This window comes from Rhopalosiphum maidis, chromosome 1 (genome assembly GCF_003676215.2).
Source record: "Rhopalosiphum maidis isolate BTI-1 chromosome 1, ASM367621v3, whole genome shotgun sequence".
NCBI lineage: Eukaryota > Metazoa > Arthropoda > Insecta > Hemiptera > Aphididae > Rhopalosiphum > Rhopalosiphum maidis.
In genome coordinates, this window is record NC_040877.1 from 28,749,975 (window position 1) to 29,038,332 (window position 288,358).

Here is a 288,358-nt window from a genome sequence, read left to right on the forward strand (position 1 = left end):
CATATCAATGCAATTATGAATCAAGAAATAATTACGTTTTTTGTTGTGTTATTTATATAAATTGATCTATATATTCCATGTGACTTAATACTTATATTCTAGTATAGGTATATCTACTATCATATATCAGTCAACAATGTATAATAATTTATATTAATTTAATCGGTTATAAAAATTCTAAACTTAATACTAATTACTGAAGTATTTTTATTATACGTATTTATTTCAGCCAGTAAATTATAATGGAAATATTTTATTTATTGAATTACCATTGTAGAGAAAAATATAAACTGTATATCTGTAAGCTGTAACGCCATAGACAAGCTAGTTTCATAAAATTTTAGGGTTATATCTATAGAAATTGAATGGTAAAAATAAAATCATACTACAGTGGTTTTTTAAACCACAGTGCTTAATTTTAAGAAATATATATCTATATATTACTATTTACTGTACCTATAAATTTCACATCCTTGTATTAAAAATATGTGAATTTAAAGATGGTTTCAATAATTTGGTAACTAAACAAGTTAGGTACCCTTTTTATAAAATTTAGTGCTTTTGAAATATCATTTATATCGTCGCTTAAACAAATATATAATTTTTTTAATATTAGGCAATATTTCTAATATTAGGTTAGTTGTAAATCAATGATTTTATGTACAATTCTGGTAAATTGAAGTGTTAACTTTTTATACATATTTTTTTCAAAAAAATGGTTTGTTTGAAATTAGATAGATACTTATAACTTAAAATTTAAATAAACAATGTAGAATGTCGTAGTTACTATATATATATCAGTGTGTTACATAACACGACAACACAAATGCAAATATAGTTTTTTTCGTGTATCAAACCTCCAATGTAGTCACGTAATTAAAGAATTCAATGTTCATCGAGTTACGGTTGAATGTCAATATATAAGTTTTTGTAATCAACTGATCACAAAAGATATATTTATAGAAGTTATCGTTGGGTTCAAAATTAGTAACTATGCAGAAAATGTACAAAAAGACCTGTTTAAATATACATATATAATCTTTTATATGTAGATTTAGTCTTTTTAACTCGGTCAAATGCGCCCCTTAGTCCATTTATAGGAAGTCATCAATATGACAATATGCAATAGCAATATACACATTTATAGTAAAGTGGCTCAAGCCAAAAATTATGTAATGAACAAGAAATATATTAAAAAAGAGATAAGTATTTTAAATCTGAACACGACAAAAAGAAACCATGTATAATTCAGTAGAATCAATAAAGAGTAAAAGTTGAGTGTGTACCTACGAGTATAATACTAAAAACTTTTTACTTTAAAAGTAAAACTTTAATTTGCAATTTAGCAGACCGGGAAATACAAATATACAATAATTATACCTATATTATGTACTGCAAAGTTATCATTTTATATAATTGGTAATAGTAATTATATGTGGAAACTGAAGATAATTAAAGTAAATTTGATTGCAGTTGGTTTTTCAGTCATTTTATATTTAGAAACTGATTGAGGCAATCTCAAACAATTTTAAAATGTTGTCTATAAGTTTAAATTTTGTATTTAAATTAAATTTTTTTCAGGCATTTCGATACAAAATACCATAATGTGAATTTACTCCATTCCACTTACCTAAATTACTGTAACTATTTAGGTAATTGATTCAATATTATCAAGTATGTTATTATGGGCCGGCGGTAATACTATATTATAGAACTACTATTAGTAATAATTAATAGCTGTATATAAAGTACCAAAATAAAATGATAAGCCAGATACTCGTATATTTTTTTTAATTCATTAGACAATATATTAACAATTTGTATAATTATTCAACTGATGAAAATAAACATGACGTGTTATATATTATATAATTAAACGTATTAGAGTACTTGCTTACTTATTTAAATAGTGTTCGTTTGAGAAGTTATAACTATATTATGTTTGATTGTTTGATTAGGTATATACTAGGTGCCATTGCAGCTGTTTGCTAAATAAACAATTATATTTCATGATAATAAGTAAGCATTACTAATTATAAATTAGTACATAGATTATAGGCCTAAGTTTAACACTTACGTGATTTAATATAATAGTAGATACAACTTTAAAAGACCGACTTGGCCATTAATATTGAAATCGATGCTCACTGACCGACTACCCCTTATGTAATTATAATCAATTTAAATCTGTAATAAAAAAGTAAACACTTTTAACTGTGCACATATTATATATATATTTTACTAGTCGTTACTTGTTAATGTATTATAATATTGTATTGATTAAATCAAAAAACAATTTCCAAGAAACAGCTAGTGGCGTCGTACATATTGCACTATCATTTGCTACACCGCTACAGCATCGACGAGTGCCGACGCCACCAACTGATATTAAATTTAATATACAAAATCAATGACTGTCATTAAATGACGTTAACATATATTGCACATATATTTATAAAATTGTATGTGTTTTATTTTATTTTCGTCTGCACATTGCACTTAGTATAAAATTAAAATAAAAGCTCTCTGTGTACAGGCCACGCAATTACCACTGTAAAGGTTTTTAACTTATTATCTAAACAAAATGTATTATCGTTATTATATAAATATTTTATATGTCATATTAAACTTATACACTATACGCTATACCTGTTGCATATACTATTAAAATTATTACGTGATCATATAATTATAATTTCAATCAAATACGTATAGATAACTAAACATATTCACGCATTGATATAAATTGATTTTAAAAATATGATAAATGAGAAGTCGTTAACATAATTACAAAAATTGTAAATTAGCTAAAAACGTAGTAACCATTACTTCGAAATTTGAAATTACATAGTTCAAACTTGTAAAGTTATTTGCATTACATATAAAGTTGTGTATATATAAATATTAAATATTATATATAATATATCTATGTATTTTATAATTGTAGGCCCTAGCTGTGTCGATCGATCGCAAACAGTGCTCTGTGCAATGTCCTTTCCTCTTCTCTATCAATGGATATACGTCATCACACTATAGAAAAATATTATATTAACTGCTTTTATATTATACCGTTTAAAATAGCAATAAATAGTTTGGCGCACTACAATCAAAGTAATAATTAGTATAATATAATATTATGAGTACCATACTATATAGGTATAATATTATTAACATAATTATTATCAACATTGTCAAGGTAAATAGTGTTTACTCGAGAATTGGCAGCCTGGTCACAGCGAGAGAACTGCTGGGCGGTGGTGGCGAGTTCACCACTAGGGAGTGTGCGTGAAACGTTATATAGGGGTGAGTCAAATAGTGTTGCGGTGATATAGCGACCTTGACCGAGTGTTATGGTGTATGTGTGTGTGTGAAACAAAGACGGTTGCAAACTTTATGACGGAATAGACAAAAACTCTACAAAAAGGTTGGCGAGGGGCTCTACCCAGCGTGGGTGACGAAGTACATGGTAGGTTGTATATATATCTATAGTATACTGGTGTACGGTTGTTCAGTGGCAAAGTCGATATTCTTACCCTAACAATAATATTATTATTATTACCGTAATGCGTACACCATAATATAATATACAGAAATACAGGGTGTAATAGAAATAACTGACATAAAAGGTAACTTTAACCTACTATGTAAAACTTTTATTCTTACAAATTAAAAAAAATCAATCTAGATATTAGGTGTGTGATAATATTTAGTTATATATTAAAATAAAAAATAATAATAATACTGATTAGAATAAAAATTATTACATGGCTACTTAATTATACATATGTCAATTATATTTCTGTTATACATCCACATACACGGTGATTCAAAAATCCTATCCAAGACTAATGGCACAATCAATAAAAATATTTATATCTCCGTATATACAATATACTGTAAGTAATGGTTTTTATTTATTTATTATGTGAATACACCGAACTCATCTTGGTGTAGCCTAGTGTAAGTGTAATAGGTGTTTAGGTATCTAAAAAATATTATTATTAATATTTGGTATATACGCTTTTGAAACGAAATTGGAAATACTTATTAAGACTCCTCGGTATATCAACGATTCAAGAACAAAAATGCTATGTTACTACAGATTCACCGTTATAACATTCAAATCATGTAATCTTATATAAAGCGACAACTATATAATATTATATGCGTTATATATTATACCTATATCGCGTTGCATTACTCGATCAGTTAATCGTAAACATGATGACATATAGCTGCATAGTATTATGGATTGTAACACTGTTATGATAAACTATTTATTTAGGTATACAAAAATATTGCTTTTTCTGGCCCGTTTACGAGCTGATATTAAAACTAATCAATACGAAAAGGTGTACCTACACATATAATACACACAGCGGTGACCCAGTAAAAACGAGCCGCTGATGCAGCAGCAGCAGCAGCCGCCGCCACGATTTCTTTGTTGTTCAGTTCGCGGGCTTGGGTGTGGGGTGAGTTACGTGCGCAGGCCAACCGAACAGTGACGGTCGTATATATGTTATGTATATGTACATTTTGTACATAGACGAGGATGGTGTAGAGGGTAAATCCTGCTCGACGAAGGCGGTATATAATGTATATCGGTGTATATGTATATAATATGGTATATACATATATACACGGTTCCGAGCAAAATGTGTGTTCGTCGCCGAAGCACGAAAATAAATTTAAATAAAAGGTTTTCGCATTTCGGCGAATGTATAATAATATATTATTTATATTATTCGCGAGTGCCTGTGCAGGAGGACAGACGGTGTTAGGAGGGTGGTATGAGGCCGTCGTTAGCTCACTACTAGTCCTATATCTGTAGCGGCATCGGAAGCCAGAAAACGCCACGGTTTGTTATGGTTATAATATAATATACAACAACTGTTGTTGTCGATCGACGATCGTGTAGGTTTTTCTTATACTATAATCAAAAGTGTCCAATATAGTATGATAATAAATGTTAATCATCACCATAACGATTTAAGTACCGTAAAATATAACGTGTACGTATACACTCACGGCGGATAGCAGGAAGTGCAGTAAAACCGTTTTAAATAAAAAATTTCCAATGAAAATATTATAATAATATTATACAGCATGTATAACGGTATACGTAGTGCTAATGTTACATGTAAATATAGTTTACTGTCTAAATAAGGGGGTGATAAAAAGGAACCAGTTACTCTACTTGACAAATTTTTGGGGGACACGAATATTTTTAACGTATATTTTTTAAGTTATCTCCATTCTCCATACCTTATAAGATTATTATAAAACATAAATTACTTAAACAAAACAAAAACATTTTCATTTAGTTAAACATAGTGAATATTATATATTATTAAGTTATTAATACAATGACTATATAAATAATTAAATTCTTAGTTAAATTATACTATTAATAATAAATAAGTATACATAATTTTACAATTTTTCATTATTTACATTTTTTTTTCTAGTAAAAAAAAGAAAGTTGAGAATTTTATATTAATGTTAATTGTCAAGTATTCAAGCATCGTTTATTCGTACATACATTATACGTGTAATATTATTCGCAGTATTATTATATCAATAAAACATTAAAACGATTACTAGACCATAATTCATATTATATGTTTATTTAAAATATTATGTATTTTACTTACGACTGTATAAAAATATGTTACTATTGGATGAAAAAATAATTTGATCAAGGTGACAATTATGTAAATCTATCTCAGCGCGGAACTCAATATTATAATAACACGACTTAGTGTATAATACCTGTATATTACATTAATATTATTTATTCTGAGATTGGACTCGGAGTGTATATTTTATAACCAATCGATGTGTTGACGTATAAACACTATTATGTATTGCCAAATGGTTCGAGCATTTGTAGTGCATCGTAAAATCATGTATTCAATAATTTTGAATAATGCATTTGAACACTTTACTGTAATAATTACAGTGAATTGAGTAAAATATGTAAATGTATATTGTATAGGCAGATTGAATAGGTAAAAAATGTCGGATATTTTCCGATAACGAGGCGAGAAAAACATGACAGATAATGAGTAGAAAGCGGAAATTCAATTTAATATCATTGAAGCTTCGTGCATTGTATTCAAAAAACGGTTAACTCGTAGAAATTGACGATCGATATTCTAAATAGAATTATTCAAAGTCAAACCATGGTATTTATTATATACATATATATACTAGAATATTGCATTTATATATCACCAATCCTTATCATAATATAAAATATTTAAAGATACGATGTTAAAAAGGTAGGCAAATGAGTACCGCTCTGCTGTACATAAGAACATTATTATGGATGTGTTATAAATTTATTAATTCATTGATATTCATTTTACCTATATCATTAAATACGAAAAACAATTCTGAACGGAGACGGTCTGTCAAAACTATATTTCATGATAATATGTTATATATATTTTACCTTTAATATACAACTATTAAAGTCCTTTATTTTACTTTTAATACTACGGTAAGTAGATTAATTTTTCCGAAAATATTTCATTTATTATACTATTAGTATTAATATAATTAATATACATTTTAATCATGTTATATCAACTTGTATAACTTAAAATATAATACCAATAATACCATGTTTCTATTATCATTGTAAAACCGTAAAAATAGATTCATAATATAAATATAAGATACAATAAATATATGATATTTTATAACAAATAAAATATGTCATTACGTATATAGATGGTAAAATTTATGTAAGTACATAAAAGTTTTAAGTTCTCATAAATAATATTTTTAAATTATAGCATAATAATTAACATCGTTATTTATTATTTAAATAAGTAATTTCGTCCAAATTTGGACTTAAAATTCCTATAGAAAAATAAATTTTTTTAAATATTTCTAAATTTATTAGATTGTAGGGTTTCAATATCAACTACTTATGAGGAATCTTATACTACATTTTCAAAACTTAGGTATGAAAAGAAAACTTTTAATGAACTTCTAAGTTCTAACTACTAAATAATTTGTTCATTTTTAAGACTGACGAATTTTATAAAAAAATTTAAATTTTAAACGACTAAAAAAAACATTGTAACTATAGATTTTTGATATTTTTCAATTGAGACATTAACGACTATAATGAAAAGTTTTAAAATAAATTTTCAATTTATAAATTGAAAATATTTCAAATTTAGGTTAGTAGATGAGTAGTAGACCAACATTTTTTAGGGTATCCTCGTTCTCACCTCGTATCACCACTCCTCTCACCAACGCATTAAATACTTAAACTCATAAACTATTCATCCGAATTTCAATTTTGATGTATCAAAATATCTACTTCAAAAAATATGTAATAACAATGTGTGTTGTAAATCAAAAAGTAAAAATTATATTATTTGTTTTTTTAAATGTTGTTTTATATCGACTGGAAATTATGTAAAAATATTGTTTAAAAATATTAATATAATTCGAAATAATGAGTATTGTTTGACAAAAGAATCTCTTAGTATATTATAGATAATCGTAATTTGTTATTTATATTTACAATTTTCAAACATATTCCTAATTTCAGTCAGTCAAACCGACACAAACTAACGCAGCATTTTGGTTTTACAAATTTACAATTACATTGCTATTTCCGCTATTAATTATTAATAGTAAAACCATTTTAAGTATTATAGGTGCTTATAGTTCTTATATAATATATTTACCTAGGTAATGATTTAAAAACATTAAAATACTGGCACAATTTTTTTTATATAACCGTTTAAAATTCAAATTTTCATAAAATTGGAAATTCAAACATAAAATGACAATTTTATTATGATGTAATTATGAAAAAATTAACCATAGGAACTTTACACAATATTTAAACTAATTTTTAGCTATTTATATACCATAAACCAATTCACACCGACACCATTATTCTATACATAGTACGTCGACTTGTAAATAATTAAATTATAAGAATAATATATTATATGATTTAATATTAACATAAGTACTAACATTTAAAAAAAAAAATAAAAATGTAAGACATGGGTCCACGATGTTTTTGGAAAAATTATTTCAATCTACCGACTATTATCATTACCTATATAAATATTAAATTTAATTACTTATAATACCTAATTATATAAAATATAAATATTTTATAAATTATAATGTCCTTAAAAAATAGAGGTTAATATCATCTCCACATGGAGTCATTTTTCGTGAAAAATGATATATCATTGAATTCAAATTTAATACTTTCATTATAGAGACCTACACAATTACAAAGTGTACTCAAATCATAAAGCAGAGCTAGTTAACCAATATTTTTGTAATTTAACATTAATAAATAATTTATAAAAATTCGTATTTCTATATATACTTACTTTCATGTTTGATATATATTTCACGAGGATATTAAACAAAAAATATGTTTTTAATGATACTTCAAAATATCAGTTGTGTAACTATAATAAATTACTTATTATACTAACAATTAAAGCGAATAGTAATTATATTATTATTCATAAAATCATAACCATTGCTCTACGTATTTTCAACTGTTTAAGTACATTTTCCTTTACACCTATGAGTATAATTATATATTTCCACCAAATTGCATATTGATTATTGACCGAATCCAAGTTTCAACAAAACAATTTATATACTATTAAAAGCTATTTAATCTGTAGGTACAGATAGTTAATTTAAAAAGCATTAGTATACATTATAATAAAATAATAGGTATTATAAAAATAATAAAAATTGAATTTAAAAATCCGGGAAAGTCTATTTACTACATAACGAGTAATGGTTGGCTAAATTAGAATTCTATGATAATAAATAAATAATTTAAAAATTAAAATTAATTGAATACAAAAAAAGATTTCGAATAAAGGACATAGTTATTTTGCCTATATTTTATTACATTACTATTTTACTTGCTGTTTGCTATTTTCAATATTGCAGTAGGTTAAATTAATTGTTGTTGAAAACGAATCGCATAAATTATAGTGATTACTAATATTATTTTAATATTAGTAACTGTTAATTGTTACCTATTAATCTATAAGTCAATACTCACTACTAACTAACCGTTGAACAGTTTGAATAAATTCGTCGTAAACTCGTAAAAATACATTATAAAATGTATCTAAATATTTTATAAATGCCATTGTATACAGTATTTAGTATATACAATAATTATAATAATATTCGTAATCCATACGAATATTATTATTTGTTGATTTAGAAGAAATGGTTTAAATATCAAATTTTGTTGAAATTTTAACTTTAAAATTTCAACAAGTATAGAAAAATATAAGTGAATATTATAGGTATATAATATAAAATTAAGCTTACATTTTTATAATATATTGTACCATAAATTGAACTATCTTCTGACAAGAACAAATCGTATCTATTATATATCCAATTTCCCAATAATTATTATAGTATTATTTCATATTTTCATGTACAGTGAAACTTCCATAAAACATATAATAAAGTCGAATAAGCAATATCTTATACTTATTATAAACTTATAAGTCATAAGTCAATACCTGCGTACTTTAGACTTTGTAAATAGGTAAAGGCGTACCTATAGGTTCATGATAGAAATACATTAAAATTTAAAATTAATCAAAACTAATTTAAATCGAAGCGTTTTCTCTTCTATAAAAAGTATATATAAAAAATAAAATCACGTTATAAAACCATTATATTCAACGACCCGCTTAGAATCTAAAATGTGTACTCATTAAGTATACTATTTTTAAATATACAGTATTTTAAATTAATTTACTGTACAAAAGCTGTAAATATTATATTATCGAAATTCTTTGATGAAAACGGATATAATACAAACATCATTTATTGATTCATTTATTCGCTATTTTTTTTTAAATAAAATACAATTATTTGTTAATTACAGATGAAATTGGGTCGTGTGTAGCTACTACTACATAGGTATATTATGTAATTGTATACATTAATACAACATATATTATATACGTATTTAATATCTGCAGAAGAATTATTGACTATTGACTATCAACCTTTGTATTACTAATCAGCAATAAAGGTAATTCCAGGTAGAGTTTAAATTTCCCGCATACACTTCCAGATGTGACTCTTTTGGTCTGAAAAAAGGCTGACTAGTATATCTGCGATAGGCTGTAACATCATGAATGTAGATGAATTTACCCATAAACAATGTACATAACAGTTATATAAAAATAACTTAACAATTTAGTACTTAGACAACGGTACAATTGGCAATAAACTAGGAAAGTAGGAAATATAAAAAAATTAGAAACGATTAAAATATTTTTTTTTGATAAATGTAGGTTACTCTAACCTTGGTCCTCAAAAATTTGTATGGACCTTGGAAACCAAGACAATTAAAAAATTAAGGATAGGTAAATTATAAATAGAATAGCTTCTAATAAATACAGGGGGCGCCCTGTCACTAGTACTTTTAAATCTTGTTCAGGAGAAGATAGTAAGGATACTACAGAGTACAGGGCAATGAAGATGATTTATTAATTAATCAAAAGAAGATATAGCTCCTCAATCATCGCTGATGATTTAGACATAATTGGCGAATCGCTTTCAAACACAACTAACGCGTGTCTAGTGTCAGAAGAAGCAACGAAGAAAATAGGTCAATACTGATATACTTATATTATGAAATTAGGATTAGGTAGGTTTATTAAAATAGTCAAGAGATTGGTAATTTTATATGATATTTATTAAATAAACTAAGAAATTAAATTTATATTTTAAAACTAAATTACATTTATTTAATTGTGTGAAGATAAAATGTCCATAAGTTCCCAACAGCCAACAATAGATATTGTTATGAATAATATGTATAAATGTATAACAAATAATAACCCCTCAAAAGATATTATAACATATAAATTATATTAATTATAACCAGAAGTATAGATGATGAAATAGATATCTATAGTAGACTACAGGCTACAATGTCACAACTCACAAACTTACAAAAGCAATTGTTTAGAAACTCAATATTTTTTTAAACTCATGTATAAAAACAGTGCATGAAATAATTATTAAATTAAGTAATAGCCATATAGCCTCTAGGATGTAAAGTGAAATTTCAAGATTTGTTTGTTAACTATAATCATACAAAAAAGTTCAACGCTAGTAGAGTATTTGATACAGTAACCAATCCCTATTTCCGCAGGAATTAGGCATTGTTAATATTTTGTTTTATGTAGTTGTACCTATCTATAATTATATAATTGCCAATCATATATTAAATAAAATTAAAAAAAAATATTGCTAAGAAAAAAATCTAGAAGTTGACTTAACGTAGTGTTGTAATGCATGGCAACATTCTGTTTCAAGTTTTATTAAAAATTTTAATTCAAGTTGTAGGAGTTTTGAATTAACTTTTATGTTTGGATAAAAAGTATTTATATGTAAATAGGATTATTTAAATAACATGATGTAAAACTTAATTTTGCCTTATTACCAAACATACACACAGGGTAGTACCAAATAATAAATACTATACCTAAATTATTACTTAATACCCATAATGATGCAAGATTAATACTTATTAATTTTTAATCAACAATAATAAAAATCTTTTTTAAAAGAATGGTTAAATATTTTATTTTTTTGAGCTATGAATATAAACAATTATTATTCTTTTTAGTATTTAATGCAATAATTGTTGATCTTGAATTAAGATTTTTAATGCGATTATAAACAGAACATACAGTTGATAATTAATAAGTATCAAATTAGTAGGTATCCATTAATCTAATGTATTCAACAAGATTATATTTATGATAACTATCACAATCTATAAATAAGTAAATGGTAATGTATTTCGATAATTCTATGAATAAATTATTACAATTTTATGAAATTCATGTCCTAAACTTTTAATAACAAAAGTTAGTCTAATAAAAGATAAAAATAAAAACAATGAATTCAATTTAACTTTAATTTATAGTGTAACAGAAAGATTAAACAAATAAAAATGAAAAATGTATATAAGTTAGATGTATGAAAATTATATAGATTATACGGAATATGGATAATTAATAATATAAGATACTCGTCTGAAATTCTTAAAAAAAAAAAGTACTATGAAAAAATGTATAACAGTTCTAATTAATTTACTCCAAAAAAATATTTATATTTTTAAAAAATTGTAAGAAATAAACTACTTGACTTAAGTAAACGTTTTTACAATTTAACTTTTTAATAATTAAATAACAAATTGGTTACTTTGAATTTTTCCCCAAAAAAATGTGGTCAAATTTTAATTTTTTATTATATTTATATTAAAAATTGAAAATTACTAATTAGAACAAGAGATATTTCATTAGTAGGGGTCTTCCTGTATTTTAAGCTAAATAAAAACAATGTTCAGTTAATATAGTTTTACTTTTAATTATCATTAAAGGACACTAACAACCCCCCTCCAATACATTGTTTGTATTTTAAAAAGAGCACACATTTCTACACATTTCAATTATTCATTTAGTAGGACTAATAGTGCTTAGTTATAATATTAGAATGAATTGACCTACTATATTAGTTAAAAGATAGAACATTATCTTAGTTTTCAAAATGTTTACATTTTTAATTAATATTTAGAATACCCATATTTTGGTGTTAAACCTATAAAAGAAAATCATTTTTTAATGACAAATTATATATTAATTCCTTCTACACATTGAACAAAATATATTAATAATTTAATTGCTTTTATTACTCTAGTCATTACAATTCTTTTAATAAAAATAACTTTACTCTGCTTAGATAGATAACGCACTGCAGACCAACCAAAATCAGTTTTCTGCTCATTCCCAAGTGACACTCTGCCATAGGCAAACCGGTTTTTATAGCAGGGTGACGTGGGGGGTTGTGCAGAATTAGCAGATTCTCTCATTGGACAGAGTATAGATAATTAAAGTCTGTTATTGTTTTTCTTTTCAAAGGTAATGGTTTAAAAATCTATGATAATGTACTTATGAATATAACAATATATTAGGATAAATACTTAATTAAGATAACAATAGTAGTTATACTTATTTAACACTCTTTATATGGTTTTTAAATAGTAGTTAATTGTTTTTTTACTAGAACTAGAATAATTTTACCAGGCAGTAGAAAAAAAAACAAATAAGTTCACAATAATAATCAGTTCCCAGCTCCAGCAATCACAGAGCACCTTGCTAGAAGGCATATAGGTTTGAATTTTTAGGTGAATATAATTAGCGCTCTTAATCTAAAGAGTATAGTAATTACTTATTAAAAAAGTGACAGATATTGAAAAAATAATATTTTCATAATAGATGTAACGTAAATATACAATTACTATTAAATATTACTAAGGTTAATGACCAGAAAAAAAATGGAAAAATAAAAACAAATTTATAAATTTTATACTTTTTTTTATTTTGTAATTTTTTATTTTTAAGTAATATAATTAATTACATTTATTGAGGTGGAGCTCTACCACGGCCAAATCCACCAAATGCACCAGGTCCTCTCTGAATTTATACAAAAAAAAAAACATATGATTAAAATTATTGTTAAATTGTATATATATATAAAAAAAAAATTAATATATTATGAAAAAAAATTATACTTACAAAGTCCAATTCAGCAGTACCAGCACCCACTTCAGCTTTCTTGTCAGTTCCAGGTGCACCTGGAGCTCGTCTATAAGTTGCTCTGTCTTCACCAGATCTGCCGCCTTCAGGCCTTCCTCCTGGTGTTGTTCTGGGTCCTCTTGCGTCTTGTCTAGCTTGTCTCTTCAATGTAGCTGGAACAATCTAAAGACAAGTATTAATTAATATGTATTTTACATCACAAAAAAAAATATCAACCATGCCAATTCATAAATACTTATACCATGTCTCAAAAGAGAATGATTAGTCGGCCAATCAATTGTAGTCCATTGTATTTCCATACATTTCCTACAGTTCTACCAAAAACCCGTACTATTAGGCAGTCCCCAAATTAAGTATAATAATATTAAAAATTAGGAATATTGGTTTTAAATGATTGTACATTGTCTTTGGGAAACATCGGCTAACAAGGTGAAGGAAACTTAGCAATGCCACTGCCGGTATGAATGAATAATGATTATTCTTTTTTGAGACAGAGTAAGTAACATAAAAAATTGCTTCAAAGCAAAAGGATTATATTAATAAACATATGTTTTTTTATGATTGCATATTTCAGCACATTATGAATTTCATTGTATACATTCTAGAGAGCATACAAATTTTAATTATATCATTGTAATAACTTTGATTCAATTAGGTGCCAAACTGTTTATTAAAACTCAAAAAAAAAAATTGTTAAGTTTAAAAAATACCTACTTTTTAAAATATAATCAATATATAAATATAAATGGTTAAATTATTGATATAGACAATTATAAACAAGTCATGAACAAAAAAGTTTCTATTCATAAAAGTCTGTAGTAAAAAATATTAAATGTGAATAAGATTTACTTATACATAATTTATGAGCTTTTATTTTAAAGATTTTAAAAAGCATAGTTGCATACATATTATAGCATTATTAAGTGCATGAATAAATTATGAGCTCCAATCATAATTAATATTTGATATAAGTTAGTTTATAAATAAATATTAAATACCTATAAAAATATTATAGATTGTAAATAAATGTTAAATTGCCTGTTTTTTAATAAACATCTAAATATAAATTTATAAAATCAAGTATTTACCTCAGTTGGTAAATGAAGATAATCCCTAAGGTATTGAATTCCCTCGTTTGTCAAGTACCAATAATAGTGACGCCATGCAAATTGTTCTTTAACATAATCTCTAGATTTGAGACTCTAAATAAATTTCAAAACGACATTAATACACATCGAGTAAACACAGGATAAATGGCTAAATACCTGCATAGCTTTGATAACTTGCAAATTTGGAATGCCTTCAATATCGGGATGTACAGGTTTATGGAAATCTTTTTCAGCAACCATTACACCTTCTTTGAAGAGGTATTCATAGATAGCTCTACGATTCTTTTTTGGCATCAACATTCTGTTAAAATATTATTATTTACTAACTTGTGTATAGATGTATAATACGGCAACTCAATAAGTACACATTAAAATAAATATAACTTTTGAGTTTACGTCAAAAATCAAATTTATCAAACAGGAAACGTTTTATGGAAAGTATGACACAATTGAATAATAAGCAAATTAATTAATTAAATAAATACTTACTTGGATGTTTGTGGATGAAAATTCTAAAATACAAACGGGTGAACTAGGTAGTAAGTACCACAATTATTTAGAAAGAAAAGACTATGTTATCAATTAACCAACCTCAAAATATTTTTTGTCAACAGACAACAATTTTTTTGTAATAGTTAACATGGTATACGCTCTGGTTATGATAACGGTTACCATAATCCAGTTGGTCCATAGACATTAAATATTTATTATCTATGGTTACTGCGTCAACCTTATCACGATCTCTTGTTATTATTATCAAAAATATATATGATTGTGAATAAGTTAACAAGTTGTTATAGTTCAAATTAACAGATAATAGATATATTTATATTTTAGTATTTAATATTGAATACAGAAATAGGTTTTTCCTGATGGCTTATATTAATTAGAAATTAGAATCGAAATCGATGTTCATTACTTTTTTTTAAATTTAATTTTATATTTAAATTTAAATAATGTGTGAGATTACTTGTGAGAATTTTTATTCCAAATTACCGGTCATCGAAAACGCAATCAAAGAATCTGCTTTTGTTAGCTTAGATATGGAATTTTCCAAATTGTATGACAATGTATCAAAACCGTTTAGGTAAGTTATTATCTAAATAAATTATTACGTTATTAATTTAAAATAAAAACAAGAACTATTAAGTATAACATGGTAAAATAACGCCTTGGTAATATATTTTATTATTTTATAGTGAGATATTTAGATTATACTTGTTTATAAAGTAAATGAAAAATATATTTTTTTTTATTTATGCTCAATAGAAAGTGAAAAAGAATAAATTCATAGGCTATATATTAGGTAGTGTAAACTTACTTCAATACAAGATAAGTATTGGTGTTAAATGTTAATATTAACTTTGAAACTTAAAACAAATCATCTTAGTTATAAACTTATAACAGACATTTCTGAAAGTTTTTTTAAAAATAAAATTCTATATTAAAAAATAAAGATTGATATATATTTATAATCTTAATAGGTAAATAAAACAATTTGTTTTCATATTTTTCATTTACCCTATCACCAAGCTTGTAAATTATTCAGTGTGCTGTTTGATTTATATATATTTATATTATTACAACAATGGTTATTAAAAATTATACTGATTGTAAGTATATTAGTAAAATATTGTTATATTTAATATTCTCACTAGTTACTTATATCTATGTTTTAATTATCTTTAAATAATTTCATCTACTTTATACTAATATCATAAATGCATTTACAGTCTATTTGATACAACTGAAGAACGGTATAAAAAATTGCGCCAACAAGTATCTGATATAACCTGTATACAGTTAGGTATAGCCATTTATGTTTATGATGCTGATCACAGAACATTTAATATGAGTGCTTACTCATTTTATACCTACCCTCAGACATTTTATAAGTCTGATAGTGTGGTAAATTTTCAAACATCATGTGTTGAATTTTTATGTAAACATAATTTCGATTTTAATAAGGTAAATTTTATTTTAAATTTATTAAATTAATATTTTGCATTAATTATTTATTCACATTTTTGCTTAAGTTATTTCATAGCAGAGTACCATATTTAACTAACGAACAAGAATTAAAAATAAAGTCAGAAATGTCGGATGAATTATTTTTTGATAAATATTTTGAAACTAATTTAAAATTTCGTTCTATTGAAAAAGAATTAATGAAAATTTTAAAAATTGTTTCTGAATGGTATGATACAGCCAACTACGGAGAGCAGACATTTTTAGAAATAAATGGATGCAGTGAACCTGCATATATTATCCTAATGCAATATTATCTTCTGAAAAAGTTAAAATATATACTTATAGATGAAGTACTTATAATAAAAGAACTTATAATAAAATAATATTTATAATTATATATTTTTTTAAGAGTCATTTAGGATTAAATATTACAAAAATAAAAGATAATACAAACTCGGAAATATTAAACAGTACAATTTACGAAAATTTAAAACTAAGTTTATTAAATAAAATGATGGGTATTAAGTATTTAATAACTCTAATATCGAAGTTGAAAAAACCATTAATTGGGCATAACTGTGCTTTGGATATTTTAATTTTATCCAACCAATTTTTTACACCCTTACCTGGTTAGTATAATCGTATGTATCAGTATTATTAATTTTTATCATGCTAAATAAATTTAAAATCTGAAGTAGTTATGTTTTCATAATATAAAATTGTTAATCGCACCATTACAAGTTTTCCATCTATAATAAATTAAATCTTATTGCAACAATATATTGTAAATAATAAAATGTATATACAATACATACCTAAATTCATATTTCAGAAAACTTCAAAGATTTCCAAAATTTTGTATCAAACAATTTTGGTCCAATTTATGATACTAAATTATTATGTAAAGAAGTGAAACGTATAGTATCTAAAAATGGTTTGTAAAATTTATTAAATTATTAAATTTAGATTTTCTTGTCATTTTTATAAACTAATAAGAATTATTTTTTCATTAGATAAGTGGATGGGAAGTTCTCTCTCAGAAATATATTCATATTTAAAAGATGGAGAGGGTAAAAGATATTCAGATACTATGCATATTCAACTGACTGGTATTGAAGAACGTAAGAATATAACAAATTTTAAAATGCTCAATATTTATATTATATCTTTACTAGCAATAATTGTTTTTTTTTTACAAAGAACCTATAGTATTCAAATTAAAATGTTATGTTTTGTCTTGTTCTTGGTATAAACCTATTAATTTAAGATAACCATTAATAATCATTTCATGAAGAAATAAAAATAATAATTTTTATATTAAAATAGAATATGTAATATAATTTTTAATGAATATTTTTTTCTAAATCTTAATATTTAAATACTAAACTATTATTTATGTTTAATTAATGTTTATAACACATTATTTTATTGCATTTTAATGATAAATGTTTTTTTTTTTATACATTTTAGCTCAAGACATGAAATTACACCATGCTGGGTGGGATGCCTATTATACTGGTTATTGTTTTATTAAAATGATTCACATTATTAAAAGCTTTTCTTGTAAAACGTAAGTAGTTGATTTATTATATGAAAATAAATTATATATTATATTATATTTAAAATGATAAGTTAAATTAATTTATAATGATAATTGTTGTATTTACTAAGTGTTCAGCCATATTACCATACATATATTATACATTGACTTATTTTTTTCTATTGTAAGTCAGCAATTAATTATAAGAAATTAGTTTAAATTTATGGTATTAAATTATAAAAATTTTATCTTAGCTTTCTTTGATAAATAATTCTAAAATAGTAAAATAGCATAAAAAATCAATATGACTAATCATATTTTCTGTGAATAATTATTATTCAATAATATTTGTTTTATTACATAATATAATAATAATATCATTATTAATATAATAAATTTTTAATGAATATTTAAAGTGAAGAAACAAATCTAAGATATACTTTAACAGAACTTTTGAAATCAATAGAATTTTCTAAAAACAAATTATTCACCAGTCGATCAATATCAAATATTTTGGTAAGTATTTGTTTATCATAAAATATATATATATGTTACATTTAAAATTATATATTTTGTTCAAACCCTTTATCTGTTATAATAAAGGATTTGGAAGCTGATAACCACCATAATCAGACAAATTATTTAATTATTCAGAATAAAGGAACTTTTTATAAAGCTTTGGATTTAAAAAAAGTAATTAATATAATAATGATATTATATTGTTATATGTTATGTAATTTCATTGTTATTATTATTTTTTTTTTAATGTTTCAGCTTAAACATGATCTCAAACAAATTTGTAATTTTGATTTAAAATTACTTTCAAACTATACTGCATTGGTTGCCTTCCCTTTCATGTAAGTTTTCATAAACTTTAAATTTTTAATGTGTAGATTTGGTTCTATCCTAGTATATTAACCTTTTCCAGCCCAGTGGGTCCATTTGGACATACTAGTACCTCCAGCACTGATCTGAAATTAATATTCTGTGATTTGTTAGGTTTGAATTAAATGTTTTTAGAATTTTATGCAAACAAAAACCAAGAACCATTAACAATTTTGTTAAATTAATGGTTTAAAATACTGGTTTTCTAAGTATGATGTTATGCATGATATATTGTTATTGTTTTTTAAAAAAAAATTACTATATTAATCCAATTAGTTATAATTTCTCTTATAAAAAAAAAATTAATTTAAATTTGAATAAAGATTATTCATTAAACGTATATTTTGTTTTAAATTTTAATTAGTATTATCAAGTTGTCAAATTATATGTATTAATTATAATTACATATTTAATATTACTTTTGACTTTTTATAATAGGCATAGTCGTATCATTTATAAACTAAAAACAAACTACAGTGTCCAAAATTATTCAAAATACCAAAAGAAAAAAAGAAACAAACAAATTATTGGCTTCAGTTTAGCTATGTTAGTATTTCTTTTAAAAACTGTAAAATAATAATCAAACATTAATAAGGAAAAATTATTTTCAGAATAACTACTTGTGTAACAATTATGAAATATTTAAGGAAATAATAAAGGTGTAAGTATGAATTCTTAATGTCTTAATATACTTGATATTATAAAACTATGATATACATAGTGTTTTAAATGATTTTAATAATGTTAATAATTCTTAACAAATTTTATGTAATTCTATTGAATGGCTAATGAATAATAAAAATGCAAATTATTAAAATTAGTATTTACAATGTGTTTTTTAACAAATAAAAATATATACATCTTCATATTTATCTCATCTACTTGGGTTTAAAAAATATGAAATTGAAAAACAAACTATTTTGGTATTATATAAGCTATAGTTTTTATTCATATTTATTTAATTAGTTAAGGTTTGTCTCACTTAATTTAACTAACTTAAATAATGGATATACAAAATAATTAATGAAATATACTTTATTAGGTTACTTATAGTTGTCAACCCATGATTAAGACCTACAGTTCCACTTAGACTGAATAATTTGATGCTACATTTTTCTTGACATTTATTCAAATATTTTAGATTTTAAGTGATAAATCTATTATTGATTTTGCAATGATATCCGTTTTAATCTTTTATCCAGAGACGTATTTACGATTTTATTAACTTAAGTATAAAAATATATTAGCTCCATTTTTTCCTACTAAAAAATGCACAGGCATCACTTTGAAAGACTTACTATTTGGCACACGGGGCGATTGCTTCCCTTTCCCCCCTAATATGCTTCTCCTTTTATCATCCCTTTTTCAGGCTGTAAAAGAACAATATTTTTATTCTCATTCAAAAGTACAAAATACATATAATCAATAAAAGGAACATTAAGATCCGCACACACTGCAACGTTGTCGTAAATATGTAACCAGACACAATTTACCACTATGGTGTAAGATAATAGAATTTACCACCAATGCTGCATTATGTAGCTTCAGAATTCAATTCAAATTTTATAAAAAAAACCTGGCCCTACTTATAGTTAATGCCCAGCTAAAGTTTATCAGTCATTGTATCAATACTCGTAATACTAAAATTAATTTCTATTTATAATAAGTAAGGTAAACAATGCGCTGAATTATATGTAAAATTTTTGTCGACATATTTCATAATTGTTTCAATGTAGTCCTTTAGTCCTTTTATGGACCACAATCTCTAGTGTTTTGTCAAAACATTATTACTAGTATGTTATTTGTGGGTTCATACTCAAAATGATAACTTCCAGCTAATACATATAATATTAAAAATGTTTTTTAATCCCTTTATTGTTATTTAATTTTCATATCTTATTTTAAAATCAATAGTAAAATATAAAATCTAAGTTTTTACTAAATATGTTAACATTTTTAGTGACATAAATAATATTACATTTTCAGAGTATTAGTATAATAACTATGAATTATGAAATTTCCCAATATATACTCTAGTGCAGATTCAATTTACTCATCAGCGTAACTAGGAGGAGGCTTAGCCACCCTGTATTTGTATTTAGCTCCCCTATAAGGTTTTACTTTTTAGCCTCAATTAGCCTTCAAATTATTTTTAACTTTGGTGTTCTAAGACTAATCCCTGTAACTATAAATCCTAGTTACGCCCATGAATTTACTGCGTTTTTTTATAGTAAGTATAATATGTGCTGAGGGATAAACTTTAATATATAACTATATATAATATTATAAAATATCAATGTTACATAGATATTAATTCTTTGAGTATCATATTTATTTTTCAATATTTCCATTTTTATCCACACCCTCCTCCAGAACATGCACTTCTCCTTGGAGGTCTATAATTTGAACCACTGCCAGATCCCATTAAAGGATTGTAATCTAAACAAAACAAAATGTTTATTAATTTATTTGAAAAAATTTAAGCACATTAACCTATTTAGATTTATATTTATATCAACTTTATACAGTTGATAAATTTGTTTTTGTATACCTATATTTCATTATTATGAAAATGAAATAATATTTATTTTTTTAGTGAGTCATGGATTCATGGTAGTTTGCTTACAAGTAATTAAGTAATTTATTTATACAAAATATATACCTAAAGATAAAATGTTTATATTTTTAATATCAATTAAAAAAGTAGAATTATGAAATTAATCGTATTAAATATGACTGTTTATTCAATGATAGAAATGTGATAAAATTGTCATCATTTTATCATTAACAATGGGTATTCGTTAATATAAAACAATTCAATTTAAAAATAAATATTACCTGGTTTTGATTTTTTTGGTTTTTCAGAACTATTAATTGACTGTCCTCCTGTTCCATTATTTAATAATGCTCGTTTTTCTTCTAATATTTTCTTTTCTTTCTAACATACAAATTACATTTTAATTTAAAACTGAACTAAAATTTTTAATACCTATTAATTAATTAATTTTACTTCTTTTTGTTTTTCAAGTGCTATTTTAGCCTTTTTCTCATATTCTTCTTGGAATTTTGCTCGAGCTTTTTGTAATTCTTCTTGTTTTTGTTTAAATAAATCTGGATCTATATATGTATTATTTATGGTTAGTGTAATTTTATTAATTTCAAACAAATTTATTCATACTTTTTTTAATGTCCGCATCATATGCAGCTACTGCTCTTTGTTCTAACCATTTTAAATAATGAGGCCATAATTTTGGGACTAAATATGCCAATAATATTATAAAAGCCAGGAAGTACCATCCATTATTTTGAACAAATCCTAAAATATTCCATATGTAATCTATGTGAGAAAACAAAATTTTAAGTATGTAGATGTATAGTAATGAATGATTACTCATAATTTATTTCAACAACCTTGACATTTTATTTTAAAAAATCTCACCTGTAATAGATTGAAAATACGTAACTTCTTCTTCATCGGCATAAATTATTTCCTCCTCCATATTATCCATTTTTACGTATTTCCTATTAAATATTTCAACTAAAATTGAATTCAAATTTTCAAATGTTAACTCACTAGCTTATTTACAATTAAATTTGACGTCTATCAACTCTAGCGAGACCATACACAGATGTCTGATTATATAATCATTAATCAAGACTTGTCACCCACGGTTTAAGATAATTATTATCGTGTTATTATTTGATATGTTGATGTTGATAATTAAATATTGATAAACATTTACCATTATCATCAGTAACAGTGTAACCAAGTAAGCTATAAAGCACAGAATTGTATTATTAATAAACCGAATAAAATGTACATTAGAGAAATAAAAAAGAACATATTATTTTATATTACGATCATGGTAAAGAATGTAGTTCCATAGATTTTAAATATAGTTTTTACTATTACGTACTTAATAGTTAATGTGCAATGGTGCAGTGGTGAATTCAAGGGCCTCCCTTAAAAGTTATATTTGTAAGGCCTAACATAAAATGCTTACAAATTATTTAAATGTATGATACAAAATAATATTAAAAATTTTAGAAACCAAAAACAAAAAATTCTGTATCAGCCATTGGGATGTTGATAAAACCTAGATTAATATTAAATATTAATTGAATCATACAATTTAAAACACTGTTTTTATCATTATTAATACAAATTATGTATGTATAAGGATCGGTTTTTCAATTGACTTTAACCAACAGTTTATAGGACTTAACTGTCTGTTAATACTATGTCTCAGTTAAACTGTTTTTTGAAATCCAGTTAACCCTAAACTAACCATTAGAATTTAGGTTTAACCGATAGTTAAATTAGCCACTACTATTTCTTCAGAGTTCAGATTAATTTTTTAGCTGTAGGTTAATTTAATAATTATTTTTGATTCATGGGTGTATTACATGTATATTCATTTAAAGTAACAATTTTATCATGAGTCAAAAAAAAAAAAATACCAATCGATTTTTTGCATTCTATTTTTATGGGAAGAAGGAACCAATATTTTGTTTAGTTTACAACTTATTAAGTTATTTTTTAATGTTTTTCTTGAACATTCATCACTTTCTTCTCATTTAAAACTTATTGATTGATGCCGGATCATAAACCGCCGGTGCAAGCAGTGCATTGTACCGGGGTTCTGACTTTTTGAAATATTAGGGGGGCCCATGGTCCCGATATTATGTATATTTATCATCAAAATATCATAAAATAAAATAGATATTTGGTGAAATTTGTTTTATTTTTTTAAAATGGTGTATTGGATTTTGGTTTGAAACTATTTTTAATTTATTTTTATCGGTAGTCGATTATGTGAACCTTACCCAAGGGCCAACTAGGCCAAGACGTTTTAATGAAACATGGTTTAAAAATTTAGAATGTTTAGAATTTAGATATTAAAAATTGTCGAGACCCAGGATATGACGGAGCTTTTGTGATGAGTGGAACACATTCAAGAGTGCAAACAAGGATAAAACTTATTTGCTATCAGCCAAGTATGTGAGTATGTCCATTGCTGACTGCTGTAGCAATAATTTAATTCTAGTTATTTTGGATGCAACAGTGTCACAGTAAAATAAAAAAAAAATTTTTGTAACTGTTTAAACTTTGTTCATTTTTTTAACAGTAGTGACTCAATATGGACTTTATTAGCTTTAAGTTAAGATTTTGATTTTGAAGATAAAGTAAAAAAAACGAAACTCATTTCGACAAAAACGTTTATATAGTAGGTACCTATTAGCTATTATAGTAATTTTAAATATAGAAAAAGAACGAACCAAAACTCTAAATATTGAGAAGATAATTGACAATTTTGCCAACACAAAATCAAGAAAAAAAATTTTTTAAATAAAATAATTAAAAATAATTTACTTACTTTATTTAATAAATTTGAAAATATATTCAGTATCAGTATACATGTGTTATATTCATTATATTATATACTATGTACGCTATTTACTTTGCACAACATTCCCATAGATATTTTTGTAATAAATTTGAATTATGTGAAATAAATAATTTATTAAATATTATTTTACACTATTACCCACATATGTTAAAATAAAATATAGTTATAAATTAATAATACAATTTGATTTGTAATAAAAATGTAATGGTAAAATACTATATTGTACATTTTTTTATGGGGGCCCCTACATTATTTTCCACCAGGGCCCTCGGAATTCGAGATCCGGCATGTCTCTGGTTGCACGGATGGTCTGGCAAATAGCAATAAATAATTCTACATTATATTATATAGCTCAGTGTCTAGTGTCTTTTGTCTAATATTTATTCATTAAATTGAATATTTCCCATACATTCCCAACCATTATTAATGTAGATACAGAAAATTTAGACCATAAATTATAATAAATGAATGATAATTGTTAACAACAGCCCATCATAAAGCTACACGTACCTATCCATGGTGAGTGGCTCGATTTGGGAATCGCCGCATGTTTAAAATAATAGGCTTGGCTTGGCACAATAAAAATCAATTGATAATTATGTAATAACGTAATAATATGTTAAATAATTAAACATTTATATGGCGTGTCGTCGGTTATTGAGTATTACTGGCCATCTGTAGTACAATAGATATTAGATACATTATAATAATACAATTATAGCCTTGTATATGACACATTCATACAAGCCACAGTGTCACACATATGTTTTACAGTCGAGTTTCGAGTGTTTATATTTTATTTGAAAAGTCAATATTAATTATATATATACTCATATATGAATATGATATAAATATGTAGGTTATAAGTACTTATATTTATATAAGTAATGATGTATTAAAGTGAACATAGCTTTTTAATTTTCATGATTTAATGATATTATTGTGAGCATAATTTTTTTGAACAGTTAAGTGTTAGTACGCGGTGGTTGTTTCTGGACACCAACAACACTAACATCTGCTGTGATAATGAAGACTTGAAGGTTGGAACAAGTTCAAGCATCGACAGCAATCTATAAACTATAATATTATATTATTATATTTATGTACTCTGTGGCCTTAGATATACCAACTGTGTATATAGCCTGTAAAATAAAGTAGTTTCAACTTTTATTACTCTAAGCAGTAAGCTGCAAATTGCAATGCAACCAACAATAAAAATAATACACATATTTTATAATATTCTACATCTACGATTTCAAACGAGTTTTAAAATGGGTACTATTCATAGTTAGTTTTAACTTAATATAACTATTGTGCCATCGCTTATAAATATTGTAATGTAATTTAAATAATTTAATTATGATTACAATATTATAACATACCTAATCAAAGATACAGAAAGGTTGCATGTACCTATACTCTATAGATATTTTTATTATATATTAGTATATAAGATATATAACTATTACTTTCGAGGGCATTTTAATCTCTAAATAGTCTAAATTCTAACGTAGTATTGTCTTATGATTAGGGTCTAGGGATTACTGGCTTAGGGGCAACGTAACCTTGAATGAACGATGATTATATTTAATGGCGTGGTTATTTTAGCTAATGTTCAATTAACTAATTAACAAACTAACTACGGAAATTGTTTATAAAAAGTGGGCAAGTGTGTACCACAGCTGTACAACGTATAAACAATATACAGTAGATGTCTATAGTAGTTCCCGGCAATGAATGTGTTCAATTTGAATTCAATGATTTATTGCTTTATCATTATATACAAAAAACAATTCTGATTTCTGAACGGAAACAGTCTTTCAACCTATGGTACATCTCTATAACTTTATAATTATAAGAATAAAGTATATTTTGTTATATATATTAATATATTGATAATTGATATTGATATATAGTAATTTATTTTATTATTATAGTATTATAATACAATAGGTAGATTTAACTTTTTCCGAAAACACTGCCCTGATTATATTATTACCTACTATTTAATTATCATAACAATTTATATTTATACCATAATATTAGGTATATAATTGTTATTAACTTTTGAGTAAATCGTAAATGTCATCATATCATAAACCAGTGAAATTGATTTATTGGTTTATGGTATAAATAAATACCATTTTAAAATAAATCTGCATATTTTGAAAATATTGGCAATTTTAAACTACGCTCGAGTTTATATCAAGTGTAAAAATGTGTGATATGTAAACTGAGCCCAGGTAAAATTTTAAAAATTAATAGCTATATTTTTACAAAATCAAACAAAATTATTAATCTAAAATTACAATCTCTAATTTATACTTAATTCGTTACAGCCATATAAATTAAACAAATAATAAAATAAAATAGAACCTAACAGTCCTAACATTTATTTTTTTTGTTTTAAAATGTTGATATTGAAGGGTTCATATATACCTATATATTACTTAATTTAAAATGTATTTCTATTCGATTCTTTTTTAACTTTTACTTTTTTATAAACATAAAAATCTTTGTTTGAGTTTTATAAAAGTTAAAATTAAAATGAGAATGAAATGACTCATGTATTAGTGATTACATTTGGTTCTGCTGATGATTGAGTCTTTATATTTCAGATGTACATTGTGTTTTTTCACTTATATATACATGTACCTACGTTCTACCACTCCTACCTACTGAATAATCACTGTTTTATCGTTAGGATTTGATTTCATTATATCATATACTGATATTACTAAATACTCTAATATTCAGATATTAAATTTTCTCGGCTTAAAAAGTTAAAAATGATATAATGTTATAATTAAAGGGCCCAGATAGGAATAACAATTTGGTCGCAGTTTACGTACCTATGCCTGAAAATATCATTTCAAATAGTAATATTCATTTTACTTAATTACTTGCAGAAGTTTTTAAATCTCCTCGTATAATATTTTTGAATTATCATCGTTATTTATCGTTTAAGTATGAAAGTTTGTTAAAATTTGAAATTTAAATGTCTATAATAAATAAATATATCTTGTAATAATTTAAAGTATCTATATGTATATTATATTTCTATGTTATTGTGATGGTTATTAGTTATTACCTACTTAATTTTTTTCTGGTTATTTTTGGTTACTTAAGACCCAATACTATTAATCCCTTCAAACTACTAACTAGATCCAAATTGCTATCAAAACCACCCTTAAAATTAAAAATCCAGTATTTTTACTTCTTCAAAAGGTGACGACAGACACAACAAAATCAACACACTCGTCGCTCCGTTCAGAATCTAATATATCAATACAGATATTAGATACTCGTAAAATAAAAATACCTATTATTTACTTTTATAAAATCAAAAATTATGTTTCCGTAAAAACTAATAAGTCGTGCGCGCGATAAATTTGAAATCTGTAGCCACGCCACGGACATTAGCGGCCGGTCATCGGGACACACTGACGTGCTCATTCACTTTTCACACAAGCATCGTGGCCTCGTACGAAGTGAGGAACAGACCGACCTTACTACCCTAGTATGGCACGGACGTCGTGGTTCAAGATCTAGTCTCTTTATAGATCTTGGTCGCGGTTCTCGCCCCACGTTATCAGTCAGTGTCCGTACCGTTCTAATTGAAACAAATCATCTGTCAATCCTTCCCGTCCGCAGTTTTTACAACTCGCAGTATTGCCAGCACAACAACAATAACAACAACAACAACAACAACGACGACGACGACGACGACTACTACTACTACTACTGGCGACACCTTGCGATCGAAAACTGCGAACAACGACAGATGCGACCTGACTGTGGTCGCACGCACTCGCCAACACGCGACATCCACGAGCACGCACGCATTGGTTACGTCGGTCGTCGAGCGGCGGACGACGTGATATCGCCAAGTGTTATGGTTGGGGGAGAGGGAGAGAGGCGGCCACAGTGACTGCAGCGAGACGTGAGTGATACTCGCGAGTCGCGAGTCGCGGGCATCGGCTGGAGCGCACCACCGGAGCTCTCGATCGGTGGCGGTGCAAGTGTGCAACGGCCCGACGGAGATTTTTGTCGTTCCGCATTCGCATACGACTACGAACGGCTGTCCACCCCTCTCCACTACCCGACCACCGACATTACGACGTTTTGCGGGCGCGCGCGCGCGCGTTGGTGTGAATAGCTGTGTGTGTCGGTGTGTGAGTAGTCTTGCGTGTGTGTGTGTTGGTGCGCTTTTGTGTGGTCGGCCTGTCGTACGACAATAATTATATCGCGACGATAATAATAATGTGATGTTCGCGCGGGCGACCTAGTTTCGCGTTACGTACACTTACGTGCCGCCGTCGGTTAAACGACCGTTGTCGTCGCCCAGGTGACTGATACCCGTCCGACACCATAACATAAAATAAAACGATAATGATAAATAATTATTGAAATAATATACAAATAATATTTTTCACGGACCGCGACCACTGGCCGGTTAGTAGGTAGGTAGTTATAAACTACCACCACACACACACACACATACACTCGCCCGCATTCGTCGGTGGGTGTTTTTTTTTTTTTATTTATTTATTTTATTTTTTGATCTGACGGAAACCCAAACGGGGTGACACTACATCACGACGTCGCCGGATCGTCGTTGTCCAATTCACAGTGGTCGTGATGTCCGACGAACGCCGCGGCCGCTGCCGTGGCTGCGATGACGACGGCCACCACAGTGACCGCGGTCTTTCCGTGTCTTACGGGTTCGCGGCTGTCGCGATTGCTGAAAACGCGACTGCCATGAAAACTGTCAAGTGATAATGGTTTTCCACCGAGTCTAGGCTGCTGACCGTCGTGGCCTAGGTTGTTGGTGTGGTGTTGGTCGTTAATTCAGTCGTAATTGTTGTTGCTGCTGTCGTCGCTGCCACCGCTGGTCGTGGTGGTTGTCCGACACGTCGTTCGGTACTTACCACGATATCGAATTATTGCGATTTTTTTCCATCAAATCCCAAGTCAAGTCCGTTCGCCCGAACGCTAGTTTTGTTAGTGTCCGAATCGCGTGTTAACTACCCGCCGCGCACTATGGCCGACTTGGAAGCCGTGCTGGCCGACGTCAGCTATCTGATGGCCATGGAGAAGAGCAAGTGCACGCCGGCAGCAAGAGCCAGCAAGAAAATCGTCTTGCCGGATCCTAGGTAATATGCTCTACTTAAGCGTCTACTGTTGTTGAATGTTTATTGCTAGCCTGTTGTATGCGTTCGTCTGGGTATTACTTCATTTCACTGTTAAGTGCAACTGATGGACCTAGAATTTCTAGACCAAGGTCGTACCAAGTAAAATACCTACTAACGTTTGCAAATAACTTCTGAAAATATTGACAAGTCTTTTTATCAATATACATATGTTATATTTATCTTTTGAATAGAATTGCTTTCAATAAATTCAAAACGTATGACAATATAATAACAGTAGTTAGATATCTAAAACTTTGATTATTGTAGTATTCTTTGGTATGTGAATTTTAAAAAGACTATTGTTTGGGTAGACTGAAAAAATTGCCTGTGTTATTTGTTATTTTACAATGTAAATCTGAGTTCAAACAGTTTCATAAGAAGAAACTCAATCTAATGTCAGTGATATTATCCGACAAATTTGCCCAATGACAATATAAGTGCTATGTTTGGACTTGTCTTAATGGTTAAATAAAGCTTTATGGTTAAGTTAATTTATAATTTTTTGACAAGAAATTAACATCTGGTTTTAATTTCCAGGCTATTGAGAAACTATACTTAACTTTAATGCACTTTCACTGCTCTAAAAATTGAAGAAAAATATGTGTTTTAACCCTATTTAATAAACATCTTTAGGTACATTTGTAGTAACAACTATAAGAATATAGTGAAAAGAACTAAACAAACTGTATTTAATGTATTTATAATTTATTACGACAAATGAATTGTAATTTTTATATTTTTAATGAATAATTGTTTTGTAGGTCAAAGAGCAAAATGTATGTAAATACTATTTTGAATAATATATGTTGGCAATACCTTGTATTATATATTAGGTGCTAAATTTGTAAAATAGGTAATGATAGTAAAAAACTTATTAAAAAATTGTTTTTATTAATTTAAATAACCTTATATTTTTATTTTTAAGAAGTTGTAATTAAAATTTCACATAGAAAATATTATTGTGCCAAGTAGAATGTTTATTACAATTTCTTTACCTAAAATATAATTCCTATTTGAAGTTTTCTCTAACAGTTTTTCCTGTTTATGTCATCTTAAATAAAAGTTACTACCATTAAGATGTTATCTAGAGTGGACATAATTTATTTATTGTTGTACATTTGTTTTTATAGAGTTTGTACAAATGTTGAAATTGTGTCCTAAAGTATTTTAGAGCTTAGCCGATTTCATTTCAATAGTAAAGTTATGAAATGCAATTGTCTCTTACATATAAAATCATTTCAAACCTCATTAAAGTTAATTTTCTTTATTTAATTTATGGATGTTTAATTTTCTGTTCATGTTATATCATATTTCCTCAACATTTTTGTTTTTGTTATTGAACATATATATCATTAATTTACCAAATATGTTTTTCTTCTTCAACGCAAAAGTTGATGATAAATGAATCTTTAATCATTTATAAATATTTATTATTAGTAAAAAAAAGAAAATTGTGTTTTGGGAATACCAAGAATTGTTGTTCGATTTAAATTAAAAATAATAATAATTTAAATTTTATATAATTATGATTTATTTAAATAGAATCTCAACTTATGGCAAAATACATTCATTAATTTTATATTTAAATTATGGTAGGTAGTAGGTACTAGTCTAGTCTATGCCTACCAAGTATTCTCCCACCGTTTGGGTTTAATCGATCCTGCTACATATCTTTCATATTTTTGGTGTGCTAATAATCTGTTATAAAATGTTTATACTACTACTAAAAAAAGTACAAAACTTATGTAGATACATTAGATATACTCGTAAAATTTACTTTTTGGATATTTTAAGAATATTTGGTAAAATCCATATAGTAAATTTATTTATATAAGATAGATATAACAGTGAATACCATATAAAATATTATGGAGACCTACCTCAGTTATTCAGTTATTGTCATCACTGAAATATATAATGTATATATACTAAGAATACTGTAGTATTTAAATAAAAAATATGAATTTCTGATAAATTTGTAGTAACATTGTATTCACCATATCAATAGTCATCATTTTTTTGCAAAACACAAATATTATTTATACAACTCGGATTTGTATTTATTATTTTATTATTATTATCTTTATTTTAAATGTATGATCTATAAATATAGTTTGATAAGTGTAGTATATCAATTTTATAACAAATTATTAGAACGCCAAAAATACAAGATAAATTAAAATTTATACTAAACTAAACCTGAGTGGCGGCAGAATACCTTCTTGGTGAGCGTCAACTAAACCAATACCTAAATTATTTATCTTTCTGAATAGCCATTAGAGATTATATAGAATGAATATTATTTTTTATATTTTATTACACTGCTAACATGCAGTAAATATAAAATATTAAATAGGTTGTTATTTTTAAAAATAATATGTATTTTTTAGTTTACCATTCACCTATGTTAAACAATTTTTGAGGCTTTTGAAATAATGATATTATTATGATATCTTAGTTTTAGAAAAAAACTAATAAAATGTCAATATTTTAAAATGTATACATCAAAGAATAATCTTTTTCCTGTTTTTGGACCAACTTAATAGTTTTATTACTGTAATTTTAAATAAATAATCAATCTGACAGTCATATATTAGAATCTACATTCTAAATTTAAAATATTTATTTTTGAAGGGTAATCTAAGTAATTAAGCAACATTTTATAATAAAATAACAAATTAAATGCTTTGCATTTATGGTTTTTATTTTTGAAGTATAAATTTATAAATGGACAATAATCATTAACATAATTATGTTGCACAAAGCATAGTATATTTGTGTAATACTTAAAATTTGTCCTATAGAATTTTAGAACATAGCCGATTTCGTTTCAATAGTAAAGTTATGAAATGCAATTGATTCTTACACTTTTTAGTTTTTATTAAAATTAAGTATAGGTAATATATCAAATAATTTTGTAACTATATATATTTTGATGACTTAATAATAAAATTCATTACATTTTCTTCCAGGGACGTCATTTGGGGGGATTCTTGCATTCCTTATTTTTAAAATAATTTCAATTGGCCTGCACCCTGACAAAATAATGCAAGATTATTATTTATCATTTTAAATTACATTGGTTGTAAACTAATATTGTGCTATATATTTTTATTGTATTTTAGTTTTTAAAAATAATTTTTTCTATTTATGTTAATGCTTGATTCTGTTCCATGACATATGGAAATAATTGGAAGCAGAATAAAGTACATATATGTAGTATATCTATTTTTATGTGGCCTATTCAAATTTTAAAATGGCTTGCTTGATACCTTGTACACCCCCAAAAAAAACCTGAAATCACGCTCCTGTTTTCTTCATTAAAATGTAAATTGTTTTTTATTTACTTGATTTGCTCATAACTCTAAAGTTATGGTATATGTTGTCTCTGTTCAACAAACATACAATATAATACATTTGCATTTAGCAGAACTAATTTTGTGTAATTAGCTTGAATCTAACAATGAATAAACTTATTATCAAACTTATGGTTATGATGTTCTATTTATGTTTTTTTACAATATTTCAATTTAGATGAGTTGAGTATATAAAGTATTACAATTTAAAAATTGAAATTATATACATGGGTTATATTCTCACCTTTAAGTTTAATAATTAGTCAACTCACTATCATGTCAAGCTAATTACACAAAATTGGTTGAAAAAAAATTTACTATTTTACACATAGTCAAGGGTGGATACAAGGGGGAGAAATTGCTCCTCTCTTGATCACAAGAAAAGTATCATATATTCCAACAAAGTTTTTTTTTTAAATAGATGATGACCTTTTTTTAGTTAATAACTAACAAATTGCCCCCCCATCTATAACCTCTGTATCTGCCTTTGTATTTTTTACCATACCATTTCTATATCTTTATAACAATTATTAATGATTTCTATTAAATATACAAACAATTTTAAATGAGTAACTAGGTATAACATTTTAGTTAACCATTATTGTTGTTTAATTTTAAATTTGAATTAGTGTGTCTTTGTTTAATAAGTATTCTTTTTTTTTTTAGTGTTCGAAGTGTAATGCATAAGTATCTTGAAAAAAAAGAAGAAGTTAATTTTGATAAAATCTTCAATCAAGTTTTAGGTAATTTAGAAAAACAACTTGTCTCACAGTCTTTGTCCTACATACCAACTCGCATACTATACATATAGTATATCTATTATTCTGTTATGCTCAAAGTTTATATTTAGTAATAAATATTTATTAAAAATATTGAAAAAAAGTTAATTGCAAAGACAAACACAGTGAACATCTCTATTCATATTATTATACATTACATTTATGTATAATTTGTATCTTTAATTTATAAACTTATTAATTATAATATTATTTTTAATATTTTAGGTTACTTGTTATTCAAAGATTTCTGTGAACATCTTCCTGAAGATGAGCAAATACCTGAAATTAACTTTTATGATGAGGTAAGATTTATAATTCCTATAAATATATAACAATTTATAGTTCAGATTTTAAAACAACTTTCTTCTTCTAAAAAAAAATATAATTAAGTACAAGAAAATAAATAGTTAATAATATTATTAATAGTATTATCAGTCTACATTTTCCTAGATGTAGTTAGTACTAATATACATATTGAAAATATTTTCAACTCATCAAAGTAATTGGTGAAAATTATTGTTTTTAATAATTTTTTTTAAAAAAGAAACGTACAACCTGTACCTAGTGGCACAATAAGTAAATTTTCTGTAGGAATACATATATTAAATTAATTAATAAAAAAATAAACAGTTTACAATTACTAATAATATATAAAATATTTTAAGATACCTTAACTTTATTATTTTTTATTTTATAAGATTTTATATCGTAATTATATTGAAACTTATTAATTATTTTTAAATAAACTAAATTATCATTATTATAAATTGGATAAAAATTATAGTTAAGCGTGATGTATGTATGTTAATCATGTATGAATAATTATTGAGCTAAATTAACAAAAAATATTATAAATAACTAATCTAAAACCTAGATATTTATGCCAGAGTTAAATTATTTTTAATCTCAACATACTTTCATTTGTTGGATACAAAACTTGCCACTATTAAAAGCAACCATTATTTGAGATGACATATGACATCATAAAGCAAAATGAAAGAAGGCCTGGGGACTGAAGTTTTTTCATCATAAAAATAGGGTGAGCTTTATGGTCAAGTGGAACTGTTACAAAACAGCCCCTGTCATCATCTTTCCTTGTAACTTTAATAAGTGACCTCTATATACTGTAAACATGCCTATCCATATAAATTCTCAACAGCTTGAATCTTGGATCTCTATTGAGATTTTTTTATACATATACATTGTTCGTGTATCTGTGGTCTAACTAAACACTAATTTTAAATGCATAAAAATTATACATGTTTTGATAATAAGTAATTTTTTGGAATAATTAATAAAGAAATGGAGTTATAAATAAATACATCTTGTTATTATTTAAATACTATATTCTTATATACTAATACAGTACTATTCGCTAATAAAAAATGTTGTTTCATTTGTTAAAGGGAGGCATGTTTAAATTTTTTTATTTTTGAGGATACGTAAACCAAAAAAGTTTGGGAACCTCTGTATTTTATTTCAATTATCTAGGTATATGGGTACATATTTTTATATATTTTAAAAAATAAAATTATAATTTTATCAATTAATCAATACCACATAAAATATTATTGATAGTAAACTATATTATTTATTAAGAATAGGTGGCCTTGTAAATCTTTATATATATATTACTTAATATATTTTTTTTTCATGCAGATAGTATATATTTGTTTTTCTTAATAAAAATAAAGAGAAAGATTGCTTTTTTATAATTATAAAAATCATTGTATTAAATAGATCATGGGAATATCTTGTTTGGTAGTAATTATTTTGTAGTTTATTATCAAAAAGCCTGCTGGTATTTTAATTTTAAATTAATTAATTGGTTTTTAACAAATTAAAAATTAAATAATTTGCTTTTCTATAAGTTATTGTTTTTTTTTATAATGTATAATATAAATTAATATATACTTGATATTCCAAGTGTTAAAAGTTGTATAATTTAATTTTTTTTTTTTTAGATCAAAAGGTATGAAAAATTAGAATCAGTCGACGAGAGAAGAAAATTAGCTAGAGACATTTATGATAATTATATTATGAAAGAACTTTTGTCACATACTCATGTAAGTGAAAATGATTTCATTTCAAATATTATAGTCAATTTTCAGATATAATTTAAACTCTTAACAATTTATAACTATACTAATATAATCTTTATTTTTGCATTTCAATTTCAACCCTTCTTAATTCTTTCCAATACTCTTAATCAAACAGCTTATTATTTGTTGTCAATTACTTTTTTCTCCTCAATTCTAAATAAATAAATAAATTCTAATATAATTTCACTTCTTTTAATTGAAATCTTGTATTGTATCTCATATTCATCACATAAATATTATATAAATTATTAACTAATATGCTTATAACTTAAAGTTATTTCTCTGTTTAAATATAATAGTAAATAATTATAATTTTATTTATCTCTTTTGCATTGATTTAAATTATATTTTTTAGAATTACCCCAAAGATGCAGTCGCTCATGTTCAAAAATATTTGATGAAAAATGAAGTGCCTGTTAACTTATTTGAAGTAAATAAACTATCCTTATAAAAAAATGTTTCTATGTAATCATATGTTTTTAATTTTTAGCCTTATATTAAAGTTATATTCAATCATCTTCGGGAAGAACCTTTTAAAAAATTTTTAGAAAGGTATGAAAACTATTTTATAACATGGTTACACCTGTATTATTCATATTAATTGTTTGGTTTTTTTTTTTTTTATTTTATTAGTGATAAATATACTAGATTTTGTCAATGGAAAAATTTAGAACTTAATATTTCGGTAAGTAATTTAATAAAGTATATAATATGTATCATTTACATATTTAAAGTACTAAATGATAGTATATTTTTTATTTTAGTTGACCATGAACGATTTTAGTGTTCACCGTATAATTGGTAGAGGTGGTTTTGGTGAAGTTTATGGTTGTCGAAAAGCTGATACTGGAAAGATGTATGCAATGAAATGTCTTGATAAGAAACGAATAAAAATGAAACAAGGGGAAACACTTGCTTTAAACGAGCGTATTATGTTGTCTTTAGTCAGTACAGGGGTAACTATATATCATTCTAATAAAAAAATATATATTTAGACATGCAAATAAATAACTCAATTGGTTTATGATTTGTTATTTAATTGGTTTATAGGTGGACTGTCCTTTTATTGTTTGTATGACATATGCATTTCATACACCCGATAAACTTTGTTTCATATTAGACCTAATGCATGGTGGTGATTTACATTATCATTTAGCACAGCATGGTGTATTTAATGAACTTGATATGAAGTTCTATGCTGCTGAAGTAATTTTAGGTAAATATAACAAATATTTTTAATATTTATCATATAAAACACTCATTTTCTCAGTCAGGTTTTGTGGTTATTTTTCTATTAATTATTTATAAATACTTAAAATTGTTTTTTTTTAAATATTGATTTAGTAAAGTAGTATTTTATATTTAAAAATTATCCTATACATATGTGTAACTCTATTTTTTTATATTAGGCTTGGAGCATATGCACCGAAGATTTATTGTCTACAGGGACTTAAAACCAGCCAACATTCTTTTAGATGAGTATGGACATGTACGAATATCAGATTTAGGTTTAGCTTGTGATTTTTCTAAAAAGAAGCCACATGCTAGCGTGTAAGTAAAAAAACATTGAATGTGTTAAATATGTACATTTTAAAATATATTTTATAAATAGGGGAACACATGGTTACATGGCACCAGAAGTGTTATCAAAGGGAACAGCTTATGATTCAAGTGCAGATTGGTTTTCTTTTGGTTGTATGTTATACAAACTACTTAAAGGTCACAGTCCATTCAGACAACATAAAACCAAGGACAAACACGAGATTGATCGAATGACCCTAACAATGGTATAATTTTCAATTCTTAAACTTTTTAATTTTTATAAAATTAGAGTAATTTAATTTTTACCTATAGTTTTTATTAGTAAGACCTTAAGTAAATGATTTTACATTCATTTATTATTTTTTAATTTAATTAATTTCAAGCATGAATTTAATTTATTTAATATTTATTAATACATTAAAATAATTATGCTATGAACTATTATTTATAATATAATAAAATATGTATTTGTTAATTTTGTTAATTCAAATTAACAAAAACAGTTTATGTTGCAGAATGTAGAACTTCCAGATTCTTTTTCAAAAAGTTTAAAAGATCTTTTAGAAGGACTTTTACAACGTGATATAAATGAAAGAATTGGGTGTCGAGGAAGGGGGTAAAATAATTGTTAACATTTATAACTGTTGTGTATGGTTTTTTTTTATTAATTTAATTTTTCTTCATTATTTAGATCTGATGAATTGAAAGAACATCCATTTTTTGCCGGACTTGATTGGCAACAAGTATACATGCAAAAATATACACCACCTCTTATACCCCCGAGAGGAGAAGTTAATGCTGCCGATGCATTTGATATTGGTTCGTTTGATGAAGAAGACACTAAAGGCATCAAAGTAAATTTAAAAAAATTTTCATTCTCATAACTGAAGAGTTTTATGGATAATAATTGTTTTTGGATATTTAAATATTAGTTAACTGATGCTGATCAAGAACTATATAAGAACTTTTCTATAACTATATCTGAAAGATGGCAAAATGAAGTTGCTGAAACAGTATTTGAAACAGTAAACTCTGAAGCCGATAAAGCTGATCAAAAAAGAAAGTCTAGGCAAAAAAAATTCAATGAACACAATGAAGAAGGTATATTTATTATAAAAAAAACATTTATAATTAATTAGATTAATGCAGTCTTATTTATTTTTCTTAGAATCCGATTGTATTCTTCATGGATATATTAAAAAATTAGGAGGACCATTTGCGTCTGCATGGCAAACAAGGTATGCTAAACTATACCCTAACCGGTTGGAGTTACATTCAGATTCAGGTTCAGTAAAAACTGAAGTTATTACATTAGACCAAGTATTAGAAGTCAGTCCTGAGTTAGTAATTGTTAAAAATGAGCAATGTATTGTATTACGTATGAAAGATGGCAAAGATGGCAAACTAGTTCTCACCAATAGCGTAAGTTTTAGTTAATTTTATAAAGAATTACTACAATATTTTATATTAATTTTGTAACATTTATAACTTGAATTCATTCTGACTTCATAATTTGTATTTATATTGTTAATTTATTATAAATTAAAATTATAGGATGAAATTGGTTTAAAAGAATGGGCATTGTCATTACGATCTACACATAAATCTACACATGATCTGTTAAAAAAATTGAAGAAACCAGGGAAAATGTTCATACAAGAAGAAGCTGATCCACTAACGTCTACTACAAACACCAACGGAAATTAGTAACATAATAAGGTATTAGGTTAAACAAATCTCTTTGATGAATCTCAATGCTTCTCTTTAAATTAAATTAAACGTTCTGCTTTATCCCTTTCCTCAATTCCCAGTTTTTCTCGACTTTATTTATCCAGATTTTATTTGTTAAGGTTAGTTTAACGCTACTATAAAAGACTGTGGTGTTTCATTATTTCTTATTATTGTATTGACAATGGATAGTATAGATCAATGTGATAAAATACTATTTTTTATACATTTTATAATTTTTTAGTACAATTTTTTCTAATACATACATTTTTGTGCATTATAAAGACCACATTTAAAAAAGAAGTTCATGACATATGAAAGTATTTCTGATATTTGGTGCCATAAAAATCTATAATCTCAATCTACAATCATGTATTGTATTTTCTATTGTACATACATATTTTTTATTTTATTTATGCCAGTAAATCTTTTTAGTCAAGTATTGTGAATTTGTAACAGGTTGTTAATGATTTTATATTTCCATGTATCAAATTAAAAAAAATTACGTTTTCTAAGTTTAAAACTGTAACAAAACAAAAATTATTTGCATGTCATTCATATCTTAAGTATATGTAAGATAATATTATATTTTGCTGTTTAAATTTTTTATTTAAATAGTCGTTAATGCAATAAATCATTATTCATGTTACTTCTTCAAAAATACTCTAAAAATTCTAAAATGTTTTAAAATTTAGTTTTTTTTTTAGAAAAAACAGATGCTAAGGTAATTAATTTATTATAATATATAGATTCCATTATTTTGAATTAGTTAACGAAAAACCATTAAAAAATATAGATAATTCTTTAATATTGAGGAAGAGGGGGAAGTTTTGTGTTAAATATGATAGCCAAACATTGGTGTATTTTATAGTTTGAATTGAATGGAAATCTTATTATTGTTGTAAATGACAACCTTGCAGAACTCTTCAGTTGTAAATATTTTCAGCTTAGTTTTAACTACACTTAACCTATTCAAGCTAAATTTCTAAAGTAGATAAAATGGTAGGCGATTTTTTATGAATAACATTCTTATTTCAATTTGCAGTTAAATAAGTAAAATTCTGTTAGCTACGTAATTCGATTTGTTTATCAGTATATTTAAAAGCATTTTGACTGAATTAACATCATGTCTAGTCGGTAAATAATGTATATTAATCCAATTGTGGTTTATTTATTAACATGTACCATTTCAAATTGGAACACATCATAGTGATTTTGCTATTAAGTTTCCGCTTTTTGGCTCTCTATTGAAGTCATCCAATTATATTTATAACAAGACTGATAATTTCGATGTGTTAAAACAAAAGAGTAATTCATATAATTTTCATCGATATTTTATATCACTATCAACTCTTAGAGGACATAATTTTTCACTTTATTTGCACCTCATTAATGATTTAATATAATATGAATAGAATGAAACATTTTACTTCAAACTAAGCCTTATCAATGTTAAAATTATGACTTAAATTTACAAATTTCTTATGCCAACTTACTTATAATTTTTTTTTAATGTCGACAATCAAAAAATATAATATATTACAATATTGTGGCCAACAAAATTTGTAAATACATTTTAATTTTAAAATTCCTGCATCATATGTTATAAACACTGTAAATATTATATTATAATATATGCTAGTCTAGAAGAGTAGGTAATTAGTAATTACCAATTTAAAATATCAAATAAATACAATATTATTTAGGCCTAATTAGGTTTAATGTGAAATAATAAACTGCTTTTAAATTACTATTTTGTCCACTATATTTTATATTATTACTATTGTTTTTGTTTTGTTTGTTTTTTATTATTATTCACATCTAGACAGTGTACACCGTTTGTCATCACCTCAAATTAAATCAATAATAATCTCAATATAATATTTAAATTTTAATGACCATTAGAGAGAAAGGTATATAATATATTTAAATATAATATACAGTATAATTTGTTAATATTTAAATCTTCTACCATCTTATTGTTCTTTTTATTGTTATTTGGTTTAAATAAATAAATAAAAAGTATTATTTTTATTGTTAATTCATTTAAATTTTTTATATTTTTTGTTACTTTATTTATTTATTTTATTGTATTATTATTTATATTTATTTATTATTATTTTGTTATGATGTATATTATTTATTAATTTAACCTAGTCTTTAAAACTGTGAAAATTACAACTTTTATTGTTTTAATTAGCATTGCAATCCCATTGTAATAAATTATACAATGAACATCGTGTATACACACATTTCGACTTAATGAGTATTGTAATATATTAGATACGATGTTTATCTAATATAATGTTACATATGATTTAATTAGGCGTGGTTGCTTTTTTATCAAGTTATTAAGATTGTATGAAAATATAGATTAGAATTTAAAAGAAAAAAACTTAATATAACTTGATTATCCAGTTATGTATAATTATTGTTTAGAGTTAAAATAAAATTTAAAAAAAAAATGTATCAAAGTGTAATGCAATAAATCCCATTAAATGTACACACATAAAATGTATTTCAGGGAATTTTTATCAACGTAAACCTTTGATCCTCTGCTATGTTCATCTATTGTTCATTTTAACCAAGTGATATTTTATTTGATTGCCACTTGGAATTGTTCCAAATATTTGCGCGTTTTTGGAAATGTTCTAAACTTTCTCAGGTATTTCCAAAATCTTAATGTCTTTGGAACTATTCCAATAGCTAACATATTTATAGATGTATTGTATGAGACCAAGTAAAAATGCCACAACACCACTATCAACATAAATTGAACATTGCTAGCGGGTTTTGGAATTCTTTTGCCAATATATTTCAATACACAGCTTTGTAACAAATAGAAATAAAAATACCTTATCTGTAAGTTTCTTTTTTTAAAGAAATGGAAAATAATTCCTATTTTGTAAATTATTCTAACTTGGTAATTTTATTTGTAAAAATACATGATCTCACAAGTAAAATATAACGAAACAATCATCCTCAAATTATTGAAAGAGAGCTGAATTATATTTGAATTTATTATTTTTTTAACTAAGTAAAGTCAATAAATATAATTGTAAATAATTTACTTTTAATTAAAATTTAAAAAAAAATGTACCATGGATTAGGTTTAAATAAAATAAAATACACCAACCTAGTTTTAATGCTTTCAAACACATTATTTTTTACTTAGATCTTTAGTTTTGTTAATATATCAGCTATAAGTGTTTATAAAAATTTGCTTTTACTTTTTTAAGATAACAAGTTTAAGTAGAAATTAATTTTAGTTCCAGCTATGTAAGATTTCTTTATTTTGTGTAACATTTATTTTCTTCTTTCACCAAAATACACTCTTATTATATTTATTTATTGTTCTATTAACTATAGAAATAGTAAAATGAAGATTTAAGATTAAAAAAAAAAAATAATAGAAATGACGATGAAAACTATTCTTGTTCTTATGTAAGATTATTACTAATGATTTTGAAGTTGATACAATGATACCATAGTTCATGAAGTACCTCATTAGTTCATTAGTAGTGATACAATATTCAATTTTATATGAATTTGTTTACATCAATAAAACTCAAGAGATAAACCACAAGCTGAGATTAGTATTTTTTTAATTTCATTCTAATAAAATTTGTGTTTCTACACATATTATATTATAACTTGAAAAATAAACAGTTATATATAACATTAATAATGTGGACATGACCATAAATTGTCATCATTTTGAATAGTTAAGAAGAAGACAAATGAGTTCTGTTATGCTGTACTACCTACTGACAAGAACAATTTTTGAGTTGATCGTTTTAAGCATAAATTATACTTAAATAAAGGGATGTAAATTTGAATATTTAATATAAAATACAAGAACTGTATAGTAGCATACACTAAAAATATATGCAATTTAATAATATATTAATCAATACTTTTACAAATCAAAAACATTATGAAATGTACATATTAGGATATCTATTTAATTTAATAAGGCTGAGTACAATTAAACAGATAAAATGTACAACAAATGCTTTTTTTATCCAAATTTTCCTTATAGTAAGATAAAATTTTTATACTAAAACAAAATTCCTATTATAAAAAGTAAATAAATATAAAACAATAGTATATTATTAAATGAAAAATTAAAATTATGCTTTTGACAAAAAAAAAGTATATTTGTGGAAAAAATTCATTACTTTTCCTCGCACCATTCATTCTCTTTACGTACTTGATCCTCCTCTGCTGCTGTGAAATCATTTTTTATGTTGAAAGTTTTTCTTATTTCCTCTGGTGTTTTACCCTTGATCATATTGGCGACTGTCTTGCAAGTGACATCTAACAAACCTTTGATATCCAAATAGTTGGCGGCCAATATTAGTTCAAATAGTGTACCCTGATCCACCTTCAAGAAATCAGCATCCCAACTGGATATATCATCCGTGCGCTTTTCACGTCCTTCATCGTCTTCGGACGGTGGTGGGTCGTCCTTGTGGTATGTTGCCCACTGGATGACTTTCTTCAATATACCAGCATTCACGTTTGGCAACGGAACGATCTCCTCATCTTCCTCTTCCAATCCCAAGTCTTCAACCATAGTTTTGATAGTCACCGAAGCTTTAGCGATCTCGAAGTCAACTTGAAACACTTCTCCATCTGAACTTTGTAACTTTATCATAGGCATCTTGTAGTGATGTGATGCAAAAAAACGATTAAAATAATTATCTAAAGACAATTGACAAATTAAATACTAATATTTGATAAAGTACAAGCGAAAATAATGTATATTTATTAAATATTAATATATTTTGTGCGTCACTCGGATTAGTGGAAGGTGAGATGTAACGTATAGACTGATTTTACTGTACTAGGAAAGTAGGAAGCATTTGAGTTCGATTTTGACGCTTGATGGCTTGACGCTTGTGTAATGGTCAAACTACAATAGTACAATACAAACGCTCAAACGTTACATTAACATTTACATATGGGAAATTGGGAAATGTGTATCGGAAGGAATTGAGAATGGAGATATAAAAATACAGTGTGTCCAACGTTAGAAGTGCTGATAGTCAATAATTGATATACCTTACAATCTGTGCTTAAAATTACAAATATTGGATTACAATAAAATCTACCACGAATTACTTTAGATTTTCAAAGAATACATTTTAAAAATATCGATATAACCAGTGTTAGATACTAAAAAAAAAGTCATGATACATAATACGCGCATTTAGTGTATCTAGATACAAGATAGTGTATCTTTATGCTTTGATACATGATACTTTTATATTTCCAATTGAATTTTATTAACTATTTAACGTAAAAGGTCTATATACAAACATACAGTATACATAATACACTATACAGTCCATACGCTATACTCTATAATAGTTTAGTATTATAGCCTATCTCATATAGGTACAATAAAATCATAAATGTTAAATAATACAATAAATCAATACGCATTAAAAAATTATTACTAATAAATCACTATATGTATTATGTATATAAATACACCAAAATTAATAAATTACATAAAAATTACAACTGAAATTTTACTTATATGTATATAATTATACATGTGTTTAATTGATTATGAACTTAACGTTAACAATGAATATATACATTTTATTGGTTAGTTAATTAAATGTTATTTTTACAAATAAAATCTTGATTTCCTTTAAGAAAAATTAATAAATAAAAAAATTATCATTATTGTTTCATTTATCCAAGTTTTGAAGGTTCTGCAAATCGAATTCAAATTTCTTGGTACTATTCAGTAGACATATTAACAATAATAGTATCTTGTATCTTTTGACAAAAAAAAGATACAAGATACCTCTAAAAAATGTATCATGATACATGATACTTGATACTTTAAAATTATGTATCACGATACAAGATACAAAATACAATTGTGTCAGTACTATGGCACGAGGTTGATTACTAATGCTGTATATCGTAGGTATATTAGATAAGTAGTAATGTCAATTGTTAGTTTTATATGGAAATAGTAAATACCCCTAGGCCCTAATTGAGATATCATTGTGTATAATTTGTCTCAATAGTAAGTACATTTGACTATTTTAGTAGGTATACAGTGAAAAAAATAACTAAGCTCAATAAAACATTTTTGCTTAATCCATTTTTTAAGAACTAATTTTATTTTAATTTAATAATTAATTTATATTTAAATAATTTTTTCTCGGACTTTTTCCTAATATCACCTTACACTAAGAAGTATGAGGTTTTTGCTTAGATAATAGATATACAGTACACTCATCAATCTGTAGTCTGCAGACATAAACAGATAGATATTATCTATATCTATGTCAATCTGTAATAATCACTGAGATAGATAACAACTTAGTTGTTACCTTGAATATAGATATCCCTTATCATTTTTTACTCGAATTCATCATGGTTTAGTAGCACGGGTAGTGTATTCTTTAGTATTGTTCTGTGGTAATGGTAATTGGTAAAATGGTATTTATTATTTAACTTATATTTAATTATTCTATTAGTTTATATTAAGTCTATGTTTATATCTATATTGTACATTTGTACACAAAATTATGTTTATATTAAGTAATAAATAATAATTTTAAAGTTTAAATTCCTAAATTAACTTAATGAATATTTGTTTAAAAATTATATCATTTTTTACTACAAAATAGTACCTAATCAATTAATGTAGGTATTTAGAGTAAAGTATACCCGCTTAATTTTTATTTATTCACTGTGAATTGGAAATGTCTTCTTCAGATATTGGTAAATATATTATCTATTTTTTAAACATAAAGTCAATTGTTATTATTGTTCTACAACTACTCCATATTTTAAACTATAAAGTATATTTGATTAATTCTTATATGTTCTAATGTTTAAGTATCTTTAGATGACAACAGTATAGTGATAAATGATTTACCGAATGATACAGAAGCAGCTATAAGGTATATTAAGACATTATTACCAGCAAATCTAAAAGATACATTTAAATATCCACCAATTGTATTTATTCATCAACTTTATGATATAGTACACAATAAAACATTGATTAATAAAGAGCTGGTTAGTAAATATATTTTGTATTCTTTGTTCATTATAGAAATGTATTATTTCAATGTTATCCCTAGGATATATTAAAAAAACAGTGCAAAATACAATTACTCACAATTGGAACGTCTGATTCTTCTTCAGCCTTAATATTATATGAAGATTATGTAAAATATACTATAAAAATTTATCCAGATAATTGTTGTGTCAAAAAATTTTTAAATATTATTTTACCTTCAATAAAATCATTTTTAGTGGAAAAATCAACTTTGCAACAAAAATTTAAATTACAGCAATATGAATTGACGTAATAAAATAAAATAAATTTCAGTTTTGTTATCTTATTAATATACCACTATATCTATTTTCAGAGAATTGATCAATTGTGGACTTTTATTGATTAGAAATCAAGAAAGTTATTGGGTATCTTTTCCATCATCAGGAAATTTTATAAAGCGTTTCATTGAAGGTCGAAAATATATTATTCAAATAATTAAACGGAGAAAATTTCAAGAAATATTAGAAAATGTAAGTTGTCTTACATTGTAACTTGTAAGTATTAAATTAATTGCCTACCATTATGTTAGTCTTTAAGACTAATAAACTTCTATACACCATATCCTTCTTCCTATAAGTATATTTAGTTTTTTTACATAACATATGAATTAACTTCTTAAATTTTATCAAGCATTTCTGAACATTTCATTCTACCTGATTATCAATTTGGAATCTGCTCTGTCTATTATACAATACAACAAGTGTACAGAGTAATATAGACGCCTCTGCTATTCATTTATAAAAAAATTATATTGTTTATGTACTTTCTAAATGTTTTTCAAGTATTTATAAGGATTGCACAATGACTTACTATGTAAATTAAAAAAAATCTTGGATCCTGTATATTTTTTAATCATAACATTTTATTTTTAAAATTAGATATGATGACTTAAATTCTCGTTTTTGCTGATGTCCGCCAAAATAGGATACTCTTCCCAGGTCATTATAATAAACATGTCACTGAACAGCCTACCACTCTTAACAGTGTTGTTGCTAATTATGCACTATAATTTCCATGAATTTGGATCCGGTTGAATTTTCACAAATAACATATATGGATAATTAGACTCATTAAATGATGTTTCAAAATAAGTCAGTATAAATCCATTTTCACAATATTTACTCTCAGACTTTCTCCTTTGCAGACAGATTTATATATATATTGGTGCTTTGAGGGATCAAGAGTATAATTTCCTAGTACTTTCTTTATTATTGGAAAAATTAATAAAAACCAGTGGGAAAATAGAAATATTTATAAAATACTCGTTTAAGACTAAATCAATTTTATTTTTTTGTTGTTCATGTATATTAATAAAAGATAAAGTTTGTATGTGTGTATGTGATTTACAGTCAAGGCTATTGTACTTATGGTTCTGAAATTTTACATGTATGTATCCTTATCCTTTAGATGTGCATCTCAAAGCCAAATTTAATAATATAACAGATTGTCCTTAGAAATAGATATTGATTCACTGATCTGCTTCACTCAAAATTGTTTATTTTTAATGAATTGTAATATAATTCTAGTTATTGATCTGTATTGATTTATAAATCAGAAGCTAATAAAAAAATAATTGGTCTTACTGACCAGAAAGTAATAGAACAAATTGTGCTATATATATAATAGTATTATTATAAACCTAGTTTTAAAAATGTAAATTAATTTGGATGTAAATCAACATAAATGTTTAGATAATAATGCAATAAAATATTTTAAAATATTAAATTAATTTCAATAATTATTAGTAAATACAAATAATTTTGTTTATCTTACAACTAAGGTCAAGCAAATAAATTGTTAATTATTTTAAATTCACTGATAATGAACTATGCCACTAGGACTGTGGGAAACGAATGTTACACATAAAACAAAATATAATGTTTCTGCACATTAATTCTGTGATCTATAATAATAATTAAATCGAAAACACATTTTACACCTAATAAAAAGAGAACATTTATTTACAATTATAGATAAATTAAATAAATCTTATTTGTATAAATAATTGACCCAAAAAAGTATTTTTAAATCATTATATTTTCCAAAGCTATGTCTAAAAGATTATTGCAGCAATATTTTTCAACCTAAAACCTCATTTCAGGATCAGTCATAAAAATAAGTAATGTCTTATTAAATGTAAAGCATATGGAATCTATTAAAGTAAATTCTATGTTTAGTTTAGAAAATTGTTTTTAAAATACCTTAAATTAATGTTTTTAAAGTTTTTATTTTAATTCTTTAAATAGCTAATAATTTAGCTTATTTTTTTATATTTCCATATTTATCATTTTAGGACTTAGAAGTTCGATGTGCTAAAGTATCAAAGATAAAAGAACTTGGTTTCAAATACTTTTTACACGAAATTAAAGGATCAGAAGATATAATTACGTAATATAATAAAAAAACATAAGATGAATATTAAATATTTTATTAATGGACATTATATTTAATATTTAGAATGAATACAACATCAGGATGTCTTTTGAGAATAAGCTAAACAACAATTGTACTTGTGTATTGAAGGGAATTATTTCACATTATATTATAAGGTATGTATATTTAAAAAAATGCTTAAAATAATACAAACAGATATTTTAAAATTTAATATTAGATTACATATTAATATTTGTTAAAACCAACTCTATCTCTTGGTATAAGTCTTAGGTCTGTTCCATGTTTTAGAAAAACAACACCTGCAGTTTGTTGAGGGTTTATACCAATCCCATCATCTGTGATAATAGCTGATGTTTCGGCTGATACTTTGAACTCTTCAGCTGCAAATTTTAAAACTGCAGTGAATGGAGCGGCTTCTGGTACTTTAAGTATTTTAAATGGTAGTTTTGGATCTGACGTTAATGTTATTTTGAATCCTACTGTTTGAATAGACTTTTCCATTTTTTTTAAATTTCTAATAACACTGTTTAGCAATTACTTATACACGAATTAAAAAACTTAACAACTAATAAGATTTGATTATTTTGATTAACATTACACATTTGCAGTCTAATAAGTTGATATTATATATGCTTTCACTAATTTCACGTTTCACTATTTATTTTTTTTTAATATTATTAAATTAACATCTTATCAGCGCTGATGTGGTGTTCAGGGTTTCTCAAAATGTATTATCATTATGATAATATACATCATTACGTGTTTGTTTCTGAGTTCATACGTATTGTTCATGTTAACTTAACACTTGGCAGTTTTTTAAATTCTATTCAACAATATTATATTCTAGGCAATAGGTTTATGCGACTAATGAATACACAATTATATAAATTTCACATTCTGTTAAAATTTATTTTTTTATAAAATAGTATGGAAAAACATTCAATATTACAATTTTAACATTAAAATGAAATAGTTTAGAATATAAAATTAAATATCAATATTTTTCAGTTTAAAAATTTTGCAAATTTTTGTATTGGGTACTATGATCAACCTATATAAAACAAACGAATGAGAAATAAATTTTGAAAATGAGAGCTCACGTAATGACGTTGGCCAACAGCATTATTGGTGTTAGCATACTAGCTATGCCATTTTGTTACAAAGAGGTAAACATGATATTATTGATATTGTATTAAATATCTAACTTATATACCTCAATTTTTTCATATATCTAGTGCGGAATAATACTTTCAACATTATTATTGGTGTTAAGCAATTTAATGTCAAGAGCTTCTTGTCATTTTCTATTAAAGTCTGCTATTAAATCAAGGACACGAGATTTTGAATTCCTAGGTAAGCAACACTATCTTTTATTTTTACAAAATTTGATATTTATACTTTGTTAATATTATTTATTTCAGCATTCCATTTGTTTGGAAAATTAGGAAAAATCACTGTTGAGTTAAGCATAATAATGTTTCTTATGGGAACTTGTATTGCTTTCTTTGTTGTTATGGGTGATTTAGGACCACAGATTATTGGTGATATGTTTAATATAAAAAATACTACAGCTCTTCGTCCAAGTATTATGATTGGTAAGTAATTTTAAGGTATTAAAAATTGTTTTGTTTTTAGTTAATCAACACTTAAAAAAACAAATTATATGTTTATATTATTATTTTAAGATTATTCTATTGGTCTTTAGCTTCAATAATAGTATGCAATTTCTTTTTTTTGTCGTATAATATATTAATACAAATTGTTTATAGGTTTAGCTGCATTTGTAGTGTTGCCGCTAGGGTTATTACGTGATGTTAATAGTTTAAATACAATTTGTACAGCAGCAATAATATTCTATGCTTGTTTAGTATTTAAGGTATGTTTTTTAGATTAAATAATATTTTTAATTTTGTGTTATTAATTTAATAGTTGATAATATGTTGTGCATTTTCAGATTTTCATTGAAGCTTTTGACAAACTTTTCTCTTCGGTTTGGATTTCAGAAATATATTTTTGGAAACCAGTTGGTCTTTTCCAATGTTTACCAATATTTTCAATGTCTCTATTTTGTCAAACGTAAGAATTACATAACGTTTTTAGTTACAATAGACTATAACAGTTAATATGATTTTTACTGAATAAAAATGATTTTATCAAAATTTCTATACTACAAACCCATGATTTAAGAATATTTTAATTTTATAATATTCATTCATAGAAATATTTATTTATTAACCACAATTAAAGTAGCTGACTTGATTATTATATTTGCTGACAAATCAAATACAACTAAAAATTATATTAATATTTATCAATAATTAATACATAATATACTAATATACATTTTATTTAAAATTTAACATTTTAAGAATTAAATTAATCTTTAAAATACATTGTCTAATAATTTGTAATAAATTCTCTCTTATTAAAAAAATTGCTCTATATTTTATTTATTCTTTAAATTTGAGCATTTAATAAAACATTTTAATATTGTATCTTATCTAAAATTACCGATTATTTAAAATATTTTCATTGAGTATTTGTTATTTTATAATAAAACATTTTATTATTGTTGATAAGGTTTTAAAATAAATAAATTATTAATCTAATTATTAACTTGTATTATTAATAGACAGTTGTTCGATATATTTGAGACAATCACTAATGAATCATTGGATAAGTTAAATGCAATAATACGCTCGTCAATGAATATGTGCACTAGTGTTTACATTAGTGTAGGAATTTTAGGATATATTGCATATTATGACTCAGCATTAACAGGTAAAACATTATTTTATTTTATTAATCATAAATAATAGTTTGTAACAAAAAATCAGGATTTTCCGACCATATGCAATTATTGTTATTTTTTCTAAACGTCTTTGACTTTCCACAAAAATTACATGACCATTTAATTGTACCTTTGGTTTTTTTTATTGTACGACATGTTACAGTTTTTCCAGGTATAAGCATAGTATCACAACCCTTACAGATATTTCTTTTCATTTCTGGATCAACTCTTAGTAAACTTTTTTGTGATAAACCTTTCAGTATAGAGTTATATGTTGATGATAAGCCAGGACATTGCCCAGCTAGAGCTGTACTTAATTGATACAAGTAATTAATACGATTTTGGTTTATTTCCACATTGAATTCTTGTTTTTTCTTCTCAATTTTTGTCATATTTTATAATTCTTGATAACCTAAAATGTTTAATTATTATGAATTAGTTACAAGATATCCAACTATATAAATTATTAATTAAAAATAAATAAATAAATATTAACAATTGTACTTACTTAAATGATTTATTAAGAAAACTTAAATTTGCGTTTAAAAAATTATTATTTAATGATATGTATTAAATTATTTAAATTGTTGATCGTAAAATAATATTTTATTGTATTTTATTGGACAGTAGTCATATTTCGTCGACAATATTGTGTTTTGTTTACATCAACTAAGTAAATAGTAATTGTTACACATTATCAAATATTATGAATTATTATCACAATTTATCTATATTATACACAGATATATTTATTATATGGTATATAATATGTGTTGGCAATACAACATTTTAAAACATTTTTACCGATTGCCAGTGTAGCCAACATAATATATTGTACAATTTTAAAATGTTTAACATTGTATTGTACGTAGGTAAAAGTACAATTAAAAAAATTAAATATCTAATGCTTTCATACAATTATTTAAAAAATAGTATGATTATTACAAATTAGCATGTTTGTTGTAGGTGCTGTTTAATTTGAGTAAATATTTATTTAAAATGGTATATTATTTTCAGGGAACATTCTTACTAGTTTTTCACAATGTCTGTCCAGTGATATAATTAAAATTGGTTTTGTTATGTCTATTGCTGTTAGTTTTCCTCTGGTCATATTTCCATGTCGTTCATCAATATACTCTCTACTTGCTACAAAAGTAAAATTTAAACTCATATAGCAATGATATTTACAATTAATAATTGGTTAACTATAATTTTAAATTTGTTTTCTTAAGGACTATGTACTTGTATCTGGAGGAAGACAACATATTGCAGAAACCCCTTTCAAATGCATCACATTTTTTATTGTATTATTTTCCTTAGTCACTGGTCTTTTAATGCCTAATATAGAAGTTGTATTAGGACTGATTGGATCCACTATAGGAGTTATGATAAATGTTATGTTTCCTTCCATGTTTTTAGTACGTGTGGCCAATAAAAGTCCTAAAGAAAGGTTTTGGGCTAGAGTAAGTATATGCTAACTTTTATAGTAAATGATAAATAGTTATGTGTCAAAAGTAAAATTAATTTGACATTAAATATTTTTTTTTTTCAGTTTATATTTTTTGTAGGTATTTTTATTATGGTAATGGGAACTTCAGCTAATCTCTACGCCATACATCAAACATTTTCAAATGTGAAAACAGTACATAGAGGTAGTATAGAAGTGAAAACATGATTTTTACTTTTTTGATAGATATTAAATAATATAAAAATAAAAATGAAACTATTTATTTATGATAACAGAATTTATACATATTTAATTTATCATTAGCATATTAATTTCTTGCTACTCATATTTAAATTTAAAATGTTTTACAACTTCTTTATTGATTGCATAAATGCACAATAAAATCTTAAAATAAATTTAAACTAATAAGAGTTTAATTATCAATTCGATATTCTATGACTATTATAATCATGATCATTTAAGAAAACCAGCATTAAAGAGTTCAGTAAGAGCATTTCTTCAAAAATCTTCTAAGTTTAGTTATTATTTTTATTTGTATCACCATCAATCATTGTGTTTTCATATTTTTTAAATTGTATTCCAGCGGCTGAGGTATCTTATTCTATCTTATTATATTAATGCTCCTAATATGTTAGGTATATTATTCATAATTCTAAAATATATATTTGATTTAAATTACATTTATGATGATGTATACAATATCATAAATCTTTAATAATATTGAATATTTAAAAAAAATATGTTAATAACTATTATGAAAATTTCATTCTATAAAAATAAAATAATTTTTATTATTACTTAAAAAATTTGTGTTGTAGATGTTGAAACATTGGATTTTAAACCTATGGCTACACAACAAGACAATATAAATCCAAAATTGAAAACATCTGAAGAGATAAGAGTTGAACCTCCTATTCCTATGGAGCCTATTATAAAATCAAATGCTGAAGTAAAACAAGAAAAAATAGTAAAAGTAGATAATGGAAATACTATTAGTAAGGATGCAATTAATAAAGAGGATGAAGAATTGGAAAAAAGGCCTGAAATAGAATTACTTGAAAAGTTAAAAAATCATGAAAATGAAGAGAAAAAAATATTGGCTGAATCCAAACAAATTTTAGAAGAATTAAAAGGTGCTCGTCAAATACAGTTTGAAAAAAATAAAAAAAAACCTATTAACAATGTTATAGAATCGAAATTAAATAATAAAGAAAAAGATAAAAAAATTGATACATCTTTGGATGAAAAAAAAAATCATTTAGTTAAGGATAAGTTGCCTTTACCCTTAGTATTGAAAGAAGCAAAGAAACCTAATAAAACAAAATTAGAAATAAATAGAGATAAACGAGATTTGACACCAACAGTAAATAGTAATAATGACGAAAAAGAAGAAAATTGTAATAAAAATGAAAAGGCTGAGAATAAAGACTCCATGAGAGATAAAAACATTGATAACATAGATACTATTGAAAATACCAGTATAACAATTTGAATACTAAACATTGTAAACATACCTACTTTTTCTTCCCACCATTCCCACTACCGTGGTTGATCTCTATACTTTGCAATATTTTTTATATATACCTAATTATAATATAATTGTAATATGTACTTAGCACAATTAATAAAGCTGCAATATTTTTTTAACCTTTTTGTGGACAAATTTGTATTATTTTTAATATTTACTATTAAGTTTTTAAACATTTGTATGTGTATTAAATTTAAAGTTCCTACATGGTTAACAGTAATTAAAATTTGTATTTATTATTGTCATGTTATTGAAGTGATTATATTCACAAGCTATTTTCAAAGAAATGGAAAATTAAATATTTGTTCAGTTATTCAAATTTGATTACCATTCAATATTTGCTTCTACATTAAATATTAATGTATTAACTGTAATATTAAAAACTCCATGAAAAAACCTGTAAAATTAAATTATAATTTAATTTCTCATATTAATGTAATATATGTATGTGGGTGCCTTATAAGTTCACGAATATAATATATTTTATTTATTATTTTTTTTTGTTTTAATGCCTTAAATGTATTGATATTTTTAAATAATAAATATATATTATAATAATTATTAATTATGTAATATATGCATTTATATTTGGAAGCACTTAGCCACTTAGGTCTTAGCTATTGCTTGTATTTTCAATTATTTTTCATCATTTTAATTAAAATAGTTTAAAAAAAAAAGTGTTTACTATGAATATTTAACTGCAGCTTTTAGTGAGATTCTGTGTCATCTTTATTTTTTAAATCTTAAATGTTTTTAGTTTTTAGTTTTTTTGAATTGAGATATATTCTTACCTATTAAAAGTATACAGCAGAATGGCTTACCAGGTTTTTTTAAATATTTTATATATATAGGTATTACATTTTATAATATGTAATTACATAAGTATCCTTTAATGGCAAATTGAAATTGTTGCTGATTTAAAAGTAGTGATGCCATGGCTTTTTGATTTATTTATTTTTTTTGTGTCATTAATTCTAAACTAAGCGAGATGACTGATGATAAGGGCTGAAAACCGCTCAGGGTCAGCTCAAGGTATAGGCGAGCTAGGCACATGCCTAGAGCGGCACTTAGCTGGGGTGGCATTTTCAAAATTAACTCATACATTTTTTTATTTCCATTGGTATTATAGAAAAATGTTTTAAAAAATTCATCCGTGAAAACCAACTTGCCTTTAAAATAAAATAATATTTTTTAAAGTTATTACCTTACGCGTTATGCTGTATCTAATGTAAATCCGAATTGCAGTCAATGTGAACTATTTAATAACGCGTTCCGAAATTCGTAAGTATGTCCATTTTAATTACGTCCTATGCTTACGATAAACTATAGACTTGCTACAAATATTTTCATTGCTCAATAAATGAAAAAAATTAATTCACTTATTACCCATTTTAGTTTGCTTAGCTACTGCATTCTATTATTTATCCTTTCTTTATATTTAAGGTGCCATTTATTCCATAAAAATAAAACTCTTCGTATTTCGACCTCTAATATCAACAACTCCATGATAATATAGGTAATAAAATAAAATATAATACTTAAACAATTATTATATCGGTACCTAATAATTATAATTAAATAATAGTTATAAATATATATAATATATTTATAACGTCATGTCAATGTTCGTACGGCGTACAAATAGCAGTAATAGCACTCTTTAAGTGATGGATTAAGTTTGAATATAATTGTTGTAGATATGTCAAAAAAAATTGGGAGGAGTGGAAGGGCTAAGTTAAAATGAGAACACAATTTTTTGTTTTTAGAGGCGGCAAAATTTGATTTTGCCTAGGGCACTATTTTTGTTTGAGCCGGTCCTGCAGTCCCGCTTATGGGTTAACTTCCTTATTTAATACATATTACATGGGTAGTAGGCACCTATATATTTATTGTGCTGTGCTTGATCTGTATTCGGTATAGATTGTTTTATACTTATATATTATTAAAAATTATCTTAACCTTATATCCGTACTCCGAGTGACAGAATGACTTATCAAATGGCGAATTTAAATCGATACAACGTTTACACTATAATCTAATCTGGGTAGTGGCTAGTGGGTATCTGCCCAATTGTTACTCCACAGAATAAATGCCGTGGTTACTCTGAATCCACGTTTTTCAAACTTTGCGTCACCGGTTGCGAATGTTGCGACTCACTGGTGGGTAGTGAGAATTTATTTTAACTTAATAGATTCTTAGACATTTATGATATTTTATACTGTGTATAAACATAAACTAGGTATATAAATTATAACGTACTGTTATCAACCACAACAGGAAACTAACTTTGAATTCGCCTTCTTATTAAAAAAATAAAAATACATTTGTAAAATTAAACTAATTATAAATCTATAGATTACTTAGTAGTACAAAGTAATGAACAAACTTTGAATTTTTAGAACTACCTATTCATCCTATATAAGTGCAAATATTTAATACACAAAGCCTATTAAGATTTATGGACCACAACTAAAAAAATCTAATATACTAACAAATTCCAACTTCCAAGTGTTCCAAAATGAATGGCGGAATTTCCCCCCCTCCCCGGCTAATTTCGGTATAGTAGGACATTCCCACCCACTAGTAACATTTTCCCCCCATATTAAAAAACTATAAAGTTTTAATAAAATGATTCATATCTATGTCGCAATTTCTAATTATTTTTTTTTATTTTGATTTGTATTATTATTACTACTATACTATTATTATATATTTCAAATTAATTAATAACGTAAAAATGTATTAAATTACAATTTAATTATAATTAAATTTACTACACATTAAGAAAAATTAAAATAATAATTGCATTTATTTTATTATATTAATATATTAATATAATAATTAGTAATTAGTAATTATATAGGTGTATTGAAATAAAAATATGGGGGGGATGTCCTATTGTGCCGAAAATAGCCGGGGGAGGGGGGGGGAAATGTCCACTTACCTTCCAAAATATAGCATTTTTACGTATCTGGTCTCTCCGATGCCCCACTATATATATATCTCCAACCCAACTACCCAACACTATATTTAACGATTTTAATATGAAAACTATCGATGAGGAAAGGAAGCATATCTCTGCGTGACTGCTTCTTAATCAACCCCCACCCTTGGCATATAGGCTTATTGTGCATATTATGGTTCTTATGTAAACAGATTGTTTATTTCAAATAAAAATATAAAATAATGTATTATTATTTAAACAAAACAAATTTTATTCAATTATCTTGAACAAAGCGTCGCAAAGGCTGTGGAATTCAGTTTGTCATTACACATTTGTTAAGCATAGTTGTTTATTAAATTTTAACTGTTATTCTTATTACTTACCAAAATTGTCTATAATAAATCATCATTTTTTAATATTTTAAAGTAATTTATTTTATAACTGTCCTTACTGCTACCATGCAACTCTGCAAGTATTCAGAGTAAATATGTAAGTTCAAAAGTAGGTTAGGTAATATAATAAGAAAACAGATAACTAGATAAGTATATATTATTTAGATAATTGATATTGAAACATTGTACCATTTGTACCTAAGTGTACATATTACATTTCACTCTATTCAAACTGTTTACATTATTCGTAAATATTTTGTTACAATTGTTATTTACTGAGTTTTGATATTTTTAACAGATATATAATTTTATATTTTTTGATCAATATTCAAAATATTTAGTTTTTCTAACATATAAAAATATTATACATATTTTCATAGGTACTTATCAATTTTCACTTATCGAATCATTCGTGTCGTTTTTTGTCTATTTTTATATTTGTTTTACATCCGATATGGTTTTATTATGTTTCACAATCAACTACCTAATATTTTAAAATATATATCTTATTTTTATTGTTTTGTTTCCTCAATATTTACATTATACCACAATTATTTTCAATTCACAAAATTATCTATTTTCAATATTTTTATACCTTCAGAGTTGAGAGTTCACTGAGATCAGACTTAATTCATCAGTTGAACGCATATTATGTTATTATATCTACAAATTATAGCATACTTACCCATGTTTATATTTTATCGTAGGTACATTTCAGTATTTTAAAAATCTTTAGGTACCTATGTATAAATAGTGATTATATACAGTTATATCCAGTGGCGTAAATTGGGCTAAATTGTTAGGGTTGCAATCAGTTTTTAGGTTGGGCAGGCTTCAAATCAGCTGCCATTTATATTTTTTGTATAACACAATACCTAATACAATATAATATATATATATATATTATAAGTATAGATTTAAAATATTAAACTACTTAACTATTAACTTACTAAATTTATTTTTTAGTTAACGAATTTATCTTTCATTTTAAGAAATAAGTTAATTTATTTTTTTTTACATTCACTATTTCAGTCGTTTTTTTGTCAAAAAATATTTTCATTTTGAATTTATATAATGATATAAACAACTGAACTGTTTTTAATATGTATATTAAATACCTTGTTATCAATTTAATAAAATATTTTGTGGTTCTTTATTAAAAAATACACTAATACTCTATTACAAACACACAAATAATATCTGTATGAAAGACTTTATTTAATAATGTAAATTAATTATTTTCAGCTTTTAGGCACCTTAACTATTATTTAGATGACTATTGTTAGATAAAACACAATTAAACACTATTAATTAAAACACATACTATATAGAAATACTGTATGTTGTTTGAAATATAAACATTATAGTCTATAATTTAGTTGTGTGTTGATAAGAAATAAAGTACGGTAACGAATAAAAAAAAATATTTAACTGAGTTAAACAAAAATTGTATTAAACTTTTAACTTTTACTTTTTCTTATTGACGTATATCAACTTAACTGAGTTAAAAAAAATCATTAACTTGCCGAGCCTTGGTTTTTTACTGAAGGAATAATATCATTTACTGCAGTAGTAATCGGCGGCCTTTGTAATTATTATCAGCTACCATTGAGACTCGAGTCGGCCGATCACAATAAATATACATATTGGTATAATAATAAAAAATGATTAATAACAAAACTATAAATAATTGTGGAAAGGATATAAATATAATAATAATTCCAGTGCTTCAAAACAAAGTTAAACATTGGTTCTCAAAATATAAATTAGTTAATTTATTATTATATTGATATTTCAATTTTTTGAAAACTGAAATCGTGATTTTTTGGAGTCGCAAAAAGATACACTTGCGACCCTTTGATATTTTCAGGGGTTGCAAGTGCGACCCCCAGTTTACGCCACTGGTTATATCTAAATAATATAATGTGTTTCCAAAAAACTCACTAGAAAATACTTTCACTCTATCATACCCAAGTCGCCATACAAAATAAACTGGGAATAACTTAATTGGAAAACTTAAGAAATAAACTTGAATTAAAATACCTATAGGCCAAGCACGTGTTATGTTATGTTTGTAATTACGAAGCTTTTAAGTTTTTAGTGCTTTTTTACTAGGTGTCTATTCAAAAATATTTTATAATATTTTAAACATTTTTAGACTTGTAGGTAGGTGTACATATAGCAGATATTATTCACTATCATTAGGCACCTACCCTTCATATCCTCATCGGTTAGACATATTAATATCTTATAATTTATAAGTTATAGTTTATAACTTTGTTTATTATTAAGAGTATTGTGTTACCTAGTCTGGTTTCTTATAGTTGCAGTCTTGCGGATAATATTTAAACAACTTCAGATATTTTTATTATATTTTATTTTATTAGGCTTGACACGGTATCATTAGAAAGTACAATACCACATTGGTCATAAATTATCAATTTTTGAAAAAAAAAACAAAAAATAAATTACAATTTACAAGATATAGTAGTGACATAATATATTAAATATTAAATTTTTCATTTTTAAAATTGTTTCATCTTTATCAGATTGGTGTTAGAGATTCAGTTCTGTTTTGTTTTTAAAACTGGAGAAGGGGAAATAATTGTTCTTAAAATAGAGTCTGACATAAATATACTGCATTGTCGAACGTATTATAAAAACTAAAAAGTGTTGAATCATTTCTGTTTAACAAATATTAATTATACTTGACGTTCGTATTATTATATATTTAAATTTTGTATTAATTTTAGTCCGATAAAAAGTTTAATATGTGAAATTATATGAATCATGTCACAAAGTCAATTTAAATTTGAACGTAAATCGGGCGGTGTATCAAGAAAATTAAAACATGCAGGAAATGTGTCTAAAATTCGAGAATTTGAATTGGAAAAGGTAAATATGTTTTTATATATTAAATAACAATAGGTATACATATGAACTATAGTCTATAGTAAATGATTCTTACTTATTTATATTTGTCAATTATTTGAATGTTTAATTATTTTAAAATCGTGGTTCCTTAGTATTTTTATGTCAAACTTGATCCTAAAATTTAATTTACCTACTTGTTAATTTAATAATAAAATATTATGTAATCTTAAATTTTAATATATTTTCATGAAAGGTAACATAATTTTTTTATTAATCTAATCGGATACTTACGCAGTAAACTCAATATTAATATTTATATTATAATTCGTGGTATAATTTCTACATTCTACTGTCGCACCAGCCAAACAATGTAGGTACATATAGGTTAACATAGTGTAATATATATCTTATATTAAACATTTGCAGATATGGGTGATATGTTTATAACAAATAATGAATTGCGTGTGATTTTATTGTGTGCTTAGATTTATAGTATACATTCAAACACAATAGACCAATCAAAATTTGAAACCTATACATAATATAATATAAATATATAAATATTAAAGTAATAATGACAATGTTATCACTATTATCTCTTTATCATACAAATGAGGTAAAAACCTTAGAAAAAACAATTTAGGTAACCCGTAGTACCCATGAGTGAGTATAATAATAATTAAAGCATCAAGGCGTGGTATGCATAATATTATTAATATTTATACTATTGGTACTCAATTATTCATAATAATTTTAACATTTCGATTAGTTCGACTGTTCGAGCAAAATATACAGTTTACTTAATTTGTATATTATTGTATTTAATCTGTAACTTAGATACAATTAAACTAGAATAACAAAAAGAAACGAAAAGTTCATATAATTTATATTTTTAAGTTAAATGACGAGGATGAAATGCAGAATTATTATTATTATAATATTGCTTTATAATAATTTCTAATATTTTTTCGGTGGTTTCTATGGATAATTTTTTCGCGATTTTGCTAATTTTTATATCTAGTACCCACTTACAATATAAATTAGTATAGAGCTTTAAAAGTCAATAAATATTAAATAAGGTTTAAACCAATCAAACATAACATGTACACTAGTACAGTATACATGGTTATTAGGTAATTACTAATTACCTATTTCTTCTAGTGCATAAAATATTATACATACATATTGGTTTGAAAAAATATATATTTAATTTAATTTTTAATTTTTAATCTTTAGTTTTTAATAATTTTTTCGAAAGTTTATTATATTCCTTCATAAAGGATCCTGTTTTTATTTAGGTTATTTTATACGCCATTGTTACTCTCATTTTTACTATTTTTACTGTAGTACTATATATATATATATATCAATTGAAAAAGTCATAATATACTCATTTCATATTTGTAGTATATATTATATATTGTACAATAGATGAAAGGACACATAGCAATTGAAATTGACCTAATGATACCTATTTTTATTTTTTTTTAGATAGACTTAGTCGAAACTTTTGATATTGTGCAAATTGTCGGCGAAGGATGGTTTGGAAAAATATTGTTAGTCGAACACCGGGGCACGGATAACGAGATGGTACTCAAATCACTGCCCAAAAATTACACGGCCGTTAAGGATTTCTATCGAGAATTCCATTTCAGTTATCATTTAAGCGCACATCGTAACATTGTGTCCACGTTCGACGTGGCTTTCCAGACAGCCAGTTTTTACGTGTTTGCTCAAGAGTATGCGCCGTTGGGCGACCTCACATCCAACATATCCGACACCGGAATCGGAGAGTTGTACAGTAAAAGCGTCGCGAAACAGGTAGTTATTAGCTATTGGATCACGAAACATGTTATAAATCGTACTTAAAACTCAAATAGGTACATAACGAGACAACGAGTTATTCATATCTCTTATATTTATAATGTATAAATATTAATGTAATATATATATATATATGTCCAGTTGGTTTCAGCGATACAGTATATACACAGTTATGACCTAGTCCACAGAGACATCAAACTAGACAATATTTTAGTTTTTAAGAGCGATTTCTCGAGGATAAAACTATGTGACTTTGGCGAGACGAGAAAAAATGGCAATTGGGTAACCCGTCGAAACGAATGGATCCCTTACATGCCTCCTGAAATCTTAGCCATAGACACCGAACACAAATACAAGTATGACATTATACAAATTTTGAAATTTAAAACACTACAGATTATCATTTTATTCGTGTACTAAGCTTTTATAAAATACGATTTTAATAAACATTTACGTACATTTATTTAATATTACATATATTTTATTTGATGTAGGCGCATATTACAACTTTTTGTTGTTTTTTTTTTTGTATATATGTTTATAGAGTAGAAACTTCACACGATGTTTGGCAGTTTGCAGTAGTGTTGTTCGTGTGTTTGACCGGGTGCTTGCCGTGGCAGAAAGCCAGTTCCGAAGACCCGAGGTTCGTCAGTTATGTTTATTGGGTGTCCAGCAATGGCATAATGAGTCCATTTAGGAGGCCTAAGCTGTTCAAGATGTTAACGTCTAATGCGCAAAGAATGTTTCGAAAGTTCCTACAACCCAATGTACAGTCCAGACCTAGTGTCTTGGACGAAGTGCAAAATTTTATTGACGAACGGTGGCTATCCAAATACATGTTGGACAAAAGTAAAGGTAATATTAAATTGTTTCGTATTATGGTGTACACTTTATTTGGATAGATAGGGATAGATAGTATTGTTATTTATAAATGTTTATGTAGATACTAGATATAGCCATATAGGTATTAAATTACACTATATACAAGCAGTGTAACATAAACATACTACAGTGTAATTTTATATTACTAAAATAATTGTAGAGGTATTGTTGCTGACTAAAAGCTAATAATATATATATATAAATATACATGTATCTTAAATAATATTTTTTTTTTCGGGATATTTTTTATACTTATTATTACTTTTAATTTCAAAACCGATTACTTATATGCTTATCTATTTATTTTTGTTATGTAACAAATAACAATATAATAAGATAAATTGATAGTAATCATTTTTTTTTCTATAAAAATGTCAGATTTTTCCAAGTAATTCTCCTTTTAACTAATTTATGTATCATCGCCGGCTCTGGGCATAATATACGTATTATACTACCATCATGACTCACGAGTCCCGAAATCTTTTTCTATCCGTAGTTCAGAGATCTTGACATTTTTAAAAATTTATCTTTACTTTCATCAGTCTTTGAATTTCTTATAGTTTACTTCTCCATCGTCATTCCTTTCATAGGTTATTAAACTTACTACCTTTATGAACTATGTACCGTAAATGTAGATGAGTCAGTCTGTGACACTTTAATCATATTATTTTATTCTTTCTAGTAGGTAGGTAGTAAACAGGGGGTTTTCACTTGGAACTAGGTATCTCTTTTTTGATTCAAATCATCTTCTCAATTGCAGTAAGATTATTTAAATTTATGTTTAAATTACTTTTTTGTAATGTTAAAAGTAATATAAACTATTTTAATCTAGCAGTTTTAAGTCAGCATTAATAAAACAGCATTGACCAAACGTGAAGGATAAACTTTCATTAAAAAAAAAAAATCATAAACTTATTACTTATTTATTATTTTATTAATATATTATATTTCTAATATTTTTATAAGATGTAGTTGATAAATAATCACATTTAAATCATTTAAATTAAACAAAAACTATTACCTATAAAATTCAAAATATTATCATCGGTAAATAAATTAATGAAAAATATTCTCATACTTATACAATTTCGTCGATATAACTCATCATATTTATAATCTGTGTTTTATTTAATTCAAAAAAATTAAATTTGAATATTTGAAATGTAATTAGATGATTTAAATTTAAATTTGTGAAATTTACGATCGAAATATTTTTTCATAATTTCTTATCATATTTTGCTTTAAATAGTTTCAGACGATATAGATGAGCTGAGTCCATCTTTATACAGTTATCAAACAGACCAGGAAGAAAATAAGAAATTCCTGTTAGCCTTTTCCAACTGTGGAATCGAAACTGTTGTTGTTGACAGAGCTGCGAAGAAGGAACGTATTAAACAATGGATCCAATCTAGTGTTATCGAAGAAGAGGACGAAGAAGATTCTAGCGAAGGGACCAGCAAATTGAGTTTATCCCGTAAAGATAGTAATGTTAGCGAAGAAAATGAATTATACGCATTGACCAAACGTGAAGGATAGACTTTTATTGCAAGGTTTCTTACAAAGGTTAAAATATATATGAGACTGTATCAAAATATAAAATGTTTGTATAAAAAAATACCTATATATTTATATGTGGATCACACTTTTATCATTAATATAATTACATTTTTAATAATAGTGTACCTATAATTATATTTATTGTAATTTTTTTTAATTATACCATTGCTATACAGTACATACTATACTATATGTCTATATAATATGTACATACTATACTATATGTCTATAAAATATGTACATATTGTAGCCTGTATGTCCATTATATACATTAGGGTATAAGGGGCCGATAGTCATCTATATTTTTTTCATATTAATGGCAACTGCAGGTAAGATAAACAGTTAATTAACACTTTTTTTACGAGCCTGAAAAATATATTCTATTAACAAAAAAAATTTAATTATCATATTTTCAAATGTGTATTTAAAATTATTATTTTTTATAATTGTATGTTTAGGTATATGAAACGTATATTATTATTCAGTCTACGCAATACTGCAGTTTATAAATAAACAAACGTTTTTTCAAATCTACCACAATAATTATTTATATACTATAATAACAATTTTTTTTAAACCTGTCATATATAATATAATAATATATAAGTGTTAGCTATAATTAGTAATTATTATTTTCAAATTATAATATTTCTACAGATAGTAGATATTTAGTCATCTAGGGAATATTATTATATTGTAATGTTGTATATAATTATAATTTACATAAATTACTATTTACTATACACCACTTGACCACTTATAACAGACATTTCTATCAATTATTTCTTAATGGAGTAATGTAGTTGAAAACACAGATAGGTGCTACTATAGGTAACTCATAATTATTTACAAACAAAATTAAAACATTTAATATATAAAGTAAATTAAAAACTATAAATTTATTAAGATTTTAAAAAGAAATCTCAGTGTATTTGTAGAAATAAAACTATAAACGACGTTTTTTTAACTATTTAATGGGTACTTATATATTTAATTTATTAATTTATTGTAGCATACATTGTATATTAAAATAAATCTGAATATAATTAGATATGTAATATATAAACATTTATTATCTATTTTTAAACAGGTTACTAATCAATAAGAACTAAAAAGGTATCTGTTTGGACATCGCTCTTTTTCGCCAAAAATTCGGTTCCCTGATTTACGTATAGCTCTTTTCTGCAAAAAACAAATGGGTACGATTCCCATTTCCGCTAAAATGTATTTTTGTGAAAAGATGTTTCTGCCAATTATTATTTGGGAACCATATAAAAATTTGATGAAATCACATATCAATTATTTTTAAGTAAAATTTATTTCAAAATGTCTTGAAAATATAAATTATCATACAATTAGTTAATAATAACACGTTAGTAGTTAAATAATATATGTACAATTAAATTAGAGTTTTTAAAAAATCGCATAATTAAAAGAAACAGATTTTATAAAAGTGTACCTACTAATTTAATTTGGACTTTTTTTTTTATAAAAATATCCAATGGACTTATAGCACTGTGAATATCTGTAGCTATAAATGTTAGATTTATTAGTAAAATTTGACATCGAGTACGGTATGTACATTTACGTACTGAAGAGGCCAGAGACATATAATTTGTTGTAATTTTTGAGAAAAATCCGAAAGCATTAATTTCTCCTGAAAATCAGTTGATTTTCAATGATTTGAACTAATATTATAAAAGTTTAATAGTTTAATCTCACCCAGTATTATTTTTCTAGGTCTTGAAAAATATGAAATATTAACTGTTTGACGAAATAACACGTACTGTATTAAAATATAACAATTTAACTTTTATCAGATAAATATTGTGCTTATATTTCTATTATCGACGATTATTGCTATTATTCTAAATTATTTACGAACTTCATAGCTATTATATGTTATTACATTATTATGCGTTGTATGTATATCAACGACTAGATATATTGCTTAAAAATTAAAACCATTTGTTTCCTTATTTTTTTGGGCGGAAATGGGAATCGTACCTTTTTAATTTTTGGCAGAAACGAGCTTTAACGGATACGGCCAATATTATTTTGGCAGAAATAAATAACAAGTACCCATCTGCTAATAATATTAATAAGAACATTTACTAGTTAACCTTTAGTACCTTTTGGCTTTTTTATACCGATTCTTCCTCTTTCAAAAGACTACCTTCAGCAATAATATGTACCAGTACTCACAGCCAAATGTGTATAGTCGTTAGTTGTAAACACTCTTTGCTGCAAATATTTAAGATATTTGAATTCTGTTTTTTAGATGTTTAACAAACTTTCTTATACACTTATTAAGTTAATTAAACTATTTTTATCCTATTTAATTTTGCACATGCGCATAATACATTTTTTTTTAAATGGCAACTCCACCCTTTTTGGGATAATTATTTTTTAATAAATTTTATTGATTAAACCAACTATTCATATATTAAAAAAATAATTAATTTATGGATATTTAAATGTCTGATATTATTTTTTTGACATTTTTGAATTATGTATACACAAATTTCATTTGATTCGCAAATAATTTTCAAACATATATCAATTGTATTTCTATTATTGAATATTTTAAATTAATCAATAAATTATATTATCATGTTTTCTGGCTCCATGAAGTTTGTCGCCCAAAATGAAAATTTTGTCTCCAACTTTTGTCAATAATTTTTAAGTTATTTTTAAGTTCATTTAAAGAAATTTGTAAGTTTAGCCGTTTTCGATTATCCACAAAAGCTTAAATCACGGATAGCTTTCGCGGAACTTAGGCATTTCATCATTTCAAAGTTTTTTTACCTTGCCAAATTGTCCTGCACAATTTGTAAGTATATGTAAGCACGAATTTAAAATTTGTAAGTCGTCCTCTCCCCAAATTATCCCTAAAAAGAAGTTGGTCATGCTTTGTCGAGCTTTTTGAACATTGACCGTGCCAAATTGCCCTGCTCAATTTTTAAGTACATGTAAGCACGAATTTAAAACTTTATACCTGTCGAGTTGACATTTGATGACATTTCATATAAATACTTACCAATTTTCATGTGTTTTTTTTTTTTGACGTTGACATCAGAACAACGGTACATTTTAAGTTAAATTTATTATGTTTTATTTATTATTACTTATTAGGCCTGTTAACTTGGTATTCCAAAAGTTAAAATTTGTAATTTTTTTGTTTTAAAAATTAGTAAATTATTTGGAAATTTATGAACTAAAAACAAAACAAATTTCCAGTCTTTAATCTGTAGTAGTATCATCTTAGAATTTTTAGATATATTTAGCAATGCATTAGAATATTAATTTTGAAAAAAATTTATTAGAGACTGATGATATGCCGATATGGTTAATAATTTTGATTCACGGAGTTCATTAAAGACTAGACAAAGTCTATTTTAACCAAATCTGAGACTCAAATTATTAGTGTAGGAAGAGAATTTGACAGTTCACAGTATATTTCTGAAATAGTCTCTGTAGTGATAAACTCTATGAAACTTTTCCTTTGTTGGTTTAGAATTAAGGTCGGAATATTTGATTATGGTGATAAAACCACATCTAGTAGTAGAATTAAAAGTTTTTAAATAATGATTGTTTTGATAATTTTGTTGAAAAATTAATTAATTTATATAAAAGTGATCATATTATTTTACAGTCAATAAGATATGTCTCGAAAATAATTTATGAAGTAACTTCGACGATGCAATTCAAAGTAATGTAATTTGATGTGTTAACATAAACACATAATAGTATAAGACACACATATAATTAAGACGAATGTGGACAGACTCAAAAAAGTTGTCTATATAATAATAGAATTACATGAAGTAGAAACTGTAAATGAAAATTGAAAAATCAAGGATTGAAACTTTTTGCAAAAACATCTAAGACTTGAAAATATATATACATAAATTTATAGGTTAAGACTATTAGGTTACAAATTCTTATTTTGCTGTTACACATTATTACAAATTGATTAGTTATAGCATTATAAATAAAATAAAAAATACAAAATTTCACTTTTGGGATTTCAGGTTGACGAACCTACTGAAGACAATTGGTCAACACGAATACACGATAACACTCATCATTAATAGTGAGTTAAATAATATAAATTAATATTTGCAATTCGCAATCCGATAAAAATATATTAGTTATAATTTTTAACTTACTAAGATACCTAAATTAATAAATAATTTAAGTATTGTATATTATTGGCAATTTTCAATAATATTTCTACTTCTAATTGTAATAGTTATTTTGTCAATACATTACGATTAAAATAGTAGATAAAAATATCGCTATTAATTTAAATACTTAAATGATATGTACTCATTGTATAGAATTAAGTTTATTAAAATTTAAAGGAAAAATTATAAACACAAGACAACTCTTTTTTCAAAATGTTATTATATGTTTTATTTATTGAATATTAAGCGTGGGCATTATAATAGCTGTTTTAAACTTTTAACCCTTTCACTACAACTGACTTCTGAGGGTCACATCACACGATTGCGTAATAATTATATGTAGTAGAAAAAAAATCGTTAAAAATTGGTTTCATGGTGTGTGTGTGTGTATATATATATATATGTATGTATATGATTTACCTACTTATAATATACCTATAGTATAGTGAATTCAATTTGGCGTTCCATTCGCTGTATGCAATTAAAAGCTATTACCATAACATATGCACAAGAATCAAGAGTATACCAATTAAAATGAAATAAACTTATAAAGTTATAACTTGACAATAACTTTTACTACATTTATTGATATTTAAATTGTTAAAAAAACGTTATAGGTATAAATACTTGTAGAAATATTGTACTTGTAATAAGTATATGTATAAGCATAATCATAATTTTTTTATTTTTCAACAAAATAGTATGAATAGTGCCTATTTAATTTTTATACTGTTCTAAATAATTATTTTTTGTTAAACAAACAACTTTTACTATGTTAATTTTTACTGTGGTAAAATGTTATTATTTTGTATTTATTAAATTGTTCATAATATTTTTATTATTAATCACTTTTTAATTAGAAATCACTATAGTTATTCTAAAAGGTTCTTAAAAAATGGAAATTAATTTCTTCCTTTTTGGGGAGGGGAGGGAGTTGATTGAAATTACATTGCCCTTCATTTATTTATTCATACATGCATCAATTCATTTAATATTTAATTAATATATAGATATCTTATTTTTTATTTATCTAAAGTTATAACCCTTGTGGTCTTAATGCCTTATTATCATTAATAAAAGTCAATGTCTGCATATGAGTTGCTGCTTTTAGTTAAATAGGTATATCATATATACTTGTATATATACATATAAAAAGAACCTATCTGATTCGAAAACGATATTTTTTTGATAAAAAATCGCTAAGTACATCATAACAAGGGACGAGATTTTGAGCAAAACGTGTATAATGAAAACGAGAATAATTTAAAAAAAAATGTATGTTTTACCTACTATATTAAATATTAAATAACGTTTATTAGTTTAAATTACGTTTAAAAACAAAAAATGTTCAGTTATTTTGACCTTTGCCAGGATCAAAATTATAGCCGCTCGTATTTTAACAGTAAGTTGTATAGTAAAAGTACTGCAACGGGCTATTGACGGAGGTACGCGCCGCCACCACCACCGCAGCCTGCAAGTTTATGCGTAGGCACTCGGGGATCTAGTTGGACGTATTATAATATTATACCGTTGTGTGCAAAAACGCTGTCCGGTTGGCACGACTGGTGGCGCTTCAGCAGGAACACCCAACCGCCGCACCAACTCCGCGGGCGTCGGCGTCGTCGTCGTCGGCTGTGGCGTTCGGGGTCGTGCGGCGCCCGTCAAACGCGCAGCAAACTTTATATTGTACGCTATCACCGTCGCGGCGCCGTCGTCGAACATTACATTAATAATATAATATTATTATTCGTCCGCCGGTACACCCTGTTCCGTAGTATACGCGCGCGCGTTTATAAATATACACACTCACACACACGACCGCGTGGAAGTTTGTAAACACGATATTATTATTATTATAATATTATATATAATATCATATTTAAAGTGTACTGCAATTATAGTCGCGCGCATATTCATACACCACACACTCACGGATATTCTTATATATATATATATATATATATACTTATACAGTATACACACACGCACACATCACACCACGAGCAAGTGCATTGCATTATATCCGGTATTGTTCCGCCGGAAGTATGAATGGCGCTAAATGCGCCGCGTGCCTAGCCGCCGTTCTGTTCGTACTTTTCGCGTTCGTCGTCAAAGGTATTTGTCACATAATAATATAAATCGAATTTAGTTAATTGATACGTACACTATATTAATATTATATTATAGGTTACCTACATTACACAATCCACAATAATCAAAGTCCATTAAAATATATGTATTATTATTGCTTATTAGAATGCTGCACACGATCGTTTAGGTGTATACATTATACAATACACATCTAAAATGTGCACGTAGTATAAATAAATAATATAATAGCACTATTAGTATATTATGCACAATGCAAAGGTCAGGTATACATTAACGTATGGGATCTTAACAAATATTATTTACAGCGAATATGTATAAATAAGATTCTAGTTTGGGTAGGGTATTTGTTAAAGGTTAAACACAAGCCCACGAGAGTTTCTCACTCCTTCCATCAGTCACATCAATTACTTATAATTTCCATTTACTCATATTTTTCCAAAAGTAAAAATGTTTTTAATTATATATAAAAATGTATAACATTTTATGTATATTTTTATTTATTAAACCGTTATTTACAAAAATAATTAATATGAAAAAAAGGGTCTGATCAAAATTTGGTTGATAAAAATTTATTATTTTTAATAGAACAACGAAAAATCGTCATATTTTAAACTATATATTCAAAACAAAAACTTTAGAAAAAATGAACTTTCATATTTAAAAATAATATATTGTACTCTCCCTTCTAATCTGCATCTGCGTACAACGCTACAATATGTATATATATATTATATTAAAGAATATATACGCATATAGTTATGTATAAAATCGTGTAATATTGATGTATCTATTTTATATTAGAAATAGGAAAAATAATATGATTTTAGAACAAGACTTAGGTACTTATAATATTGTACAGCCTCCTAATCTAAAAGATCTAATAAAAGGTTGGATATGTTATTGGTGATGTATATTAAAAAGATCGGAAATAAGCTGTGCGTGTAGGTCATAATGTCGTTTGTAGTATATAGAGTATAGTACTCGATCGTTTAGGACATAGGTTATATCTAAGTATTTTTGGAAACTTTGACATGGATTTATATTATATAAATGTAAATATTTATAGTATGTAAAGTTTATGTTCTAAAGACTCATTTTTTGTAAACAAAACGGGCATATTATGTATTATTTATATAGGTTACTGGTTGTCATTACGACGTTTTTCTCGGTAGCGACAAATCGATTTTAACATGTTACCAAAATATTATTACCATGACGATTTGGTGCCACACTTTGAAATAAACAAGACGTAACGTCACAGTGTACATGTGTTGATGTGTATAACCATATTAAGCGGTTGGTAAAAATACAATACTATAATGTATATTACATAATATATATTGAATATAAATTCTATGTGTATATTTGTTATTTAAGGGACCGTGGGTTATGATGATGTCATGTATATATGGGCTTATTTTTCTGTTATTATATTACGTGGGCTCGTGGGCATGCAATCGGCATCATATGGGAGTCCGGAGTACCTATATAGTTAATCATTACTCATTAGACGCATGCACTTATATGTACTTACTTCATTAGGTATTCGCTGTGCATCAACAGTCGGTAATTACAAATTAAATTATAATTTCCCAGGTGGCAGTTAAAAAATAAAACAAGTGATTTATATTATTATATTATTAATTTATTATGCATTAATGATAATTAACTATTTAACTGGCAAGTCACAGAATTATATTTGTATAATATTTATTAAGAATTACAAAATCTATAAAAAAAATGTAACAGATTTATGGGTAGGCCAAACGGCAATATTATAAATTATTCATATAAATAACATAATATCGACAAACTGTTAACCATTTAAATTTAAATTTGGAGTTTTTTGTTAGTGGCGGAGTAAATGTGCTTACATAAATTGCACTATGTAGAAGTAAATCTTTGTAGTTATATAATAAGGGGGTAAGTTCAAACGTAAATTAGTTCTAAATATGTAGGTTTCTACATATATTTAATACTTTTGTTAGTGCTATGCCGGTATGGCGTTATTACATAACACTATGTGTAATTTATACAGTAAAAACTAATGTATTATTATTTATTATAAACGGAGGTCAGTGTATGATTTTTTTTTCATTAACGTAAAATTCCCATAATTTCAAAAAACAAACAGTTTTGACAACATTTATTTTAAATAATTTGAATTCATTACAAAATATTATTTTTTTACTATTCAATACATATTATTATCAAAATAATCTTTTATATGCATAAATATAATTTTTTGGATAAAAATAACCTTTTTTTTACAAAATGTTAAAATTAAACTCTGATATGGTAGTATATTCCTAAAACATATTATTTTGCACAAAATATTCTTTAACCTTGTAATATACTTTTTTATGCACTAAAAATTGTTGTATTTCAGTTCATAAAAAAATGAATCATCGAGAAAGCTTATCCAACTTTTGAAACTACATATTCCTAGTAAAAATATGTTAAAACATAAAAATCCGTTTTCTAGTTTTAAGTATTTAAAATTTAGATGAGTGGAGTGTATTTAGCAGAGTTCCTTTGTAACATTTTTTCGTTCCCTCTACTTACATAAATTTTAAATATTTATAACTAGTTATAACTATTAAGCTACTTGTCCGAAATTCTATTTTGATAGATCGAAATACTTTGAATAATATTGATTATTGGGAAGAAAATCATTAGATTTGCAATTAAAAGTAAAATATAATATAATATTTAATTTAATATTCATATCAGCTTGAAAGTTATGTCTTGTTTCAAGCGATGTAACAGAAAAGTGAATTTAGTCTTAAACTTTTAACAGAACAGCTTTTGCCTAGATTTTACGGCGCCAAACATTATTGATCCAGTATATTTGTGAGTAGTATTAGATTAATATGACCAAAAACTTAGCTAGTTTGATGTTTGATCGAGTATCATTTTTTAGTGTGTTTACTCTAGAAACTGGTTTATACTTTTATTAACGTTCACCGTAAAGCCGTACAAATGTATTTTATATATTACACCTATACGAGGATCGGAATTCAATATAATAGGGAGCACTCTGACCATACTATATAAGGTCTCTTATAAGCTTCAAATGACCTTAATTCTCGATTACCAGAAATATTAACCTAATATCATTATTATTATTTTTTAATGGATCGATTTAGTTTATTTTATAGTTTATAGCAATAGTCGGTTATTGTCAATTTTTACACTGTTCTTAGATACTCGGATATTAAAAATCATTATTATTAAGTTTGAAATAATTTTATGACGTTAATAGTATTTAAAATTGTAAAATTTACAATAATATTAATAATTCAATATAAATTAGTAATTAAAAAAAAAAGAATTATTCACCATGTATAAGTACGCTTTATATCATGGTAAATATGATAATATTGTCTAACTGTATAAGGTATAGCCGGTATAGGTATACCGTATACAAAACCATTTTCTTGTTAATATTAATTATATTGGATTGCATAACAATCATTTAACATTTAATGAATTAAACGTGAGCTAATGGTCCCTTAAACGTTAAACTTGATTTAGTGATCCGATCTGACCCTTAAACTAATCAGTTTTTTATGCAACTCAGCAATAGCATATTATAAAGATAATGGTTTTATACAAATTTAAAAATTGAATTTGTATATCTTATAATGGATGATCAGGATATTGAAAATAATTAACTTAATGTAGATATTAAGTAAATTGTTCATATTTTGATGAGTAATGATTATAATTTATAAATTAAAATATTATGTGTATTCGCTTTCTATTTTAAAATTATATACATAATTACAACTTTTAATCAATTGAGATGGAATTAATTTTGAACTACAAAAAGTAAATGATGCATAAACTAAAATATAATTATGTATTAGTTAAAATGTTATATCTTTGTTCTAATTAGAACAAATAAAAACTTTAAGTAGGTATCGATATCATATTATAATATTCCCTAATGTATTATGGGTTTACACGAGATACAATAATTTTCAATAATTTTACCTATAAAAAAGTTCATAAGTAAATCGAACCATATTAGTTATTACTTAGTATTAAGGTTATAAATATTAAGCATTTGTCTTTTCATTCTGTAAAAACATAACACCAAAATTACCTACATATTTAAATAATTTATTAAAATATATTCATCCAATTTTTATTTTGAATTTAACAAACTGATCAATGAAGTGATTAAGGGTTAGCTATACTTACCTGCATTCTATAATAGCTCGAAATAAATAACATATCTATCATTCCCTCATTGTTAAATCATTTTATATTAAATAAAGTATACAATATACATTTATTTTAAAGAAAAATTAATGTGTATTTAGATTTTACATTTAACCAACATGTATTATTTATAATTACACCACAGGATACCTAACATTAAGTACATGATGCAAAAAAATGCATAATTATTCTTATCAGTTTTGAATGTGATACTATAGACATTATTAACGTAAATGATGATATAATTATACATTTACACGTTCGCTAGTCACCGGGCTTTGATCAATATAGTATGGCTAAAGATTTCATATATTCTGTAGTACGACTGTATGAGATTTTGAAATCATTGTTAACATTCAATAACACAAATATATTTATATATTAAAGACTAAAGTATTTATTATTTTAAAAAAATAATTTATTCTTTGTGTAATAGGTTATGAATGCAATAGCTATAACAAATTAATAAAAATGTTGTAGAAACTTTACTTTTGTAAAAAAGTATTATGCTAACTCGAAAATAGTTTATAAGCATATTATAATTATAATAACATTTAATGTATTAGTTTTAGGTATTATAAACAAACTTTAAAATATCATTAATGTAATTAAATTTTAATATATTTTAGTATTATACATTTATTTATACCTATATATTATATATTTATCCTTTATAATACAACACATACGACACAAAAAAGGATTTTTTCTTATTCTAAGTTTTTTTGTAACGATCTGAGAAATATCGTTAATAAAAACTATTAATGAAACTAGTGAGCTGATTTAAAACTTGCATGTTACAAAGAAAAAGTTAGATAACCTATTTAGTTACTATAAAATGTACAAAAAAAATTTGTATCTTCATAAGACACCCTTTTAGTAGTATAAAAATCTCGACAATTTTAAAACATGGTATTTAAGTAAGTTATAAATTTTAAAAATTAGATTTTGAATAACTGCTTTGTTGAAGAAAAAAATGATGAGTAAATACTTGATGAACCAAAATAGTTTAATAATATTAGCACTTAGTAATTATATAAAATAAACAATTTTGTTGATTATATTTATTCAATTAAAAATAATTTAAAGGCGATAAATAACATTATAATTATATTCAGTATTGGATGTAGGGTTTTTTTTTAGAAGGGGCTAAAATTATTTATATTATTATATATCATATTATATTATTTTGTAAACATAATATTTAGGATTTAATGTTAGGCCTTACAAATATAATATAACTGTCAAAGGGGGGCGAGCCCCTAAGGCCCTTTGTGAATCCACCACTGAATATATTTTATATAATTAAACATTAAAAATATCATTCAGTTCGACTTAATGCTTAATAGTATACAAAAATTATAGCGTCTATACTCTATTGTTTTTATTGGGTTGCTAACTAATATATTATAAATCATAATAGGACGAAATTACATGCATTTTTAACTATAACTTTAAATGATGTCTTAACTCATTTAATAGAAGTAGAGTTTTGGGTATATTTTTTTCAAAATCAAATTTATCGTGAAATAAGTATATAAATAAATAATTTGTTTGCAGTTGTAATAACATATTATAATAAAATAATTATACTACAATTCTCTATTTATTCGAAAAATAAGAAATTTATATACACAAATATTTTAACATCACATTAATTAAAACGTTTTATATATTAGGTATGAACTAAATGAAATTAATTGGAAAGTTTCCTGAAAATATTTTTGTATTATATCCAACAAACTAGTATTTCAAATAATTAACTATCTATATATTATGTTAATTATAAATTAAATAATATGTTATTGAATATTTATATGGTTTACTGAAATTTTAATTACCTGAAAAATTCAATTATTAATAAAAGCATCAATTTATATAACTACAAAATAAATAATTAATATTTTACATGGTTTTATAAAAAATCCCAAAAGATAGCTGTTATCTATAGCACTTTTATGACATTTAATAGGTTTATAAAAACAGAGACGATTTATCAATAATAATTAATAATTATAAAGATAGCCGAATTACACTTATTAACTATAAGATGGTTGTATACATAAATAAATGTATACGAATTATTTGTTGATTATAACAGCTGAGCAAGTTATTAAAAAAACTTTTAGATATTTCTTTTAAAAATGTATTTACTTGAATTATTTTTGTTACAAAATAAAACGTTAAAATTAAATAAGCCCAAAAAATAAAATTAGAAATTATGATAAAATATTAAATTAATACATAAATCAAGAATTGTTCTTTAACAACTGACCACGAAAACTGTATTAGCTATATGCATACAGAATGCGTTATCACATGTTTCCCCAAAAGTATAACATAGGAAAAAGATTCACAGTAACCCGTCCGACCTCTTGCATACTGTGCATAGACAAAATAGAAAGTAGACATTTTTTAATGACCGTAAACTTCATATTAATTTTTTATATAATTATATAAATAGTAAATATAATATGTATTTGTTTATTTTAAAATTTTGAACAATACAACTATACAAACGAATACTATTTCATTTATTATATGAATACCAAACATAATATATTACATAATTGTTATAATAATATGCCTATATAATTTATTATAACTAATAATACTATCTATAAATTACAATTTATTCAAATCTACAACAATAATGATTGATCAATTTTAAGTAGGTTTAAAGTATTTATTATTTGAAAATAATGTTACATTACTATTTCTTTTCTATGGAATGTATTCTATATTAAAATAGATATAGGAATAGAGGATTTTGATATTTAAAAAATCCAAAAAAAGTAAAAAGAATTTGTTATAACAAAGTATTACGACTTATTGTAATCGTTTTATCATGCATAAATGTATGAATATATAAATGTATTTATATTTACAGTCACTAACATATAATAATCATTTTCATTGTGTGTATAGGTGCAAAATCTATAATATGTTACAAGTGTAATTCTAAATATGACCCGAGGTGTGGAGATCCATTCAATCCATACACCATCGGCTTAGTTGATTGTAACATAACAGACGTGCCTAGTCATTTGAAGGGAAAAGAACCAGTTATATGTCGGAAGACTGTCCAAAATAGTTAGTATACAATATGCATACATATTAATAGTTATACATAAAACATAAATCATATTATCATAAATAAATTCATTAATAAAACGTTAAAAACTATTCCATTTAAACAATTGTATTATTAACTATATTCTCTTGCAATTTTATTACCCCCCACCTCTACACACCCGTAAACTACTTGATTAGATATAATCGATATTTATCATATTTTTAAACAGTTCACAAGAGTGTTCGAATAGTGCGAGACTGCGGCTACGTGGAGGATCCTGCTCATGATGACCAGGATTGCTATAGTAGACTCGGATCACATGACATTGACGTGACTCATTGCTCCTGTACCACGGATATGTGCAATGGTTCTAGGATGGTCATTTCCAATGGACCGTATTGGTACAGCGTAACCACCGCAGCGTTGGTATCTACTGCTGCAGTCACCATAATGGGTTTCTTCCTTAATATACACCATTTATAGACGACATTTACGAGATCGAACCCGATCGAAATTAAACGAGAGATAAAATTAATAAAAAAAGTCATTTTAAATTACAAACGCTTTATAACATAGCCCAATCCGACTATATATATATATATACATTGAAGACGTCACTCGATGACTGTATAAGGACATAAGTTTACATTTTATTTGTAATAATTTTTATAATTATTGTGCTCAGAGTGCGTTATGAAATCGCCAAAAAACACGGAAACAACGCATATACTTTTATAATACTAGGTATATAACCGTACGCTGATCTAGTCTTATATTTAACCTGTATTGTATTATAATATATTGAAAATACAGTCTACGAGCGATATCTTCATATTTTATTATAATTAAGAAAAAAACAATAAATATATATTTTATTTTATTTCTGTCAAAATGCGTGTTTTTTAATAGCTCAATTAAGTAAAAAGTTTTTTGCACCATAACATGTATAAGAACAATAAATTGTGAATTTATATCAACTCAGAAAACTCTCATAATACTATTTTAATTAGACTTATCTTTGTTTTTAAGATGAATTAAACCGTTTATTAAACTGTTTATTTACGTGTTACACAAAAATATCCGTTATGGTACATAAATTCACTTACTACACGCGAATTATATTTTTATATTACATTATCGTAGTTGTTATGTTAGAAAATCGTTTTGGCTAAACTGTATTTTTAATTAGAGAAAAGCCGAATTGGAAACTTACAATGAACTGTACCTACACGATAACAATCTCAACATGTGCATATGCAAAGCCCGATATTAGATTTTTACATAATGTTACTCGTGTTAAGCATTTTATCTTTGAATAAACTATTAAAATAATATAAAATGTTATGTATTATTTAATAATATTATACTGTTCTTTTTATTTTATGTCTAATTGAATATAAAATATTGTGGATCATTTACTACTAACATAAAGTATATTAAATATAAGAAATTAGATAGTATTGTTATTTTGATGAAATTTGAAATCAATTGTTTTTTGGTGTCTACTTCATAAAACTTATACTATAGAAATAAAAAATACGTGTAATAAAGAATATATACTACTTTATTGATAAAAATTACAATGATAATAGCAGGTATAATAAAAAATTACTGACTATAATATAAATTAGGCATTAGGTACTATATTGTGCTATTATAGCTATAATATTTATAACAGATCAGAGATTTATTGTATATTTTCGATTCTAAACACAAATGTAGACAATAAATTTTATTAGGAGAAAAACTAATACAAAATTTAACTTAAAAACATCGAAGTAAATATTATTTGAATTAAAATTAAGTAAATTAAAAACATTTGTTTTGATTTTTCATTAATATTATGTTATATATGTACTATTGATTTTAAAAACTTTATATTATAATTTATAGTAATCACCAATATCAATTCTTATTTCTAAGTATAAATAATAGTGGCATGATAAATGTCAACTACTGTGTCTAAGCGGGTTATTTAATGAAATATTTAGTAATCCACATTTTTTTATTTTTGTTAAATTAGCGTATGATTATGTTTGTGCATCGCGGCGTAGTGACCTGAATTGTTCGTTTATATTTTTTAACAAGACAAATTGTGCATAACTTTATAGTATAATAATACAATAAATTATTATAATTTGTTTAATAAATGTATAATATATTTATCATCTATACCAAGGGCGGTCAAATGGTCGATGGAGATCAACCGGTCGATCACGAAAAATTTCATAGTCGATTATGTCAGAATTAATTTTTAGGGCCACGCGCACAAAAATGAATCGAGATTGTAGTATAATTATATTATTTTTAGTAAGTAGTAATAAGTTTGTAATACTTGTTGTATGTTTATATACACTTTATGCAAGTATGTTTCTTAATAATTATAGTTATTAAATAATAACAAAATTTTTTATGGAAGTCGATCCTTAAAGGTAAAGTATATTTTTAGTAGATCGTGACTAAAAAAAGTTTGGCCACCCCTAATCTATATCATGAAAATATATTTTATATTTACAACACGTAATATAATTAATTACATGTGATCTGAAAATAAAGATCTGTACAACATTCAAAATTAAAAACATTTAAAGTAATCTGAACGGAGATAATCTATCAACCTACATTACTAAGTATTTACATACATAATTTCATGATGTGTTTTTTATATTGTTATTAAAGTAATTTATTTCACTATTAGGAAGTCTTCACATATAATATTTTTAAATTATAACAAAAGAATGAACATCGTTAAATACGTAATTTTTTTCAAACCTAGCTATTAGCTATAAAATTTAAGATTTTATTAATTAAATTAACCATGAAATAATTATATAAATATATAAATGTTTATGATCTTGACGAATTTTGTAATAATTTGATTCTTAAATTCTTTTATGAAAAAAAAAATGCCTAGCTATGTGTTTTTAATATTTTTATATAGATATAAGAAAAACATATTCATGACATTGTGTTCAATTTTTAAACTTTTTGATCACGTGAAAAACTTTTTATTGAGACATTAAAAAAAAAAAAAAAAAAATTGAAAATTACTATTGCTTATAATTAAAATATAGTTCAAATATTATATAGCATGTATAAAAATAGTAATAAAAACATTTGAAGAATATTTTAAGTTTTTGTCGTTATTTTTTTTTAAATTATAAAAAAAAAAGTAAAAAAATCAGTTTTTAAAACCCAACTTAAGCACAAAGTACTAAATAGGGCTATTTTTTTTACTAGAAACCACACTTAAAGTTGAAAATCGAAGCATTTTTATTACCACAAAAGGTAATGATAGAAATAAAAAAATACATATACACATATCACGATATATCATTCTAATCTTAATATATTCATGGCTCATTCGCTCCGTTCAGAATCTAAAACCACAAGAGAAAATTATATCTATTTTATGGTATACTTAAACAACGCTACAAGGTATAATAAAAATATTATTTACTACAATCGTAACTATATATAACTGTTGTTTATAATACAAAATTAAAACATATTTTAAACCATTTTGTTAGATTTGCATGGACTTGTCAAAAATGTTCCGTAAACCTTGATATTAAAATTTTGAGGTAAATATATATTATGATTTATGAGCTATAAGGTATGTGCTAGGCTTACCGAAGTATCGAACAGTATCGTCAACAATTCAATACCCCATATTTTCGTGACATAATATAACGATAAAGAATTACGATGCATCAACAATCAACTATTTGGGGTTATAACTTATTAATCGATAGTTTCAATTTACAAGTTATTTAAATTTTACATAGATCATTATTATTAAATTATGTGTATGAGACCTGACTTTGAGTATAGCTTATTAATATGATGAATATGTTGAGTTTTTAAATGATTCAGTTTCAGGTTTTAGAATTTTTTGGATAGAGTTCCGAAAGTCAGCAATAGATATTATAAATCCTTTATTATGTCTTATTCTTAACTCATTATGATATTATGTATAAGAAGAAATTTTTTTACATGCTATACAACTTAACAAAACTACAGGTAACTGGTAAATGGTAAATATTACAAGAAAAAAGGTATAGGAATTTTTTCGTATTTTTTATCGCTATAGGAAAAGTATAATGTCTAAATACTTCTCGATCTATTAATATCTAACTGCTAATGATACATACAATATCATGTTTATAATAATAAGCCGTAATAAAATAAAAATTTTATTTTCACTTTGTTGTGTTTATGTGTCACACGAATAAAATTTGCATACGAATTAAAAAATCTAAAACTCGAGAAATCAATATTTTTAATTTATTTTTATACTCAATTTGCCCTCAATTCTCATGATATATTTAATTTTGTACCGCAGTAAACATAGTATATATATTTATGTATAATAAATAATGCATTATATTTAGCCCATCCCCCTTAGAAATTTGCTTAGGAACGTCACTACGTACATATAATTTGTACACGCGCGCGTATAAATGTTTATAATATTTATATATGTATATCGTGTATTACAAACTATATAAACAATATAAACTCTCTTATTTTGATAGTCGTTTAGATAGATATAGGTGTTTCGTCATTATTTATTGCCACTGGATTTTAGAACTTATACTATCGAAAGTCAAAACAACAAAATATATATCTACATGTTTGGATTTTCCTACGTTCAGATTTTTGATTATTCACAATTAATAATTTAGTATTTACCTGTATAATAGTATGGCATAGTTTCGAATGTATTCCTTTCGAAAGCGATTAATTGGAATTGTACAGCGTATATTATAAATATATATTATGTATGTATATTAACTGTATAAAGAACCAATCAATAAAAATGGATACTTGTCTCTATCCTGGTACAGGAATAATTGAAAGCGTTAGAAAGCCATAAGTTGTAATGTAATATTATCATGAATGATGATACCTATGAACTATAATATATACAGTGTATTTAAAACAATATACTATGTACAGTATGAATATTTTAACTGCTAACATTAAATTATTCGATGTATTGACGTAAATAGATCCGTGTAATTATTATTATTGACAAATGAATCATTATAAACTTTTGACTTTTAAATGACAATCTATCTTTCTAATTTTAATATACAAATATTGCCGAATACATAAACTGGAAAAATAGTTTATTATTAATTCTAAGCATTTAAAGTTATTGTATTAAAACACAATTAAAACAATATTTAAGTTATCCAAGAGATTAAAGATAAGTGAAGAGACAAACGCTCCTTCATAGGATTTGTGGTCAACGTGCCTTTAAAAAAAAACTTTTGAGTCAATACTTTTTGTAACAATACGAATGTCAACTGTAGAAATAATCACTCTGCAGTCTGTATATCGGTGTGATACTATCATAAAACAAGTTGAAAATATAAAAGTAGTTCGACGTGTAGTCCCAATACGAACTTGGCTGCGTCCCATCGACACTATATGGTGATAAAATATAAAACAACATAAATGTAGGTATATGCAATACAAACGATGGTCGACAGATCACTTCCCGGCGGCTTTCATAACAAAAACAGATTATCATCGTCTATATGTATATTATGTTATTACACTTATGTGATACGCGTACGTATGTAGGACACGGTCTAGTAATATGTAAACGTGGTTAATTATAATATCATGTGCCTAGCGGTTCCGTAAAGTCACCTCGACAGGTTCGTATATTATATTATTTATATCAAGTATAGTATAAAATATACGTTGGAAAGCCGTCGGCGGCGACGACGTACAACAGGTCAATAAAAAAAAACATAAAATACATTATCAACGTAAAAACGATGCCGAAAATGAACCACAATAATATAATGATATTATAACGAAGCCGCAGCGTTTAATTAGGAGACGGATCCCGAACCGATGACCGGTTTATCCGGCACGGAGAAGAGCGACATCATCTTGATCCATGTGCTTGTGCCCCCCATCCGGTCGCGTGCGACGATCGCCGCAGTGAATGACGCGGCACCGTCCCGAAGACACCCAAATTAGCGTACGCGGCAAAAGACACCGCAAAACAAAAAAACGCAATAATAATAGTAATAAAAATAATATAATATTGTCTCAATAATATAAATAATATATAATATTTACAGACGTTAATGTAGTGACAGTCGGCTACGGTCCACTAGTCATCTAAATATTGTAATATTAAAATATAACTGTCCGCGACCCGTCAATTTACTGTAGCGCCAGACGAGACGTGCGTGTATCGGAGCTGATTGATTCGATATCGACGTACGGCGACGGCGGCGGCGGGACACCACTCGGACTATTACCCATTTAATAATATTGTACACAGTAAGTATTTTATATTTTAATACTATACAATTATCGTGCACGCGACATAATAGACTAATTCCAAGCAACGACTATCGTCCGGTCTGCAGTCCAAGTATATAATATACTACCGTTCATGATATACGTATATATAATATAATATTTTTATAATTGCATCGACCGTCTCGCTATTATGGGTACGTACCGTCTCTACGGTAATATACGTATTACGCGTGCTGCAGCGTACCTATGTAATTTAGCGTATATTAATAATATTGTATATTATACTTTCGCGTCGTAGAGGTTTTACTTCCCCCCCACCACCACCGGCCAGCGGTTCGTGCGGTAGCGAACGCGAATCTGCACCGTCGTCCGTCGTATATTGTACACATCATAGTTGTAGCCGGTCCGCGATGCCGCACGTGTACCGTCCGGAAAGCAGTGAAGACACACAGCCGCAATGACTACGGTACGCGCCGCGGGGAACGCCAACAACGCGCCGACAACTTCGGGCGCCGGGACGACACAGCCGCAGCCTCCGACGCCGACGCCGGTGGCTGCGGCTATCGCCTCCGAGGGGATCGTCGTCGTCCACGAACGGCCGACTACCGCGGCGGTCGACATCGGCGGTGACCGCAGGAGCAGGAGCGGCGGTTCGCGGGACGCCGTGGGACGCGAGAATTGGAGATTGGCGCAGCACGGCGTCAATGGCTCTGCTTCCGACGGTTGTCGAGCCACCGCTGCTGCCGCTAAAGGTGATAGCGATTGGACGAGTGAGTAGTTATAATATGCGCGTACATGAGTTGGCCGCAGAGGCGCGCGTATTCGCAAACAAGTTTTATTTGAACATAGGAGTGTAAATGTGTAGTCATAAATGTTATAAGCCCTCGTAAAACACCAAACAATGAATTAATGATTGTACTTGTTACCACGATTGTAAGTGTACAAATGCAGATCAGTGATCACATAACATCCAAGTGACATCAACGAATAGATTAAAAAATACTATCAAAAATAATAGATTCTAGAACTATTTGATGTAGATCACAGTTTTTAATTTTCTATGATACGCCTACTTAATATGCGGGTGCAGCTAAAATTTAAAACATCGGTATCTTTCAATATTCAGTGTTCCCAATTCATTTGACTTCGAATGATCATCTGCAATACTCTTTGATAGTTTGATACGTTATAGGCGTTATAACTTCCTCACACACAGACCTGTACCTCTTATACTATATTACAAAATTTAAAAATGTTTATACAAGATACAAACACTAATAATCCTATAGGCTATAACTGAAATTTCTTCTATCACTCTCTCTACTGGTTTCATCCCTATTAAAACGCCTTTGTGATCAGTGAGTTCGAAGTTAATTACAAGTACTCTCGTAAGTATTCACGTTGTGTATACCAACCTGTCCAATCTACATCCGTTTTTCCTACTATGAAACGAGCGTTGACGATCGCATTTGTTTCCGACTACAACTTACCTACCGACAATAATATTACTCTGTTTCGTGAACAGTGAGCAGTGAGCACGTTGTAAAACGAATATGAATACCCATTTGTATATCGTTGTACGCACGTCTATCGTAATGTAATCGTACTTTTTTATACATATATAACGCTATTATGTTGTGATAGTTGTACAATATTGTAATATACAAGACATTCCTCCATATTATGCGCTATATGATAAAAATATACGAACATTTAAACTTTTAATTCTTTATCACTAAGAGAATATTATTGTATACTTGTACATTATACAGACTGGACACCTACCTACTCGTTTTCATAACGAATTAACGCTTTTTGACATTTTTTTTTAAACGATAACATAACATAATAATACGCAATTCTTACGTTCTTTTAAATATTAACATGTTAATATGTACAATCTAAAGCAAAACATTTTGATAAAAATGTTGTTGAATATTTAAGTGTTATTTCTAGGGCAGGATAGTATAAGATTTCGAATTTTTTAATGATATACGAATTCTTTAGGTTATTTTAGGGTAATTTTTTTCAGGTTTTTTGTGTTATTAAAAACCTCTGTTTTCCGCCAGTTATAAATCATACAATTTTAAAATTTGAGAACAAATGCGTAAAGATTTAATAATATTATATTTCTTGTAACTATAATGTGATTTCAATTTCAACTAATTAATTTAGATATGATATATTGTTATAATGTTATCAAAACTATCCAAACTTACTATAATATAATAACACTATTCAATAAATAAATAAATACAATAATATGTATCTAGTATCATTGGTTATAAATATTAGTATTTTTTATCAATGCTAATATATTTATTATTATTTTTTTGTATATATATAACTAAATGTTGGTAATTTATTACTTTTAAAATAATTAGATAATTAAGTAATGATTAATCTAATAAAAAAAAAAATAATTTCATAAGAATAAATTTTTTTTTTTTGAAAGACTATTTTGTTGTTATTTATCATTATATGTTTGTCTTGGTCATTTTTTTAATAATTTAAATAATATCTTTATAATATTATTATACTTGTGTAATAACTTGAAAAAAATCGTGCGTAATGATTTAAATAGTTGTAGGTATATTATTATTATTTAACTATATAATATGTACCTATATACACATTATAGAAGTACTTACTAAAAAATAAAATATTATTAAATCTTATTTAAGTAAGGCTTCCCAAATTTTAAAATTCTATAATTTATAACTGGCGAAAAAAGGAATGACATTTTTTTAATTTGGCGGAAACCGGCGACACCTCCCTTGTTATTATACATTTTGTAGGAATAATTACGTGACGTAGGTACCACTCACCGTTTCTTTTATCCAAAAAGTTTACGTTTTTAAAGGTATCTAAAAAATAACTCTTGATTCGGTACTCAATACTAAATGCTTACAAAAAAAATTAGATATATATTTTTTTTTTTATAGATTTTATAAAAATTATGAATACTATATTATACTATTATTTTAACTATTTTACTAATACGAACAATTTTTACTTACTACACACTATTTTTACATCCTAAAAGACAAAAATAATACCACTTAGTATAATTGATTATCAACATCAATCAATTCCGTTGTTGTTCCAATTTTACTAATTAGTAATTTTATATATACTTCGACTAAGTATAATATTTAAATTTACTAAAATACGACATTGCTAATCCACTGACTGCAATTTAATAAGCTTTTAATAAAGTTTCTCTCCCAAATGACAATAATACATTTTATTAATTGTTATTTGTATCCAAAAATACTGATACCATGTATGTCGAAGTTGGCAAATCGATAACTATCTATATACTGCTAAAGAATTTAGATTGTAAATAATAGTTATAACTAAATTTGTTTAATTTTAAAATGTATTCGAATGAATTTTTTAATATTTAAAAATTATTTGCTATTGATAATATTAACATTTTTGTAGTGACTAGATAATCTAGTGTATACCTATTGTTAAAATACAACGGAAAACTATAGAGACCAATAGACCAGCAGCGTAATAAAATTATTTATTTTATTTTGTTGTATAAAAAAATAATAATACAAATTATGTGTAGACTCATACAAATTACTCACCAGACATTATGTTATCAATACAAATTATTATTAACATTAACCGCTATAATAAATAATCACCATAACTATATAATACTTTTCCAAACTTCTATAAACGTAATGCGAGAAAGTAGATATTTAGGAACCGGAACGAGAAGTGAACATATTATAGTCGCTTCAGCATGATGACTATTGTATTTCCTGAAAGAGTGTGTTATTAAAGTGAAGTGTGAAGTATATGTCCAAGTTGATAAATATGATCTAATAAAAATAGAGTATAAGTACATTGATCAAACTTTAACGTTTTTCGTAGTGCATTTTACTAAAAATGTTATAATAAAATTACACTATGTAATATGTATAGACATTTTACCAATTATAAAGACGTTAACGTATGGAATGATGTGTGCTGCAAACACATACCTAGGTACCTAGTTGTATTCCGTTAAAAAAATTTAAACCATTGACCATCAAAATAATTATTTAAGTACCTACTTGTACATTTTATTGACATATATACCATATACGACAAAATATAATATATTTATATACACGTAATAACGTATATACACGACTCTTATAACTATGGTCTAGTTAATGTTTGTAGTGTGGTGTGCCGTATGCAGACAAAGATTATTTCGTTGGTACGACTTACATTTCGTCGCATAGTCTACATATTACAATTATTACATTTACTAACTACGCGGATCGAGGAGCATAACTAGGTGGATTTATATATCTCAGATTAATGTCATCACCTAGTTCATATTATACATATATTATACAAACACATAGGTATATAAACATGCTGCATGGAGTAATACAACATTATAATCTAGTAGGTACCTATTTAGGTATGGCCCGCAACGACCGGAAACACTGCACAGCCGCACAGGGCACACGCATGCATATAATTATGCATGTACGTTGGTTTTGAAAGGGAAAATTCAGCATTGAACTGACACCGTAGTATTTTTATTTCTTTTTACAGTCTTTTATACATCTAATAAGTGACATAAACAATTATTTAGCGTTTAAATTTCGTTACTTTTTAAATACGTACCTATTGTATTGTAGTTAAATCCTCGCGTGATTATATTTAGCTTAAATACAAAAAAAAATATACAAGGTGATTCACCAATCATGTTCACCCCCATTTAATAATAATCCATTTTTTTCAAATTCAGATTTTTGGAATTTTTGGATATACTTAAACTTTAAAGACCATATTCTCAAACTATTGAAAATTTTTGTGTGTTGTGGTGATATAAACTTCTGTTTTTTAAATGAGGATCCGATTTTTTACTGTAAATTATTTAGTAAATATTTTTTTGATGTACCTAATTCAAAATGTATTCATGGATCTATTATCCTTTATACAAAGTAAAATAACTCAAAAACATTGAATTTTAAATTACCTAATAATTTTTGCTCATATTTTAATGATTCTATGTATTCAATCAACCAAATTTATAATATCCTTCATTGAAGTCAGTGCGGAGTAGAAACGTGTGTGCTATGTGCAATAATATTGACCAGTATTCCATTATAATTTATACTTATCATTATGTTAAAATAATGTACTTACCACATGCCTGTATCTCTTAAATACGTTTTACAACATTATCAATTAGGTATAAATTACACATTGAACAAACACGGAATTAATTTTATATTTCTTCATATTTAAAATTTTACAATTCGTACTCAAGATTATAAAAGTCGCTTAAAAAAATTTAAATTACTAGAAAAAATGTGAATTATGAAATTTAAAATTAAATATCCAATAACATTTTAAACAGTATTATATCAACATAGGTACTTGATACGCGATGAAATATTCTTTCATAGTTTCATGGAAGAAGTATAGTTTACAAACTACAATAATAATTTTCAAATCGATTTGAAAATAATAAACATATCGTTTATGTAAATTATATTTTTGCTTGAGTTATTCTTTTCATATATATAATAATTTATTCTAGGTTTTTTATTTAATAGAATACAATTTTTCAACTTCTAAAATGATTTCATTTTTAGTGCATAGTATATGCGAATTAACGGAACAAGATAGTCTTGATGATCATTTTTCACATATAAATCGAAAACTAGTCCAAAGATCTTCCAAAATGGGTCGAACCAATGGACTCAAAAGTGGTCGGACTCTAATGAACCTGTTGACCAGTAGAGGGACGGACATGCTGCAACATACGGAACCTTTGTAAGCACTTGTATGCTATTCAATTAAATTTTTTGTTGACAAATAATATGAACACATGATCATTAATCACATCTGTCGTATATTAGTCTATTACTATATATAGGAATTACATATTATTAATTATTATAATTCTGGTTTTTATTACAGCCACCACTTTTGGGTGACACTCAGCTCTCTTTACGGCATGGTTTTGGTTATCCTCATGTTCGCCATCTGCTTAATAGAAGTAATGGATAATCCTGTTAAGTTATTATCAATACAGGGAATTTACCTTATGTACCTATACTTGGGAAGCATAGCCGTTATTATATGTATTTATGTGTGGGTATTAATCGATTCCTGTGTCAGCTTAACTTCGGACGAAACTGAAATCGTCACGTCCGGATCATCATCACCTGGTGTCTTTACATTGAACCGGTTCAACTCGTTGAAACAATTTAGTTCGTTGAAACGTGCGCATATTTCACGTTCAAAGACTTCAGACACCAGCTTCTATTTGAGAGTAGGAGCTTTAGGTAAGCTTATAATGAGTAGTTACTGACTATACTAATACTATACATATAGGTAAACCAATTTATACTTTTTCATTATTGTGCTATAAAAGTTAAAACCCATTCTTTATATTTTTAGCTCTATTACACTTACACACACATTTTAACAAAACCTATTTCTTTAAATTCTAATTTGTATTTATGTTTAATCAGTGTAAAAATCGTAAACGACATTTATCTACATAATTTAGGTAATTTATCTACTTATAGGTATTTGAGGTCTCAAATATACCTATACTTTTGAAAAGTATTAGTAAATAATTTAAAATTAATATTTAAAATATATAGATATATATTACAGGTATATATAGAAACCTACTACCAAAAATGATTTAAAATACCTACTTACTAATTATTATGTCCAAATAATTTTATTTAATAAAATTTAAAAATGTACTTAAATATTTCACTTAAATACTTTACAAAGCTGATTGATGCTATTTAAAAAAAAAAATAAAATATTTTTGGTATGTACTTCAATATTTTTCTAGAAAGCATTTTGTTCGTGAATTTATCTTAAGTTGCACGTTCCTAAAATATAAAATAATACTTATATAGTGTTGTGTTTTATTTTTGTTATTAATGAATTATAATATCCGATGACTTGTTAATTGTTTCAGTGTTCGGTTTAGGAACGCTCGTATTCAATGGTTTAGAAATGGCCATGTATTCCATGATGGATATTAGCTGTTTAAACGATGTCATATTCGTACATCCAATACTACACGGACTGTTTACATTTTTACAAATGCATTTTCTTTTCATAAATTCTCAGGTAAAATTTTATGATTTACCCAATTAATTAATTTTAATGATTTTTTTAAATAACTTCCCATTGCAGTTATATTCACAATTACGTTACTGTTTAACTATATATGATAATTGTTAATTAATGAACGATGAAGACGCTTGGGCACTATCACAGTCATGTGCAAGTATAGCGAGGTTGGTAAATTAGGCGGTACCTGTTTCCACCAAAAGCGGACCTTTCCCTTTTTCACCAAATGAGATCCTCCTAACTTAACGTTTTTACAAAAACAATCTGTATACTACGCTTATATTAAACAATTTAAAACCTTTAATACAGTACTTAATAAGTTTATTTAACAAAATAATTCTGGATTGAAAAAATGATATATTGTGATATAGATACTTTGATACTTAAGCTATTATGTTTATAGTACTCATATATAAATATATATACCTATATTGTTTATTATTCGTATATTAAACCGTTGTCGTACTTATTACCTTTTATGTTGATAAACCAAGATAATATATAACGATTAACAGGGCAATATTTTATAAACAAGTTAAAAAGTTGCACAGTTTAAATTATGCATTACAACTGTGTGAGTGAAATTAAAATGTGTTATACCTTTTAATATAAGCGTAGTATACAATTTTTTTGGTGAAAACGTGGTCAATATCTTATTTGCTGGAAACGGATATTGGTGGAAAAAGGAAAGATAACTTTTGGTGAAAAGGGAAAAGGTCCACTTTTGGTGGGAACGTGTTACGTCCCATTGGGTCCCAAATGACCTTATCTCGATTAATTATTGGGTCCCGGAAAAAAAGTAGTAAATATAAATATAATACATCAAATTTTATAATTATGGTATAAATATTGTATAAATTGTATAAATTAAAATATATGTGGTATATTGTACCATGTTCTCGGTAAAAACTTAAATAACAAAAATGTAATATCATATTAATAGTTTATTTTGTCATTTGTTCCCTTAAGTGTTGTTCTTTATCCAGCGTAATTTTCTTTTTATGTTTGCTTCGTAATTTTATATGCATCTCTGACTGTAATTCTAATAATTCGTCAACAAAATTAAAAATATTAGACGAGGGCTTTAAAAGTGTCGGTTTAATACAGCATGATATGATTCACAACTATTAATTGTATGCACTGTAGTAGCTATCAATTCAGACCAAATATTTGGGGAAAATGTAGGTATTATATTGGGAGTTCGTAATTTGCACTAAAATAAAGATATGTAATTTGCATCACTGCAGGTAGCCAAAAATAGTGTTTGTAATTTGTAACAAAATGAATAATAATCTATTAGTAATAGGTACTATCGAATAATAATTTTTATAATAATAAGACTTTTTATTTCTAGCATAAAAATACACTGCTAAATTATATTTTTGGCTAAAATAATATAATAATTATAATGTTATATATGTTTGTCGTGTGTTATTATTATTATTATTATATATAAGGTATTGATTTTAAGTCTATACTGACGTAGAACAGTATAAATAACCACTCTGCAGTATCTATAAACAGAATGTCCAATGTATTTAGCTTCTCATACCTCAATATATTATACTCAAATATTGAAGCTTATACGATTATTCTTACGATAGTAGGTACCTATCTTATAAATTTATCGATTTTGATTTTGGTGCAAATCACAAACGCAGTTTAAAAATGTTGGTGCAAATTACACGTGCTGTAAATTTTTAGGGTAAATTATTTTGGTGCAAATTTACTACACCCATATCCCATAATGACATTATATTATTAAACTTGTGTAGCTATTATCCGGCATTATATGCTGCCCCACAATTTTTTCTAGGTGTGATCTATTTGACCGAATTGAAAATACAATTGCAGTATAACAATAGTTTAAAATGTTTAAATAGTATAATATTATAATATCATAATATAGACTAAACCAATCATAAATGGTTGTATGAATGAGATAGTATTCTAAATCAATTTAGATTTTTTATTTATATTAAATTAGTTTTTTCTTATTTACTTTTACTGGTTATACTATATATACTATTATTATTTATACTTAACTTTAAAATTCAAAGGTAAAATATGAATTTTAGTTAATCGAAAACAAAGATAACTTGGTCGTATTATTTTTTCATCTAATAGCTTATTTGTAACTGTTGGGTAAAGTTTACGTTGACGGACCGCGACCGCAAGATATTAAAGCGCTGTTTAAAAATAGATAAAAAATAATAAATAATATTTTTAATTTTATAATTACAAAATATTTAATAGTAAAATAGCATTTTAATCAGTAGTCAGTGGAGCTAAACCTTGGATACTATAATTTTATTTATAATATTGTTTAAAAATATTGACCGGTGATAAAAAACTTTGGAAAATTCTTGTACTTGTTTTAAGTACTGCATTTACCACAATTAGCATCAGTGGCATTCAGCGCACGCCCTATGAACACTAAATACGAATCTTATAAGTTATAGTACAGTGTATGTTGTATAATGCAATATAATAATACATTATTAAATTAATAACGAGAAATTGTATTGAGATGCATTAAGATATAAAATGTATTACATAAGTGAATTATATTTGGCCAATTCAATAATATACAAAAGTTAGGTACCTATAGAATTATGGAGTTTTGTGGATTCCATAATATTTGGATGAATGTATAGAAGCGTGGAGGCCAATGATTAAAGTATAGCTGTATAGGTATGACTTCACTTTTGTTCCACAAATAAATGAAGAGAAAGAAGTAGAAAAAAATCTAATATTATACTATACTTATATACAGTACAACAGTCAACAATAATAGAATAGATTTGAATTGAAATGTTAAATTGTTCTTTAATATATTATTGAAGATTTTAGAACGTGACATTATAATATATTAATTTGGTAAGTAGCAAGTGCGATTTATAAATCCGTTGATGTTCATAATATTTATAATGAAAAAAAATATATTCTAAGCATGGTCCATGACGAAGCCGTGCGTTGTACCAACGTCGTGTACAGGAATCACGCACCACTTGCTAAAAAAATTAAAGAATCATCATACACGGTTTATGAAAAATAAATTGTCTTTAAAATCTAATTTATCGTGAGAGATTTTCTTCAAAATATTCTTATTTATGGCATAAATATTTGAACGTACTAAACTATATTCAACATCGTTGCTATATTAACTGTTTTTCTACATTCCACATAATTTTCATTATGGACTAGGTTATAAATAGTTATATAATAAATAATATGATGAAATTGATTTAATATTTGTGATTATGAAACAAATTTGTAGAAAATCAATAGCACGATAGAAAAAATTGAAATACAAAAAAATACAGAACAATAAAAACATGGACTACGTCTGAAAAGAAATACTTATAAATTCACTTGCGTGCCTTTAGGTGTTGGTCGAAAGGTTTGGTTTGGCTGCCAGATTCGGATTCATGCATTTAGCTGCTACAAACATAGCTTTATGGGTGCGGTTGGTAATCTGGGAAAGTGGCATCGAATGGATTTACTTCATCCATCTAGCACAGACGTCGAACATAGGCATGTCGGCATCAACATATGAATCCAGTATTCCTACACCCTTACAACTGCGCGGATTTCCTAGTTTTATTACCTCGAGACACACGCGAGACCTAAAACCAGGTAGCTATAACCATATACTACAACTACTATACCTTTATAAGAAATATAAAAACAATTATAAATAATAAATATTAACATTGTATGACAATAAATTATAACATTTCTGTAAAAAAATACGAACAAATAAGAGAAATTCAACCTATTAGTTTTTAAATCTAGCTACATACACTTTAATATTTATAGTAGTTATATATTTTAATGTACTGCTATTTTACATTTGTAGAATATAACGGGACGTTCAGAAATTCTATCTATCAACCTGTATCCGAGAACCACGTGACACAAGTAGTAACACTTCACCATTGTTTAAACACTAATTCACTTGGTCAACTTTTAACATCTTCTATGCCATATCTGTATCCGTTCATTGTGCAATTCAGGTAAGTCAAATGTACTAATATATACTTAATAAGTTTTGATGACAATGATAATATGTATAAGATAAATACCATAACATATTATACAAAATATGTCATTATATTCACAAAGTAGTTGTATTTTATCATTTTCATAAATAATTGACAAGTTATTAAGCCTATTAACTCATAAATAGTTATATTATAGCAATTTATACCAGTAAATTAAGAAAGCACGAAATTATAAAAATTAGCTACCTACATCTATAGATAGGTACAGACGGTTAATTCTTGTTCATCTTAAATAATATTATCTTCATAATAAATTCATGTACGTTTAAAAGAACAATTATAGTTTACTAGTATACATTTTTTACAAATAAAAAATTTCTTTAATATATATTATATATGTATACATAACTTAAAAAATCAGTAAAACGTTGGCACGTTTTAATCTAAATTTTGCATAAACAGCATACAATGTTAACATCATTAACTCGTTAATAAGTAGGTACATTTCAATTTTCATTGACTACCTATCTAGTATTTACCAAGCCATCTTAAAATGATGAACTTTACTATTTTAGTGTACGAATTTTTAATACACTGAGCCGAGTTTAAAACTCGAATTACACTCAAACTGTCGTATTACACGTTTCGCATGCCCCCTTTTCCTACTTCTTTTACACTTCACTGAAAGACATTTATCTACCAAATACCAATACACGAAGAAATTCATTTAGTGTAAGACACTCGCATTATAACAGAAAATACTCAAGTTTTTAAAGATATCTTTTTACACAAATTATTTTTACTATTTTATTTATACTTTTTTTACTTTTTTGAATGACAAACATATATTTCTAATTAAATATTTCGATATTTAATATTATTTAGAGTATTTTGATCTATAAAAATATACAGCTTTAAAAATAAGTATATGGGATAAGCAATTAAAAATTCATGTCACTATAAATGTAAACAATTTAAAAAACGATAACGATAAAAATAGAAAAAAAATATTTCCAAAAACATTAAAACATTAATAGATTTTGAAATAGTGAATGTCTTACGTGTTACGTTAAATGGATCACTCAGTAAAGAAAAAAAATGTGTTATATCACAGTTTAATTGCCGCCGGAGTGACATATGTGATGGGCCAGAACGTGGGTACTTGTCAGATGAAACCATTGAGACGTAACATGCAAAAACCACCGCCGTCATCGTCGTTGACGTCGTCATCGGCACCCAAAGACCAGCAAAAAGACTCGGCCACCCAACTGGGACGGTTGTACGTGTCTCAGGGCGTGAGCTTTTCGGGCGCCAACAAGGGCCTGTTCCTCGGTCTACTAACATTGGTCATGGTGATCGTGGTAGTCATCATATTTCTGGTGGTCAAGGACGACGAAGACTTTGCGTCCGACACCCTGTTCTGGATGACGTCCACCACACTGGCCACCATTCTGTCCACTGGTACGCTATTGGGCTGCGTAGGCCTCTATCAGGTCCGAAAGCTGTGCCACAACGGCAACCAGCTGACGGCTTTAGATACGATGCTGGCCACCGTGTCAGGCGCCGGCGTTGTCCTGTACGCGCTGTTCAGCACTATGGTGGGCGCGGTCGGCGTGGCCACGTCACAACCTGGCACCCCGGAACAGAAGGTGGACGCCATGCTGACCGCCGTCAACGTGCTGCAACTGATCCATGTGGCTGTTCAGAGCTCACTGACCGCCGAGGCTTACAGGAGAAGTTCGTGGTCAAGACATCAACTGTTCACCAAACCCGGTCGTCAGGTATACAATAATCCTACACTTTATTATAAAACTTATTAATTAGGTAACTGTCCAATACCAGTGGCATCATTTGTAGTGGCAGCGTGTACAGTGAACTTTGTTGTCACTATTCTGCGTTGTATTATTAACTTGCCCTAAAATGTACATGGCGCCAATGGCCTATGCATAAAAATTAAACAAATTAATTGTAAAAATCATAATATGTGTAGGTAATTCGTATAACACGTATGTGGAGGTAATGTAAATTTAAAATTAATAGTTGTAGGTATATATATATTATTATTATGGATGACAAAAACTATTTCTAACTTCCAACTTTCCAATTTTTTAATTCATTAAAACATTATGTATATTTTAATCTTTTAACTCCATACGGCCAGACATGTATATATTGTGTATAAATACATATAGGTTCATAAAACAAAAGTATTTTAGTATTTATTCGATCTTCGTAAAAGAAAATTTGCAAGGCGTTGAAAAAAAAATTGACCTGTTAAATATTGGTAGCCATATTAAAAAAAAAAAAAAATCAAATTTGCACCACTAAACAATATAATGCTTATTATTATAAACGCATCTAACATAATTAGGCTAATATTCATACTATATAATATATAGTTATTAATTTATGTCTACAAATTATATCTTTCTTAACGTATAGATACACTATGACATAATTTATCATAATTATTTTTTTCAAATTAATTAACAAAAATCAAAGTTAGTTCACAACATAATAAAAATAATGTTATAGATACTTGAAAATATAATGAAAAATCATTAATTTATTCGATTTTTATCAAATTTGTAATCTTTAATTGTTTCATAATGTACACATAGATTGATATAATTAGATAGTTAGAAGCAAACTTTAAAAACAAATGTTTAAAACACAAAGATTATAAAATTTATACGAAGTAAATAACATACTATAATATACTATTTAAATCATTGGTTCCTATTTTTTTTTTTTTTTTAAATCACATATTGGACTGCTACTATTAATATATATTATTATTATGTAATTAGACACTTAGACGATATGGCTACAACAGTACAAGTACAGCCAATTTGTACACATTTGTCTAAAAAACAACTAATAAACGCAAAAATGTACGATAGTAAAATTTAAATATTTTCCGGGTAAACTACAAATCATAATTATAAGTTTAGGTATTACAGTAAAAAAAAAAATAGTAAATAGTAAATATAGTTGACAATACATACCTATCTAGTATCTAATATTAGGGTATACTGTACTTAACCTATGTATTACTTTATTTTTATTATACAATAGCTCAATAATATATAATTATGATAGTCTTAATCAGCTGCTACTTCAATATTGTATTTTGCAATCAACTGTTTAGGTCCCAATATAGTCATAAGAATTTTTATCATAAATATTGATGAAATTAGTTTTTTTTATAGGTATTTCTTGTTAAATGTCAAATTATACACACAAACTTCAGTGAATAATTAACACTTGTTAATCGTCAGTCTTCTTATTGCATATTTTGTACAGTTGTTTCACAACATTTATGCCATTTTATGATAGTATTTTAATTTTAATACATTATAGATTTAATATATTATAATAATTATACTTTTATTTTTTAAGCGCTTTAGATAATTAAAAAAGTCCTATATTAGCTATTTCCCTCAAATAATAAATATTAAACAATATTTAAAATGTTTAAACCATATTATTAGAAGGTCATTGAACATTGGTAGGTAATTTAAAATTTAAATTCTTAATTTTTCGTTGGTAAAATTGTATCCACTGCTGCACAGAGGTGATTGAACATCTTGACGTTCCCTGGCCCCTGCAATTTACGTCTTTCTCATTTATGAGATGTACAACATTGCAGTAAATATTGTAGTATATAACCATCAAGATTATTAATGTAATTTTATTTTATTTTTTTATACACGCAGATAATCACATACTTGCTATGCAGTAATATCGCTTTGTGGATGTTCGACTCATTTATTACGCAGAGTTGGATTAGTCAAGAACGACAATTGCGTTTCATGGGTTTGCTATCCTGGGGACTACTGTCCAGGATATCGCTGCCACTAGTAGTTTTCTACAGGTTCCATTCAGGAGTACTTTTGTTACAAATCTGGCAAAAATCTTATAGATAAACATATGTACCGGATCAAATTTTATACTTGTAATTTTTTTTTTTACGATGTGCAATATTAGATATTATTTTACTATTATTATTTATTTTCGTTGGAAATAAACCAACACAATTTTTATAATTTGTTGAAAACACATGATTTTTTTCCTTTTTTTTTAAAGTAGAATCATATTAATGAATTAATTACAAAACTATTTATAAATAAATAGTCTAATGGTAGGTTCCTACCCACCAGTTACAACAGTAGAACAATAGTCAAATCCTAATCTAAAAATCAATTGTATAATTTTATAACTGTTTTAACTCAGAGAAATGGTTATAAACTCTTTTAGACAGAGATCTAAATAATAATCAAAATAATGCATTAATGCCTATTTAATATTTGATTCAACAACATGTCTAATGTTATTTTTACACAAAATAGTTTTAAACTTTCAAGTTTAAATATCAACATTTATAACACAAACCACAATTACAAAAACAGATTTTTTTCTAAAATCAATTATTATTTTAGTATAATATTATAAAAAATATAAATTAAATAAATATTTTTCTTCAATCTCACTTTTTATTTAAATAAAACAAACTAATTTAATATTGCATTGTATGCGTTAAAAATATGTTTTGAAAACTATTGTATAGATTAGAAAATAGGTACTGCATTAGGTTGAATAATTTAAATATTTTGATACAATTGACATTATCATGTTTCTATTGCATAAGAAAAATAAAATAAAACTTTACTTACAAAATGTCAGTTACATTACATAGGTAATGCTTTAAAAATAAAATTTGTCTTTGATATAACTAAATTATCAATATTTAACAATTATAAATTATCAATACAAATAGACTCAAAAAAGTTCAATATGACATTTAAAAAAGTCTTATAAAACATAAAACATTTTTATCAACAATAATTTATAAACTTAACTCAACTATGAAGATAACAAAGCTACGTTGATTTCTTTTACCATTTTCACTCGATTGAGCATTTTTTCAAGCGAATCTTTATTTAATGCACAAGTTGAATACCACACAGGACTATCGGGTACACATGATCTTTCAGGAGTCAGGTAAAATAAATCATTTCTTGTTTTAACACTTTCTGGGCTATAATAAAAAAAAAAAAATTATATATATATAAATATTAATAAAAATACCCAAATTCAAAATGTTTTTTAAAATAATTACCATTTAGATAAGTAGAATTCATAAAGCTTTACGGGACATCTTAATGGATTTTCTTCATTCTCGTGCTGCTCGTATACCTTTTTCTTTCGTGAATTTGGAGAGTCTATAAAATAATACAAAAAAATATAAAATATTCTAATTTATGCCATTAATATTAAACAATATTTACAGCATACCAATGGATGTTTGTGGAGGATAAAAACGCAATAATACGTTTCTGTAGGTTCCTGGACCTTTAACACCAGATGTTGATGGCTGGTTAGGATTTCTTTTCCAATGCTTCATAATATGCGAAAATGATAGTTGCATATGTTCTTCAACACTCTAAATCAAACATAATGTTTTAATCAACAATGAAAACTGTTTAATACTCACTATACTTACTGTTAAATTAAAATGTTTAGTATTGAAAAAAATCAGTGTACATAGCAATACGTAAGGAGAATGAGCCCCGAGCTGTTTACTTTCCCAAAGATATTCTTCTTCAACACGTGTAACAATATACTCTATAATCAAACATTTATTAGAATACATAAACTATGTTCAATAAAATAATTGTATTACTTGTATCATTATAGAGTTCAGTGAATCTTTTAGCTATTTCATTTAAAGTATCAGTAAATTTTTCAAACGACATATCAGTAAAAATATTATCAATTCGTCCATTTTCAAATAAATATTGTTGAACGCCTAAACACAAATAATAAATTGTGTCTGGTGCATATTCACTTCCATTGGGCTTGCGTACCTCTTTCACAAACAAGCATAGACAATAATTTAGTTCATAAGCTGTTAATTGTAAGAGGTCTAACTTAAATATATTTGTTTTTTTCACGCCACACATGTAACTAGATAATGTTTTTTCGAATTCTATACTTTTGGTACATGCCCACTGTCGCCAGGCATTAACTCCTAATGTATACTTGAGACACATATTTGCATCAGGTTTTACTACAGACATCGGAATGGTATAAAGAGGATTTTGTACTACTTGTTGTATTAATCCTGATTGGACACATTGTGCCTGAGGATATTCATTTTTACGAGAGCGTTTTGAATTTGAGTTACGCTGAGACTGTGAACGAGGAGCACGTTTTCTCGGAGGTCGACATAGCATATCTTGAGGGGAAGATATCATATTTTCTTGAGTTATATCTTTAAAAAATATAAATATTTTACTTTAAAATAATATATTTTAAGTAGTTTTTAGTTTTGAAACTTACTTTCCATTGGATCTGGTGTTTGAGGCATAATTGTAGAAGATACTAAGTTTGCTTCGACATCATCAATAATCTGATTTGTTTGTTCATTTGATGTCATGGTAGATATCTCGTCAGCCCCTTCAAGGCTTTCTGTATCTGCTCCTGCCATATTCAAGGCTATTGCAAGAACATCATCTCCAAAAGAATTGGTATTACGAGCACTCGATGAAACAACTTTAGTGTCATCATTGTATTCTAAATAAATATTATTTACACTAGAAAATAAAATTTCAAAAGAAAAATAATTTTGTTACCATTATTTGATACGTCATTTTCACTATCTGAAGATGAGACATTTTCATGTTTTAAATCGTTAGCTACCATTCCGGCCATTAACAACAGTTCTGCTTCAAATGGATCAGCTGGTGTTTCTTCTCTAATTTTCTTTAAAATAAACATTAAAATTAATTAATTTAAGCCAAAACTTAGATTGGGTTTTGGAAAGAGTATTATAACCAAGTTGTTATACTTTGATTTTTATTTATTAATAAAGTAACAGTGACTGAAATTAAAAAAAAAAAAACAAAAACTTAAAAGTTGATTATAAAAAACTTCAGCACCAATCTTGTATTGTTAGCTTCAATGTTAAAGAAAATTGACTTATAACTTAAAAATTATGAAAATTATTACTAATTTTTAAAGTGTCTTATATATTTTAATTTTTAAGTGAGTTAACAGCTTTTTTTTCTTTTATCTAAATTATTTTAAAAATTATAGAGAAGTATTAGCTTTTTTGCACCAAAATTTCAAACTATATTCTATTTTTGCTACAAACTACCTTTAAAATTTAAACATATTTCTACTGTAAAATTTTTTCACATACAGAAAAAAATGCATTATTGAATTACCAATAAATTCGCTGTAATACTCAAAATCTAAAACCAGGTTTCTATCAGGTCAGTTATAAACCAATTTCCAAAAACAGGTTTTTAGTCTCAATTTGAACAAGATAAATTATTTTAAATTACCTTTATATCCTTCAAAATTGCTTTAGTAGTATTTTTAGTCGTAGGTATAAAGATTGGAATTGGTAAAGGTATTGGAAATGGCACTGGTACTGGATATGGCATTACATACATATGCATAGGCATTGGAATGTAAACTGGCACTGGAACTGGTATTATCACTCCTTTACTACCCGTTTGGTCTAAAAAATATATCATATATATCTATAAATCAACTATTTTATATACATTTCAAAACATTAAATCCTACCTGTTTGTATTTCTTTGTCAACTTTTGATACCTCATTTTTGTAACTTATTTTTCTACTAACTTTATGTTTAACTTTAGAAGTTTTTTGTTGAGAATTTTGTACTCCATCGCTCTAAAATACCACAATATGTGTATATATATTTATTTTTTATAAATAATTACTTAATAAAGAAATATAAATAAACTTAATAATTTGCTTTTACATCAGAAACATTATTATCCTCTTTACGTGCAGATTGCCGAGTAGATATTCGAGAAGCTGAAGATTTTTTTCCTATTAAAAACAATATAATATTAAAAATGAACTAAAAACTTTAATAATTAACTATTTCAATTAGATATATATACAAAATACAACAGAAAAATCTGACAAATTTAAAATACTACTATGTAATAATTTTTGTTCTAATTAATATTACACATTTTTTTAAAAAATAATAAAACCATAATCTAAATTAAAAATAATTTTTTTTTTTTTAATTGTCAGTTATTCTGTTATACCATTTACACTATAATACTAACCATTTTTAGATTTAGATTTAGATTTTTGTTTTTTGCCAGATTGAAATAAATTTAAACAGTTTTGACTGCAGAAGTTGTAGGTGGTTCCAGTATGAATTGTTTTATAACGTGCTTGAGACTGTAAGCCACACTTATCACAAATAATTCTACAAAAAAATTATCACAAAAAGATAAATTAATGATATACTAATAATAGTTAATTCACTTGATAATACTTTTTTGATTTTGATGCTGGTGATTCTTGTTGTTGATGAATACAGTTTAGTGAACATATATATGTTGGACTATTAGAAGAAACATTTTTGGTAGAAATCATATCAATGTTAAACTTTTTGACCTAGAAGAACATATTTATGTAAATGTTTTATTATAAATATATTATGTTAGGTAATTCACCAATCAAGATGGATTCCATTTTTTAAATTTAACTATGAATTTGAATAAATTCTAATTTTTAAAATGTTGATACATTTAGAATTTATTTTCAAATTAAATCCCATTTAAGTAATGTTTTAAGCAACTTTTAAATTTACTTTTGGTCAAATGAGAATTACCCTTTTTTACTGAAAATGATTGTAAAAATATTATTTTTTTTTTTTTTAATATTTATATATATATAAATCAGAATTTAAATGAACAATTTCTGATTTATTAAGCTTTATATACTAAGGATAAAATTCTATGATAAATTCAGTGGCGTAGCGTGGGTTTCAGCTTAGTGTATGCATTGCAATAGTAAGTTAAAAAAATCGTGGGGGCTACCCCCCCACATCCCCCTATACTCTTCTTAAAATTTAACTTGAAACATACAATGACACAATGTGTTACATGTCTGTTAATATATATTACGTAAGTACATAACACAATATTATATTTAATAAACAAATAAGAATAATTCAATAAACGACGGCTGACTATAGTGTATGCAAAACTGATCTTGTATACACAAATGACAAAAACACGACCGTAAGCCATTCTATGTTTTGTTATTAATATTATTGATAAGAAATATAAATAGCTGTCGCTGAATGTCTATATCCGTATGCAATCGCCAACGTGCATACTGCGTACATAGTAAGAATGATAGGTACTAGCCATTAGATATAGCGGTCTATAGCGCGGCTAGGCCGTAGTGTTGTGGATTACTCAATCCTAATGAACTTAGAAGAAAATTCACAAAATATTAAATTATATATCAGTATAAATATGAAGTTTTGTGTTCAACAATTTTAAATAAAAATTATATAATTTGATTTAATGTGTATTTATTGATGGTTCAATTGGGTTTAAATAATATGTTGTATCAAATTATTTATTGATAAAAATGTTGAGTTTCTTGAAAACTAAATCAAAAAATACAAAAATTGATTGAGAAAGTTTAGTAGCCAGTTATTTAAATGGATCATTCAGTAAATATTGATCAAAATATTTATTGTATCGAAGAAAAGTTTAACTTCAGAAAATAGTTTATGCAATTAAAATATACTTACTTTGCACAGTGAACAAGACACAGTTCTTTTTTTTGATACAATGAATTTATTTAAACATTCATTTGAACAAAACTTGAACAAACTATTTGTATTACTTAATATTTGAAACTCATTTGTTTGTGAACAATTTAATTTACAGAAGCACACATTACATTTATCTGTGAAAAAATATTTGTATTAAGTTACGTAAAATATATTAATGTATAAAAATTATAAAAATGAAAATGATATAAAACATAGTATAACAGCTAGATTGCACATGTTGTAATGTGAACTTACCAATGACTTTTGATTTTTCATTTGTGCCATATTCCACAGCAGAACTATCTGATTCAGTATGCTTTCTCCTTGATTCATAATCTTTAGTTTGACAAAATGATGAACAGAAATCCTATAAAATATTAATTAAATATTATAGAATACTATAAAAATAACACATTTATTATTTTATTATATTATTCATTTTAATTATTACTTCAAAATCACAATCAATTAAATCTTTTTGACAAAAACTGCATAAATTTAAACCATTTTCATAACTTCCAGCGCAAGTAGTACCACAAAACTGTAAAATTTTACCAGAAATATATCGACAATATCTTCCTAAATCAACATCTGATGCTATAAATTTTTGACAGTTCATACAATTTGAGTCAAAAACTGTATTTTGATAGTAACCTAAATAATATAACATAATTTATAGTAAAATATTTAACTCCAAATGAACAAATCTCAATAAGGTATAAATAAACATTACTTACCTAAGCAATCTACTGAACAAAAATGTTTAGTTTGCCAATAGTAACTCTTGTCTTCATTTCCTACAATCACTGATTGACAATGTTCGCATTTTTTTTCAAAATTGCACTGACTATTTTTCTTGCGATAATTTTCAACACAATCTTCTTGACACAAATATATAGACTTATGGTCATTGACAGTAAATTTACATAAACGAAACTGTAAATTTAATCATTTTAATCTAATGTGTGATAAAAAATAATTGTAAATAAATATTCAATACCCTATTACATTGACAGCACACTTTTTTTAATGGGGAAGATAACTCTTCAACTGCATCTATAATTTTTTCTTCAATGCTATCAATAGGTTTGATTATTTCCTTAGCTATTTCCTATAATTGAAAGTATTTTTTTTAAATTTTATACTAGCTTTTACATTAATTTAATTTCAGAGGACATCATACCCGCATGTGGTGTCTTCATCTTACGAACATAAAACATAGCAAATTTGTGTTTAACAAAATCTATTTTATGCTGTTAACTTTAATATTAAAGTCAATACATCTATTGTCAAACTTAAAAGTAAAAAATAATATTATCTAGGGTATATCAAAAAGTTTTATTGATATTTTAATTTTAAAGTTTTAATATTTTACATAATTATAACTCACTGAACACAAACTTGTGATGTTTTACATTTATATAACAGAGACAACGCATGAGGGTATGACTCTTAAATCTACATGTATTTACTCTGATTTGATTTTCTGCTTTTTTTGCAGCTTGGCGTTGTGGTCTAGAATTTGTTTTCAAAAGTGTTTCACCTAAGTCATTTTGTGCTTGTTGTTCTTGAGAAATTTCAGTATTTAATACCATATTATTTTGATTTAGACGTTCTTCACTCATTAAATTTTCTTCATTTATAATACTATCTTCTTTGATTTTAATTATTTCTTCACCTTTACTTTTATTTGAATCATTATTTTTAATAGAATTTAAAATATCAACTGGTGAGTCTATAAAAATAATATGATAGTTTAAATTATTTAAATAATTAATTGATAATCATTTATAATTAGTAACTTACCTGAAATATCTTTGTCAACTATTTGATCAGCTTGGACAATATTAATTTCAATTCCACTAATTGATTCCATGATTTTGTTTTCAACGTTAAGGACAGACATAGCAGGCTCATCATTATTCAAGCATTCAGTTACACCTGTATTAATTTGATCAAGTTTGTCTTGATTGTCAATATCCAATAGTTTTTCATTGGCATGTATTTCTTCCACATTTTTTTCTAAATCTTTATTGCTTAAATCATGTTCTGTGTTCGTTATCAAACTGTTAATTTCTTCATTACTACTAATAGGTTCATTGATGTCTTGGTTGATAATTACACAGTTGTCAGAAGTTTCATCCACGTGTTTCTGGTCAGTTTTATCGGTATGAATTAGTTCAAGCGACTCGACAAATGGGATCATTAATTCGTTGTTTTCCGATGTCTTCGCCGATGAAGCGGATTCGGCATTTAATTCATCTGCCATGGCACCTTTACCTACAGCTTTGTACACAGTAACAGATAAATTTATTAGGAAAACTCCATTTATTGATTGTAAGACAATATACTAACGTCTAAATATTATAAAGCGTTTTACGTTATAAACTTAAAATAGAGGATTTTATTAAATGTTAAAAACGCAAATTTCTTATCTTCATGTCTTTTATGAAGATAGCTCCTTCTAAGACCGTGACTCCGTCGTAGTCCCGTAGATAGTATAGATAATGTGTGTATCGTATATTATCTGTGATAGTTGCCTCGTATACCACTGATAAGCAATTGGTTAATACTTAAATTAAGTTGCATTTACTAGAATTGTTAGGGGCATTAGCTAGTTAAAAATGTAAAATACCTATTATACATAAAATATACTAAATAATTAGAGGTAGGATTTTTATATTTATTTCTAGTGTGTGCAGTTATACGGGAATAAGATAAATTTATGATTCGTTAGAGTACACAATTATGAATTACACATACTCATGTTCATTTATTTCCAACACTTTGACATAATCCTTATGTACTGAAATATAAAATGCCTAGTTTTTACTCCTTAGAATGGATTACGCTTCAGCCTCCTTAATCGTAAATTCTGTTATTATATTTACAGTGGAGCGTCAATTATCTCCGCACTACAAAATTGTTGTGTATAAATTTATTTTTAGTTTAATTTAATTTAGTTTTATCATTTGTTATGATCCTTTTATCGTGTATTTATTATAAATTATTTTATTAACTACTATGGCTCACTCCTCACTGCAATTCCAATGTAGATGTATGTATATTATGTTTGTACATAATCTTAAATTTAGTTGGTTCGTAAACGCGATGAGTACACTGTTTGCACGTATAAATTAAAATAGATTCCAAAAGATAATATACATTACATATATTTTTTATGTTATGTATGAATATTATATTTAGTATTATATCTAGTAAATTAGTTTGTAACTTTATTTTAAAATGTCCAATGGTTGTTAGATTATCCGCACAAATCGATTATTATTCACACCCCCTTCGGTCACAATGAATGCGGATAATTGACGCTTTGTTGTAATTAATTTTATTTTTATTCCAAACTGTACCTATATTCGCTTTATATTTTTATTTACCTACACAATTTCCGATTGGTGTTTATACAATAAATAAATATAGGATTCAATGGCTTCATAAAAAAATTTTATTTTACATAAAAATAATATTTTAGTAGTTAGAGAACATTTAATACATTAAACATAATTTGTTAATAAAAAACAATAATTTTATGTTTGTAAATATTACATATAATTTATATATATTAATTAATTGTTATTGTAAACCAAATTAATTAAATAAATTTAAATTGAATAATTTATACATATATATATATTTATTTTTACAGGATATTAAACGAGTATTTTGTATTTTTTAAGACGTAAAACATCATATTATATCTGGTATTATAAAAGAATATCAAGAGAATGATATGTTATATGAGCAATATATTATATTGCCTATTTTAAATGTAATATATTTGAAGGATTTTAAGAGAATATAAATCCGACTTTTAATTAATATAATCATTAAAAATCATGATTTAATGTAATTGGTGTCGTTAAGACTTAAAGGCTTGAGAATGAAGGTTTAAAGCATCAATCAAATTATAATATATTACTTTAATATTTTATTCATTCTATAATTGAAGTGTTATATTATATATTATTATAGTTATTACTTTATTAGTAATAAAATTAAAGAACTAATTAATTATTTTATGAAAATATCAAAAAAACGTTTTATAATTATTCCCAATGGAAAATGTCGAGAGAAATGAGTTCTTCTTGGTATAAATTCACTTTAGTTGCCACGCGTATTTATTTTATTTTGAATCGTATTATGTATTTCAAACGATGTTACCACAATGGAAATAATTTAATTTATTTTGTAATAGTATCTGATACCTACAAAAATAAATACGTGGAAATCATTAGTTTTAAAATTGTAGCCTTATCAAACTGTTTTTATAAATCGTCATTATATAGACATATAAAACAATATGTTTTATACATAGTCTACACAATTTATAACATATTGTTTTATATGTCTGTGGTTATAACTCCTCAATCTGATATACCAAATACCAATATAAATTATATTAAATAAATTAACAAATTATATAACACATCTTAAATATATAACATAAAGCGACAAAGCGTAGTAACTACAAAGTATAAAGTATTGGTTTTTCCTAATTGATGTAATTTTTAATATCTACCTTATACATATTATCTATCGTAACAGAGAAGTGATTATGTGCGGTGAATCATGACAAAATAATTTTATATTTTGTCATGCGATAAAAAACATTTTTTACATAAAAGTTTAAGTGGCGGCGTTATACACGGGGACAAGTTCTCCTCGAAATTGTATTTTGCCTCTCCATTCCCTCTTCCCCTATAATGTAATGTTAAAAATATGTAAGTAAATAAAGAAATTGTAAATCATTATTAATATATAAAATAGTATTAATTAATTTAAAAAGATTTTAACTTAAGTTATATTATTTTAAGTTTGTTATATTTAAATTAAATATGCTTTTTTTGTACAGTTAGAAAAAAAAATACTCATACTCAATAAAGTTAATACTAACTGCACACTTTCTAAAATCTCATACATTAAAAAATAAAAAGTTATATACTGTTATATACAAATAAAAGAAAACGGAAGAACTTTGAAGTTTTACTGTAATACATTTGTGATAATAATAGCATTGATTATAAATACTATAGTAATATTTATAATCAATGATAGTAACTATCTATAACTAATAATGTCTATATTTAAAGCTAAAATGATAAAATCAAGGGCGCCGAGTACATGACACGGCTACCGCGGTAGGTGCTCGGTGAATCCGCGGTGGGCCGATCAGTATAAAAGAACAACACAAATTTCACTTTTTGTACGATGTATTTTTTATTGATGATGAACAACGGTACACAATAGCTAGTTGTCAAATGTCATAATGTCAGGTGTTGACGACATAAAAGAGAATACACAATTATGCTTTACGTGGTCTTACGACTAAGCGACGTCGTTGCCGTGGTCGGTAAAACGGTTCACGCAAGAGAGCGAGACGACCGGCGGCCGGTACTCGTCCGGACCGACTTGTCTTTCCGTCCCACTCAGTGCTTTTGTGGCGTGTGGGGAGAGTCGACTGTGTCGTGTCGTCGTTGCCCGTGGTGGCGGTTTATAAGGCGTAGACCGGTCGCTGCGGTGCCTGTACTTTTTACCGGCAACCGTTGCGTACCGTGTCAGGCTGCAGCCCTTCATAAGCTCAATAAAAGGTGGAGCTAAAATTGAAATTGCTAATACTATTAAAATGTTATAATACACAAAACAACAAATAACTATATTTTAGTAATTGTTTAACCGCCATTAGTAATGTTAATAGTAATTATTTAGGTAAAACTGTACGTGTTTATAAAATAGTGAGCCCCCATGACATTTTCATAACCTGGAGCCTTTGGATCAAATAATATAAATATAATAATAATAATAATAATATACATTATGTGTATCGCATTACTCGTCTTGTCCGGCGCATTGTCCAGACAATTTCACTACATTTATGCGTAGAGCAACACATTAATGATAATAAATAATCATATATTATAATAATGTCTAATCGAAGTGTTTTAACATACTAGGTATATTACTATCTGCAGTTGATTTAACTTGACACTCGGTGTAGTATATCGTTAGTTGAGAACATAATAATATATAACCGAATAGATATTTTTAGTTAAAAGTCTTTTGAAAAATAATGTAAGGACTTATAAGTACTATGTTTTTTATTTGTTAAAAGATTATAATCGTTTAAAAGTTTTATAAGTATTGAAAAAATAATATACATAACTAAAAATTAGATAATGTTAATTGAGCGATAAGTGTATATTGGTACACTTAAAATAATACATCGTTTTGGTGCGTAAAATGAGTAGCCGCCCTAACAATTCACCATTCGTCTTGGTATGTATAATTTGCATTGCCATCACATATGTACCGGTCGTTCGTAAGTAGACCTCGTGTGTTATCGTCGAACAGGACGACTGCGACACACGGAGAAAATGCTGCAATAAGTCAGTGGCGTCATTTCAATTCTTTTCTAATACGTATGGCATATAAAGCAGGTCACTTTAAGTGAAGCTACTATCAATTTTTCAGGCCAATCTAATTATAAAGTGATGGGCCAAATTACTAAAATATTGGACTTTAAATACGCAAATGTATACCCTGCGCGGTTCGAATGACGCCACTGCAATAAGTAAGCTACTTATGTCGGTATAAATCTACTAGGCACTTTATTCGGCCACCTACAGACTTCGGCGGTATGACGGTTAGCTGTAAAAGCGCGGTTAACGGACGCCGCCCGACTGCAGTACCAATTATTACGGTGACAGTGGCACGCTATATGACGGCGGCGGAAATTGTTCACGGGTCAGCGTTGCGGTGGTCAACGACAATCCTAATCAAATTACCGGCCGGTGAGACAAGCGCCAGATTGATATGTATAATATATATACATGCGACATTCCAAACGCATGTCGATGCCGATGCAAATGTTAATGTGCCCTGTTTAGTCCGTGACACGATGTCAGTGATGGAATTATGTCACTACAATATTTTGATATATAATAAATATATATGGCCACCACAGCCACAGTCAGGATATATATAATATGTATAGACAGGGCTGGATTTATAGGAGGAGTGCATGGAGGCCTCGGGGCATCAAAGGAGTAGGGGCCCCTTGACCCCAAATTATTTTCCAAATAAAATGAACAATTTTTTTTCAAAGTAGACTCTTTTTCTTTTATTAGTATTTAACAAACATATATATAATTATAATCGGAAACAAGAAATTAAATTTAAGTGTTAACAAACGAATTTTTTTTCCTAAGTCACCATTGTGGAGGGCCCGGGGCTATCGCCCCGTTTGCCCTTCCCTAAATCCGGCCTTGTATATGGATATCGTTCAGTATCGTCGTGCCACCGCAATTATAAACATCGTCACTGCAGCACTCAAAGACATGCTGACCGTTGGTTGTGAGTTTCCGTAATCCCATATCACACGATATTTGATTTATTTTTTTACTTTTACAATATCTTGGTGAGACGTCTCTGACACCGACGTTGTACGATCGCAAAAGACCATTTGCATTCTTGTATCTTATTGTTTAAAATTTATTACTGCAAAAATAATGAGAATACATTTTAAAATTGTTTAAAAATCAAATTTAAATGAACACCGACTCAGATAATTAAATAATAAAATTGTGTTTTCTATAAATTTGATTTATTTTTAATATGTATTTTTATTTTATTTTTTGGTGACCAATTTTTGTCTTGAATCGTTGACTACCCGCGGAGGAAATATGTTTCATGTATAAGTCTAATGGAAAATTTGTAGACTGTGTTCAACCAAGATATCGTATGCCAGCAAAAAGAAGATCAAGTGAAAATCAACTGTCTTTATGGGAAGACTGGATGATATAAAAATTAGTATAAATTTTAAAAAAATTTATAGCATGACATGAAAAATTTATAGCATGACATGAAAAATTTAAAATAAGTCAATATAATTTATTTTTTTTGTTATAATTTTTTTAAATGTAGTACTGTATATTATATTAAATTGCTTAAATTATAAAAGGTAATCGAAATTTGAACGAAAACTTACGGAGATATTAAATCCGAGACCAAAACCGAAAAATTTAGAAACCGGTATAAAAATTGAAACCGAAACCAAAATGTCCTAATTCCGGTGTTGAAAAATTGAAACCGAAATTCGATTTATATCAGGAAGGTAGCTCATTTTTTTCAATGTATAAAGCATAAATATATATTTATTTTTATTATCCTCTGTTTAACATTCTTATAAAAGAGTGAGGAATTTAAACAGTGGCCACCGAGTAGAAGTTTAAATAGTACGATAATATTACCTCTTGTTTGAAATTTATAACTCAGATTATTAAATAATAAAATTGTTATGTATGTATATGTGATTGTTATTAAAATATTAAATATATACTATTTAATATAGTTTATGAATTATGGTCATACACTTATGCTATATTGTATATAATATACATTATAATTATATAATACGTCCAAATTTGCTAGAATCTAGCTTCTAGTTGGCTTAACCGTAAATGTTGAACTAGAAAAGCAATTAAGTTACTACCTAAGTGTAAAAAAATAAAAAAGTAAAAAAAAAATAAGAATATGAAATTAATGAATAATGATTAAATTTATGTACCTATTTTCTTAAGATTTCTTATCAAAGAATTAATTTTAAAAAGATAACACGAGATAGAATATTCTTTAATCTTCCATGCAATAATTTATTAAGTTTAAGGTTAGAAAATTTTGATAATTTGATTTTGATATTAGTTTTCGATATTTCAGGATTTCAACCCAAGATTCGAATTGGCAATTACATGAGACTGATGAACTTAGAATTGTGAAATATCTTACATACAATTTGAACATATTTAGTATTTACTTAGATATTTTTTACTTTTATAAATATGGAAAAAGAAGGTAGCAAACAAGAAAATAATCCTCGAATACCATCAGCAGTGTTTGTGGTTTGTGAACACTACATTTGCAACTGTTAAATCTAAATATTAACAACATTTTTTTATACAGGACGATGTAGACAAGTTTATGGAAAAATCAGAAAATAGTAGCGTTGAAGATGTACTTAAAAGATTGGACGAGCAACATAGCAAATATAAATTTTTTGAATACAATTTAATCACAAAGAGAAAAAGGTAAAGTACAAAATATATATAAATATATTAATATATATACAGAGTGATTCTTTACGTGTAGTGGTACTAGGTTACCCCCCAAAATGTTTATCCACTACTCCGTTTATCTAAACTTTAAATAAGTATAACTCATAAACCACTCACCCTAAATTCGAATTTTATGTATCAAAATACTCAAAAAATTATTCTACTTTGGAATATGAAATCAAAACACTGTTGTCATTAAAAAAAGTAAAAAACTTAAAAATGTATAAGGATAAAAAATATTTAAAAATATAAATTTTTAATAAAAACGTTTTTTAACAACTTGAAATTATGTAAAAAAATATTTTCAAAAACATTAATACTTTTGAAATAATGAGTGTTGTTTGATAAAAGAATCATCCTTTATATATTTTTAATTTATTTTTGTGATATTATTTCACATTAAAAATAAAATTTAACTACTTGATATTCTGAAAATTGTCAATATTGCCTAAGTATTATTTATTTTTATAAACTAAAATTTATTCCTGGGGTTTCTTCACTACTTTAACATTTATCATCCATCTTAAATATCTGCAGTAGAGACTAACATTAGCAGAGCTGTGCTGTGGGGGAGGGGGGAGCTAGGGGGCGCCAAAAAAATTGAAATACATAATGATAAATAAAATAGGGGGCGAATATTTTTAATTTTGCCCTGGGCGCCAAATCTTAACGGCACGGCTCTGAACATTAGATAGTTAATTGATTTTTGTGAAATAGTAATTTTGATGTACGAGAGTTTTTCTTCAATTTTGAACAGCTATACTATGATATTCAAATAATTCTTGTAATATTTATTTTCAGTGCCATATTAACCATTAGACCCTGTAAATCTATATTTATTTACACTACTTCTATTTGTGTAAGCCATTACAATATTTCATCAATCATGTATTAGATTGTGTGAAACACTAATAATTATATTATTTTATTTTTTATAATATAGGTAGTTAAGTTTTATTTATAATTATAATGTCTACAAATTGTAATTATCTAATAGATTAAATGATCAATTTGTAACTATAGTAAATCTTTAAATTCCTATGGTTAAATTATCATTATGCAAAATCAAAGTTTTAGCATCTAGGCTAATGTTAAAGTTTAACACCTATTATTAAAAAGTGAAAAAGTGGATATTATTTAAATTTTTAAACAATATTTTATGGTTAGTATATGTTATTACTTCGACAATTTTCTGTTCTTTAAATTTAGTAATTGGTGTTCAAACTCTAATATTAACTTAGACGCCACAATTTTTGTTTTGAATAATCATATGGTAAATATGTATATTGTATTCTGGTTGGTTTAATAGTTAACATAAAAACATTGTTATTTATACTAAGAATTATGTTTAATTATCACACCTTTAATGTATGAATACAGGTTGCAATCCCAATTACCAGATTTAGAAAATACTCTCGAGATGATTAAAACAATGAAAGCTCACAAAGGACAACAATTGAAGACAGACTTTTTATTATCTGATGATGTTTATGCTAAAGCTCATATACAAGCAACTGATAATGTGTATCTTTGGCTTGGTGTAATTATGATTTTTTTATGATTTAATTTTTACATTAATCAATAAATTAAATACATTGGTATTTATTACAGGCTAATGTCATGTTGGAGTATAATCTAGATGATGCCACTGAACTTATTTCAAGAAATATACAATTGGCCACTGATAATATGGGACAAGTCGATGATGATCTTGATTTTCTTAGGTATAATTAAATTCAATAATTTAATAAATGATGTTTATTTTTCTTGTATTACTCATTTGTAATTATTTTCAGGGATCAATTCACTACAACTGAAGTTAATATGGCCAGGGTTTACAACTGGGATGTAAAACGACGACAAGCAGCCAAAGCTAAACAATAAACATTTAAATTATTAATATGAAACACTAATATAAATGCTTCTTTTTTATAAAATGACTAAAAAACAAATTACTTTTCAAAATTAATCAGTTTATTAACATCTTTAAAATTATTAGCAAGTTTATTATGTTTATAGTTCTGTCATATTTATATTTAATTATAACTAATAAAATAACATACAAAACAGCTTTATTTTATACCTTCAAAATAATAATAAAGAAAACCTTTAACATGATTAAGTATATACAAAAAAATTGTAATTTATTGAACTGAAATATTATAATTGGACATTAAAAAAAATAATGATAAAAATACTTAAAATAAAATTTAAATATAATCTAATAAGCTAAGAAGTAATTCTTCTGTTGCATAATCTTCTGTTATTTTTAACTTATTCATAGGTAGAACTAAGGGACTAAAAATCTTATAATTTGATGGCTCAACTTTTGATACTAGTTGTCCGATTTTCCGAGCTATACAACTAGATAGTTCAGTTTTTATCATTCTAAAATATACAAATGCAATATTTAATGATAAGTTTTAAGACTGTCAGCTTGATATTATGTTGTTTATAGTTATTTTACCTTTCTTTAACTGTGGTCTCAGGCAAACATGATACCCGATCACATAATATAGCAATGAGTGGTATAGATTTTTCAATAGACATTTTATTTAATGTTTTATTTAAATTTAAATATTCTAAAATAGTTGAACTATCTTGTAAGTTTGTTGGTATTGATCCATCTACTTTTGAACCATCTATTAACCAACTAAGCAAATGTTTTAAGGTTTTTTGTCCATCTTCAAAAAAATAAAGAAAAAATTAAAAATTATAAACATAATATTATTTTTAAAATTATTATACTTTTTTGAAGCAAATAGTTCGCGAATAAGTGATTAGTAAGTATATTGTGAGCTTCTTGCCACTGTTCAGCTTTTAAGTAACAAATAGTAGCTTCCAAATATCTAAAACCAATAAAATAAATGTAAATTACACAAAAACTGAAATCATTATTCAATTTTGACTTAAACTCTTTTACACTGGTCAATAACATACTTTTTTTGTGTCACAGCCAAAATAGCCTTTGCATTATATATTATTACTTCTTTAACATTTAACTTTTCTATTACAAAGGTTTCTTTATCAGACAGAATGATTTCATTGATATTACTAACGGGTAGTTCAACATTTCTTCCAATAACCTCTTCAACTAAACTTTCTCTCCTGGAATAAACACAACATATTATTATTAAATTTATTAAAAATGTAATCATAAAACTAGGAATTATTACAAGTGTTCGTCTTTATATGCATAAGAACAAATACGGCCCATTGCCATTGTCCATGTGATACCAACTGCGAAGCAAAATTTATATGTAATTGATTAGCATATGATTCAGACATTTGTGTATAGCCAAGAGATTGTAATGTGTTGTACAAAAGCCAACAAAAATTATAATCCATTGGATCCCGTGTATGAGTAAATGGATTTATAATTTTGTCCATTTGGTATGCTGAATCGGTGTAAAGTTTCATTAAATGATAACAAATATCATAAGTAGCAAATTTATCATCAATATCAATAATGCCATCATATGTTTTATATGGTTTGAAAGCATAAGAGTCGTCACTTTCAAATGAACTTTGATATGCATCTAGTACATCTCTAATAGTACTAGATGGAGGTTGGATGTACCTACAAATTAATTATATATTGCATTTTAGAATACTTATTCTGAGTTCATAAAAACTACCAATCATACATACCACATGTGTATAGCAAAAGCTCTTATCCAGTTTAAATTTTCACAAACATTAACTATTCCTTGATTGGAATCGAATAAAGGTTGACCTGAAATCATAGTGTACAACTTAAGATGATCAATATCTATGAACAGATCAGCTTTGCTATTGAACCATTGCCAAAGTTGTCGTTGAATGCAACATCTGACAGAATTTTCACTTCCTAATTGTGCTAATAACATTGCTAAATTGAATTCATCTAAAACAAATACAATCATAATGAAATAAACTTAGTATTTAAAATTTAACAATAACAATGCTACATACTATTAGAAATTGCTAAATCACAAGCTTCCATAATTTTATGTACTGAAACTAGATTTAATATTTTTTGAGAGACATTCTCGTCAGCATTATTAGAATCTACTGTTTTTTCTAATACATTTTCTAGCCAATCAGACACTGCCTGACGTCTAGCCATATTGTATACGTGTTCTTGAGGATAGTCTTTAGTATACAGATTTTCTGGATCTCCCCACAATGCTTTAATCAACTCCCATACATGAGAATAGTGTTCTTCTTCAGGTAGTTCAGAGAAGTGAGACAACAAATAACAATGAGAATGTAATGCATCAACTCCAAATGTTGGATAAAAGTATGGAATGTTGTTGTTTTTAGCATCACAGTTACTATTCATCATACAAATTTCTAAATGTTCAGTCAATAATTCCTAAAATATGTTATTTAAATTATCATTTCATATTGTAAATTTATTTAAGTAATGCAAATATATGTTATGACTCAACTTACAATGAATGTCTCAGTTTTAACAGGGGTTATAATTTGTAACTTCTGTAAAATTGTAGAAGAATAATCATTTTTTCCACGTCCAGACAACTCTGTTGATAAATAACCAATATCCAGTCCTTTTGTTGGTAAAAAACTTCCCTTAGATTTGGTATTAAGAGTAATAAATGTTAAATTGCCTGACCAAGGAACTTTCATTGATAAAGTATTTAATAATGACAGTTTACTAGACTCGCATGTATTATTAAACTCTACTTCAAATGGTAGTCGGACATTAGAATCATATATTAAATTAAACCGTTGAGCTTGAAGCTAAAAAAAAATAAATATAATAAATTAAGTACAAGGACACTTAGAAAACTAGTAATTAATTAATTAATCAAGAAACAGAAATTAAATAGTGTAACCCAGAAAACTAAAAATATAATTGTTTGAGTGATTGGATAAATTAAATTAATTTATAAGAGGCTTTGATTAAAAATATAAATTAACAATGGATTAAGATCATTAAAAAGTAATTAATCATATTAAAATAGTATAGGAAGAATAGAAATATATGTACTTACTGGGGCGGTTAAAACTGGTTTTAATGATTCGACAACTTGAACAACTTTATTTTCTACAAATCATCAACATTCAACATAATAGTTAATAAATTTATTTATAAATGTGTGCAATTTATATACATAAAAAATTATTAGATTAAGCTAAATTAATGTTAAAAATATAGTAAATAATAATTTATTTTTATTAATTGGTCAATCAGCTTTAAAAATACAATATAAATTGAATAATAGAATAAGTAGTATAGATGCATACTACTGTTCTAGATCGCAACAACGAGGTAGTCACAGTAAAATGTTCAAGGTACACCAGTAGTCGTCTGCCAGTTTTTGAGACACGGATTATAGTGTAGTGATTAATAATTATATATTTAATACATAATTTTATTTAAATTTTAAGTTATTAATAATATTTTTTTTCGAGAGCAAACAACCAACAATAATGATAGAACATTAAATATTATAAAACCAAAATCAATTATAAGATTAGTTTTAAATTCTTATGCAATTTGAAAATTCTATTACCCTTAGAAATCATATTATATATTATATAATACATGCTTGAATTCCTCGGCACTCACAAAAAGTGTCATGCATACAATAATTAAATATGATAAAAAAATATATATACATGTAATTTGGACTATTTTCAAAACACATCAAAGAAAATATAAACGTCTACTTCAAATTTATAACAAAAGAAATTAAAACTTTAAGTAATTAAAAATTGCACTTTTCAATTATATTATGTCAATAATAGTCAAAAAAGTAATTATTTTAACCGGCACCCGTAGACGGCACTTCATACCGACACCACGGAATTTGACTTAAATTATTTTGTTAATCACTCACAAACTTATGACCAATAAAAATAAAAATATCTAGTGAATCGCCATGTAAAAGATCTTTTGGAATGTTGAATATTAAATTTGAATTATTTCAAATAAGCACTCAACCGAGTAAACAAGCAATAAATTTGGCGTATCAATAATAAAATAGCCTGATATTTGTAGATATGATATCTGTTTGCTATCTGATGATATTACCATGTACTTTGAAGCAATATCAATTTTAGTGAATGTATAGCACGGAGTGCCGTTGTACAGGTGCCTGAGGGTTAATTAAAACCCATATAAATCATTTAAATTAATTACTTTGTTTTGTGATGAGAAACTTTGGAGATACTTGATTATCTACTGGAGTTATTATAGATTTTGACTTGGAAATATTATCTTGAGTTTTAGGGCTAATTAAACATTCAGGAATTGTTTCCAAGATTTTTTCTAACTTGTCTTCAAATTTATCTTTTTGTCCTAAATACATATTTATTAATAAATTGTGTATTTTGTAATTAAATCTAAACAATTTTACCATAAGTGTCATCATCTTGTTCCATCAACTCATTATAAAAAATATCATCAAATGAAGCTTTCATGCATTGTATTTTTGATGCCTGTAAATTCATATGTTGTGATAGCTGAGCAGTTACATTAATGCTATTTTCTTTGTTCATGTCTAGAAAAAATATATATTTGCAATTAAAAATCATCTAAAAATTTAAAAAACAGGTTATTTTAGATTCAATTCATACCATAATAATGCATAATATGTGAATCATTAGTTAATTCACTAACAGTAGAGAGCTGAAAGTTTGGTTTTAATAAATACTGATGTGGTAATTGAGCTCTATCAAGACCAGCAGAAAGATCTAGTAATGGTTTCATAACCTATTTAAACATGTTCAAGTAGTATATAAATAAAAACATCTTAATAAGAAACTTAAAAGATTATTAATACATACATTTTGTTTTGGGCTAATGTTTTCTGTTGATTTTATAGTTTTAGGTTTTTGTAAAATTGGTTTAGGAAGAGTTTTAGAATCAACACTACGATCCAGTACGATATCCTCATCTTCATCATCAGAATCTATAAGAGCATATTTTGAAAAATGTTCAACATTAAACACCCAAGATCCTGTGTCTGAACGATAATCTACAAATTGAGTGCTTAATTTGGCACATGCCCTTTGAAGTTTAACAACAAAATTTGTAGCTGCAATACGATCAGGGTTAGTGATTGGTTGTTTTGTTGTTTTATCATTAGGCCAGACTCTATCTAAAGTAACAGTAGCCTTTCTATTTAATCCCTCTCCTAGAGGGGGTTTAAGTTCATCATCTTGGTAAATTATAATTTCTCTATGTCTTATATGTACTGAAATAATAATACAATTTTATTTAATTTTTTTAAATCAATAATTTTAATAGATAAATTAAAATATTTAATGGAAAAAAACACCACTGTCTTACCTATAGTATCTAAGTCTAGACCTGCAACATTAAGACGATCAGGAAAATATACATTTCCGTAATCATAGCGTCCAATTGTGAAACCATCCACAAAACATGATCCATCATCATCTACTAATTCTGCCAATTCATTCATAGGTGGAATAGTGTAATATCCAACACGTCTTAACTTTATCCCAGTAGGATGATCTTCTGCTTCAGGAGTACTGGAATCAATTGAAGGTTCTTGGTTGTCGATGACAACAGCATCTAAACCAGGTTTTATCACATTAAGTAAAATAATATATGTTAATTTATAAATATTAGTATTAAATAATTTACAATTTATTAATCATTACATTTAGTTGAAGAAAAAAACCCCTAATATTACAAGTTTTTAATTTACACATTTAATTTTTGGCTTATTATAAGGCTTATATTTACTGTAATTTGTATTAACCTATAACAGTTATTAATAAAAAAACACACATATATATAAACACTGTATTTGTTATCAAATCAATCTCATCATTAACTTATGATCTGTTAAGTGTATACAGTATATACAATATATTACAGTATTATTATGAAATATGGTGAGTAGTTATTAGTTTATGGTTATTTAACACGTACAAATTTGTGTTTTTAATTTTTTGAATTAATAAAAGTATTTATTTTATATTGTTCTTTTTATTTTATTTTTTTTTCCAGTTACCATTACATTTATAACAAATAACTAATGTTTATGAATTTTTTTTTACTTATCAATACTGAATTTCACACTAAGGGTTGCTTACTCAAAAATTTGATTATAATGCCAATACCTAGGTCACAACATATGTAATTGGATAAATATTAAATTAAAATATTTTTTTTCTATACTTCACAAATATATTTTTATTGTATTGATTTTACAATGACAAGTGTATTTTTAGTATGTCTATGTGTATATATAACTATAAAATATATGAAAAGTAGTTGATGACATTTTATGATTTTAAACTTTGAGAATGAATTTGAATAGTAAATTTGATCTTATATAACCTTACCTAACCAACTAATAAAATAAATTTGTTTATTAGGAATATTATAGAACATATTATGAAATATACTGTAATATATTATTCTAACATTCTTCAATCAGAATTGTTTTTCTTATACAATGATTTATCATTGAATTAAAATTTAACACACCCATTGAAGTGACCTACTCAATACCTAATATACAGCAGAATGATACTAGCTTGCCTACCTTTTTTTTAAATTTGTATTAATTATATATTAATGAAGTATAAAATTGATAATTTACTTACCAGTAATATTATTTCGAGAAGTTTCATAGACTTCTGTTCCTTTTGAAGTATTCAAATTGATTTGTTTATTGTTTTTTAATTGAGAAATTGTATTGTTTTCTTCAATTAAAGACAAATTAACAGTATTTGAACTATCATCTGGCGAGACTTGTTTATTAGAAAAATATAATTCTAATCTAAAATAAAAATTTATTATTTATAAATGTAATACATTTCTACATCTATTTATATATTACTTAGCAAGTGGTTTTGTATGCATAATCATACTATTTCCATTGTTTAATTTACTACAGTCATTGTAGTCTTTTTTTAAATTTAATTTCTTACAGCCCGATCTTGGAGAAGAAGCATTAAATAGTAGTGAATTGTCCCCTACTTTATCTCTGCATTTCATTGTTGGCGGAGATTCTTCAAGTCCGTCAAATAAGGACTTACGATTAAATTGAGGGAAATTTCTACGAATTTGAGGTATTCTTTTTGGTGTTGGTATCGGAGAAACTTTATAGCTACCAAACTTCTCAAGTGATACACTTTGTGATCGTACAAGAGATGAGTCGTCTACTTTTGATACATCCTAATTAAAACATATTTAATTTTAATAAAAATATACAATGCAAATTTTATATTATTTTAAGCACCTTATAAAATCTTTTGAACAAAGGTGAATCTCCATATGGCATTGCTTTTAATGTATCTAATTGTAATTGCATTTGATTACTTTGTGATACTTGATTGGTAGATAGCTGAACATTATTGGAACTAAATTTAAAATATTATATTTAGTTTCAGGAGCAATAATTTAATTTTTATCAAACTTAATTACTTTCCAAAAAGTCCGATTCCACTAGATTGGTTACTACCAAAAAATGATGTCCCGCCTGAACCAAAATTATTAGAGTTAGATGATCCAAAAAGTCCAGTTCCTTGTGTTCCTTGGCCAAACAGCCCTCCGGGTTTTGCAGCATTATTAAATACACCTATAGTTTAAATAAAATCATGTAATTTCAAAATAAGTTATTACCATAGTTATTATTAAGATAAAAATTATTTTATGAACCTGTTTGTTGATTTGTTGGTTGGTTAAATAATGATGTAGTTGGTGCCTTATTAAAAGCATTAGAGCCAAATAAACCACCAGTAGCTGGTTGAGCTGTTGACGTAGCTCCAAAAGCATTGTTTGTACCAAAAGCTGGAGTAGTCATTTGAAATCCAGTATTAGCAGGTTTACTTCCAAAAAGACCATTTGCACTAGTAGATGTGTTAGTTCCAAAACCAAAACCTGTTGTTGTCTGTGTTGATCCAAGACCAAATGCTGGTTTATTTTGACCAAATAAGTTGTTCTGGAAAAATGTTTAACAATTTTTAAAGAATTTAGAAGAATAAACAAATATTTTATAAAGCAATAATACCTGATTGGGTTGTCCGAAACCAGTTTGGCCAAATCCTGTAGTTTGAGTACCAAAAGTTGAAGGAGCAGTACTTCCAAATATATTTGTCTGAGGAGCAGCAACTTAAATATAAATATACATATATCAAAATGTATTTAAAATACATAAGTATGTTATATAATTTATGCTTCAAAATATTAGCAAATAATCCAGAATTCAATAAAAAAAATACTATATACAATAGAACATTAAATTATCAATATGAATGATAGATCGCTATTCTAATCTAAATTTTCCTAGAAAGAGGATGATTGTTAGCATAATTATTGGTGTACATAGACACAAATAACAAACAAATAGTTAAACAACTAATATACTTAACATTAATTTAGGATAAGAAATGAAAAAAAAAATTTTTGTAAGTGAAAATAGTGATTTTATTATAAATTTAAATTTTTAATATTTTATTGAATATAACTTTATTATCATATAAATAAATAAATAATTCATTAGAGGAACCAAATTAAATATATATATATATATAAATATATTTTTTAAAATTACCTCCAAATGGTTTAGCTGTTTGAGCTGTATTTGATCCAAAAATATTTGGTTGAGCTGTACTCATACCGAACGCTTGAGTAGATGGTTGAGTACCAAATGCTGGTGTTGTTTGTTGAGGTTTTCCAAATAAGCTATTCTGTGCACCAAAAACGTTTGAAGTACCAGTGTTTCCAAATCCTATTTATTTTACACTACTGTTAATTTATGTATTTATATTCAAGTACAATAGAAGTATAAAGACTTTAAATTATGCCTAAATTAAAACTTACAATGCCAGTAAATAATTTTAAATAAATGAAAGTATGCAAATCACAAGTTTTTAGGTACAGATACAATCTAATCTAAAAGTATAATAAACTCTGATACTTAATCAAAGCAAAAAATGCAATAAAATAATTTCTATTTTGTAACAACAAATAATATTATTGTATTCAAAATAAAATTAATAAAAACATTGTGAATGATTTCCCCGATACCAAATCAGAAAAAGCTGAGTTTACATGTGTATGCCTCAATTTGGATGAGTTAATGTTAAAATCATTTTGAAATATTAAAGTATTTCATATTATAAAAAACAACTAATGAAGTTTTTCACTGTTAGGAGTACTTTATTAAGGATTTTTTTAAAAATCAATCAATAATTTTGTACTGATTTTTACATTTTTATTAATTAATTTAATTAATTAATTAATTTAATTACTACACACCAATGTTTTAATTAAGTTAATTAATTATTTACTAAATATTTTCATTTTAAATTTGAAACTTTTAACCACAAATAAAAATATTTAAAAAAAAGTAGACTTACCTCCTAATGTAGGTGTTGTTGAAGTTGCACCAAAAAGTGGTTTATTATCATTTGCTCCAAATAAACCTGTACTTGTAGTTGTTGTAGAACTAAATAAAGTTTTAGGGGATCCAAAAATTCCTCCGCCAACAGCACCCTATGAATAAAATAACAAAAATAAAATTTAGGTTATAATATGTTAACAACTGTAGTTTCAAATATTTGTTATAAATTATAAAACAAATTTAAAAGAATAGAAAAAATAAGCAAAACAAAAAATTTTAGTTTTTAGTTTACTAAATAACTATTACCTGTTGTCCAACTTTGCGGTTTGCAGAATAATCTTCAAATCTTAGTTCCTCAAATATTTTTGTTTCGTATTCTTTCATAACAGTTATTGATTGATGTCTAGTATTAATTGTTTGATTTACACCATTTCTGACCATTGTATCAGTACCAGTCACAGGATTAAATTTTATGGTTGTTCCACCAGCAGATGTTGCTCCAAAACCAGATGTAGCACCAAAAGTACCTATAAAATATTTGTATTAATGGATAATATATTTATTATCATTATTTTTTTAATTTATAATAAATATTATTCATACTCATATAATATTTTGCATTCTTAATTATAGCTACGTTATTGATTTTTTAAAAAGATATGTATTTTTTTACATTGTGGGTCATTTTTATTAAATTTTAGGTTTCTATGAAAATTTTTAAATATATTTTACTTTTCTTATTAGATTTACCACATACACCCGTAGGCAGCAAATACCTATATAAATTATTGTTGGTGTCATAACTCACATAAACATGTAGTTTCAATAAATAATCTATGAAATATTTATAGTAGGTTTTGAATGAATAAAAACATTTTTAATTGGTTTATATTTCGTAGGTATACTTTTTAGTTTTCAGTTATAAATTAGGATTGCCATATATCCTGGATAATCAAGTTGATTACTAATTGACTGACAAAATATATTTTAAAATTATTTTTTCAACTTAGTGGTGAAATTTTCCCAATACAAATTTTATTAAAATATTTGTCCTACATTAAGTAAAATAAAACGTAGCAACCCCATGATAAATATCCAACTCTTATGATTATGTTTATGGATTACCAGTAGTAGAGGCGCCAAACATTCCAGTGCCTGCAGTGCTTGTTTGAGGTGTACCGAATATATTACCAGTTTGCTGTGCCACTGGTGTTCCAAAAGAGAATCCTGTTCCAACTGGTTTTGATTGTCCAAATGAAGTATTAGGATTACTAGAACCAAATAATCCACCTCCAGTATTTCCTCCCATTGAAGCATTTTGTTGACCAAATAACCCTCCTGTAGACACAGATGTTGCTGTAGGAGTTCCAAACAATGACGCTCCACCAGTATTGAAACCTAATAAAATACTTTTATTTCATGCAATCTTTTATAAATTAACTAAATATTAACCTCCAAATGATGGTTGAGCGGTAGGCGTTTGACCAAATGCAGGCGCAGCAGCAGTAGATCCAAACAATCCTGTATTAGGCTGTGTAGTCTGATTAAACAATGATGTATTTGTTTGGCCAAACACTGCAGGTGCTGTGGGCTTACCAAATGCCGACTGACCAAATCCCGATGTGTTTCCGGCCCCACCGGAAAATGCTCCTGACCCAGAACCTATCATATTTAGCATAAACAAATATTTAGATTACGTTAATGTATATATATATATTATCATGTACACAGTATAATGAAATATTGTTTTTTTTAACAAATTACTAATTTATGTACAACAATGATGTAATAAAATAACTAATAATAACTTAATAAACAAATCACTTACCAAACATTTTAGAGCCTAAAAAACCATAAATTTAAAATTGCAATTATATTGTCATATCTCAGGGGTATCAATAATAAAGAATTTTACTAAAACAGTAAAATAACGTGAAACTTCATCAAAACACTCCGAATGAAAAATAACTGAAATCTCAATGAGAATAAATTGACAACCAAGTATTAAGTAATGCTTTATTCTATAGATAAAATGTGTGATATGAGAAGAGTACCAACATAACTAAATTCTATGATTCTTGAAAACAAGCAATAACCGTCAAGCCATTTTATACATTTTGAAAAAAAAAGCGCTCAATTTGTAATACTTATAGCACCGAGTATATAATATTGTGACACTATATAATTCAATGCTAATTACAAATGCAATGAGTCGCTAGTAGGTAATAGTTATGATATTATGTTTATTTCATGTATAAAGATTATATAAAATAATAAATCTTTATTACTTATGGTTTATTTAACTATTTAAATATATCTCTTGAATCGGAATAAATTTGGTTTACTACATGGCACAATACTCAGAAAACTAAAATTAAAAGTTTTTTCATATTTCACCGAGTTAAGAACAATAGTACAATTGTCAGTTATACATTGTTGCTAAGATTTCGTTTCGAAATTATAACTTAAAGCTATTTTATCACGGAAACCACGTTTTGTCGTTGTGTGAAGAGTACAGATAAATTATTATATTATTATAACATAGTCAGTAGTATGAAGCCATTATATTTCATATTCTGTGAGAACTGTATTTATTTTATCTTTTTAGAGTTGTTAGTGATTTATCTAAGGGTTGTGAGGATTTAACCAAGAAAAACGCTCTTTTTACCATCAGAATAAAGACTTAAAGAATACCGACAACTTACTCAAAATGTGTTCAATATTCATGGATTATAATGTTTTGCGATTGTCTATCAACAACCACGTAATGTTAATACTTATTAACATTTGCATATAATATTATAGTGGATATACCATGTAGGTAGGTACTATATAAAAAAAATCAAATGAACAACGAATAATGCCAAATGCCAACAATAAAATAATTTAATTTTGTGAACCACTAGTAAGTTGGTACTATAAAGTGTACCATATATGTGTTTGAGTCACAACTCACAAGAGTTTTTTTTATTCTAGATTTGAGTACTTACTTACAGTCCTGTTTTTTATTTATAACCTCCGAAGACATATTTTAATTTTGTTTATGTCAATAATGTGACGACTACGTGTCATAGTTTTCTATTATTTTCTTCTATTATAACTCATTCTAATTTAGTGATCAGTAAAAAAATTATAAAGACATAAATATACTAATAATAGATCGATAAGTATTAAATAGTAAATACACGAATAACGTTCGATTGTTATTAGTTTTAATACAAAATTGCATAACATTAAACATACATTCAGTATATCCCATTTAATTATAGGTACTGAGTGCTTTTTTAAACCGACGTAACCACGTAACTGAGGTAAGAATTTCAATTGAAAAGCAGGTATTTATGATTCATTATTCTTACATAGACACATTATCAGTGGCGTCATTTCAGTTTTCAAACAAGGGAGGGGGGAAGTTTTTGATCAGCACAAAATGGGTAATTTAAAGGAAAACCACATGTCCACATGCAAACACATTTCTCTACTTACATACATTTTTATAAAATTACTTTTGATATCTACATCTTCAATATTTTATAATGTATATATTTTTTATCTTATCTTTATGAAACCTTTTTTTTATTAACTAACAACTAGAACATAATTTACAAAGTTACAAATATAAAATAACAGTTAGGTATTTTATATTTTATTTTAGTTAAAAACCTGTTAATTTAGGATTAAATAACAAACTAAATAAATATCCACTATAATAGCTTAAAATATTTTTAAGCAATTAGTGTTTATTTATTTAGTATTACACAAACTACATAGTAGGTACACTTAGACATAGTATAACGTTTTGGGTGATACATATAATATATTATAACACATTTACGTACATTTACCCTTTTGACTCATTTGCACACAAATGCTGAAATGCACCATAACTCAATTGCGCACATAAGTTTATAATATTTGTATTTAAAAGAATTGGGTTTGCGTACCTTAAGGTTTAAGTTATACACGACATAAACAATAGCAAAAGTATATCAAAATTCTAAAAACTACACGAAATAAAATGACTTAAAAGAATTGATAACTCGTTTCGCGTTAAAATCACATGTTCAATTAAAATAGACATAAAGATATATATAATTAATTAATAACAAAACATAATTCCAATTATTAAGTATTGTAATTGGAATACTTGACGAGTAACGACTATTCAATTCAATTAATAGATGTATCTTATGGAAATATTTTGGATAAATCGCAATAATCGCATCATTATTTTGCATTAGGTATAACAAGTTACATAGTTACAATATTAGTTTAGATTGGCATTAATTTTTTATAGTTTTATGCAAACAAATTATAATTGTATAGGTAGTAAAATATATTCTGTGCGCAAACGAAAATCACTGAATAATTTATAGATAATTTGTATAGCAGTTAATAAATATAGAGAACTTAAGAAGGTATAGTATAGGTAGTATTTAGGGCCTTAGGAGGGCGTGGGATTTTTTTTTAAATGCTGTTAGTACTATATTTTAAAAGTATTGTGGTATGAAGTTTTTAAGAATGTTCTAACGACCAACATACTGCGAGTTGCGGGAATAGGATTGGACTAGGCCATCGGGACACTCGGATATCTCCTAATAATAATTAATTCATTACTCTAATGACCGAGACATATCAATACAAAATTATGCAGGCACTGTATACAAAGAATATTTTGCATACACATTATTTAATGTATTTTAGGATTTTGTTCCATCGATTAGATTATGAATTTCTTGATTTAATATTTAAAACATATGTCATATTCCACTATAATTATAGATAGGTATTAAATGTGAAGATTTATTTCTATGATATAATAAAAAGGATGTTTACGCTTTATTTGTTATCTCTTTGACTCTTTCTGACCCATATGCCACAAGTACCTAGGTAACATATTAATATAGTAAATTTGCGTAGTAGAACTAATCATATGATGTTTGCATGTGATTATTTTATAATCAATGCTAGTACGTAGTACCTATCAGAGTAAATTGACTTAACCACGAACCATGAACTATCTTAGTTCGTGACTTATACATATTACTTATATATTATTATCAACATTAGGTAGGACGTAGGTATCTGTGCAATTGACATCTGAGCATTTAGTATCTACTATGTACATTATAAGTTAGGATTTTCATGATATTGCAATTTTTATGAAAGTTATGTATAAGTAAATTATTAAAATTGTATTATATTTTTTTTTTATATACTTCAAAATTAGAACTTTTAGTAGAGAAGTAAAGAGAGGCAATTAAAAAATCACTAGTAATAAAGAGTAATTTTCCTAAAATAAAATAAAAATAATAATATCACATCCGTATACATTATTGATATTATATATAAATCATTTAATACATAAATTGACTAAGAAACTTAACTGGAGGAATTTATTTATACATATATATATTTTTATAGGTAAAAGTCAATGTTTTAATATACATTTATTATATATGTTAAAGTTAAAAGCTACTTCGTCATGGGTCCAAGAAAAAAAAAGTTCAATAAAAGACATTCTAACCAAAATGATCAAAATTTTAAAAATAGAGCTAAAGATTTCAAAAAGTCATCACAATTGAAAAACGCAGATAATAATACATATGATATTAAATCATCTAAAACGGAAAATGAACTGTTACAATCAAATAATTCTGATCACCAAAAACAGAAATATAAACAAAAATCATCTATTAATGAATTATATAATGATAAAACTATTCAAAATGAAATTATAACTAACATTAATTTTAAATTTGGATACAAACGACTCGAAGAATTATATTTTAAGGATCCACCTGAAATTGTGTTTGTGATGTCAAATAAAGTTAATGGATTCATGGACTTATTCAAACAAAATAAAGAACCAGATTGGATTTATTTGCTTATGAAAGTTACAGCTAAGATTTGTTCTACTGAGTTAATAGAAAGCAAACATTTTTTATTAACAGAACTTATGTGTAATCAATTTTTTGATCATCTAAAGACATATATACTGAGTACACCAACTGAAAAAAATGTTAATCGATGCAATAATATGAATACATTTTATGAAGATTGTTTAATTGTATTTCAATCTATAACAGCATTATTTCCAAAAACAGCTAAAGAAAGATTAAAGGAAATAATAGTAAGTAGTAATATTGCTTTAAATGGTATTAAAAGTTATAGTAATCATATTACAATTAATGAGGCTACAATGATTCAAATGAATGATTTGCTTCAAAAAATCAATGATACTAAGTTAACAGAGGAATTAAAATTAAAAGAGAAATTAGTAATTGAAAATATTGCCCAAATTATGCCTCCACCTGAAAATTTTAGAGAACTAACTGTTTATCCAACCGCAATAGATCTTGAATATGGAGAACCATTTTTACGACCTAACATCTACAAAGGAGTTTACCAGAATGTAGAACACTACTTAGATGTTCAATTTCGTCTTTTACGAGAAGATTTTATTGCTCCACTGCGAGAAGGTATACAATTTTATAAAGACAAGATAATAAATTATCAGCATCAACATCGAAAAAAAATTAATAATATACGTGTTTATGGTAATGTTAAATTTGAAAATAAAGGTGATTTTGTTCATGATAAATATGGTTATTTAGTTAACTTTGACGAAAAAAAAAAATTAAAAATAAACTGGGAAATGGCAAAACGATTTATGAATGGTTCTTTTTTGCTATTTTCTGGAAATGATTTTAAAACTTTTTTTATGGGTATTATTTTGGAGAGTAAGATTGAATTTTTGAAACAAGGAAAAATAAAAGTAGAATTATTAGAAGATGCACAACCTTTATTTAACACATATCTTACCATGGTAGAGAGTGAAGTATATTTTGAACCATATAGATGCTCAATGCAAGTTTTAAAAAATATTAATACTAATAAATTCCCAATGGAAAAGTATATAATATCAGCTTGTAATAAGATAGATTATCCATGTTACCTTAAAAACTTACCTGAAGATTACAACTATGCAATTGACTCAAACATTTTTTTTAAAGTTCAGAATGATGACAATTGGCCTACTAAAGAAGAGCTAGGACTTGATGAAATGCAATTTGAAGCATTTAGAGCAGCATTGACACAAGAATTCACAATAATCCAAGGACCACCAGGTACTGGAAAAACGTTTTTAGGATTGAAAATTATGAAAACAATTATAAGTAATTTATATGAGAATAAATTTCTCTCTAAACCAATTATAGTAATATGTTACACAAATCATGCCCTTGATCAATTTATAGAAGGAATATTGAGTTTTACAAACAAAATTGTTAGAATTGGTGGTCAATCCAAATCAAAAATTGTAAATGAATACAATTTAAAAAATATAGCTCGTTTATACAAAAGATCTGTAACTACTAATAAGGGTTTAAGAAATGTAGAAGATACATTAAAAACTATTATGCATAACATAAAATATTTTAAGAAATGTAGTGAATTTATTTCATACAATGCTGGAATATTAGAGTTATCATTGTTGAAAAATGGTATGCCTAAACAATATCATACATTTTTTAAAACAACTTTGGATCTTCTCTATTGGTTATTTCGAGATTTTGATTATTTTACTGTAGACCCAATTCGGTTTATAACTGGAATTAATAATGAGTTGATAAATAAAGTTTTTCATTCAGAAAAATTGTTACAAAGTAAAAAAGAAATATATGAAGATGATGATGATGATGCAAAGCTATATGAAACAGATTACTTAGATTTAAAAGATTGTCATAAAGATATTGTTATTTATAGTTTAACATTGGATGACATCAAAAAAGCTTGTTTAGATCTACTTAAGGAGAGTAAACGATTTGAGGATCAATCAAATTTGGATGTAAATTTTTTTAATGAATTTGAAGAAGCCAAATTCAATTTTGGTGTAATGGAAAATATACATGACTATTTTCTATACATGTTGAATATGGTTGATGCTGATATTAAACTACCAAGGTCAATTAAAAATGTATATTTATTAGATATGAGACAAAGATGGTCTTTATATTTCCATTGGGTAAAAATAACAAAAGAGTTGTTTGAACCAAAAATAAGAAATTATGAACAAAATTATACTCAAGTTTATAAGCAATTTAATGAATTAAGAGAATTAGAAAACATAGAGATTTTAAAGAATATGCATGTTATAGCATTAACTACTACTGGTGCTGCTAAACACAGAACAATGCTGGAAGGATTAGAATCACCAATTGGTATGAATTAAGATTTTAATTTTTAATTTTTGAATAATCTGCATTAAATAAGATCACTTGACTGTGTGCATGGAGTAATTTTTCCTATTAAAAACCAAGTACAATATTGTTATACATATATATTTATTTACATTTTATTAATTACCTACCAAAAGTTTATTATTATATCTTGAATTATAATATATATATTTTTTATTTAATTGAAAATGTATTAATTATTAGTTAATTACACAGTATGTGTTGAATAAATTAAAAATAAGATATAAATTTTTTATTTTTATGATTTTATGATAATGAGTGTAATATAATATCTATTACTTGAATTGTAAAATCATTAATATAAAAATAAACAGAGGTAATACTAAATAATTATCCCATGCATTCTAACAGTTCAATCATTTTTTTAAATAAATGTTATAATTAACTTAAATTTTTAGTTGTTGTTGAAGAAGCTGCTGAAGTTCTAGAAGCACACATAGTATCTTCATTAACAAGTCACTGTCAACATCTTATATTAATTGGTATTTATTATTTATCTTATGAAAATAAAAATGTTAGTACAGTTTATTTTTTTTTCATGTTTAAGGTGATCATAAACAACTGCGTCCTAGTAATGCAGTGTATAAGTTGGCAAAAAATTATAATTTTAATATTTCGTTGTTTGAACGTATGGTTAATAACGAAGTACCTTGTTACATGTTGGGTGAACAACATAGAATGCGCCCTGAAATAGCGTCTCTAATATGTCCATCAATATATAATGAATTGAAAAATCATTTTTCTGTTTACAATAGAGAACATATTCGCGGTGTTACCAAAAATATATTCTTTCTAAATCATAATATGAATGAAATTGAAGTATGTTATAACTATAATTGTATTTTATTGTGATATAATTCAATTAATACAATTTTTTCGAGTACTTAGGTTGAGGAAATTTCAAGCAAAAGTAACGATCATGAAGCTAGATTTTTAATTATGTTTGCTAGGCATTTAATTTTACAAGGATATAAAACAGAACAAGTGACAATATTAACAACTTACAGTGGTCAATTATTTCTTTTGCGTTCAGTAAGTACATATTATTTTTTTCAATTTTAATGATTATCAAATATTTTTGTCTGGTATAAACGTGTAATATAAACGATTATTCATTTTATTATTAATATATTATTTTATTGATATTTCTAAAATATATTTTTAGTTAAGAAAACAACATAAAAACTTAGAAAGCATGAAAATCAGTGTGGTAGATAATTATCAAGGAGAGGAAAGTGACATAATATTATTATCATTAGTTAGAAGTAATGAAAATGGAAATGTAGGATTTTTAAAAACTGAGAACAGAATATGTGTTGCATTATCGAGAGCTAAGTATGGACTTTACATAATGGGTAACATGGATAATTTGTACAATTCTGGCAATCTATGGAAACAAATAAAAGAAACATTAGTAAATCAAGATTCATATGGTAAAAAATATAATTTTATTACTATTATTTAAGGTTGATTAAATTTTAAAGTATTTAATTGATTTGTTTTAAGGTGATGAATTGACTTTAGAATGTGCCATTCATTCTGGTATTACGACAAAGGTGGCAAAGGGTGACGATTTCAATATTATCATAGAAGGGGGTTGTTCAAAGTTATGTAAATCATTGCTATTGTGTGGTCATTATTGTACAAGTATATGTCATTCTTATGACCATGAACATTTAGAATTTAAATGCATGGAGCTATGTAACAAGTAAAATGCTTAAATATATGTATCACAGTATTTTATAATTATATTGTTTAATAGGTCTTGTGTTTATAATCATCCTTGTAAGAAAATATGTTATATGGATTGTGGAGAGTGCACTGTACCATTGATTAAAGAATTACCATGTGGGCACCAATTGACATTATCGTGTTATATTGATATTTTTACTTATCCATGTGCAGAAATGGTTAGATTTATTAATACTAACTTTTAATTTAAAATTATTATTTATATTAAAATTAAAATTTAGGTGGAATTTGTCCTAGAAAAATGTGGTCATACAATCTTAAAAAAATGTTCTGACAAAGAACCAAAATGTACGTATAAATGTATAGATCGACTAGAATGTGGTCATGCTTGTGAACAAAATTGCCACAAGAATGATGATCCAGAACATGAGAAGGTAGTTTTTGTTTTTAAAAATGTTTTATATCATAATAGATATAATAGATATAATAATGATTTTGATGTTTTATAAATGTATTTACAGTATAATTGTACCAAACCATGTGAAAATATAAATAAAAAATGTTCTTTTAATCACAAATGTGAAAAAATGTGTTATGAAGATTGTTCATTATGCACAGTCAAAGTTGAGAGGATTCTGGCTTGTGGACATATAAAAAATGATGTTCCTTGTGGATTAAGTATTGATGAAATTAAATGTATTCTTCCGTGTGAACGTCTATTAAAATGTGACCATAAATGTCAATCCCAATGCTATGAACAATGTAAACCTTGTGAAAATCAAGTAAGGGTTAGATATTCTATAATATAACTATTTGTTTATTCTGTTTTGCTTATTATATTTTATATTTAGGTAGAAAAAGTTATACCAGACTGTGGCCATTCAATTATAATGAAATGTAAATCTATACCAGAACGTAAACACTGCTCTAAGAAATGTGATCGAATTTTAGATTGTGGACATTTATGTAAGAATTTATGTGCAAAAAAATGTACAACTAAAGATTGTAAAGAAATAGTATTGCAAAAAAATGGTAAACTCACTTGTGGTCATAATAGTGTTTGGGTTTTATGTTGCGACAAAGATAAAGGTAATAAGTAATTTTTATTTTCATAATATTGCATCTTAATTATAGTTTATTACAATTAAGCTTCTGAATGAAGCAATTTTTTTTTTGTCAATTTCCTTTTGGGACAGTAAAACTGTTTCTATCTCCAATTATTAGAGGGTGGCTTTAGGTATCAAATAAGATAATTGGTATTTTTTTTTAAGGGGATGAAGTCAAAAGTAAAAAATTCTTTGTACTTTTTAAATTAACAGAGAAAAAAAAATTGAGAAAAAATACTGATATTTGACAAAATTGATTTTGTTTATTTTGCTTAACTCAAAAATGAATAATTTGTAGATACTTTGAAATGTATATACAAGCATAAATGCTGACAAAATAATTTTACTGGGTCAAATATTTTAATGCAAGATTCCAAATACAATATATATATAAGAATTAAAAAATTAAAAGATATCAAAAATACACAACTGTAATATATATTTTAAAAACGTTTAAATTTTTGATAAAATTCATTTTGAAATTAAACATTTTTAAAACTAAGGATTGAGAATAATATACAAGATTTCTCATAAGTTGTTTATATTGTAACCAAAAATTCTAAAAATTATAAAAACCCATTTTTTTAATAAACATTTTAAATTGAATTTGGGCAAAATTAGATTTTTTAAACAAAGAATAATAATTTTAGTTATTTTATTACAATCCATTATATTTTATACAAGCTGACATTTTCAAGTATAATATTTTTGTCAAAAATCAATTCAATCTACTATATTTTTTAAGTAAAATAAATTATTTTAATAGCAATATAAAATATATATTATCTACTTAGTAATATAGACTGACAAACCGCCTGATCAGAATCATTTTTAATATGTAATCATTGAATTCAAATTTAACACATACGACATACATAACAAATTAGGTACACTCAATACAATGATACTTACCATATAACAGAGCAAACAGCAGTTGCCTCTCCCCTACTTAAATTGTTTATTGTAACACATTTTATGATTTTTTTTTTTAAATACTTATATATTAATTTACATTTAAAGTATTACTGTTTGAAATTTGTATATACCTACATATTCTGATATTCATATAAGTAATGTAAAATTAATGTTGCACTATTAATAAGAATATTAAAAAAAAATATATGTGTTATATTTTATTATGTAATAATGTTTAATTGTACATACCTTTTTTTTTTTATTTGTAATTATCATTATATTGTGTAAAAATAAATTTAATTAACAAACAAAAATAATATACTATAGAGTTCAGTCTAGACAGCCAATATCTACTTGATAAATGCCGTGAACCATGTCAACAAAAATTAAATTGTAACGATATTTGTTTGGGAACTTGTGGAGAGTGTAAACAAGGACGTTTACATGTACCTTGCAGTGAGATTTGCAACAAGATAAACCCATGTAATCATACGTATGTGTATATTTTTTGTTTAAAATCCTTTAATTAATTTATAATCTTGTATGAAAATATATTTTAATAGATGTAAATTTCCCTGTAAAGAACGGTGTCCACCATGCAATCAGAAATGCATCTATTCTTGTGTTCATTCTAGATGTAGTAGGGTATGTGGTAAACCCTGTATACCGTGCAAGGTAATTTCATTAAAAATAAAAATTTTTAATTTATGTACCTATTTTATTTTAATTTTAATATTTTTATCATCTGACGGATTTAATTTTATCTTTAAATCATAATTTATGATTTTTAATTTTTTAAACAGGAAAAATGTGAGTGGAAGTGTCCACATTTTAAATGCACTAGAAAATGTCATGAATTGTGTAATCGAAAACCTTGTTATGAACCTTGCATGTTAAAGTTGAAATGTGGACATAAATGTATAGGTTTTTGTGGTGAACCATGTCCTCCACTATGTCGAATTTGTCAAGAGAAAGACGTTACTAAAATAGTTTTTGGAAATGAAGATGAACCAAATGCAAGGTAAATTTGAAGGAATATCTATAAAGCACTTGTATTTTTTTTTGTTATAAATTTATAAAGTTTAGTGCTATTGCTATTATAATTTATAAATTAAACTATTTACTTTATATAATTATAAATTTGTAGAAATTATAATGATTTGGTATAAAATATAGAAATTATATTCTATATCATTATATTAAATGTGTATAACAAAGAATATGGATGATGTCTTAGAACTTTTTATATTCTTTGTTATTTCATAACGAAATATATATTTTTTTGTAATTAGTTATGATTTTTTTGTACCTATATTATTTATGATGATGTGATATTTTATACCTTTTTAGGTTTATTTATTTAGAAGATTGTAAACACTCTATTGAATCAGAAGCTTTAACAAAATGGATGAACCAAAATGATGAAGAAATATGTTTGAAACAGTGTCCACTATGTAAAACACCGATTTTAAAAACTCAACGTTTTATGAACCAAGTAAAAGTTATATTAGAAGACGTATCAAAAATAAAAATGATTCAGTATGGAGAACTAGCTTTGATTCGTAACAAAATGAAGACTTTGATTGATTCCTTAAAATTTTTAGATAAAAATTTTTTTTTAAATTATATTGGTTTTAAAAATCCTCGTATCAAAAATTTATGGAATACATTTTGCAAGCCTTTATTAGGTTTTACGAGTAATAAACGTTCAAAGTTCACTTTACCTGCTAGTGATATTGAGTCGTTAAACTTTGTCATTGACTTGTTTACTACTATTTCAAAGTTTAAAATCAGAATTAAAGAAATCAACGATGTACAGAAAAAACAAATTATTATTAATCACTTTGATTGGATTCTTTCTGTTGCTTTCACTTATGCACAACAGTTGTCAAATCAGCAAAAAATTGATATAAGCATGGAGATGGCACGTGGTTCAAGGATTATAAGTTTATTTGAAATCATGTCCGATACAAAATTTCAGATGGCAGTTAATATACAAACTTCTGATACAAATGAAATTAAAAAAATAGTAGATAACATGGAGGCTTTGTTGTTTTCATGCAATATGTATACATTAAGCAAAGATCAGGATATACAAAATTTAACAGAAGAAATTCAACAAAAAATTGATGGTCTTCCATTAATAACCGACAAAGAAAGACAAATGATTCATGCAGCTATGTCTACTAGTTTTGCAGAAGGCATAAAAGCTCAGGGACATTGGTGTAAATGTCCAAATGGTCACATTTATTGTGTTACAGAATGTGGAGGACCAATGCAGCAGTCTATTTGTCCTGATTGTAAAATTCCAATAGGGGGACAAAGTCACAGACATGTTTTAGGGATTACTGTTGCATCAGAGATGGATGGTGCTAGAAATCTTCGGTTTCAGCAATAGTTATTATTTAAATAATTTGGTTTTTATTAAAATTTTACAAGTTAATTTTATATTTGTATGTCAAATTTTGGGTTTTATTCTTATATTAATATTTAAAGTATGTTTTATTAATATTTTATCTGCTTATAGAGTTTATGAAAATATTTGCAAGTGTTAAACTAATTATTAGTTTTAAACGCTATATATTAATATTATATTATGTATCAATTATCACAATAAAAAGTTTATTAAATATGATAAGCAACTGAACATATAATTTAACTTTTAAATTATAATAATTTTATTTTAACGTTAGTGAACCTAGTTTAGTTTAGATGAAGTGTAGAGGGCCCATAGCTGGGTACCATATATCGAGACTGGTTTGATTAGGGATTTATAGCTGAGCGGTTTGATGTAGATATTATTATTTTTAGTATTAATAAATGTTTTGAGTAGGTTTAATTGAACAAAATGTATATTATTCATACACATTATAAAATAACTGAATGGGCTAAAGAATTCATCAAGAGTTGTTGCTTATTGTTAATATAGTAAAACCTAAAATGGCTAGAGCCCCAAATAGTCTGGATTGATAAAGTTCTACTGTACTTATAATTTATAAACATATACATAAAATAAGCCAGGAGCATAATATAAATATTTCTCTTTAATTTAATTCAGTTATCTTTTATGATTTGATGTAAAAATATACTACAATTTTTTTTTAAGATATTTTTTTCGATTCCATTCATATCGCAATTTTGTCCATATACCACAACACATTTTGATAAGTCGCTCATCGACAACTAATTGAGATTTTATAAACATGTATTGATTCTGAACAATGATTTTTGCTTGCCTATAAAAACCACGCTGCATGAGACTAATAGCAGCATACAGTTTACATCGGGCAGCAGTCAAAGGATCACCAATTCTTATTGCTATACTTAATTGTTGCAATGAAATATTTCCTGCAACAATTGCCTAAAAGTAAACAAAATATTTTATATTATGTAAAAAATATTATAATGATATCTTCACATTGCTTTTTAAAATTTTAGGCTTGCATAGTAGTTAGAAATATAAATGATTAAAAAAGAAGTGTAGTATCAAAAATGGAGTTTTAGCAAAGATTTAATCAAAACTGTACTTACACAGTGTTCTGTCTGATCTCCCAATGACGAGAAAGCTCCACCTAGAGTTGATAACCAAGCCATTATGTTTTCAAGCTCTCTGTATTCAGTATCAGTTTTTTCATATAGTTCGCACCTAAAACAATAGTTAAAGGTTTTTAAATCAATAAATAGACAAAAAACAATAGACAATTATTAATTATTACATATTAATAAGTTTATTAAGTATATAATATAGTATATCATCTCTTTATTTATCAAAATTAATTCTAGATAATTTAGATTGACAAACATTGGGTTTTTAATCTCTTTTTGAATGTTTTGTTAACAGTTTACCATGTGTAAGGCAGTCTATATTTGTCCGGTGTAACTAGTTGAACGTCGTTGAAGCCAACCACAATGTTGTTGTTGTCTACCGACGCAACGCTATTCATCTGTCTCATGACCAATCGTTTGAGTGTATTGCTGTTCTGCAATGCCTTGATGACGCACTCTAGACAATTGGCGTCCATTACCGCAGGCATGAGATCCAGGGCACCATTCAGACCTAGCGAGCACAGTTCAGCCGACATGCTGAACGGCAGCTGGTCAACAGTCGTGTACAGGACATATTTCCGGTTGTGTTTCACTATAAGCAGGCAGTCCCACAGATTACCGTCGACGAACACTCGGAGACAACACACTCGCATTGTGCATATAACGAGAAGCGTTGAAAGCCGAAAAGATCTACGATGGACATTATTTCACTTACAGCAGTGGATATTTTAAAAATCAACAAAGTCTAATTTAAGTACATAACGTTTTATAGTACAAAATCTCAATATTAGTTTATCATCAATTATCGCGCGGGCCATCCGCGCTTGCACTGATAAACTGATAAGACGTCTCAGTTATCATCACAGATATAGATATATCCACGAACATATAATAGTAAGGACTGGCCACTGATAAGGATGAATGTATTCTTAATGTCGTGTATCATGACGAAATTGCCGCTTAGCGCTAGTAGTGAGTTCACCCGTGTAGTAGGCAGTAGCAATAGTAGCCTAGAAAAATATTAGTGTAGTGTTAATACTTATTATTTTTTTAGTTATTATAATAATTGTATTAATTTATAAATAGTCATAAATATATGAACTGCAATGTTCAAAATCTCAATTCTCGGAAGAAAAACGTAATATACTTTAATATATTGCCAGTTACTAGTATTTTTTTTACATAGTGTAGTAGCCAGTAGGTAATAAATGGTAGATTGTACCACAGACTATATATATTTTCATATAGTCTGTGATTGTACTAACTACTATAGGTTTATATCATTATAAATCACATTTAATAGTGCAAGTGATGTTTTAATGAGTATTTTTTTATAAACTAAATGAGAAAAGTAATCTGGCATCTTATGATATAATATATATATTTTGTTATTATCTTTCCATAAAAATATAACATAAAAACCAAAATTATATTAATTATAATAGATATACCTATAATCCTACATTTGTTATAACCTATAAGTGACAAATTAATATAAAAATTAAAAAATAATAAGCAAATTACAAAAGTATGTACCTATTTAATACCTAGTAAGAATCATACGAAATATATACCTAGTTAGAATAATACGAACCTAGGTTTTTGTAAACTTAGCCACAAGTTTATACATAACCAACAACTGAAAATGCATTAAAGACATTTTCCCAAAAATAAAATTTATTTTAACAAGAAAGTTAGAAAGATTATAAATTATTACATAAGTAGGCAGGTACCTATATCATGCAATTTTCAATTATTTTTGAATTTGTATTAATGAACCCTAATAGGTATCAACTAAACACAATTTAGTTAAATAACATTTTTCACTCACACATTTTTCTTGTGAAGACTCGTAAAACAAAAATATGAATCTAAGTTTTTTATTTACCAAAATCAACTATACCTTCCATACATACTTGTATAATAAATGAAGAGTTTAAAATATTACCTCTTTTAAAATTTTTCCATGTATATCTGTGTGAATTTTTTTTCGAATTATGTGTGTTTTGTGAAAATGCAGCTCACAAACAACTTGTTTTGGTTTAATTTCAAAGTCTTTTCTAGGTATTGCTTTCATCCATTGTCCAAGTCAAACAGGATCTTTTGGGACTGTAAAAAAATTATGTTTAACAACACAGGAATCATATCCTGATGTACACCCGGGTATAATACACCTATGTCCAGGCATCACAAATTTTAACTTTAAGTATTAAATATTAATAGCTCCATATAGGTACTTGTATAATAATTAATATTTAAAAGTATAATCGTATACGAATTATTATGGGTAATATGGTATTTTGGTAATAGCATTGATTATGGAATATTCAATATTGGAATATAATATTATAGAATATCAATAATATCATAATTCATAGTCATAGACCACAGTATAAGTATATAAATAAATTATTAGCATTTTATTAATAATATTTGAGCGGGAAAGGGCGATCTAACTACTAGCGCTTTGGCGGTCTATTATACAAACTGTATCAGATTGACGACATTAAGGGAATCATTATTTTATTCTGAGGGTATAGCAAAGTGCACTGGCGTGGATATATCTATATCCATGTAATCATCGATATAATATACATATAGTATAGTATTATCTTTAATCGTGATCGAGATGGATAACAATTTTATTATATGCCTTACTGGGCGTACTGTGGCAGGGAGGGGGTCGTTATAAATACCACAGAATAGATTAAATACTACCTATTATGCACGGATATTTATAAGCCTTGCTATAACCACAGAACAATCTATTATTAATGCTATTACGGCACCATAATATTGTTATCATTATCACACAATAGTCGTTATCATTTTGTTGTTATCAAGCAAAAATCTGTTAACTAAAATATGTGCGGAAATTCGTATTTTGATTTTTGATGGTTGAAACCCAATTAATTTAATATTTAACTTTCTACGATGTAGGTCGTAGTTGCAATTGTGGTACACGATGTCATTGATGCTATTAAGATAAGACCAGAGGATTTATGACATGACATACTTGATGGTTGTTTTGAGTTCTGAAATTTTAATATTGCAAATTGCAATACTGAACATATTAGGAATATTGACCATTATCATTTTTCCCTATAATCCTTCATATATTTTATATAAATTGATAAACTACTTCTTATAGGATCTCATGATTCATTTTCATACACCATCAAACTGCATAGCAAATTAGGGCCAGATGCATCAAGACTTGTAAAATATTTAAACTGCCTATAGGATCTGCCATGCGACGAATGTCTACAAATGGTCTATTACTTAAATACGTAAAATTCAAACTCAACTACATCTCAGAATAAGGTAATTTAAAATATTTACTTCATTTTGGTTTTTAATTAGTTGGTTATTACTACAATTTTATATTGTATGATTAATTAATTAATTAAAAATATATTGCTAAAATGGTATAAGATGGGGAATTATAGTACAATATACTTTCGCAGTATATCGTGTACCCGTGTATGAGAATCAAAGTTTTCGTGTAAATTTATAATAATAATAAAAAAAAAAATAAATTTATTATGTACTTATGTATATTGCATATATTTTATATGTATTATGTATAAATAACTAAATAAATAAATACATTTTTTATTTATAATTAAAATTTTTATTTCTCTAATATTATATTTCTCTTTCTAAATACTGGACACCCCCAAATAGCGGACAAAATTTCAGCGACTGGATATTATTTAAGACCGTGGGTAGTATTTATAACGAGCCTGTGGCAGGCTGTACAATCACATTTTAAACCGTGGTAGTAACTAGATAGCGCTATAACGTGGTTTAGCCACAGAATATCTATACCATTACTATAGAATAGTAATGGGCTTAGCACAGCTTTCTGATATTATGAATTAATGAATTATGATTAGTACGATTACCTATCTAATTATGCCTTGTGAGTTGTGATTTAACCTTTTGTCAACCCTGTGAGTCTTCATGTCCGGAGTTAGGATTCCTTCATTCTCTGGACAGTTAGTGCTCGAATTAAAAAAAAAAAATTGAGGACGGACGTTGGTTTTAGTTCAGAAAACACCGTTCCATAGCAGATAAATTGTAAACTAATCCGTTGTGGACTTTGTCCCCCACACCCCCTGCACATATAGTAAGATACTATAAGCTAGTATTTTTCCTCGTTTAATTAAATGAAAGGGGACGCTGAAATCTATGAAAAAATGAAAGCGGACTCAGTAAAATAATTTATTAAGACCCACAATGTTGATTCCATTCTTCAAACGTACTACATATCTAGCAAATTTGCGTTTAACAAAATTTTTTATTTTCATATAATAATAAGCTAATTAGAGTGAATTTAATTATTATAAATCCCAAGGATCTAGAATATTTGACCATGGCCCTTTCAAGTTTCGAGCTATTAAATATTTTCAAATAATATAATAATTAAAGTTAAAAATTATGAACAACTTGTTACTTTATTTCGTAATTTTAATATGTATAATATGATAATAAATTAATAAATAATAATAGAAGAAATAACAAATAATTAAGTCTTTACTTAATTAGTCATCTAGGTTATGACTTTATGAGATATTATATGCCACGTCTCTTAAATATGAAATATAATCTCTATTGTATATAATTTTGTTTATCTAGATCGTTAATTTTTTTCTGTGGGTTTTGTCCTGCAATTTGCTGAGAATAAAAATAATCATAGCTAATTTGAGAATTTTTTTAAACAATTAATGAAAGTCCAGATTGTTTGATTAATGATTATATTCTCCTATTTCAGTGTTAAGTTGTTTAATTATGTGTCCTATCTTTGGAATTCGAAACTCTATTAAAAAGGTTTCAAAATTTCAAATATTTGATGAAAACGTGCTTGATGTCTACCTATATCATTTATAATTAGTCTATCGATATAGTTGTCTTCAAATCATTTTAATAAATTATGAAACTCTTCCATATTATTATCTACTATATGGCGTATGCGAGTTGTGTGCCTAACGCCGGATTAAGAGCTAAAGATGCCGGGAACAAAATAAATTTTTCAAATAATAAGTTATTGGTACTAAAAATATTTGACGCCGTTCTTAACATATGAAAATTATGACGCCGGAGGCAATTGCCTCCTTTGCCCCCCGTTAGATACGGCACTGTGTGTGCCAGATGAGAACTTGTCGCCAAGATTATAATTACAATGAGTATATGTTTAACGATAGGACGAAGAAGTAAGATCCAATATGGCAATATATCAATAACACTATTGTCACTATTAACACTATGAAAAAATGTCCTTACACGGCGAAACAGCTCACAGCGAAATGTATTCCTGGCGAAATGATGGCCGTGACAAAATGACCATGGCTATTTGTTCAAATGTTTTAATGAAACATTTGAAAGGTAAGGATATTATTTGAGGTTTTTCGTAGGTTTTTAATCGTTATTAACGTTTGATAATTTAATTTTAATTTGTAATATTTTACTTGGGTACTCAGCTTGCTTAAAAATTAAAATATCATACAATCCGAAAAAACACAGATAATTTTTTTTGTTTTTAAATGTTATGTATCAATTTATTTTATTAGCTTACTACACAAAATTAGAAATATTAGACATAAATTTGCTGTTTACGTTTATAAGATGGAGACAACACACTCGGACTCGGGTGTGATGTACTCTAATGTAGTATTTGAACGTTTCTCCCGTCTCCCCTGAGTCGATGTATATTTTTTTACATATAATATAATAGGTTGGAAAATAGGTTCTTTAGTTTTACCCAAAATATTTATACGGGCGTCTATCGACTATCATTATTCGCGTTCTATGTGGAATGTGTTTGATTTAACTAGAGCTGATATAGCCATATAGGCAGAATAAACAATATTTCGAAACGGTGGAATCATAAATTTGTAACACTAGTACAATACTGCATTTAATATTTTAATCATTTAAATATTTGTCTTTTTATTGAAACTCTGCAGATGAGCAATTCAAGTGTATCAATAAAAATTTTAAATTATAGATCAGGAGGTTTTCGTAATAATTTGGGCAATGATGACAGATTAAAAAAGTTAAATGAAAGCTTTTCAAATAATGATATTTAAAATTTTTTAATTTCTGTGAGCTATCTTACCAGAATAAAAAATATTAGTTGGATTTTTTTATTTGTATTATTTAATTTTGTATTTTAATATCAATAGTGTATTTATTTGCATTTGTAATTTGTATGTTGTTAAATATTTTTAATATATATATTAGTGTATTTTATTTTGGCAATAGTGTTATTATGACGAATTATTGAATTATGTTTTCATATTAATTTAATATAATTAATAAAATAAAATTATAGAATTAATTTGTGCATTTATTGATTTTGTATATTATTGTTTAATATTTTTACTTTTAATTTTTTTATCCGGGGGAAAATTGTTCCATTAAGGGGAGAAACGTCTAATGAATCGAGGGGGGACGTCCTAGATTTCTCTTAAGTATATTAGTAAATAGGTACCTACCTAGGTATCTATATTATTTATTTAATCTTGAATATATTATGGATCATTTATCAACTATATAATAACAATTGTATAATAGTTTGAATTACTATAATAAAAATTATAACACAACTTTGAAGAAAAATTTCAACGTTCGGCTCATAAAACGAAGTTTGACCCTCTATCTTTCAATAAATCGTGGTTGCATTACTGTGCTCAACTGTCAACATTAAAATACCTATTTTTTGTAAATAAGGATAGTCATGCTTTCAAGTTACAAACACTATAATTCTTTACGAGGAATGGCGTGATTTTTTTTCTTTTTGTTATCCACTATTCACTGCATGTGAATTATTTTTATAATGGAGATTTTGCCCTAATTAAAGTATAACGAAGGTATTTAGAATAATTTATTTTTTAGTAAATTAATTTAATAGTAAGTTTTTGTCGTGTTTGTTTTTTAGGAAATCAAAAACAAAATGTATGTAATTCAAATTAGGTAACCACTATTTTTTTATAAGCACTTGTTCAAATTTTAACAAATTCTGCTATCTCCAAAAAATTTACAAATCAATAAATCATACAATTTTAAATTTTAATAATCTATAAGATTAAAAATATAATAAAAAGTCATCCATTAATTGGGCTTATAGCATTTTTAGTAGTTATTTGAAATTGGATATTTATGTTGTATTTATTTATTGATTATTGTGTTATGTTTTAATACAAAACATATTATTGGTCGGTGTAGAAACTTGATCTTTTTGCCATTGCGTTATTTATTTATACTTTATAGTATTATTATATTCACACAATGAAGTTTTTAAAATATGTTATTAAAATTAAAATTAATGAGTTTAATGGATATTCGAGAAAAAATATTGTATAACATAATATACTAACATTTAATTAGTTTATTTTATTTTTATAACCTTAAAATTTTTATTTACTTATAATATGGTATTTTCGGGTAAGATAATTTTAATATTTAATTTGTCTATTAATTGATGAAAACTCGGTTTAATTAATAATATACTGATATCTGATGAGAAACTGTTTTGGTTTTTCATTTATAAGTAGAGGTTTTAATATTATATAAAACGAAAAATATTAGAGGATGCTATACCTCCGGAGTAAGTGGCTATAAGCCCCCCTAATTTTACTTATGGCTATTGTCTACTTAGTCCATGTACTTATTCCATAATATTAAAAATAGTATCTACATCATTTTACGGAATAGCGGTATTCATTTACAAGTCAATAACAATAATATTATAATATACCATGATGCAATATTTTATTTTTATTTCAATCTACCTATTATTACCTACTAATAGAGAAATAAATTACTTATGGTAATACTCTCTATTAAAACCACTATGAACGTGTGGGCTTCAGTTTTGGGGTAATGCGAAAAATTCAAACATTTTAAAATATTGCTCTCAGTAAATTAACAAAATATGCCCTTCATGGCTCCTTTTGTATCATAATACACTATATTCAGATCTAAAACTAAAAAAAATAAATGAAGAAGCAAAATCCTTTCATAAAATATTTCATAAATATATATATACATAATATTTCATACTTAAAACACTATCTAGAATACTTAGGTATGGTTAAAAATGTTGCTCAGTATAATATATTCATATTATACGCTATATACGTATATTGGTTAATGATCAATATAATAATATTTTGTCCTCACATCAATAATAATAATTAAGTGAAACTAAACAATTACTACTAGATACAAGTATACAACTAGATATATAATTATATTTATAAACTTTCCCAAAAATCTTAAAACCTAATAAAATATTATAAAATTATTGATTTGTACATATTTTATAACAGTTATATACTGGAAAGTGGAAAGTAATTTTTTAGGGAACCAATTTGTACACTTTATTTGTCTCGGAAACCAATTCTGCATTATCCTAATACTTCTAATAAGTAATAATATACTAAATTAAATTGTCATCAACGGGTGACTTCTTTCTTCAACTTGTTTTTTTCTTTTAGCATCTTTACTTATGCCAAATATTTTTATTGTGTCATAGATACAGGTTTTATATTAAATTTAATAAATAATAAAAAAAAATGTATGGTAGGTAGTATAAATATATTATAAGAAGAAATAAAGACTGAAATCATCTTCGCTCAGAATCATTTTTTGTATGCAATAATTTTGTTATTGAATTAAATTTTAACAAATCTATTACAGTGACCTACTTAATGATGAGATACACTTAAGATCTAAGTACTTATGTTACATATAGAATACAACAGAGTAATTTTTCTGGTTTTTTACTTTTTTAAAGTTATACTCTTAAGTCGTAGTATAATATAATATTATAATGTACTATGTAAGTATATAAATGTAATGTCGGTAATTTTAGGTTCGCTTCTACTCTTGTGTTGAAACGTATTTATCGTATAGCAGTGTTGAGAAATACTAAACAGTAAATACTAAATACACAACTGGTATACATTTTGATTTTTAAACGCTCAGACAATGTATAATCATATCCTATTATTATTATAATATTTAGAAATTATAATATGTGTGCCGTGCTTTACAATATAGTGGATGTGTCGTGTGTTGGAGTTGTGATGAGTATCACAGGCCACAGCCATCACACAATTAAATTTCTTAGACAATAAATTTATTAATCTAATTATTATTTTGATATAAATGGTCTTGTTTGATTATATGGTTTTTCTTAAAAATATTGCCTTTATTACGTGTTAGGCGATAGTGATCATACTGAATGTATATAAAATAGCGTATACGTATATGCTGTTATAGGATATGTAAGAAAATTAATAAATTGCAATGCTCAACTTGAGTGATCAATGTCGAAAAAGTTTAAATATTGCTCAATGATCAAAAACTAATGGTGGACCAAGTAGATAAAATATTAAAAATAAGTATAACAAAATATGATTAAACAAAGTAGTACTTATATTAGCATTTAATTTCATAGAATAAAATAATTTAAAAATATTATTTCAAGCATACTTGATATTATTTTTAATTTTTTGAATTCACCATTTTTACGGTTGAGTGATGAACTAAAAAGTGAAAATATTAGATTGTATTAAACATATTTAAAGAACGTTATACATGTTTACCTATTTAATTTGCTACCAATTCAAAATTTCTATTATATGTAGGTTGTCCGCTTATATATATAATAATTAATATGGGGTATGCTGGTATAGCTATTTAGTTATACTACACTACTATAGGGTTTTATAATGTGGACTATAATTGTATTATATTGTACTATGTTATTAGCTATATACTGTATATCTATAATTTATACGAACCGAAAGGCAGGCGCGTGCCGTGTAACAGAATATTGGTCGTCAACAGCTCTTATTCAACACGCGACAACATCATGATATCTTACCTTCCTAATAGATGCCCAATGTGTAATATATAATACGGTTATACTGTGAAATATGAGTATATAATAATATAATATATATAAATGGATACCCGTACGAATTGCGTATTTTCGTCTTTATATTTTCAAACAATAATATAATATAAGATTGGATTATATACCATATACATTATACATATATATATATATATATAGCTATATAAACATTAAGGGTCAATGGTTAATATTAAGTCTTCATAGGAGCTATTCGTATTCTGCAAGTAGTAGCTAGGTACGTATAGCAAAATTATGAGAAATTATTAAAAAGCCTCTGACATTTTAACTTAATATTTATTGGTCCATCGTATGTTCTAACGTAGTTTTTTAGATTTATTATAGTGTTGTTTCTATATAGGACATAGGTACTTTCTTGATAGATATTTGGTACACTTATATAGTTATATCTAATAAAATCATTCATAATTAAATCACTTTTGCAGTTACGCGACTAAATTTAAAATTAATTTATCAAAAAAAGGGGGCTACCGACGCTACAGCTATAATTATTGGTAATCTCCGTTTTCATGATGGTAATATAACGGTTGTGTTAAACGCTATTTATAAACTTGAATAATTTGATTTATATAAATTAATCATAAATAATCATAAGCCAAATAATTTTTAATTTGTATTGTCTAATAAATTTATTGTTAATGCCAATAATATATTATATCGCGAAATATTATTGCAAACAACAAAACCAGAGTTTAAATCGTTGGTCATTGTATAATGGTTATAAGTAAATTAAGTAGAGCTTGGTAGTTAAAACAATAACAAAATTACTTTCCAGTACTATACTATGCACTATAAATAATACTAAAAGTTAGGAATTAATATATATATACATGTATGTGTACCTTAAACTTTTAAATGAAAATAAATAATAATAATAATATGTAAGCTTTGTTTTGGTTAATAGAATATTGCACGTATTAACGTAATGGAGACGGGAGATAATTTAAATTAGGAAGAATGGAAATTTGAAAACGAAAATAATATAGTAATACAAGGTACCTACTACAATATATCAGTTTACTATGTTAATATAGATATTTAGTAATTGGTAGCTGCTAGTAATTACTATTATTGCAATGATTAATTTGATAAATAAATATTATTTTCAATATGTATGAAGTACATCAGAGATTTTTTTTCTAAATATTATTATGAATAATAGGTATATAGGTAAATGTATACATTCAACTTTCGGTAACCTTGAGGGTAGTTAACTTTGATAATCGGGAACAAATTTGATCTAGTTTTTATCGAAGGTCAAAAATAGGAAATATCAAAAGTACCAAATTTTTTTTAATAATTGATAAAAAATAATGAAAACAGTGGTACTGGAATATTTACACAAAATCACTTTTCGAAAAAATTGATTTTTTTTTTTGTAATTTAGAAGGAAATAATAATAGAGCCTTTTTCATAAAATACTTAAATCATATTGAGTTATATATTTATAGAGATGATATCATTTTTACATGTCTTTAAATGAATTTAGATTTATATTGATAATTTTTTATCAAAAGGTTAAGAACCATAAAAATATGATAAAAGGTTCCTCATAAGTTGTTTATCCTATAATCAAAAAAGTATCATATTTCTATAAAATTATAATTTTTCATCAAATGATTTTAGTTAAGCCTTAAACCAGTTAAACCTTTTTGCTACTATAACTATACTTATAATTTTCTATGCACATATATTTTCAGAATATTTTTATTATTTTATGGTTTTTATTTAGGCACCATATTTTAGGCACTTGAATTTATTAAGCTAATGTTTTATTGTGTCTAGAAACTAGAATTAAAAATGTATGGCACAGTATTTCATGTAAGTTGTTTTAAAAAAATTAAAAATTATCGAAAATACATGAGTATGCATTTTGTTTGATAAGCATTTAATTTGAAATATTAAATAATGAAATTATTTCGTGTCATTTTAAAATGCATGCTAAATTGAAAATGTATTATTTAACGTTCTACGTTCATTATTGAAACAAGAAAGATAAATTATTTACCTTGTGTTTCTATTGACATTAATGGTAATTAAATGCAGAAAATGTCTAAAAAGTTGGAAATTATATGCATTATTAATAAAGAAACACATATTTATAGAAGGAAATTATGTTTTGGAATTGTTTTCCATGAAAACAATGTATGGAATATCATTTTAATGAAACTAAATTTCCATGGAATATATATGAATGATCTATATGGACAATACATTAAGAGAATAGAATTCCAAAGATTTATTAAACAAAACTGTTTAATGTTTTATACATCTGTGTGGAATTCATAATCAATATTATATTTATTTATGTTGGAATTTAAAATTTTGAATACATTTATTTTTTTGACATAGGTACTACAAATGGGGCTAGGTAAATTGAGTCCGAAATACCGTTTTTGTGGTAAACTGAGTCCCGGATTTGAAAAGGTATAAGGTAAAGTGAGTCCCTGTTTATAATAGGTTTAGTTTCCAAAACAGAACATTTTCTTTCTCACTTTTACATGCTTAGTACTATCTGTTATGTTAATACAACTGGAGTGGTTAAAAATGTGCTTTGTTTGTTTTTAATATCTAATATAATTTACTAGATTGTACATAAAAATCACAATTAATTAAATATGTAATATACAAATTCAAGTCAATTATTTTTTATTTATTACTGTTTATTGTTATTATGTACATGGTAAAAATGTAATTGATATGTTCTTAACAAATTCAAATCTTGAAATATTTTTATTTTCATATTTCAACATTTCTTGTCTCAAAAACAAATTTTTCTATTGTTATTTTTTTCATTTTAATTACCTCTTTGCTACGTATTTTTATATATGTATCTATTTGAATGTAGGTAAAATTTAAGTAAGGAAATCGATAATCATTAATTGGTGTCTATTCATTATACAGTACTCATTGAATGTAGAGACTTTTTATTTTTAATTAGGTACATTGTCGTTATTTATAAATTTTTCTTTTGAAAAATATTATTACTCGGGACTCAGTTTACCTAGCACGTTAAGGTTTTTCGGACTCAATTTATCTAGCCCCAATATCCACCCAATTATTTGGGACTCAGTTTACCACTTCCGCTACAAATAGTTGAAATCATAATTTTCATGAAAATGATACACTACAGAACTTAATACTTACAGAAATCATGTTTCATTTTCATTAAATGGGGGTGTTTTTCTTATTTAATAAATGTATACAATTTTTTTAATGGAAACCATGTATTCTTATAGTTTACGATTAATCCTTAATTCTTAGATTAGTTATTGCGCGTCAGTTTTTGAAGGTTTAATGTGGGAAATATATTATATATATTTATATTAAAAATTATTGAATAGTAATTAAAAATTGTTTCGTATGTAAATACATACCAATACACCATGATCATTTAATAATAAGTATTTATAAAATATTTTAATACATAGTATTCAAAATTGTAAAGCAAACTAGGGATAAATTTCTATGTAGGTAATGTAGCGTTTTTATTATAGTTTAACTCAATATTTTTATAAACTACAAGTAAGAATTGAAAAGGCTTTACATTGTAGATAAAGTCTTTCCTTGTTGCATTTTACAAATTTGAACATTCTATTATAAATATATAGACATTAAATAATGGGGTTGGTCGTGCGAAACCTGTTTTTGTTCTTATAAAATATGAACAATAAAATAAAGTTTGGGGAAATGTGAGATAAAATGACAGATATAATAATACAATTTCACCATAAACGAATGAAATCAGATAAACCAGATATATATTATTATAATGTATAATGTATATGCAATAATGTTTTTACAATTGTAAACGTCTATATTGATAGAACTGTGTGACTTAAAATACTGGGTTATAGAGCTATAATTAATTTAGAGAGCGGGGAAATATTTTTTAAATAACTGTTTTGCTATTAAAAAATCTTCTGTGACATACAACACATACATATGCTCTTACTTTATTGTTACAACAATAAATTCATTTTTGTCAGTCCGTCAATAAGTTTTGCTTTTAAATAGTTATTTTTATAGTCGTTAAAATAAAAAATAGCCTAAAAAAGAACATTTTGGTTAATAAATCCTAGAAAGTAATAATATTTTTCTTTGATTGAGTTAATTAAACAATTAATTTATATTAAAAATATTTATAAAGTTAATTAATTATTATTTTATTTAATTCAAAGATATTTAATTATATTAATGAAGTTTAATTTTTATTATACTTTTAAAGAATTATTTGCATGGTGTACATTTCATTTTAAATGGAAGTTTAAATTTAAAAAGTTTACTTTAACTAAAACTAACTGCAATTTTTTTTACTTAAGTGTACTAAATTTGTAGATATAAATAAAATATATTACTAAAAAATAAATGGGTATTAGAGGTAAAAAAAAATGGATTATTTATCTTAAGTATAATATTTATTAATTTATACAGTATAAGTATTAAATATTATTTAGTGATTACAAATGTTATACCTACTATAAAATAAATATTAAATTGTATGAATATAAATGGCTAGATAGGTAGGACAAGTTTTTTAAACTTGAATCATATACCTATATGAACATTTTAACTGTGTCGAATTAAAAAAAGTACAAATCTTAAAATGTAGTTGAAGTAAAACAGTGTTTAGTACCTTTTTTTACTTAACAAAAAAAAAATTTATATTATAATTAATCTGCTGTCATATTCAAACATTTCTAACTTGATTATGTTATTGAACTTTTCTAGAATTCGAATTTTCGAATTTCGAACTGTTTGAATTTATTAAAGTTTGAGACGCTCAAAAACTCATCCCTATAAATATATATCTAGTTATAACTTTATGAGTATAATCGCCCACAATCTATTTATATAAAAATAAATCTTTTGCTGCTCTTAAATGAAAAACTATTTTATATATTTTTTAATTTATTTTTTGTATTAAACACTATAATTCAGCGGTTCCCAACCCACTTGTAGACTGCGAGCAGCGTGATACTGGGCCGTGAACCGTATAATATTAAATATTTTATATATTATATAATATATATTTAAAATAATAGTATTATATATTTTTATTATATACCTAATAATATTTCTGGTTATAATAATATTTATCAATATTATCTACATTCTATATTCTACAGTGTCCAATTAGTATATAATTAGCACTATCGAACGTTAAATCATATTAAATTGTTTAACTTGTGATTAAGTTGAACAAAGTGTTTTTCTTAATAAACAATTGATTTTTTAATTCTTTTATTTCTAATAACTGCCATATGTATATATTTATGTGTGCTTACGTATATAGGTGGGCTTCAAAGATTTTTTTACAAAATTGGTGGTTTGCACAACTAAAAAGGTTGGGAACCGCTGCACTATATAATATATCGATGTTGTTAACTATAATGTTATTTTCAATAACAGTTTTTTATTTTTCATTTTATAATTGTCTATTATTCAGTTTATTACAAATTATGATTGTAATGTATGAAAAAAATGTATTAAATACATAAATCAATTTTTTTTAGCTGGAATATATTTTCAAATGGATTGGATCTTCTAATAAGGTATTCCTGTTGAAAATATTATCTCGAATAATTTTTTCTATTCGCCCTTATATTATTATAAATTATTTGCATTATGAATGTTTTTCATTCGAATAAATATTCTGTAGGAATATATTATTACGTAAAAAATATTTCGTTGAAAATTTTTGTTCTGTTATAGTTTTCATAAAAAAAATCATGTTGAAAAAATTCCTCGGCATTTTCATTCCTCCGCAAATAGTTTCAGTTATAAAAACTTACAGCAATCGTAATTTAATATTTCTAATAAAATACTGTATGTAATATTTCGTTTCTGTTAAAATTGTATAGCTTTCCTACTCAGCTATTGTAGTGAGCGAAAAAATGTCTCTTTTGCACCACGGTGATGTATTTATATGTTATAAATAACTATATATATTTTATTAATTATATTAATACATATTTTAAATTCTTTACTAAATTTATTGTTTATAATATTTTATTTATTTATTTAAATTTTTCTCCAATGTTGTATGTACCTATTATAGTTATATATATTGAACCTATCTATAGAGATACATTGGAAGGTATAATAATAAATAACTATACTGCATGGAATACCTTAGCTAAGGCTTAGCAAACCAACTACCAACCGTGACTTATCTAATAGTACGTAACTATTTCTTTATTTACCAACGAATTAAAAAACATCATTTACCCAATAATCTAATAATTACTTTAATAATATTCATCTTTTTTTTTTCTGTTTGAATCGACAACATCGTTATAAAGCAAAAGACCGTTTACGAATTACTTCCACGACGATAAATAATATCCATCTTAAATAAATTACCCACAACCACATCTATCCCTTACTTATTATAAATATATTAGTCAGTATTATGTAGGTATACTATAAAATATTGCTATTTAATATAATATTTATCATATTATTTTTACCTCTTCTTTTTATTCAATAACAACCTAATCTGTACTTATATTTTATCATATTCCATAATTGTTTAAATTTTTTATAATATATAATTATATAGTATATTGTAATCAGTGTATTATTTGTACTCATTAATTGTCGAGATAAAATATAAACTTTTGGTTAAAATTTAAATAATAGGTAATTAAAAAATATATGTATGATTAAAATATCACCTCTAAATATAAAACTAAAAATAATGAATAGATAACTTTCTTTTATACGTTATACCATTTTATTAAAAACATAAAAAATAGACTACTGTGTTAATAGTTGATTTTGTGTTCCAGACATTCATATAATTAGTTTTAAAATTTTGAATATTATAAATAATATTTGTCTTATGATTTTGCATTTGCTACATTTAGTTGTTGTTTCATTTTTCTGATATATTTCGAATTTCATATAAGAAATATGAGAAAGTAAACCTATTAATATAATTTGTTGGAATCAATATTCAATGTAACTACTATAACGGGTGGTACTAATATATCATTATGACTTGTGACATCTACAATCAATAAAAAATACAGTAAGATTCAATAATTTTTGGAATAATATATTGTAATATTTATGAGAAAATTAACAAAATCAGCGCATTATATAAGTTTATCTGTTTTGAATATTGCTCCTATAATTTTATAAATTTTATGCATTACCTATACCGGCTATACCTACCTATACCATATTTTATATTTTTTGTTATTATATCAAATGTATGCACTTATATATATTGTATAATATAGTACATGCTTATTATCTGTGACCTATGTACATTGTACTGCGTGTATAATGTATAATATTTTCATCAAATTTGCTTAAAAATTTTCTGAAAGTTCTTTAAATTATCACTATTAATTTCAAGAAAAAAGATAATTTGTATTTAATTAATTTTATAAATATAATTGATCTTTTACAAGTTTTTTTTACAGGTTTTACTTATTTGGTATACCCAGTGATTCATCTAGTATACTTATTACTCCCCTTCTTCCTTCAATAATGAAGTTAAAAAAATCTGATTTTTGGAATTTTTAAACATACTTACTAAGTATTGCTAAGGATCATATATTCTAATTCTCGAGATTTTTTGTACTACGTAAGGAGTACCATGTAGAGATACAAGCTTTTGTTTTTAAAATAACAACCCACTTTTCTATTATGGATTGTTTAGTGTATAATTTTTTTGAAAATGTAGACATATTAAAATTAAAATTTGAACAAGTATTTTATGAAAAATCAAAAATTTATGTTCTAGATCATTGGTTTTCAAACTTATTTTATACACGGCACACCGAACACTTCAAAAAATTTTCACGGCACACTGACCTTTTTTTTAGATGAACAAAATTGTTTATAATTATATATATATTTAATAAGAAATGTGTGATTGGTGGGCTAACAAATATTTTTAATTCTTGGACGAATAGTTGACACATATTCGTATTTTCTTATATCACAATTCAATGTAATCGGTAATTTATGGAAAAACCGCGACACACTGGTTTGCCGCGGCACCCAGTTTGAAAACCACTGTTCTAGATAATATACCTCTTATTTTAAGTTATATAATAGGTCAATTTACTCTAATATGAATTAACTAATTGCATAAAATGTATTCTGCTGAATGCAAATTTGTTTTGATATACGTTAGTAAGACAAGTAAGACAACATAGTATATACGGGTACGTACAACGTTCTTTGAAAATGCAGTACTCAATTTTTCAAAAATGATTTTTAAGTACCTGCATTTTTGAGATTAATAAAAATTGCTAATTTTGACGTTTGAAGTTTGTTTCTACTTTTTTTTTACATATCTTCAAAGATCAAAATATTATTTTCCAGTGCATACTAGGTCGGTCTTATGTTAAACATTAATGTTTACTCAGTACTGATTGAATCCCAGAAAAAAGACATTTGCTTTTCCATTTAACAGACTAGAACTGTCTGTAATTTATCAACTAGTTATAAGTTTGGTTAAAAATATTTTATTTTTTATTCTATGTATTATGTAAGATAAAATTATAAAATTGAATGTAATGAGATTGAAATTTATAAGAAACATATTTTACAAAGTCTATAATTTTTTACAATGTTTTTTTGGCAGTTAAATACTCCTCTTATATTGAACAGTTTCTTTTTATTCTAAACATTCTTAATTATGCCTCTAAAATTATTTGGAATTTGTTAATGCTTATTGCCTATTTGGATCATACTATAACAATTATTACGTATGTATGTATAATTTGAAATACATTTTATGTATTTGAGTTTTCTAAGTATTTCGATTAAACTTTAAGTTTAAACTGTACTTAAATCAATGTATTTCACACATATACGCATATTATAGTATAACTCAGGTATTTCATATATATAGACACAAACCGGTCAAACTCTCGACGACGGTTGCCGGTAGTATACTAACATTTGACGAAAGACTATGCGATGGTGTAATAATATTGTCGTACGAAAGAAGACGCGCATCGTCGTGTGTACTGAGTATTATACCATAATAAGGTAGTGGTTGGTTTTGCCAATAATACAAATAATATGTGTATCTGCGCCACATACTGATATCAACAGGGGCAATCGAATCTATCCGGTGAGGTCGGTGAACCCTTAGTATTTTCTCACAACACACACACAAACTTCTCCTCTCAGACTTATGACTGGAAAAGAAACACGTCGTGAAATTGTAACCAGCGTGCTTATTTACAGCTATTATAATATTTTTTTGGACTTATTATTGTTACAACTTATGATCATATTTGTATTGTCACCCGACGCGGTGACGAAAAATGCATATTATACACCAATAATATTGTCAGTGTTCGTCGTTCGTCCGACACAATATATTATATGACTGTTTTCGGGATTTTTGAACGGAAGAACGCAGAAAATGCAAAGTTCACCACGTGGTTCTCACCCCATTTATAACGATATAATAGTTATTATTATTGTCAATAAAATGTATTATTATTGTTACTATATGCCTTGTCTTGTGAAAAAATAATTGAATTAAAATTTATAAATGTTTATTTTCATTTATAGGTACGTCATAGGTATTACCTAGGTACAATCGCCGTTGAGGTAGGTCTGTTGCGCCGTGTGTTTGCCGGCCGCAAAGGTCTATCGTTCCGTCATCTTCGTCAGACGGTTCTCGCGCACGCCGCCGCTATCGATTGTGTGTGCCGTATGCCGCGTTTGCGTGTCTGTGTGTGTGTTGTGTGTATGTGTGGTGGTAGCCGATCAGTCCGCCACCGCTGCCCCCGCCGACTGTGAACCGCGAGCGCGCGCGCGCGCACGCTCGCCCGAACGTTACCGACTACCGTCACACGTACACTCGCGGCGGCAGCAGAGGGACCGTCCATGTCGTTGCGATTATTATCTTTTCACGTAGTGTGCGCGCGCACACACATACACTGACACACACATACGCACACCCAAACACAGCCACACACCCGCGCGCGCGCGCGCACACACGTACATGCACGCACGCACACACGTACCGAGACGGTGACAGAATCAACGGCAGCAGCAGCAGCAGCAGCGGCAAGAGCGGCCAGCAACAGCAGCTCGCCGCCGGCGTTCATGTCGACTACCACCACCACCACCACCACCACTACTACTACTACTACTACTACTACTACTACTACTACTACAGCCACCACCGTTACAGCCGCCGCCATCGTCACCACCGGCACACTACCACCGTTGGCCACCACGTACACGGTCGTAGACTCATCGCCGCAGCAGTCGCATTCGTTTACCGTGTGCTCACACTCAACCACTACACCGGTCACCGACACCCTCGGCACCACGTGCGTAACCAGTCGATACGATATCGTCGCATCAACGCATAATATTTCTTTATTATTGTTATTGTCGTGAGTACCATTTACCCTTATTACATATTATTATATACTGCTATTATTATTGTTATATTTATTGTTACTATATTATTATTACTTAAGAGTCCTATCGCTGTGCGTAATATTTTAATGTTAGTCTGGCGAACGGTCCGCGATCGTACAGGCCACAACATATTTTTTAAAACACATAATTTTAATATAAAATATATTTTTTTATACGTTTAAACGGATTTGGAGTTGGGAACGACGAGAACGTGTTCGTGGCCGGCCGACCCGAGACCCGTAGTGATGTGGAACGGTCGCGTCTGTTATCCACTTCGGGTATACGTCGCGCGACCCACGCCGTATATACAACAGCAACCCGCTACTAATCGTACAGATCCTCCACCGACCGGTGACTGCCGCGCGTACGGGCAGAGATATCGTTTTTTGCGCGACCGGTGCCGATAATTCAAATTTTCGCGGATAAAAAGTGGACACGTATGCCTATTACATAACAGAAGTCGCGCTGGCATCGGTTCTGTACGTCTCGCCGGCGCAACGCACGTGTTTTTCCAACGCCATTCTCGAACGTCAGTTTTTGATAGAGCGACGCACTCAAATCTCTCGTTCGAAAATCTTTGGGTCTTCGAGAGACGCCGAAACGCCGGTCGCACACGATAACGTATACAGCAGGTACCTGCACATTTGTACACTGGGAGGGGGGGGGAGAAGATCTTCCGAATTTCGAAAACGCGGTACTAGTATTATAAGCGTCGGCCGTTCTCCGTGCGCGCGGTCCCCACCGTTTCCGACACGGGAATTTCGGAACACCTCGTGCACGGCGGAAGAGGCAAATCGCGTTGTGTGCGTCTTATCGCTGTAGATTAATTGTAACTGGCACGGGCTCACGTGATGTGACTCGGCAGACAGTCGGTATTCGGTACCTAACTGCCCACATTGTATTGTACTCATCATATAACGTATTTTTGTAATCATTCCGTTCAAACGCGATTCGGTCGTCGTCCAAGTCGCACGTCTACACACGCATCCGCCCGTGTACCCCGTACACCAACAGGTAAACCCCCATGGCCGCATACCACCTACACCTGTGTTCGACATCATTGTGTCCGCGTCCGGTGAGCCGAAATGGCGCACCCTCGACGGCCGCGGCGGTTCGTTTAACAGCCTATCGGTGTGCCGTATAGTCGGTGATTTATCGGGCGATTGTACTAGTCGCCTGCCGGAGTCGAGGGGCTCGACCGCCGACGCACCTTAAATTTGATTGCAATCGGAAATGGTCGATACCTAACTACCAAAGATTAGTTTCCTATAAACGATTAAAACGTTTTCAAACATCAAAATCGATCAAAATTGATTCATAATCTCACTGACTTATTCCCAATAATTGACACACTTGACGCATTAGACGGATCATTATGGATTAGAAATAAAACAACGATGATTAATAAAATAACTATTAATGATGAATAGAAAAATACTCATCTGCGTATAGTGCCTACCTGTCAGGCTGATGTTAATCATTATCGTATATTATGCAGAACTGTAGTGTTTTTCTGTTAAACTCAATTAATTGAATATTATGGATGTTAGTATACGTTTATTATATTAAATAGATATTGCTATAAACTCAACTTTTTATCGTTATCACACAATATATTATTGTGTATACACGAATTCACATTATATTTACGTGGTATATTTTAGTTATGTTTACCAGCACTACTTCATTTTTTAGAGTTGGCAATACTAGTGTGAACTTTTTCGGCAGGTGATTCGTTTATAATTATTATTAAATATGAACTACCTGATCACGGAAGGCAACTTTACTGGTGTACAATTTTATTGGTGACGAGGATGGCAGGTAATCGGTATAGTATGTTAGGTGGACACTAGTATGCTTTGAGTTTCTCACAACTCGTGAGTCTTTTTTCGTATTCTAATCACATTCGCTATTGTTGTTTTTGTGGGTATGTCATAACATTGCCGACAGAAAATGTTTTATTGTCCTCAGACGATGGCCGAATGTTTTAGGGAAAGTACTTGTGTGCTTTTTTTCAATCGCCATTTTCCATCCAAAATTATTTAAAAAAAAAAAATGACGTCTTAGTTTCCAATTAAATTAATAACTTAGCCAATGTATATCTGGTTTAGTTTCAACAGCATAACATTATTCGACCCGTCCGTACAATAATTATTCATCTCGTAATAATATTATTGAGAGAAACAGGACCGCCAGTGTCAACCCGTTGGCCGTACTTATAAAAAAAAGGTATAACTTTTTTGGTTGTACTAGTTTTGTTTTGTTTTTGAAATATAAAATGTCATCAGTTTTCTGCGGTATCAGTATCAATTTTCGATATATACTATAGGGCATAGCAGCTGTTATTTGTGGTTGAAACGAAAAATATTATGGTTATAAGTTTAAAACCATAAAAAGAGATATAATGTAATTATATCGATAACAATGGAATTGTTTAATATGTATTAGTATATAATATTTTGTAATAGCTCGCCACATGTACATATTATGTACAAAAACATACGTACATTAAGTCTTACATGATATTATTCGATATCGAAACAACACATTTATTCTTTGTCGGTGTTATAAATTTACAATAAACATACTTTTACGCTTCTAAAATTCTATACAGATGTATTTTTTTTGTGATTTTCTTCTTGCCGGGCTTACGTGATGCGTTCGTCACAGTGTTTTTAATGTTTTGGCGCTCACATAAAATACAAATAATGACCGCGTGAACGAAATGTTGTATTACGCACCGATTAATCGTCGGAGTTCGAATTACTGTTTGAAAACTTGTTTCTTCTGTATACGCACAACATAGGTTTACTTTAAACTTTTCTCCGTTGACGTGTTCAAGTTTCAACTGACTACTACAGTGTTCGTATAATGTTTTTTGAAATATGTATAATGTTATAATGTTATATCGCTGACAGATATCCCACGAGGCGTTTCGATCATGATTTGTCAAGCGTGCGTACACTGATATTTTGTCATCACGCAATATTTAACGAATTGTTCAATTTTTAATATCTTTGCAGTTGTAAATTAGATTTGTTTTTATTTCAATCGAATTTAAATGTAACCATATAATACTGTCATATTATCGTGATTTCTTTTCGTTACTATACTCATTTTCTGCGCGTTGTTAATATTGCTGTCGAAAATTTATTATACGAATTTATGTCACTACTATATTATATTTATACGCATATGATACGAATATAATATGTACGTATTTACACTCTATGATACACAGCAGTGCGAGCCATTTGGTTAAACGTTTAATGATCGATAAAATGTGATTGAATCATTTTTTAGTCGAATAACATATGATCAAATATTTAATTTATTTGATTTTGATCACTAGATTTTCGACAAGATCACCTCCACTCAATAAACAGGGTCATCTTTCAGTTTTGTGAGGCCCAGGGTAAAAACTAGCGAATCTTAACATAAATATCTGTGTACAATTGTTTTTAAATAAACAATCTGTTTCTGTTCATATTAACTGATTAAAAATGAACGAACTTTAGAAGAATTATCCATGTTTCGGTGGAAGCCGAAAAAAATAGTAACGTGTAAATTATTCGTACACAGAAGCATTAGGATTTCTATACCTGTTTTATAATTTAAAATCGTCCCGTCTTCATTTGCATATTATTATATACTTGTCTACTGTACCTACTTATACCCTTTTTAATTTTGAATAATTTTGGAGACTAGAAATGTAGTAGCTTTTGAATACTTTAATCAAGTTATCATTTTTCAACGGAGACAGAAGAAACATAAGTCGTGGAGTAATATTTTTCGCGTAAATTCAACACATAATCAACACCGTGTATACCTCTTGCATTTTGTCTTAACGATATTTATTTATTTAATAATAATAAAGTATATTTACGTATGAATACTAAAATATACATATTGCTAATCGCAGGTGGGTATAATATTTAACCACGAAGAAAATTTCAAGATACCTACCGTCAATCGTCATAATGCTTGCGTATTTCTTTGATTAGAAAAATATTACCGAAATCTGTATCGTATTTATCCAGATCACTCGGGATATAAAATAAAGTTTCGTATAACACGTGTATAATTCTGTAAAATATCATACGTGATGTTTTAAGTGTTATTTAATCGTGTAACCCGTACACAATAAACGTAAAGATAACAAATTGCGCGTTCTTTAATCATCCGGTTGTGTGTGTATGTTATACCATTTAATCTATTCTATAGTTATATCTTCTACGCTATATATATATATATATATAAATAATACATATTATATTTTATCGTTCAGTTATGAATTATGTACAGTAATTTCTTTCGAAAGCGGTGGTGGCTTTTAGTTGGGTAAAATTGATAGTGTAACAAATTTTCTGTGTCAAGAAAATGTGCTCGGCGTGCTTATATCAACACGCTTTTATAGTATTATTGTGCAAACGCCCACGATAATACTGTGAAATTACGCCTTATACACTTATCGTCAAAAGGACGTAAGTCAAATCCATTGGTGTATAGTGTATAACAATTTTGTTTTGGTTTCGAAAGGATAGAGATAAATATTTTAACAAATTCGTAATAAACGGACTCGGCTACAGTAGAATTACTATTGCATTATGTATAGCACCCGAACCCGAGTTTATTCCACTGTATCCTAATGTACATTATTTTTTAAAACAGTCGGTTGTTTTTCAAACCTGCTGTACGTATCCTTAAATTAATAAAATTGAAACACGGTTTTATGTTCTCTGAAAAATTTAAAAAAAAATAGGTCTTTATAAATCGTTGAAATTAAATTTAAAATAGGTAGGTATATAGGATAAGAATATAGATTCTTCATAATAATTTTCAATTTATTCAGTTTATAGATTTTTAAGTTTATAGATATTTAATTGAGAAAAGTGCGTAGGTATAATATATTAAAGTACTTAGTCTAGTTTAAAGAGATTGTATATTTTAAAAGCTTAAATTTTGAATAAACAGATTCGTAAGCAAAAAAACATTTATTATCTATGCACGTGTTTTAATAGAGATTTTTCACGCTGTCACGTTTCCCCACAAAATGCAACCTTTTTTAATCTCACATACCCTTTATACTATATAATAATGAATACATAAAAAAGGTTAAAAGTTTTTGTTGGTTTTTCATTATTTCTTGAACTCAGATATACAATGAGGATATTAAATTTTTGGCTTGATGCTTTTGTACGTGTTAACTGATGTACATAATTTCATCATCGAATAAAAATAAAATAAAATGATAATTGTTAGTAATTTGTATTATGATGTGAATGAGTTTATATTTCAAACAAATAAGATAACGATAATTTTATGTTATATTTAAACAGATGATAAATAATCTGTAAAATCATTACTCATTTGCGAATTTTTATTAAAGGCATTTTGTACGTGTAAATATACACACTTATTGGAATTTTTTCGACAAGCGTGATATGAAATGATATTCATTTCTAGAACTTCGGACACCTGTTATTGAAAATTATTCTTGTTTCAATCGAGACGTTACTCGAAATCGTTACCTGACGAAAAGGACAATCGTTTAGTGAAGCGAGTAAAGAAACAAAAACGGATTATAATTTTCATTTCCAAACATTGTTATTCGCACGCAACGACGATTGGGTAAATGTCTTTTTTAGTTTTATCGTTTTCCGTTTCATTATTAATGATACCCGATACCGATTGTCCAATTTTTGTGAATATTATAATGTATCTATACAATAATATATATCCCTTTCGGATATAAGTTTTTAATTAACCGAGAAACCGATCGATGATAATGTATTTCTGTCCATATTTACGAATATGTGGATCGTAAATCGAATACAATGTAATGTACAAATAAAAAATGAAGGCCTCCTTCACACACACGCCCGTAATACGTTATCGTATTCGTATACAATAATATTTTTCTCATCACCTCTATATAGTTCGGTCACCGCTCCCTTTCCACCAGTTCAATAATTATTACGACAATATATGATATATTATATTGTGTTATAAAAAAATACAACACGATACAGTGTCTCTCTCTTTCTCTCTCAGTCTCTCGCCGCATATATGATTGTTTCTTCCCGCGGTGGATCGGTCGGGTCCTGCAGGATGCTTCAATTAAAAAAAAAAAAACCTCGAACGCGCCAGGATTATAGCGGGCGACTCGGCTGGTAGGACGGGGAGAGGGGTTTGGTGTAGGCGAGATGACGGTATCAGTACCACGCGTTTTTGCATTCAATTTTTGTACTCCCCTCACTACGTGTATATTATCATCGGACTTGCACGTGGAATTTCGTCGTCACCGCAGTCATTGATATGCGTTTGCCAATGTCAAGTGCTCAAGTGATCATCGAACATTTAATTATTACATTTAACCTTACCAAGGAATTACGGTGAATTACGCCATTGCAGCGTAAAATCATAGATTACAGATAACTATCTTTGATTAATGTGGTAACATATCGCATATACTTTGAGTAAACTGTTGTAGTAGTATACTACAATATCATGCATCATATACGTATTATAGTCACCATACGGAGTGATTGCACTTAAAGAAATTAATATTATAATGTTGATATAGGTAAGATAAAATATGTATTTGGGTATATATCTATCGAAAAAAAAAATGGTTTTTAATGCGTATTAGAAAAATAACTCATAAGTTGTATCTAGATAAGTGTTGCATTCATTTTGAATAAAATATTTGCACGTGTGTTGTAAAAAATGTAAAATGTATAAATATATAGTAGAAAATAAAAACAACACAGTAAAAAGTACATTAAAATTTTGAAATTCAAAAACTTCATTTAAATGTGCGTATATGTATTTTTATGTATACCTATGTATTTTAGACGTAGAGACTGAACACAGCTTATTTGTATGTAAACACTTATACGTATCTAATTTTTATACGATACGAAGCAACTTGGATATCTCAATTTTCATTTAATTTTCGTGAAAAAGTTGTATGGAATTGTATACACTTACATTAAAAATTGGGAAAATTAATCGAAAAATGCGTGGCGCGTCTAAAGGTATGCTAAATCTATTACATTTAAATGTATTTTTAATTATTATAATATATTTTTAGAAGTTACATAAAATAAACAAAAAAAAACCACCGTACTCTATGAGATGGCTTAGTATTCTTTAGTCACACAATATTATTATTCACTATTGCAAACAGTTCACGTTGTGATACAATAGTAATATTATGAGGCCAATCCAAATGATTCGTTTCTTTATCTTTGTAAACCGTAAAAACAATACCAATGTGAATATTTTGTTAGAGGTGTTTCGGCGTTTACGTCACACAATGGACCATCCGATAATATTTGTGATTGCACTATACTTGACGGTACACGTAAAAAGTGAAGTATCTTAGTCATTTCATCATAGGGTCAATAAACGCTTCTCTGTTCCGGTTGTTCTGAATATTAACGTCAGATTTCTATAGCGAAGAAAAAAAATTATCCGTATGATTTTCGACGGCTGACACATTATTGCATAGGTATATTATATTATATATTATTATTATCGCGCACTGTTCGTTGCAGGAATTATTTATTCAAAATCTATTTATATGTCTACAATCGTTAACCTCGCATAATTCGTAATAAATGATTATATTTAATGATTTGATGTACGGCGTGATAAATTATAAAAAAGTTCAACACCAGTTATTCAATAATCGCGTGTAAGTATAATTTTATAAAACTATTGTTTTAAAACGGATATTTGATTCGGTTATAATACATTTTTTATGACACCCGTCTCTATACGTGTGTTTTAACATCTATCATTTTGATAACATACCAGTAATATTATTATATTTAGTAATAACTAATATCTAAGTAATACGCCCTATCTAATTTGCAGCGAACATATATTATATTCTTGACAATAGTTACATCGTACAGCGTGTCTTAAACGAACGAAAGTTTCGAAAAGCATTCAAGTTGGAAAACTCGTTAAATATTATGATACCATCATCCATATGTTTCATATTGTAAAGACCACTGGGTACAATCATTATTTAATTGATGAATCGTTATGAAAAGACCATAATAATGTGTTGCAGTTTAAATATTATAGAAATATAATGAATAGTCTTGTATTTTCTCGTATTATGTTAACAATACGCAATTTTGATTTAAAAGTAATGACAATAATGGTGTATTATACACGTTATATAATATTGTGATTTGTGTTTCATTAAATAATAATATTTTTTGTTTTATAACTCCGTCTGATCTAATACCACCAAATACCACCAATACCACTTAAAGTGCTTAACACGTTTGCTTATTTCCGTGTAATAATATCGCCGGAAATGAAATAATTATGTCCTACTAACTTAGATGAAATAATTTAATAGTTTGATATAACTATTAACCAGTCTATAAAATAATTGTTGTGTACTATATGTATAATATAATTAATAACTTTTTGAAAAAAAAAGTCAATTAATGATTGAACTACATACAATAACTAAATACAATTTTTTTCTTTGCGAATGACCTAACTATATTTCGAGTTGAATAAATGTTTAATTTTTGTTTAAACATAACATATTTTGTTAACTAATTTGAATATGGTCCAAGTATAAAGTTTATCGGTAAAAAATAATAACTACAATATTTGCCATTAATTTAATTATGTAATACGTATTAATAATCTGAAATTCATACTATTCGAATTTTTATGTGTTGTTTTAATCGTATGTTTATCATTATAATTAATATTTAATTGTACTTTCTATAAGTATGTTTATTAAAAGAATCTATCAAATTTTTAACGGTTTAAAATTATAGATAAAGAATATTGTGTAATATTGAAAATGTATTTAGGATGAGAGTTAAAAATACTTAGTTTATCGTAAATAAGGATGCTCGTAATGGAAAATTTATGTATATAATGTAGTAAAGGAATATTTGAGTAGCTATATTTGAAGATATATTATAGTGAACTGTTACCTATACGTGTTTTTAAGATAATGTCGTACGATTTTTCCAGATTGATCGTATGTACAAGATTTAATTTTTTACTTTGTGTAAAGTGTTGTTTAAATAACCGAGATAGGTAATGCGGCTATAACTAGAAAACATTGTTATAACTTATAATACAAACTCTGGAGATAAATACATAAAATAGAACTCTTTAAAATATTTGTATTTGTAAATAACGGTAGGTACGTGTGCAAGTGCTCGTCTTTTGCATATTAAAAAATATTTGATCATGAGATTTATTTTTTAACCTCTGTATTGTTTATGCGCTCGTGTGGAAAAAATGAATTTGATTATTGATCGTGAAAATAATAAATAAAATGAAGTAATCCTTCAAGAGTATTTTTTATTCGATTATTAAAAAAATGTAAGCACATGCTTTATCTTCAATCTGACCATTTTTCACCACTTTTATTCATCGAGTGTTCTACTCTCTTGGCCAAAATTACAAATACATTTCCATGTAAGTACAAAACACAGGGTTCTATGATTATACCCTTATCAATCTTACATTGTTTATTAAACTGCAGTATAGTGTGTATATAGCATACATAGTATGTATAATATACAGGATGATTCACTAGAATATGTGAATACTAAAACTACTTATTATATATATACACTTTTTCTGTAAAACTAATTTTACAAATTATATTATATACATTTTATTGATTCAGAAACTACTTACGTTTGGAATTTTATTTAGATATAAATGTTTAAAAAATCATCTGCTTAACAATTTACAGACTTACAATATCTAAATAAGGTTAGATCGCATTTGAAAAAAAAACGGCGTTTGTAAATTAGGAACTCAGTAAATGTTATAAAAACAAAAAATTGATTGAAAATAAAATCATTAGCATATTTGTATAAGTATTTAAACATTTTAAAAATAAGAATTTTGAATAAATTCATTATTATAAAATAAAAAATAGGGTATAGAGCATGCTGAAATGGTGAATCACATTGCAGTATATTTGTGTCCGTGAACAATAATTTGAAATTGTATATTGTATTAGTATTATCAGCACGTGCCTAAAAACTTTTGTAATTATTGTAAAATATGTTAAAAAATGAATATTATTATATAAATCAGTTTTGTGAATTCATGGATGACAGGAGATGATTATGGGAAGTTAAATTTTGTCTATACACACAGTATTTGTAATTTGTACCTACACACTTTTCATAGCTTTAATTTTTATTTTAAAATAAAATGCTAATAACATAATTTTTATATATTTAGTCGCTTAGGTCAATTGTGTACTTAAAAAATGAAGTGAAGGAATATTTACAGGACTAACATTTTAGTGATTCTGAAACTTAAGGAAAATATAAATCATTAGAAGATATTCGTATTCATGTTATTATTGTATTTTCAAGTAAAAATGACCGTTTAATATAAAAAATACCCTTTCTTGCATATTTATAATAATTATTGAATGGCTAGGTTTATTAATATACCTACCTTGTTTTATTTGATACGTATTTATAAAACTATTGATTGAGGTTTAATGCGTGAGCATTTTATGGGATTGAAATTCTTTGTAGAAATAATTTTTTTTTAAATAATTAACCCATTAAAATTAACATTTGAGTGTATGTTTTTCCTATGTACCAATTTAATTGCTATCTATTTCAAATTCATTTTTATTTTACTAATATTTCATAAAAAATAAAAATAAAATTTGTTCTATAAGTGATGATAAATGATAATTGATAATTTTTTAAAGTTCAACGACGAAACTTAATTATTTATTTTTATTCTGTATATATTTATATATTTTGAGTCAATGTTAACATATTTTATTAGATTCGAATTAAATACCATAATTTAAACTGAAATAATTATAATAACGATAATTATTTATTTACAATGCAGATTTCATATTATTTGTTTCAGCATATAAAAAGTGACTAGTTAAATTGTTCATTCCAAGCATTTGGTCTTAAACATTAATATTATAATTCAACATTTATATAACATTTAATTATTCACTACTCTGATTAATTATTATTTTCTATTAAGCTATAGTAAGATTAATAATACTTTAGTAATGAGATGCTTGGTACATTTTTAGTATATTTGTAACAAAAAGTAAAATAAGAACGACCAAAATAATGATTTATTAAAACTTAAGTAATATATACAAACTAAAGTAATAATAATAAAAAAATATATAAAATCATATTTGCTTTTAAATCTTGATTTCTTGTCGAGGAAATCAATTACTGACAGGATGTAAATGATTGCTGAACTAATTACAGCGTCGTATTAATGGTTGCACTACAGTATCTACAACGATAACTGAAGAGCTGTGTAAAGTTGATCGTAAAATGTAACGACTAATGATGGAATCTATTAAATTATATAATGAAGAGTAAAAAAAACGATTGAAGTGTTAAATATTATGTTGACACAGATTACGGATTTTTAGTTTATTTTCAGATTTTTAGAAATTAAATAAAGAAAGAATAAAATACGAAAAACTAAGAATTCAAACTTAAGCATATAGTTTAGTTAGTACATTTATAGCTCATAGATATATAGTAATAGAAAAATTTAATTTAGATCACCGTTGTTTTTATTTTTCTTGCTGTAAATTGCGTTAATGCTTGCAGCGAGATTGTGTTAGACAATATAAAAAAAAGAATATGTGAGTGATGTAAAAAAGGTGAATTTTTTTTCATTCTAAAGGCTCTTGATATCTAAAGACCTGTATTTTTTTATACACATACAAAAAGTATACATTAATGCTAGAACTTTATAATGTTCGTACTGCAATTAGAAGAACGTTATAAAATATACATGTATGCATAATAATATACATAATACACACGTGTATTGTACAATGTGTTTTTAAATTTGCGATTCCATGCTTTGTCTTTGGAATAAGTTTGAGCTTTGTTCTTGTTTTATTTGGACATATAGAAAAGTTTAATACAACACCTAATTATATGTGCGAAAAATCAATAACATAATATATTACTACGATTTTTAAAATAAAAATAATAATAGTTAATTTTTAAAATATTTTAATCTTTTTGGTAGCTGTTCAATGTTATAATTATTGTGAACTATTAGGTTGACATTTTTATAATTTAACAAACAATTTTTCATTTGTTTTCTTGAAAAGCTTGAAAAATTTTGTAAATCAAAATTTGTCAAGTCTGAACAACATAGGTACTATTGTGATAAATGTAATTGATTCCCATTCGATTAGACATTTTAAGCATTTTCTATTTATAAAAAATTGTCCGAATAAATATACTTTGATATCATCAAATATTGATGTAGCCATTTTAAAAATGACCTCAGAATTTAAATTATCAAAATATTAATCATTAAAAAAAAGTATAGTGGTAATAATATTCATCAGTACATTTAGTATAGATTATTGGATTAACTGTTATTAATAAATTAAAGTTCGCACTTAAAAATCAAAATATCGAGAACATTCATATTGTAATCAAAAATGTCGAGTTTAATCTTAAAATTTTTAATTCATATTAAGTGTCTTAAGTATAATATAATATATTAAGAACCATTATTACTTTTATGAATAAAATAATGTAAATGTATCAAATATCAAGTATTAAATTTCAGATAAAACATATAGCTAGTTGTATCGAGTAAGTAGTAAGCTCTAATAAGCACACGTTGTGGTAGATATAATATATACATAAAAAAAATACGTATATTATCGATTTTGTATAATATGGTGAGCTTAAAGAATTACGATAACGTCTGTGATCTTTATCGATAAATATACATTAGATTAAAGATAGCCAAATTATTATTATATCTATTATCTTTCTTACTACTGAATTTCATATCTATGTATTAAAATAAGTATTTTTTTTTTTATATATATAAACCGACCGATCGATAGTATTTTATTTTTTATTTTTATTCCATTTATAAATAAAATATTAAATTGGTTTACAGCGTTTTTCGTGTGGATATTTTTTCGAGTAGACGTAGTAGGTAGGTACTCAAAAAGTTTTATGTAGCACCTTTGTGTTTTATAGATTATAAATCGAATTTTGAATTTCTGATGATACTTTTAAAAGGACATTTTTCAATTTGCCTTGCTGTTGAGTATAATATGTATTGTATGTTTTTTCTAAACTATTTTGTAAAATATTTTTGAAGAAATTCCAGCAACGTGTTAATGTTTATTTATCATTACTTTTAAATTTAATACTATTTTTTTTTTTTATACAACAATATCAACACACCATTATCCTGTGTCAAGGAGAGTGAAGTGATATATGAGAACTAAACATCATATTATTATCTCTGTATCCCGGTCATATCTTTCTTAAACTTTTTTAAACTACTTACAGTTAGATGCATTCAGTTAAATTTTAAACGACGCAATTTAATATATAGGAATTTTCTACCACCACCATCCATCCCTTCATAACAAACGTCAAAAAATCGTGGGCTATCCTCCTCTCATCAGTTCTCAAATGAGTTATGATGAAAATTAAAATAATATTATATACTTTCTAGTTACTACCTTCGTATAAACTTCGGTGCCTTTGCCACTACCCACCACTTCTGTACAAAGATGACGAACCTCTTTGAGAATTTCGGCCCTCCATTGTGTACGTTTAATATTAGATGTCGGTCGTCAATATACAGACATTACTTTTGGGGTTTCTAGGAGGTTATATCAAAATATATTCCCGTAATGTATGCATTATTTATACTATATCTACATATATATGAGTGATTATTTATCTTTTTATATGTGCCTTAAGTAGAATACTTTAAAAACAATTTATACATAAACATTGTTATTTGACACTCCTTGTGGGTGACATCGTTGAGGTAATTTTTTTGCGTGCTTCCACGATGTGAATCGATGGCCACTTGTATAATTTATTTTCTAGTTTATCTAACTTAAGGGTATAACTAAATTATTCATACATCAAACTAGTCCAAGGATCGATTATGCGACATAGTCTCGTGTGCAGCTGTTTTTATTTAGAAAATAATTCATTATATATTTATATGGCATGACTATCACTAACACGTAGGTATACATTTTGTATCATCCCCGTGGGAATGGAAAATAATAAAATTCAAAAAGTCTAACCTAACCTCGAAGGTATATATCCATATAAAAATGTATGGTTACCCATAGGCCGCAGTAATAACCATAATACGTAAGACTCCCTATTAAAAACAACAAAGTTTACGTCCACTTTTAAATAAATGCATTTTGATAATTTAGTATAGGTAGTATCTAATCAAAATATAATAACCCTGGAAATTTTCTATTTTAAAAAATGTAGCTGTTAATTGTAGCAATATAATGATATAGGTATACCAATATACAATTATACATGATAAATCTAAAAACAATTTCATCGATTTTATGCTTAATATAGCAATTGTATTATTTATGTTGTTTCTTTAAGTTTTCACAGGTCTGCATGCACGCCAGTACTACAACTTTATTGATTGTAAAAAAATAAATACCAAAATGTAAAAACCAACTATTTTATCGTTTGATATGATGCGCGTGCTGCAATAGGTATAGTGCACTAGACAGTGCGTGATCTTGGGTCAATGTATTATGCAGCTAATAATGTATATCTAACACGTAATTTCATTTCAAACCTAACCTAACCTCACCTAACCTAACCTTTTTCCCCATACTCGGCTTACAACAAGTTAAGACCTGTTTATTTTAACCATCAATCTATATTTGGTTTATTGTTACAACCGTTTTTTAGCGAAAAATATTTATACAATGTGGTTATCCTCCTGATGGAGATTTTCAAGAATTATACGCATGAATGGGCTAGTTCACATCAAGTGGCCCACATTTAACTAGACTAATCAAGTTAACTCTATATATTAGCAGATATAGAAGTTGTCCAAGAGGAGAAGAAGAATTTAAAAAAATAAAACCTTCAACTTAGAGTGATGGATTGTTTGTTGATTTTTCTTTCTATTTCTTTTAGCAATTTTAGATATATTATATATATTATATTGATAATTGTAGTTTTTTCGTTATCAATACTATATTTCAATATTTATATTAAAGTGATAGGCAAATAAAATATTTATTATAATTTTAATATTTTTTTTTTTAAGTGCTTAACTGTCAGAAATTATTAAGCATGTTCATACCACCATACGTTATGTTATATTTAAATACTTGCATATGAACGATAAGTTATTTCTTACTTTAATGAAATACTAATTGTTCATACTTGATATTAACCTAACCTAACCTTGATATATATTATATTTCGCGTAATATGCTATTTAATTATGTAACAGTAGTGTATTATATTTATAACGATACTGACTTTGTGTAAGTGAAATTCCAATGCTGGCAAACATGTCAAGATTTTTATAATATTGCAGCTATATTAATAATTTTTCAATAATAGAATTAGAGGCTTAAAAACATGATCTAAGGGAGAGGCGATCGCCCTATCAATCCAACCTCCCCAACATCGGTTTTCTAGACCAATCGTCGCGGAATCTAGTACTCTACCACGATAACATAAATAAAGGTATGATCACGTAGGATCTACAAAAGTTTAACTACATCTCTTCCATAATATGGTAGTTCTCCATTTTGTTTGGATGTCTTTTTCTCCATGCTATAATATTTAATGATTAATGATAAATACTGTATGTAATAACAGCCAATTCGAAATTAAAAATCACAATATTGGTGACGTTAAGAACTATCTGAGCAGAATTTGTGTATCTAACAATAATTCGTGATCATTCATAAGTATAACCTATTTATATTGTCACGTACGTATACTGTACTATCTTCTTCTTTATGCCTGATGAGACATTCGCTAGTATGGCTTTCTTTACTGTAAATCATTGGGTTTCCAAGACGAAATAGTTTGCACGGGTTGAACCTAATCAAACCTAACCCAGATTAACCTAATAATTTTGTTTTGACAATGTGGAACCTATTGTTGAGAGGAATTTAAAGTTTATTCGACAATAGACATTTTCCGTGAAAAGTTCTTGGATTGGACTTTTTTATACTTATTAACTTCCTAAAAAATGCTTTTAGATGTTTTTACTTTGATAATTAAAAAAAAAAAAATTTAGTTCTCTTTCATTTAGTTTTCAAATTTAAGTCGTTAAATCCTAAATTTGTTACTCGCAGACTATGGAATGAATAGTTGTTTTTGATAACTGCACTGTGTCGAGACTTTATTTTATTTTGTATTTCATATTCCATTAAAATAAATCGTGGTAGTTAATGGAAAAAATAATTTCATATAGTCATGCAAGCTGTCAAAGTGACTTTGCTCATTTACGGATGTTGGTTTTGTGGTTGTGAAGTTGTCATCTGCCCGGAACATAAAACTTAGTACTTGCTAAATACTAAGTAGTGCATTTTTATTATTTTATATTTTTACCCTTATATGCTGTGTATAGAAATATAATGCACGTAAATCATATAAGGAGTAACATATTATTGAATTTTAAAATTATTTTTTAATATACATATGTATTTTATATTTAGCTATTTCAATAAATAGGTATTCAGAGAAAATTATTTTTTTTAAACATATTTCTAAAAAACTAAAAATTATATTTTATTATTAGTATATAACAATGTAGTAATAATAATAATAATAATGATAATTAAAAAAATTATTGTTATAACAATTGAATAATGATAGTATTGAAATTTAAATACATATTTTTACTATTTTATAAGTAAAAATGTTAGAAAAAGCCCCCATGGGATAGGCTCATAGTCATACCTAATATAAAAATAAAATAATTTAAATACCTATTTAAAAATACCAAAAATGAAATATTTGTTAAATTCCTCAATTCATATCAAATATAAATAATATTATAATAGATGAAATAATTATATGTTTATAATTATTATTATTTTGAATGCTTTACATGCTTTTGTCAGCCGAAATATTTAGCTCAACGATTATCCCAAATTCAAAAATATATTTAAATAATACTAATGTATTACTTATGTTTTATGTATATTATAATATATTATAGTAGTATAATAAATTAAAATTTAAAATCTTAATGTTTAAAAACGATTTTTATACGTAGGTAATAGGTATATGTTATACATATATACGAACTATTTGCATATATTATTTTGTACTAAGAAAACATGTTTATCAATGCATATTCAAGACTCGTGCTAATTTAATGTCGATTTGGAAATTTACGGATGGTTTAATAAACCACAAAAAGCGAAGCATAAACAATAATTTACAATCAGCTATACACATGTATTGTTAGTCAGTTAGCTACTACCTATTATATTATATGACTGCATTTAATTTCGACTTGATAATTGTATTTGAAACTTTTAGATTATCGTTGCGCTGTTGCCATGCATAGACTATGCAAACTTTTACCAGTGGCGAATTTATAGAATCCCGCCGAGGAGTTTGTATAATAAATTGCATAATTCCATTTGGACATTCTGTACATAATTTAATTTGTGTACTATTATATAGATAATATATATACCAGGTACCTATATATTATTACACATCGGGTTACTCTCGCATGTATAAATCATTCGATTCAACTGTATTTTGCCGGATCTACATCATTAATTGATAGTATACATATTATTTATTCATTTATCGTACATATTATTCGACCCTGCTAACACATAATAATATAATATTATTATATAACTACCTACACGGATGTCAGATACTGATACGATATATACAATTACTAATCCCGATAATAAGGAGCTATAACAGGATTTAATTTAACCTCGATACCTACGGTTGTTTAAATCCAATTGTCGGTGTTTCGGCCCGGGAACACTAATTTTTAGACGAAACTGCGACTGCAAGCAAATTTGACTGAAAAACTCCTGTATATATCGCATTGCAGTGACAGTTTGTAGTTCGATCATAGCTGAAAACATAAAAAACAATGGTAACGTACACGTCAACAATAAATTATTAGCTCCGTGACGTATGGTGATAATATCGAGTGATTTATACGGGGCGATCCATTAGGCGCAAGACACTGTAATTTTATTATTTCGGAAAACACTAACGTTTTTGAAAATATTTGTTTTACGTGACTTTGAGTGATTACAAAACAGCATTGTATGAAATTATATTTTTTACTACATTTTAAAGCGTTTAATTTTTCGAATGACAACAAACATTTGTGATTTCACAGAAGCAGAGTATTCAGAGTATTTTGATCTATACAAATTCATTTTTGGACAAATAGTTTATTAGTTATCAGTTATAACTAATTAGTATTTAAAGATTCGATGAGCGGAGTAGTGGACCAATATTATTCGGGTTACCCTTATACCACTACACAGCGTTCATCTAAACTTTAAATAATTATAACTCATAAACTACTGGTAGATAATTTAATTTGTGCACATCGATAAGTAGGCGCTTTAAAAAACATTCTGCTTTGAAATAAGACATAAAAATGCATATTGTCGTTTAAAGAGTAAAATATTTTAAATAGGGTACCGGTAAAAATAATAAAAATATATTTATTAGAAAAATGTTGTTTTTAACGACTTAAAATTATATAAAAAAAAATATCACTTGGTTTAGATTTACACACAGATATACGGTGTATAATTATATAATATATGCTTTTAATATCCATCGTACTTATAAATTATGGTATTTCCTCCGGGGTTAATAATATTTCAACGAATGTTATTGTTTCATTGACGTTTTTATCGGTATTTTAATTCCAGATTAAAAAAAAATTAAAATCGCAAATTTTAAACAATTGCCATAGTTAATGTGCAGGTATATAGTACAACAATATTATGTTATAATATAATACACAATTAGTGAGTAGTTCGCAGTCGAACTTGTCCACTGTAATGCAGAGTACCGCAGCGAACAGTGCCCGGTTTTGACTGTCGAGACTGGGAATTTGACACTATATACAGTTATACACGGTTGTCCGGATACTATTTTATGTACAGCGGCCAAATTCATGACGGGTATTATAAACACAACGAAATATGAAATTATGTAACAATACAGAATTATTTATTAGTGTGTAGGGATTAGAGAATGCTGATATTTTGATAATTTTGTCATTTTTTCTGCACATTTCACAGTTTAATTTTAATACATTTGTGAATCGATGAATATAATGTTTTATTTTATGTACTGCAAGTATATTTTACCTTTGTTATGGTTGACCATCGGGAATATTTCATTGTTAGTGGATACACATATATGGCTGATAAGAGTTGTTTTTTTCGAAATAAATTAATTTTGTTAACAGTTAACAACACATTTTTTTTATTATTAACCGCTATTATTATCACTTATTGGATAGGATTCTTGTATAATATCGATGTACTTATTACTGTATGCATATACATATACATGTACACATATACATATGTATACATGTAAGTATGCTTGTATATGTATTGTATGTTAATTTATTTTTCAAAACGGTGGATATGTGATGTGGCTTTAATAATAACATTTCAAAATAACTTAATAAAACGTTGTATTGTGTTTAATGGTAATAAGAATAAAACACATTTTAAACGATTTTTTTCTGTAAAAAAATATTTTGTCGTACTAAGTTATTTAGTTGATTATTCTTTGATTTACTTAAGCGTCGAGTTGGACTATTTCCAAAATACGTATTGAGGAATAAATCTAAAAAATTTTTAGATTTAGTTTTTATTATTCTATTTAAGTTAATACATTTAAGCGGTGACCGCTCAATATTATTCACTTTATTGTCTAATGTATGATGTCAGTCGATTGAATAGGTATTTAAAATTATTAAAATGCTAAAAAATTCAACATTTTATCATGTTTTATTAAAATCCGTGATCTTTAAATTCATGAATTTTTATTATTTTTTACAATAATATCTTAACTGTAGTATAATTGCTGATATTTATATTAATCATATATTTAAAAAAAAACTATTGTTCCAAAAGCATTTTGCACTGTTATTAGTAATTTTTATAATATACTTGACAAATAAGACTGAATAATTCTAGTAATCTAAAATCGTTTTTGGTTGTACTAAACGAAATTAAATAATATGTGAATTTTTTAAATAACGAAACAACATAGATAGAAATTGTATTATCAAATACAATTCGATTTTCTAAAAACCCAAAATTAATCATAAAAACCTAATATTTTTTATATTTAACAAAGTCTGACGGAAAATGACTGTTTCATACATTTATAATATAGTTATATAAAAATAAATTTCACGATAATAATAAATTTAGCCTGTATGGGTATGCCTTAATTCATAATATGTCACCTATCGCTGAAAAAAGTATTAAAATGTATTAGTTACGATATTTGAGAAATATGACGCCTCAAATATGTTTTAGACATGTATTATATTCTTCGTTAAAACTTTTCGAAGCTAAGCACATATATTTATTATGAAACAGTAGACATTTAAAAATTGACAGTTTCATCCGCACGACGCATTTTGATAGAACCAAAACTTTAAATTTGGATTGGATTATGGAGATTATATATTATACATATGTGTGTGTTTATGTATTTTAGTATACGAGAATCTTTATTGTAAATTGTGCGTGTTTACTGCGGACACTGCATGTTTTACGTGACGTTTTAATTTACCAACGTATAAAAAAATGTGAACAATGTGATATACATCGATATTGATATATCTTTCTAACGAGAACCTCGAAACTTTTGGACGGATCTTAAATTAAATTCTAATAAATATTTACTGATTTATAAAGTGAAATAATTTTATCTAATATGTTTTGTTATATTTTTTGTGGTACCTTATTAGTCACATAGTACTTACGTGTATTTGATGGATGCAACCGAGCTAAATAGTTATACTTATATAGAGTCGGTTTATATGTAAATCCTAGTATCTGAACAAATACATAATTTATATGTATATAATTTTTTGTCTACCTAAATACATTTTTTTATATTTTTTTTTTTTATTAATCAACCTATACAAAGTTTAAGTGTTATAGATGACTTAGTATATACTTGAATGAAGAAACCTTCCAATGAAGTTAATTCTATTTGGGTGTGATGTAAATTTAAAGAAAATTCTTTTATGTTAAAGGATTTATACTGGTTACTGAAATTATTCTTATGTATGGCTACCAGTGCCACAACTTTGTATTATATAGAGTGCATTATTGTACATCACTTAAGTGAGGTTTTAAAGGGTTTAAATTCTGTTAACATCCAAAATGTGTTGATAATATTATATAGAATAGAAATCCTTTATAACGATGTCGATCGTACTGACATACCGGGTTTAATGACCTTAAACTAAATGTCTTGGCTAAACTCTTATGTTTTATATAATGATTTTGATAGATTATTATGATGTTATATGGCTACGTGGATATAATGACTGACGTTTATTTTTGGTAAATATAGATAAATATTTTATCTAAAATGATCACGCAATATATGACGAGTGATATTATCGATACGACAGCATTCAGTGTTAAGATAAGGCAAAATATTAAACAATTAATGTAAAATTATATGGGTATCAACTATCAATGGTATAAGTTCAAAAATAAATAAAAACAACATTGGACAAACTGGAAAAGTAAAAACAAAAATACAAAAAAATTAAAAAAATAATTATTAAATAATTTGTTAAAAACAAAAATAATTGTTCTCTTAAGCGTGCAATGAAAATACATTTTATATTTTAATAATGTATTTAATTAGAGTTAAAATGCTGTAATTAAAATATAATTTAATTCTATTCTGTTTTGTAATAAATTGGTTTTTAGTTGTATTTGTAATAACTTATGACTGTGGTTTTTATTATTAGCTATTATACTTCAAAAATCTTTTGAAAGCATAAAAAATGAATTCTTAAAATCTCTATATTCGATTTAAACTGATAGTATGGATTACAATAGATAATAATACATAAATACATTGAAATTTTATACAGAGACATAACTGCAAAACAAATATTCAGTTTAAAATTCTTACACTATAGAGTGCATTCTAAATATTGTACATAAATATACCTACTATTGATTCATACATGATTATCATGCACTCTAATAGAATTATATAAATTTCTATTGTACATAATTTTGTAGAGCAGTGTCGTAGTGCTAATTTTTTTTTTTAGGGGAGACATAACGAGCATCCCTCGTAAGTTTGGTATGTGGTTGATGCTGCAGATAAATTATTTTAGATTTTTGAAGCAATATACATTTAAATTAAACAAATTACAGTTTTAGTACATATTACGTTATATTATATACGTTTGCAGAACACTGAAAAAGTTTTAAATTTTCGAGAAATTTCAAGCAGGCATTCAGTCCACGACTGTTGTAGAAGGATGATTACATAATTTAACGCAGGTGTCAAGTCGCTGGCCGCCACTCATAATGAGCAACCTAAATAAATTAAACATCGTCTGTGCACAGTTAGCGCGACGTTTTTTTTTTTTTTTTTTTTTTTTATTATCGCCAGTGCATTGAAACATTATTATATTACGTATGGGTAATACATACATATAATATCGTCGTGTATAATAATATTTATAGTATATTATTCGTGTGTATAACATTCCCGCCTGTTATCACGACTTATTATATAGGAAGTTTAATACCTTCGTATAATATATACATTATAGATTTCGATTCGTATTCAAAACGTTCGTTCTGCGCGCACACAAGTTATAATATATTATCTATACGTATGAATAACAATGTATTAATTTCGGCTACTTATATTCATGTTTGCCGGCAAGCACGTATGATTCGCGCATATATATATATATATATATATACGTGTACGTATGTACGTCATAGGTACGTACCATGTTATACTATGACGGATTTTGGCGTTCTACGGATTTACATCCACTTCCCTAACCCACAGTACCGCAATCGCCGACGAGGTTTAACCTCCTCGAGATGTATATCCCGCGAGGCGGTTGTATTATCTCTAAACAGTAATTTGTTTTGTGAATGTAAAACACGAGTGAATTATGAAAACATTTTTTCTTTACTGGAACAGTTGAAGACCCGTTTCAACAACATTTTTGAATAATAAACAATTTTGTACGGTTATAGATTTTTTTTAAAGTTTTTTTTTTCAAATGACAATATACGTTTTTATACTTTTATCCCGAAGCAGAATATTTCTCTTGACGATGTTTATGCATGAAAATGGAATTACGAACCAGTAATTAATTAATAAAGTTTAAATGTCAAAACGGCGCGTTGTGTTGTTATGATTTAAAATGATAAAAAAAACAAATTTTCAAAAACATACAAAGTTAACTTATCCGAGGAAATGACCGTTAAGTGATAAATGAATCACCCTGTATAGGATACATAATAATATATTATAATATTTGCATTACATAATGGTGCGCGGCGCCGCGTGTTTCCTTCCGTGCATTTAACGACCGACAAAATCGCTGTTGACGGATGTAAGCCCGCCGAATCGTTAACGTGGTGATAATAACAATAATAATATTTATTATTGTATAATATCTTTCAGAAAACGCGATGATGGTTTATTATAGACTTTTCGGCGGGTGTAAAAGGCTTGATGCGAAAATATATATCTATATATCGTTATAATATATATATATATATATATATACATTACAACTATATTATACAAACTATTTTATTCGGCATGGCAATACTATAATATGGCTGTCAACCAGATTTATGATTGACACGTGCAGATAAAGAAAACTAGTGCTATATCGCATTATGTACCACCAGATCTGCCACCGCATAAACTACTCGTTTTGATTATAATATTATGCGTTTAACGATCATGGTGACGACGGATGACAAATTAATGAGGCACCCGCGCGCGTGTTTCCAAGTGCCTGCGTATAATGTAAAGGCCATTGAAGACGGACATTTTTGTCCTTAAACCATATAGAATATTATTAAAGATTTTACCAAGCTAAGGATTCTAGTTGATATTGTCGAACTATTGGTTTCGCCCCAATACAATATTAATATACTATTAAATTGTATTTGATCAAACGTAATTAGTGTCATACATCGGTTTCAGATGAACAGAACGAGCCGACTCGGTTCATATTTACTAGTTTTTGTTTTCTAATTTAAAAGTTTAATTCAAACACCGTTTAACTTGAACACATTTTTATGCACTATTTATTGTTTTTTTTTTTTTTTTTAAAGACAACAACAACTTCATGCCATACGTCATCAAAAGGCCCTAGAAATTAATGTTGATGTGTGATTTGTTTCATGAGCTGTACTCGTATGCATGCACATGAATGCATTTAATAGATACTTGTATAATATATATTGTATAAATTATGTTTTTTTTAAATAAATAATATTCTGTTGTTTTGAAGAACCATATGCGTCTTAAACAATATTTGGTTTTAAAAAATAATAATGGTTCTAAATTCTAATGCTACTATAGTTTTGTCTGTGCTATTGAATTTATGAAATAGAGGTATGAATAAAAAACACATACTTACAAAGACCTTAAATCATGTAAGCTATTTGATAGCATATATTAATAGTTAATTATCTGTGTGTATGCATTTACGCTCGAGGTTCGATAGATAATCGTTTAGTAACGTAAATCGTATAAATGATATGCGCATACGAATATTATAATCCAATAGGAATAAAATATTCATTAATCATCTTAATCTTACCGATTTTATCGTGAAACTCTGTAAACGTTGTTTTGATAAGCCGTTGTAAATTTAATGTTTTTGATGTATTTTTTCAAAATTCTTAAAACATTAGAAATCATTTAAAATGACACCGTAATGACAATCAGGTTTAATGAACTTATATTAAAGGTCTTGGTATAACTTCCACGTTCTATTTACTATTTTTATAGTTTGTTGTGATGTTTTATAATGACTATACCGATGTATTGACGTTTATTTTTGGAGAATTAAATAATTATTTTATTTATAATGACCATTCCTGTTCATATTATGTTATTGTCGACAGTTTATGTCAACGATAATTTTCAAATTAAGGCAAAATATTGAAAAAATCAATGTATGGCAATTAATATAAGTTTAAAAACAAATTTTTGTAGAAGAAACGATTTTAAGTAAAAACGAAAATATATGGTTTTTATTTAAAAAAATATGTTACAAACTAAAATTACAGATTTTTTTTTTAATATTTACCTAAATAATATTAATATCATGTAATAAAAATAGACTTTAATTTTTAATAATAAACATACAATATTTAAAGTAAACTGTATGTGATTAAAATATCATATTATAATGTATGCTGTTTGCTAATAACTTTTTTTTAAAAGTGTACATAGTAGTTCAGCAATAATATTATCAACTATATTAAGTCAGAACATAATCGGACACAAAGCTACAATCGTTTTAATTGTCAACTATGCCAAGTTACACAATTAAACTATTGTCGTGTTCACGTGTAATTTAAATAATAATAATAATAATAAAAAAGTAGTAAGATATTATTATAAAATCAGTTGGGCATTTTAATGTTAGATTATGATTTATGCTTCGAGTATTTAAATATATCTGATTTGCTACCATGTTTTTCTTGTTGCCGTGTCACTATGTCGGTGAAAACGAGGTGTGGTACATATTATTTATTTCATGGTTTAACACCCGCAAAGGGTAATGATACAATGTACGTTGTCATAAAGCTTATTAACATATATTAACAGGCAATCATTGCAATTATTTACATTCAATTTAGCAAATACATTTTCAGTTTATAAGTCGGATCGTAATTAAAATAGATATTCTTCAATTCGTTATATCACGACTTGTTATAGGTAGGAAAGCGAGATATATTGAACTGCGATTCTTGAAAGCGAACGGGACGTGAAAAAAATATCAATCATTTCTTTAGTTAAATACTACGGGTATGTGACACGTAATTAGAGATGAACATTTTGTATTTTAAATACATGTATATTATTACAGGCTACGTGCTTTAAATGCCGTAGTGCATTCTTTGTTCGGAATACTATAATCAATATTTGGGTGTCATTTGCGTGCATAATATAATATAGCTATTGATCGCAACCGTTTTGGCCCGATGTTTTCGAAAAAGTATTTTATTAAAAATTGTATAGCCTGATATATACATATCGAATTCAGAAAACAAGGAAACACCACTTTCGGCCAGTCCATTTTTTTTTTTAATATTGGTGGTCGATGTTTAGGTACTATTGTATACGAATTGGCAGACCCACGCGATACAACACAATGCTATACCGAAAATAATATTTTACCTTCCTGAATATGATAGGCTTCTTGCTCATACCTACCTAAACAGATATCCTAATATTCCGGTTAAAACATTTTTTGCGTTTTATTCGCAAAGAAAGCGCATAGGAAATCATTTGTTTTTTGGAGCGCTCGCGTCCAACAAAAAAATACCGTTTTTAAATTGTGCCGGATTTATGTAATAGTCTTGGGCGTCGATAAAGTTAAATTAGTCTTCGGTATTATAGTATTATGCTGCAACCCTCATATTTTTTTTTAGATATTAGTCGTTTTTTTGATAATACGTATTTAATGATATTATTTAACAATATAATTGCTATTACGCACTATAATTTTAGACTAATGTATAATAACATATAGGGCCTGATTTAATAAAATTAGGGCCAAGTGCAAAATTTTTTTTGGGGCCCAACTTGATCAAGTCAAATAAATGTTCTAGAAAAATTCTATGTAGAGAAGGGGAATGTTAATAATAATAAAAAATATTTAAATGTTAAAAGTGTTAAATATCAAAATACCTATCTCCAAACTCATAAAATAGTTGTACATTATTTAATGTACTATAAATACAATTTAGTTACTTGGTCTAGTAAATTAAGGACAATGAAAATATAATACTAATTAAATAACATAAACAAATTATGCTATATTAAAATATTAAAAATACTTAAGGATTTTATTAGACAAATTTAAACTAAAATAAATTAATTTCAGTCTTCTATACAATTATAAAGATGGAAAATAACTTATTAATTTAACAATTTATTCTATATAATTAAAATTAAATAAACAATGACCAATTTCTGTTTACATTTTATCATGTAAGAGTTTAAATTAATTATTAGGTATCAAATATTTCTGATTTTCAAACAGTTTTCAATTATTATTATTTTAATATTTTGTAATAATAACTTATTAGCACTGGGGTATGGAATGACAAAAATAACCTAAATTCAACTGACAATTTAATGATAAGAATATACTAAAGTCTGAACATTGACAGTTGGTATTATATTTTAGAAAATACATTTTTGTGGAATTAATTTAAAAAAAAATAATTTACTACAACTTACAGAGCCCGGGGGCCCCCAGAAATTGGTGGCCAAGTACAAGTGCACCATCTGCACTTGCATAAATCAGGGGCTGATAATATAAATATGTCATGTACACATAATAGGCTTATAAATATTGATATTAATATTTAGTGATTTGATGAGAGGCGCTAGGATGAGATAATTTTATACTCTTCAAATAAATGGGCGCTTACGCGATGGAAAAAATCAAAGAATTTAAATTTATAATATTTATTACGTATTAAATGATTATGGACTCAATATTATCAATATTTTATTAATCTAGCTGCAGAGAAATAAATGCAAGACCACGTTATTGATTTAATTTTTCATTGCGTTTATTTTATATAATTTAGTACTTAGGTACTAACATACACAAATGCAAACTTCAATTACGGAATGTTACATGCAAAATATAACGAAACATCTGAAGTGATAAACGAAATTAAAAAGTTTTGTTTATGTAAATATTTTCATTTGAAGTAGTAAAATGTTTATGTGCAATCAAATGAAAACCATTAACACAATGTTTATTTAAAAACACTACTTTTTAATTTATTATTCTGTTTAATTATTTGGATAACTTTGTAAATTATTTTCAATACCGACGTTATTCATCACATTAATCAACATTAATAGCAATGTATTTGATTTTCAAATTATTTACCGATCTGAAGCAAAATAATTAATATATGTTACAAAAATGCACGATCGGTGTCACGCGGTATAATAAATCGTTCTAAAATCCAATGTCGCTGTGGTGGTCCTCGAATTATTATTGTACATCACTCAAAACAGTTCCTATGGCCCACTTCGGATGTACTCGTGGGTGTTAAATGACAATTTGAAATCTTATTTTGAATTTATTACAAAAGTATTTATAATATAGTTATAATTTTTTTAAGCATCCGTTTTTAAGTTAGTGTATTTGTAGCTTTTTCTCAATTTTATTAAACAAAAATTTATTAGCACTCAATAAATTCTTTAAACTTTAATTTTAGTTATAAAACTATTTGTTATTTAAAAAAAGGCATTGAAAAATTATTCGATTTCAAAGCGTTTTTTTTATGTATACATTTTCTGATAGTGACATTTACCTATAGATGGTTATAAATCATTAAAACAAATGCATTAATTTTTTTTTTGAATGTTACGATTTCTATATATTTCAAAGTCATATTTCATTAAGCATCGTTTAATTTTGTTTTATAATTTAAATAAATAAATAAATTCTTAAAAACCAAAAGGGTATTTATGTAAGAGAATATTTTCTATTTTAATCTATATTGTGTAATAGAAGAAAAAATAATATTAAACATGTTACTTTTGTAATGGCATTTTAAGTTTTACCTTCAATTTTTATGTAATTAATATTTATTTATACATTTAAAATGTAAAGGTAACACCTTATTAATTTATTCCTAGACTAAATGAGTTTTAATTAAACTGTGCACTTAAGAATTATTATTGTTAAACATAACAAATTATATTTTACTCTTTAAATAAAATGTATACACTCTTGTTAATGAAATATTTAATTAAATTTTCATTCTAGTATAACAAATACTCCAAAAATATATCAACATTAAAGTATAATCTAAAAAACATCAATAGTTAATTCTTATAATGATTATATATCTATTTGTGATAATAAAAACAATGTTTGTTTAATACCATATAAGATTATTTAAGTGTTTAATACGTACATTAAATTTATCATTTTTATGTTATATTTAAAATATAATCATTTTAGTAACTTATTAAGTATTAGATTAAGGAGAATGTATTACGGTCTAAAAATTATGTGTGTCCTTTTTAATGTGTCTGTAATGTCATCATTTTAGAGCAAAAACTAACTCCATCTTCAAAATTGAGGATTCGATTTCTAGTACAAATTTTATCTAGGTAGTAAGATTAAATTTTAATTCTGAAAGGAAATAACTTAAGATATTACTAGATATTTTCATTAAAATTCAAACTGGAATTTTATACACACGATTAGGTTTTTGTTTTTATTTTTGGTAAAAAGATCAAAAATTTAGTATACGGTTCTTTGTTATGGGTTATTTTTATAGATATTTAAAAATTTCGAAAATACATCTGTACAATTTTTATGTAGCTGTTTTAATTTTAAATTCAAATTTTACAAAATTGGATATTCAACCATAAAATAATGATAGTTTTTTTGTTGTAACTCTAAAATAATTTTTTCATAGTATATATTTATTTATGAATACAAATTTGTGTTATTAATGATGCAATTTTATTTTCAAGAAAAGTAGAACGACCTTTTTAAATATTATATGAATCAAGTTATATTTAATAATAGGTATTATAGGAGTCTTCGTAAAATATATGTAACCTCACAATGAATGTTTGATATGATCGATTTGTTTGATTTTCATTTAAATTTTTTAGTTATTATTATGTAACTTGCGGATAGAAATCACTACACCATTAACATGGTTTTAGATTAACTCGTTAATATTATGTTTTTTTGTCATTTTTTCCATTCAATAAGAAAAACGTCTCGCATTTTTGATCTATTAGTAATTGACAAAAATATTAGAATACTTATTCAAAAACCTGACCAACAAACAAATGTATTATCGTATTTTACGTGAAATAATTCGTTTTAGTTTAAAAAAGTGTCCGACTGCGTTGTTTAACATTTCGTGTGATGCACATTGTACAGTGTGATCGTTTATATTTGGAACGAATCCAATCGGGGGACTTAATATATTATATTATATGCTTGTCGTAGACGTTTACTGTGTATATTAATAATATATAATGTAATAATTCAGTAGTCCGTCACCTATAGAGACGAGGATGATGGGATTCCGGTTTAACGTCTGCGACTTATTTCCGGTTCATCCGTTCGACATATTATTATTATATTAACGCAATTTCTTGAACGTTTTTATACAGGTACTTCATATTATATATATATATATACTGTAGCCTGTGGAATTGGCACGTAGAGGGCTAGGGGTAGGTAGAGCAGCCCCGTGGCCTTTAAATTGGTAGGTCTTTCGCCACAAGTACGCAATAAGAACGATCCACACGAATTTACAAAAAAAAAAATTGATTTATTTTTCATCCCATTACAGCAAACACGCCCGTGTGTACTTAATATTACGGAAGCCGCGTACATTATTTACGAGAGTATAACCGGTGCAGTAGATTTACGCTTATTTCACCTAGGCACTAGTAGTTTTTCGTTCGGTAAAATATGAAATTCACGGACCAAAATTTACAAGCGTAATATGTAGTACACGAACTCGAGCTAAGCTCTATCCGGACATTTATTTCGTAACCAGCGCGGGCGAAACCTAGTTCCGATCGTGATCGCTCTGGTCATACAGCTATATAGTCCAATAGCTACACAATCGTAACCTTTTCTCCGCGCAGTATTTGTCTCGAGTTTTTCTCAGATCGCTGTCACCGGTCTCGTGTACAATAATGTGACGTGCTATATAATGTGACTTAACCGCCATCGAACGCGACGAATTGTTGGCCACCTCCGCAGAGCAGAAGAATTCGCGGCGCGCGCACGTCGGACGGACGGGAATATGAAGAAGACCGCGCGCGGCCATGCCAAATCTGATTCTAATTTTAAAAGCGACGCGCAGTACGTCGCGGTTTACTACAGCAGTGGGAGGTTGCCGACGGCCGGCAATTAGGCCAGGTACGCGCGTGCGGGCTACTGTTTTAAAATGTAAAATAAAAAAATAAAATAAAACTGTAGGACACTTATAGATAATATATAAAGCACGTGCGTAGGTATATAAATATACTGCGACGGGGGAACGAAAAAGCAAAAAAAAAGTTTTTAAAAATCTATGTCATCCCGCGTACAGTTTCTTGACGCGTAACATGACGTACTCGCTCGCACACACTCGCCACACTTTCCACACGTCTCACATCATATTATATTATTGAGAAAATATAGATGCGGTTTATACGTATTGTTTTTTTGCTGCCGCTTTTTAGCTGGTCACCGTTTACAAAAGTATAATAGCATGGTTATGGTATATGTTACCATGCGAAACATGGCAGGTATAAAAGGTTACAAGATATTATGTAAATTCGGGGATCCGTCGATTTCGCCAGCAATATGAGTGTAGACCGTTTGAGCGAATTGACAAAAATTGAGGTCTGTTCGAGCGGAAAGATACATTAAATCGTTTGGACGAGTGCTTATTCCACCAAAAATATCGTTTGGACGATTAAATATGAATTTGGTTTATATGCAAATTGATTTATATGTTGTGTACTAATGTACTATTCAATTGAAAAAATAAAAATAAAATTATTACATACAATAAACATAATTAATAATTCTCCAACTTTAAAAAGATATTGGTACAGTAATGTACTGTCAGAAATTAATAAAATAAAATCATTTGAGCTATACAAAGACTGTACGTATTACTCACGTCAGTAAAAAAAATATTACTCGCTCAATCGGTATACATTTTTTTTATTTTTATTATAAATTGGGTTCCATCAATACCTATAGCAGCGAATTCGACAGTACAGGATGTTTAAAAACTATCTACCGATTGCATCACAAACTTATATTTACTTGTAGACATCCTGGTTACTTCTTATCATTACTTATTAACTAAAATTAAATTTTCACTTGGAAAAATATTTATTTTCACATAATATTTTAAACTTTTAATGAAAAATAAAATCAATTATTTGTACAAAACACATTGCAGACAACTAATGATAGTACGTAGATTTAAAAATATTTAAAAAATAATTTTTTGCGTTTAATTATTTAAAAAATATATATAGGTAGTACAACCACGATTTTCATGTATGTAATTGTTTAAAAAATAATCTGTATAATATAAAAAAATAACATTTTTATTATTATATTACTAAATGTTTTATAAATAATTTTTTTTTTATTATTTTCAATAATACCCACACTTATAAAACAATAAAATTGCTTATATATAGTATCAACAACACGATGTTTATTTAAATTTAATGTGATAATATTACGATTTGTAATATTCCTTTGGTAAATTTATATTTTCCCGGTCTCGTTTAATTTATAATTAAAAGAATCGATATCTATATTGTTTTCAACTACCTGTACTGGTGGAATCAATATACCTTTTTCAACACTTGGTTTGGCGGGGTCGATAAAATCCCGTACATTTTTATGGGAAAAAAAACTTATGTTTATTTATAAATAAAAACTTCCAGTACTGTATACAAGTGTATAGTATCATAACATAATTCTAACCTATTTAGATTTATTTGTATTACTTATGGATACTGTTGTAGGCTATATATACGAAATAGAATAGACAATTCATTTTGTTGTATTCAGTAAGTATACTTTCGTTTATTATTAAAAATTTGATCTAAAATTTTTTCCATTCAGAACAAGAAGAAAAAGAAATGTTAATAACCTTACTGACTATAGTGTGGTGTACATTATTTCAACATCTTTTACAAAATACCCAACACCTTTTAAATACACTAACAAAAATGTCTTGATCGATTTTGTTACATTATACATATAATAACATTTATAAATTCATAATATAAGTATTATATATTATTATATCATAGAATCCACCAGTCAATTTTGCCTGTCACCCAACCACTCGCCACTCATTTTTATTGTGGTGTTCGTGTGCGACATTCTGTCACTATAACTACATTCGAGTTGTCAGTTATAAGTCTGAATAAGTTGGGAAGAAATTTGTTTTAGCATCGAAATGGTATCAGTTTCGTGTAAGAATATATTAATGTACGTAGGAATATACATATAGTAAAATTTAATTTTTTTATTCGTGTAGGAAGAAACTTACTTTTTTTTGTGCTGGAACTCACATAATATGTCTGTATATTTTACCTGCTAAGTTTCGTTTGTGTTTAAGTATAGTGCACGGGTCGAAAGACGTAAAATCAAATATGTAAATAATAATATGTATTATATGTTTCGACGTACTCGCAATAATTAAATTCGATCTGTGTCTGTTTTCCTTCATCGGTTCATGATGCCACCGGTTGTTCATCGTCAATATCGCTCCGAACGATAGTATTGTGTTTTATTGTATGCAATGTACATAATATGTATATTGTATGTATAATATACGGCCGTCTTTGTCAAATCGATTCATGTGGCATGTTTTACTGCATGGCATTATAATATCGTATAGCTGTGGGTTAAGCCACTCAAATTCGAACCGACGTTTCCATGCACCGCGTACGCGACGTAAATACATAATACGAGTTACGTACAATATAATATCATAATGGGTATTATTATTATTATTATTATTATTATATATAAAATATAGCCATCGGGCTTATCGAAATGAAATGCCATTTGTTATTTTATGTATCTATGATTTTCTGCGCCCGTGTTGCCGTTTCATTTTCCGCGTGGTTTATTTTTGAGGTCCAGAGAGAGAGAGAGAGAGAACAAACTCATAAAATAAAAATTTGTTAGTACATATCATATTATAAAGTCATATGTATGACGCAGACGAATTTTCGCTCTCAGTAAATACGTTGATATACGGATGCATCTAAACCTCTAAATTGAATCGATGTATATACACTATATACACGCGGTTACACACACGAATTTTGTTTTTCGACGTATTTATCGCCTACAAACGCGAGGGATATATAACATTTTAAGTATATTATATATTATGCGCATGTAATATGGTGCGGATTACGATCCAAATGAAATTTGAAATTGGATTGCGCAATCGAATTTATTCAGTAGTAAAACGTTATTAAACGAATGGTTGATTGAAGACGGTTGGGTTAGGTTATTAGACGGTTATTACTTATGAATTTAAACATATTAATGTATTATACAGTTGTACCAGTGTGATGTATAATTTTTCGCTGCGGGCGTAGACAATATTTTAATTGATATTGTGTGATATAATAGCTTTGTATCGTACAGTACATTAGGCATCATTCAGTATTTCAGTGGGAGGCCGTGTGTATAGTATTTCAAACGGCCTGCCGTTATAATGTAACAACTGTAACCAGCTTGACCTCAACTCTTATCCAGCTGCAGTACAGGCGGATTCAGTTTGCGTCACTGTTTTATATTATATCGTGTTTATTGTACACAAAATCATACGTCGACAGACCTCTTAAATGCAGTTCAGCGTAAACCGTCATATTATGTCGTTAATAATAATAATAAAAAAAAAAATGTATCATTGCTAAAAATTATTCGCCATGCTGCAGGAATTTTTTTACTCGCGCCTTGTCGCGATTTATCGATTTTCAGTCGAAACAACACACGCCGCCGTTGCAACCTCGAAACCTCTTGCATTTTTATTCCTTCCCCTCGACGCATATCAATACGTCATATAAATAGGTATTACAGTGAAATCGCGTCAATGCAATAGTACAACGTGCACGGCAGCTGTATTACGTGTATCGTAATCCCTTATATATCCAATAATCCACATAGCTTCTTTTTATTCGAACAACAATAACGTCTTTGAAAATATTTAATTTCACATAACTCGAGGTCATTTTAGTACATTTTCGAAAAACAAATTATTATTAGAACACTAATTTTTATTGTAGTATATTTTTTAAGTTTTTATTTTTTAACGTCAATATGTATTTTTTAATTTCATACTCCTAAGCAGAATATGTTTTTGAAGATTTTGATACGTAAATATCGAGCTTTGAACTAGAGGTTGATTACTTATAAGTATTTAAAGTTATGATGAGTACTCTGGCTTGACTCGGCAATACGTTATTGGTTCACTATTTTGCTCATACCTTTGTTTAATCTCATTAGAAACTTGATTTTTATTCATAAAAATTCTCAGAAAAAATAATATTGTGCTTCAGAATATAAAATTTAAAACACATGGTTAGATGTTAAACCGGTTAATATATTGAATTTGAGTTCAATGAAACTAACAGATGATTCTGTGAATAGAATAGCACCGTGTAATAACTAGGAATATCGATTCCGTTTTTTCCTGATTATTTTGAAAAGTACTGGGAATTTTTTATTTTGACCTAACTAGATTCAATTTCTTACTAGAAACCATCATCAAAAATGAAGATTTTGAATTATTTTTTTTGCTCCAAAATATGATTATAAATAAATAAATTAAAAAAAAAAATAAAATACTTTACTGTAAAGTCAATCAACGCAGTATTCGCTTCGCTTATGAACTAAAAAATATATGCATATACAGATATTCGGAAAATAAAAACTTACAAAATGATAATACTATAAAAATAGTAAAAATATATATTAAAAAAAAAAGTGTGATTGTAATGACATTATATTACGTTAAAAAAATAATAAAAAAAAAAAAATCAATAATTTCCGACATCATATTAGTGTTAACATACCAAATTTTATGTTGAATTTATCAGTATTCAGTATATTAATGTAATTATTATAAACGCTATTGCAAAAAATGCAAAATGTTATTGCTGTGTGTACAAAATTAATCAGAATATTTTTCCCAAAGAGTAGTGTTTGGACTATAAAATGATTTGTTAAAATCTTTGATCAATTGTTAATGTAGTTCCAGAATGATTGGGAATTTTTATCAGACTTGGTTACTAACCAATCACGAAAGGTTTTGTTGCCACTATTAAAACCAGTTCACTAAAAATATATTGTAGAGGTTTCAGAACGTTTTGTTGTCACTAGTGCAACCAAATATTCTGGTTATAACAGCAATGTTCCGGTTGTATACACAAGTTATTTTTTCCTAGTACATTCGGAGCTTAGAATAATCAACTGTCATCTGTTCCCCCTCCCTCGTTTGTACTATATTCATACCAATACAATAAGCGTAATAATTTCGCATTGTATGTGAAAGAAAATAACCTCTCGTTAGTTGTTTCTCCAAAAAGGTTTCATACGTATTGCCATGTCGGTCAATATATATTATATAATATAATTTATCAATTTTTATTTTACTCGCTTTTGTGTTCGACCATGTCCAATAGTGAGTATACTTTTGACGAGTCGGACGTTTGAAACTTACTGGAATACATATTCCGATATTATTTATTATTAAATTACGTTATTTTCGTATTGTTTCGTCGAATCGAGTACCGCACTGGTCGGCTGTTACAGCATGTACGTGTAATGTGTATAGACCGCGAGGAATATGAAAGAGAGCATATAAAATGATTATACGCGACGTTACTGTTTTAATTTAATTTAATTTTCAGAGAACTTCATTTTGTTCCCGTACTATGCTCCTGCATATTATATTTTATTACCCGAGAAATAACGAGAGAAACGGAAATAAAATATATTCGGATTATAACTTTGTCATTCCTTCGTATCTATCTATTGTCCGTTTTCTGTAGGTACATTATTTTACCGATGACATCTGTACACCACACTACCGTATGATTCAAAGTATCATGATTATCCGTTTACGGATACAACGCGTTATACTATGTAAAACAAATTTCGCTTATTCGCCGCTTGATACAATGCGTTGTTACTCCGTCCCGACGATAATATTTATAACTATATCAACACCTATTATTATACCGTCCCCATTAGCCGCCGTTTAAAATAGTGCCTTACATAACTATTATTTATAGTCAACGTATTATGCATATTATACACTATTATTTACGTTTCGTTTTATATCATTACGGTGTGATCGACGATAAAGGTGTTTGCTTTTTTTTTTTTTTTTGAAACGTCAGGTAATAAGGGAGTGTAACGCACGTTATTATATGTATACGAATTACGACGTACGATAGCACATGAAATATATGGTTTTTTGACGTTTGTTAACACGTACCGGAGAATTTATGTCGCTCCGCATAGGCATAACACAAGTCCGCGATGTATTCAAAAATATTCGGCAGCGTGCTGTAATATTACACTAGGAACGCCGTCGGCGATGTATTTTCAGTGGTATACCTATCGCCTGTTATTTGCTAATCTGATAAAAACTGACGAGGAGATAGTGAATAACAAGAGTAAAATTGAGTTTGTTTTCGTCACAATGTGTAATTATAATATAATACGGTAATGGGATGCGCGTATCTATTGTAACGCAACACACGTATAGGTACAACTAAGTACAATGTATAGGTACAACCATAAAAGTTGACCAAGTTAATTATAGTGTATTAGTATGGCGCGTTGTAGAAGGATCATTTAGTGTTATAAAATAGCATGCAATAATATTATGTCAAAAGCAAAAATACAATAATATATTATGTATAGTTAGGTGTATTATCATTTATAATTAAAATATAAATATTAGTTTTTTTTTAAAACACCCGCATATAATTACTATGATTTATCGATATTGTAATATAATTTGCATAATACCCATAGAATTTTCCACGTTTTCTTTTTTTTTTAATTTTTCGAGTTCAGTGCACTTCCGATTTTTTTCCATGCGAATTCTTTTGAATAATATTACATTATTACCGTTCGCTCAACATATTAATCTACACGTCTATACTCCTCGACAGAACGCCACGGAAAATAGGTATCTAACATGCATTCGCATTGTCAAAACATTTGCAATAAACAACGGGGAATAAATTATCGATACGCCTACGCTACGCGAAAACTGTACATCGACTCCCCCGTAGACAACACACACCAACCTCGATACTTGACCTCCATTGCTCTAGATATATGTATAGATATCTACACTACTGTATAGAGTAATTTTACATAATTGCTTATGATTCATTGTCCACGCGTACACGACAGAACAGATTTGCGTGAAAATCCGATTTCAAGCACCAGAACAACACTGCATCATGCCTTGTTAAAAGCAGAAATCCGTTAACAGGACAAAATTAATATTCCCCCATGTATCGCCTCGCGAGTACAATATATATATTCATATTATTACTATTATTAACATAATATTGGGTATGATATTTATAATGATGTGAACTCTTGCTGTGACGCCGTTTAAGATAGTAGGTAGACCGAGTTATTGCAATAATAAACGTAATGTTTTTGTTTTTTAAATTGGACGTTTTCCAAGTATATTATGTATTATTATATTATGCGTATATAGTCTATTATTATATAGTTGTATAGTGTTAAAAAAAAAAAAAACTTTAAACCTATGTTTTTTATGTTTTTTTCTAGATCGAACCCGTTCATATTGTGTCGAGAGTGACAAAAATGTATAAGTAACATTAATTTCACATCAACGACATATAAATCATCAAGGTATTTATACGGCTAAAAATGTATTTCTGTAAATATGTAATGTTTTAAAATTATAATTTACCATAGACATTATTATAAAATGATAATTTCGTAGAAACGCTGACCCGTAATAATTTAGCGTGGCGACCAATTATTATCACCTTTTTTTTTATGAAAATAAAAAATTTACAAACTGTAACGTTATATACAATAAGCTAATAGGATATAATGATGTGGAGAATATTTACATGACAATATAGTATGAGGAGAAGGCTAGTGACTGAACTCTCGTGCGGAGCGACCAATTCTAAAATATATATTATGTTCTATGTGAATACAATATACTATGCTAACGTACTTATGTTTGATGGTATTCAGAATGAGTCCAAACGCCACAGACTCGAGCACCATACTCAGGGAGGAGAGAAAAATGCCCAACGGTTGTGCAAACGGATGGTCGAGCATGTCGGATTCGGCCGAAAAACAGTGTTGGAAAGGTCAAGCATTTCTCAAAATCAACGAAATCGTCGGCTTGGTCAAGTATTATTGTTTGCGAGCATACATTATATTTTGGCGTGAGTATAAAAAAATATAGCGATATCATAGCGAAACCGATGTTTTTCGCCTTTGCGGTTTGCGTTCATCCGGTAAAATTATGTTGTTATAGACGAACTGTCTATGAACCCAAGGGTGAGGAGCAGTCCTTTCAGTCCGCCACCAGCCGACGAATTAGTTTTGTCGGCTGACGATATATTCTCTACGAGACGTCGACGTTTGTTTTTCACAAGCATCCACTTGCTGGCTCTGGCCGGCCTCTACTTCTGCGTCACGGGCCAGGTTAAGCTATACACCGTACTATTCGGTAAGTTTTTGGTTTACTTTTTTTATACACTTTTCAAACATATTATTACACATAACTAATAGCAACGTTCAATAAGAAGCGTGGTTTGTCATTCGGTGTCGTGTGTAACTTAGGTTTTTTTTTAGTCTTTGTATAAAGACAAAGTTCTTCAAAGAATCCACAAAAATACCTCTACTCGGCTCTACATGTAAAATAATAAACGAGATTGTTAAGAATATAGTTTGTTTTTTAGTATATATATTAAAAATATATAATTTATAAATATTATAATGCCATACAAAATAAATCCTTGTTTAAAATAAAACTGTGTATTAAATATTAATGGTTCTACATAATGCATGCTTGGTGTAGTGAATTTTATAGTTTTCAGAACGTATTATATGCGAAATCGGATGTATATTGTTAAAAGTAAACTAAAAATAAAATTATATTTTGAAACCACGATAGAAGTTATTGTTCATGTTCAATCTAAACGAAACGATTAAATATAAAAACCGTTCGTAAGTATTAAAAGTCAGTCCATCGTTATTCGTATAATGCATAGTGATCTTCTATCTACAATTTTTTTAAATGGTTATTTTTTTTTTTACAGTTTTTATTGAAAAGTAACCAATTATTTTTGTAGTATTCTTTGAATCACGATAGTTTATCGCAGTATACAGATAAAGCTTATATAATTGCTGTTATCGAGAATAGAAACTATTTGATCAAAACGAGTCTAACGGATGAATGTTACAACATATTAATTAACAAACTCTTTTAGACAATATTTAAAATTACAGATAACATTTTTTTTTAATTTTCCAATGTTACATTATAATAATTTATATTATGTTAAATTATTCAAAATCATAAAGAGTAGACAATTCTGTCAAAATGGAAATATAACGTGTATAATATAATATAATTAGGTATGCATAAATTAGATATAATGTAATACATAATATAGTTAAATTAAATATGTAAAAATTGTTTCAAAAAGTAAAAACCCGACGCTTTTACGTAAAAGGAAAATAAAAATAAAAGTTTTATAATTAATATTTTATTCAATAATTTTTATAAAAGTACAATCACAGAGGGAATAAGGTATTATATAAATATAAAAACACTAATATTGTCTTAAAAAAAAAATCTCACTTAATGCATTAAATAAAACAAAACTCTAAATAATTACTAAATTCGTTACTTATTGGTAGTCGATATCATGCGCTATTGGACCATTATGCTTATACAATAATTATGTCCGTATCGCAATAAATTAATTTATAGCCGCAATGGTTCCCATTCTTTTTGGATACACGCCCCCTTTTAAGAGTCACCAGGAATTATGGCGCCTCCATAAATTTCACTGTTACAAATAAATAAATAAATAATATAATTTTAACCGTATACATAATAATAACTCATTTCCATCCGTACGTATGTGTATGTACATATATATATATGTATTGATGCTTGAGACATTTTTTACTGTATTAACAAAATTACGACTATATATTATATAAACTGTAGAGCATTACTTTTTTAGTACAAAATCAGAAAAATACATTTAACCTCTAGTTTTTCGGTCTCTCGTCCCGCTGTGAACATTTAAAACGACTCCGTTGCGGGCCAGCCAGCACTGCGCAGCTCTATACTTCCGATGTCACATTTATCGCATCATCCCTCTTTTATTCCAATACAATAATGGGTACTAATAATAAATAATTCAGTGTTGTGTGAACAATTTCTTGTAAATAATGAAGTCGTTACTTAACTAGTTACTTTTGAAGATCAAATCGTAGTGAAAAAATACTTTACTTTTAAATAACAAATAAACTTTGTTATTCTACAAAAACTTTAGATTTGTTGTGCGTTATATTTTAGGAATATTGCTTGTCATTGATTATATTTATTCGTATTAATTATTCGTATCATTTTCATCATATTCTAGTTTTCCTATATTATTTTTACTTTGAAAATTATTTCCAAAAAATGAATATACGATTTAGATAGATACATTCGTTATATTTTTAACCTTGTGTTTCATAATAGCGCTGTATAATCAGGTAATTTTTATCAAATTTTATCAATTCCTATAAAAAATGCACTAAAAATACAAAATAAAGGTTACGTTTTGCTTGAATTGTTGTATGAAATTAACTTTGTGTTTTGAAATCAATATTATCGGTCATCCAGGAAAAAAATGCGATTTGCATTTGAATCCGTTTCCTACTTATCAAAGGTAATCAATTATCAATTTATAAATTATTAAACATTGTCGCTACCTCGAAAAAAATCTATTATTTACAAAAATCGTGATGTATTTTAATTTATAGTTTTTCAAACCGTGTTCTAGAACTCATAGTATTCGTATATAGCCATATAAGTTTGCTCATGACTGTAATTATTTGCTGTATCCTGAAAATTGTTCTCGCCATGACTCTTAAACAACGGTCGATAATAATATAACCATCAGAAATATCATTATAGATGAAATATTTGTTTTAATTCACTGATAATAAACGTTGTTAAGAGCTCACTGCGTATTGCCGCGGTTATTACTAGAACGTTAAAATAACAGCCGATAAAAATGATGATATTTCATTTAGAACGGAGGAGTTTGGCCGATATCTTTAATTTTAGATATTAATCAAATTTATTTATAGACAATATCGTATTCATCGTTTAAATAACTTCAAATGTCTGTGTATAATCAAGTTTTCATACCATAGATGTTTCGATTACCTGCAGTATCAACTGCTGTACGAACTAATCGTGCGTATTATTTAGTAATATACGTATTGACAATTTTCAAGCCTTTGTTTGTATTATAACCAATCGAACACTGTGTACGTTTTGAATATTAAAAAAGAATAATGCGACAAATCCTGCCCATTGGAGGATTCGACGGACGTTTTTAACCGTGTTTTCTGTGTATTGCAGCGCTCGCGGTCGGCACCATGTCGTCGATCGGCGTGACGGCCGGCGCGCACAGGCTGTGGTCGCACCACGCGTACAAGGCCAAGCTACCGCTGCGCATCATCCTGGCCCTGTTCCAGACGGTGGGCGTCCAGTACAGCATTTACAACTGGGTGCGCGACCACCGGCTGCACCACAAGTACACGGACACGGACGCGGACCCGCACAACTCGAACCGCGGGTTCTTCTACTCGCACGTGGGCTGGGCGCTCATGATGCCGCACCCGGCGTTCGAGTCCAAGGTGTCGTCGGTGGACATGACCGACATGGAGTCGGACTGGGTGGTAATGTGGCAGTACAGGCTGTACGCGCCGCTGGCCGCCGTCCTGTCGTACGTCCTGCCCACCCTCGTGCCGTGGTGGCTGTGGGGCGAGGACCTGCTGGTCGCGCACCTGGTGGCCGCCCAGCTCCGGCAAGTGCTCACGCTGCACTCCACGTTCCTCATCAACAGTGCCGCGCACATGTGGGGACTCAAGCCGTACGACAAGTGAGTGATGCTATGGCCGGCACGGACGATGCCCCGCGTCCGCCGCCGCAGTTACGATGCTAATATTGATATATATATACATATGGCGGGGAGGAGATCCCGTCCGCGTTAAGAGGAGGAAGTCTCGCCCGCACGTGTTGTCTCCGTCTTGCACACGCACGACGACATAGTAAATGTTCGTTCACCATTTTCAATAGTGTGCTTTTAGTCTTAATATTAGAGTGAATTTACTTAGTATTAAACTTTTCGGTAAGAACATTATCTGTGTTCTCTCGTTGGTTTTTTGCGATATTTTAATTTTTAAGTGAATCATGAACGTTTTTAAATATTTAATAATTTCATACTCATAACTCGTTTAAAAATTAAAATATCGCAAAAAGCCAACGAGAGAACACAGCTAGATAATGTTCTTACCTAAAAGTTTGATAACAGGTCAATTCACTCTAATATTAAGACTAAAAGCACACTATTGAAACTGGTGAACGAAAATTTACTATGTCATACGTGTGTAAGACGGAGACAACACATGCGGGTGAGACGTCCTCTTAAAGGCAACGAGAGACACTCGTTATTTTTACACTAACGTTTTTGAAAGCGTTTCTTTCGCACGTTTTTTATAAAAAAAAAGTTATAAGATTTCATTTTCCAAAGCGGAATATCATTTGGAGTATTTCGATTTATAAAAATTGAATTTCCACAAGAACTTCTATTGTTTATTAGTTATAAGTGTATTATACAAGTTTTGATGAGCTGAGTATGAAGTGGACCAACCTAACCTGCGGGTACCCTTGTACCACTCCACAGATTTGTATACGTTAAAGTACTCCAAACAATATTTAGATTTGGAATAAGAAATTTAAAATGCATATCGTCATTAAAAAATAAATAAAACTATTATTTTTTAGAAAAATTTTGTTTTTTTTAACGATTTTAAATTTACTAAAAAATTTTTTTTTCAAAAACCTTAATAGTTTATCAATGCAGAATAAAATGCATTATAATTCCCAAAGAGTGTATTCAATATAATCAACAATGTAATAATAAAAGTCAAGAAATCAATGTTTTACAGTAAATTAGATATAATGCGTATTTTCAACAAAAAATACACAGCCCTATTGTGATACCTAATAATAGTTCCAAGTGTTCCTTTCCAATCCCAATATTGTTACTACAGTGGTAGTCTATGATGATGATAATAATAATAATACAATATAGTTCAAAATATCGACGCCTTTACAGCGATGCTATTTTTGCAGATATATATCGATTGGATGAAATATCTCATTCGAGTTATTCGAAAGTACGTCATGTACAATGGTGTACGGTTAAGAAAAAAACTCACTTGGCATTTTATTAGAACGCTTTCGTCGGTATACTACATCAACCACTGTCTATAATATACACGCGTATAACATAAAGTGTATTTTTTCCCCCTATTTTTCGTGCCAACTTTACCGCCGCGGCGTAAAAGTAATGATTTTCAGTTGCGTTACGACAGTGGTCGTATAATAATACAAAATCGTCGATCGTGGTGAATTAACGACGATGCTCATCATTAAGTCGTACACCTATACACTTTTATTTACAAGGTATATTTATTTGAAAAATGTTCTTACAAGAACTGTTGACTAATCTTCGTAGTCAAGTAATTTGGAAGTTTTTTCTTTTTTTTTATAACACATTTCTATACACTTCCGATGTGACCTTCACAACACATCCTAACGAAAAATATTTGGTTACGCTATAAAATACAAATAAACCCATTCAGTTGAAGTGTTACTATATACTACACTAAGAATTAATTAGAACGAAAGAGTTCCTATCCGTCTTAGGTTATAAGCACACTAATAATTATCTACTCGAACCTAAAAGAACCTTTTCTCACAACGGTATTTATCAATTTAGTATAGCTAATATAGCTATCATTTTTCAAAATTCTCTTCATCTTCTGTAATCACCCTGTATTTATATTGTATAAAAATAATGTGACCAAAACGGGACTTAATATAATTTATTTGAAATATTCGTGCGTTTTGAACGTTTAACGAAAAATCCTACCACTTATCCCGCTTATATATTCAATGCTAGCATTTATAATATATGTACATATAATCCCCGCACGAAAATGCCAAAATCCTGGGGGATAACCTATAGCTAGCTCTATTGAAGGCGGCGAACCGTCACCTTTTTTTTTTACTCATTCCCTTAGAAATGTGATCACTCCGTCCTGAAAATCGGATTTATTGGGTAGTACCATAGAACTTATACTATGGGAGGGATGACTACGGGGTTCATGACTTGGTCCCCGCTCATCACTCACACTCTATACGACCAGAGCCCTCACGATTATCGTTTTGTTGTAGGTTAACGAAAAACCGCTTACACTGCACTTCTATTATAGTACACGTTTTACAACGGGCATAACACGTTTGTACTGAAAACCTACCTTTTTACTGTTACAAGTTTACAACACTCAACAATACAACAATACCCGTTCCATCAAATTAGGTACTGACCGATTTCGTTTTTTTCCCAAAACAATTTTTGTACTATTAAAAGTTGTGAAATAGCAAGCTTATTTAAAATAGAAATTATACAAAATATTGAAGAATCGTATTATTATACATTTTAATAAAATCTTTAATATTGTGATACTGCACTTATTATTATTATTAAAAAAAATAAAAATGAAAAATTCTTTACGAATAATACAGGTTTTTTTATCATTTCTTATTGTTATGTGTAAGATATAAAATTAAATTTATTAAATCGTATAATACTTCATCTACATTATGCTGTTTACTGTTTTTCAATATTTTATAGTATTTTAAATAAACTTATTGTATAACAACTTTTACTGCAAACGGGTACAGCCCTTAAAAACGGTTTGTAATCAACGTTTCACGGATTGGACACAACCGATTTATTGGGGTTGGTTTGCGATGTTTGTGTATAAATCATTAATACACTAGTCGATGATGTAGATTTTAATATCTTGTATACTCTTTTACGGTAAACGATTTAAGCGTTTTTTCAGATGATTATATCAATTGCCTGACCCAGTCGTCGAGATTAATAACTGTATCGATTGTCCATTGTAATTTTGCGTATATACATACAATATACACATTCCATTAGTATTTCTATAAGCGAGTCCTAGTTCTCGAGAATTGACAGAACTATTTTATTATTAGACTTTCAATCGACGACGATCATGGATTTACAGGCTTCAGATCACGCTTTAAAGTTTAAAGACGTATAAACACGATTAAAAAATGCTGTGAGTTGTGTGACTAATTATACGTAAAACTCATGGTCACACTCGAAAATCTTTGTATCGATATAATATAAAACAGGAACACTCGCGACATCCGTAGGTACTCGTACTTTTGCCCCCGTACACCGTTGAGTATTATTTCATCGCGCGGTCTCTGCTCGTATTTTGCATCATCGTTGACTTATACCTAAATTGAATTAAACATATTGTATGAATGTCTGAGCTTGACAATAATTAGACATAAGTATTCGTTAGTTCAGCGGTTCCCAACCTTTTTGAGACTATTACCCGTAAGTCAGGTTAGATATTAACAAATACCCTTCCCTTCCAAAAAAAGTCGAGTAAAAAAATAACGAAAACAAAATATATATTATGTTTATAGTTATAATTTATTTTAATTTTTCAAACAAAGAAAACAAGAGTTATTACAATTACATTTGCAGTCATAGTACACGTGACTAAATAGATTCTAAATACTTAAAATTAAAATAAATCTTTTAACCTTTAGCCCTCAAAAAATCGAGTTTTTACCGCCTCGGGGGTAACTATCCCCGGGTCGGGAACCGCAGCGTTAGTTCATTGATAATACATACATATATATATATATATATATTTGATAATTTTGGTAAGTGCATTAATAATAATAATAATATCGTCGTGTTTTTCGTTTCCTTGTCCGCCAGGAACATCAATCCCACCGAGAACATGTTCGTGTCGGTGGCCACGTGCGGGGACGGCTGGCATAACTATCACCACACGTTCCCTTGGGACTACAAGAACGCCGAGCTGCTCGACTACAAGCTGAACCTGTCCACGCTGTTCATCGACGCGTTCTCGCTGATCGGATGGGCGTACGACCTGAAGACTGTGCCCACCGAACTGGTGTCCAAGCGGGCCCTGCGCACCGGCGACGGTACGCGCAAACTGCCGACCATTGCCGCGGCCGCGGACGGCGCAACGACGACAGCTGAGGCAGAGGCGGCGGCGGCGTGTACGAACGTGTACGGCTGGTCCGACAACGATCTGCCCGAAGAGGACCGCCAAATGGCTCAAATATACAAGAAAAGCGATTAGTGCGATGCGTCGTTGAGTTCCGCTGTCGAGTGAGCGGTGAGATTGGGGGGGGGGGGTGGGAGGGGTTTGGAGTTTTACCAATATTTTCATTATTCTCAGGTTTTTTTTTTCTTTTCCATTCGTTTTATCCAATACCTTTATTATGTTATATCGGGGGATGAGTGTTTTTTTTTCTCTTTATTTTAACCATTTTCTCTAGAGATAAATACGATTAGGTATTATAATAATAAAACGGTTGTAATATTTACGACGATAAGCGCATGCGCGACAGTCCCGGGAACTGTGTAACGAACGCCAGCAATAATCGAGAATCGTTTTCATCATTATCGTCTTAGTCTCGTCCCGCATAATAATAATATTTATTATATACGTTCGGCGGCCGAGGTTGTTTGGAAACAATAAGTGTCCGGGACGGTCACGTGCGCTTAGCTATCAAAAAGACTGCAGGACCTGTATAGGATGACTCGTCAAAAATTCGAGTGATTAAACGTTTGATGTAATAATATATTATATATTTTTATGATGACTTCGAATATAATATTATCCACACACACTAACACACATTATTTATGTATATTTATACCGTGTAGTAATAATATAACAATATACCTATGCGTAACACATCTATATTATTATAGTGATAGAACTGTTAGAAGTTAGAATTTCTAATATATAATATTATATATACATATTAGACGACAGCGTGGTTTATATACTGAAAAAAAAACGGAGTGTGATTGATTGACTGATCGATTTGCTATTTTAACGGGCACTTCTTTTTTTTTCACGCACACACACATACACACGTAAGTACATGTCTTGTACACATCGTTAATCTCTCTGGACTTGATCTTTGAATTTAGAAAAACCGCAATGTTTTTCTCTCGTACAATATTTTTTTTTCAGTGGCTATATAGACGCATCACGTGTATTATAGTATTAGATATACGTATATGTATATGTATATAATATACATTATATATATTATAAATATAATATATATATATATAAATATAATATATATATATATAAATATATCACGACGATCTTATTTTCTTAAAAATCATAATATTATAAATGGATCGCACCGTAACGCGATCGTCTGACGCTAACAACTGTGCGCGACAGGCCCGCGTGTTGTGTATTAAGCAAATTATTACAATGTGATACGCGGTCGCGTCGCATAATATAATAATATGTCTCGCAGCAGTCGACTCCGCAATAATATTACTTTACTATTATTTTTTTGTGTAGGAGACATCATTCGGATACATGCGACGACGGGCTTGACTTCTGCAGAGGTCCACATTGTATATAAATAATAATAGGTACATCCAATCGGAAACGTCCTGCGCGGCGCCGGCCGTCGTAATGTCATTCATCGATTAATCCATCGTACGCCGTTATTTCACTATAGGCACCCGCTACTACACCGTATTATTAATATTATATGCGCATAACGTACTCTTTGTATTATGTGCTATCGTTTTTGGACTCGAAAAAAACAAAAAGCTCGAGATGAATTCAAGTCACTTTGTACGAACGATTCCCGAGCGGCCGACTAAAACGGACATTTCTCTCGTTAACATAAATTATTATAATAAAAATATATACGCGGTGGCCGCCGCGCTGGAGACGTAATAATAAAAAAAAAAAAGACATAACAACGCCCGCGACACACATTCGACGTAGTATATAATACTCCACCATTTAGCCAATTCTAGTGTTTAAGAAACTTAATGTTAGTTTTAAATATTATTTCTCTACGTTTGTTTTCTGTCAACCGTCGAGAAATTCTTTCGCTCGATAATTTATAGAATTTAATAGAAATAAACAAAATACATGTAGATGTCGGTTAATATTAATATTAATATTATTATTATTATTATCATTATTATTATGTCTGTCAAAAACTTTTACTGGCTGTGCTCAATAGTAAATCTATTTATCGAATAAACATTATTTGTAATTTATGATTAGTAATTTTATTTTATTTTTTATTTACATTAATAGGTGACATACTTTGTTTGTTATCTTGAGTAGTGAAATACTATTTATTTTTGTTACTGGGTAAAAATAATGCGTAATTATATTTATCCTGAAAATAATATTATAATATATAATTATACATTTTTCTGGCGTCCTTAATAAAATGCAACACCGTCAATTTAAACATAACTCGTTGCGCCTCCTAACTAATTTTTAATCTCGTTTTTTTGACATTTAATTGATACTATACATAAAATAGAAGTACCTATACATTTTGAAATTTTCATCAAAAATTATTTATCCATTTTTTTCACAGTTCAATAAAATTATTTCTTCTATCGATAAGGCCACTAGCGTAACACGCCTTTCACACAGTTTACACACAAACACGAGTCACATAAAAATAGACTAATACTTATACCTATTAATCGAAATATCGCAATAAAATTATTTCTTATCAATTGATTGCATTAAAATGATTTTATCATTAACACTAACTTTTAATAATTTACATTTTAAATTTCTACAAAAACATTTATTTTCAATCTATATTAAAAAAGATTACTAATAATAAAAACTATTTATAAGATGTCTTGAATTGTTAGATCACATAAAACAATTATTAAATTGTATTTTTTTATGAACTATCAAAATAATTAATTATAATTGGAATTTGTACCTTATAACTTAATATATTATTACATGTAATGAAACCTATAAATTATAATTATAGATATTTGGAATAATTAAAAATATTCGATACACGTGTTTAACTAGTACCTATTTTATGTTTATTTACAAATATAATATACTTACTATTAAAAAAATTGAGCTGTACAATAATTTGTTTTCAACTTAATATTACGACTAGTTTAAGTTAATGTTAAATGTAACTGTTTATTTTTATTCACTCGATCAATATTATACTATTTAGAAAATATCACTGTTGGTCTAATCCAAACCGTTTACATGGGTAGTATTAAATATACAACGCTTTGCACTCAAATTACTCATATTTTTCGAGTTCAACTTGAAATATATGGTCGTCAAAACCGTCATTGTTCGGGTTTTGTACGGATAGACAATATTCGGCAAGAAGGAAAATTATAACGTTCGGGTATACAATACTATGGTATTAACATTTTGTCTATGAAAAATATCCCGAGTTTGTATATATAAATATATCTTGACATCGTCATTTTTTTACCTGTCAGTAATTCGGATGCAATGCGTTGGTAATATTGTTTAGCGTTAATTATCATGTTATTTCTAGATATAAATTATCGAATATCTAGGGTAAAAGTTATTACTGATTAAACTTAAAATGTATTCTAGATTACGATTAAGTTGATAAAATAATAATATTTATAAATATATATATGTCACATATATTCTTAAGACATAATACTGTACGATTTAATATTTATATAGTTTGGGCAACAGGACCAAGTGGATTGTAGATAAATGTTTATCAAAAATCAAGAAATATATATTATAGATTACATATTTTATTTTCTGTCGTTTACTTATTTACCGCACCGCACTAACACTGTGTACATTAAGTAAGTAATCTGCAGATTGCCGTGATTGATCTGCGAAACGATTTGATTGAACACATATTCGGCTTATTCGTTAAGTCGTAACTACAAAGTCGACCGATCATAAGTGTGATATATAACATAGATATATACTCGTATACGGTCGACGTGGGATAAATTTGATAATACATCATTGTTGCTGTTTTAAACTGTGTTTTATCTCTAACGAGCAAATTCACTTTTTTGCCGCGAGTGTAATATTTTATCATCAGCGACGTTATAATAAACGGTTGCGTTTGCGGTATTATCGCCAGTTGTGTTATACCGCGGCTCAGTTATATTTTAATAGGCTTGTGTTTACACTTTTTCAGGTATTTAAAAGGTCGAGAGACGACTGTAGAACATGCGACCATTACAGTCTAACGTCAACAAACCAAATAAACGAAAACCTGTGTTATTAAATATTATGTGTACGCGTCGTTCGTTTTTAAATCGTTTAGAACAACAGTTGCGTTTATGGGCATTCATGAGTTTGGTAATGAGAGCAGTTTACGGCTATTAACTCCTAGTTAATTATAATAACGATTATGTACACGTAGGGCAAAACGATTCGGGTGTATTGTGCATTTTAAATCTGAAAAGTGTATATTTTATGAACAATTATAATTCGTGTGAAACATTTCATTTTGTTTTTTATCATTGTTTCATAGAAATTTTAATATTTGCTATAATATTCAACACGGCAAGAATTAGTAAATTTAAAAAAAAATGTTCATTTTTTTTTACGGGTATAACGGCGTATAGTATAGGCAATTTCACTACAATACTGCCATGAGTACGACGATGCGTATTCGTTTTCTGCCCGAAGAAAACGTCGTTTATCAGGTTTTTCTATAACATGTACATCGGTATGATTTATTGTTATTGGCATTAATGATATTATTCTTATTAATGTATTTTTTGATTATTAATATTATTATAGTTTAAAATTAAAACTACCCTAAAATCTCAAAAACCACTGGCTGTATTCTATTCGTTTTATTTTTTTTACTTAATAATTATTTATTGTTCGAAAAATCATTTATCAGAATAAGTGGTAAGACGGGAGAATAAATACATTTTTAAAATATAATATGAATGCATATACTATTTTGATTGAGCCTAATGAAAATAATCAAAACGTGTGATTGAAATTGAAATTTATGGTGCATAAAAATAAATTTGAAATTTAAAAAAAATTGTTTTTTCTACAAAACGTTTGTATATTTTTGGAATATTGTTTACACAAAACTAATAATGTCACATCGTTATCGGCAACGTGAAACGTACATAATATTATTATTTATTATTATTAAATCGGTCGTCGCCTAAACAAGTACAATCCCAGCCGCTGCAGTCAGTTTGTTTTCAAATGTTGCATGTTTCGGACTACCATATTTATTTATACTTTAATATTTTTTTAATATCCACAATAGTATATTCATGTAAAATTATAAATATTATTTATTATTAATATTTGTAAACGAATGCCCACAGTCGAGTCTTTAGTGTACGACAGACATTCAGTGAAGTCGTAGTGTCGTAGTTTATAAAATTAACTACACGATTCGATAATAATTTGTTCTCAAATGTAAAAAAAACTGTGTGTTTTCACTCCAAATTAATAGTCATCATTTCTTTTTTTTAAAGATGTTGATTAAGTTGAAATAATATTTTGTACAATTTATGGTAATTAGTAAGTTCTATAGAACATATTGAACGTTTAGATATAAACAACTTACTACAAAAGTAAAAAAAAATATTTATTAGCAAAATAATAATTATTTTTTTAATCAGTTTAAAGAATGACATAACACTTGTTGTCGTACTATTTATAGTATTATTATTATTATACGTGAACGTATTATGAAAACAATAGAAACAATATTGTAATATTTCAATCGAGTAAACAAATTTTAAAATTATTAATCATCGTTACACGAATATACAAATTACGTCATTCCGATAACATATAATTGAAACTCGAAATTTATTGGTTTTACAAAAATGTGTGGTCAGAAACTACTGCAGATTGCATACAATGGCTTCGGCCTTAGAAATAGAGATATTTTTTTCTGGAATTTTTATAGATAAGTACTGCTCATTTATTTACAGGGTACGATGGTTTTCTTCTCAAATTAAAAATAAGTGGGTACCTACCGATTTGCTGTACATCAGTTAACGGGTAAGTCACTGTGATGGGTGTATTACATTTGAATTCAATGATACATCATGTAAATATTGTACATGAAAAATGATTTTGAGCGAACTCGGTCTATCAGCCTATGCCACTAACTATATTTATTTTAATGTCATGTTTCTTATATAGCTATTAGATAAAGCAATTTATTTTACTATTAGTTATACAGTAGGTCGAATTTTAATATTTTCCCAAAACATTGCATTTGAAAATTTAATTAAATGTATAAAATATAATAATAGACATGATAGTTTTAGTACCCACAAAAAATGTTTTTGAATTATAACAAAATGATTAATGATTCTCCTTATTCGTAGTTTAAATATAGAATTTCGTTCATTATCTTAAAATGTCTATAAAAAAATTGTATTAATACATTGTTTTAGATTTATTGATTTTAGCGTGAATTACTAATGAGGAACTTTGTATCAAATCGTCAAGTCTTAATTATAAAAATTGCGCATTTTAAATGTATATAAATCACTCAAAAAGAGTTGAAATATTTTCAAAATTGTATAATGTATATAAAATGTTCATATAAATATTTGGTGAAATATTTTAGTATTTACGGTTATTCATTTTCGAGTTACACAAAAAAAAATAATATAAGTTTGATTTAGTATTGGTTTCGCGTAAAAATTTCTGTTTTCCTCGAAAAGTATTGAGAATTTTGAAATTTTTCTTTTTTTTAAAGAACAAATTAGATCCAATTCGCTATCATCAGCCAATTTCAAAGTGAAAATTGAAGCACTTTTTTAACTATTTATCATACATAATATATTTTTCAAAAAAAAGCACACATAATTGTAAAATCAATACTATATCAATGACTCTAAAATCATTCTTAGCAATAGAATATTTATTGATAGACAATGTAACTCATTCGCACTACAACACTGTATTGTTGATGGGGTCCCCCTATAAATAGTTATATAATTGCTGACATTTACAACATCTATACAACAGATATTCTTGAACTTTTGACACATTATTAGCCAATAGCCAAATTGTCTGATGTTGGAAAACAAAACTATATTATAAACCTTTGAGTAAGAAAAATAAATTTAGTGCTATAAACTATGCATCTACATTTTCTTGTAATATCAATGTTATCAACGAGTTGCTTGAATATAATGAAAAATAAAATCAATAGAAACAACTAATTATTAAAGCATGATATTATGGTATCATAATATTCACAACAGGACAAATTGTTTTTTTTTTTTTTTTTTATAAAAGTGATGACAATAACAATAGTATATAATATCAATGCATTTCAAAAATTTGCCTGGATTAATTTAATTCTATAACATGTAAATGTTGTAAGATAGTTGAAGAGGTATACGATAATAATTTGTCATTGTATATTTTTTATTTTAGATCCCTTTTCACATACAATTATTACGCGAGGGAAGTGGAGCTGAACTGTAAGAAAGATGTTACACGACATTTCATAATTATTATATCTATCTACCGACAATTTAAGTGAACCAACTGAACATCGATAATATTAACCCCAAATTTCTAAGTTCTAATAATAATATTACCCGACGATACGTCTTATCCACAACTGAACAGTACACATCACAGGTACAGTCCGCCCACGCACCCCTTAAAAATAAATTGACTGCCGTCGCTATAAGCGTATTTAGCAGTAAAGTACGATGAAGTTATAAATATAATATTTTATTGATATAATGTCATACACATCACTGCGACTTGCCTAACAATAGCTCTTTTGTTCCACTCAGAATAAAAAATGACGTAATTTAGTGTTGAATGAGACGTTCACATTAAAGCATTAATTATGTATACTATAAACTATGTAATGTGCTATTTTCAGTTATGCAAGGTACTTAACATACATTTTATTACAATTTGTGAACTCGTGGGTATATCCACACGAACGTCGTCTCCAGTTGTTAGTTGAATATTGTAGAATATATTCATTACGCGCTCTACCGGTTCATCACGATGAACGTTTAGTACGTTATTTGTCCAAGAGTTGCGCTTAGCCATAAAATTATGATTATAATTGATTAAATATTTCACGATATTATAATATCGTTGTTGCGCCATCTAATACAAATTAGTAATTACAATAATAAAACATTTAGTTTGTTTTAATATTGAAGCAAATCCAAAATTTAATCATAAAATATATTACATATTCTTAAATACATTTATATCGCAGTATATTATTACTATAATAATCTACCGTGTTTTATAATTATTGATGAAATAAAATTGAATTTGTTGTATAATTTTCAACACGTAGGTACTCATTTGAATTTACCACATTGATCATACATTATTTGAGAATTTTGTAACGATATGTCATAAGCGATCTACTTGAAAGTCACCGATGTTGTAAGCGATCTACTATAGGTATTCAGTAATTAATAGTTTCTTAGATGATTCCAAACTGACTCAGATCTGTAAAATTGATGTTTTCTGTTTATCTCTACGAAATAGGCCCTTAGTTCTATTGCTTTCATAGTTACATATACCAAATAGGACTTGCATCATTTTTCAAATAATACAAATTGTCTCTGTGTCTCTCTGATATTGCAGTGTTCTATCAACATAGGCCAAAACCCACAGTCTTTTTACTGTATTCCAAAATATACTAATATTTCAACTGTTATTTGAATCTCCATTTTCATAATTTTAATATTGTTTTCACTGTCTTTATACCTATTATCGTCGTCTGAAGAATCGCCTCCTGTTTTTCGGTCTGTGAGCACTAAGTTTCTAAATAGTAAATACACAATATCTAACTCTATAACGCATTTACGTACGTTTACCTAAAAAGGTAATTATCGTCTATCTCGATAACACTGCAATCATGGTGACGCAAATTTTGTCGTTTTGAAAAGTAAAACAACACCTCGGCACGGGTTGAACCAATAATCACTTACTAGTTTAGTGTGTTTGTTTCGTACAATGAACTGTACAGTTAACACTTCCGATGCACGTCGTTATTAATACGAATAAACCCTATTTACTACGATATCGCCACCTCGTGCCATTTGAAGTAAGTAAGTAATAAGTAATAATAAGGCATTATAACATACTAGTCTTACATTGTATGAAATGTGTGTCAACTGATACCCTTCGATATTCATGTTGGGATCCTATTTTTTTTTATGGAATTGGTATGTTAGAATTATTTGTACTACAAAGTACCTATCCAATACTGGCAATACTTATGATATTTTTAAGTCGGTATCTTGTAATATTATATTATACAAAAGTCGTATATTAATCGTACGTATTGTATATAAATCCGTTGTTTTTTCACCAGTACATACATTTTAGTTTTTAGCTGAAATATGATATTATAATTATTATAGTACTCAATTTAGAACTTTAGAGTATATCTTTTGCCGAATATTTTTTTGTAGCCGGAGAATTTATCAGTAAGCATGTTTACTCCTTTTACAATGTCGTGACTCGTGATGAAATTCCATAAACTTTGTTATTGACAATGTCGACTGTCAAATGTTCGCGTCAAAACACAGGCACATTTCATATCTGCGGTCGTTACTCGTGTAGGTACAATTTTTTTATTGCGCGTGACGTGAGTTCATAGTTCATACCGTAGTACACAGAGTACTGATTGAGTATTCGAATTATTTATTTATCCACGGTTGTTGTATATAGTACACTATCATAGTCGTCGTCACTATACTTTTTATAATTTAAAATAATAATAATTTTCTAGCTACAAGCACGCACGTCCCGCGAGATGTTTTACCGATAAAAAGCGTGTGTTCTAGATGGTGAGCTTATATTGCTTTATTATTATACAATGTAATTAAGGAGTTATGATACGATGGTCGCAAGATAGTACAATTAGTGTGGTTTACTATTCAGAGATAGATCTTTGGTCGTAACTCGCGTAAGACGTATATAATATAACGAATGAAAATGTTGTCCAATGTTATTCATAATTGTTTTAGGTACTATTTAGTTTAAAATAATATATCTAACATATTAATTGTATATACATAATATCTATTCAGACAGCTAATAAAAAAACGAACAATCTTTTTCTAATATTTTTGTTACATAGCCTTTGGTCGCCATCAACCAATCATTTCTTGAATACCGTCTAATACACCATCAACAGCTACTTTAACAGAAATCGTAGAAGATGATACATCAAATAATATTCCGTAACTGTTGTGAAAAAAAATTATATATAACTTATGAGTGTTTCATTTAACAATATTTAAAAAATATAGAAAAAAATCGTTAGCACAATGTACATAAAAATAACATTTCAAGTGAACATAAAATTTTAACAACATTGAATATTAAAACAAAAAACAAAGTTTTAATATTATTATTTTAATTAAAAAAATTATTTGTTCTTCATATAATAATAATATATTTTATATTCTTAGGTTCTAAATAATGTGAATCAATAGCAATTTTGTATCATTATGTTTCAATAGTTTACCTTTAAATTGGTTAAAAACACGTTCTTTATAGCTATTTAAAATACTGAATAGAAGTAAAAATATTTTACAATGATATGACGTGATAACTATATTTTACATTGTGTAGCATTATTGTGTTTCTCTCCGTCGTGTGTGCATCGAATTTGTGTTTTACTACATAGCCATATGGTAAGAATTGTAATACTAATAATATTAAAATAAAGCTATAGATATAGGTAGTATAATTTTAAGTATGCTTTTCTCATAATTATACCAATATTAAAATTAATTAGTATTATTAGGATATAATATGTTTTTGAGAATAAATGAAATGATTCTTATACCATTTTATTATTCCTGTTTTTTTAACAAACTATATACATATCAAATTTAAGGACGGTTTCACTTAGAAAATTGGATCTAGTTGATACATGGGTAAGCTTTTTAATATAATGTTAAATTGTAATTAAAAAAAATCAAAAATGCATTGTCGCAATTTGTTTATAAACATTTAAAGTTAAAATATTGATGACACTTCTACATTGAATACATTTTAATCACATAATTTCGTAATAATTATTCTCGTATTATCATTGTTTATGACATTTTCTAAATTTGTTGGTTATTATCTATAAATTTTGTTATCAATTGTTTTGTATAGTCAAAATAACTTTAAAACGATACAGGATTCCAATTAAGTTATACTTGATAATAGAAAATATAATCATGTTATTCTATTCGTAAAAGCTTTTATTTTGGTTAATAAGATTTCCGTAAAATAACATTTTTTTATAGCTCCTTGCTAGAATTAATAAAATTATTATATTAGCATTAATTATACTAAAATAATATTATATACTTGTCAAAAATATTACAATAGTTATTAAATTTTTTTAAATGGGCATTTTCATGTGAATATAAAATAAATAAATATAATATTCATGTGTTAAATATTGATAATTTACAATATATAGATAAAATAAAATAAAGTAAGAATAAAGAATCTAGAAAGAGTTTGTAATATTTGTAAACGTTATGACAAAATATATATATACTTGTAACAGTATTAAAAATATTAATATTAATATTTTATTTATATTTATAAATTTGAGATTTTTTTATTAGTTAAGGATATACAAGTTTTATTTATTTTAATTTCTAAGCTTGAAAATGCAATACAATGTTCTTCTTAAATTTAATTGGTATTGCAGCATACTCCAATTAATATTAACAAAAAATAGATACAATGATATTACTATTACTGTTCATAATTTTTTTTTTATAGTTATTTAAAGTTATAATTTTGAAGAAATTAAATTATATATAAACAAAAAATATGTATGATAACAATTACAGTTTAAAAACGTAATTAATTGTGTACAGTACACGAGTATTGTAACTATTACGTGTTATCTTTTTTTATACCAGGAACATTTTCAAAATTTTTTTTTTTTTTGTGTGTGTCAGTAACGTATAAATAAATTGTAAGATGCAATATAAGGCTGACTAGACATTATTATATTATAGGTCAGAGTAGCGAATGTGCTGAGGCAACATAAATGTAAATGAGACAGCCTAAATGGGGCGATTCGTCAGTGTCCCCGGATCGAAATTCGATAACGGGTTTACGTCGATCCGGGAAACATTTGAATTTAATTGCTTTTAGTTGTAAAAAAAAGGTTTCGTCTCTTTGATTGTTTTAGAAATTTGTTTTTTTATCAGTTCCAATTTTATTTAGTTTTTATCAAAATACATTGTGATATGGACTAATATTTATAGATATTATATACATTTGTTTTTATTCATGTAGAAATATCGATTGTAACATATTATTTATATAATATATAATAGTTTCTTGTAAAAATAAAATAAGCATATTATATAAAAAATTACAAAATATTAGTTGTAGTATAACAATATTATTTATTAGTTATTAGTAATAATGGCAATAATAATATGATAGTTGAGTGTTGACGTAACAGCTTTTCTGATTGGATTATGAATTATATTTGTGTGTTGAACTCACGTTATATGAGCAATATGATGCTTTAAAGTCGAATAGCTATCAATTTATACATATCTTAGTTATAATGACACTAAAAAGTCAGTATGCAAATGACTGAAATGGTGAAGTAAGTATTAATAATTATTGTTTCAATTCTTTGGGTTGTTTTTAAAACTAAAATAGTAAACTTACCTGTATGTTTTTTCAATTCATTATAATACAACTATTATCATTTTGGATACTTATGAAGTTTGTGATTATTTTCATAACTAATTTTTATATATATAAAAAAAAACAATTAAATCTTGCTAGCCAATTACAGGAACCTATTTATTCTGTAATATTGAGAAACAAATAAACCGAATTAAATTTTTTAATACCAATTGGGATCAAAATCGAAAAAATCGTAAAGTTCCAAGCTCTGATTTTCATTGGTACTTATATGATTGTATCACTTACCAAAAAATACTACCATATTTGATGTACACGTTTGACAAAACTATAAAAAATCACTATTGTCATGGGTTCTTTAAAAATGTATTCGGAATACTAAATTTAATACTCGGTGTCTATTGTATTTGAATATTTTCTTTCAAATATATTTTAATATAAACCAAAATAATTATAAAAAATAGGGATTTGAAACTTCTTGTAGTGTCACTGTAAAATGAAATTCTAAGGAAAATGTAGGGTGTCGTGAACAAAGTGGAATACACAATACATTGTAATACAAAATTATTTAAGAAATAATATTACTCTGTTTGTGATGCAGGCGCATAGAAATTATTTGTTTTTTTTTTGATATTTATTTTATTTTTATATCATAATCTAAAATAATCTTGAAATATGATCTTGTAATTATTATTTAATTATTTTTAAGTTTAACATATATAACATATACCTAACCTATACATAACCTATACAGACGTATACATATTTTTACTAGACTGAAAAATGAACCCTAGAACTTAGACAGTACACATTTTATACTTATTTGTAAAAATATCAATACTTTTTATATATTACAGTGTTAGTTAGTTATACCTTTGAAAATTTCACTTTATCAGACTGATAAACAACAATTTATTTTTAAATTAACCCAATCAAATAATATAATCAAATAATATTTATCATAATATAATCATATATTTATAAGAGTATTTTTGCAAGGTATGTGTATAAATGTTTATTGTGTTAATTTTTAGGAGTCCAAAAAATTTATAAAAGAAAAGTCTATCTGTAAATCTGGCTTAATGAAATTGCCATTTTATATTCCTTACATTGATTTTGTACCCGGAAAATCTATACAAATTACAGTTGAATTGGATAGCAGTAATAATATGGATGTAGATTATATTATTAGAATAAGAGCGGAAAGAGTAATAATTTTTTTATATTTTAAATAAAATAAAATTTATTGATTTTAAGAATTTGTTGTATTTTATAGATATGGAAAATTATAGCTAATACGTCTTCCAAGTCTAAAAAATCAAATATTGTTAAAAAAATAATGGTGTTAAATTGTGTTGAAAAACACACTTCAATAACACTCATGGTACAAATTCAAATTCCAAAAAGTCCGAGGATAATTAATTTTAAATATTGCGGTGTTATAACTGATACATTTACTCTACATGTAATAATGTAGCATAATATTATTTTTTTGAGGAAATAATTGAATGATATTTTTTGTTTTTTATAGGTTGAGGTGTTCAAGATATAGCGTACGTATATAATAACATAATCGTGAGTAATGTGCCATTAACAACAGTAAGCGATGCTCATAAAAATAATTTTTCTATTCAGTTATCAAACAAACCAATCTTAACAAATTCTATTTCATTTGTAGGTTGAGTTAATTTTGGTTCCTGCTCAACAAGTAGTTCAAAGCAACCAAAAATATTTCGTGCTACGATATAATAAAATAAGTCAATTTCAAACGAAAAAGTTTACTGTTATTGAATCATCTGTATATTCAGATCTAGGTGGTACCCTTTAATTATTTTAAAAAATTAAATGATTACACTATAAATAAAATGATCTTCAAACGTTAATTATAATAAAACGACAATTTTTTAATCAATAGAAATAAAAAACTATGTATGTAGGTTTATAGTTTACCTGCTAATTTTTTAAAATTATAATATATGTAGACATCTAAAAAAAAAATGTTTATAAATAAAGCAATATTATAATATATGTACTATAGTTATATTTAAAAACAGCAAACCAAAAGTATAGCCGCTATACTATAGCGTAATTAAATGCGTATTTCAAAAGATTGATTTTGGTACTCGGTCGATGATCCAAGCTTATGACGATATCAAGTCTGCGTGAAATACAATTTTTTAGCTTAGTTCAAGATTATCTAACAATTGTTTCTCTCTTATAATTTGAACAAAATTTGATTTTCAATAGTGGTTTTTGAATATGGTTCATTATTTTTATAATTGATTAAACGGTTTGTAAGTACGACATTTTTATTATTAATGTACATTTTAGCAAAATAATTTTTTTTATTACATCGTCAATAAATATTTTCATTATATATGTTAGTTGACCCAATATAAAATTTAAAGTTGTTTGGTAATTATATTTTGTTTTTAGATTTACTTTCAATAATTTTAGCCTACACAGGGTCATACATTTTAAAATTCACACGCGCATGAATAATTTAAATTATTTTATTATATATACAATTGTTAATATAACACATTTTAAACTATGTAAAATATTTGCATTGTCATGAATATTGTCTTATCTCAGTCAATCGACATAAAATGTAAAAACGAAAATGCTTGAAGTTGTGTAAGTATATAATAGTATAATATATAAATAAATATATGTATAGCCGTATACATAAATTGTATAGGCATCATTGTTATATTATTATTATTATGTAAAAAAAAAAAGTATACCTATTATTGTATTAAAATGTATAATACTTAAGTAAACTATTTTACACAGTAAACAGTCTACATATTTTATCTCGGTACTCATAAAAAAAAGTTACTTTATTACAGCTTTTAAATATTGTAAACGGAGTAGGTATGTAAAAATTGTTTTTGTGGGACGTACTTAGTGGTTCAAAAGATTGGACTCTGCAAGTTCATAGCCTCTTCGTGGTTTATTGAAATTCCCATCACTTTCACCGTACCACCCAATTTTCAAGACTAATATTTTAGTTGTTAAAACATAACAATTTACTACAAAAACCTATTCTTTATTTTCGACCCATTAGCAACTTAGGTCTTTTAGAGTTTATTATGCTACAAAATATGACAATCACAACAACCTATTCTTTCAACTGAGTCCAACGAGGACCGGATTAAATATATAAAAGTGATACAGTCACCGGCGGCACCCTTCTTCCGTAAAGAGCCAAATTGATATCGACTTTAAATTTAACACTAGAGGTCTTAATCCTGCAGACTTGAAACCAATTCAACTGCAGTAATATAAATTTAATTATTCAATTACAACAACTCGTCGTGACTCGTGGGTCTGAGAAGAGAATATAAAATTAGGTGCTGAACGCTGTAGTCAATATGATTAATATTCATAATACGAACAAAACAAATTTAGTTGCCACTCAAACAACAAGACTTTCATTACTCATGAAGACATTGTAGAGATCATCTGAAACTCCAGATTTCACCAGCCATGGAAAAATCTTAGTGTCAATACCAATCTATATCGCCATTAGGTAAGGTACGTGGTAATTCTTTCACCATAGAACCTTAGAACCTGGCATAACTTATTAATAATATAATAATATTACAACCATGTGGTCTAACCCGACCTAGGTACTAGTATGCTATAAATATAAGTATTCATTTCTTGAGTTGTATATTTAAAAAAAAATTGTTCTTATTTTGTATATGCTATCGTTTCTGGACTTCTAATATTATACTTAACATTTATTTAAAAATATTTTATTTTGAAAATAATTTTTTTTTTTACACAGTTGAAGTAGAAAATCGTAAAATATTGTTATAGGTTTTGCAAAATTTAAGTCAATAAATTAAGTATAGATTGAATGAGAATGTATAAACACAGGATGTTTATAATATTTTGTAACCATAATTGTACTGTTACATTAAGATTTGATTGATAGTTTGAATTGTGAATCAATGTAAGATTGTTTATTTAAAAATTGTATGAGACGATTAACAAGTCAATAATGGTACAATGTTAACAAGAATTTGTAATGATAATATATGTGTTGTATGTATTATTGAGTAATGATTAAAACGCTAAAAACAGACTTCCGGATTCTGTTTATTAAAGCGCAGATGTGTCAATACATTTAATAAATAATAAAAAATGCATTTGATGGATTGAAATGTTTCGAAGTGATGTATATAAAAATAAATTATTACATTATCGACTGTTTAGCTTCTCATGATGAGTTGCGTGGCATTGCATATTCGAACTCGGCTTGTTGATGAAAATGATGATGCTAACCCATGGATAGAGTTTGTAGTTTTTTAAGAATTTTTTTGTTTTTAATAGTAGTAGCTCGGAGCTGAAAAATAAACAAAAAACAACAATTATTATAAAAACGTCGTTTCACTGCCAATATTTCAATAAATTGTACTGTACATGTTCCGTGGCATATTAATAGGTATAAATTTTAAATTTTAAGTATTAATAATAATAATAATAACAATATTATACAAATATATAATATACTCGATACTCACTGAACGGCCTGATGGGATGGTGTCCCCACAAGTAGGTCCTCTTCACCGGAGACAAGTAGCTGTTCCTCAGATACGATTTTGCGGGTGGCCTGTACGATGAGCTACTCGGCGTAAATGGTTTAAGGTGTGGGTATTCCCACCACCATGGGTCTCGGACGTACCTAGATCTGGGTGTGTATACGCTCGGCTCGAACATCTCGGACAGTGGCCGTCTCTTGACTCCACCGGTTGAGTAAATAGGTAAACCTGTGGTGGAAAAACATTAACAACAACAACAAAAACATTAAAACCACACGTTGTTACAACATTATACGGATTACTAAAACAATTTTTTTTTTGTGGGCTAAATTTTACAATTTTGTTTGTGCTTTGGTCTTTTTCAGCGATCGATCTACTGTGTCGTATGACTCAAAATGTGACTCGAATATTATTACTATGCTTAATTTTAGGTGTTATGTATTATATAGGTAATTATTTTATCCAAGAACATTCATTATTTCAAAAACAATAAACATTGAAAAAGAATATGTTTTTCAGAAAAAATCGTATAAAAATCGAATGTTGAACGAGTAGTTTGGTTATAAGCATTTATAGTTTACATGATCGGAATGGTGTAAAATAGGGGTGAATACACCGTTGATAGTTGATCCACTACTCTAATCTCACTAATCTGTTTTAAACGATAAAAATAGTCAAAATATAATTTTTTTACAAAAATAGTTATAATGTTTTAAAACTATAGATAAAAAAAATATATTTTTTTTAAAACGTTAATAATTTTTGAAATAAATAATGAGTGTTTTACGTTCAATGAATCACATGGTTATGATTATTCGAACAACGAACGACGAATACAGAACCGGTCGTAAATCGTAACGACATAGTTTTTTTTATCTTTAACAGACATTAGCAATGTTTTTTTTTTCATACAAGAACGCTCATTATGTTCAAAACGCGTTTCCTCGTTAATATCTAATTGACTATACACTTTTAATAGACGAACAATATTCGTTAAAGACTGTTTAATAAACTGCGTGTCTTATTGCAATGAATATCTCATTAAGTCTTTTAACCGCTGTTTTGATGTTTTTTCCAACACTATACAAGCGTAATACCTATACATAGAAACTCTTATTTTATACGTGAACTTATATGATCTACGTACGGACAATATCATATTATGTATTTGGCTCAAACAATTGACGTGAGATTATAATTTTTTAATTTTAAAATGCTAGAATTTATTATAGAGCTAAAATATACGTCATTTTTTTATCTTCGAAAATGTTCAAGGAAAATTCAACAATCGTGGTTTTTACCGGTTCGTGATTCAGAAACATTTTCCGATGTAACGGTTTATATCAGCTCCGAGTCATGTCTGACATTTTTTTTTTAAACACGATACGATATCGTTAATATAATTAGGTATTTAATAATTGTATACGTATACTCAGTATGCCTGCGACTGTTTAGGATAACGTTACCTGAGAAGTTGTAACCTTTGATGGGCGGTAGGGATGTTGCTCGTCTCTCCGGTAGCGGTAAGGGTTTCTTTGGTTCGTAGTACGCCGGATGGTCCCCGGGGAATATTTTGTTGAGTTCGGCCATGCGATCCAAATGATCCGTCCAGTCTTGTAGCGCTTTGAACGGTTCAGTGTGATAGGGATCTGAACATGGGCAATAAACTCACGTTATCATCATTTATCACTCATTCTCACGTAAGTAGGTTATTCATGATATTGTGTTACTAGGCGGGCATATAGGTCGTCGGCAGAGCGTAAAACATTGCGTGTTATCGACAGAAACTGTATAGGATATTATCATGTTAAGTCAGTGGCGTAACCGGGAGGTTACCAAAGGCTGCAGCTTACCCCAAATTTTCAGGAAAAATGGTACAAGTGTTCTATGAAAGTATTACGTAAGACTAACTATATATTAAAATTGCAATAATTTACGTGGAATACGAAGAATGCTGCACAATTTTGAAATGTTATATATAATGTAACCTCGGAATCAGCGTGGTATCTAACTTTTGAGGGATTGTTAAGCTTCTCCTTACCTCTAGATTATAAATAAATAATTATTAGAGTCATCCTAAAGCAAAATCCTAGCTACGCCGCTGTATTATAAAATATTCATCACTAGTGTGAATAATTTGTGATTTGGTTGTACATATGTATACTATTATAAAATTTTGCATACTTACCGACGGTTTCTGCGTTATGCTTCCGTCCCATCGCGGTATTGATTTTGTTATATTATGTATTTACTCACTCGCATCGATTAAGCTTAAAATGGCTCATAGTTAATATAGACGGTTTGAAAGCTTCTGTGTGTTTAGATTGCGTGTTTAGATGACAAAAATAAATTATTACCATTCAATCAATTATTAAGCTAGATCACGTTATATTACTTTCGGTGAACCCAAGCGGTAGCGGGCTACAAGAAGCTTTAGTAAAATCATTGTTTCAACACAACAATAATATATGAACATAATAATAATAATTGTTAATTATTATTATATTGATACGCAATAATCGTCGTGTATTTTCTGTATGATTTTTTTTTACACCATTGAATGATGTTTTATTTGACGTACATGGTTGGTACTCGATGCAGATTTTTTTGTTTTTTAATCCAGGCGTGACGGGTTTTCAAAAATATAGCGAAACAAAATATTTAAATAGTAAGTAATTATATTTCAAAAAATAATAATTAAATCATATAAACAAAAAATTATAATAAAGGCAACAACAACAACAATATTGTATACATAATACAAAACAGAATTCGGTAACAGTATTTATACTTTTGGAGTATAAAATAATATATAGTTTATCAATACGCTACAATATTTATTTCTGATAACACCTATACGTCTGTCTAAGCGATATCTAATAATTATAATAAATGTATAAATTTATCGTAATTTTAATGAAAAAAAAAAAAAAAAAAAACAAGAAGATTGCCTTTTCATATAAATATGTATAATATATGATATAATATAATGATCGTCTCGGTGGCGAGCACTCAACGGACGTTTGAAATAGAATTCGTAACGTGTACGGAATTTCATATTATCATTATTGAATGGCGATCTCGGTCGTTCATATTACAGTTGTTATTACATCGATCGATCGATCGGTCGGTCGGTTGGTTTAAAACGGACGAAGAGTGTGTGAAAAATGGCCGAAAGTGACGCGTGTCAAGGTGGGGTATACAATTATAGAAATTCCGCGGTAATAAAAATAATAATAAACAAATAAACATAATATTATAATAATATATCAGAATTTTCGCTTTGGCGCGTCACATGACGGCACGGGGCATTTGCGATGTTTTTCCGAAACGGTTTGTGGAAAAAAATATGTGATCAATGTACTTATATTACAATTATTATTATTATTATTATGATTATGATTATTATTACTATTATTATTATTGCTGTTGATTAAATTGGTTGGTTGTGTACAGAGTTTATAATGATATATCATAAATAACGTCTGTATAGAAATATAGTATTATTATTATTATTATTATAGCGGTACATATTATATTATTATTATATTATATAGCGGTGGTTTGCGTGGTCGGCGACGTCGTCATCAGTACGTACCGTATGTCGGGTAGCGGTCGGAGTGGTAGTTGTGCGGGTAAATGTTCCTGGGCGATATGCCGTACGTGTCTCTTGAGATTGGCAGGTAACGGTATCCCGGTGTGTTGATTCTGTCGGTCGGGTGCACGGGGTCGTCGTAGATGGACTTGTAGCTGGGCCATGTCGGGTAGTCGGCGCTCAAGATGGGCCTGAACACTCCCCTGCTGCCGGGTGTGTGGTAGTGTGTGATTTCCGGTGCCCTCATGTCATCTGAGCCTGTTTGCGGACGGTAAAAATAGAAACGATATTGTCAGTACTCGGCAATAATATTTATGGGTGACATCAGCAAAATTGTCACAAAATATGATATTTTCTAAATTATTATTACGTTTTTTTTATTTCGAGAGGGAAAACGTCTGTCTTTCCATGAAATAGGTAAAAGGTAACGTCTTAAATAATGTTATAAAATGTTCAAGTCGAGTAGGTAACGAGTCGGGCTGGTCGTTTGGTGTGGGTAGGTCTGATATTTTTGTATGGGGTCGACTGGTGATCTTGAAAGTCACAGTCTAGACTAGGTAAAGATCTGCTTGACAGTAGAGCATTTTATCGATTCTAGTAGCATTTTGAAAGAGGTACGTGTGTTTCGCCAGAACAGTTAGTTCAAAACGATCTAGCTATTTATTATGTGTTAATTTGAAATTGTAAGTTTATCGGAACCAGAAAATATAATAGTTATACTTCCCGAACAATAAATACAAATCATAATTTCATTTGTCGTTATTAAATTGACATACATACTTTTAATAATATGTAGCATATTATTTTTTCAGAGTGCATTACTTAAAACTGGCAATTGTTCAAAATGTTGAAAAAATAATTTAAAAAAAATGTAAATGTTGTATTATGATTTATAGTTTATAATTTGAATAATTGATTATTATACTTAGAATTTAATGCTTAGATGATCAGTAAGTATCTAATTTATTATTTTGTAAGATATTTAAATATTATTTTTCTAACTATAGTATACGTCATAAATTTTGGCCTAATTAAGTTAAGGAATGTAATAGAATCTACATGGTGTGTTAAAACTATTTCTATACTGGCGGAATCGATACTATATTGGTTAAATCGATGGCAGTAGATGCGTTATGTTGAACTTACATAGTCGCATCTGAAACATTATTATTTTATTAAAACACGTGTTTATATCCAAATGGCCCGCGATTTACATCACATTTTATTATTGGATTGTCGAAACACTATTGAAACCATTTGAATGTGTAATAGATATCAATTGATGTAAGTTTAGTTGCTGAACATAAGTACATCTAAGGAATAGCGTTATTCAAATCAAAAGTATAGTATTTAAATTCGTCTCGGAATGCGTTGTTTATAAAATAGTTTCTAGGCGGGTGGTTATAACCATTACTTCACAATATATTGCAAGATATAAATAGATTCTATTGATCATTTCGATTTCAGTAACTTGATTCGTGTGTTATAATCAAAATTGTTTCGGATAAAAATTTAATTATCACTAAATGTACCGTTACAAACATTTGGCTCATCGTTTTACCTCCATACAGTTATAGTTTGAGTGCATTACATTTTAATTAATATTATTAATAAAAAAAATTTAAAAAGAATAAGACGGCATAAAATATTTATTAACCTAGTTTTATTTGAATGGACGTGCTAAAGTGTTTTAACGATCTTGAGAATCTATTTTAAAATAGAAAATGTTCCAATTAAAAGACGCCTACGAGTTGTTGTGACAACGTGAAAACGGTTTTACAACAAAATGGTTTATTCATAATCGTTGTGATAAAATAAGAGGACACTGCAACGTGCTCAATTTAGGTATCACTTAAGTCGAGTCATCCTAGTTTCTACGACGATAATAATAAATTTTACTGTCTGTCGTCGCTTGTTTGCAATTTTACAATCGGTTGTAACGACCAACAAAAATAATTCGTATTAAAACGTCGTGTCGAATGATACTCGAACCAACAGATTCTCGAAAGTTAAAGGTTATATTATTTCTTTATTTTTTACAGTATTCTTAAAAATAATAACGAAAAAGAATGTATGACGACCCAACTATACATACCTTTTAATGCTCTGACGTAGGATTGCCAGAATTTGGCTTTTCTTTGGATGGGTTCGTTCCTGCCGATCATGTCAAGGTGCTGTTTCAACATTTTCGCGTTTTTGTGATTGACCTACGGCTTTGGTGTAATGAATTAAAAACAAGAGACTTCCTGTAAATAGAAAAAAAAGACACGCCGTTACGTTTAGATATAGGTGTTGTGACCCTCTTCAATCTGGAGGATGTGACGAGGGTTAACCATCGTGTGACCGACACACAATTAAAGCGAAACGGGAGTATATGGCGAGCAGTCGATTTAGAGTTGAAAACGAATTACGCAGGGTTTGAACGGTCAATTGTAGAAACACTTTGTACTTCTTTGGATGACATTTAGAAAACACATTGTTTAAGAACTCAATTTGAGTGTTGTACAATTGTACTGTGTTTTTGGTTTTTATTGACGTTTTGAGTTCACACTATTATTTAAACAAATGTTTAGCGTGAAATCAAAGACACATTTTTACTAAACTTGAAGTAAGCGATCAGAGTTTTGATTTTGAACGAATTTATAGATTAACAAATGAACATAAACGAATTAATTAAAGAGAATAAATGACGCTGGTAAAAATACTAGGACGTCACTCTAAATTGTATTGATTTGATCGCAAAACATTTAAACGGTTCGTTTGGTCACAACAGTAGTCACCATAACACACAAACACACACACACACGTGTGTGTGTGCACAACACATACATTTTAATTTAAAATCAATTGTAAATTAAAAATCATTAAAATTATTCATAAGTGTCTTGTAGCGTATTAAAAAAAAAAAAAAAATTAATAAATATTATTGCATTTATTATTTCATTGGTAAATCTGTGAACAATTAAATTATAGTTAATTGTGTATATTTTTAAAGCATTTGATATCAATGCTGATTAAAAAGAAAACTGTTATAACTCAATACGAATTTGTTTGGATATTGATAGATATCAATATTGAATTAGGCATATGAAAAATAATTTCGTTTAAAATGTTAAGTCGGTTACCTGTTGTAAATGAGTCAGACAGTATAACACACCAGTCGACCACGCAAGTTCTAAGTATACTGAAGAATCCTATTCTAACGATACCATCGGCATTTCCCGAACTACGCACGTATTGTTGTTTTGGTCGAATAGTATTTATAAATTAGTGTTCGTTATGATAAATATTGCGAGCGATTGGAGGGAGAAGCGAAACTCAAGTGCAGAATTGGCATCTGGAAACCGTTGGGGGCTACGAACACGACAGTTTCCCGTGGGCTTTTTTTGGCATACACCGCCCCAGCCTGCTCTATTATTATACCGTAATTTGCACGCATCTTTAAAAGTGACGCCTGTTTATTGGCCATTTGACCTTGATGTATTTCGCTCTATTATTATTATGATTATTTTTCTGGTTGTTATTCGATTTTCCGTATAAAACTCATCAAGACCTTCGGGTGTTGATGAACGACTTTTGATTTTATTCGAAAATTAAAATATACTAATTGGCTGTTGACAGTTATATAATATTATAGTTGTTGCCCGAGATTGTAATATTCATAAAAGTATTTCGAATTGTAATAGTTGGCGCTTTTGACATTATTGAATAATAATAATAATAAAAAAAAAAAAAACACCTCCTTTTATTATAATATATCAATATTTTATTGGTTAGCGTTGGACGCAAATCTAATGATATCGACATGGTAACAAATTTTACTGTCTGGAATAGTAAATAAATAGGATTATAAAAAATTAGAACATATTTTATGATTATGCAATTATTCAGCGGACTATCGACTGGCGCATGCGTAAATTCGAAGCCAAATGATGGTTTTTTAGACTTGTGTACAAATAGACGTTGTGGATTGGCACCGGGTCAAGTATTTTCCTTGAGAAAGGTTAGGCCAACAGCCCCGTGTTCAGCCGAGACCCATTTATATTATTTTGTCTAAGGACCGCTGACTAATAAGTTTTTTTTTAGGGTTCTCGAGTATGTTTTTACAAAACCCGAAAGCGAAATCATTGGTGTCTGACCATGAATTTAGAGAACAATTTTCAAACCATATTTTATATTTTCTACAGTATTATTAATATTTGCACTTTATATTAATTTATTTAAAACTTGCTTGGTCAAGATCATTAATTAATAATAACGGTAGGTATTATAAATACACCGACAAATTCATATTCCTAAATCAATCGAGTCGTATTGATGATAAACGATCACGGGTAAAATGTTTTTAATGGTTATGAGGTTTTTCGGATAAAGCTCATAGTGTTTTCTATTAGTAAATTACATTAATTTACTAATCGTGTGTTTGGCAGATTATCTTACCGGAAATTTTTAAATCAATTTAGTTAATTGTCCACTGGAATTTATAGTTAATGTTGAACTTAAAAACGAATAATTATTTAAATCATCAAACCATTATTGTTATACACGATAATATTTTTTTTCGTTATTCAACATTTCGCGATTTTTAATATCATGCAAACTGGTAGACTTTAAAGATAGACATCCCGCAAACCACTAATCTGCCGCCGCCATACCGGCTATGGATGGTGGCCAAGACTTATAATAAGCCTGAGGAATCCGGGCCAACCAACGTTCGTTTGCACTTCGCTTATTTCGGACACACGATCGGACGGACCGAAAGCCCACTGACCGAAAAAGGGAAAACCCGAATTGTATTGTACTGTGAGTCCGCCAACTAGGCTACGTGCGAATAGTTAATGGAAGAAAAATATTATTAAAAAAAAAAGAAATAATTGTCACAGCGTGTGTATATAGTTATAAGACGAATTCAAGAAACAAAACTTTAAATATAATTCGATTGAACCGATCATAAAATCGATCATCAAATTGTATTGTACCGTCGTTTTTCGTTGCATTGTTTTAAATTATTATTTCTATTGGGTTTTTTCCATGTTTTCGTATTGATTATTAGTTCTATTCCTTGATATTATTATAGCGTTTATTTTATTCTAACTGAGATTTAACTATAAGCTGTCTTTAATAGATACGGTTACCGAATATACTACCAATATATATTAATTTTTTTCTATTCTGTGTAATTGTAAGTTGTAATTATTTTTATCTAGATTTAAAAATTTGTTCTTCATTAATTTAAAATTATAAAAATATTTTATTGAGCTTTTATCTTTGTGTTCAATTAAATTTTATAGTATTATAATGATTCTTAATTAATTATTACAATTTATAAAAAATGATTTTGTCTTATAATAAATTAGTTAAATAAAAAAAAAAAATCTTAATTATGTACCTAAATTTAATAAAAATAATAACTTTTATCAAGAAGATAACATTTAAATTTATACCTATTTGTATGTGTTATAAAATTATTAAATATAATAAAAAAAATATTTGAAAGTGTTATTAATAAAAAAAAACTTAATGAAAAATAATTAATAATAAGGTGTTATGGATGGGGAAAAAATATAAGTTTTATATAAATTTCGTTATTTACCTGATAAGTGTCTTGTTGCTTGAGCCGGTCCCTTCGCGCCACTGAATTATAACGGACGATACGTTTTTTCGGTCCCCGTCATGAGGTCTCGCTCGAAATAGATAAAGCTCAGATCTGACGAAACGCGCCTCCCACTCGGCCCCCAAACAATACTCAGGCGTAATATGTATTAATATTGTTTAAAAAAAAACTAAATGGTCATTTTTTTTTTGGCTTATCATTAGACGTTCATTTATGAAGTATCTGTTTGACCCTGGGTCGACGATTAAAATTGCACGCACATGCGGCCACTTGCAAAAGTATAGATCCGGACGTTTAGAAAAAAAAGCTTATTATAAAAAATAAATAAATGTATACCCGGTGTAACAGTGCACATACGTCAGGCCAAATGTAGAGATCAAGTGTAAGACTATGTTCTAAGAACATTTTGGTAGCCTTTTGAATTTGAAAATTACCCTGAAAATTGTCTAGGTACTGTCTTATTAAACTTAATAATACATTATTCTTTATTTTAATATATTATTATCATCTGTTGAAATATTAATAATAATATAATTGTGTAATTTAGACTTAATTGTATAAGACCTCTGTTTATAAATTCACGACTTCAAATTTGGAAAAAAATATTCAGAATTATAATTTTTAAATACAATTTATTTTATAATATAATGGAAAAAATATAATAAACACGTGTGATTATATCTTGTAATCAATATAGTAAAATTTCAAAATAATGAATAATGAGTAATAAGGAATGAAATGTTTAAACCTCAACCATTTTAAGCAATTAATTGTACCTCTTAATTGGTGTAAATTTGTTAATTTATCAGTTTAATAGCAGTATATCCAATGGTAAAATATTTATTTTTACTATTATAATTTTGTTAACATAAATATTTTTTTAAATTAATTGAATTAATGAATTATTAAATCTAAATATTATTACTATTTTTTTAAATTAACAAAATAGACAAATTGAAAAACTTGCCATCATTTTAAACATACATATATTATATATAGTACTATCATTATACTATATTATCATTTCGTACCAAAAATAAAATATATATTATTGTTTAGCAAGCAGATAATACAAATTGTACACGTTGATTAATTCTACAGGGTGTCCCACGAGGATTTACCCATTGTGATATATCCTGAAATAATGGAGATATCATAATTCTGGTTTTTTAATAAGATTCATGGGGACAAAAACTACAAATATTTCATGTTTTAATTTATTTTTATGTTTTGGTGAAAAACATAAAAATATATTTTTTTATTTAATTATTTAAAAAAAATTGAAGACAGCCATTGTGTAGAGTTTTTTTTTTTTGAAAATATCAACGTTTTAACATTTTAATTTCCTGATTTTTAATATTTTTTCTAGTTTCGAAAAAACTGCGAAATTATTATTATGTTTATGTCTTGCCAAAAAACGGGACAAGATAATAATATCGAAACATTAAATTAGGTATTTAAATTTCGGACTATGCCATACTGTTATATCATAATAATTTAATAAAACTAGTTATAACAAAAATGTACATATTGATATTTTGTACAATAGTTATTAACTTTATTTAAAAATTTAACAATGTTGAAGAAATAAAATGTGACGTTTATTGCGAGCTACACTGAAACTCGTTCGCCAGCCATACGAGCACGCAGGCCACATGATACAATATCACTATAGCACTATCGTATTAAATAATCCGCAGTTTTTTCGAAACTAGAAAAAATATTAAAAATCAGGAAATTTATGAAATTAAAATGTTAAAAAGTCAATTTTTGGCCTTATTTTTTTTCAAAAAAAAAAAAACTCTACATAATGGCTGTCTTCAATTTTTTTTAAATAATTAAATAAAAAAATACATTTTTAACTTTTTTACCAAAACATAAAAATAAATTAAAACATGAAATATTTGTAGTTTTTGTCCCTATGAATCTTATTAAAAAACCAGAATTATGATATCTCCATTATTTCAAGAGATATTGCAACGGGTAAATCCTTTGCGGGCACTGTATATTATCACGTTTTCACTTGAGGAAAAAAAGTAAATTTAAATATCAAAAATATTGATTTTATCTTTAATATTTGGTAATGGATTTTTAATATTACATATTTTATTTATTGGCACATTTATGATTTTATTTTACTTCAAGTAGGTACATTTTAAATATTTTAAGTTCACATACTGCTAGTCAAGTGAGTGTATATTTTATAAATTTATCACTTTAACCTTATGGTTTGTAATAATTATGTAAACTAATAATTCAACTTTAAAACTTTTCGACCCAATAGTCTATACTTGTCCTAATATCTTAGTTTATAACTTTTAAACTGATCGACTATTTACATACGTTCAGATTTTCAGAAATAATTGAACTTTTAAAGTTATTATTAACATTAATTTTTCTTAATTTACATTGATGTCAAACCAGGTGAATTAATATCGACGGCGTGCTGTAATCGTAGATTAAGTAAACGTAGCTTAAACACGTTTTCACTTTTTGTTCTTACCATTCAATAAAAACGAAATTTTTGATACCAAATAAAACGTCCATTGCCCTGTGACGGGTTGGCGGTAGCCTATGGTGAAAATTAGGAAAGTGAATCACCGGCCAACCATTACGCCAAAATTATCTTTTTCGGCATTAAAAATAAAAGTCTTGGGATCGCGTGTACAAACACGTGCGCATCGGGTGCGGAGTGGTGGACACTACGAACGGATGAGTAGACGCATTATTATTATACAATTTATAATATTATCATAAATAATAATAAATATCGTTGCAGTGTACAGTTCATGGTTTGAAAATAGCACAACGACGACGTTGGCGTCTCGTACCGTTTTAGGGGTTTGTGGGTCATTGGTGTCGGCGTAAATTTCACACGTCGCAAGGACTTTTGCATGCCGTCATATTGGTCCAGAGATAATATTATTATATTGTGCACTGCAGTAGTAACAAATAGCGCCTCTCGTTTAGGTACGTGTTTTTTTTCAACCGACTTTAAAATTAATATTATTAATTAGGTATCTACTCCCCTAGATCCGACTTATTTAACCTGTACAACTATCCTTTAAAAAACAAGTGATTAGCTGTTATATTATTATAAATTATAAAAATATCAAGACACAGTATTAAAGCGATGTTTCACAATGTTTTTATTTATACAACAATAATGTTTTAAAATTCATAAAAACGAAATTTCATATTTATCAGCCATCAAGTCATTTACCGAATTTTAAATTTTTCAAATTTAATTATTTTGGTCAGATTACTTTATTGGTATCGTTTGTTTTTGACAATATTCTTACAAATATTACCAAATCATTAAGTTATTTGTTTTCAGTACCTATTTGTTTACACTCAGGTATTCAGAAAACAGTTGATTTTCGTCGGATATGTTATTCATTGAATAATTTTAGCACATTTTTCACAATACTATGTAGACAATATTTAAATACATATTTATACGTTTTTAAGTGCTATAATTAAATGTAAATTTTATCCCAATATGTTTGCAAACATGTAATAATTAAAAACTATTTATTGTTTCTAAAAATACTATTTTCGAATGTAAAGTATATTTTGACTTAATTGGCTACTTTATTTGTCAATTGGATTAGAAAAAATTTAGATGGAGCAAGTGTAATAAATACTTGTGTTATTCTAAATAATCACTCACATTGAGTTCACAGCCATGGACAATTCTAATGATGAATTACAAGTATATATTATTAATATTTTTATTTTTTGACTGTCTGGACGAGAACTCGATAGTGTGATTAAATACCTTTTTATGCTTTCGCTATCGATCATCTAATGCTTTTTGCAAATATTTAATAATAGCTTTTTTATTATAACTCTAGCTTTTATTCAACTTATCGAAATATGTTAGCGTTTGTAGAAAAATTAAAAGAAATTCAAATTTTGACTATGACTTATTTAGCTTAAACGTTTTAAAAGAACCAAAACTAAAACTAAAAACTTAAACTAAAAAAAAAGAAAAGAAAAATACGCAAACAATTTAAGGGTTTAATAAATAAATATAAGAATGATGATTTATAATTGAATTAATATGACGTACTACCAATAACTTATTATATATATTTTTTCATATACTTTAAATTAGAATAAAAATTATTTAATTAATTTTATTATTATTGAAAACAATAGTGCCCTGCGACAGTCTACAAAATATACTTACCTACCTAATTTCTATTTATTATAGTAATATTTATTATCATTAAATGTATGATTTATTGATTTTTAGTAATTTTACATAGTGTTAACAAACCGGCCGCAGATTATGTAATTATCAATATATTTTTATTCTGGTTAAAAAAATAGTTGCCAAATTACATGTGTTTTTTCGTTTATCTGTACTTGTAGGTACTGTCTTGCATCCCTGAAACGCTCATTTACTTATAGACGTTTTTTTTTCAGACTCGTGTTACTCCATTTCAAACCGATTATCGATTGTATAATTTATACCGCTTTTATTTATTATACTTCCTTAAACGGTTTTACAGTCAGGACACCTGCAACAGTCGGGACCAAGCCGGGAGTACGAGACGACGAGCCAATATATAGGTTTCAGAAACATAAATAACGACGTCTAAATACGAATTTGTTGCCAAACAAAATATTGTTCACGTTACCTCGTCTTAGGCTGATAAAAATACACTTTCAAATAACCTTATAGTACGTATAATGGGTATTATTTTACCAGCCGTGCATTAGATTTCGAAAACGCTAACAACTGTAATATTGTGTATGAACACATTCGACTCACTTCATCCCCTCTTCCACAAAATGGGAAAAATATTATATAATTAATAAAACACTATAAATTAGGAATACCATGGGATTTATCGTAATAACTTATGAAGTCGATAAGTATGATATTTCGCGTTATTTTATTACTGTAGAATAAATCTTTTAAGTGACTAAAATAACATAAAATTTAAATTTGAACGGCCGTAAATATAACCCCGTCTAAGCGCTGTGTCACAAATTTAAAACGATTTTGTATTCTGGCAATCACCCAAGGCATTTAAAATGCTTCCTTTTTTATTTGACCTTTTTTTCATTAAATTCTTATTCGAGATTAATTTTAAAACGAATCTATTGAATATTAATTTCATAATAATTCGACCGTATTTAGAGTCGTAATGTTATCATATTATATTCATATTTGAAAATTAATATACCTATACACGAGATATGAGTGATAGCGACTATCGTACTTATCGTACCGTAATAAATTAATTCTTTACATTCCGGGTATAATAATACGTAGTAACTGATAATGGTTAAACCTTTATTCAATTATCGTTATTTATTTCAACAGTCTTATGTTATAAAATTTACTATTAAATAGGTATGTTATTGACTATTTTGTGAAAATATTCATAGTTTTTAATAACATATTATTATACGTGTAAAGTACATTTCACCAATTTGTATTATTATTAATTTAATAAATGATGCTTGAAGGGTTATTGGCTAGTTTTTTCTGCGTTAGGTAGCATTTGAAGTACAGTTAATTTAAATGTTTTCATGAATAGTACTGTAAATCTAAACTTAAAATATATTTTTCAGCTCGTGATTTAGAGGCTTGAGCTATATTTAAAGTTTTGAGGAGACCGGTAAATATAAAATATGTGCAATAAATATATGCAGAGATAAAATTAACTTTTAACCACACTGTTCTATTAAGTGTTTTTTTGAAAAGTTACTTATTAGTGTTGAAGTACAAATTATGATTGTAAATTAATTACATTGCATATTTAATTGATAATTAAAAGGTCTTTGACCTTATTGTCAAATAATCATTAATCATTATCAATAAAAAATAATTTGTTGTAAGTAGGACTAATACTCATGTATATATATATATATTACTGTGATCCTCCCCACCAAGTGTGAAAGTAAAAAATAAAGTATACAGCATGACACGTATTTAATCATTAGCAAGCTGCAGGACCATTATACAGTACCTGGCATAGAATTTTATGAAGATATTATTAATTATAAAGTTATATATATATATATATAAATCGTTTTAATTTGGATGTCCTGTTGTAACGCAATGGTTATATTAATTTTTCTACCCACGAATGGTCGAAAGAACAGTGCGACTCGGTAAATGTTTTACGAAAATAAACAAATAACGTGAACGGTGCCTAAATAATTCTATTTTTCGTCTGCGCCCGTGTAACGCGATAACGAACGGCGTGCACAGACCAGCAGTGCATAGGTAGTGGGACGTGGCATGAGAGAGCAGATTTCTACGGGGAAATGGGTTAAAGCCAAGTCGAGTGCGTAGTTCCTTCTCGGGAGGGAGGTGGATTTTGTATGCGATTGTTGTCATTCGCAGACGTAATAATTAACGAAATAATAATAACAATGATGACGACGATTACGATGACGATAATGCAATACGACGACAATCGCGGTCGCGGCCGGTGTTTTCTTCACCCCGAGGCGACAGTTTTTTTACACTTTTTTTTAATCCGTTTTGCTTTTCATTCGCATTCGCGCGAGGGTGGTGTACGCAGACGGCGATTGATCCGTGTGCAGTCGAACCCGTCTGGGAATATTAGATGGCCCGTCACTGCGTTGGCGGCGGTGACAGGGGACGGCCGTCTCGAATCGGTGCCGAACGATTGACGAGCGTTCAGCCCGTCGGCGTGCGATTCGATACGTAATTCGGGTAAAAAACGAGCGTATTCGCGTGTGAGGAGGTGTATTACGTATGTAGAAACGATTTGCATCGGTGTACACAATGCCGCGGAGAATTCCCACGCGCGGAAAGACGGATAGCGTAATAGTCGTCACCCCGTTGCATTACGGAGGAGCACACATTATTATTATTATTATTATTATGTATACGACGTGTTCGGTTATGTTTCTCTCGTTCTTTCTTCAGACATTTTTTTACGTGTCACCTCCGCCGCGACGACCACGTCATCAACAAGTGCGCGCGGTAATAATCGTAATTTGGTAGCCGTCGTTTGAGTATTTCGTTTCGTCTTTTTTTTCTCTTCTTATTTTATGAATGAATGAAATCCATTACGCGCGCACGCACACACACGCACACACACGCACACACGCATACATGAGATGAACGCAGAGTCAAACAGGTGGACCCGCGGCGGGTTTTCACAAAAGATGTATATATACCTGTACCTTAATAGGCGTAGGTGTGTGCGTGGTTGTATACCGCCGCCACTGCGTGTGGGGGTAGAAGTGCTAGTCGTCGTCGTCGTCGTCGTCTCTGTCGGGTGGATGTTCGGCCCGATGAACACAGTCAATGGGGACCGGGCGCGCACTTGTTTCCGGACGAGCATTATAATATAATATCATATTGTAAGTCGTCGTCGTATCAATGACGTAATAAATTACTTATATATTATTATTATTATTATTATTATTAAACGTACAAGCGATTGCCACCGCCGCCGACGACTGCTGTACAGTGGTTTGTGAGGCGTATGTTATAAATTATACTATCGTATAACGGGCTTAACCACCTATACTATTATTATAGCACCGCGTCTGCTGTAGGTATGTGCATATTATATAATAACATATTATTACCTGTCAAATGGGTGTGCAGTAAAGTACACACGCGGTTAAATGTGTGCAAAAAACAAAATTTTCCCATGAGGGTTGACGGTAGTTAGTGAAAAAAATATGTTATGTTGTGTTAACAACGGACGGTTTTACATATATAATAATAACAATAATACATTTATTCATTTCAGCAAAACGAGCGAAAACCGAATGTAATAGATAAATATACTTCGATTATTTATAAATATAAAACTAAAATATTTTTAGTAATAAAGTATGGTAAATTAAAAATAAAACGGCGAAAATGCAATTACTGTTAATTGATATTGTATAATAGCGACAATAGACAATTTAATGGTACCTATATATATTGTAGAACAAAATAAAATGTTAGTACACTTTATGTGATGCTTAGTCATCAAATTTAACAGGTCTAAGTAAATATCAAATCTGGATGATTTATTATTGCATAAGGATTAATTCTAGATAGGGGTGTTTTTTGAAAAATTAGTATAGTGAGATGAGATGTGAAAAAGTATGAGAGATTTTTGATGATGAAAAGGGCTTCAAATATTTTTAGAAAACATTTATGTTTTTATAAAATTAAATGCAAAATACCAATATTTTAATAATAAATAAGTTCCTGATGTGATATATATATATTGGTAGTATTAATGCACTATTATTCATTTGATTGACCACTTAGAAGTTTAAGCATTTAATTTAAAAAATTCAAAACGACTGTACTAAACAATTTTTTAACTGTCTCATATTAAAAGTTCATGTATAGCAATGACGATCTTTATATTTTTAGGGGGTAAGGGGGGGGGGTGATTATTATTTTAAAAACTTAAAGGTCAATAACAAGTGTATTAAAGTCGGTCGCCTTTGGTTTAATAATTAATGTGGTAATTACTAATTTATAGGGTAGTAAATGAATGAAATTTAATTATAACTCTTACGCGTATTATTACACATTAGATAACCTACTATACCTACTACAGTAAGTACTAACCCGAATAGACTATAAATGTTTATGTCAATTTGTCGCAACGACCGCGTGCGTGGTCAATGGTCATTTATATCTTTTTTATATCATCTAAGAAATATTCTGTCATATTCTAACAGTTGAAGAATTGAATTATTTTTTCTTTCTGCAGATTCTGAACGAATGCATTGGTTTTAAAGAGTTATTTTTCTCCTTACTTTAGTGCCGGAGTACCGCCTATATGTATATTATGTTTTGAGTGCCTCGCACACATACCCGATTACGAGACAGTACGCGTGAAACGTGCATTTTTAATATTAATCGTAAGTAACATTTATTTATATTTTCACAGTTAGTTAATTAGTTACATACTTACTTAACATCATATTAAATTTCTGTTCCTACATTTTTGTGTTGATCGTGTGTTATTTATTTTAGGTTTTTGTTACTAATATCATCTAAACGTTTTATTTCAGTTTTTTTAAATTTATTGGCAATAGTGATTTTGTCATTTTTACAAACAAGGTTTGTTGCAGTTTTCTGAAGCCATTATCAATCTTCATTTTATATCTATTATAGTACGTAATAATTAAATACGTTTTTCGAACATTTCAGAAAGTTTGTTTTACGGTATTCACTCGAAATGGCCATTCAGCAACCGTTGATCATTATTACACCCTGGTAATGTTGTTGTTTGCTTTTCTGTAGTTTTATTTCCCTTTATTTACCGTACAAAACTGTTGATTTAACTTTCTACATATATATTGTATTGTATTTAACCATTTGATGTCAAATACTATAACGTAATCAAATTTCTTTAGTGTAATTATTGTTATATTGAGTTATTTATTGTTATTATATTATATTTAATTAGCACTAGTCGTTCAAGTTTTTTAATCTCCAAGAAAAAGTACAATTATAGTATAATTATAAAACAGTTATAACACGATATTATGTTATTTAAGTATAGAATAATACAAATATATTAATGAGTTATCGTAAATGTACGATATAACGGTGTATTAGACATTATTTTTTATAACGTAATGAAATAAGATAAATATTGCGGACATAATAGTGACAAATTTCAGTGCCCAGGTAATATAATGAATATTTAAAAGATTAATTTTTGAAAACTTCTTAATTTATAAACACTCGCACTATAAATGTTTTATTTATATAAAGTAGCTCTGTTACTTTTTAAGCATTGAGTACTTATATAAACAAATAAATACTCAATGGTTTTAGTAATAGTTATGGTGTATGATATTATTTCTGTGTGCTAAAAATAGATCGGCGATGCTTTAATTTCAAAGATAATAAAATAATTATAACAATAACTTTAAGTTCTGTTTTTAAATTAACCATAATTTTATTTTTTTTATTAATAGTGTGCATTTTAATTCATAAAATGTTCAACTAAAATATAGTAAGACTAGTAAGTGCACCGTTAACGGGTAATTATTTATATTAATAGTCACGAATTGTGGAATATTGGTTTTAAGAATGAACCGTCAACTGATAATGAAGTTTAGCGAATAATGAGTACTGGCAAAAATTGAAAAACAGCCAATATAAGTTCATTGATCCAGAATGAATATATAATAATAATATCGATACTTTAGTATTCTTTAATTCATCGATAAAAAAAAATATTTTAAAAACTATTTTCTTTTTTTTTTGCCATCAAGCCAAGTTAATACAAAAATCGTATGGATAATATTATAAATTATATTCCGTTCGTGCCATTGTACCTAACCTATATATATTTTAAAGATATTTTGATAATTTATTATGTGGCATAAACGTTATTATACTACCGTAGGGTGTTGGAAACGATCCTACTTTAAGGGATAAATCCTAGGCATTCCTGTTGTACACCAGTTTCATATCTACGTGTGCAGGTTATAAGGCATTGTTATTATTATTATTATTTTGTTCGCATCCGGTCCGTTAATCATGTGTTATAGGTAATAAAGTGTATTCTCTTTCTGACTATACACACACACACGCACACACACACACACATATATATATATATTATATACACACAATATAAAAGAGTTATTTGAAGGCAACTTTTAAGTTTATTACTCTATATATATATAATGTTTGGTTTTTCGTGAAAATAAAATACTATAGAGGGGATAAATTTAAAATGTACTTAATCATAATGTTATATTTCCTCATAGCACATGTACAGATTGAAGTAAATTTATTTTATCGGTTCAAAAAACTATGTAAGTACATTATTTACGAATACCAGTCGACTTTAAGTAATCATGAGTAACCGTAAGTACAATATAGCTTAAAAGAGTTGCAATAATTAATAATTTAATAATCCTTATACCGATAACGAAAACTAATGGAGCTAAAAAGATATATAATATTAGTCCACTTAAAAGAAAATTAGATAACGAATTCGCCGAATGAAATTATTGTTCGTAGGTACTTGTACAATGATCGTTGATAAGATCTGCAGTATTTTTTCATTGTTGGATTCATAAAAGTCAAAAGAATATCGAATAACGAATTAAATTTTTTTTGTCTTTAGTACGGTGTCGTATGATGTACAATTTTGAAATTTTATAGAAGTAAATGAGTATGTCATTGTCAGAGTTCGGTGTTTTACGGCAAAGCTTTACACAAACATGTATAGACGTGTAGTATTGTCCATGATTCTCCAATAAAAAAGTATGCGTTCGTTTAAAATAATATGATATTATATTATATTTATATATACTTTCCTTATAGTTTTTTTTCATCGACTTTGCTCTAATATTATTTAACCTCAACCTAAAAAATGTTTTTGCCAAATTCTTTCGTCAGCCTGTCAGCTATAATTTATTATGTTTAGTACGTACTTCCCTAATATACATAATAATCTATCAAACGTTTTGTTCGTTACATGATGTATATAATAATCATGAAGATTGTTTCTATCTGCACAGCTTTTAAGTATTTTAAGATAACTGCAATGTGAAAAATAAACAGAAATATTGTTTTTTTGGTGGATGATTTATACATAATATACCTTATTAATAATATTAAATAAGTTGCATAAGGTTTGATTAGTTGTTTTCAATTATCTGTATTGTTATATTATAAACATAATATATTAAATTACTCTAAATTAAGTCATATTATTGCTTGCATTATTATTGCATCATTTTATATATATGAAAAATATTGAATAATTATCATTACTTAAAACTCCGTTGAAAATGAAAAAAAATAATTTAACCAGGTATCAAAAAAATAATGTGACTAAACAAATAGGTATAACGAAGTTAATTGAAGTGTGTATTTCAATTTCAAACTATTACAATTCGCAGTAGGGAATAGCAGCTAGACGCCTAGACTATTCTATAAGTTCGATGATATAATATTCTATGTTGACTAAAATAAATAATAATATATCGATAGCTGCGGTCGGCGTCAGAATAAATAATATATATATTTATATTATATTATGTATACGGAATGATATATTTAGCGTAAGACACTCGTTATTTTATATAACACAAACGTTTTTGAAAATATGTCTTACATAATTTTTAAGTTAAGAACAAGGTACACCTATTTCATATAAATATTCGTTAAAAATATAATATTACATTATATTATATTATTTAAATAGTATTAATTTGTGTTCAAAAATTTTAAAATACATATATATTTTAAAACTTTCAAATAATTAATGTTAGTGTGATTAGTTCATTATTATTTTGTTGAATACAAAACTAAAAATGTTGTAAAAGTCCAACGATAACAAATTTAATTATCCGTAGCTAATATATATTACACTCTACGGCACAATATATATTTGCAAGAACTAAAAGTTTGTAAATTCTAAAAATTACATAGCAAATTATGGAAAATTAATTGAAAAATCATGTGAAAGTCTGGGATATGGTATGTGTGTAGAGCGTGTGGGTGTGGGGGCAGGGGTGTATGGACGTTGATTTTTTTCAGTTAACGAATTTTACGTTAATTTTTTTAAATATTTATCCGTTATGACAATATTATAAATGACGTTTTGAATACCCTAAAAATAATGTTACCAGTTGTTATTGTTATCATTCATTTAAGTTATTATTTTTTTGTATAACAACATACATTTTTATTTTCAAAATGCGAGCAGAATATTATTGGGAGTATCTATAAAAATCAAACTTCAGAATACAAGTAATACATAAGTAATTTAATAAATATTAGCTTTAGGTAAATAATTAAAGTTTATATAAGTTAGTAGCTAAATTCTTAGCTATAATCAACATCATGATATGGGCTACAACTGTATTATCCTACTCCACTAATGTTAACTTTAAGTACCTACTTACTATTTATAACTCATAATCATAAACAACTCTTCCAAAATTCAATTTTTATACATAAAAGTATATACTTTGTAATTAAATATTCTGCTTTGGAATAAGTAATTAAAAATAATAACGATAAAAATAGTAAAAATATAATTTATACATAGAAAATTGTAGTTCTTAACGAATTAAAGTTATATAAAAAAAAAATTAATATTTTTTGTAATAAAGAGTTTAATGGATCTCTCGGTATTTATTTAAAAAATTATTAACTACAAAATATGAAGCAGCCAACAAAAGGTTGTTTTTATGACTGGATTTATTATAATATATTATTATCAATAATGAATAGCATTAATATGCGTATTATTATTTATTCAAATTTTTCATACATGAATTATTTTTTTTATCGATATCCGATTTTATTATTTTATATTTAATTTATTTCGTATGAATGCGTATTTTATCAATGTATTTATTAGGATTATATTTTATTATTGAATATAACTGTCTGTATTTATTGCTAAGAGACTTATAATCGTATCAGGACATTCTTATTTCGATAAGTAGATATTTACAATATCACGTATTCCATCATGTGGTAACATGATGATTCATCAAGTATGTTCAACCTTTTTTTCTTTAATAATGCAGCTATTCAAAATTTGGTTTTTGGAATTTATACTATTTAAGAAGTGTCTTGGGGAAATAAAAACTTCTGTTTTTTTTCAATGGAAACCCCCATTAAATTATTTAAAGGAATAATTTTTTGAAAATTTGTTTATATAAAAATAAAAATTTGAACGATTAGTATTTAAGTTATTTAATTTTGTGTACTAAAAATAATAGGCCCATAATAATGGGTTTAAAATACCTAATTATTATTTAAACATTTTAGTTGTTAATATAAGTTTATCAATATTAATAATTTGTAAAAATTATCAATTAATAAATATTAGATTCAATATTAAATCTATTTTATTATTTTGTAAAACAATTTTTGAGAAATATTATTCTTAGTATAAACATTTTAATAATCGAGCAACTATTCATTTCTAATTTTGAATTAGTATTTGGAACTTTAAATTTTTTTGAAAAAATGATCCACTAAATAATTAATTGTAATGAAGGGGTTCTTGTTGTAAAAACAGAAGTTTGTGCCCATCACAACAGGACACACATTAATATGTACACATAATTTCAAGAATTTGAAAATATGTCATTGAAGTAATAATAGTATATTTAAAATCGAACGATAGTTTGAAAAAATGTATTACTAAATGAAAAAAATGGGATTGAGCATGCATGGCCATTTACCCAATATAGCCTTACATAGCTTAAATACAAGATATTAGGTACGTTTTTACGATATACCAACAGAATTCGTGTCACCACTGCAGGGCCTGGTGCGGGCCTTTACACGGACTGCGGTCATGAATTGACGATTCGTTTTCGTAGATGAACAAAATCCGAGGGACTATTGCGATGTCTGTCGAATTCTTAAGATTTATGCGACGTACAGACCATACTTGCGCACAATAATAATGTGGGTAATAGCCGTGACATTGAAAATACGCGATATATATAGGTAGCTGTTGTGCGACGTGCCGTGGAAATGTTATACACGTAATCTCACCAGAGAAAATATGTATCTACAAGGAAAAAAACCTTATTTTTTCCTGATTTTATTATTTATTTTTGATTTTTTTTTCCTGCGTTCGTTCGGAATACAATATGCGAGAACAGTATAATAAACTCGCAACTTTACGGTACGATGGGCAAAACGGATTTGTCATGTGCGTACAATAATATTTGACGCGTTGTGTATAATGTGTATACGACGACCACGACGACGATTGGGAATGGATTATTCTGGTCGGATCGACGCCTCGGTGTGGTGTGTTAAACGCGGTTCTCGCTATATATAATATATATTATACCATTTATACCCCAATAACGTACTATAACGTATTATATGCGTATATAATAATAATAATAATAATAATAATAATACGAAGAGCCTTTCTATACACAATAATATATTATATTCTTTCCATGTACATATACTATACATCACGCTCATCGTCCTTCCGCCGACCGAATATTGTATATTATTATTATTATTTTATAGGTACGTATATACCTTTATATATATATATATATATATATATATACAAGCATGCGCACCTACCCCCGCGCAACCAATTCGCGTACGCTCAATTTGCCCATCAAAACAACTGCACCGGCCCCGGCCGACGGGGTTGCCCCTCCGATCCTCCTCGTCCATTGTACGGGGGTGTGCACCGTGCTAATTCGGATTCTCCCGTGTAATAATACGCCTCGTATTTGCTTTTTACACACACGCGCGAGAGAAAACGGTACGTCGCCGTTGTTCGTATTGTGTAACGTGTAATATGTGTAATTTTACGTATACACAATGAGCTCGGGACGTGCGTGCGCGCGAGTAGTGCGTTCAGTCGAGGGCGAAACGAGCGGCAGACGACGACTATCGGATGTATATAATATGTGCGAGTGTGTGGTGCGTGGGACACTTTGTTCAATAATAATAATAATAATAATAATAATAATAATAATATGATAATAGCCGAGAGTGTCAATTGCTATGATATGTTCGAGCGAATGTCGTGATATCTAGCCATCTGGGGTGTAATATCTTAGCAATTTGAAAATATTAAAATGTTCACAAAATCTAAATTTTAAAGACGATTTTACCAAAAACATTGTGTCACAAATTTAATATTATTGATCTGTTTTGAGAATATTTGTTTTCCAAATATTTAAACCGACGTAAAGTCAAAATATTTGTGAAACATTACGCACCGAATATTAAAAATGTATTTTGCTCAAATATTTTGAAAATCTATTCTCGTCGTCTGCTTTCTACTCGACGTCAACTATATACGGGTTTGTGACTATTTCACTGAAATCTTAGTAACAATTTTGAACCTCTAATGTTATTCGATAAAACACGCCACGTATTTATACGTATATATATATGTATAACATTATATCATAATAAAAGTGCCGTAACATTATAATATATAATTTAATATTTATAATGCGCAATATGTTTGTCGAGTATTTGTTTTTCTTTTTTGAAAACGATCGAATAATTTAACATGTTATGCATTTATCAATTTATGCAATATGCATATAATTACATTATAACACATACAAATCTATAAAACGTTCGATTTTTTTTTAGCGTGCATGCATTTAATGATATCACAGTCAAAAACACCGTTAATTCTACACTATGACGTACGTTATATAGAAAACCGAACAAATAGTACCGAACATTATTATAAACATGCACACAGCTGCACAGATGCATTGTCCATACGGTTTCAATCGTTGTCTATGTTGTCATGTTTAAAGCTATCTACTCGTAATTTATCGATATTATTGAGCAAGTAAACATAATAAAATAGCACATGATGTGTTATCCTTAATATAATACCTACTTAATTTAGAATTATAAAAAATATTACAATAATTATTCATTTAGTGACGATGTAAACATACTTTTAACCTTTTGGGGTAAATTGTCTTGAGAACTACAATGATTATATTATTAATGCTAGATAAAAAGTTTTGATAAAAAAGTCTCCGGATATAAATCCCCGGCAAAAAATGCATAAAAAAAAAAACATCAGTAAAAATGACTTATATTATACTAATTAAATATAATTTATTGTAATAGTATATTTTTTGACCTATTGGTGTTAAAATTTATGATTGTTTTTTATTTTATTAATATTAAAATAAATGATTAACAGTAATGTTTTTGCTGACTTTTTTTTCAAACAACTGATGGTATAAAATGGGTACAAGTGCCCATATTTTGTTTAATTATTTATTTATTTTAGTTTCATCATAATAATTATAATTTAATTTTGTACACACCTATAAGTTTATAATGTTTTCACGATTTATTTTTATGTTTGTAGTTTTGCTCATCCGTCCTAACACAACCTAACAAATTTTGTTTTTAATCTATAATATACTCGTTAGATCATACAATTTTTCTAAAGCTTGTAAATCTTGATTGATATATAAATTAATACTGCATTTATCAAAAGTCCATAAATGTTTTATAACCCCTTAAATATTTAATAGTCCTTTAAATACAAAATAGCGATTTGAATTAAACGATATTTTAAATTTGAATGCACCATTGAATTTATCAATTTTTTTAGCGACCAGCTGTATACCTAGCTGTTGCATATAAAATATATCTATAGACGGTTAAATATAATTATTCTTTGCTTAATTTGCTTTTTTTTTTTTACTATACTATGAACTATGCTAACTTAATTATTGAAGTAGTCTAATCTTTTAAAAATTATTTTTTAAATATTTACAATAATTATCTCCTTAATTGATTTTGTATTATTCAAACTGAAATTATTGTAAAATTTGTTTTTTTTACAATTAATAAAATTCTTACTAATTTTCAACTTAAGGTTTCTATAAACTAGACGTACAGAAATAATAGATTATTTTTTATGTAAAATTTGATACAAAATATTTAATATTGAACTATAATTAACTTGAACTATGTAATAGTGTATTTCGTTTTATAATAGTTTTATGTTTAGATAACAGGAATAATGGAGTGGTAGAAGATATTTAATACACTTTAAAAATTTACTTCTATACAACTAGGTATTTTAATTCAATTTCAAATATTTATTCTAGTTATTTTCAAAAGAAAAAATATTCTAAATCTGAATATGAAATTAAAAACACAAATTATTACTTTAAATAATGTAAATACCCATATACTGAAACCTTAAAAATCCTTTTTTTAATTTACTAAAATATAGCGTTTTAAACTTGTTACTTCATAATGAAAAAATCTATAAAATTGCATTTTTAAATTAAAAATGTACAAAAAAACCTTATTTAGCTTGTGACAAAATACATTCGCCCTATATCTAACTATAATATATTACGAGGTCGAGACTTAATACAATTAAATAATTTTGGAAAGTAACTTAGGTAGTCCCTTAGTCCTGCAGTTGCCGCTACCTATAAATCATGATGATAAAAGCCGTCACGTACAAAAGCCGCTGAAATGGACTTTTCACGGATAACCAAATCAGCGGCGACACGCGCGTGTTGTGCGAGACGCGTCCGACCGCCGTTGTGGTTGCACCGGTCGTGGACGGGGGAGAGAAGCGCTCAGTTCTTCCGGTCGTATAATACATATTATAATTGAATGAGAAATACGCCTATTTATAAACGTATTATAGTCATCGTTGTCCTCGTCGGTTTTATTATATATAGTACAAAAATGGTAGATTTATCATCCGAAATCTGCATCGCACGTCGCAAACCACATCGTAAAAACCTGGCCGATTGTTGCAGACCACATAGCACAACAAGAACGCGCGACGTTGGAAAATTCTAACCTTTTCCGGTAAAAACCTATAGTTCCGCTCGGGATGGTTTAATGAATATAAATTTAAATTTGTAAATTGTATATATAGTCTTACTTTCGATGCCAAAATCGTCGTAAATCCGATTGTCATATGTTTGTGAAAAAAATTCGTAATAGTTAATACCTATTAATTATGTACAGTAATACAGTACTCGCTTAATATTATAATTATATGATACTAAAAAAAATATTTTTATAACATTTTGAGGTATTATTCAACGATGATTTACAAACATTCTCCAATAATAATAAACACTAGATCCTCATTACTTCTATTTTATATTTTTGTAAAATTATTGTTTTTAAGGACCATTATCCATTTTACCCAATATATATATACATTTTAACAACCCAGACACTAATTGTTCGGATTTAGATACATTAATTAACATTTTAAAGAAAATCATCTGCTTAACAAATTACAGCAAAATGGGCGGATAATCATTTGAAGAAAAAGATTTTATTGCCACGGAACACTCTTAAAATCATATAAAAAATCTAAATAGATAATGAAAAATATGGTCCTTTAGTATGCTGAAATATTGAATTTAAATAAATGCATTAATAATAAAAAAAAAAAAAAAAATTGGAATAACATCATGGTAGGTGAATCACGCTGTATTATATTCTGCCACGCGCAACGTCTACGGTGGCTTAAATGTTGGGTATAAATAGGATGAATAGAAAACCATAATATGGGAACTTATCGTGTACTTGTTAACTGTGTCATCGTTTGTGGGCGATACATTATTAATAGCAGACGTTTTCACAACAAATTCCGTCTAAATCAGACCCGCGTTATTATGACATAATTAAGTATATTTATAAAAATTCGCACGAGTGGAGTAAATAACTCGAACTGTTCTCAGATGTATTTCTGTTTTACTGCTTATATGGCTATATGGAATAAAAAAATAAAAGGTGATACTACAATACGTACTCGAAGTCGTTAGTTGAACATCGAAATTTGGCGACTGTTGAAATTGTAATCCACTGCGTGAGATAAAATCAAGTGTACCCACTACCGCAATGATATTATAGTAGCACCATATTGTGTATGTATAATTTATAATAATATCTACTCCATAAGAGAGAGATTTTTTTATGGAAATTAGAATGGCTCTTGATGGTACGGCGCGCAACGAACGTAATAAAACTTCAACAACATACTCTGAAAGTAACTTCACTATTGTTGTCTATTACATTGTCGCGATGGACTTACAAGCATGTACTTGGCAAAATTATATGATATCGCCAAGTGGTTTTTGTGAAAAAAATAAATATAATAAAGTTTGTTAAGTTGTTATATATAATTGTACATAATTCTCTAAATCAAAATATTATTATATCATATAATTGTATGTATGCATTACATAATAATGCAATTGTAATATCAGTACATTATGGGAATTAGGGCTATTACAGATAGTTCTCGCGTTTTGAGTTGAATACACTTTATAGTAAAAATAACACAATCCATGATGATTCGTAAGGACGAATTAATTTACACTAAAAGTTTGGTAACTTTTACACACGGCATTTTTTGTTAAACCACAAATAGTTTTTTTTTTCAGAATAGGTTTTACACACACACACACGTCATAGCTTATGTATGAATGCCATTATTTCCAATAATAACATACCTACAATAATTGATTTTCGAGAGTAGATGTTTTTAAATTCCTCAGCATTAACAATAGTAGGTAGGATATTTATCAAATTTATTATCATTATTTTTAGAGATGGAACGTGGAAGAAAAACTCAGGAATTATTCGCACATTGCCTGCGGGGGATGAGGAGAGGTGGAGTGACAGAAAATTCCACCGCAGGTGCTTTGGGCGGTGTATGCGCAGCAAGGCCGGAAGATTAAACAATTTTTTCCTCCTCCTTTGATCGACAATAATAATATATGTATAATAATATGAATAAATCGAACAAAACGGATGTGTTGTGGTCAAGTCGTATTTTTTGTGTCCGCGTGAATAATCGACATTGTAATCGAACAACGGCGACGATGTATTAGGTACCCATAGGTATTATTACTATTATACTTGTATGTACAGTTGTACACATTATTGTAATAGCCCTCCAAACCGCTTTCCGTTGCCCGCTGCCCGCGGCGGGCCTTTATGCGGCTTTTATTTCGGAATTTCGCACGTCAATGATGTATCGACCACGTCTACAACGAGACAAATCTTCGAGTCCCGACAATGGGCGATACACGTGTATTATACGTTTTCGACTCTCAAACGGATTTCTCGCACTCTCTCTTGCGCGCGCGCCCGCTCGCGGAAATCGTTTAGGGGCGAATACGATTTTAACGTTCGCGCATATAATAATGCCCATATTATGTACATACGTAAATAATGTAATATATTGTAATGTAATATATTACACGTGCACGTAGGCCTATACGTGGAAATAATATATATACATATATAAACACATTACACACCACAAAGTATGTACATGACGGAATTATGAGCATAATATATTTTTATAAAACATATTATGATAATATATTGCATTCTATACTACGTGTGAACGACAACGAGCACATCATACCTCAACTACCATCGCTCATCGTGGAAACCATAATTTCTAATCGATTTTTTTTTTTTTACAAATAAGTGAGTAAATCACAGGTACCGTTGCAAAAACTAAAAATAATAAATATACGTTTTTGATTAATACTGCATGTTAGTTCATAAGATTTCGTGATGAGTTTGGGTCGAATTATTAATGAGTGCACTATTCTTATAAGTGTAGCGAATTATAAATTGTAACACAGTGTAGTCGTCGCTCTTTTTAGCTATTTGTGCTTTTGCACTCAATTTATTTGCATTATTTCATCCTAAATTGACACGGTAGTCAATAATTATGCATAATATACATAATAATATATTGGAAAATTGTCAAAATCAAACGTCGTGCATTTGACGTAGGTATTTTTTTTTTATTATGTATATATTGTTGCGATAAATAGGAAAATAATAAACACCGGTGTTTATTGTACTTGTACACTATTTTGTATTATCATCCAAAATGTAATATATAACGTTAATTGTACCGCTGTATCGATTTTGAGTTTTATTCGTAACTATTTTATCAACAATAATAATTCCGAATGTCAGACTAATTATTCATGAATTATTATCAGTGTAAAACTTATCGACTTCGTTTCGTTCTAGTTCGAGTACATTTTCGAGTACTTGGACTAATAACTCAAGATATAACCATATGCGAAATTAAACAATTGCGTAATGCCTAATTATTATTACCCATTTGGCGTTCTTGAAAGTTATAATCTCAAAAAAAAAAAAAATTGTTAATTAATAGATAAGATACGCCAATAAGGTGTGTTTAAATAGACGGAAAAAGTCTACATATAAATTAAATTGGATTGCCATATTTTTTTCACATACGTTCTAACTTATGATTAAATAATAATTATATTATAATATATTTCCCGAAAAACTTCCATGTAGTTGTATTACTTTTTTTTTTTTTGTGATTTATCTAGACGCTTTTTTTTATTTATTTATTTTTTTAGATAAACGTTTTGTTATACTTTTGCATAACAATATTTATTAGAAATATTATGATTATCTTCAATAATATACTCATTCAGCGTAGACCAAAAGACAACTGATTTGAAAATCACTCGTTTGCCGCATGAAATTGTTGGACTGTTCGGCTACAAAATTACGTCATGTCAAATCTAAATATTATAATATATTATATATTATATATTATAAAATATACTATATATTATAACACTTGAAGAGATGAACCGTATAAATCCACGGGTGCTCTATAGAAGTATTTTATGGAAAATAATAACGTCATATATATTTCGTGGTATTATTGTTGTTATTGTAGTTATTATTATTTTTATTATCATCATCGTCGTCGTCATCATCATCATAAATATGGACAATATACCTATTATGTATACAATGACTCCCTTGCACTGTTGGACCGACCCTTAAATCCCATAGGTATTATTGTACATTTAAGTACACTAAGTTTGATATATTTTTCCGGCTCGAGTAGGCCATTACGTTTGTATATAATTTATATTATACGTATATAATCGGGCATTAATCCTCGAGTTTAGCGAATGAATGTTTTTTCCGACACTTTTTTTTTAAAAATTGTATTTTGTATTTAAATACTTTATAATATATATAAAAAAAATAGGGTGATGGTGGGGCGTAATGCCGTTCTTCTTCTGGGTATGTTATAATATAAGAGCGGAAACGACTGGGGAACCTGTTGCTCGTCATCGTTCCAAAGAGGAACATAAAAATCGAATGATAGTCTTCTGTAGTATATTATATTAATAATAGGTACGTTTGGTGAAGCGGCGGCTGACTTATTGACTTAATTCCACGTAATCTCATCGTACACACACTAAACGCACGCACGTTGTTGTTATAGCCTATAGGGCGTCCTGCAGGAAAAACTATTCGTATTTTTACGGGATACAAATGTATATTTTTATCGTTTGCGAGTCATTGGGACGAGAAGAATCTACTGTATACATATTATTATGTACAATTATGGAGTAACCAAACGAACAAATTATTGTGTTTAATTATAAAAATAAATAACCTAACACTTTTAACTTGCGAATTGAGTTTTTAATATTCGCTACAAACAAAACAACACGTCTAATAATCAATGAATTCGCCTAAAAATAAATTACAAATATATATTATTGCAAAAATTAATAGTAATTATAACATATTATAATTTTACAACAAAATTATGACTTATAGAATGACAATATCTAAGCGATTTTGTACAATTTAATAATATTAATTACATAACACTTAATAATTTGATTTGAAATGCCTAAAAAGATGTACCTACAGTAAATAGTATTGCATTTAGCAGAAATGTGTACTATTACATTGAGATTGTGGAAATAAGTGTCTATTAAAACATTAAATTGGAACTGATGTACATTTCTTAGATACATATTTAAATTCTTATACAAATTATTTTTGTTGTCTGTATAACTTAAATGCATAATAGATTATAACAACTGTATTGTTATTTATAGAAAAAATATGAAATTACAAGGCAATTGTAATCAAGTTGTTTTTTTTTTTTAATGTTTTTTATTTGTTTATGTTTTTTTCATAATATTTTCTGTTGTCTGAAAAGATTAAGTTATAATTTCAAACCTGATGTAACACGAAAAAAAATATTTAAAGTCTGTGCCAAAAGCTTATTGTTCTAAACCTCACTGTAAGTTTTTTTATAGGTATATATTATTGTTGGTAATTTCAGTTATTTAGCTTCTAAATTTATGTGCGCCGTGTTTGTAATAAATGTTTAACATTATACCTACCTACTTTATATTGAGTTTGTTGCGAAAGCTATAGAATATTATATTATACTTGTAAAAAAAAAGGAACAAAACCAAATTGTAGAGGGAAATATCGGTACACTAAACATTTTTTAAATACTTTCGAAGCGCTTTTATACGTTGCAGTAGATTTATCAGGTGTGTAGAAATAATAGTTTTCCTAAAAAACGATAAGCTTTTTTTTTATTATACAAGGGTCAAATATTATTTATACATAATATTATTATATAGTATCAGTATACAGTTCGTCAGAGTATATATTATTGTTTACGATTTCGGTGTGAATACGATAAAGTAGTTTTACTATATACAAACGCTTTAATTTAAAATGTATGTGCACATTATATATAATATATGATAAGTCTATATTGGGTATATGTAAATACGAGTATATATTGCCGGAAAGCTGTTGTTCGTTTATAGGACGGACGCGGAAGAAGAAAAAAAAACCTATTTAGTGTTTCTTCGTCCTCCGTGACGCGTGATGAGCACGCTGTATACAGCTCTTTCGCAAAATGTCGGGTGTAAGCTGTAGTTTATATATGTGGCGGCGCTCGTACATATAACCTAACCTATATATATATATTGTTGGCAGTAATCCGCGAGGAATTGGACAAGGAGCTTTTATCGAACTTTTCTCTTGTATTTATACGTGTGTGTGTGTGTGTGTGTGTGTGTGTGTGTGTGCGCGCGTGTAGCATGTATAGTGCACTGTGAAAAGGTCGTGGCGGGGGGTAGAAGCCTTATTGCCGCCATCATTAGAGCTTTCGTTTGGGTAGGGGGCGTTTCCGGCGTCACCGTATCCGCCAATCGGGCACCAGGAGATAAATTATAAACATATATTATACATATATACAGTAGTATTATAGTACTAGGTACCTCGGAGCTCGCGGGGCACATTTCCTCTCACTCTGTTCACTTCTCTCTACCACCTCTCTACTCGATCACCTCCACACCCCTCACCATCGTAATACTACTCTGCCACAGCAGTCTCTACGTGATAAATAGTCAAACGTCCTCTTGTCCTCCGCGCTTCACCACTTCCCGAAAAGCACGTCTTCGGGATCTGAGCCTCTGAAGTCACGGATCGCGTAGAGGAAACATTGAGAAGGATAGAGAGGGAAAAGTAAAAGAGAGGGAGAGAGAGAGTGGGAGACCGTAGATCGAGACAACGACGTCAGAAGACGGCCCTCCGGCGACCCTTGTCAGTATATATAGGTGCGCTTGTTCTCCACGTCCACTCTGCAGAAACAGAGTCTTTAACTCGTATTATATATAAAGATAAAGATAGGAAGTCATCTAACTATCGTAGGTATACACGTAAAAGGCAAGGCAAAGTGAGGTAAACGTCACCGTAGCGTTTATATATATTGCGTTCTCGGCGAGATTCAATTCAGGAGGTCGACGACGACGTAGACGTTGATCATAGAATTAAACCCTCGTTTCGTGTGTAAGACCTTCGTTATTAACCGGTGTTTTTCCCTTTCACGGGGTCGCCCGTTCACATAAAATTATATATATATATATATACGCGTTACGTAGGCGTACACGTAAATAAACGAGCGGACCGGAAGCTGAGTGTGTACAATACGGAAAGAGAAAGATAAAAAAAAAAATACAACGAGATCCCAAGGTTCCGGAATCGTTTTTTTCTTCTCAATGCTCGCCCACGATCGCCTCTTGGCAGTTTTCAAGGGGGCCATACGGCTAACGATCAGATGTACCGTACACGTCACACGCCGTAATTAGTTTTTTATTTACAGCGCGACGCGTGTTGTATAATGTATTTACATCGTATCAATTCGACGTCCTGATAGAAATTTCATCTATTTCACAAAACAAAACTTTTATCATAGCTCAGTATGGTTAACTCGAAATGGACTAAATTGAACTTAATAGTATATAAATTAATATTTTGTAAAATTTTAAATGAGTTTCTGTTGTATAAATTAATAATGTACATGACAATAGGCACGTGTCATTGTTTTAGTGTGAAGATAATTCAACAAATTACCGAACAAGTCCTTTGTCGGTTTTATGAAAAGTTCTTCGTAAGGCGTATGTTACGTGATGTGTGAAAAATGTTTCGTTTCGTGAAAACGATACAATTTCTATCTATTTTACAAAATACTGATCAGAACATAAAATGCAAGCGATTTATCATTATACAGATGATTTACAGTATATAGCCGATGGTTGTTGTTATATATTATAAAGACGCATTCAAGATAATATAATGTATAGGTATCTACGTAGGAGATTTGGACGTTTGAACGTGTTTAAATAAAATGGTTAGACATATGAACAGTTTTTTTAAACCGGGGATTAGACCATAAATGTATAGCATAGAAATATATACGAATTTAATAATTTAAACATTTATTAATTTTAGTACCTACATACCTGTATAATATAATATACAAAATAAAACTAAGTACCTACATAAAATTAGCTTAATAATTATAATTCTTTTTTAAATTACTTAAAAATACAATAAACAATATATGACTATATTACTACATAGAATTGCAGGTAAAATAATGCATTTTTTTATGCAATATACATTTTACATATTATTAAAATTGATTTTTATTCTCTTTTCTTTTTTTTTTTTTAATTTCGTTAAAAATATAACTCTATCGAATTAAAATTCGTTTCCTAGCTTTTAATATTCCAACGCTTCTTTAAAATTGTATCTCAATCACCGGATCTATCTATTATAAATTTGAAATTTTAGTAGCTCAAATTATCTTTTTTTTAAATGGGTTTATTGCAACTCAATTCCCGAGCGCTCTCTAATTTGAGCTTGCTATTTCAGGTAGATGAATTCTACAGGAAATGAGCACGATCAAAATATTATGTCTGAATCATATCATATTAATAGTATTTAAACACCAGTATTTACGTTTATTGCTCGTCATAAATCATAATTTTTTTTATACCGTAGATACCTTTTGTACATACGTACAGTGTGCACCTAATTCATTAAGTACGTTTAGATTACATATTTTCGATTGTCGTCACATCTTATTTTGTACATAAGTATGTATTAAGTTAATGATGGAAGTGCAAAGATTAATATTTAATAACAAGGGGGAAAAATGTTAAATTGATAATTGATAAATTCTATCGATAAATAGAATTATTAAATTAATTAAATAAACAATAGGTGGCTTTTATTACTATATATATTATATTAATGTTGTTGAACAATTTAAAAATAAAATTGATTGTTGATAATATACTTACATATAAAAATGAGTAAGGAATATGATTGACTTGTTATTATTTTTTTTACAAAACAATCCTCATCTTTCACGAATCAGTAAAAAATCACTGTCATATAGCTTATACAAATTATGCTTAAATGACTTAAGGTAAAAATGGCCTACCTGTGCTAAAATAGGCTAAAAAATTGGGGTGGTACAGGTTTGCGCACAAATACCAAAAAGACAACTTGTTTAGGCACAAAACTGCCATTTGTTTGGGACAGTTGAGCCGTAACCATACACATGGTTTGCGTAGTTACGTTTTAGACTTTAATAGATTGTTTATTAATAAGTAAATTATTACGTACATTTTCTTTACCCCTTAACAGACTTTGGACTGTCTATGAATGTATTTATAGGTGTGGTTAAAAATGTGTACATTTAATATAACCGTGTGCGCAAACGAGTTCCGATTTTTCAGTAAACAAATTATAGAATGTGCGCAAACAAGTTGCAGAAAACATTGAGCTCAAATGACTCATGGTAATTTTAAGGTAAACAAGGTATTTGCGCTCAAACGGACGACGCCCCTGCGTAGACACATGTCGTATTATTATTGTATTGTACAGTTGCTAGTCTTGTGTCATCAATTTAATATTTCAATAATGCATTTTTATTATTGTTCTTCAATAATGTGTTTGGTTCGAATATATTTTGTTCTATTCATAACTATTCCAAATAATATTATTGGAAAAATGTAATAATATTTTATAATTTATTTTTATTTGTTTATATATATATATTTAAATAATAATATACTAAATCATTTATATTATATTATATTTTTTATTTATTTATATTTATTATATTTGAGAAATAAACATGTATCAACTTTTAGTATCAACTCTACTAAGAATGAATGAGAATTTCTACACAACTAATAAAAATTATTAATCTCGTGAAACTAATGAAACTTCATTAATTTACGATTTGATATTTTCAAATAATATGAAATTGGTACTCGATAAGACTGTAAGAGTATAATATTATTATCTCATGTTTTAATAATGATACGAATAATAATTATTATTCCTTTATAATATTCTAAAATTTACTAAATAATTGAAAAGTGCGAATAATATACCTAATCGTAGGTATTGTAATATGTATATATATATATTATAATGACTTAAAAGTTTGTACAATATATTTTTAATTATTTATTTAAAAAAATCCAAATGGTGATTATTTTATTATTTAATATAATATAATGTGAAAAACATTTCTGCTGGATTCTAAACAATCGTGTGTGGATTAAAATTTTGCATATGGTATTTATAGTTAATTGATGTTGTCCGGTGATTGAGTTGCACTGTCATTAATCATCCAATACGTTTTCGATTATATACATGTATATATATATATATATATATACATAACGACATATTGTCTATTATATATTATAAATGCTTTTATTTCATTATAGGTGATGGGGTACGGTGATGGCCGGTCGGGAACGATTTAATCAATGTAAAAACAAACCATGCGATTAAACTTAACACGTATACCTATTATAATGTAACAGTGTACGTATTAGTCGACTATAATAATTTGTTAAAAGCCACCTGCGATACAACCGTTTAACCGATGAGTCATTTGATTTAGGGCAGCTGTTAGAGATGTGTGTGTGTGTGTGTGTGTGTATAATATGTTGTGTTAATCGAGACGACCAGCTAATTTGTTTTCGAAGGGTTAAATGTGGTCAATATCATCGATAGTACGCATACTGTTTTTAAAAACAATCGGCACGGTTGATTACGATTTATTCGATTAATGTCAAACGTCATGTGGTTATTAATTGTTTTTACGCGTTATTGTTCAAATGTTCCAGCTCTTCATCAAAACGTTCTCTAAACACAATTGATTTATCCATGCACTATTTCACTATATGCACAACATATTGACCATACATGATATGTACCCAACTATACTGATGGTTTATACCGATTCGTAGTTATCTACGACTTACCTATTACGAGCTATGCAGTAATATAACATGTAATTTATCATATAAATAAATAAAAATAAAACCAAAAATATCGAATGCGAAACGAAGCGTGATCGTTTGGAATGCGAACCCGATAAATCGAATGCTATATAATATTGGTAATACTGAATGATATTGTGAATGGGCACCTATTATAATATGATCGTCCGATAACATACACGAATTTACAGTTGAATAAACGCGCGTGTACGTTGTAAAAATAAAATTAACTAGCCTGAGTCGTCTCGTATTCAGTTGTAAAATCGAAAAATAATCAAACAGACGTGCGTTGTAACATATAATATACCAGATGATTCACCTCCATCATTCCTTATAATGAATTTATTCAAGAAATGTTAAACTTTTAAAGTATACTTAACTACTATTAAGTACCATATTTTCGATTATTTAGATTTTTTATACAATTCAAGGTATTTTAAGTGTCCTGTAGCGATATATCATTAGTGGCTTACTAAAACTTACTTAAGCAGATAATTTTTTTTAAATGTTATGTATTGAATTGAAATTTAAAAGAACAGTATTTATCGTTTTTAGTAATTTTATTTCTTTTATTTAGGATATGAGGTTTGGAAGATTTGATAAATGGAATTTATAGAAATTAATATTAATAATCTATCAGTATTTTATAATCTGCAAAAACTGTCTATGCATATTAAGTGCGCTATAGGTACGTATAATATTTCATATTTCTATAAAAATATATTTGAGAACTATTATTCTTAGTAGATATATACATTTTATCAACTCAAAAGATACTTGTTAAATTTTTATTTGGGTAGAATTTTCAAAAACACCATTTACTTAAAAATGTACGGTAAATTCCAAAAATCAGAATCGGAACAAATCCGTTGTTAACACGTTGGCCGCTCGCCGTACAGCCGACGTATAGACTCATCGGAATAAACGTTTACAGTAGTCCGTGGCATAAAATTATCGATCTATAATCATATTCTTGCGGCCGTCTATCACGGCCGTGTGGAAGTCAACGTGTTGAAGGTAAAAATAGGGCTCGAGAGCGACTAACTATACTGTTAACTGTCGTCAACAAATCACGTCATCATATCCATATAAAATAGAAGATAATGCGTAATAATTGAATGCGTTATATCATCTATAATAGACAATAGTGCACGTCGTATAGGGACGCTCTTAAAGAAAATATATACCACGGGGATAGAGATTTAGGTTTGAAATCGCTAACCCGATTTATTAGTGCCGAATTTTCGGACAGATTCACAGAGTGCTGACTATGCCGACTGAAAGTCTGATATTGTTTCAGAGTGGGCGATGTCATCCCCCCACCGCTACCACCCCATCGGCCCGCCACTGATAATGTATGTATACGCAGCCGCTGCCAAGAAACGAAGAGATGAGAGACACAGTTTCGGAACGACGAATGATGGTGTGGCGGCGCGAAACGGAAGCGCGATGCAAACACACGTCCGGGCCGTGGCGGAGGCGTTTCATCGGGTAGCAGTGGTGGGAAGAGGGGGGGGGGCGCGACAAGCGGGCGGAGAGTGTATGCACGCGCGCATTATATGACTTTTGAAACGACTCCGTCGGCGACAGGATCATTACACGTTTTATTAGGCCCGCGGGCATAGGACCTGCTCCCTCCACCCGCGACCAACCACCGGCATCCTTCCGTAATAGTCGTGTGCATGGACTTTATTGCAAACACACACACACACACACACCCATACGGCAAGGAGCATTGTTCCATTACAATGCCGCCGAACGACGGTCCCGTTGTTGTGAGCTTGGGAACGCGAATCACAGTCTCTCCGCGTGTATATATATATATATATATATATATATATATGTATACGTATTTTAATATATTTCACGTCGTTATTAATTTCCAAGCGGCGTCTCTATTTCGTAGATTGATATTGATCATCGTCGTCGTCGACGTTTTCCTGCACGTCGTCGCGTCGTCAGAGAGCTGCGATAGTATAATGTTTCGTGTACTGCAGCAGTGGCGGCTACTTAATGAATAATATAGTGTCCAAAGATATACTTGGCAACTTTATCCACATAGACACGCGTATTTTATACTCGTCTTTGAATTTAGAACGATAATAATATTGTGCTCGAATACCAATACAGTAGGAAAACCTACTGTAAATAGCTGACGGGCGAGTAGTTTAATATTTTTAAAATACTTTATTTCTGTACGTATACAAATTATAATTTATTATGAATATTCACTTCAACGGAAATTCGTATGATATTTTCTGCTAGAATACACGAGTCAACCCTTACGTACATATTGAGATACGTATTTTAGGAGTAGGAACTTTTAGCTTTAAAAGTTTGAGGCACTTGATCGCCCCGGTGTGTTTGTGCAGCAGTTGTCAGTGTCGATTAATGATTTAATCGCAGTGTAGTGCACTCCGTGGTACACGATATTCAATGATACTAGTATAATAAATATTGTAAGTCACCATCATAATATATCCATATATTAGGGCGCGTAAATGGCTCGACATACTTATAATATTATATACGTCTCTCTTGTTGTAGGAGAGGGAGAGGCGGGTTTACACACTCTAATCAACCCTATATACACACAAACGTTACACCACACGGGGTTATTCGAATCGCCGGCTTTATTTCCAATAATGTTTTTAATATCGTTTGGAAATGTAAAACTAATATTATTATTACTATTATTAGCAATAATCGCACAGCTAAAATATAATGATATACCTATAGGCGTTTTTGCTTGTTGTAACCACGGTTATCTACTAGATAACCGTATTACCGTAACGAATAACTAAAATCAAATATTTTAACGAAATCTATATCTAATCTAAATTGTACTATAATAGAATTTATTGTAGATATGAGATATGATTTTCAAATTATACGTATACATTTTAATAAAAACCATAAAGTTTTTTTATGGTAACCGATAAAACATTTTTATTTTTTTGTTTATCGTGATGCAAATTTTATTAGAACAATGCAATCAATATAAATTCATCGTTCAAAAAATTGCAGGTTGCACGTAAGGCGGGAGGAATAATATCGAGCTTGATAAAAATAATATAAAATAAAGCATATAGTGTTCACATTATATTTTGTATTGAATCGATTAGTTAGTGAACATTTTGTACACATATATAAAATGTATACTATACTCGTACATTTAATGGGTATAGATTGTATTTTATCAGAATATGTTATTAACTAACTAATAAATACAAATAACTAACAATATTAACAATTTACTAAAAAATTAAAATAATACAATTTAGGTAGGTAAACTAGCTGTGTTGTTACAATTTTAAGTGTTCCCACCGACATTTTTAATTAGGTCCCTTGTGAGAAGGAAACAGTTGAATAAAAGTGAAACTTTAGGGAAGTAAATTTTTATTAAAGAAATCCATTGTTGAGTGTTTATTTTTTTAATTTTAGTTTTAATAAGAAAAACCTCTTAATTATGTTTAACAATTAATTTAAATTCTAAAAAGATAAACCGTAAGTCTGTACCCTAACGTTTTTATATTTTCTTTCGTGTAAGGGAGAAAATTGGGTCAACAGTTTCAACGCTCTCGTGTCATATCGTATTTTATTTTATACGCTGACATTATTTTTTGCGGGTTTAAGAGTATTTCTCATAATCATTCATGTTTATAGTCTAAACTAACGATGAACATTATGCACAAAAAACATTTGTTACCGTTATTGACCTAATTTATAATAATAATAAAAAATAATATTTATTTTCATATGCAGGTATATGATAATAAAAATAAAAAATAAAAATACATTTTTTAGTCATAAATTAAATTTAATGTAAAGTGTTACTAACGCCACTAGCTTCTTAATCATATAAATCCTAGTTAGTGCATGTACTTGATTGTAGTACCTATAACTATACAATTATTTTGTTGTCGACGATATGTGACGATATGATTTTAGGTGAAAAAATATTTTTGTTTTGCTAAATAGATTTGAAAATATACAAACCTTTATTACCATTTAAAGATATTTCGTATTATATACTTTAAAATAAAATACGTATTTTATAAAAATACGTATTTCAAATTAAAATATTTAAAAAGTATAATAAAACAATAGTAAGTATGTGTATAATATGTACAATTTGTGCGTTCCATCGTTTATGTCGCACTCAGTTAATTTCCTTAGGTAAATAGAATACAAGAACTTTGAGTGTGTACCTATTATTTGCATAGCCAGTAGAGTTGAGTTTTAAATAACGAAGTGTAGACTAGCAGCCATCTCTAAATTTTTTTAAATAACATTATTAATTAGACTTACTACAGATGTAGTGACTAATACTTTATAGGTAAATCATAATAATCAAATTGTTGGACTCGCACTCCGCTACTCTTGTGTTCTTCAACATTTTACTACCTTTACGAACAGGGTTAGTCAGATGATAGTGTATTGTATGATGTAACGTTATTAGTATTTCAAACATTAAATAAACTTCTGTTTATCTATCAACCTAACTAGATGTATTATAAACGTCAAAAACTTTTACCAAGCTTCCAAAAAGTTTGGTAGAAGCACTACATTTTTTTTTTGAATTTAGTTATTCTTTACATCCAAAATGAAAAAATAACTCGTGTTTACAAATAGGATGAAATTAAATCCTTAATTAATAAAATTGGCTAATAATATAGCTTTTATATAATCGTATGTAATTATACTCGTATTGTCATTATTATAATAAATAAAATGTCTTGAATATTTTATAAATGCGTACAATTTTAATTAATTATAAAACGTACGGTTTTTGGTTACATTTACCTTAAAAAAGTATGCGTATTTAACCTATTAAAATTGTGATGTTTTTGGATTCAATGGTAGCAGCAGTACTGACGATGTATTGACGTACTGTTCGAATAACAATAATTGTTATACGGTCGAGAAAAAAATACGCGGTTTCTATAATTGAATTGCGCATGCTCGAATAATATAATAAGTCAATCGACTGTTTTTTTTTTTTTTTTTATACATAAATGTAATATATACATATCATTATAAAAACTCCGGATTCGTTGTTAATGGACGCGGGATAGGTTTTTTTTTTCATTATTGTTATTATTATTTTTTTTCGGGAGGCACGTGACCGCCAGCCGCCGGTAGGTGTATATCGTGGTAGTCATCGAACACCGCCGCACAGTATGTACGTTATATATACATATATATTGTTATCGGTGAGGTGTTGTGTGGGCGACGAAGGGGTTATCCATTAGAGTCAATGTAGTATTATATACACACCACTTTACTGAAGCTCCGCGATTATCGTCGTCGTCATCATCATCATCATCATCATCATCATCGTAGTTGTCGTCGTCGCCGCTGCAGCCACCACCGTTATAATAACAATAATAATGATAATAATAACAATACTTTTTAGTCAGGTGGTGATGATGGTGGTGGTGTACGTATACAGTACATAGCTGATGGGTTGCCTTCTCACTTCCGGTTCCGGTTTGCGTGCGGCTTGTACCTATATATACCGCGCCAACGTGCAACGCCGCGCACCGCACGCCACACGAGCGTGGGCCGTCTCGACCGGGCGCGAAACGCTCCGAGGAACAACGGCGTCATTGTTATCGTCCCATCATCGAGACACCGATTTTACATTAGCCTGTTCCGGGGCGGCGCGGCGAAATTTTTGAAAAAAAAAGTCGAGAGAATCCTAAAAATAACAATACGATATTGAACGATATTACAATATACAAACGAATAATATACCTATTGTAAACACTGCAGTGTACGCCGCCCGGCGTTCTACTCATCTCGATATCGCCTCTTCAGGGGCGAAGGATTGATGGTTACGATACACGCCGAACGTGATGATAATATGATGACTAATTATCGCGCGGAAACTTCGGTGAGAGCGGCAATTGCGCCCGCTTGCGTATATTGTTGCGTTGTCGAATCTCCTTCAATTCAGATGACTAGTGTATAGTTAACCCGAGTGGCATGTCCAGGACATAATTAATAATATTGTTACGTATGTCTACTGGTATTATATCTCGAAGCCGGGATGAGCTTTATTTTGGATACATAACGTGTAAGTAAGTTGCTGCCACCTTCTATATCTCCTGTCGTTTAAATAATTAATAATTTTATCTTGATATATTTTCTTTTGCATAATATAATGCATCTTTTTTTTTTTAAGGATTTTCCCTTAAAATTTACTAGTTACTAATGAAGGATACATTTTTAAGAATTATTATTTATTTGTTTTTATATATTTTTTTTAATTATATCCAAGAGTATACAATTTGTAACATTGTATTATTTGTATTTTGAATTCTGATGCACGATAAGTACATTTTCTTATATAGCATATTTTTTTTTTAGTATTTGACCTGATTAAAGCGAAGAAAGAGGATGCCCATTGACTTAAGCCAATATAGCTCCTATAGCGTAAGTTCTTCCTACACTAAGATTTTATAGGATAGCTTTTTTGGATTTAAACAAAAATAAATAAAAATTTATTTGTATAATATATTTTCAATTTTGATTCCATGACTAATAATGGAATCACGGAATTAATGATCAATTCATAAAACTAGTTTAAAAGGTCTTAAACTTTGTAGTGTATTATTTTTCAAATTATATTTGAATTTAGAACAAAAAAAATAAACCATAAACCGGTAAACGAAACTACGAAACTTACAGTAAGTTTCATATAAAGATCGGTTATTAAAGGCTATTGTTTTAGTTTCCTAAATCTTATTTCTGACCAAGATATATTACTATCACTTGTCTCTCTCTCTCTCTCTCTCTCTCTCTCTCTCTCTCTCTCTCTTTTTTATAATATATAATATATCTTGTAATTTTAACATTTTAACATAGATATGTTTTTCGTGTATTTCGAAATCTCTACCAGTAACGTAGAGATGTATAATATACTCCTTATATCTCCTTACATCCCCCCTGGATGTGGTTGTCTGTTCACCAAGCCTTTTATTGTTTTGGGGCATTATGAATACCTAAAATCGCAGTTTTCAACAAATTTGACCTTTCCCCACCTCAATATACACAACTGATATAAATATCAAGTCTATAACTATTGATTTATTATATTTAATATTTATTTATGTTATTGTCGAAAGCAGTTTATTTTCATACTATAAGCGCCAAGTAATACAATCATAATTTTTGACTGCATATATTTTTCTTTTTATACTGTTTAGGAATTAGGTGTGTATGTCTGTAAGAGAGGTTTTAGTGTATATCCTATACACTGCAGGTTTATGAATTATAGGAATGGCTGTAGTGTAAACAAATTGTCTTATAGAACAAATATCTGGTAGATATACTCGTACGTTATAAATTATAATATTCTTTAAGATTATTATAACCATTAACCGATTAACAATTTCCAATACTTAAACATATAGTTATCGTAAAACTCGGCGATTATTATACAACCATATACCTATGATTATGATATTATCTATATAATGTTAAAAAACACAAAAAAATACCGACAATACCGTTTATAATATATAATAATTAATAATTGTATTTTATTTTAGCTGCTCAAACCTTTTTAAATATTACTTGGGCACTTTTCAAAGAGTTTACTGATAAAATTAAAAGAGGCTCTTTAAGCAAAATATTATAATTTAGTGAAAAGGGAAGTGTTTTCATTAGCCTAGAGTTATCCAGAGTAATTAAAAACGCCTTAAGAAACCTTTAAATCCATATAATAGTATACTTGTGAGTTGTTAGTTAACTAAAGTAAAATTAATTTTCTTAGAACACAGCTTAAAATATTTTTTACGATAAACAATAATAACGATATTCTTTTCTTAATCAATAGGACCAACATAATGTATTATTTTATTTTCAAATAAAATACGGGATTCCTAAATTACATTGAAAATTATCCAAAATCGTAGATATAAATAGAAATATGTTAGCAAATCGATAAAATACTACGATTTGTTTAACTTTAGCTATATTTTTATTTTTTATTTAATATCAACATAAAATTATCTAATAATTTATTGTATTTTTTAAAATCATGCATTAATAGGTTTCATTAATTAAATAATAATGAATACTTGCATAACCGTATTATAAGATTTACCAAAATATTAAATTATAAATTTATAAATATTAAATAATTGAATTACTCTCGCATAAAATGTATAACAAAGTTACTATCGTTTATTAATTTATTATTGTTTTTTTTTTTTTTTTGTAGGACGCTATGTTATGATAAATCCATATACATTACCATAAACATCTAACGTTATTAAATTTTAAAAGTTTATTTTAAGTAGGTAGATATAAAGCGGTACTGCGTTAGTATATAATAGTAATAAGTTATGAATATATATCTTATCCACATAATGGGAAACGTGTTTATAATCGCCTTTAGAGTATGAACATAAACATTTAATATGATACTCGCGAAGAAACATTAATAACATTCGAGTTTCAATAGCTACGGCTTCAGCTTAATTTAAAAAAGGTACCGATCGAAACGTCTAAAATTTGAACAACCGTACCTACTATAGTTATAGGGTGATCCATTTAAGTGTTTAAACTCATTATAAAAGCTTTAACTTTTTTTTTTTATATTCATTTTACATACATTTAAATTACTGAAAAACAACATTTAAAAAAAATTATTTAGTTTCTTACTTTTTTGAATGAAAAAATTAAAATTTTATTTTTTGGAACAGCAATTTTTTAAAGTATCTATTTCAATACAAAAGCATCGAATTCAAAATTACTATCTAGTAATATACTCTTATCAAAGAGTAGATGAGCAGAATAATATTTCTATATTTTCGCGGTACGTACCCTGTACTACTTCGCTTAACTAAACTCGAAATATTATTATAACTAATTAACTACTGCCGGTTTGAAATCGTTATGTATTCAAATACTCTTATACGTACGTAATAAGTATTACTTATGAAATGTGGCCATTCAAAAAAGGAAAGAAATTTAATAAATAATTGCAATAAAAAATTATAAAAATATAATTTTTTTTCAAAAATGTTGATTTTCAATGACTTGAGTGTACGTTGAAAAAAGTTATAATTTTCAAAATAACGGGTGTCGGCACTTAAATGGACCACCTTGTATAATATATTATGCTGTAGTATAATATTATTATAGTCTTCGACGACGTTGACGGGATCAAGCCGAACCTTCATCGAAACCGAACTTTACCCGATCAAAGTGTGCATCGCAAATAATAATATAACAGCAATACAGTATATATTTATATAGAATATATCGATCGGGAGTTGTTTTTTTTTTCAGCGTTCTGCGGAAGCTTTTTGTTCGAGATTATGTTGCTGAGGGAAGTGCAGAAAAAAAATAGACGTATTCTCTGATTGTAAAAATACTACAACGTTAATTCGACAACAACGGATAGTGTTCCTATGGATGGGGGGTTGTCGGGGTGCTACAGTTTCGAACGACGGACAATGGACAAGAACGCGCGGCCGGAAGCAAATCAACTCGACTGTCGACGTATCGGCGTGTATATATATATACGTACACCATCCAGTATCCACACACGTCGTATAGTCATCGTATGGGATTTTATTGCTCCTGCGGCCAAAGTTGTATGCGCACACACATATACACGCAAACGCTTGTGATATATTTATATTATATTATGTTTAAGCATACGCAACAAAGCGTCCGAATATCGGACGCCCGGAAACGCGCGGCTCGCACTCGGTTTCCGACCCGTTCGGATGTGACTGAAGTTTTATTTCTTTTTTATTTTTATTTCGGAATTTTGGTTCGCGCATGTGTGTGTCGGGTCAAAAGACCTATCGTGACCGGAACGCGATCCTCTATATGATGTAATATAAATGCATATAAAAAATATATATATTGTATACACGGGATATCGCAGTGCGTTTTAAAACGTTGCGAAAAATATAGCCGGGAAGACGCGCACATTATTATACATCATTAACAATACTCAAGCCGTAGTGAGTCCGCCATTATCATGCAAATATCATACGAGTTGTTCTCTCGAGAGGGGATTTATATCTTGTACATACGGCGATGCAATAATATATATATATATATATATATATATGTGCACACGCACTCATAATGCTACATATTATGTAAGTTATACATGCGGAAGATTTCTCTACAACCGATTTATATATATTTATAGAGGGCATTTTGTTTAAAAGTAACCACTAATCTTCTCGAGTCTTAACATTTTTGAATTAACATTCCTAAGCAAAATATATTTTCGAGAATTGAAAAATGTAAAAATGGAATTTTGAACAAATAGGTAGATGTAATACTAGTTAAGTTATGACTTATAAGTACCTGTTTAAAATTTAGATGACCGAAAAAGTGAACCAATATTTTGCGATGTATCCCTAGTTGTGCTACTCCACTTTGCTCAATGGATCTTTAAATTTCTACGAAAATCTTTAACATACTGTTACTATTATGGTCTAACTATCTAATTAACTAATAGTTTGAAATTGTATTTTTATGCATTGCAGTTTTCATAAACGAAGTATTCTGATTGGTAATTTGAACCCAAAAATGAATGTGTTTACTTTAAAAATAAATCACTCTGTATAATACTTATGAATATGAATATAGGTCTTAGTCAAATCATCCATGTGTGCATTCTGTATAATATGTGACGTGTATAATTTGAATCATTCTATTATTACAAAAAAAATAAAACTTAAATTATAATGATAAAATAGTAAAAATATTTTTTTTTCAAAAATGTTGTTATGTTAAAATGTAACAAAAAATATAAATAATTTTCAAGACAATTAATTAGTGTTTAACCTTAAAATATGTAAGTATAGTCTTAGTTTTTTCCCTAATTATTGACCCATTTCCCGGCTTACACTTTGCACAACACGATTCCACGAGGGCGCTGATTATTTCACCCGCGTATTAAAAGTGGCAGAATTACAACCATAATGACGTTTTATATGATTAAAAATTATTATAATTCTGTTGATTTCGGGCGCCTATCAGCTAAAATTAATGTTCCCGCTGGATCAAAAATAATACGTAGCTATAACTAATCGATGCCAATGTGTTTATGAAAATGACAACTTCATCTAGACAACATAATTATTATTCGCAAGCATATCGTACAAATCATTCGGAACCGATTCATTATTCCGTCGCGACGTATCGCGTCGGGTTAGGCCCTAAACTGACTTTGCGTACAACACGGTATAAACTCGATTAGCCGTTAAATACCGCACGCGGCGCCGTCGTACGTTCGCTTGATGATTTAAACAGAGACGCAATAGTGGGATTATGTATATCGTGATTTCGGATATAATAATATTATTAACACACAGCGCGCGCCGGATCCGGAGCAGCGAGGGAGTGAGAAATGAGAGAGAGTCAAACGACTTAACCGTGTACCTCGTGTATATGTATACGCATAGACGTACAATATGTGCGTACAAGGGTGGTTTATCCGACGGAATCGTTTCGCCGTCAGTTTCGCGGATTTAAACGACTTTTATAGCGCTTATAATATATATATATATATATATATATATATATATATACTAAACGCAACAGTGGTGCGAATAGGCGTGTTCCCTCAGTCAATAATAATATATATATATTGAGATATAACACGCGTATCCCCTTCGGCGGGTAGTGTTATGCACACAATATAATATTATAATATATATATATATATATACGACGGAGAAAATCGTTATTGAAACAAAACTGCGTATAATGTACCGACCACAGGGCGAGTGGTGTAAAGTAATAGTTTGATGATTACACACACACATTACTACATTACTGCGATCTCTTCGTGTGTGTGCGTGTGAATATTTTAATATAAAAACAAAACGGGGTGGCTTGACAACGCGCGCACTCCGCGGGCAGCCTCGCAAATGGGCGTATCGGCGTCGCCACACTGATCTCCTTCACCCCCTCATCACTATTCCGACAAACGCGAGCGGACCGAGCGACTGCGTACGCGATGCCGCGCGTTTAATGAAAACAAATCGGGCGTGGGACTTTAAACCCCTTTGTCGCGGTGTAGTATGCCGAAACGGCGACACCATCACGCGCGATTGCAGAACTTTTGCTGGGGAATACAATAATAATAATGCATGCATGTGTATTATGTACATATGTATATTATAATATTATTATTATTTTACGCTGTAGTATATTAACCCACCCCAGTCGATTGCGTGCGTTTTAAACGGCTTGCCGCTCGTTTATAAAATATGTTTTTTCATTATTAATAACAATTCATTGTTACATGTTAAGTCACACACACACACACACACTCGCACAGCCTTCCTCTCCCTGTCATTATCTCTAGTTCGACTGCGTCGTCTCGCTCCTGGTCGTCGTTCAGTTTGACTTGATGTCAATATCAATGTATTTACTTGTCTGGCATACGCGTCTTACGGATATTAAAAAAAAAAAAAAAAAACTTCATAATAAGCACGGGTTTTCGTGCAATGTGCGATCTACACGACGATTTGAAATAGTACGAACACACATTGTAGCAAAATTATATCATTACTTTGAAATCGAAATTCGTTCGAAATATGTTATATTACTATACTACGTAGGAAACGAGCTCACTCCGAAACGTAATTATGTTTAATATTACTTAATGTGATGGCTGTTATATTTTGTATTTGTATAATATACTATAAATAATTGATTGGTAGACAATTGTTTTTTTTGATGGAACACATATTACATGAATAAACATATAATACGTATACGTTACCTATAATACAATTTATGAAGGGAGAGTTTTGGATGTTATACTCAACCCTCCACCACCCGACAGTCGATTTTATGCAAAAAATATATTTAATTAATGTGATATTACGTTTGATTTCATATTTGATATTATTATTATGAAGATTGATTATTACAACGGAGAGTGTGTAAAAATCTTCCCCCAAGTGATTTATATTTATATAATTAAAACACCCCCTCCCTAAAACAAATCCTGGCTATGTGCCTGTAAATATATATTATATTATTGAATGATATCGTGGAGGTTTTAGTAATGACTATAATAATAATGACGATGGTGGTTTTGAGGTGGGTGCTGGCCGGAAGAGGGTTTCTCTGAACTTCGTTTATTACTTTTAATACGTAAACATTATAAAAAATCCTTATTTATGACGATTATTAACAGAAAATATTAAATTAGTTTTAAAATATAACAAATAATTAAATGCAGGAGCGCCATTTGGGGTATCGCAGGGTATACATTGGTGGCCATATTTTTTTCTATAACATATTGACCTGCCTTAATTTTACACTACGCCGGTACAGCTAGAATGTAATAAATAAACTATTATAATAATTTTCGAAAAATATCTTATAAATAATAATATATTGTTTTGATCTTTATTGTAGTTAACATTGTTGTTAGATTATAATCAATGGATCAAAATTAAAAAATATACTGATCTGTCTTATTAACTTCTTAAGATTGTGATATAAATATAAATTATTAGAAATTTGTAAAAATCAATTTTACGTTATTCATTTTGCTAATTATTTATAAACTCTTAATTTCAAATTTCAAATAATTTAACGATATAAATAACTGCGTGCTAATAGCTTATATTGATTTTTTTTTGTAATATATTGCTTACAGCTTTATTTGTATATTCAAAAATTTGATTTGAATGACAATAGCCATAATTATTCATTATAAATTGAGGTGCTTAAGTTAAATGTATGAATTATATTTATAGATGATGACAGTATAATCAAGATTCAAAGTAAGTGTGTAGGCTGGTTGTGACTGTTGTGAGACTTCTACAAATAGGCTATAATGTAAAAAGAATGTCGCGCGCCCTATCTTATAAGTTTGATAAATTTCAATATTTTTACTATGTTCTGATATGGTGGACAAATTTGGCAGCCCTATTTTTAAACTGAATTGGCGCCCCTGATTAAATGTGAGTATACGTTTGGTCGGTCTTTCACGAGAAGACGTATGTACAGTGTCTTATGTTATATTTTACTTAATTCGCCTTTCCCACAGTCTCTTCAAGGTTTATCAAAACTACTATTCAACAATGAGTATATTATATAAGTTATCAAAATTTGAATATCAATAACGCGTAGGCTACGTGACGCAGCAGTGTTACTATAGGTTTGGTGTTATATGAGTAAAATAGTGAGTACGTATCTATTCATTTCAGTCTGTCGACTTGGAATCCTTAAAACCAACTGATATTCTTTACACACTTGCACATACGTTAGTTAAAGCCCATATACGCCCATACATCTCTGGCTGTACATTTTAAAGCACTTATTCGAAACAATTGAAACCCGTGACCGTCACGACGTGACGATAAATCGTAGAACCAAACGCAGAAAAAATAGGTAAAACAACGTTTAGCTGCTATTCGAAATCTGCGAACATAATTTATTGTCAAAGCACTACAATTAGTAGAAAATGCTTGTTTCTAAATAAATAGTTGCTATAAAAATGACGTATTTCTTGTTAAATTTCTGTTGATAGATTTTTATGAACGAATCAAAAAAATATCGTCTTTAACCGTTAAAGGGTATGTATCATGGCGATATCCCACGCCATATTGCGGACGGGGTCAATCCACAGATACAGACCGTCATTTCGCCCGACAATTTCGCCGTCACTCACGCCAACCGACGGCTTGCTCGAGACGATTTCTCATCGTCGTCGCCGGGCACGACGCGGCCGTCATTATACAGCAGCTAAGTACACTCGCATAGCCCAACTCCTCCGCGCACTGTCGTCGTGGCGGTGGTGTTTCATTAGCGTTTTCACACGAATCTCTGGTCCCGATTGAACGCCGGTCGGAGGTAAACAACCCGAAAGCGGAACGGAAGGAACCGTTTAAATCGGCATTAGCTGGTACGCACAGGAACTGTATAAAAGAGAAATACGATTTAATAATCGTATTCAATTCTTTTTTAATTTTCCTATATTTAAAACGTCGCGCCCCGGTCCGTCCGTCCGTCCGTCTGTTTCTCTTTTTCAATGAAACAAACGATGACAGCCCGCAACGGCGTCGGCGTCATCAGAGGCTGCCGTTTTGATTGATGCGCCACGTTGTCGTACCCACACACACACATAAACGTGCGTCGACTATCTGTGGTGTGTAATACGGTTAATTGCAGCTGTATACGAGTACGGTTCATTCAGCGTAGTCCGGGTGGCCGAATAATATAATATTATAAATAATGAAAAGGCGGTATATATATATATATACGACTTTTTTTCATTTAGCTCTCGCGCCATTCCGGTGTTTTCATTATCGTCGTCGTCGTCGCTGGTTAGCATGACGTATATAGGTCCGTATATTATATTATATATTATTATACGCGCCGCCATTCATTGACGCTCGGCCGGTCGCCGGACGAGACTCGTCTCTGCTGTCGTTGTATAAATATATATATATATATATATATGATATAATAATATATAGGCCTATACGTGTATATATATATATATATATACAGATACCTACGACCATAATAATACTATAATAATATACTTTATTAAACGCACACGAATATCGTCCGTTCGCCCCCGCCGCCGTCGTCGCGCCGCGTGCCCACCGCGATTGTTTTTACAAAACCATTTCGGCGGACAAAAGCCCCGCGAGCTCGACGAAACGCACCGCAAAACTCGACAGCTACCGTTTTATTGTGATGCCTACCATAAATAACACGACCTCATTGTATAATATGTATATATATATATAAGTGTGCGTAATGCCCATTATAGGTATAAATGCCTAATGTATATATACGGTTTTTCTTCTGCGGCTAAACAATATGATATATATATATATATATATATATTCGATTTCCGTTTCCACATGTTATATATTATTGTAACGCGATACGATTTATGACTCGCGACGCACCACATCGCGGACGCGTTCGCGAAAAATCGCTCCCCCGGTCACCCCCGCCGTGTAGGGGGCTCTTGGAATTATTGTCGTTTTTCCCATCACCTCCTTCTCCCCCCCCCCGCACATACGACCACCGGGGTGGTCCGATCTCTCGACACGACGTTTATACGACGAGCATTTTTCTATACACATACCTTACTATATATATATATATATATGTATATACTGCACAGGGGGCTCACTGTAGTAAAAATAATAATAATATATGTCACAGGTGCGAGACGCGCAGTTCTGTGTGCCATAGCGTAATAACAATTTGTCCCGAGTCCCAACAAAATATCATTTTCGAGTTTTCAATGCTCGCCGAGAGCCATATACACGCACGCGGTCCTTCTCGTCCACCGTATGGTATACACGTCCGAACACAGCGCGACTGACGCGTACCACCTACGTATCACACTATCACAATATTATTATACATAAAGGTAGGTACATTGTGTACATAATGTACAGGTATTTTCGCCGCTCGCGAATATTGTGCACTTTAGACAATATCGAAGTCTCCCGGCGACCACCCCCCGAGCACCATGTCATTTCCATCCCGGCAGTAATAATATGATACAATATTATATTGTTGATCGACCGTATCATATATTAATATTATAATATAATACCGACCCATACGTTAAGGGTATACACAATATTATTATACCATATAATAGTTACCTCCTGCTTACACGCACGTTATGCTATAAAGCGGCCAAAATATAATCGAAAATGCAATTTCAAAATATCTATTTTGAACCTTTTTTTTCCGGTTTTACATTACACGTTTTATAAGAAAGGGTAACGATAAATAAACTGAATCGATTGTCAGATTTGATATACCCTTATTCGTGCACGACGTGCTCTATAGATTCACGATATTGTTGGCATTCGTTGCTCATCTTTATTATATACACTTATCTAATCGTTTCAAGTCAAATATAGCAAACTGTAGCTAGGCACACACTAGTCAACAAACTAAAGAATCGTTTTTATTTGTTTTAAATTTAAAAGTGGACGGGCTATGAAAACATACATCGCCGCGACAATAACCATCGCCTTGACGACTCAGGAGTCTACAGTTTTGCTGTGGTGCGTATGTGGAAACGGCTGATCCTTAGATAATAATATTATTATCACTCCGTTTGAGGAATTGTGACGTCTAATAGCTCCCTAATATGCTATATAATATTATATATTTTGTATTTTGTATTTCGTATTATTATTATTATTATATGTGCGGTAAAATCGCGCTTTTACCCCCTCGCACGGCTCGTTAACCCCGTGACGAGGCGAACGGACCTCTCGCACCCGCACATAATAATATATAGAACGAGTATATATACATATTATATCATCAGACCCGCGACGTACCTATAAGCGTATATAATATATATGGCTATGTATAATAGAATACCTCTCTGTTGCGGGTGGCAATCCGTCGTTAAACCTAACTATACACATACTAATATACGATTATATATGTATGTATAGTGGTCGCTGCGATCGTATATTATTTATATAATAACGAAAATAATAATAATAAGGCCGTATAGGTTAGTTTTCCGCACACGGATCGCGCTCATTGTGAACCGAGGCAAAAATTGAATGGCACTGTTTACGGCTGTGCCCGCGGGTGTCCCGTATAATAATAATAATAATGATAATATATAACGTTATAGGTTCAGCGCGTCTGTTTTGGCACGACGATCAGTCCACACACGCGGTCGTTACAATGACAACGCAAAACGGTATACACTACTATACACACATAAATATACAATAAATAAATGTATAGTGATTGAGTGAGTATGTGTAGGTCAGAGGCATTTCGTCAGGGTCCCGGTGACATCGCGTGTGTTTACCCAAACTCGGTCCCGGGGTGTGAAAATTAACCCCTTTGACGAACGGACAATGGGCTCTGAGCGTTGGCCCGGAGAGTGTGTTCATCGCAGCATTATATAGTGGCTATTATTTTTTTCCTCTTCTTCTTCTACTTCGTCGTCTTATTTTTCTATACTTTTAATACGAATACACTTATTTTGATTCTACCGGATGCTGCCAGGTGTGTGTGCCGAGAAGCGAAAAGAATCCGCTGTACGAGAACGATTGAAAACCGACATTCAATACACTCGCGAGATCGATTTGGACCATTGTGTACACATTCGGTAAAAAAAATACGTATATTACATTGTATATAGATTGGTAGGTAGGTACACACCAACACGGCCGTGGAGATTATTCGTGAAAACGATTTATGACAGTCGATTAAACGTTTTCAGCATATATAATATAATAACACATATTATGTGTGTATATAAATACACGCCTCTGCGGTTCTGCGTGCGTGTGTGTGTGTGTGTAAATTGATCGACCGCGAACAATTATTTCGATTTAATAAGTTTATCCGAAAACATTATCGGCGGCATACGAAACGTTTGCACAAACCCTTGTGCGTATGAGATTATTAGATTTTCACGCGATTACATTATATTCGATGGGCGTTTAAAAATATATAATATAGTTAACTGTTTACAAAGACATAATTCGTTTAATACATAGCAAAACTGGCACAAGCGTTGATGCGAAGATTTTATTGGTACGCGCATATTTACTACGTCTATGTAATATATTATAGTTAGTTATCATTGTTATACCATATAATAATATATTATATAACAGATAAGTTATTATAACAGATCGCGACTGTCAGTTGTAATAAAATTAATCATACTATGCCATTTGTCCCTCGATCGCACGAGAGCTTGTTTCAACTGGATAAAACAACTTTGAGATTGGAAATTGTAATATTACTTCTGAACGGGTTTGCAGTACTGATTGACTATTGCCTATTGGTATTACTTCAATGTGTAGTACGGGTAGTTTACCAATTGCGCTATTTGGATGTGAGGAATAAAAATTTGATGAAAATGAAGCGTGAAAACTTTCACATGCATTGTTCGTACGTACAGACCTTATTGTATTCGATGTCCACAGTATGTGAGGGAATGTAGAGGTTGATGACATGTAATTTTCAACGATATAATCAGTGAATTAGTAACATTTGAATTCGTTGGCTGAATTATCGTTAATTCATTTATAAAAACATCCTTCACTTCATAGTGTGGAAAAAGTGACAAACCAAAAATTAAATGTAGCCATTTTACTATTTCAGAACCTGTGTTTTTATGCTCAGTTTGTAGTCCACATCTTTGGATATTCCTCCACCAAACTTGTGTTAAATGAAACCTACAATCTACCAGAGTTATTGATGGCCAAACTTTTTTAACAGCAAAATGAATCGTTTGTTCAAAATCGGCAACGACTGTTTTTGGACTAGAATAAAGGTTTAAAATTGCACATTTACTAGTCAAAACTCGAAATAAATATTCATAGGTACTAGATAACTTAGTTGGCAGCAAAGTAAATACTAAACTGCAGACAAGATATCTACTTACTATCTATGTTTTTATTAGTACACTTTTTGATCGTTATATTTCTGTAAAGATACAGAGTGAATCATAAACATATTACAATATCGTACATATTCGTACATATAAATGTCATACCATTGTGATTTGTGTGTTGTCACATATATAGTATATGTCTGTATAGTACCTATTAGACAGAGTGCGGAACGTACAAATTAGGTAGATAAATAGGTGGATAACGATCATTAATGATAATGAAAACTTGTTATACAAGTAGTCTATCACTCAAATTCATACTTTATAATATGTTCGTTGATAATAATAAATAAAATATTTCATATTTCGCCGTACGTCGAGTCGGGATAAGTACTATTATCAGCTTGTAGTTTGTCGTATTTTTCCGTGATTCCGTATACGTTTTGATTTACATTAAGATAATTGAATGTATATTAGTTAGCTATATTTAATTGTGTATATACATATGTAACTTTCTCCGCCCTGTAGTAACTTACATATGTCCATGTAAAAACAAGGAGCCTAAAATATAAATAGCGCAATTGGTGTACTGACCTAAAATACAAATATTGTTTTAGGCGCAACTGGTCCATGCCCGTAGTACGTACTCAAAAATACCAAAGTACCAAGAGTCCAAGACATTGCTCTCAGCATAACTTCATTTTCCAGTATAATATTTAGTTATTTATTTAATTGATTACGACCAGTGAGCCCAATATAATTCACAAAAATATATATTTAACCTAAGTGGTTGTTAAACTTTCCCAACTGTACAAATAGTAATCTGTATAGTGAAAATGACATGCTTATATTAGCCGTTAGGTATTTACTATACCTGATAAAATACTTAAAACACAAAATATCACTAACAATAATTTGAATTCAAGTTTAAGAACATCTGTTTTTAATAAAGTCCAGACTTTCCAATACTTACCTAAACAAATAATGCTTACTAGACATCATAATATTAATAAACTTTCATTAGTTTTTTTTATTTTGATAATATATTACTATAAAATATTTTGTTTTACTTCCTTCTATTGTAGTTCTTAAACTTTGAGTGCAAAAAACCACCTTTCTCTCATGTGAAACAAAATATTTTCAGATTGTACATATTGAAATAATTATATATATACTAATATTACTGTAAATCAACATTCCTTTCAGCAGTCATAGATCTAGGTTATTTTTTTCGAGGGGCGGGGAGGGGCCTAACATTTTTCTTATTATTTTATTCATATCATATCATTATATAAACACAATATTTAAAATTTAATTTTAAGCCTTACATACATAATATAACTGTCAAAGGAGGGGGAACTGGCCATTCAGACTAGCCCCTTAAATCCGCCACTGCTCATCAGAGACTTAAAACTTTGAATGTTGCTCACTTGTTGGAAAAGGTTGGTGACCCCTACAGTAGTAGAATATGAATATTTTTTTAGTACTCATATATACTTTACAAAATACAGTCGGTCCTTTATATTTTTATGGTACGCATTGAGTATTTTAATAATCGAGTTTTTCTTTGTTACAAACAAATTTGGCGAATAATAAAACGAATAAAACACTATGTACAATAAAACACTGGAATCGGTGAATTTCGTTACTATCACGGCAAAAGCAATAAGCGAACATAAAAATAAAAATAATTGAGCTCGGATATAACTAGAGACGATGACTAGACGACAGACCACTTCGAATGGAAGTAATTCGACTGCAGTGGGACGGCAATGAGTATAATAATAATGATAATAATAAAATCCAAACATAATTTAGGAAAAAACTGGGGTAAAGTAGCGACTTTGTTTCCGTAATACTGGAAAAAAATCTGTGCTGACAAAAAAATCGTCAACAAAAGGCCAATCGGAGCATGTGACAAAAAAAAAATAAAAAAACTCGTGCCTACGACGACGTTCATTGTGCTGGATGAACGCAGATTTACGGCAAAGGGATGTGCAGTTTTTTTTAGCGAAAAAAATAAGCGAAATGGACGGGGTCATATTATTATATAAATGAAATTGAGTTACATGTTTTTTTCTATCCACTCCCCCTCGATTGGTTGCTTTTTAGGGTTAAAAGTGATGAATTTTTTTCATGGTAAACCTATGTGTATACACGGTAGGCGTTTTGCTGCGGGGTAAACAAATCATAAAAAAAAAAATAACGGAAAATAACTGTTGCCCTATTTGTGCGCCGTTTAAACGTTGTTTTGTCATGTTATTATAATAATATGTATAATATTATTGTCTGTATAACTTACATAATATTATTATATTACCGAAGAAATTCGAGCTATGATTATAATATTACTGTATTTATTGTATTTCACTACGTTATTTAATAGTGGTGACGTGAAAATTAAACATGTAATAACTATACCATTAAACTATGTACTTAATTTAGTTATCGGAAGTTATTTTAATTTGTGGCGCTTATACGAGATTAAAAAAACATATTATACATACTAATACTTATACTACAATCATTAATTCATTGTAATAAAATTACGAAAGTAGCCTGATGTTTCATTTGCGTTTTTTTATCATTACTATAATTTACGATATGCATTAATGATTGTATTAAATATATATGGCATCCACTTGATGAACTTGTCAATTTTACGAAAAGTTATCCAGTTCATGAAATGGAAACTGTTTTTTTTTCCACTTGATAAAATAATTAAAAATTATATAAAATAAATACTAAAATGTTTATATATATATTATATGTGTGTTTATATATAAATCGTAATTATATATTACAGCTGTGCTTCAGCAATACATATAATATTATTATTATTATTATTATTATTGTGTTCACCGAAAATAAAACCAAACCAACCATAATACAATAGTGACTGAAGGTACATGTCGTGTATTATATATTATTATTTGCAGTACAAAATAAATATTAGTTTTCAATTGTGACGGCGTAGAAAAAAATTACAGCAGAATTCTTTTTGTCGACGACAACCAAATGGTAAACTCTTATTACAATATAATATTATGTTTTAACGTGTCGAATGAACTGTTGAATTTACGACGCGACGAGAAAGGCGTGTTATACACGCATCGATTCCGATTTATTTATCACATATTATATCGTATTATATATATATACGAAAAGATTAGATACATAAAAAGACGAGATTGCCTACGCGACTGATCATTGTACTCTGTGCAATATGTACCCCAGTCACTAAGACTCCAGGGGCGGATACAATCAGAAGAGGGATAGGGGGTGGAAGACTAAGGTTTGATATAAGCTGCCTCTCTTATTGAAAAATCCGATTTTTTTATATACGAGTATATATTTTCTTTTTTTAATTTAAACGCATTGTATTGAGTTTTTCTCGGACAAGAACATTATTACAAATTTTTTCTCTAGTCGTAAGATTTTAAACTGGTTAGCAGTCGAAGTATTAATAATAAATACGCACAATGGAATAGTCGCAGATAAATTAATTAACATATATTTTATATTATATGTTATCAAAAACACCGAAAATAACACTTAGTCGAAATAATTAAGTTGACATTTATTATTGCCATTTTGGATTTCCTACTGTTTTGAAAAAAATTTTGTTGTTACATTTTTCACTAATTTCTCCAAATACTGTTTGGTATTTTATAAAATTTGTGATGTTTTTGTTTTTTTGGCTGTTAAAATAGATACTTGTGTATACAAATTTTAATACTTTTTCAATGTATCTGTATTTAAAATCAAACGTTTATTTTATTATCTTATAATATATAAAACAATACAATATAACATACAACATGTATAAATGTATGTTCATACATGTCATCAATTAAATATAATTTATATACAGGTAAAATTATATTTCTAGATTCTTAATGTGTATTTATACGTTATACATAATTTAAAATTAACAGATTATCATTTCCAGTGCATAAAAATCAATTATTTAATTCCAAATAATTGTATAGTTGTATACTTAGTGGTGTAGTCCGACTTTACACACGATAACATGACATAAGTGATTATCGTATCATATAACACAAAAAACCAATGAGGTGGGATATAAGTGGCTATATAACACCCTCGGCTATGCCCACGATTATACTATATCTATCACTTACTATATAATATATGTACTACCACCCATCGATTTTATGATAAAGGGACGGACCTATAGAGATGAACATATTCCCTAAATAGTAAATTTTAATATCTTTCTCAATTGTTATAAACTGTTTTTATTATTATTATTATTATTATAAAAATTACGATTCCGATCGGGCCGATCATGGCGTACTAAAGGCTGTTCTCTGATAACCTAACTCAAGGACTGAGATAAAAATGATGAATATATACTATGTCGACATGTATATAACATCAAGTACTATAGGTATTCCTATTGAAGGTCAGAGTTGCAACGGTACTATTGGATATCAATATTTATAGCACCTTCAAGTCAAAACTGAAATAGCATCGTTTACATATATAGCAATAAGATCGTGTAGAAGTCTAGTTCAATGTCGAATAACATACGACCGGACACGCGGCTTT

General features: G+C 27.8%; 20 protein-coding genes across 36 annotated transcripts; 11 read left to right on the forward strand and 9 right to left on the reverse strand.

Moving 5' to 3' along the window:
* Positions 1-13,422: 13,422 nt before the first annotated feature.
* On the reverse strand, positions 13,423-15,396 carry LOC113549315 (40S ribosomal protein S10). Its single transcript, XM_026950560.1, has 5 exons — positions 15,260-15,396; positions 14,927-15,071; positions 14,750-14,863; positions 13,641-13,823; positions 13,423-13,538 (listed from the first exon to the last, which is right to left on the reverse strand). Exons 2-5 carry the CDS (start codon positions 15,068-15,070, stop codon positions 13,485-13,487), a joined length of 495 nt encoding a protein of 164 aa, XP_026806361.1. The 5' UTR covers position 15,071; positions 15,260-15,396; the 3' UTR covers positions 13,423-13,484.
* A 225-nt stretch (positions 15,397-15,621) lies between these two features.
* On the forward strand, positions 15,622-19,946 carry LOC113549311 (pre-piRNA 3'-exonuclease trimmer-like). Of its 2 annotated transcripts, XM_026950548.1 has the most exons (12): positions 15,622-15,857; positions 16,504-16,738; positions 16,807-17,091; positions 17,151-17,370; positions 17,574-17,675; positions 17,755-17,862; positions 18,212-18,311; positions 18,698-18,797; positions 18,885-18,974; positions 19,056-19,138; positions 19,605-19,712; positions 19,778-19,946. In XM_026950548.1, exons 1-12 carry the CDS (start codon positions 15,727-15,729, stop codon positions 19,818-19,820), a joined length of 1,605 nt encoding a protein of 534 aa, XP_026806349.1. In that variant the 5' UTR covers positions 15,622-15,726; the 3' UTR covers positions 19,821-19,946. The 2 variants fall into 2 exon arrangements, with proteins under 2 accessions (XP_026806349.1, XP_026806350.1); XM_026950549.1 differs by lacking the exons at positions 19,605-19,712; positions 19,778-19,946 and adding an exon at positions 19,210-19,326.
* A 1,462-nt stretch (positions 19,947-21,408) lies between these two features.
* LOC113549314 (selenoprotein S-like) lies at positions 21,409-25,223 on the reverse strand. 6 transcript variants are annotated; one of them, XM_026950557.1, is made up of 6 exons: positions 25,088-25,223; positions 22,606-22,688; positions 22,345-22,482; positions 22,177-22,283; positions 22,005-22,104; positions 21,409-21,605 (listed from the first exon to the last, which is right to left on the reverse strand). In XM_026950557.1, exons 1-6 carry the CDS (start codon positions 25,093-25,095, stop codon positions 21,520-21,522), a joined length of 522 nt encoding a protein of 173 aa, XP_026806358.1. In that variant the 5' UTR covers positions 25,096-25,223; the 3' UTR covers positions 21,409-21,519. The 6 variants fall into 6 exon arrangements, with proteins under 6 accessions (XP_026806358.1, XP_026806354.1, XP_026806357.1 ...); XM_026950553.1 differs by having other exon boundaries at positions 22,345-22,503; positions 25,088-25,210; XM_026950556.1 differs by lacking the exon at positions 25,088-25,223 and adding an exon at positions 24,447-24,470 and having other exon boundaries at positions 22,345-22,503.
* Positions 25,224-28,108: 2,885 nt separating this feature from the next.
* On the forward strand, positions 28,109-39,270 carry LOC113560481 (G protein-coupled receptor kinase 1). Of its 2 annotated transcripts, none has more exons than XM_026966373.1 (16): positions 28,109-29,733; positions 33,795-33,871; positions 34,133-34,209; positions 35,872-35,973; positions 36,365-36,439; positions 36,500-36,561; positions 36,643-36,694; positions 36,774-36,965; positions 37,060-37,225; positions 37,419-37,560; positions 37,622-37,796; positions 38,055-38,167; positions 38,243-38,405; positions 38,484-38,652; positions 38,720-38,973; positions 39,106-39,270. In XM_026966373.1, exons 1-16 carry the CDS (start codon positions 29,621-29,623, stop codon positions 39,256-39,258), a joined length of 2,085 nt encoding a protein of 694 aa, XP_026822174.1. In that variant the 5' UTR covers positions 28,109-29,620; the 3' UTR covers positions 39,259-39,270. The 2 variants fall into 2 exon arrangements, with proteins under 2 accessions (XP_026822174.1, XP_026822175.1); XM_026966374.1 differs by having other exon boundaries at positions 38,067-38,167.
* A 3,871-nt stretch (positions 39,271-43,141) lies between these two features.
* LOC113561270 (S-phase kinase-associated protein 1-like) lies at positions 43,142-44,259 on the reverse strand. Its single transcript, XM_026967592.1, has one exon. The coding sequence runs from the start codon at positions 43,943-43,945 to the stop codon at positions 43,457-43,459; it is 489 nt and encodes a 162-aa protein (XP_026823393.1). The 5' UTR covers positions 43,946-44,259; the 3' UTR covers positions 43,142-43,456.
* A 1,633-nt stretch (positions 44,260-45,892) lies between these two features.
* Positions 45,893-48,927, forward strand: LOC113560945 (serine/threonine-protein kinase 19-like). Of its 3 annotated transcripts, none has more exons than XR_003406139.1 (6): positions 45,893-46,035; positions 46,154-46,335; positions 46,401-46,627; positions 46,692-46,872; positions 48,672-48,766; positions 48,836-48,868. XR_003406139.1 is itself a non-coding variant. In XM_026967080.1 (6 exons), exons 1-6 carry the CDS (start codon positions 46,017-46,019, stop codon positions 48,873-48,875), a joined length of 720 nt encoding a protein of 239 aa, XP_026822881.1. In that variant the 5' UTR covers positions 45,893-46,016; the 3' UTR covers positions 48,876-48,927. The 3 variants fall into 3 exon arrangements, 2 of the variants coding, with proteins under 2 accessions (XP_026822881.1, XP_026822883.1); XM_026967080.1 differs by having other exon boundaries at positions 46,692-46,848; positions 48,836-48,927; XM_026967082.1 differs by having other exon boundaries at positions 46,163-46,335; positions 46,692-46,848; positions 48,836-48,927.
* On the reverse strand, positions 48,786-49,440 carry LOC113560947 (ubiquitin-fold modifier 1). The gene has a single exon (XM_026967084.1). It carries the CDS (start codon positions 49,271-49,273, stop codon positions 48,998-49,000), a length of 276 nt encoding a protein of 91 aa, XP_026822885.1. The 5' UTR covers positions 49,274-49,440; the 3' UTR covers positions 48,786-48,997.
* On the forward strand, positions 48,836-54,936 carry LOC113560944 (putative sodium-coupled neutral amino acid transporter 10). Its single transcript, XM_026967079.1, has 11 exons — positions 48,836-48,927; positions 49,781-49,938; positions 50,008-50,125; positions 50,194-50,367; positions 50,542-50,648; positions 50,727-50,848; positions 51,405-51,553; positions 52,581-52,717; positions 52,796-53,026; positions 53,116-53,215; positions 53,850-54,936. The coding sequence occupies exons 2-11, from the start codon at positions 49,861-49,863 to the stop codon at positions 54,521-54,523; spliced, it is 1,890 nt and encodes a 629-aa protein (XP_026822880.1). The 5' UTR covers positions 48,836-48,927; positions 49,781-49,860; the 3' UTR covers positions 54,524-54,936.
* On the reverse strand, positions 51,547-52,231 carry LOC113560946 (ribonuclease P protein subunit rpr2-like). Its single transcript, XM_026967083.1, has 2 exons — positions 52,072-52,231; positions 51,547-51,975 (listed from the first exon to the last, which is right to left on the reverse strand). Exon 2 carries the CDS (start codon positions 51,953-51,955, stop codon positions 51,575-51,577), a length of 381 nt encoding a protein of 126 aa, XP_026822884.1. The 5' UTR covers positions 51,956-51,975; positions 52,072-52,231; the 3' UTR covers positions 51,547-51,574.
* Positions 54,937-60,582: 5,646 nt separating the features above from the next.
* Positions 60,583-65,112, forward strand: LOC113548584 (serine/threonine-protein kinase meng-po). Its single transcript, XM_026949539.1, has 5 exons — positions 60,583-60,790; positions 62,261-62,590; positions 62,735-62,949; positions 63,138-63,448; positions 64,725-65,112. The coding sequence occupies exons 1-5, from the start codon at positions 60,686-60,688 to the stop codon at positions 65,009-65,011; spliced, it is 1,248 nt and encodes a 415-aa protein (XP_026805340.1). The 5' UTR covers positions 60,583-60,685; the 3' UTR covers positions 65,012-65,112.
* Positions 65,113-70,866: 5,754 nt separating this feature from the next.
* On the forward strand, positions 70,867-80,053 carry LOC113548340 (protein quiver-like). Its single transcript, XM_026949174.1, has 3 exons — positions 70,867-71,337; positions 78,493-78,657; positions 78,870-80,053. Exons 1-3 carry the CDS (start codon positions 71,268-71,270, stop codon positions 79,121-79,123), a joined length of 489 nt encoding a protein of 162 aa, XP_026804975.1. The 5' UTR covers positions 70,867-71,267; the 3' UTR covers positions 79,124-80,053.
* Positions 80,054-84,580: 4,527 nt separating this feature from the next.
* LOC113547968 (proton channel OtopLc-like) lies at positions 84,581-100,085 on the forward strand. 3 transcript variants are annotated; one of them, XM_026948567.1, is made up of 10 exons: positions 84,581-84,690; positions 84,748-84,952; positions 85,233-85,704; positions 90,553-90,733; positions 90,881-91,248; positions 91,905-92,059; positions 95,452-95,701; positions 95,925-96,081; positions 97,184-97,850; positions 99,789-100,085. In XM_026948567.1, the coding sequence occupies exons 3-10, from the start codon at positions 85,392-85,394 to the stop codon at positions 99,996-99,998; spliced, it is 2,301 nt and encodes a 766-aa protein (XP_026804368.1). In that variant the 5' UTR covers positions 84,581-84,690; positions 84,748-84,952; positions 85,233-85,391; the 3' UTR covers positions 99,999-100,085. The 3 variants fall into 3 exon arrangements, with proteins under 3 accessions (XP_026804368.1, XP_026804369.1, XP_026804370.1); XM_026948568.1 differs by having other exon boundaries at positions 85,233-85,686; XM_026948569.1 differs by lacking the exon at positions 85,233-85,704 and having other exon boundaries at positions 99,789-100,082.
* Positions 100,086-100,691: 606 nt separating this feature from the next.
* On the reverse strand, positions 100,692-108,191 carry LOC113549636 (zinc finger MYM-type protein 3). 2 transcript variants are annotated; one of them, XM_026951027.1, is made up of 20 exons: positions 108,060-108,191; positions 107,511-107,990; positions 107,177-107,439; positions 106,705-106,815; positions 106,442-106,640; positions 106,156-106,358; positions 105,960-106,071; positions 105,681-105,838; positions 104,406-104,527; positions 104,191-104,336; positions 103,872-103,942; positions 103,669-103,780; positions 103,422-103,600; positions 102,708-102,837; positions 102,415-102,648; positions 101,756-102,346; positions 101,576-101,697; positions 101,368-101,515; positions 101,192-101,294; positions 100,936-101,110 (listed from the first exon to the last, which is right to left on the reverse strand). In XM_026951027.1, exons 2-20 carry the CDS (start codon positions 107,971-107,973, stop codon positions 100,936-100,938), a joined length of 3,642 nt encoding a protein of 1,213 aa, XP_026806828.1. In that variant the 5' UTR covers positions 107,974-107,990; positions 108,060-108,191. The 2 variants fall into 2 exon arrangements, with proteins under 2 accessions (XP_026806830.1, XP_026806828.1); XM_026951029.1 differs by lacking the exon at positions 108,060-108,191 and having other exon boundaries at positions 100,692-101,110; positions 107,511-107,973.
* A 6,216-nt stretch (positions 108,192-114,407) lies between these two features.
* Positions 114,408-116,828, forward strand: LOC113549232 (prefoldin subunit 3). The gene is made up of 5 exons (XM_026950436.1): positions 114,408-114,616; positions 114,678-114,802; positions 116,210-116,369; positions 116,441-116,553; positions 116,626-116,828. The coding sequence occupies exons 1-5, from the start codon at positions 114,557-114,559 to the stop codon at positions 116,711-116,713; spliced, it is 546 nt and encodes a 181-aa protein (XP_026806237.1). The 5' UTR covers positions 114,408-114,556; the 3' UTR covers positions 116,714-116,828.
* A 966-nt stretch (positions 116,829-117,794) lies between these two features.
* Positions 117,795-128,146, reverse strand: LOC113556444 (nuclear pore complex protein Nup98-Nup96). 2 transcript variants are annotated; one of them, XM_026961402.1, is made up of 23 exons: positions 127,997-128,146; positions 127,621-127,830; positions 127,294-127,566; positions 126,475-126,695; positions 126,185-126,320; positions 125,377-125,553; positions 124,834-124,934; positions 124,482-124,764; positions 124,248-124,401; positions 124,063-124,183; positions 123,661-123,998; positions 123,425-123,600; positions 122,133-122,381; positions 121,628-122,037; positions 121,418-121,553; positions 121,198-121,341; positions 120,981-121,139; positions 119,830-119,882; positions 119,267-119,575; positions 118,784-119,186; positions 118,481-118,715; positions 118,006-118,409; positions 117,795-117,937 (listed from the first exon to the last, which is right to left on the reverse strand). In XM_026961402.1, coding segments are annotated over exons 1-23 (4,701 nt in total). In that variant the 5' UTR covers positions 128,004-128,146; the 3' UTR covers positions 117,795-117,935. The 2 variants fall into 2 exon arrangements, with proteins under 2 accessions (XP_026817203.1, XP_026817197.1); XM_026961396.1 differs by lacking the exon at positions 127,997-128,146 and having other exon boundaries at positions 127,621-127,837.
* A 3,771-nt stretch (positions 128,147-131,917) lies between these two features.
* Positions 131,918-140,604, forward strand: LOC113560589 (NFX1-type zinc finger-containing protein 1-like). Its single transcript, XM_026966565.1, has 14 exons — positions 131,918-134,390; positions 134,828-134,911; positions 134,977-135,248; positions 135,318-135,461; positions 135,595-135,862; positions 135,936-136,137; positions 136,192-136,339; positions 136,403-136,555; positions 136,643-136,903; positions 136,973-137,210; positions 138,470-138,635; positions 138,706-138,817; positions 138,946-139,163; positions 139,493-140,604. The coding sequence occupies exons 1-14, from the start codon at positions 131,987-131,989 to the stop codon at positions 140,538-140,540; spliced, it is 5,718 nt and encodes a 1,905-aa protein (XP_026822366.1). The 5' UTR covers positions 131,918-131,986; the 3' UTR covers positions 140,541-140,604.
* Positions 140,605-141,167: 563 nt separating this feature from the next.
* On the reverse strand, positions 141,168-161,363 carry LOC113557088 (uncharacterized protein F58A4.6). Its single transcript, XM_026962396.1, has 5 exons — positions 161,208-161,363; positions 143,637-143,797; positions 141,989-142,698; positions 141,674-141,788; positions 141,168-141,503 (listed from the first exon to the last, which is right to left on the reverse strand). Exons 3-5 carry the CDS (start codon positions 142,339-142,341, stop codon positions 141,231-141,233), a joined length of 741 nt encoding a protein of 246 aa, XP_026818197.1. The 5' UTR covers positions 142,342-142,698; positions 143,637-143,797; positions 161,208-161,363; the 3' UTR covers positions 141,168-141,230.
* Positions 161,364-161,558: 195 nt separating this feature from the next.
* LOC113557076 ((11Z)-hexadec-11-enoyl-CoA conjugase-like) lies at positions 161,559-209,315 on the forward strand. 2 transcript variants are annotated; one of them, XM_026962384.1, is made up of 6 exons: positions 161,559-162,025; positions 200,550-200,633; positions 200,991-201,187; positions 201,280-201,474; positions 204,400-204,922; positions 208,883-209,315. In XM_026962384.1, exons 3-6 carry the CDS (start codon positions 200,992-200,994, stop codon positions 209,271-209,273), a joined length of 1,305 nt encoding a protein of 434 aa, XP_026818185.1. In that variant the 5' UTR covers positions 161,559-162,025; positions 200,550-200,633; position 200,991; the 3' UTR covers positions 209,274-209,315. The 2 variants fall into 2 exon arrangements, with proteins under 2 accessions (XP_026818185.1, XP_026818176.1); XM_026962375.1 differs by lacking the exons at positions 161,559-162,025; positions 200,550-200,633 and having other exon boundaries at positions 200,980-201,187.
* A 10,330-nt stretch (positions 209,316-219,645) lies between these two features.
* Positions 219,646-223,956, forward strand: LOC113549626. Its single transcript, XM_026951020.1, has 5 exons — positions 219,646-219,676; positions 222,698-222,871; positions 222,940-223,128; positions 223,195-223,262; positions 223,342-223,956. Exons 1-4 carry the CDS (start codon positions 219,674-219,676, stop codon positions 223,213-223,215), a joined length of 387 nt encoding a protein of 128 aa, XP_026806821.1. The 5' UTR covers positions 219,646-219,673; the 3' UTR covers positions 223,216-223,262; positions 223,342-223,956.
* A 1,659-nt stretch (positions 223,957-225,615) lies between these two features.
* Positions 225,616-235,540, reverse strand: LOC113552977. 3 transcript variants are annotated; one of them, XM_026956060.1, is made up of 6 exons: positions 235,405-235,540; positions 231,907-232,057; positions 229,815-230,069; positions 227,683-227,865; positions 226,199-226,444; positions 225,754-226,020 (listed from the first exon to the last, which is right to left on the reverse strand). In XM_026956060.1, the coding sequence occupies exons 2-6, from the start codon at positions 231,995-231,997 to the stop codon at positions 226,001-226,003; spliced, it is 795 nt and encodes a 264-aa protein (XP_026811861.1). In that variant the 5' UTR covers positions 231,998-232,057; positions 235,405-235,540; the 3' UTR covers positions 225,754-226,000. The 3 variants fall into 3 exon arrangements, with proteins under 3 accessions (XP_026811878.1, XP_026811861.1, XP_026811869.1); XM_026956068.1 differs by lacking the exon at positions 235,405-235,540 and adding an exon at positions 232,937-233,094; XM_026956077.1 differs by lacking the exon at positions 235,405-235,540 and having other exon boundaries at positions 225,616-226,020; positions 231,907-232,006.
* Between the last annotated feature and the right edge of the window lie 52,818 nt (positions 235,541-288,358).

What these genes read in the sequence shown, in the direction of transcription:
- LOC113549315 (XM_026950560.1), bottom strand. Translation starts at nt 15,070, where the DNA reads ATGTTGATGCCAAAAAAGAATCGTAGAGCTATCTATGAATACCTCTTC. An exon ending in AAGTTATCAAAGCTATGCAG is followed by an intron (nt 14,864 to 14,926) that starts GTATTTAGCCAT and finishes AAATTTATTTAG; the next exon opens with AGTCTCAAATCTAGAGATTA. An exon ending in GTACTGCTGAATTGGACTTT is followed by an intron (nt 13,539 to 13,640) that starts GTAAGTATAATT and finishes GTATAAATTCAG; the next exon opens with AGAGGACCTGGTGCATTTGG.
- LOC113549311 (XM_026950548.1), top strand. Translation starts at nt 15,727, where the DNA reads ATGTGTGAGATTACTTGTGAGAATTTTTATTCCAAATTACCGGTCATC. An exon ending in AATATATACTTATAGATGAA is followed by an intron (nt 17,092 to 17,150) that starts GTACTTATAATA and finishes TATTTTTTTAAG; the next exon opens with AGTCATTTAGGATTAAATAT. An exon ending in AAAAGCTTTTCTTGTAAAAC is followed by an intron (nt 18,312 to 18,697) that starts GTAAGTAGTTGA and finishes GAATATTTAAAG; the next exon opens with TGAAGAAACAAATCTAAGAT.
- LOC113549314 (XM_026950553.1), bottom strand. An exon ending in TGATGCGGACATTAAAAAAA is followed by an intron (nt 22,284 to 22,344) that starts GTATGAATAAAT and finishes ATACATATATAG; the next exon opens with ATCCAGATTTATTTAAACAA. An exon ending in CACTTGAAAAACAAAAAGAA is followed by an intron (nt 22,105 to 22,176) that starts GTAAAATTAATT and finishes TTTGTATGTTAG; the next exon opens with AAAGAAAAGAAAATATTAGA.
- LOC113560481 (XM_026966373.1), top strand. Translation starts at nt 29,621, where the DNA reads ATGGCCGACTTGGAAGCCGTGCTGGCCGACGTCAGCTATCTGATGGCC. An exon ending in TGTCTTTAGTCAGTACAGGG is followed by an intron (nt 36,966 to 37,059) that starts GTAACTATATAT and finishes ATTGGTTTATAG; the next exon opens with GTGGACTGTCCTTTTATTGT. An exon ending in AACTAGTTCTCACCAATAGC is followed by an intron (nt 38,974 to 39,105) that starts GTAAGTTTTAGT and finishes TTAAAATTATAG; the next exon opens with GATGAAATTGGTTTAAAAGA.
- LOC113561270 (XM_026967592.1), bottom strand. Translation starts at nt 43,945, where the DNA reads ATGCCTATGATAAAGTTACAAAGTTCAGATGGAGAAGTGTTTCAAGTT.
- LOC113560945 (XM_026967080.1), top strand. An exon ending in TTCAAGAAATATTAGAAAAT is followed by an intron (nt 46,849 to 48,671) that starts GTAAGTTGTCTT and finishes TTATCATTTTAG; the next exon opens with GACTTAGAAGTTCGATGTGC. An exon ending in GGATCAGAAGATATAATTAC is followed by an intron (nt 48,767 to 48,835) that starts GTAATATAATAA and finishes TTTAATATTTAG; the next exon opens with AATGAATACAACATCAGGAT.
- LOC113560947 (XM_026967084.1), bottom strand. Translation starts at nt 49,273, where the DNA reads ATGGAAAAGTCTATTCAAACAGTAGGATTCAAAATAACATTAACGTCA.
- LOC113560944 (XM_026967079.1), top strand. Translation starts at nt 49,861, where the DNA reads ATGAGAGCTCACGTAATGACGTTGGCCAACAGCATTATTGGTGTTAGC. An exon ending in TCGTCCAAGTATTATGATTG is followed by an intron (nt 50,368 to 50,541) that starts GTAAGTAATTTT and finishes AATTGTTTATAG; the next exon opens with GTTTAGCTGCATTTGTAGTG. An exon ending in ACTCTCTACTTGCTACAAAA is followed by an intron (nt 52,718 to 52,795) that starts GTAAAATTTAAA and finishes TGTTTTCTTAAG; the next exon opens with GACTATGTACTTGTATCTGG.
- LOC113560946 (XM_026967083.1), bottom strand. Translation starts at nt 51,955, where the DNA reads ATGACAAAAATTGAGAAGAAAAAACAAGAATTCAATGTGGAAATAAAC.
- LOC113548584 (XM_026949539.1), top strand. Translation starts at nt 60,686, where the DNA reads ATGTCACAAAGTCAATTTAAATTTGAACGTAAATCGGGCGGTGTATCA. An exon ending in GAGAATTTGAATTGGAAAAG is followed by an intron (nt 60,791 to 62,260) that starts GTAAATATGTTT and finishes ATTTTTTTTTAG; the next exon opens with ATAGACTTAGTCGAAACTTT. An exon ending in GACACCGAACACAAATACAA is followed by an intron (nt 62,950 to 63,137) that starts GTATGACATTAT and finishes ATATGTTTATAG; the next exon opens with AGTAGAAACTTCACACGATG.
- LOC113548340 (XM_026949174.1), top strand. Translation starts at nt 71,268, where the DNA reads ATGAATGGCGCTAAATGCGCCGCGTGCCTAGCCGCCGTTCTGTTCGTA. An exon ending in TTTCGCGTTCGTCGTCAAAG is followed by an intron (nt 71,338 to 78,492) that starts GTATTTGTCACA and finishes TTGTGTGTATAG; the next exon opens with GTGCAAAATCTATAATATGT. An exon ending in TCGGAAGACTGTCCAAAATA is followed by an intron (nt 78,658 to 78,869) that starts GTTAGTATACAA and finishes ATTTTTAAACAG; the next exon opens with TTCACAAGAGTGTTCGAATA.
- LOC113547968 (XM_026948567.1), top strand. Translation starts at nt 85,392, where the DNA reads ATGACTACGGTACGCGCCGCGGGGAACGCCAACAACGCGCCGACAACT. An exon ending in CCGTTCATTGTGCAATTCAG is followed by an intron (nt 96,082 to 97,183) that starts GTAAGTCAAATG and finishes GTTATATCACAG; the next exon opens with TTTAATTGCCGCCGGAGTGA. An exon ending in TCACCAAACCCGGTCGTCAG is followed by an intron (nt 97,851 to 99,788) that starts GTATACAATAAT and finishes TTATACACGCAG; the next exon opens with ATAATCACATACTTGCTATG.
- LOC113549636 (XM_026951029.1), bottom strand. Translation starts at nt 107,973, where the DNA reads ATGGCAGATGAATTAAATGCCGAATCCGCTTCATCGGCGAAGACATCG. An exon ending in TGTCTTGTTCACTGTGCAAA is followed by an intron (nt 104,528 to 105,680) that starts GTAAGTATATTT and finishes ATGTTCTTCTAG; the next exon opens with GTCAAAAAGTTTAACATTGA. An exon ending in AAATGACGTATCAAATAATG is followed by an intron (nt 102,649 to 102,707) that starts GTAACAAAATTA and finishes ATATTTATTTAG; the next exon opens with AATACAATGATGACACTAAA.
- LOC113549232 (XM_026950436.1), top strand. Translation starts at nt 114,557, where the DNA reads ATGGAAAAAGAAGGTAGCAAACAAGAAAATAATCCTCGAATACCATCA. An exon ending in ATGTGTATCTTTGGCTTGGT is followed by an intron (nt 116,370 to 116,440) that starts GTAATTATGATT and finishes TATTTATTACAG; the next exon opens with GCTAATGTCATGTTGGAGTA. An exon ending in GATGATCTTGATTTTCTTAG is followed by an intron (nt 116,554 to 116,625) that starts GTATAATTAAAT and finishes AATTATTTTCAG; the next exon opens with GGATCAATTCACTACAACTG.
- LOC113556444 (XM_026961402.1), bottom strand. An exon ending in ACCAACAAATCAACAAACAG is followed by an intron (nt 124,402 to 124,481) that starts GTTCATAAAATA and finishes TTTAAACTATAG; the next exon opens with GTGTATTTAATAATGCTGCA. An exon ending in ACATATTATGCATTATTATG is followed by an intron (nt 121,342 to 121,417) that starts GTATGAATTGAA and finishes TATTTTTTCTAG; the next exon opens with ACATGAACAAAGAAAATAGC.
- LOC113560589 (XM_026966565.1), top strand. Translation starts at nt 131,987, where the DNA reads ATGTCAAATAAAGTTAATGGATTCATGGACTTATTCAAACAAAATAAA. An exon ending in TCAACATCTTATATTAATTG is followed by an intron (nt 134,912 to 134,976) that starts GTATTTATTATT and finishes TTCATGTTTAAG; the next exon opens with GTGATCATAAACAACTGCGT. An exon ending in ATGTTGCGACAAAGATAAAG is followed by an intron (nt 137,211 to 138,469) that starts GTAATAAGTAAT and finishes AATATACTATAG; the next exon opens with AGTTCAGTCTAGACAGCCAA.
- LOC113557088 (XM_026962396.1), bottom strand. Translation starts at nt 142,341, where the DNA reads ATGCGAGTGTGTTGTCTCCGAGTGTTCGTCGACGGTAATCTGTGGGAC. An exon ending in TATAGACTGCCTTACACATG is followed by an intron (nt 141,789 to 141,988) that starts GTAAACTGTTAA and finishes CTATTGTTTTAG; the next exon opens with GTGCGAACTATATGAAAAAA. An exon ending in GAGATCAGACAGAACACTGT is followed by an intron (nt 141,504 to 141,673) that starts GTAAGTACAGTT and finishes GTTTACTTTTAG; the next exon opens with GCAATTGTTGCAGGAAATAT.
- LOC113557076 (XM_026962375.1), top strand. Translation starts at nt 200,980, where the DNA reads ATGGTATTCAGAATGAGTCCAAACGCCACAGACTCGAGCACCATACTC. An exon ending in AGCATACATTATATTTTGGC is followed by an intron (nt 201,188 to 201,279) that starts GTGAGTATAAAA and finishes ATGTTGTTATAG; the next exon opens with ACGAACTGTCTATGAACCCA. An exon ending in GGACTCAAGCCGTACGACAA is followed by an intron (nt 204,923 to 208,882) that starts GTGAGTGATGCT and finishes CTTGTCCGCCAG; the next exon opens with GAACATCAATCCCACCGAGA.
- LOC113549626 (XM_026951020.1), top strand. An exon ending in TTAGAATAAGAGCGGAAAGA is followed by an intron (nt 222,872 to 222,939) that starts GTAATAATTTTT and finishes TGTATTTTATAG; the next exon opens with ATATGGAAAATTATAGCTAA. An exon ending in CTGATACATTTACTCTACAT is followed by an intron (nt 223,129 to 223,194) that starts GTAATAATGTAG and finishes TGTTTTTTATAG; the next exon opens with GTTGAGGTGTTCAAGATATA.
- LOC113552977 (XM_026956077.1), bottom strand. Translation starts at nt 231,997, where the DNA reads ATGTTGAAACAGCACCTTGACATGATCGGCAGGAACGAACCCATCCAA. An exon ending in CAAAGGTTACAACTTCTCAG is followed by an intron (nt 226,445 to 227,682) that starts GTAACGTTATCC and finishes TTTCCACCACAG; the next exon opens with GTTTACCTATTTACTCAACC. An exon ending in CCATCCCATCAGGCCGTTCA is followed by an intron (nt 226,021 to 226,198) that starts GTGAGTATCGAG and finishes TTTATTTTTCAG; the next exon opens with CTCCGAGCTACTACTATTAA.